The 252,754-nt window shown below is 42.5% G+C and overlaps 17 protein-coding genes across 34 annotated transcripts; 10 read left to right on the top strand and 7 right to left on the bottom strand.

Moving 5' to 3' along the window:
- The first annotated feature begins 13,065 nt into the window (after positions 1–13,065).
- On the top strand, positions 13,066–24,703 carry exoc1 (exocyst complex component 1). 8 transcript variants are annotated; one of them, XM_085773754.1, is made up of 21 exons: positions 13,066–13,124; positions 13,977–14,108; positions 14,211–14,341; positions 14,433–14,592; positions 14,891–14,908; positions 15,699–15,886; positions 16,803–17,030; positions 17,888–18,020; positions 18,102–18,211; positions 18,864–18,932; positions 19,563–19,712; positions 20,706–20,814; positions 21,481–21,525; positions 22,202–22,365; positions 22,466–22,579; positions 22,833–22,912; positions 23,101–23,329; positions 23,425–23,608; positions 23,696–23,895; positions 23,982–24,176; positions 24,271–24,703. In XM_085773754.1, exons 2-21 carry the CDS (start codon positions 13,985–13,987, stop codon positions 24,421–24,423), a joined length of 2,784 nt encoding a protein of 927 aa, XP_085629880.1. In that variant the 5' UTR covers positions 13,066–13,124; positions 13,977–13,984; the 3' UTR covers positions 24,424–24,703. The 8 variants fall into 8 exon arrangements, with proteins under 8 accessions (XP_085629880.1, XP_085629881.1, XP_085629884.1 ...); XM_085773755.1 differs by lacking the exon at positions 14,891–14,908; XM_085773758.1 differs by lacking the exon at positions 18,864–18,932.
- Positions 24,704–25,227: 524 nt separating this feature from the next.
- cep135 (centrosomal protein 135) lies at positions 25,228–35,596 on the top strand. The gene is made up of 26 exons (XM_085773753.1): positions 25,228–25,488; positions 25,839–25,976; positions 26,095–26,285; positions 26,369–26,536; positions 26,674–26,815; positions 26,898–26,982; positions 27,082–27,210; positions 27,379–27,594; positions 27,708–27,773; positions 27,944–28,094; positions 28,175–28,404; positions 28,510–28,665; positions 28,750–28,887; positions 29,217–29,294; positions 29,462–29,613; positions 30,553–30,668; positions 30,778–30,932; positions 31,082–31,137; positions 31,235–31,403; positions 31,496–31,606; positions 31,754–31,939; positions 32,077–32,286; positions 32,398–32,600; positions 32,748–32,852; positions 34,838–34,987; positions 35,162–35,596. Exons 2-26 carry the CDS (start codon positions 25,864–25,866, stop codon positions 35,181–35,183), a joined length of 3,498 nt encoding a protein of 1,165 aa, XP_085629879.1. The 5' UTR covers positions 25,228–25,488; positions 25,839–25,863; the 3' UTR covers positions 35,184–35,596.
- Positions 35,597–35,627: 31 nt separating this feature from the next.
- On the bottom strand, positions 35,628–38,462 carry chst14 (carbohydrate (N-acetylgalactosamine 4-0) sulfotransferase 14). Its single transcript, XM_085773752.1, has 2 exons — positions 37,876–38,462; positions 35,628–36,945 (listed from the first exon to the last, which is right to left on the bottom strand). Exons 1-2 carry the CDS (start codon positions 38,164–38,166, stop codon positions 36,118–36,120), a joined length of 1,119 nt encoding a protein of 372 aa, XP_085629878.1. The 5' UTR covers positions 38,167–38,462; the 3' UTR covers positions 35,628–36,117.
- A 2,655-nt stretch (positions 38,463–41,117) lies between these two features.
- On the top strand, positions 41,118–62,888 carry cracd (capping protein inhibiting regulator of actin dynamics). 5 transcript variants are annotated; one of them, XM_085773748.1, is made up of 10 exons: positions 41,118–41,251; positions 41,284–41,328; positions 53,305–53,473; positions 53,827–53,959; positions 54,045–54,200; positions 55,441–55,644; positions 55,753–58,120; positions 59,589–59,776; positions 59,891–60,053; positions 61,245–62,888. In XM_085773748.1, exons 4-10 carry the CDS (start codon positions 53,918–53,920, stop codon positions 61,403–61,405), a joined length of 3,282 nt encoding a protein of 1,093 aa, XP_085629874.1. In that variant the 5' UTR covers positions 41,118–41,251; positions 41,284–41,328; positions 53,305–53,473; positions 53,827–53,917; the 3' UTR covers positions 61,406–62,888. The 5 variants fall into 5 exon arrangements, with proteins under 5 accessions (XP_085629874.1, XP_085629873.1, XP_085629872.1 ...); XM_085773747.1 differs by having other exon boundaries at positions 55,438–55,644; XM_085773746.1 differs by lacking the exons at positions 41,118–41,251; positions 41,284–41,328 and adding an exon at positions 47,320–47,515.
- Positions 62,889–62,993: 105 nt separating this feature from the next.
- aasdh (aminoadipate-semialdehyde dehydrogenase) lies at positions 62,994–73,218 on the bottom strand. Its single transcript, XM_085773750.1, has 14 exons — positions 72,818–73,218; positions 72,595–72,715; positions 71,491–71,786; positions 71,218–71,410; positions 70,885–71,126; positions 69,565–69,680; positions 69,304–69,476; positions 67,811–68,102; positions 67,621–67,733; positions 66,039–66,705; positions 65,789–65,952; positions 64,603–64,728; positions 64,371–64,502; positions 62,994–63,436 (listed from the first exon to the last, which is right to left on the bottom strand). The coding sequence occupies exons 1-14, from the start codon at positions 73,048–73,050 to the stop codon at positions 63,032–63,034; spliced, it is 3,273 nt and encodes a 1,090-aa protein (XP_085629876.1). The 5' UTR covers positions 73,051–73,218; the 3' UTR covers positions 62,994–63,031.
- Positions 73,219–73,538: 320 nt separating this feature from the next.
- hjurp (Holliday junction recognition protein) lies at positions 73,539–77,239 on the top strand. The gene is made up of 9 exons (XM_085773744.1): positions 73,539–73,693; positions 73,861–73,924; positions 74,445–74,500; positions 74,601–74,634; positions 74,729–74,754; positions 75,241–75,316; positions 75,423–76,955; positions 77,038–77,080; positions 77,166–77,239. Exons 1-9 carry the CDS (start codon positions 73,616–73,618, stop codon positions 77,176–77,178), a joined length of 1,923 nt encoding a protein of 640 aa, XP_085629870.1. The 5' UTR covers positions 73,539–73,615; the 3' UTR covers positions 77,179–77,239.
- A 255-nt stretch (positions 77,240–77,494) lies between these two features.
- Positions 77,495–96,027, bottom strand: ppat (phosphoribosyl pyrophosphate amidotransferase). Its single transcript, XM_085773740.1, has 11 exons — positions 95,431–96,027; positions 81,260–81,326; positions 80,894–81,100; positions 80,649–80,761; positions 80,416–80,561; positions 80,124–80,196; positions 79,517–79,668; positions 79,293–79,420; positions 78,969–79,190; positions 78,572–78,692; positions 77,495–78,144 (listed from the first exon to the last, which is right to left on the bottom strand). Exons 1-11 carry the CDS (start codon positions 95,556–95,558, stop codon positions 77,969–77,971), a joined length of 1,533 nt encoding a protein of 510 aa, XP_085629866.1. The 5' UTR covers positions 95,559–96,027; the 3' UTR covers positions 77,495–77,968.
- Positions 81,556–84,290, top strand: LOC146988428 (uncharacterized). Its single transcript, XM_085773739.1, has 4 exons — positions 81,556–82,182; positions 82,819–83,319; positions 83,405–83,464; positions 83,566–84,290. Exons 1-4 carry the CDS (start codon positions 81,789–81,791, stop codon positions 84,240–84,242), a joined length of 1,632 nt encoding a protein of 543 aa, XP_085629865.1. The 5' UTR covers positions 81,556–81,788; the 3' UTR covers positions 84,243–84,290.
- Positions 96,028–96,075: 48 nt separating the features above from the next.
- On the top strand, positions 96,076–101,406 carry LOC146988426 (multifunctional protein ADE2-like). Its single transcript, XM_085773743.1, has 9 exons — positions 96,076–96,241; positions 96,327–96,524; positions 98,370–98,548; positions 98,639–98,818; positions 98,939–99,052; positions 99,156–99,239; positions 100,125–100,305; positions 100,395–100,553; positions 101,077–101,406. The coding sequence occupies exons 1-9, from the start codon at positions 96,226–96,228 to the stop codon at positions 101,241–101,243; spliced, it is 1,278 nt and encodes a 425-aa protein (XP_085629869.1). The 5' UTR covers positions 96,076–96,225; the 3' UTR covers positions 101,244–101,406.
- A 1,525-nt stretch (positions 101,407–102,931) lies between these two features.
- Positions 102,932–108,323, bottom strand: LOC146988425 (GTP-binding protein REM 2-like). Its single transcript, XM_085775388.1, has 6 exons — positions 108,135–108,323; positions 107,942–108,002; positions 106,787–107,096; positions 106,571–106,644; positions 105,008–105,185; positions 102,932–103,591 (listed from the first exon to the last, which is right to left on the bottom strand). Exons 2-6 carry the CDS (start codon positions 107,993–107,995, stop codon positions 103,299–103,301), a joined length of 909 nt encoding a protein of 302 aa, XP_085631514.1. The 5' UTR covers positions 107,996–108,002; positions 108,135–108,323; the 3' UTR covers positions 102,932–103,298.
- A 1,306-nt stretch (positions 108,324–109,629) lies between these two features.
- Positions 109,630–117,071, bottom strand: nrl (neural retina leucine zipper). The gene is made up of 5 exons (XM_085773738.1): positions 116,811–117,071; positions 113,693–114,518; positions 113,011–113,298; positions 111,662–111,877; positions 109,630–111,010 (listed from the first exon to the last, which is right to left on the bottom strand). The coding sequence occupies exons 2-5, from the start codon at positions 114,308–114,310 to the stop codon at positions 110,849–110,851; spliced, it is 1,284 nt and encodes a 427-aa protein (XP_085629864.1). The 5' UTR covers positions 114,311–114,518; positions 116,811–117,071; the 3' UTR covers positions 109,630–110,848.
- A 13,643-nt stretch (positions 117,072–130,714) lies between these two features.
- LOC146988423 (capping protein, Arp2/3 and myosin-I linker protein 3-like) lies at positions 130,715–165,214 on the bottom strand. Of its 6 annotated transcripts, none has more exons than XM_085773734.1 (40): positions 164,935–165,214; positions 162,052–162,146; positions 157,597–157,647; positions 157,429–157,488; positions 156,314–156,435; positions 156,119–156,213; positions 155,686–155,756; positions 155,467–155,540; positions 155,302–155,377; positions 155,107–155,195; positions 153,820–153,914; positions 153,589–153,675; positions 152,900–153,009; positions 152,720–152,797; positions 152,536–152,612; positions 151,897–152,001; positions 151,700–151,769; positions 150,218–150,299; positions 149,980–150,076; positions 149,750–149,804; positions 149,131–149,303; positions 148,494–148,562; positions 147,958–148,051; positions 145,840–145,938; positions 145,628–145,747; positions 145,428–145,541; positions 145,173–145,348; positions 144,949–145,036; positions 144,736–144,852; positions 139,342–139,408; positions 138,801–138,988; positions 138,320–138,399; positions 135,976–136,152; positions 135,286–135,484; positions 133,324–134,008; positions 133,057–133,163; positions 132,830–132,956; positions 131,916–131,987; positions 131,648–131,755; positions 130,715–131,359 (listed from the first exon to the last, which is right to left on the bottom strand). In XM_085773734.1, the coding sequence occupies exons 1-40, from the start codon at positions 164,990–164,992 to the stop codon at positions 131,319–131,321; spliced, it is 4,548 nt and encodes a 1,515-aa protein (XP_085629860.1). In that variant the 5' UTR covers positions 164,993–165,214; the 3' UTR covers positions 130,715–131,318. The 6 variants fall into 6 exon arrangements, with proteins under 6 accessions (XP_085629860.1, XP_085629859.1, XP_085629862.1 ...); XM_085773733.1 differs by having other exon boundaries at positions 135,277–135,484; positions 135,970–136,152; positions 164,935–165,194; XM_085773736.1 differs by lacking the exon at positions 131,648–131,755 and having other exon boundaries at positions 164,935–165,194.
- Positions 165,215–167,629: 2,415 nt separating this feature from the next.
- LOC146988422 (uncharacterized) lies at positions 167,630–172,353 on the top strand. Its single transcript, XM_085773737.1, has 7 exons — positions 167,630–167,735; positions 168,630–169,075; positions 169,933–170,235; positions 170,397–170,669; positions 170,751–170,792; positions 171,984–172,068; positions 172,187–172,353. The coding sequence occupies exons 2-7, from the start codon at positions 168,745–168,747 to the stop codon at positions 172,332–172,334; spliced, it is 1,182 nt and encodes a 393-aa protein (XP_085629863.1). The 5' UTR covers positions 167,630–167,735; positions 168,630–168,744; the 3' UTR covers positions 172,335–172,353.
- A 6,102-nt stretch (positions 172,354–178,455) lies between these two features.
- LOC146988421 (GTPase IMAP family member 8) lies at positions 178,456–183,250 on the top strand. The gene is made up of 6 exons (XM_085775321.1): positions 178,456–178,471; positions 179,480–180,196; positions 180,563–181,261; positions 181,918–182,698; positions 182,791–182,951; positions 183,032–183,250. The coding sequence occupies exons 1-6, from the start codon at positions 178,456–178,458 to the stop codon at positions 183,235–183,237; spliced, it is 2,580 nt and encodes an 859-aa protein (XP_085631447.1). The 3' UTR covers positions 183,238–183,250.
- A 4,090-nt stretch (positions 183,251–187,340) lies between these two features.
- Positions 187,341–194,520, top strand: rabggta (Rab geranylgeranyltransferase subunit alpha). Of its 2 annotated transcripts, none has more exons than XM_085773729.1 (17): positions 187,341–187,459; positions 187,819–187,855; positions 188,014–188,124; positions 188,758–188,882; positions 188,996–189,183; positions 189,322–189,579; positions 189,727–189,810; positions 189,910–189,992; positions 190,869–190,964; positions 191,701–191,806; positions 191,892–191,943; positions 192,026–192,114; positions 192,218–192,306; positions 192,397–192,513; positions 192,611–192,724; positions 192,880–192,967; positions 193,809–194,520. In XM_085773729.1, the coding sequence occupies exons 2-17, from the start codon at positions 187,853–187,855 to the stop codon at positions 193,955–193,957; spliced, it is 1,752 nt and encodes a 583-aa protein (XP_085629855.1). In that variant the 5' UTR covers positions 187,341–187,459; positions 187,819–187,852; the 3' UTR covers positions 193,958–194,520. The 2 variants fall into 2 exon arrangements, with proteins under 2 accessions (XP_085629855.1, XP_085629856.1); XM_085773730.1 differs by having other exon boundaries at positions 187,379–187,463.
- A 3,866-nt stretch (positions 194,521–198,386) lies between these two features.
- On the top strand, positions 198,387–218,775 carry LOC146988419 (protein-glutamine gamma-glutamyltransferase K-like). Its single transcript, XM_085773727.1, has 14 exons — positions 198,387–198,454; positions 204,870–205,159; positions 205,250–205,441; positions 209,353–209,604; positions 212,377–212,495; positions 212,591–212,698; positions 214,004–214,181; positions 214,273–214,411; positions 214,907–215,099; positions 215,218–215,371; positions 215,975–216,259; positions 216,499–216,659; positions 216,752–216,888; positions 216,984–218,775. Exons 2-14 carry the CDS (start codon positions 204,871–204,873, stop codon positions 217,135–217,137), a joined length of 2,361 nt encoding a protein of 786 aa, XP_085629853.1. The 5' UTR covers positions 198,387–198,454; position 204,870; the 3' UTR covers positions 217,138–218,775.
- Positions 218,776–246,994: 28,219 nt separating this feature from the next.
- LOC146988418 (histamine H3 receptor) lies at positions 246,995–252,173 on the bottom strand. The gene is made up of 3 exons (XM_085773726.1): positions 251,695–252,173; positions 251,046–251,212; positions 246,995–247,950 (listed from the first exon to the last, which is right to left on the bottom strand). The coding sequence occupies exons 1-3, from the start codon at positions 251,969–251,971 to the stop codon at positions 247,093–247,095; spliced, it is 1,302 nt and encodes a 433-aa protein (XP_085629852.1). The 5' UTR covers positions 251,972–252,173; the 3' UTR covers positions 246,995–247,092.
- Between the last annotated feature and the right edge of the window lie 581 nt (positions 252,174–252,754).

The following is a 252,754-nucleotide window of genomic DNA, read 5'->3' as shown; positions in this document are numbered from 1 at the left end:
TGTATTGTAGTTTCTCAACCTGTGACTTTGGTCCAGTTTTTCATCAACACTTTTGTATACATTAAACTTTGCTTGAAAGACCATGCTGACTCTCTGCTCTTTGAACATTCGAGCAAAAAAAACAAAAAAAACAAAAACTTTTTTAGTTTTTCAGCAGTGTAGACCCCTTGTTTTCATTGCAATGATAAGTGTTTATAAGGACAGCAAGCCTAGGTTCACATCCGGTTAACAGATTCAAGGTTAATGATTATTATTATCACATATTAACAAGGTTAAAGATGTCCTGAATATTACCTAATCTATACTACTTCTACTCCTAGAGTGGAACAAAAGTATGTAGAAATCAGATGTACATTTAAATTTATGTCTATTCTGCTGTGCAAAGCACTTTTCAATGACAGCTCAGCTAAATGTGCTTTCAGTCAACTTAAAAATAGGCTATATTACACAAAAAACAAGGCACTACAAGAAAATGCATAAAAATATAATTAAAAAAGAAATAAAATAAAACAGAAAAAAGATACATTATTTCCACATTTTGGTTATATAAAAAGACAATGGCAAACACAAAAGCATTTAAGCCTTGATGTTAAAGAATTGAGAGCTGGAGACTTCAGATTTTCAGCGAGTTGAAAAACTCAACACAGTTTTCTCATGCTTTCTTTTTCTTGTCCCTATGGACAGTGAGCAGACACTGAGACATCCAGACAATTTGTAATATATATCAACAACTGCGTTTTAGTCCTAAATCATACAGTGTCATATAGAGCAATAGAACAAATACACTGTGAAAACACACAGGGACCCAGAGCAAAGATCAGACCAGGACTGACGTGGGCCACTTTTGAGGATTACAGTTCTTTTTCCATCAAAGCTTGAAATTGGCTGTGATTTTCTCTCTATGTGCATGTCAGGAGAACATTTCCACACCTCACCTCACTTGTGTGAAGGAAAGTTTTATTTTATGCTCGAATGGCACGGAAATGATCAGCCAGCTGTAATGCAATGTGATACTTAAGAAAAAACATTCCATTTAGATTTTATTGTTGTATAATCACATTTATTCCATTTTTGAATTATGCTGTAAACATATAGTCATCCGCCATAGCGTCATGTCCTCCTCTGCATAAGGAGCATTAAAGAAAGAAGCAGTCACTGTTGATAGTGTCACTGGTGTGAGGCAAAAACTCAAATTACATATATATAGGCTACTGTATATCAATAGTCATGATTAATTTAAAGGGATAGTTCACCCAAAATTCGAATTTCACTCATTATCTACTACTCACCCTCATGTCGACTAAGAGCTGTGAGAATTTTCAGAGTCCTCCGTGCCTTCTCTGAGTTACGGGGGGGTCCGCGCAGTATTTGCCCATAATATGATTGTGAATGGATACCACTTTTCTTCGTCCAAAAACACACACCAAAAAAACATCCAAATACCTCCATACTGCTCGTCTGTAATGTCCCTCTTGTATTGAAGCCCCGACATGAGAAATTGTTCTGCCGATCAGTGCACTGACACAGGAAGAGCAGTGAACTGAGACACTGGGAGCTTCCGCTACAAACAAGCTTCAAATATAGACTTATTTATTTTTTTTCGGAACAATTTCTCATGTCGGGGCTTCAATAGAAGAGGGACATTACAGATGAGCAGTATGGAGGTATTTGGATGTCTTTTGGTGTGTATTTTTGGACGAAGAAAAGTGGTATCCATTCACAACCATTATATGGACAAATACTGCTGCGCGGACCCCCCCGTAACTCAGAGAAGGCACGGAGGACTCTGAAAATTCTCACAGCTCTTAGTTGACACGAGGGTGAGTAGATAATAGATAATAGATAAAGAGTGAAATTTGAATTTTGGGTGAACTATCCCTTTAACATGGCCACATGTGGAGAATTAATAATTACATAACTGGCCCACAATACAAAATTTGCGCTTTTACTTAGAACATAATTACTCTCTCATTGATGTATGCCTTCATATACCACTTTCCTTCATATTTCACACTGAATTCAAATCTGCTTCATTGTCCGAGACTCATTATGGATCATTACAGAATTACCTTTTCTCTACCTACTGTTGGTCTTTATGTGAAGCTGTGTGTGTGAGGGCAGAAGTACTCTTGGGCACTATAATTCATTTTGATCTGTTAGAATAAACTAGACGACGTAATAACTAAAACAGCCACTGTCCTGTTTCCCTCAGCAGAATCCAGGATGAATATGAGATGAATTAAACACACTATACAAAGAGAGGTGGGTTTACTGTAATTGGTTTTATTGTCACTGAGAGGGAGTTGAGATTTATCACAGTGTTGTGAAGAGGAGATATGGCACAAGTGAGGCATAGAAAAGAGAAGGAGAAACTGATGCTGCAAGAGAGATTTTCAAGATTTATTGCATTCATGCAGATATTCCATAGGAATTTTGTACATAGAATAATATCTTATTGCATTTGCATTGCAGTCCTGCATCAATATGACACAAATAAATCCTGTTGGGAACATAAGCTTGATTCATCGCCCTCATTACCTGGCATCACTATTCAAATGAAAGCTACTTTATGAGGGAAAACGCTGTGAGAACATGAGAGCCGCAACAATAGACCTGCCCTCATTTTGAAAACCAGATGTAACTTTGTTTGACAGCACGAATAGCAACAAATGAAGCACAGTGATAATTGAGCAGTTCCAGGGAGTCATCACACTCATCCCCACCCTTGTCATCCTCCCACACTAATATCTCTGTCCTCTTTAATCTGCCACTTTTCCTTATTATCGTGAATTAAGACTCAATAAGACTCAATATGGAAGCAGAGTGACAGGATGATGAGATATATTCTTTCTACAGCTGTGTCCTTTCTTAAGGCCCTTTAGGATGAAGTGGCACCATTTGTTGCTTCAGTAACCAGGCCTCATGTTTATTGTTTTTTTCTTTTGGTCCTCCTGAAAGCTCTGGAGGAAGCTCCAATCACTCCACCATTCTGGAGAAGGCCTGAAATGTCATGACCTTTTTACTGTTTTCTTTTGTGTGTGCTGGTCTAATTGGTTTGTTTGGGGTATAGGACCCAACGGTACTAAGGGAAGGTTACTGTCTATGATTCATAGATTGAAAACGCATCATAGAGTCTTTATTGTGTGGTTGTAACTGTAACCCCCATCCATGGACAGATGTGGAAATGAATTACTATTGAATATCCTTATTAAATACTTTTTTAATATCACTTTATTTTTGATGTTTCAAAGATATTCTCCATTTTGCGTAACATTGTGGCATTTTTAAAGCAGTTATTGCTCTCCGCTCACAAACCATGACCACGTAGACCTACCATCCAGCCTCACAGGATGGTTTCTGATAGTTTTATAGGATCACCCAGAAAACAGATGATTTCATAAATAAAAGCCAAAAGGAAGTGGCTCAGACCCTGCTCTCTTCTGATTGGCTGACTGAGCTTAATAGAATAGAATAGAATAGAGAACAGAGAATACTTTATTCATCAGCAGGGAAATTCAAATTAGTCCAGTAGCTCACACAACAATGACACAAAAAAGATGAACACAAAAAACATTTTAACAAGTGTTATATAAAACGATTGCAGCAGGAACAAATGATCTCTTAAATCTTTCAGTTCTGCAGGTCAGGGAGATGAGCCTTTTACTGCGGCTGCTCCTCTGACCTGTGAGGGTTTTGTGTAGAGGGTGTTGGGGGTCACTCAAGATGGTCAATGTAATGTTAGCAGCTTAAAAGGATAGTTCACCCAAAATTCAAATTGCACTCATTATCTACTCACCCTCATGTCAACTAAGGGCTGGGAGAAGCTTCAGAGTTATCCGTGGCTTCTCTGAGTTTCAGTGCGATTACTGAAACCGGCGCAAATCGCGCGAGATTTGGACAGACCAGGAAGAGGAGCTTCCGCTACAAACAAGCTTGAAATATAGACTTATTTAATTTTTTTCAGAACAATTTCTCATGTTGGGGCTTCAATACAAGACGGACATTACATACGAGCACTATGGAGGTATTTGGATGTTTTGTGGTGTGACTTTTTGTTACGAAGACAGTTGGTATCCATTTGCAACCGTCATATGGACATGCACTGCTACGCCGAGACCCCCTGTAACTCAGAGAAACCACGAAGGAAACTTCTCCCAGCCCTTAGTCCACATGAGGGTGAGTATAGATAATGAGTGCAATTTGAATTTTGGGTGAACTATCCCTTTAACTTCCCTGGGACAGTGAGTGGACATGAGAAAACAGCTAGCCGTTTGGTCTGAGGGTAACTGTAAGGTCAAATAATTTACATTTCTGGGGTTTTTTAATCATACAAAAAGTGTAAAAGATTACCATTAACATTGATTTCCTTGACTTTTACTTGAATGTCAATTGCATCAAACCAACTTCAACAAAAAGATACAATAACATTACATCTTCCAGTACTGTGTAGATAATCCATATAACCATCTTTCCCTCATTAACTCCTAAGTTTTGAAATTTGGTATCAAATAACAAGGCATTTTTTGATACTCGCTAGTATCCAACCAATTCGGTCTGTTCATAAAAGTATTTAAAATTGACACCTTTTCCCAGTTGTTTTGCTAAGCCAAGCTAAGTTTGTAAGCAGCAACCTGATATTTAACTGAGAGTTATGTGCACCGTATTGAAATCCTCATCAGACTCCACCAAGAAAACTCGTGAACTTTTGTTTCAAACACTGAGCCCATCCATCCATCTCTCATGTCTCATGTCTCTGCATGCTTGACTGATGTTCATGATTAGAAATGAGGGGAAAATGAGCAGGGAGAGTAACCTATTAACAAGGCACATCCTCCTACAAAGACAATTAGTTAAACATAAAATATGACAATCTTCTGACTTTATTGTGTTTCCAAATTGTAGGAATAATGAAAATCACTCTTTAGAAACAGCTGAACCAACATCCTCCAAACTGTAATGACACATTTTTATCTTCATCACTTTGGTTACATCATGTCCATGACAGACTAAAAACAGCAACTCAGTGTTTTTAGAAGACATAAAGATTTGGACCAAACCCAAATACTGTGAATGTGACTACATGAACATCAATTCTAGGAAATACTTTCTTTAAATTGAGCTCATAATATTTGTAATAATAATCTGCTCCTTTGATTGCTTATGTTGCAGACTAATTTAGTTTATGACAGTTTAATATTACATGATAATAATACAAGATTATGTTCCGAGTCATACAACTACAGTGGAATCGCAATGTAAGAGAGACCTTCAGCACAAACCTTATCAGTTCAAACTCATAATGCTACTGCTGATTGTATCAAGTAACAGAAATCCACTTAGATTCACTCTCATTTTACATTAGGTTTTGAGCAATCATCTTATACTATAGCTATAAGCATCATCTCAACAGCACACTGGGTATCACATTCTTACCAAGCATTTTCACAATTTCCTGTATTGTATTAGCTGCTAAATAAGCACGTAATAATCTCTTACCCCCACTATACACAGACACACATGGACGACTATCTATAAAAAATGAATGGAGAGACAGGAGGACCAACAGATGTCACTGATATGACCTTCACAGTCACCACATTTCTACATACAGTAGATCTATGGGAGAAAGATCTCATGGTGACCAACGCTTTACAAGATGTTATGGCACTTTGTGTTCATTTATTGATTTCCCATCATTATGTGATGGCAAATCTGGAGGGAGCTGGAATCCAGCCTCCTCTGATAATATAGTTAGCATATAGAAATGTTGTAGCTTCTATAATGATATTAGCAGTACTAATAGGATACAACACAAATAATGTGCGTCTACAACCAGGAGCAGATGCTGGTAACACTTCATACTGCATAGGATTGAGCGCCACTGTGAGTTTATATGAGTAGTGACAACTTAAAGGAGAATTCCGGTCATTTTTGACCCCTAAATCGATGTTCTGATGGTCACCCAGTGTTGAGGGGAGCAAAAAACGCGACTCAAATTGATGCAGGCAACATCAAGTTACACCTAGACGGCGCTAGAAATAGCGACAACGCTAACCTATATGGGGGCAATTTTTTCAACCACAACAAACACTCAAAAAACAATCAAATATCTATGGTACATGACTCGAATCCTTAGAGACACACCACTGAACTCATAAACTGTACAAACAGTAGCCTATAAACTATAAACTTAGCTTATGAAACGTTTTTGCATGTCATTCACCTCAGATAGCCTAACTCTGAAACGTCCTCCAATCACAGAGCGCTTGCTCCCCCCGCCACAGAAACACCTTTTCCTTGTTGTGATTCTTTACAAAAATAAACGGTCGAGCAGTGCAGTGGTAATGTCCAAAATATCTCAGACCGTTTATTAGATATTGTGAGTGTTTGTTGTGGTTGAAAAAAATTGCCCCCATAGGTTAGTGTTGTCGCTATCCCGAGCGCTGTCTCGCCATGGTGTCCGGTTTGCCTGCATCAATTCTAGTCGCGTTTTTTGCTCCCCCCCCAACACTGGGTGACCATCAGGACAACGATTTAAGGGGCAAAAATGACCGGAATTCTCCTTTAACTGAACTGACTCACCGTCTCCAGTTTCCGTTTGCATTTCCTCAAATAAAACCCACTTTATTGCAGCCCATGTGTACTTTGTTTAAGTTTGAACAAAAGATTATCAATATGGTGTTACCTGTCTGCCTGTGTCAAAGGAAGTAATCCTACAATGTTGAGTCAAAACATGAACACAACTTCTCTCAAATCAAGAATCAGAGCTGCAAACCACTTAGCTGACCTGCATGGAAAGCAGTCTCACCTCCACAGACCAGCTTTCTTCTGCCTTATACTGTATTTTGTCCTAAAGCAGGACCAAGTGATAGAGAGCATCACATTCATGAACCTTTCCAAGAGGCATGAATTAACGAATAAAGTACCCTGCACCTTTTAGACAGACCTGCTGTTCTGATTTTGAATCACAAAGTTAAGATTTGTTTTCATCATGAGAGTGTGAATGTTTATTGTATGAATAACAACAGGAACAGATGAAGGAAGTGGCCATGTCACTTCTAAAAGGTGTGACGCCTGCAGTCACACGGCATAATCTCATGGTCGAGATATTCATGTGCAGCGTAAACAATGATCTTGTACAGGAAATCAATGGCCAGCACAAATAAATTCAAACAGGCGATCAGTTTGACCACACTGACAACGTGACTTGCCACTGTGTTCCTTCTGATGTTGGCCACGTTGAGGGCAATATAAACTGCTACTGCCACGCTGCAGACGATCCAGATTCCTCCCAGTGCAAAAACAAAAAGAGGAAAAACACACTCTCCTCTCATGGTGCTGTAGCCTGCTCACACTGTGTCCTGCGTCCAAGGGAAGAAGAAACAGGTCTGTTCCAATCAGTGGTGTTTGGAGAAATGAAAGACTGCTCAGTTCTCAGTGTAGAAGTTCTGATGCTGTGACATGAACAATGAGAAGATTCTGGTTCTAACATTCTACATCTACGGTATCCACTTTTCAACTCCTCCTGGGGGATCGCATGATGTTTCCAGGCCAGAGAGGGCATGTAATCAAGCCAGCAAGTTCTGGGTTTGCCCTGGGGTCTCCTCACAGTTGGACATGAAAGACTTATAAAGAGAGGCACCTAGGAGGCCTGAGCTACCTCAACTGGCTCCTTCTGATAAGAAGGAGCAGCGGCTTCACTCCCAGCTCCCTCCAGATGTCCTGACCTTCTCCAAGGCTGAGCCCATGTCACCCTGGGGGAAACTTTTTTATTTTATACATTTTAACCATTTGTTTTTTGACCAGAGGTGAGGGTTGGAACAAAAATTGACTAGTAAATCAAAAGCTTCAGATTCTGGCTCAACTCCCGCTTCACTCAACGGTCCGGTACGACGTCCATATTACTGCTGACTGCTGTTGTCCTTAATACATCAGTGTAAGTTTTTGTTTATTGCCTATTGTACTGTTTGTTGTAATCATTGTTGCCCTTTTTCTGCTGGCTGTGAAACTCAGGGATAATAAAGATTTCCTTGATCCTTGATCCACGAACTGAAATAGAATACCAATGTCTCCATAACTGTGAGCTCAGAAGCTTTAGTTTAGGCTGATTTTCTCTCAGACTGAAGTTGTGCTCAGCTTAAAGGTCACAAAGGTCATAAAGATGTGAGTTTTTATATAAGCAAAGCTAAAAAAAAAACATTAAAAACTAATTAGGCAACAAGAGAACCACATGCTCTGTAAATAAACCACAGAGGCTCAAATGATCAACCTGCTGTCAAATTATTTTCTGTTAGTCTGAAGGACTTTAACTCCACAGCTAAATTTAAATGTGATGCTGCAGCATTGAAATAGAAATGTCAGAAGATGTACAATATTTCTTTGCTTTAATATTTTAAATACAGTTTAGCAGAGCCATTGATTTACATAATGTAGCCATTAACATCACAAAATTGGATCAATAAGAGCTATTGTGTGTTTTCATCTTCTGTGGTTATGAAGAGTAGAATGAGTATGAAGTATGAAGAACAACAAACACAATGGAAAATAAATGAACATGATAAAGACATTCTCTCAGATAAAGGTGAATTTAAAAGGAACTTCACAAATTATCAGTAAAGTTAGAGCACTTGTTTCCTAATGAAATCATTACAAATTACACTGAACATGTTTTCATTATTTTTCTTTTCATTTTCAGTCATTGTCTTTTTCTTGCCATCAGCGTTTTGAAATCATGTATGTCTTCGTAATGATCAATAATGATCAATAATCCTCTCACATGCTCTATCACCTGAACACTTGCCTGACCCTAACCCTACACAAACAAACAGTACAGCACTCTTTCCGGTGTACAGACATGCACACTCTTTAAATTACATGATTGCTTTAAAACAAAATCGCACACATGATCGATCTTCTAACAAGCAGAGAGCTCTACATAGAGCGCTGCTCATGTAATAGCAGCTCTCATGCTTACTTGACTTTGTAAAAAAAAACGGCATGTTCTCATTTATGTGTAATTTTGGCAGCGATGACTGAGGACTTCACCTTGGGATGAGGTTACTAAAGTTTTCATATAGGCGCCCATTACTGAGGCTGTTTGGATGGATGATGTCAGGTGTCACCTCTTTCAGGATTTATTTACAGTGAGTGCCACATAGGAAAAACCCCAAACAGCAGCAGGGGGACACTTGAGTCCGTATGTGTTTGAAGAGGAGTCATGTTTGTTTCAATTTGAAGTTTGAGAATCAGAAATGTCAAAGCTGTCAACTCAGCTACAAGCAAAGTAAGTCAAAGAAGTACAACGAAAACCAGTTTCTTCATGTGCAATAACAAATATGGGTCCAGGCCAACAATGATGATGCCTCCTTCAAGCGCATTAAAGGCTGCACAAAATGTCATCCAGATAGCAACTCAAACGTTTCTGATTCCAAACAGAAATAGAAAATGCTATCAGCCTTTAATCACCTGTGTGAATGTCAAATGGAGATTACACAGATGTAATCACCTTCCCCTGACGCTACAGCAGCCGGCGTGTAAAGCCCTTTTGTTTGCGAGTCACATCTGTATGTCCTCCCCCCCATGCGGGCCACCGGGGCTCCCTCAGGGGAGCGCTGCCCTCGCAACACCACAGGTTCATACGGAGCGGAGGTAAGGCCTCACACCCCTCAACCCCTGCAGCAAATCCAGAGCACCTTTGTGTTTCTCTCAAAAGACTGTGACTGGTTGGTTATCAAAGTTGTTGTTTTTGTCAGCAGGAGCATCAACGTCAGACCTTTGACATTCACAAGGTTGGAAAAATATATCTTTCAGGTGCATGGGACCCCTTTCCTAGCTACTAGACTAAAAGTATATGGACATCAGGCACCAGGAGTGGAGACAGTGGGTGAATCATGAGTAAAGGAAAGCACAACATGTGAAAGAAAGATAATTGTACTGTAGTGTGTGTCTGTGCGTGTGTGTGCGTGTGCTCGCCTGTTCGTGTCTCCTAGTTGATAGAGTATGTGTTATTTCTGATGTAAAATGGAAACAGGTTTAATTCTTATGAACATGATGGTCCAAACACAAAAATGTGACATCATTTCATCATTTAAAAATTGAATAATATGAGAAAATTGTGTGATATTGTTTGTATGAAGATGTGCAACACAAATTAAGTTTGGTATGATTGATTGATTGATTGATTGATTGTACAGGCACATAACTTCTCTCAAATTTCAATCAGACAGATGGATGTCACTTCCATTTAATTCACCACTGAATTTGAACCTGATTATTGGAATTTGGTTTGAAGTGTGTAACAGGATTTCTTAAAGTTTTCCAACTGATTTTTTGTGCCAGAGGTTTGGACAAATGTAATTTCTTCATGTTACAGTAAATATTTAAGATACAAATGTGTTGAAATGCTAAATTCTGGACTTACTGCCATCATTTTCTTCAGTGGCAGACATACAATATATTCCTCTGTCTATTTTCATATTAAAATGATAATTCACTCTTACAAATAAATATTGCAGGCCACAGCTCAGTTGATTTGGGCAACAAACAATGTCAATGAGCTGTGGTTAGAAAACATGCATCTTTCTCACCACTGAAGGGCAGAAAATCATCTCTGGGGACCAGTGATAAGCTCCAGGCCTGACTATTATGAGCGATGTTAATCCTCCATAGATATCGTGATTGTTGTTGTCAGATACCTGGATGCAGGAGACAGGAGTTCATGGTTAGGTGACAACTAAAAACAGAGATATGAACACATATGTCACAGACCTAGACATGTTGTGAAATACTTCCATTGTGGTGTACACATTTACATGACAGGTGGCAATAACCCATGACGTGATGATGGCAGTGCATGCCTCATTCACCAGCCATCTCTGCAGAGCAACTGCAACACAGACAGTACCTCTGGCGTTTTCTGCAGCTCATTTATTTCTTCTTTCTAACGCTAATGTGAGACTCAATGTGTAGACACAATGTAGACTTCCAGCTGACTCTCTATGGCAGAACAAGGTACACCACTTTTATTGTTGAAACTCGTAACAAATGCATCATTGCAACAGTGACAACAAAGAGACTATAAGGACAGATCGCATAAAAAGAACTGATATTCTCGGAAATGATGGCAGTTGTGTGGATTAACAATGCCACCTGGTGTTCTGAAAAGACCATGTGCAGTGTATGAAATTACTTTTGTAAGTGTCATCCAAAAAAAGTGCAGCAGCATCAATGGATGGCACATTTTAGAGACTCAAAATTTAAAAAAACCTATCATCTCAAAAACACAAACACATCCTGACAATAAGGTTTTTTCCTATAATGATACATAATGATTTTTTTTGATTGTTAAAACAAGGCACAGTTTTTTTTTCTAAGGTTGTAAAAATATATATCTCCATTTACTTTGGTTCTGCAGCTTCAAAGTGAAACAAAAGAGCTCAGATGTGACAAATAAATTATTTGATTCCATAATAATAAAACCCTCTATGACATTAAAGCAGAAGTAAGCAATCCGGTCGTTTTCGCTAATGCTGCATTCGAGGCAGGCTTTTGAAATCGTAAATTACAGCTTCAAGTCACAACTTACGACTTTGTAGCGTTTCAGGCAACCCACTCGTGTTTTTCCGACCTGTTTTACCTGTGAAAGTCACTATAACGGCCACTCGTAACTTCCGACCCGTGAACTCGTACCAGATCGAACTGGTACAACTTCACAGGACGGAAAAACACGAGTCTACGAGTTTCCTTGAACGCACCATAACAGTCCTCGTCCCTAAATTAATGATGAATCAGCTATTTACAATGCATAAGTCAAATGAGAATCTCTCAAAGAACATGTGACATGTTAGAGTGGCTAGACTAGGTAGCCTATAATTTGTGACATTTGTGACTGTAGAAGTGGTAGTGCTCCAAAGGGTCCCTGGCAGAGGAGAAGCAAAACTACTTTGAGTAAAGTTGACCTTTTTTGTTATTTATAACCACAGCCACACCCATTTGTGAATCAACACTTCAAGTAATCCCAATATAAACTACTAAAATATAGATTTTGACATAAGGGCCTTCTTTAAAGGTGTACAGAAAAGAAAATTGAATTTGAGCCCACTCTGGGTCATAAAATTAGTGTAATAACTCATCTATCAGACGTTGTAGGCCAAACTTTGTGCAAAATTCTATTTTTGAGTAAATCCGTGATGAAAGTGTGTATTTTAGTGTAGTTTTTTTTTTTCGTATTGGATAATGCAGGCGCACGGATTATACGTCAGCCTGTACACGATTCACTAGCCACTGATATTGGATCCGTAATCCGTCATTCAAACGTCTGAGACACGCACACACACACGGAGCTCGGGCTCGCCCCAAACTTTGAATATCCCGCCCGCTCGATAACGACCAATCAAATTCGTTTTCCTTACTCGGGTAAACTCGTGTTGCAGCTCGTGACAACTCGGCGCGACAAACGGGACAAACGGCCATTTCTGTACACCTTTAAGACAGTGAAGGTGTTCATTTGTGTATATTAGGCCTATTACAAACCTGAACAGTGGCTCTGCTCTGGGGTGCCAAAAAGGGGAGAAAAAGAAGGATTATAGGGGCCATGACTGCAAAGAGGCCCAATAAAATGATAATAATGCATAATATGACAGTAAGTTATTAACATAATCACAAACAATAAACAGATTAAAAACAAAACATAGTTTTATACAAAACAGCATCAAAAGTCCCAGTAAGATTCCTTTTCATGGGGCCCAAAATAAAATCCCTGGTGGCGCCCCTTGCTCTACTGTTATGAGGTATCAAGTCTATAATGAGTTGACGGGAAGACCAGGCAGCAGCAGCAAGCAAGGCAAGGCAATTGTATTTGTATAGTCCGTTTTTACAAACAGTTTGTCTCAAAGGGCTTTACATGGCATCATAACAACATCCTCTGCCCTTAGACCCCCACATCGACTGAAGAAAAACTCCATAGAAAGCCCTCTGCAGCGGCCCTGCTCCGCCCCTGCTCCGCCCCTGGCCCTGTGGGTGGAGCTGATGTTGACAACAGTGCGGGCGGCACATGACAGCTGCGTCACTGAACCAGGAAGCGAGAGGGCGGCGCTTTGCTGGTGGTGGTGGACAGACAAAACAAGGTAACGGTATAACCAACGATATAAACCTCTGTCTTAATACACAGGCAGAGCTTTTTGACTGAAGCACAATGCACATTGTTGTAGTTTAGGCTGTTTCCCTGGTGAGGCGTCAAACCTTTACGTGTTCTGCGAGTGTAGCTGAGCTAACAGCAGTTAGCTCTTTCAGGCTAGCGACGGCGTTAGCAGCCAGTAGGGAGGACATCGGTGTGTTTCATTGGGAAGGGCCTGTGGCTGCTTCTGCCCAGTGTTTGTGTGGCCAGCTGCGGTAGCTGACCTTAAAGTGAGCTGCTTTTACGTGACTGAAAACACTGAAGCTAGCTGCCGCGGTAAGGGGAATGTCTGACACTGACCATTCATTAGCGCTGACATCTAAAAAATATTGTTCGTTGTTTTATTTTAGTCAAACTCAAAGAGCAAAGATGTTTGAAACAGATTTGTTTGTGTAAGTATTTGCCTGCCATTAGCAGGACAGTCTCTCTGGTTATATTTATGACAACTGTATGCTTGGGGTTGCTATAAAATATGCAGACGCTATGTTGTTATTTCTCTTCTATCTCGACTCCTGTCTGCCAACTGTACATAGTAACTTAATGATATGAATTTGGACTAATGGTTGGAGTTGAACGTATATGTGTACATGTATGTATGTATGTATATATATATTTATTTCTTGCTTAATGTCTTGGTATACTGTATGTATGTGTGTATGTTTATGTGTCTATATTTGAATATGTCTGTAAGCTTGTATGCGTTGATTGATGTTCTGTCGGCAGTGACATGTTGATCTGCACCTGCTTTCCATTAAACAACAAAAAAGAAACTGTATGCTGAGTGTTGTGCTCTGTGTTCCAGTATCCACCATGACAGCCATCAAGCATGCCCTCCAGAGGGACATCTTCACGCCCAACGATGAGCGACTCCTCGGCATCGTCAATGTCTGCAAGGCAGGAAAAAAGAAGAAGAACTGCTTCTTGTGTGCTACAGGTAATGGCCACAGGGACAGCTTTAAATCACTACTTATTATGACAGGTAAATGTCTCTGGAATAATAATGACATTACTCATAATGTGTTCATTTCCCTCCCAGTTACCACAGAGAGGCCTGTCCAGGTCAAAGTGGTGAAGGTGAAGAAATCGGACAAAGGGGATTTTTACAAGCGTCAGCAAACCTGGGAGCTCCGAGATCTGACAGAAGTAGATGCCAAAGATGCCAGCAAGGTGAAACAACTCAATATTTCTTTCTATCCCTTTCCTTAATTCACATCTGATATATTCTTTCTGTTTACCGGTATGTTATGTTATCCTATAGGAAAATCCTGAATTCGACCTGCATTTTGAGAAGGTATACCGCTGGCTGGCCAGCAGCACGGCTGAAAAAAACTCCTTCATCTCCTGCATCTGGAAGCTGAACCAGCGTTATTTGAGGAAGAAGGTGGAGTTTGTGAATGTCAGTTCTCAGCTGCTGGAAGGTGTGGAAACTCTCTGTCCCTTAGCCAACCACGTGACTGCATGTCTCTTGTCTTTATTTGATTATATTTGCGTAAGGGTGTGTCTTTTTCTCTTAAACCAATGGTGCCGACCACAGTGTGTAATGGTCATGTCTGAGGTATTCTGATTTTGATGGGAAACAAGCAACTTTTGGTTGATTTAATTTATTAATAGCATGTTTTGAGGTTTCTTCTTCTTTGTATCCTGGTTTGTGGTATGGCTTTCTGTGTTAAATTCTCCTCTATTTTCACTTTTCTCTCTTGAACTTTCTCTGGCCAGAACTTCCTAAAGCGGAAGGTTGGTAGGACTTAACTTCCCCCCTCTCCTCACTCCTTCTCCATTGTATGCTCATGACCTCAAAACCACCATTCTCATTAGAGACTCTCACCTTCTTAAAGCGCCTGCTGTTTGAATCATCTGTCAATAAGGATGGGCATTATTCCCTCTATTTATTTTGTCAATAATCATAACAAACATTTAGGTCATTTTTTTTTGCTTCCATATCACCTTAATTCATAAGATTATTTACTGACACTTGCTAATTAATGTACTCTATGCATTTAACGTGAACCAAGGTCGTAGCCCATATTGTTTCTAAATATTACCCAGAGTGATAGAGTATTGAGTCATTACACGTAGTACATTAATTTGTTTTACAGAGCAGCTTTTATCAGGAAAAACAAATATTAAGAATATTGATAAAAAAAACGAATAAAAGCCATTTAAGTCTGAAGACATGCCTGTTTCCACAACATATGGTTGTTAGTGGTTTTAAGGGATTTACATACTGTAACCTGCAGTTAGCCTTATCATTGTTTAAAATTCATGTTATATTTTTACCAGTACAAGATAATTATTACAGTTTTATGGTTTACTTCAATTGACTTTTAAGAGGTAATTCTTCAGGAAAATCTTCAGTCACTTGATATAAAATGCCCATCCCTGTTACTGGATGTATTTATGTGAGTAGTTGTCCTCACAAGGGGAGTGTAAGTCCTGTTGAGTTGGAGGGTAGCAGAATATATCTTGAACTTTGTATTCATGCTCATGGCTTGTTCATGCTTTTCGTCTCTTTTCATGGGTTAAGAGTCGGTGCCAAGCGGTGAGAGCCAGAGCGTCGCCGGGGGCGATGAGGATGCTTTGGATGACTACCAGGAGCTGAGCACCCGTGAGGAGCAGGACATTGAGAGCATGATGGAGATGTGCGAGTACGCCGTCTCCAACGCCGAGGCTTTTGCAGAGCAGCTCTCTAAGGAGCTGCAGGTTTTAGACGGAGTGAGTGAAGCAACTTTTGAACTAAAACCAGAAAAGTTTTGATATTAAGTGTTGTGTTGAGTGGGGATTTTAAGTTTAAGTTAAAGCAGATATCATCGGCACGGCCGTTTCGGCTAATGCTGTGTTCAAGGCAGGCTTTTGAAACCGTAAGTTACAGCTTCAAGTCACAACTACGACTTGGTAGCGTTCCAGGTAACCCGTAGCTCGTGTTTTTACCGTCCTGTTGTCTGTGAAAGTTCTCTATAACGGCCACTCGTAACTTCCGACCCGTGAACTCGTACCAGATCGAACTGGTATGACTTCACAGGAAGGAAAAACACAAAGTACGAGTTTCCTTGAACGCACCATGAGTTAGCAGCCCCCGCCCTTGTCAGGCATCAATTGGTCCTCGTGCTACGTCACCACATTCACGCGCATCCCTTGGCTGCACACACAGCCCTTCATGCCGTTCTCTCCCCTCATTGGATAACACTTGTATCCCACAAGGAAAATTTTCTCCTCGGGTTACAGCAGAGCAGAGTGACGGAGAGACTCGTGTTTAGGCTGAAATACTTCATGTAAGTGATTGCTGACGGAAAAGAGGACTATTTAGGACTTATATTAACAAAAACATTCCACTGATATCTGCTTTAAGTCTGGACATAATGCCGCGTTCCAGGTAGGCTTTTGAACTCGCAAGTCACGACTTATGACCTTGTAGCGTTCCAGGCAACACGTAACTCGTGTTTTTCCAACCTGTTACCTGTGAAAATGCACTATAACGGCAGTCAAACTCGTAACTTCCGACTGGTGAACTCGTATCAGTTCGATCTGGTACGAGTTCACGGGTCGGAAAAACACATACTAACAGCAAACAAGTACTAACTTTTCAAAAACATTGAAACAACTGCATCTCTTCTTTGTCCCCTACTTTAAGGCCAACATCCAGTCCATCATGGCATCGGAGAAGCAGGTCAACATCCTGATGCAGTTGCTGGATGAGGCTCTATCAGAGGTGGACACCATCGAGGGAAAGCTGAGCAGCTATGAGGAGATGCTCCAGAGTGTTAAGGAGCAGATGGACCAGATCTCCCAGAGCAACCGCCTCATCCAGATCAGCAACACTAACAATGGCAAACTGCTGGATGAGATCCAATTCTTAGTGGTAAGAACCACATTCAGACACTTTCAACTGTAAGTCCCATACTTATTGGAGGTCAGTTTGCCTAAAAAAAATCTGCCCCCATTCCTCAGTTTGAAAAAGTGTTATACTGTGCATAAACCTGTTTTAAAACATAGTTTTATTTGGAAAGCTTAAAGGGATAGTTCAACATTTTGGCAAATTGGCCCATTGCCATAATCCCTGTAGTTTTAGGAGTAGGTTCGTTACCTTTAATTGTCGGTGCAAGTTATTTTTAGAATGGCGGAGCAGAGCCGTGAGCTGCTCAGAGCTACGCTACAGAGGCTAATGGGATTTCTTGGTTTCCCTCATCAAACTCATCAAATACACAATCCAAAAACTCCAAAACGCTCTCATGGACAAGTTGTGACCTGCACATTCACTACGCTATGAGATAATAACGGAACGTTACAAAACTAAGTTGTTTTCAAGGCAAATTCATGCAAAACCGCTGATGTGCGTTCCCGTCCGGGGAAGTTTTTCAGCAAGCAGTCTCTGCATTTGCCTCGAAAACAACGTTCCATTATCATCTCATAGTCACAGTCACAACTTGTCCACCAGAGCGTTTTGGAGTTGTTGCATTGTGTATTTGATGAGGGAAACCAAGAGATTCCATGAGCCTCCGTAGCGTAGCTCTGAGCAGCTCGCGGCTCTGCTCCGCCGTTCTAAAAATAGCTTGCACCGACAATTAAAGGTACAAACCTACTCCTAAGACTATAGGGATTATGGCAATGGACCAATTTGCCAAAATGTTGAACTATCCCTTTAAATAGGACTGCAGTAAAAGATAAAATGTAATGCCAGATTGTTTGATGATGTGTGGTGTGACTCTCCTCATGTAGAACTACATGGACTTGTCCAAGGGACACATCAGGGCTTTGCAGGAGGGGGACCTAGCCTCCCCTAAAGGTATCGAGGCCTGCATCAATGCCTCTGAAGCTCTTCTGCAGTGCATGAACGTGGCCCTCAGACCAGGTGGGTTTACAGATGAGGTATTGATGATTTCTTGCTGATTGGCTAAGTCATCAAATTAAAGCTATTCTTCTTTTTTCAAAGGCCATGACAAGCTGATGGCTGTCAAGCAGCAGCAGCTCCTGTTCACTGAACTGAGGGACAACTTTGCTCGGCGCCTTACCAATCATCTCAACAATGTGTTTGTCCACCAGGTAATGAGCAGTCTGATATGACACAGGGATATTAATAAAAAAAAAATACAGCAGTAGCAAAAGAAAAGTTAATTTTACAGATATAGGCTGTTGATCGTTAGGAAATATGCCGGTTGGACGGGTTTTATTGACTTTCCGACATCGCCTTTGTGTCCTTTTTAGTTCTAAAATGTGAACATGTTCAGTGTGACAGAGATTATTGGTCACTAGTGCAATAAGCACCTTCACAAAAGTATAGGCAATTTGAATGCTGTGGAATTAAACAGACCATTTATCACTTCTGTATAACATTGATAAAGAATCAAATGACAAATTGATTTACAAGCTTAAACAAATATACATTTTATTTGTGGACCTCTATGTGTCTGAAAATCAAAGGAATAAGGCAACAAAGTAGGAGTGGAATGTGTGGTTGTCACACGTTGACATTGTGAGTCTGCTGCATGGTGGAGGTCTGCAGTCTTTCCTGTTCTTCTTTCTTTCCTCTCTCTCTCTCTCTCTCTCTCTGTCTGTGGCCCCTCGTGGACTTCCTGTTTAGCTGTGATTCTTCCTGGGCTTCCTTGTGTTTCCTTCCTGTTGGTTCCCTCCTATTCTTGACTCTCTGTGTTGCTCACTTTGAAACATCCCACTCTGCTCTCTGTCTCTGTGTCAGTTCAACCACTTCAGTCACTTCAAAATGACCATCCCTCAGTTCTATAGGTCTTCCTGTCTGTCACTTCCAGTGAGTACCCTCACAGCAACCCCCAGCCTCACCCCTCTTTGCTAATGTATGACCTGGCAGAGCTCACTCTAACCTACATCTCATTACTTTAGATGCCCTCCATTATTTCTTGCATGGGATATGTTTCTCACTACTTTAACATCTCTCATCTGAGCTCAGAGCTGAAGAGGCACTATTCATCCAACTTCACCAACTGTCTGCACTCAGCTACAGGCTTCTTCTTTAATGTTTAGGTGCTAACATGGCTTTGTGGCAAAAGGCCTTGTATCATGAAATCCTGTGCCTGTCTGCTCTGCGTGCATGTCTTATAGTAAAAGCACTAGAGCCTGAACTCTGAGGGGAAGTGAGGCGACCATCTGTCTGGCAGTAAGAGTGGTGCTTTTCAATAAGCTTGTCAATAACTTCTGGAAACAGTTGTTGGATTTTTAAATTGAAAAATTGGTCGTTTACCTTTTTAAAAACATCTGTTGTTCTCGTGGTAATTTATGGAAATGATCTTCCTAAACGTGTGGTGTGTTTGTGTGAACACAGAAAGATGAAACAAGCCTAAACAGCATTTGGTTGGTCTGCATTAACTCTGTTGTTGAATATACTGCAAATTGTCTCTTTATCTCTCACCCTGTCATCCAGGGTCATGACCAGAGTTCAACGCTCTCCCAGCACACAGCAGAGCTGACCCTGCCTAAACACAGCCCCCTCCACAGGGACCTGCTGCGCTACGCCAAGCTCATGGAGTGGCTGAAGAACACCCAGAAGGAGAAGTACGAGGGCCTGTCCAGGGTCAGTGCTGTTCTCACAAAACACCCTCAACATGTTGGAAAATATGCTTAAGTAAATAATTAAGGAGTATAAGATAAGACGACCGATATTACATTTTAGTGACTGGTTACTATCATTTTCAGTGCAGTATTATCATGGCCAAAATAACTCACAGTAACAATTTAATCACAAAATCTATAGAACATTTGGGGAAAAAAAAAAGTTATGTCTTTTTTTGGGCAAATCACTCAGACTTGAGCCTGAAAAGACTTATGTTTGAGAACCTGTAACCATAACTACACACGTGCATAAAAAGAATTGGTAACACTTATAATAAGTACACACTATTAAGCATTAGTTAAGCATTAATACATACTGAATTCTTCATTTATAACGCATGAATATTAGTGTTGATAAATGATTAGTCAAACATTTTCAACTCTGTTTGTAAACTACATACTAATGAGTATTCATGTGTTATAAATGATACATTCAGTATTTAAAGCTTAATAGTGTGTACTTATTATTAAGTGTTACCAAAGAATTACACTTATTGGTTTGTAAAGGCAAAAAGATGAACTGATAAACAAGATCCACAAGGTCTACCACTTGCTGGTATTATCATACATGTATCATTCTGACAATCGGACTAAGAGAGACAGGAAAGTTTGGACAGAAAGAGAGGACATGAACTGCAGCTAAGGGCCTTAGTTGAATGTGAACCCAGGTATATTGTGTAATGAAATTTAAAGATGCATTTATTAAGATTTGTTTTGACCTAGGCCAGTCTAGTCATCTTCTCATTTCCATCCTTTTTGCCAAGCTAACTAGCAGCTGTAGATTGATATTTACGGTACATACAGGTACATGAGCACTATCTTTATATTTATATATTAGATTGATTCAGTAACAGGAACATGTTTTTTTCTCAAAACGTCTACTCAAACCTGCTCCTTTAACACACAAGATGATTGTGTCTGAGTGTCTAAAGAAATGTTCCCTCTCTTTTTACAGACCTACGTTGACTACATGAGCAGACTGTATGAACGAGAAATCAAAGACTTCTTCGAGGTTGCTAAGATAAAGATGGCGGGAACAACGAAGGAAGCGAAGGGCAAGTTTGGTAAGAGCTGTGATTCAGAGACTTGTTATCAAGCATGTTCGTCTCCTGCATGTGATGCTGTTCGGTGAGATTAGGATTCTGTTTTAGTAACTCTTTGTCTTTTTCTCCCCTTTTACAACATGTACGGCACTCAAAAGTTATGTGAATTTCACTGCATCCAGAGTATTTGGTCCAATATTTGTCTTGCACTGTCACACAGAAATGAATAGAGTATTCATGTCTAAATATGGAAACAAGCCTCATTCTTCCTTTTCTGCAACACCTCACTAATGTTGCCTCCAAGGTGTTAAAGTCCTGCTTCTTGTTTTATCTTTTAATAATCCCCTTCCCTTTGCATGGGGATCTTGTATGCTAACTACTGTACTCTTTTTTTTTTATTGTTTAGTATATAAATAGTATTCTTGGTCTAGCTTTGGTTTTGGCAGAATTATAGGACTCTGCTTTCTGCACTCTGTCTTAGCTTTTCCTTCTGAAAACAAAGTAAAGAATTTGTTTTCCAAAGGTTTGTCCAAAGCTATGAGCATATTAAACTTAAACCACTGCTGCGCACGTCAGCATATATGTGACTTTGTACATCTAACGTCTGGCCTCACTCCTCCCATGCTGCATGTTTTAAAGCCCTAACTTGTCTCTGTCTTTGATGCCTGCCTTTTTAACTGGCTGCAGCCACGCTTCCGCGGAAAGAAAGTGCACTCAAACAGGAAACGGAGAGTAAGTATGCCATCTGGTTAGAGCTGTTAATTACCCATTTCTGCTTCGTACCACTGTGCCTTACATAACTGCACTAAAAGATGCTCAGACTCTTGTGCTAGCTGACACACATTAAAGGGATAGTTTAACATTTTGGCAAAATGGCCCATTGCCATAATCCCTGTAGTTTTAGGAGTAGGTTTGTTACCTTTATTTGTCGGTGCAAGCTATTTTTAGAACGACGGGGCCAAGCTGTGAGCTGCTCAGAGCTACGCTATGGAGGCTAATGGGATTTCTTGGTTTCCCCTCATCAAACTCATCAAATACACAATCCAACAACTCCAAAACAGCTTGTGCCGACAATTAAAGGAAACAAACCTACTGCTATAACAATAGGGTGCCAATGGGCCAATTTGTCAAAATGTTTAACTATCCCTTTAAGCCACAAACCATTACCTCATGTACCTGGTTGGTTTGAGCTGAATGTCCACAGTGCTGCTTAATGCATTGTCACTTAATTCTATGATTAATGCCTATAAAAGCTAACCATTGTTAACCATGTGTTTTTTTTTTTTGTATTGATTTAAATACTGAATTTCTTTGTGATGTCATAATTGACAGACATAATCCTGCAGTTTGAATGATTTTCCCAACATTTGGGCTCATTGTCATTAAATGACTTATTGTGCTGTCTTAGGCCTTCATGGCAGCTCTGGGAAGCTGACAGGCTCGACCTCGAGTCTGAACAAGCTGACGGTGCAGGGCTCCAACAGCAGACGCTCACAGTCGTCCTCGCTGCTGGACATGGGCAACATGTCCGCCTCCGACCTGGACGTGGCAGACAGGACCAAGTTCGACAAGGTGACGCTGCCGGAGATGCGCAGATTTAATCAAAGCACCCGTGTTGTTATGTTGTTCTGTAGCGGTGGATTAAACAGGGTGTTTCTCTCTCTCTCTGCAGATATTTGAGCAGGTCCTCAGTGAGCTGGAACCTCTGTGTCTTGCAGAACAAGACTTCATTAGCAAGTTCTTTAAGTTGCAGCAGCACCCAACGGTTTCACCTCCACTTGCTCAGGTAAATCTACGGTGATGTACAGAAAAACCTTGTAACGTTAAATTGTCTAATCCAAAATAATAATGTAACCTCACTTTACATCAGTAGCTCTACTCGTGTGGTGCCGCCTGAAATTGGATTTTTTTTCTGCTGTAAGCATGAGATAATACAGCAATAACGGACGCTGACATGTTTTCAGTTACAGCATCATTCATGTGTACGTCAGCAGATGTTTGTTTGGATTAGTCATGTTTAATGTCCATTGTTCTGGCAGCCTGAGACAGAGGAATTAGATGGAAGCATGCCATCAAGAGTGCCTCCCCAGGCAGAACATAGACACTCCTTGTCATCAGAGTGAGTAGTTACACATCGTTTTCAAACGGCGCCGCTGCAAATGTCACCCATCTTCACAGCCAGAATTATCACATGAATCCAAAGAGACCAAATTATATTCATATTCTCAACCTACTGCTGTTTTCTCATCCTCTTACCTCTGTCTTCCCCTTTTTCCACAACTTTCTGTCCTGTCTTCTTGACTGAAGGAAAGACATGGTGCGGCTGATGATGAATAAAATCTTCCAGAGCATCGAGACGGAGCTCAACAGTCTCATCGCTCTGGGTGACAAGATCGACAGCTTCAACTCTCTCTACATGCTGGTGAAGATGAGTCACCACGTGTGGACAGCTGAGAATGTCGACCCGGCCTCGTATCTCAGCACCACGTTGGGAAATGTGCTGGTCACTGTCAAGAGGAACTTTGACAAATGCATTGTGAGTGGACGAAGAGGAAAATTCATGCTTTCCTGAATGGAAGTATAGTTTATTTCAGTGAAATATAAAAAGGCTAACATATTGTTTTCCTGCAGTCTGGGCAGATCAGACAGATGGAGGAAGTGAAGATTTCCAAGAAAAGCAAAGTTGGCATCCTAACTTTTGTCGGTGGGTTCGAGGACTTTGCCGAGTTGGCTGAAACAATCTTCCGTAACGCAGAACGTCGAGGGGATCTTGATAAAGCTTATGTCAAACTCATCAGGGCTGTCTTCATGAATGGTAAGACCACCGGTCATCCAGAATCAAATACTGATATTGGCATACCGGCCCGAGACACTAAACTCTGAATATTGATTGTCTTTCCAGTGGAGAAGGTAGCCAATGAGAGCCAGAAGACGCCTCGGGACGTAGTGATGATGGAAAATTTCCATCACATCTTTTCTACACTGTCGCGTCTAAAGATCTCCTGCTTGGACGCAGAGAGACGGGAGGCCAAGCACAAATACACAGACCACCTGCAGTCCTATGTTATCATGTCCCTGGGCCAGCCTCTAGAAAAACTCAATGTAAGATGCTGTAACATTAAGAGTATTTACAGAATGATATTGTATTAAGTGTATTATAGGTTAAGTGTGTTATGTGTCTCTTGCAGCATTTCTTTGAGGGAGTTGAGTCGCGTGTAGCCCAGGGTATTCGTGAGGAGGAGGTGAGCTACCAGCTGGCCTTCAACAAACAAGAGCTGCGCAAAGTTATCAAAGAATACCCAGGCAAAGAGGTGAAAAAGGGACTCGACAACCTTTACAAAAAGGTGGACAAACACCTGTGTGAGGAGGAAAGTCTGCTGCAGGTGAGGAATTCAGGGTTTTAAGGGAGGGTAGATGCTCAGCTGTGTCAGTGGTGCCACGTTTCTCACTGCTGCTCTTCCTGATTTACTCCACCAGGTGGTCTGGCACTCCATGCAGGACGAGTTTATCCGTCAGTACAAGCACTTTGAAGATTTGATCGGCAGATGCTACCCTGGATCTGGGATCACCATGGAGTTTACCATTCAGGACATGTTGGAGTACTTCTCCAGCATTGCCCAGTCTCACTAGTCCAGCTGCTATGCACTGTTAATGATTCACTACTGCCTCACTCTGGCTGAAAATACAATAGCTATTCACAAATTTCCCTGTAATGCTTTTTGAATGATGAAACATTTCCTCTTTGTGTGTCTGTGTAATGTAATGAAAGAGAAAGAGATGCAGATATCTCTGCATTGTGTGTGTGCCTGTTTCTTTTAGTCTCAACATCTCTGCTCTAAATATTTGTTGTTATATTTTTATGTCTTTATGCCATATGTACATAATAAATTTGCATCTGCCAACCCTCCAATGCATCCTGTCTCTGTATCCATTCTATTAACCACACAGCACTGAATGCCCTTTCAAGGAATCAGACTTTATTTATAGAGCACTTTTCATACAAATAAAATGTAGCACAAAGTGCTTTACACCATAAAAGCTACACAACTAAACACACACACACACACACACACACACAAATAGAACACATGCGTAAGTATTTGAAAAAAGGCAATTGAAGCACAATCTTACTCAACAATTTGCTGTGTGGAAACACCAGACTGGATAAAAAAGCGTGCGAGGACATGGTAAAAAATAACTCAAATTATACAACAAAATAGGCTAAGAAGACTACAGACTAAACGGTTAACACAGATAAATAAAGGATAGGAAAAAAATAAAAACCTATAAGTGAAATCTAATCACAAGCCAGGTAAAAAAGAAGGAGAAGAAAAAATCACCTTTACATGCTTGAGGCTCAACTTCGACCCCGCCCCTACGCCGTATGCTCGGGCGACGTCGGTTCTCAAAACAAGCCGCCGCAGACGCTCCGCACGCAGCGTGTCTAGCCTCCATGGTGACGAATCCAAACCGGAGACCAGCGGCGCTCTTTTCAAACCACTTTACCGCGGAAACATGTCAACGGAAGAGCTGCGGATGATAAAACTTTAACGCAGAACGAGATGTGGAGCGATAACAACTCCTATGAAAGTCGTGTGTCCGACCAAGACATGCACGTCGAAGATTTAAACCTAACAAGTTGATGCTGGTGAAGCTAACGTTAGCCGTGAGACGAGCACTATCCTTCAAAGCCAGGTGAGCCGAGGCAAACGTCCGGAGATTTAAGACTCGTTTTAAAGTAGTTAACGGTTGTCAGACGGTGCTGGCAGGTGGGCTAATGCTACTTCTTAGCTCTAGAAAACGGAGTAACTCAATACTTAAGTACGCAGAAAGCTCATGCTGGCTTATTGGCTAATTGACGTTAAGCTAGCTGTCTAACTGTAGCCAACAACAAACGTCTGGCTAACGGTAGCAGGCGTAATTAGCCACCATACGCTACTCATAAACTGACCCTTCTCAACAAACTACATCATTTGTGTCACGCTGTATCGTCTAATTTTGGCTATTTTTGCGAACCAGTATAAACACTGATATGTTTTGCTAAGGTAACCCCAGTGCCACATCGCAGCCATGAACAGCAATGCAGAGAGGAAGTTTGTCAACCTGAGGAAGCGTCTCGATCAGCTGGGCTACAGACAGCCACTGGGCATAGAGTCACTGCCACTGGTGGAGAAACTGTTCAGGTAAAAAAAAAAAAACATCACCCACAATGCACCTCCTCGCCTTCATCCCAGTGACATCAGCAGCAACAGTAGGGTGGATTAAAGGTAGTTAAGACTGATCTTCTCCTCTGTGTTACAGTGACTTGGTTCACACAACCGAGAGCCTGCGCAATGCCAAACTGTCAGCGGGCAAGACCGAGAAAGAGAGCCGAAATCTTGATGCTGTTCTGGAGCCGTACAGGACGGAGAACGCCCGGGTGGTCAGGGAGAACAATGAGCTGCACCTCGAGGTGCTGAAGCTGAGGGAGGACAAGGACCGTGTCGTCAGAGGTAAGCTGTGACAACCAGCCTCCTCCTCACGACATCCACAGGAAAGTGGTTTGATAACTTAACGATATGTTGTGTCATTTCAGAGCTCAAGACCCACATCAGAAAACTAGACCATGAGACGTCTGACCTGAAGTTTTTAAACAATCAGTATGTGCACAAAGTTCGCACCCTGGAGAAGGAAAGCAAGTCGAAAGCCGAGCGCATCCAGCAGCTGCAGGAGAAGAACATGCAAGCTGTGGTGCAGACGCCAGGTGACTCCAGGGTTCTGACCCAAGCTCTTTCAGTCAAAGAAGCTACACTGTCTTGATTTTGTTTAAGAAAAAAATACAGATCATACTTGACCTTTAAAGAACAACCAAAACTCAAGCTTTAACCTTGGCGTTCACAGGTGGAAAGAAACGCAGCATTCCTTTCAGACGGCAGAGGATGCAGATTGATGACCTCGTGCCCTCGTCCTCCGCATCATCTTACCCCGTGTCGCAGCCTGATGATCCGTACATAGCTGACCTGCTGCTGTTAGCTGATGGAAGGTTTGTCAGAGTTTTGGAACAGCAGAATCATATATTGGATTTGGATTTTTTCTGCTTTTACTCACTGTCATTGTCTTTGTAGAATTCACGAGCTACAGGAAGACATGATAAAGGTCAAACTAGACCTGGAAAATGCTCAAGAACATATAAAACACTTAAACACACAGGTAAGAAAGAAACAAAGTAGAATCATTGACAGGTCTGATGCATTCAGTGCTAAATTGGTGGATATTATTTGTTGATTTGTTCAAATTCACTTCTATCAGGTGGAGGAGAGGAACAAAGAGATAGAGCGTCTGAACCGCGTTCTGCATGGTGGGCGACCTCATGACGTCATTTCTCTCGAGGCTCAAAACATCAGCAACGAGAAGCTGATATCCCATCTTAACCTTCAGGTAAGTGTAGCTGTGATAGAAGATGTGTGCTGCTGTTAAACGCCACATATGCAACATTTTTGAAATATGCGCAATAGTCACGATGAGCCTCATTCCTCTGGCAGAAAATGGGTTTGCATGGTTGCTACCCACCTTCCCGTCTGATTGGCATTTCTTTGTGTCACACAGATCGAGTACCTGCAGGAGACCAACAGGACATTGGGGGAGAGGGTAGAAGGACTGCAGCAGAAGAAGAAAGACGCTTCCACTGAGGTGGCTAATCTGTCTCTGAAGAACCTGGAACTGTGCGAAGAGCTTACGCACATAGACGACCTCGCAAAGCAGCTGGAGATGGACAAAGAGCGGGTGTTGGAAACCGCTGACATGGAACTACATGAAGCTAAAGTGAGAATATGAGAACTGAGGAAGAAAGTCATTGAGTGAAAATGTACCAGCTTAAATTCAGGTAACAAAGTGAGATAATAACTCTATAATACTTCAATATATTTTCTCAACAGAAAGAAATTAAACGGCAACAGAAGATCATGGAAGACCTGGAGGGTATACTCACAAAGACGAGAAAGGTATTCACGCCATATATTCTCATTATATAGTTTTGAAATAGAAATACCCCCCTGACTTTTTGTATGTAATTCTTGAGGCAGCATACACCACCATTCTTTGTCAAAACATGTCCGATGTTGAAATATTACACAAGCCAAGAGCCTGACCTGTTGGTAATGATTGGTTTCAGGAGCAGTCTGAAGGCGACTTTGAAAGAGACCGCCTCAGAGACGAGCTGGTGGAGCTCAAGGGGCAGAATGAGAAAATGGAGGGACTGGTGAATTTCCTGGAGGACGAGAAAATCCGGCTGCAGGACAAAATGGAGAAAATGATGGCAGCTGGTAAGCAGCAGTTTAGTATACCTCAGTCGTCGACCTGTTCCTCTTTTAGCCACCTTTTGACTGTTGTATCACTTGACCAGACAAAGACCTGGTGCTGGAGCTGGAGACCATGCGGGCCAAGCACGGTGTGTGTGGAAGGGAACGCTCCCCGTCACGTCTGGATGCGTTCGTCCGGAGCCTAGAAGAGGAGAGAGATTATTATCGCCTGGAGGCCGAGAGGTACAAACGAGTCAGAGGGACTAGCAGTCTGGACCTGAGCCCCAGTCGTAGTCCAGGCAGACTCAGGAGTCCAAGGTCCAAATTAACACGGGTAAAAAAACTCTAAATGTGATTCACTACTTTTATTTATTGCCGTTTTTAAATAATTTTCTGAAAACTATGCCAAAACACTTCAGTTTAAGTTTCACATTTTCAGGGAGGTATTACAGAAGCAGAGCTGCTCTGTGTAGCGAAGGAACGAGATGAGCTCAGAGCCGCTCTGTTGAACTTTGAGAAGCACACAGAGGAAATCCAAAACAACGTGAAGGCCCTCTGCACCGAAAGAGACCAGCTAAAATGCCTGTTCAGACAGGTGAGTGGTACGACAGCAGAAGGTGCGTGCACTTGAAATGACTTATTTTCTACTACTGAAGACCAAATGTTCTCGTTGGCTCAGGCTCAAGAGGATTTACACCTGGCCCGCAGCACGGATAAGTCAGCTGACGTCTTGAGGCTGCAGGAGGAGATCAGACAGGCAGAAATCAAAATCAAGCAGATGAGCAGTGAAAGAGACACGCTGCTGGAGAGATTAATGGTAAGTCCCACAGAGCACTGTTGCACGTGAGCTAATTTACTGCTAGAACATTTTCATTTGGAATATTTGCTTGTATTTTGAAGTTGTCTTTCATAGTGAAGATATGAAAACATCACCTTGGACTTATTCTGGCCATTTTTCTGTATTTTCTGGCCTTTTTTTTTTTCATTATTTGCAGATATATTTCTTGCAACTCCATTGAAATTGATGCATTGTTAAACTCTGTTCAGAAAGTAAACTCTCATTGCTTTTATAACTTTGACTCTCATTGCTTTTATAACTTTGAATTGCCACCAATGAGCCTAACACAACATGGTCACATCTTGCAGGCTGCCCAGACGTCAGCTCTCACAGGCAGACAGGAGGAGGAGAGCAGGGTTCTTGACCTGGAAAACACCATTCAGAGGGTAGAGTCTGTTGGATATTTCAATAAAATCTGCTTCCTCACCAAAGCTTGTTGAAAAACACCAACACAGAATTATTATCTTGTGTTCACTACTGTAACTTTGGTCCCAGTTATCTTACCGTCGCTGTATTTCCACCTGGTTTCTTTCACCTGTCCATTGTGGCACAGTTGGAGCAGGAGAGACGGGACCTGCAGACTCAGGTGTGTCTGCTGAAGGAGAACAGGGAGGCTGTGGAGGACGAGCTGAGGGTTCGGTCTGCTGCTGTGGTCCAGAATGCAGAGGAGGTGGCCCAGCAGAGGGCCGAGTCTAATGCTCTGAGGTTTGTGTTGAAACATTAATGAAAGTTGAAAATGCTAATTATATGACTGCTGCCAGGAAGTAAGTCACAAATCCATTTTATCACGCCAATCCAAGGAATTACATTATTTCTAAAAATGTGTGAAACTCAACAGATTTGTCAGACCTTTGTGTTCCTGACATTTGCTATTTTTCCTGTCAACAAAGTGAAGATTATCAGAGGTTTGTTGTGTTGGTTGTGCATGTTGGGCCCTGTTCAGACCTACAACACTGTTGATCCAATCTCATGTGGTCAGCTCTGTGAACACACATAGCCACCAATTTGAGATCTGATCACTGAGACCATATTTGATGGTAGTCTGGACCACATTCTTTAAAGGGATAGTTCAACATTGTTGGCAAATTGGCCCATTGCCATAATCCCTTTAGTCTTAGGAGTAGGTTCATTACCTTTAATTGTCAGTGCAAACTATTTTTAGAATGGCGGCGCAGAGCCGTGAGCTGCTCAGAGCTACGCTACGGATTTTACGCTACGGATTTCTTGGTTTTCCTCATCAAACTCATCAAATACACAATCCAACAACTCCAAAATGCTCTTGTGGACAAGTTGTGACCTGCACATTCACCACGCTATGAGATGATAACAGAACATTACGAGGCAGAGTTGTTTTCGAGGTAAATGCAGAGACTGTTTGCCGAAAAACTGTCCCCGACGGGAACGCGCATCAGTGGTTTTGCATGAATTTACCTCGAAAACAACTCCGTCTTGTAACGTTCCGTCATTATCTCCATTATGGCAATGGACCACTTTGCCAAAATGTTGAATTATCCCTTTAAGTAGCGAGCACAAATGGACCCAGGCCACATTGATATAGAAACTACTTACCTCAAGTTCTCTGCCACAGTAATTAGTCAGGGCCTTGGTGAGGGAGTGACTGGCTGTCTCTCTGTCTCTCTCTAGGCTGCTACAGGAGCAGATGGAGCAGTCCCTGTCTGACACCCAGCACAGGCTGTCTGTGAAGATGAACGAACTGCACGCTGCCCACGGGCAGATCAAGAAACTGGAGGGGAGAATAGGTGAACATTTGTTGATGTGATGAGGTTCAGCATCAGTGCTGTGTAGTTGTGCTGCACTCTCTTCTCTGTGGTTGCTTGGCTCTTTGCATGATTTGGCTTTTTCTGCCAGAGGAGCTGAGTCAGCGGGGCTCAAAGCACAAGGAGGACGTGACTGTTCTTCAGAAGTCGGTCTCTGCCCTGGATCGAGAGAAAGACGCTCTGCAGGATGAAGTTGATCAAAAGACCGAAAAGCTGGTTGCTCTCCAGGAGGAGCTGTCCAAGAAGGTAGCCGTCGACATTAACAAGCTTCTTTAAAAACATTTTTTTGAGAAAGTTATTGGTTCCTGTTACCATTCCAAGCAACAATGGACACAACCCTCTTCCTGCTCGACATGTTCAGGACTAATAAAGCTTGTTTTGTGGCTTTTCCACAGGAAAACACCCTTGAAGATGTGAGACTCACAGCTACAAAAATGGAGGAGTCGTTAGCGTGAGTATCTTGTTCCCAATGCTCCCCAGGTTTGTTTTTTAAAACATCAGAACATCGGGGTCAAAAAGTCTCACCCATTAACATGTGATCCTTTCAGTCAGCTGCAGGGGGCATTAAACAGCCGTGAGAGGGAGATAACCAGCCTGAGGAGGCAGCTGGACGCCTCTCAGGAGGAGCTGGCCGCACTCAGGAGAGACAAAGAAATCACCATCAGAGAGAACAGAAGGCTGCAGGATGACCTGGCCACAATGACCAGAGAGAACCAGGTATGGTTTTTCTGTGACGTGTGTATATATAGAGAAATGGAAGAAATTTAAAGGAAATGACCATGACTACACTCTTGTGTCGGTCTGTCCAGGCTGTACATCTGGAGATGGAACAGGCTTTGAATGAGAAGGACGAGCTGAAACTCAGAGTCCACTCTTACATTTCCGAAGTGTCCAGGATTGAGAAACTGATGGCCACCAAGGCAAGAGAGAACCACAAATACTATACGCTATATATACGGTTAAAAATCTGTGTAGTATAGTAGTCTTTTATTCCCATACGGTTTTTGAAGACCCTGGACATCCTGCAGGTCCACTCAGCCTCACTTTGCTCGGTGTTTGACCCACAGGAACAGGAGAACAGGGACCTGCTGGAGAGGTTTAGAATGGCTCACACTGAGGTGGAGGAGCACGAGCAGAAACTGCAGCAAGCCGAAGGCCTCAATAACTCCATCCGCCTGGAGCTGCTCTCCTCAGACACTGAGCGCAGGCACCTCCGAGACACTGTCGGCCACCAGGAGAGAGAAATCCATCAGGTGAGACAGAGGCTGGAACAAGTAGCTGATACATCATATTAGGTAAAAAGATTTTAAATAGATCAGTTTACGAGATTATACTGTGCATTAAAATCAGCAGGAGATAAATGTCCCTTTCACCCTGCTGGTTTATGAAGCATGTGCAGGCCCTGCAGGCCTATGAAGCCCAGGTGTCATCGCTGGTTCGTGGGATGTCCCGATTGGAAGAGGAGCTGCACAAAGCCCAGGAGGAGAAGGCAGCTCTCCTATCAGATCTGGCTTCAGTCAGGGAGCTCTGTGTCAAACTGGACTCTGGCAAGGAGCTCACGGCACGTCAGCTCACCTCCAAGAGCATGGACCTGGAGAGGGTGAGGTTAACCATGGCTTTGACTTGGCTTTTAACCGGTCAGGTCGCGTCTGCCATCCCACCAGCAGAAGGTCATGTCCTGACACATTTGTACCTTTTTGTTATTTTTTAGCTCACAGGAGAGCTGGAGGATGTTCGGTCAGAGGGGGAGCTACTCAAGAAGCAGCTAGCCAGCGAGAGGCTGACGGTCCGTAACCTCGAGACGCTGCTCTCCACCAATCGCCAAAAGGAGTTCCAGACTCACCTGACAGCCAGCGAGAGAGAGTCGGAGCTGAAAGTTCTTCGCGACAGGCTCACGCTGGCTGACAGCAAAACGTAAACAAACCAAATTCAATAAAAGTTCTTGAGCTTCTCACACTTGTGTTGAATGTTAAAAAATTATTGAACGTTATCTGTTTGTGTGTGTTTGTGTCTCTGTCTCTGTCTGTGTTTGTCCGTGTGTGTGTGTGTACATACACTCAGTGTGGAGCATAGTCGGGAGGTGTCCCAGCTCCGTGGTAAAGTGTCTCAGCTGCAGACGGAGATGGATGTTCTGAAGAGACAACTGACCACTGAGCGCTTTGAACGGTGAGGTTGACCACTGTTGGTTTTCACATCTGCTTTTCCACTGTGTCCCCCAAGATAGGAACCAGCAACACTTAAAGCAACACCATGTAGCTTCTCGGCCTTAAAATAAGGTTTCTAAACTCATTCAAGTGGTAGAAAAACGGTTAATGGGATGAATCGTAGGAACAACCCTCCCCCATCTGCCAGTGCGACCTGCTTTACAAGCATCCCCCGGGGCACAGTACGTGAATTTGTTGACGGAGCCGGTGTCGGACGAAAGCAAAGAGTCCTGTTGGAGGAGGCGAAGAAAAAAAAAAAAGTTAGGAAGTGATCAAACATGAATATAGACAATTTTGTGTGTCACTGGGAAATCTGGTGGGGAGTTGGAAAATTCTACAAGATCGGTTCAATATTTAGGCTATCCGTGTTCAGAAACTACATAGTGTTGCTTTAATATAGTGGAACCAAAGTTTGACACAATTTAGATGATGGTATCAGCTGTGTGAGTATAGATTGAAAACTAGAGTGGTGATAAATTGAAGAGAAAGAGTGCTCAGTAAAGTGGTGTTCACCATGTGCTGTCAGAACAGCTCCAGTGCTCCCTTGTGTTTAGAGGATGGTGATGCCAGAGCGCTGTCAAACGAGTTGGTCCAACATCTCCCATAGGTGTTAAGGTTGGTTAGAGACCTGATGACTGTAACGAGAGCTGATGAGTCAGATTATTTATATACTTTAAAACCATCAGTGACTCCTCAAACACTGTGGATAGAGCCACTGTCATCCTGTTTCTTTCTTGTGACCTGTTTTCTATTAAAGGAATAGTTAAACATTTTGGTAAAATTCCCATTGCCATAATCCCTATTATAGATAGTTTTAGGAGTAGGTTCGTTACCTTTAATTGTTGGTGCAAGCTATTTTTAGAACGGCGGAGCAGAGCCGCAAGCTGCTCAGAGCTACACTATGGAGGCTCATGGAATTTCTTGGTTTCCCTCCTCAACAACTCTGTCTCATAAAGTTCCGTTATTATCTCATAGCGTGGTGAATGTGCAGGTCACAACTTGTCCACCAGAGCGTTTTGGAGTTGTCGGATTGTGTATTTGTTGAGTTTGATGTGGGAAACAAAGAAATCCCATGAGCCTCCGTAGCCTAGCTCTGAGCAGCTCGCGGCTCTGCTCCGCCGTTCTAAAAATAGCTTGCACCGACAAATAAAGGTTAACAAACCTACTCCTAAGACTATAGGGATTATGGCAGTGGGCCACTTTGCCAAAAGGTTGAACTATCCCTTTAACTCTGAGATGATGTCACAGCTAACATCAATGTAAGATTTATACTGTGGCCTTATAATTACATAAGTAGCATAGTTAATGCAACTGCAGTTTTCACATACTAGATTTTTAACCCACATGAAATCAGTTTTACTCATAGCTGGTTGCAAAATGAAATGGCCCTTATGTTCACCAGCTGTGTGCCACTGCTGTTGTTTTCACCCTGTGAGCCTGTGTGATGCCATGGCAAAATGCCATCCTGGGGACAACTACGGTCGCAGGAACTATCACAGAGGAGGTTTTCAGCGCTCCGCCTGGTGTTCATATGTCTGCCTTGCACATGGTCCAGAATGTGGCCTGCACTGCCTGACCATGGTTGCCTGAATGAAATTCAAGCCACTAATGCTCGGTTCAGAGAGACCTCTGGGTCTGCTCTATCCACATCCTCAAAATTCACAGCCTCTGTGGTTGTACAAGAATTTCCAAAAGCCAATCCCAGCTGACACAGGGCGATGGTAGGATACATCACCAGAGACAAAGAAACAACTAACAGCCCTGCTGCACACAAACTGATTGAAACATCAAAAGTTTCTATTATTTTTTTAAATCGTCTAATTGGCTCATCGTATTGACCCCCCTTAAATGTATTTATACAAAAGTGTAATTGCCTAAGAAGTTAAGTAGGGTCTGAGGATGTCTGAGAATGCAGCACATCCTGACCTGGTCTGTCTGTGTCCTCAGTGAGAGGGCGGTCCAGGAGATGCGCAGACAGGGTTTGTCTTTCTCATCGCTCCAAAGCTCATCGTCCCTCAGCATGTCCAGCGGTCACATCTCCCCAGAACGCTCCATCCTCCGAAGCCTGGAGCGCTCCACTGACAAGTCAGCAGACAAGTAAGACACTGAATGATCAAACTATGGTGTTTTTAGAGGTTGGATGCATAACATCTGGGTGATAGAAGAAATCTGGTCATTTAAGGCAAATGAAAGCCAGAAAGAATGAACCAGTACTATTTATAACAAATACTTCTCATTTCACTGAAGTCTTTGTCTCCTTCCTCTTTTCAGAAGTGTGAGCTTCAAGGATTAACGACGAGATGGACAAATGAAGGCGAGACGAGTGAGTCAGAAACAAACAGAGGTGCTTGAAGTCTGGACACGAATTGTGAAGGCCTTCATAAGCCGCTGCATTAATTAGCCAGTACATTGATACCACTTTACTCCTTCATCTGTCCTGAAGCACCCAGGATGAAATCATGCTCACTTAAGTTCACATTTGAACAGACTGTTACATAACCGGAGCATCCTCTCTGTCAGTATGTGGTACAGCCACTGATAGAATTAGGACTTAACGTCCCAGACGAGTTAGTGAATCGTTCTCACCAATTATAACCTCACACGTGTAGCAAAAGAATTGTTCGTTCAGCCCTGTGGTTCTCTGTATTATGCTTAATATTCATGTTTTAATGATGTCTAAATTATTAAGTTATTCACAAAATAAAATGATACAAAAAAAAGAGAAGATGCAGTGATGTAAATCACAAAACTTCTGGTTTAATTGGTTGGTATATAATAGAAAATGGAAATGAATGAATGGGAATGAGAGGCTGTGACATACAAAAAAAAACACAAGCTTGATATAAACCCCACAACTCTCTGAGTATATGGTGTGTGTGTGTGTGTGTTTTAGCCTGCTAAACCACTGAATGCCCACTGAAGCCATTAACCCTTCGCCTTCTCTATCTACATGAAGAAACAAGTACAATACAAAGTTTGGTCTTCCACCTTATTTACATTAGCATCAATGATTCATATACTGTAACAGTGCATGTAACGTACATCTCGGTGACTTTTTTCCTGTCTGCAGCTGATTTCAAGCTCTAGTGGTTTTGAAGTCAAGTCTCCGTCTCTTCCGATAATCAACATGAAAATGTGTAACAGTTGTCAACATTCCCTAAAGCATAAAAAATAATACAAATGATTCTCTATAAAAAATAATCTCCAAACTATAAGATATTGCACGTTTAATGCCGACAGTGTTCAGTGGTTGTGTTGGGGAGCGGATAAGTGAAGAGGGAAAAGTCCAAAATGTACTTGGGCAGGAGTTCCCTTAGTAGCTTCTGTGGCAGGCTGCACAGATAATAGTGTAAGGTCTCCGTGGTGACCGGCTTGTACCACGTTTGCCTCTCCGGAAAGTGAACAAAAGGAGGTGCTCCGATGCGCTGGAGCACAAACTCCGAATCACTTTCCAGGTGTTCGTAGGAGCCAATGAAGTCGTAAGACACGGCACAAGGTTGGCACAGGTTGTACACCGGCATCCAGTGCTCGTTCATACGCTCCACATCCTCATCCAGCAAGTAACGGACAAACTCTGCAAAGGTCACATCGTCTCCCGTCACGGACGCGTCCTTGGCGCGACCCTTCCTGTAGCGCTTTATGATCTCAACACCATACTTTTTCTGGTAAGACTCAATCTCTCCAAACTTGTTCCTGTAGGCAGACAGCAGCCGCTCCATGGGCTCCCGCACAAACATGAATTTGAAGTAGTGCTTGAGGCGGTAGCGGATCTCCTCCGGTTTTAGAGAGGACAGGAAGACCAGGTCGTTGCGGTGGTCCATCTTGATGTTGACGTCCACGCTCTCCAGCGCTCCGCTCAGGACCTTCAGAACCCTCTTCCAGTTGGAGCAGGCCACTTTGGGGACGTAGCAGTACAGGAAACGGTACTGGTCGTTCACCAGGACGTGCTGCAGCAGTGTCTTCCTCTGCAGGGGGCTCAGAGACCAGATGCTGTGGGGCATGTTCTTCTGGCTGCACACGGTCCTGATGGTCCGGTTACGGATCTCCTGAAGGATCTACATGTAAACACAAGTTAAAGAATTAAAGGGATAGTTCAACATTTTGGACGAGACGGGAGTTGTTTTCAAAGTAAATTTATGCAAAACCACTAATGCGCGTTCCATTTACCTCAAAAACAACTCTGCCTCGTAACGTTCCGTTATTATCTCATAGCGTGGTGAATGTGCAGGTCACAACTTGTCCACCAGAGTGTTTTGGAGTTGTTGGATTGTGTATTTTGATGAGTTTGATGAGGGAAACCAAGAAATATGAGCCTCCGGAGCATAGCTCTGAGCAGCTTGAGACTCTGTTCCACCATACTAAAAATAGCTTGCACTGACAATTAAAGGTAATGAACCTACTCCTAAAACTATAAGGATTATGGCAATGGGCCAATTTGCCAAAATTTTGAACTATCCCATTCCCTTTAATGAAGCATCTTACCAACTTAAATCTAGTATCCTTGTAAGAACAGCTGTAAGGGTTTTGTTTGATGCTTATGGCAAGTAATGTAACGTGTTTATAGGGGACCCCATTATGGGCAGATGGGTACTGATTACATGTGTGGTGGATGATAAAAGTTGGAACTAAACGATATACACTAATTTTATGACATTGATTATTAGAGGCCGAGGCTGTTGGGTGGTAAACACACCTGGATTCTGTTTGATCCAACTGCTAAACTTTGCAGGGAAGTTTCTGATCTCCCTAAATCAAGTTTGTGTTTAAACCAGAAAAATGACAGAAATAAGAACGTGTTTTAGTCGTGTGATGAAATGGCTTCACAGCCTTTAATCCTGTTTACGACAGATCCTCTAATATTGTGAAATTTCTTCGCAGTCAGAAGGAGACAAAGCAAAAAAAAAAATCTGTGCTGTGCAGGCTGCACCGAGCGTGGCGACCTGCGGTGCAGAGCCTCGGTGGCTCATTCCACGACTGACCCGTACCTGAGAGTCCACGTCCACAGCCGAGCTGTGTTTCCCGGGCTGTCGGATGAAGTCCAGCCGCCTGCCGCTCCCCCTGGGTGGAGGCGTATCCATGCTGTTGAGCATTCCTTTCTCTATCATGAGCAGCAGGCCTCCGGACGCTACGATCACCAGGAACGTTAGCACCGACGGCAGCACCGCGGAGCTGCGGCGGACCGAGCCCGAGCTCACCGTGGTCCGAAAGTTCATAACCGAGCCGCTGCGCGCTGCCCCGGCCCTCTTCACCCCGTAGTCCTGCCTGCGGGGAACCATGCCTTGTGTCCGGCTCGTCTGCTCACACCTACCAGGCAGCTTTCAAAGTTTACGGCTAACTACTACGTAAGAGAAGACCGCTGGTTACCTACCACGTACCCATACTTAACTTTTAAACTGCGTCAAGTCAGCCAGCGCAAATGTTGCTATTCCTGTTTGACCTGTCAAAATAAAGTCCTTGTACAAGTTACATGTCGTGAGCACTTTGTCTACTGTGGGGAAAACAGCGTTTTTTACTGGGCTATATTAAAAGTTTTTGGTGCTCAGTTATTTCCTCTCACAGGGCGTTTTCGTCTGAGGACGCTAATATCAAAACAGCTTGGCTTAAAAAAAGATGATATCCGGTTAACGTTTTCAAAATAAAATCCCCCCACTGTGTATTTTCCATCAGAGAAAGTATCAGCACTTCAGGCAAATAACCTACTGTATATGAAAGTTCATAATCGTTTCATTCTGTCACAATATCTTAATTTCTGTAGTTAGAAAGGTGTGTGAGGGTCGTACTGTGAACAATCAGATCTCCAACACCTCCTCCCAGGACCCTCGGACGTCCCCAGGACTCCTGGGAGATGTAGTTCAGCTATAGCCTTTGTAAGGCAAGGGAATTTTATTTGTATAGCCCATTTTTACAAACAGTTTGTCTAAAGGGGCTTTACGTAGCATCATTACAACATCCTCTGCCCTTAGACCCTCACATCCACTGAGGAAAATCCCCCAAGAAAACCCTTTTAACAGGGAAAAAACAGGAGAAACCTCAGGGTGAGCAACAGAGGAAGGATCCCTCACCCAGGACGAGCAGACATGCAATAGATCTTATAAGGAAAACAGTTTACAACATGAAATAGGGAATTGTTCAGTCAACAGGAGCTGATGAAGGCAGCTTCTGGGGCAGGCAGGGCCATATACAGGAGATTTGTAGATTTGCATTGTGGAGGCTTAAGACTTTCAAAGAGCCCTTGAACCTTAACTCCCAGTTTTTTTTCAAATTTGACTTTCACCCTGGTACAGCTTTATGAGCCTTCACTTCACACCGTTAATGTTTTTGAATACTCATTGACAGGTCAACAAGATCTCTACAGTCAAAAACACGCTCCAACTGCGGCTGAAAATCCTCACTTAATAAACACTTGAGTTATAATAGTCCACTTGATTCTAGTTATTAGCAGAGGTCACACTCTCCCTTTGGTTAGTGCTTAATATTGCTGATTCTCTGCTGCATTCACATTTTCCAGGTGGATTAGACATAGCCGTCTTGTTTCACAGGTCTCAGTGCTGTTAGTTTTAAGTCTGTCGTAGGCTAATGTAGGTGAAGTAACAGAATCTTAGGTCACAATCCATTTGAGATCGGTGCTTGCAATATCAATATGGAGGAACAGTGAGATGAGTCAGTCACATCCACCCATCTATCCACTTAATCGTATATTTAAGTCATTACTGTTACAGTCTGACTCAGCATCCCTGATAAGAAAAATCACTGTCAATAACATCCAGTATCAGTACAGTGTCTCTAATCAGATGCTACCTGAAATCTTTGGATTTAGACTGTTGTTTGTTCTCAGCCGTTTCCCTTGGGGAAAACCAGAGCCCCAGATATTAACAGCATCACATCCAAATGAGTCTGAAGCTGATCAGAAAGACAAACATAAAGAGTCTGAAGCTGATCAGAAAGACAAACATAAAATCTTTAATGAATAAAAGCCATATCAAACGTCTGTCCACATTTAAACTCAGTATGGCCAGGAGGTAACTTCATGATAATGATAGTGATTGTCATGATAATGAACAGAAAATACTTTTTTGAAAATATGTTTTCTTGGTTATCAACTTAATAAATCTTTAGGCAGGTATTGTATAGAATATCAAGCTTATTGCATTAACATGGATATTCTTATTAAAGCAGAAGTAAGCGGAATATTTGTGTTAATATAAGTCTTAAATAGTTATATCTTCCGACGGCAATCACTTAGTGTTTGGTCTGAAACACGGGTCTGTCAGTCACTCTGCTCTGCTGTAAGCCGAGGAGAAAACTTTCCTTGTACCCCACAACCTTTATCCAATGAGGAGAGAGAACGGCATAAAGGGGCGGTCCTCTCTGTGTGAGCAGCCAAGGGATGCGCGTGAATGTGGTGACGTAGGGACGAGGGCGGGGACTGCTAACTCCATCAGCTGACAAGAAGTTAGCCAAGACGACCGGATCTCTTACTTCTGCTTTAAACAAACTTTGAGTAAAATAATTAAAAGATGATCAAATTTTCATATTTGGCAAAGTTAAAAAGCTTGAATAAAAAGTCCTTACAACCAGAGCAAGTGAATTGATGACATCAGATTTGAAAAGATGATATAACCACAGCCATCTGTGTAGACAGATGTCTGATTGGCTCTTAAAACAATATCAAAAATTCTCATGTTGCAGTGAGACTCATCTTTATTTAGCTTTTTATTTATTTGCCTACAATAAATTCAAGGAGTCAGCCTTCAGCACCACCCCTCCCCTTCTCTGACCCCATTCCAGTCATTTTTCTACCGATTTAAAGAAGATTGACAGGACTTAATATCGCTCTAGACACATTGATGTGAATTCATATAAACTACACCTCCATTAAACATAAATACAGCTTCAACCTGTATAAGCTGCAGTGTGAGAGTGGGAGCTACAGCTACCAGTAGATGGTTATAAATAGGCCTCCAGTAGGTGATCACTCTCCTCACAGTTAAAGCACAGACATCCCAGCGGGATGAGCACCTCGACCTCCGGACCGTTACATCGTTTCCTCCACTAATTAGTCCCCGACAAGCACGAGCTTACGTTCCGGTAACGTGCTCGCATCGTGACGGGGGGGCTCGTGTGTCTGGCGGCTTCTCTCTCTCTCTCTCTCTCTCTCTCTCTCTCTCTCTCTCTCTCTCTCTCTCTCTCTCTCCACAGCCACACCCTCCCATCCCCATCCCCATCTCCATCTCCATCTCGCACGCCGCGTGCAGCTGTGCGGGGCTGACGGTCGGTGCGTGCGTCTCCCTGTCGGGCACCCGCAGCATCAGCAACACAAAAGAGGTCGGAGCAGCCGGAGCCGGTCTTACCTCAGCGCTGGTCTGGAGGAGGCGGAGGAGAAGGAGAAGGAGAAGAGGAGGAGGAGGAGGAGGAGGACTCGCGGTTCAGACAATAAGGTGCTGCATTTCCCCTTGTCTGTGTTGATGCTGATTGTTTTCCATCCTCACGACGCTCATGACCTTGTCACTGGATCTCACCTCTCATTTCTCATTGACCTGCTCGGATCTTCTGCTCCATCCTTCGCAGATGTGTGTGTGTATAGCCTGTGTATGTATGTGTGTGTGTGTGTGCGCGCGCGCGCTTGTGCTGTAAATGGGCTGGGACTTTGAATCTGATTCGACTGGAAATGCGCAAACGCCGATGTCAACAGAGCAAATTGCCATAACTGATTCAATTTTTTTTTTAAATCCATAATAAGGCTAATCAATCCAACCACATTTGACATTCATCCGTGGGGTTTATGTGAGAGTAGCAGAGGCCAGATTCTTTGTTCTCTATGCGCCTTTTTAGTCTGCAATTAATAGACTGTATAATCCCAGTGCTGCAGCATCCGCTAATCTACAGCTAACGGCTGCGTATTGATCCGTGCCTTTAGATCTGTGTTGATGTAATCTTTCACTACAGCCGTCCGCGGCTCTCTCCACGGTACAGCCCGGTGAGATGTCAGGGTATTTGAGTCAGCTGGAAAACCATGCGCAGGCCAGAGACTAGGCTATGGTGTGGGCCTAGTACCATGTGCAATATATATATATATATATTTATAAAAGGATTATATTTCCATGCAGCGTTAAAAGGCTTTTAAATCACCGCTGTGTTGCTGACATCCTATATGGAGTATGGTGCTGAGACATACAGTAAGAGGCAGGGAGAGTGGATGACAGACTGCCATAGATTAATTCACAGACAGATGGTGTTGGGTTCATGGTGCTGGTTCGAGTAAACTGGTCTGCTTTTTGGTTGGCTGCTTCACTGCATGATTGACAGTATGGGTTGTAGTAAGCCTATGTAGCGTCATCTGGGGATCTATAAATAATGAATAGATAATGGTTGAATGATGAGATCTTAGGCCACACAGAGCTTGCATGGTGTGCCTCCCTGCTCTGTGTTTTGCAGGAGACACAGGCAAAGAGCTGTCATAGTGGAGAGAGACTATATCACTATCACTGATTCAATAGAGTCTTTTATAGGCTACGGTCCTGCAGTGTTTCACTTCACTTCATCCAACCTGAGGCTCCAGATTCTCAGATGAGGAGACAGCACAGTGAAGACTCACAGTTATCCTGTCATCACCATAAATGTGACTAATGGATGTTTTCTTTTTCCAGAGACATCTGTGGAGTGCCTCTGCAACGCCAGACAGCATCCATTTTTTTTATTTGAGTCATGCATCACCCTTTGACCTCAGATAAAGATTCGACTATGAATTTAGATTTAATCGCTGTAAGACAGACAAGGGAAGTCTGACTCATTGTGAGACTTGCAAATCAATTGGCTTTTAAACGCACAGAAAACAGCCGCACGTTAAACACACTGAACTGGAAACACCCTCATGTTAAAAAATACAAAACAAAACACCTGCATTCAAAACTAACTATGAAGGTTTCAACATTTTCCAGAGGCACAAACCCTGAATTAAGTAGTTTTGATATTAGTCAGTGCAGTATATTGCATGGCAAACATTTGTATTAGTATCAGTGCTGCCCTTTATCTAAAGCACAGAATTGTAATTACAACCGCACTCGGTTTCTTATGAGCTGGTCTGTCCCAGTTATTCAGCCCTGTGTGGTGCTAGTTATCATCAGCTCTTCAGATATGTGGCTCCCTGATGAGGTTAGACATGTTCATGTAACACATCTCTGCTCAGAATGATACGCTGCCATATAGTGTGGATTCTGCTTAAACTGTTAATCTAATTTCGAGTCATTTAATCACAGGAATTTCACTGTGAATCCAAAAGCAGCAGACTGTAAATCAAGCTGGAAACAAACGGATTCTTCTCTACCAGCTCCATCCGCAAACAAACAAGGTAGACAATAGCACAGTATACATGAATGGTAGATAATAATAATAATAATAATAATCCATTAATTAAATATGAATCAACCCCATTATCCTCATTTTCCAGCCCCTAAGATTACAAAAAAGCCAAATTGATAGAGGTATGAGATTTAATGTAATTTTACAATGAAAATTTAATTTAAAATGAGGCTTTTTATTGTCTCTGCTCCCCGAGATGATGCCTGTCATCCATTATCTTATGCAACACACTTCACACTTGCATCATTATTTTGACACATTCGGGCTTTTATTTTACTTCCACGGAAAATCAGAATGACTGCTTCACCACATGTCAAGTGTGCTGGCTGCTCCCGTCTCACTGAGAGTAGCTGAGGGTGGTTGATCCTGGCCTCTTCTCACATAAAGTGGAGTCAATAAGACACTTTGCTTTTCCCGTGTGTGTGTATGTGTGAGAATACATGAGGATGTGTGCGTTGAGAGCATGTTTGCACTGCTTTACTGGGGGGTTTCTATTTCTGCACCGAGTCAGTCAGAGTCTGTCTTTGAAGTGCTGTGCTGCTGTAATATAGGCAGCATTCAGGTTGGTGAAGCCCCATCATTACCATATCTCTCTGAGACTGCAGTGTGAGGCTGCCAAACCTGGAGATTGGGGAGGGGGGCAGGGCGGTGGGGGTAGCCTTATTACACACTAATGCTGTGCTTATACACACGGCTATTATGATTCCAGATCAGATTAATACGACCATGAAATGAGGATCTTTCCAGTCGTTTTGGGACTGAGGCTTTTGGAGATTCGTAGAACTGGGCTGCTGTAAAAACCAGTTCACCTGTGCCCCCCCCCTTCACCCAGTTAAAGAGCAGCTTTGAAGACTAGGAGCTCCACAAAACCGACTTTTATAACCATAATGTTATTAAGCGGTCGTGGCGCACCACATTACAAGGCGTTTTAATCACACATGTGCATGCATGGTTACAGTTAAAACACAATGAGAGCCTTTGTGCGCATCAGCCAGTTGAAACGCTGAATGCCACTCTGTTCTCCTGCGCTGGCTATCTGGAGGGGAAACAAAGTGTCACTTTGTGCCTCCTCAGCACAGCAGCACTAACAGACACAGGAGAACGCCCATCTCTCTTCACTCAGCCGCTCAACACTACCCTGATCCCCCTCTGACACGCCCCCTCCCTCACTCTCCACATGTGCTGCGCTCCAGCACACATCTGCACTCATGGGAACTCAGCCCACACCGACTTGTGTTTTTCGTCCAAAAGGACGTGCCTGCGCTTTAGAACGGCAATCAATCTCTCATCAGAATGAGAATATCAAAAGATGTTTGCGCTGCCACTGTCCATGCACCTACACACACACACACGCACACCAAACTGAGCCCACACTGCATCTGACACCTGACTCCAGGTAATGCCCTAGATCACAGTAACAGCAGGCAGGTGGAACGGACACACACTCACACTCACCCTCGCACACAGAGCGCCTGCAGGACGGTAAGAAGACATTCTTATACAGAAAGTTGATCAAATGTTAGCTTTAGGTCGTCAACGTAGTCTGTAGAGTTTGTTTTTATTCTTGCAGTCTCTCTGCACGTAAAGACCAGTGTCGTGTCGTACAAGGCGGTTCGGTGAAGTGTGTCTGTGTCAGTGTACTTCTGAACATGTCACAAGTCGCAGTGTTTGTGCTCCAGATGCTCAGGCGGGATCAGAAGGCCTCTTTGTCGTTTGTTTACACACGAGCATTGTTGGTTAACCGGTGGCTAGAGTTGAAAATAAACCGCGGTCATGTGACAGGAGTTGCGTGTCAGTCTGAGCTCCATTGTCTCTTCACATGCAGCCTTTGGACAGCAAGTGTAGATAAATGCCAACAACATCTTACAGCATCCTGTGTGGAAAAGAGAATACACAATATTACATAATTCTCAAAAGTAGTGGGTTATTGGTTGTTGGACTGGGATATGTGTTTGTGTTTGTTTGTGTTGCATCTCCAATTGAGGCTTTAGCCACTTAGCTGCTCTCTCAGGATGGCATTGCTACCCAATCAAGCCAGATGACCAACTGAAATAGAGTGAAATATCTCAACAATTAAATGGAGGTCTATGAAACCAGTACATATGGAACATTCATGGTCCCCAAGGGATGTACACCACTGATGTTGGTCATCCTTTAGCACAGGCATGGGCAAACTACAGCCCTGGGGCCATACAGTATACTTGTTTGGCTTTTTAATCCGGCCTGTCCAAGACCGGAAAAGGCAAGAAAAGGTGACCAACAACAGTGTTTCCACTTGACCTGAATGTAACGTGTTTGTAAGTTTTCTTTTACTTTAGGTAATGGCTTTTACATGTAATCTATTTCAGTTCACACACACTCTCCATCCATCTGATACTAGCCCCTGAACCAAAAAGTTTGCCCACCCCTGCTCACTGTGAGGTTGACGTTTCACTCTGTCAGTTATATTTCCTGCTAAGTGCTGTCATGCAGTTGTCGGCTAAGATGATGAACTAATTGATCAGCTTGAGCATGTTAGCATGCTGATGTTAGTGTTTAGCTCAGAGCAGCTCTGTGCTTCGGTCCATCCTCACAGAGATGCTAATGTGACTCCATTAGTCTCTTACACTCACTGAGGGATCGCTCTTTTCATGGCAACATGAAGATTGGTGTTACTCCACATGTCCAATAGAGTGTGTGTGGAACAAAGGTGAGAGGAGATGGGATTTGCATGAGAATAAAGCGGAACATGATCTTCGATCGTCCTCTGGAATAAGGAACATGGCTGTTGATAGATGAATAACAGCAAGTGATGCATGATGGAAACGCACAGCAGTTACATAATAATGTAATTGTGTGAGTAAACACTTTAATTGGAGCAATTAGTACATTTAGTTGCACATCACATAAATGGGATGCCTGTTTTAGTGCTGGTTTGTTGTGAGCTGTGGATGTTTCTTATGGAGAAACATGGTGTTAAAGGGATAGTTCAACATTTTGGCAAATTGGTCCATTGCTATAATCCGTATAGTTTTAGGAGTAGGTTTGTTGCCTTTAATTGTCGGTGCAAACTATTTTTAAAGTGGCGGAGCAGAGCCGCGAGCTGTTCAGAGCTACGCTACGGAGGCTAATGGGATTTCTTGGGTTTCCTCATCAAACTCATCAAATACACAATCCAACAACTCCAAAACGCTCTGGTGGACAAGTTGTGACCTGCACATTCACCACGCTATGAAACGGAATGGAACGTTACGAGACGGAGTTGTTTTCGAGGTTAATACAGAGACTGCTTGCCGAGCGTAGTGAATGTGCAGGTCACAACAGGTGCAGGTTTTGGAGTTGTTGGATTGTGTATTTGATGAGTTTGATGAGGGAAACCAAGAGATCCCATTAGCCTCTGTAGCGTAGCTCTGAGCAGCTGGCGGCTCTGCTCCGCCGTTCTAAAAATAGCTTGCACCAACAATTAAAGGTAAAGAACCTATACTGGTAAGACTATAGGGATTATGGCAATGGGCCAATTTGCCAAAATGTTGAACTATCCCTTGAACTCACAGTTTGAGGTTTGTAGCTGATTGACTAGACGATGAATAATCACCACTCACCGCACTCTTGCTCTTAAGGTGCGCCCCCTCGTCATACATGTGCCTGGCACTGGCCCTTTGGGTTGCCCAGTGCAGCTGCTGTTAAAACATCAGGAGAACCCAGGGCAGCGTTTGTGCATATGCAGGTGTGTGCCAAGCAAACCATTCCAGTCTGTTTGTAGTGATAAGGATTTGTTGTGCCAGTACGTCTGTCTCCTCTGGCTCTGGCTGCTGTGCACATGTCTCCATGGAAACCAAAAGGTTGGTCAAAAGTATGGTGCATGAGACTGGGGGCAAAGGGTTGTATAGAAAGTCTGGACCTGAAGAAGATACGTATATTTTGAAACATGGATTCTTCAGGGTTGTCGTAGTTACATTACACATCATGTTCTTCTGTTTCTTCTGCTTCCTCATCCTCCCTGTCCCATGTTCACCCCCCACGCCGCCGTCACGTTTCCCTGACCATGTTCCTCCTCACTCTGAGTGCACCTGATGCTAACGGACCTAACAAACCCAAATCTGCTCTTCTGTCTCTGTTCTGTGTGTATTTCACCACTTTCTCCCCCAAAGCCACAGCGGAAGGCAAGCAAGCAGCAGCAGCGTCGCTCATCTGGGTAAAACGAGCTTTTGCAAAAGGGCAGATCGATGTTCCCTAAGGTTTTACTGCAGTGGTGCGCAGCCATCTCGAGCTGTGCAGCTGAAATAGGTAAACTGTTAACACGGCTCCGCCACGTCCGTCTGTCTGCTTTGTCAGCAAGCTACTTTGTGCTGTAAGGTTATGGCCCTTTGCCGCTACAGCGACACTAAGCCCTGCCATCAGGACTCTGGCGGTTGTCTGGCCCACTCTGGTGCAGAGCGGTGTCACCATCAAGTGATGCTGAGCCGCCGGGGTTTGTTTCGAGAGCGCTGAGATGCAGCATCGTGTTATGCCGCCGCCATACTATGATGCAGCTGTATCCCTGTCAAAGGCATTTCTCTGCTTCTGTAGAGCACATGGCTGCACCTCGTGCTTCTCTTCATCCCATCTCTATCTGCTCCCCCCAATCTGTCCTCTGCAGCAGCAGGTCTGACAAACACACACAACAGACACAGACATTTGCTCAACATTAGGACCGGCAGCCAAAATGGTCAAACAATACAAGCACAAAAAAATCCACAATATCTCCCTTCACACCAGCAGACACAATTACATACAGTCTCTTCACACGCTGTCCCGTGTTCACACACCCTCTACTACCACACATGCTTGTTCGCTCCTTGTTCTGCGCTGGCTGGAGTCAGACGGGACAAAGAGCCTTTTTTTTTTCTTCTTTTTTTTTCTTTTTCTCGGAGGGACAAGACATTTCTGAGAGAGTCGGTCCAGCTCTGTCACCGTCAGGAAGGAAGCCCACGGCATGCTGATCCCACTGGAGACAGCTGGCTTCCCTCCAGCTCTCTCAGTACTGTCTCTCACAGTCTCTCCCGTTTTATACAGCCGACCCGGATGATTTTGGTTTTCGCACACGACACACATTTCCGCAGCACATCAGAAAACCTCTGGCTCTGCTCTGCTGACTAGGGGGGGCCGTGCGGCTCAGGGTTCAGGAAGCAGTGTGGCGTGCTCTGTTTGTTCCTGTCAGTTTATGAGATGTAAATACGTGGTGGTTCTATGTGACTGCTCCTGCTGTATCTTTATGGATGATTTTCTAATCATTAGACAGGGCAGTAGTTCATCTAGTGGGAGGGAATATGTTCAGTTGAAAGTGTTTTTTTTTTTATAAAGTGTTTAGCTCTGTGCTCTCTAGTTCCAACAGAGTGGCCTCAGACTGCTCCTCTTTGTTTCCTTCAGTCAAAAGTTCATACTTTCTCTTCTCAAGCAGATAACAGCATCCCCATGATCACTTCCTTTTTTCTTTCACCCCAGCCAAGGTGTGCGGTGACCATGGCGACGGACGCTGTGGAAACTAAGCATGACATGCTTTTAGAGGTAACCGAATCCAAAGGCCCAGGTAAATAGGAAAAATTGAGTGCTTTCAGCGACATCTTAAAGAGGCAGCGTGTTTTAAAACAGGATCTGGGAGGATGGAATTACCTCAGTGTGATTCTGTTTTGGCTGTCTCTTTAAGAGCTGCATGGTGTGGTGATGGGTTTGACCTGGCTGAAACCTTTACTAAGGTTTGTGGTGTGCTGTGGCTACATTTATGATTTGTAGCTCTTTGATTACTTCCTTCATCTATTTGTCTTTGAGCAGTTTCATAATCTGATTATAGAGATTTAGATCAGTGGTTTAGGAGAGCCTGAGGAAGGTTGTAACGCTTTAAAAAAAAGATTTCTCATAACTCAGAAACCATTTGGACCAGAACAACCAAGCTTTTATGTATAAAACGGACATCTATCTGATATTTACCTGTATCACCTACAGAAGATTACATACATACTAAAGATCATTTGTACTTTGATTTTAACAGAAGTATTCAGGTAATGCAACTGACCCTAATCCTGGAGGCAGCTCCAACCCAGATCATGGGTGCACTATATTACGATTTGATTACAGCAGATTGCAATTATTGTACATTTTTGTCAAATAAGCATTGTATTCTGAAAATATGAATAAGTCTACAGTGATTTTATAGTGTATTTTATTTATACAATAGTTATTTAGTCATATTTATTCAAGGTTTATTAATGAGCTTTCTTCTGCACAGAGCATAAGCCCAATTTATCTGCTTTATTTCTTCTGATCAACAAAACAGGCAAAAGAAGCAAACAATATAATAAATACATAAATATTATATAATATATAAAATATTTTTTTATTTTTCTAATATGTATGTTTATAGTATTTAGTCATTGTGCTACGGGACAAAATTACCTGCATATTTAAAACTAAAAATAGTTGAAATAAATTGTTTCAACTGTTCACACCCCACTGGTCCTTATAAAACATCATGTGCATGATGACACACTGATTCTGACATGTTAACCAAGTCACTTAGAAAACAACAAAAGGTCAGTACACCTTGCTTTCATTCATCCCATTTTCTAAACTAAGTGCAGCAGCAAATGGGCTGTATGACTGTGATCAGCCTGGAATGCTTCTGACAAAGAGTCACATTTAGATGTCAGGATTTGCAACATACATTACACAGAAGATAAAATGGAGGAAAAAATCAGTGTTGGATAGTTCAGTAGTATTTGGTAGTTGATGAGAAGATCTGTGCCACTCTCATACATCAGCTAAATGTAGGTTATGTAGCTGTTTAACTTAACTTAACTAAGCAAGTTTGACTTTCTCCTGCAAAAGTTGAGAAAATCGATGCCAATTTCATCTACAGTAAATGTGAAGCTACAGGCAGCAGCTGGTTAGCTTAGCTTAGCATGAAGACTGGTTTAAAAGGGGAAACCGTGGGTCTGCCCAAAGGCAGGCTATCAACATCCACCGCTAAAGCTCAGTAATTAGCTCATTAATTAACATCCCATGCCTTGTTTGTTTGGTCTGTACAAAAAAACAAAGTTATCTTTTATGGTCCAATCATGTGTCAGAATATTTTGTTCTCTGTGAGTTCTTACATAACACCCCAATAAAAGATAAATTGTCTTTTTTTCCCCACTTACCATATTAATTATAATAATCATAATTGGTAAGTGTTAATTAATCAAAGTCTGTGACCTGCCGACAGAACCAGGCTGTCTGTTAACCCCTGTCTCCAGTCTTTGTGCTAAACTAAGTAGGCTGGTTGTAGCATCACACTGTTATTAATGTTATTTTACTATCACCTGAAAGCAAATAGGCTTATTATATATCTTTATGAATATCATGATTCCTTCAGTGACATTGAAAATGTCACTGAAGGAATCAGCCTGTTAGAACAGTTGGCTACATTTTATTTTATATTAATAGAATTGAAAAGCGGTTGTGCCAGTCCAGCCAGCCTCCTGCTGCCTCTCTGTGCCATCAATGAGTTCGTTTGCCTTCAACAGATGTGAAATATTCCCCGCTCACATGGCCTGAGTGAAAACCAGCAGGGGACTGAATCCAGAGGACCTGGGTCAAAACAGACTGCACAGCCAACACACAGGAGGCAGGAGTTAACCCTAGCCTTAGATTGGCTGCTCTTACCACTGCAACATCTACACTGCAGAAAAAAAACGTCCTCACTTGTTTCATGCATGAGTTGTGTGAGCATGCCCAGGGCAGTGCATCATGGGCTTTGTACCAGAGAGGGGACGCTGGACAGGCCTGATGCTGCAGGGGAGCGGCATCACTGTCGCACCTTCACGTCGCTCACTGCACTAAAAGGGAGTGTAGGAGAGTGTTTGACGTGTCGTCTATTTTACTAGAGCTCTGTTCACAAACCAAATGTCTCAAAAATGAAATGATTAATTTTTTTTTCCTGTATATTCTTACTGAAGAAATATAAATGAATGAAACACTTGCACAGCAGTAAAAAGAATTTAAAAAATAAAGTGGGAAACTGCTTATGTAGTTCACCCCTTTCAAATGACACAAACCATTAGCAACTTACATTGGACACATTAATTAAATTGAACATTTTTTTCACTTTCTTGAAGTTGATTAAAAAGACTGATGCACGACTGTGCCTCTACAGTAAATATAAAACTATGACCAGCTGCAGGTTAGCTTAGCATGGCAGAAAAACTAGAAACAAGAGGGTGGAACATGGTTATATTATAACCTTGGCTGTGTTTAATAGTAATGAAAGGTTATGTGCCTCCCAAAACCTCTCATCTGTTAAAAAATCAAAGTGTAAAAACAATACCCAACGAAAGCTAACTAGTTGCTAGCATTAACTCGACATAAATAGTGTGGAACCCATCTTTTCCTGTAACTCGCTTTAATGATTTGGGGTTGATAGTGTAGTATTAAGATGGTATAATAACAATTAGCTGGAGGGCAGGATTTGTAAACTGTTAAAAAAAAAAAAAAACAGTTTCCATTGCGAAAAACACTCGGGCACAATTTTCACAAAAAATGATATTCTCCCTTCAGTGAAAACAACAAATAATAGGCTAGTTTCAGTCCAAATAGTGGAAAAAATTGTGAATTTCTTATCTCTTTGCAACTATGTAACAGTTATGGTTAAGACTGATTCTATAGTCTCTGTAAAAACAATCAATAACAGTTTATTATGTGATTTACATGGACTTGAGTGACACATTTATAATTGAAGGATAAATGTTTTCCCTCTGTGTGTGTGTGTGCTTGGACAGTCAAAGACAGTCACATAACAAATACCTGCTGTATACTACAGGCAATATCATCAAATGGTAGTCAGTATATGTAGTATATAAATACATTCTCGACAATTAAACTTGTCTTTGCTCTCCCACGCTAAAAGACGTCAGAGTCGTGGCTCCGACTGGGGAAATGAGTTCACTGTATCATTTCCCATGATGCCTCTGGTTTTGTGAAATCCCACACCAGTTGCTACTTATAGCTCTGAAAGGGATCCTCTCTGAGCCCTGAGGACGCCTGTCTGCACAGTGGTGTAGAGTAGCTTTGTGGCTCTGTAACCTCACCCACTTAGTTTATCCAGAGGACCTCCACCAGTATCCTCTCAGACACACAAATAGACACACAGGCCAAAAAAAAAGCACACAGACAGACTTATGTAAGAGCACAGAGCTGTCCTTAAGAAACGCCGTTTGTCACATTTTGAAATAAAGAAAAAAAAGAGATCAACATTTTTTTCAAACAACATCATGTCAGCAGATCTGTTCTTTGGGATCTCGAATAGAGAGCAGAGTGACATTTTTGTTTTTACACACAGTGAGGTTGAGAAGTTTATAGCTTCCAGACATTTAAGGTTATGAGGAAATAAGTCCAAAGTTAATTTCTTAACTTTGTTTCTTGACTTCCCAACAGGCTTTATTACATCTTTTCTGTTTTATTGCATCATTTGTCGACACGTTTTATTTAATCTCCGTTCTTTATAATGCTGTTTGATGATTACAGAGGTTGCCTCACTGACTCGTGGGCCTTTGCAGTGATTAGCTGTGATAAAAATGTGTCATCAAATAGCAATGATTGTTGTCATTTACTGAGGTGTCGAAGGTCAAGTAAGATATGAGTTACTTGATGTACATTTCTGGGTAGTTAGGGAGTCTATGTGGGCTTTCACTTCATCCCTCCCTTCTCCCAGGTCAAATCATGGACTTATCATGGTTTATCTGTTCTCAGTCAAAGAGTTGGTCCCTGTCTTGCCAAAGCTGCTATTGGCTGTGGGTGCTCTGTTATCGTGTGTGTTGTTTATCTTTTCCACTTCCTGTAAATACAAGTAAGTATGACCCAAGGAGCCAAGGTTTTCTCCTCATTCCATCTGCTACTTTCATTTATTTTCCTTTAATTCAGTTGCATTTTGTCATCTGGACCCAAAACAAAAACACGCCCATAGGCCCGGTCCTGCTCGTTATCTTACACGAGGAGTGCGATATAAAGATTGATGATCTGATTGCATGTGGCTGTAGCTATCATTTATTCTCTTCCTCCGACAGAGAGAAGGCGACAGGGCAAATTCCAGCCCTTCAGACGACTGTTTGGGAAGAAGAAGAAGCGGGAGGCGAAGGGAGTTTTTGATGGAGCAGAGCTAAAGGCGAGTTTTTCTACGGGGGAAGTGTGCAATGGAGTTGTCTCTGATGACGAGGAATCCAATCAAAATCTGAGGTCAGTACATAATCAGTTACATTTTTACTCACGCTTGAGCTTTTACTACTTTATTGAGTCATTTAGTGAATACAGCTCTTTATCAGATGCTTTCACTTTCTGAGAAAGAAAAGTGTTCTCATTCTCACATACGCTGCATGTTGTGGTTTCACAGTCTGTAGATAAAAGTGCGAGGCTCAGCTCTAGTTGCGCTTGATGTGCTTAAAGTGTCGGCGTGTAGAGAGGTCACGAGTCGTTTTGATTGTGCAAAATGATTTACGTAGCGCAATGCACAGCCCGCTCATGATAAATGACTGAATGACTGACAGTGATGAGACACTGCGGCACTGAGGACGCTCTCTTTCATCGTGCAGGGAGTTGAATCCCATTGGATCTAGAGCTCTCTCACACGACAGCATCTTCATCCCAGAGGAGCCGGCGACAGAGCCCGGCCTGGATCACAGCATGTCCCAGGAAAACGTGTCGGATAAAGTTCGAAATCTGCAGGTGGGAGCGTGTGGACATGTGGGCTTGTTTAATGATCCCTTCTCTGTGCATGTGTATAATTTTTTATTCTTTGCTGATCTCACAGAGGCAGATTGCACAAGGTATAAAGTTTGGCCAGAGGCCGTCTTCCCTGAGGAGGAGTGAGGGAGATGAGGGAAGTTCAGATGAAGAAGAGGTTCCCCGAAGCCCTCTGAAGGTGTTGGCCCAGGTAGAGGCCGAGCCACCGAAAACAGAGCCAAAGGTAACAACTAATGTCTCATTCAATCCATTCATAAAGACGTACCACTGTTGAGCCTGTTGTGGCTCCAGAGGAAGCAGCATGAGCCAGAGAGAGAAATGAAACTCCTAGCTCAACATATGTCTGGGTCCTTGATCAAGTCAGGACCACATCTGGGCAGTCCCGTCCAGCTGTTATCCTCCACATTTGATTGACAGCCAGAGGATTTTATGTACAGTATGTGAACCAGAACTCGCCCAGATGTAGATGCAGCATCTTACAAACATGCTGTATATGGGCCAGAAGTCTGGTCCGGGTTTATGTAGCTGAACGGGAGGGCTGCCTCTGTATTTAACTCTGTGCGCTCTGTTGCATTGTGGGTAGCAAAATAACAGTTTTGGAGATTAAAGGGATACTTCACCCAAAATCAATAATTCACCAATTTTCTACTCACCGTAATGCCAAGGAAGGGTTTGGAAAACTTTCAGAGTGATAAAAACGCTTTTGGAGTTCCAGGGGGGGTCCGGCTGGCAACAGATTTTCATATAATGGCGGTGGATAGTGCTCACTCCAAAATCATCCAAAACGCACACTATGAAACATCCAAATACCTCCATACTGCTCGTCTGTACTGACCCAAGTGTCCTGAAGCTGAGACATGAAAAAGTTGTTTGGAAAAAATGTATTTGATCTCTGTTTTAATCTTGTAGTAGTAGCTCCCAGTGGCTCTGTTGATGTTTGTGCACATGTGTGAGATTTGCTGAGAGATGTTCGTTCGTCGTTGACCTTGACCATTGGATGTATGATGTAAACACAGAAGAACGTCTCGCAGCAAATCTCGCGCATCTTGCGCAGCTACTGGGAGCTACTACTACAAAGTTAAAACAGAGATCAAATCATTTTTTTCCGAACAACTCCTTCATGTTGCGTCATCAGGACACTTGGGTCAATATACAGACGAGCAGTATGGAGGTATTGGGATGTTTCATAGTGTGTGTTTTGGATGATTCAAAAGTGAACTCTATCCGCCACCATTATATGAAAATCCGTTGCCAGCCGGACCGCCCCTGGAACTCCTAAAGATTTTTGATGACTCCGAAAGTTCTCAGAACGCCGGTAAGTACGGTAAGTAGAAAATTGGTGAATTATTGATTTTGGGTGAAGTGTCCCTTTAATTCATCTCTTGCATCGATTTTGAGTGCAAGAGATTAAGAGATCCGTTGTTCTAGTTTTAAATATCTGCTCTGTTGTTTGATGAAAACAGGTCCTGGGGGCCCACGCACACAGCACACCAGTCAAGTCCCCAAGATCCAAACGAGTTCTTCCACCCACCGGCACAATTGAGTCCATCAACCTGGATGCCGTCCCACAGTCTGTTCCTCGCTTGGACAACACCGCCGCCAAGCATAAACTGTCCGTCAAACCAAAAAACCAGAGGATTTCCCGCAAGCACAGACGGTTCACACAGGTGAGCTGCTGTCGAGTGATGACGAGCACGTTGTCGGTTATTTCTGTGACCTTTACCCTCGTTTTTAAGATGAAGAAAGTGACTAATAATGTCCTAATTTCTCCACAGGACCTCCAAGAGGTGTCCATCCCTGATGTGATGCAGGAGGACCTGGAGGCAGCAGGAGTCTCCGGTGATGAGCAGCGCAGAGCTTCTGTTGAGTCTCTGGAAAGCTTCAAGAAACAGAGACTCCATGAGGAGGAAAGACAGGAGACGAGGAGGAGGAGAGAGCTGGAGGAGCAGAGGCTCAGACAGGAGGAAGAGGAGAGGAGGAAGAGGGCGGAGGAGATGAGGCTGCGTGAGCTAGAAGAGGAAAGGGAGAGGTGTCGTAAACAGCAGGAGGAAGAGGAAAGAAGGCTTCGAGAGGAGGCCGAGAGGAGGAGGAGGAGGGAAGAGGAGGAGAGAAGGATGAGAGAGGAGGAAGAAAGGAGGCAGCGAGAGGAGGAAGAGAGGATGCAGAGGGAGGAAGAGGAAAGAAGGATGAGGGAGGAGGAGGAGGAGAGGAGGCTACTGGAAGAGCAGAGGAGGAAAGAGGAGGAGGAGGAGGAGCGGAGGAAGAAAAAGGAGGAGGAGGAAGAGGCGAGGAGGCAGCAGGAGCTGGAAGCTGAGAGGAAGAGGAAGCTGGAAGAGGAGGAGGAGGAGGAAAGAAAGAGGGAGGAAGAAGCCGAGAAGGTGAGGCTGCAGGAGATGGAGGAAAAGAAGAAAGCGGAAGCGGAGGAGAGGATGAGGAAGGAGGGGGAGCAGAGGAGGATGTCGGCAGAGGAGGCCGATGGCGGCTCGGATCCACAGGAGAGGAAGAGGAGAGCGGAGGAGCTGCGCTGGAGGGAGATGGAGGAGAGACAGCGGCCGTTCTCCTTCAAGGTCTCCTCTGGAGAGAAGCAGATCCTGTTCCAGAAGGTCAACCTGACGCCCGTCACTCCGGCCTCCAGCCACCAGAGCGCCGCCGCCGCCGAACAACGAGACGGGGCCAAGGCCTCGTCCTCCGAGGGACCGGACTCCCCCAACCTGCCGGCGTCCCCCTACGTCCCCCACACGGCCATCCTGGTGACGGGCGCTCAGCTCTGCGGGACGGCCGTCAATTTGGACCAGATCAAAGACACGGCCTGTAAGTCTCTGCTGGGTCTGGGAGAGGACAGGAAGGCCCAGGGGACGCCGCCCCCCAAGGGCAAAACCTCACCGGACCGCAAGTCTGGGAAAACCAAATCCCTCACAGAGGCCGCGCTGTCCACGGATCAGTCCAGCGCGGCCGTCCTGGCAGAGTGGGCGAGCATCAGGTCCAAGATATTCAAGGGAGTAGAGGAGGGGAAGTACGATGAGCACGCGGACCAGAACAGGAGCCAGCAGCGCCAGCAGCAGCAGCAGCAGCAGCAGCAGCAGCCCCCCGGCGGCGAAGACCAGCTCGCGTTCTCCCACAGCAACCTCAGGAAGACCATGTCTGCCAACGCCAAGTTCTCCATCACCCCTGCGAAGAAGAAGTTCGGAGATTCCAACAGGAACTCCGAGGTGTTCGGTGCCGACGACAAGGAGGCAGGAGAGGAAGCTCCTCCGTCCGGCGGCAGCCCCACTGCAGCCTCACCGGCTCCCACCGCTAAACCTCCGAGCAGGACCGGTAAAACCGTCCGCATCGTAGACCGAGGGTCGGAGGAGTGTATGTTTGCCAAAGACCTGCCGTCTTTCCTGGTCCCCAGCCCCGGAGCCAAACCCGACGGGGCAGAGCTGAGGAGCAGGGCTCAGAGTGAGATGGAGGCGCCGGAGAGCAGAGAGGAGGGCGAGGAGCGGGGCCAGGACGGCGAGGACAAGCCCTCGCCTTTTGGCATAAAGCTGCGAAGGACCAACTACTCCCTGCGCTTCCACAGCGAGCAGTCCACCGAGAAAAGGAAGAAACGCTACAGCGCCGGGGACAGCTTCGACGGCGTCCCCTCACCTCTCACCCCCATGGAGCAGGACTCCGACGCCTCCTCCGTCTTTTCTGATAAATCAAGTCCTGCTTCGCCCCAGAGAGAGGGCCTGGTCTGCAAGTACTTACACTCGTCTGCCTCCCCCGCCGTCCCTCGGGCCAAGCCGGTTAAGTCCACCAGCCCGACCCCGCACGGCGAGGGCGAGAAAATGCACTCGAAACCTCCGCTCTACCGAAGGCCGACCACGTCGCCCAAACCTGCCGGGGCAGTTCCGACCCCTCCCCCATCGCCGCTACCTAAATCTGTCCACGGGCCTCCCGGCGATGTCTTGCTCCAGAGAACGGGGGCCACAGATTCGTCCGGCGTCCAGGAGCAGACGAGCAGGACTGAAGAACCTTCAGCGGTGGCCCAGCTGCACCGGAGCAGCCAGGGACACGTCCAAGGGGACGAGGAGCCCAAGGAGAAGAGGTCGTTCTTCCCCTCCATCAACATCCCCTGGAGAGAGAAGGCAGACAGAAAGACAGAGCTCATCAGAAGAGGTCAGTGTCTCTGCGTCTGGCAGTCCTGCTGTTAGACAGACAGTACAATTAAAGGGAGAGTAGACAGCGTATTTTCACCGTCTATGAGAAGTCTCAAAATAATACACCAGTTAGTTCCAGATAAACTAACTTTTTTCCAACCAGCATTGTAAATTTTTACTTTATATCGTACTCTTGAACTGGTGTATTATTTTGAGACGGGACTTCTCGTAGACGGTGAAAATACACTGATTAATCGCCCCCATTCACAACAGATTACTGCCTGTGTCTCGGTGCAGCATGATGTGCCGGTATTTCTCAGTGGGGGAGAAGCAGAGACCTTTCTACTGCAGAAGTTATACTTAGTGGCCATTTGTACATCATACAACCTCACTTCAAAAAAACTGAACTATCCCTTTAACATTTTGTTTCTCATGAAAAATAGAATGAAAATCATCTTAACATCCAATAACCAAAGCAGATTCTTATGAACACAGACTCATGGTTTCATACATCACAAATCAAAGGAACCAATCCTGTCAGCTTGTGGGGCAGGAGGCGGGGCTGAAGAGCAAGAGTGAGAGTTACTGTAGTGTTGCTGCTCATTTACCTATCAACCTAGTGCGAGCAGGTGGGCGTGGCACAAGGCCTGGTATAGATTTAATTAACCCCTATTTTCCAATTTATTCACTTCACAAGGAAACATTATGTAAAACAAAATATTAACAGTGGAAGATTTTTACATTGTTAAGAGCAACTATAAACGGTTCATTGTTTTGAACAAAAATGTTTCTTTATCTTTAGGAAATTTTCTTGTAAAACATGTTATGTTATGTCATTTTGTGATTCTGCTTTTTTCTTTATTTACAGTAAACTTAATTTTTGTAAGAACTGTAAATCACTATGCACAATACATGGAATTAATTGAGGCAAAATGCTGCATTAATGATTCATTTTTATAATACACTATATAATGTGCAATAATTTAGTGCACTCAGTGAAGTGCTTGGATATTTTTTAATGATAAAATACTGATTTTTAAAAAAGCATTCAAACTTGAATTGATTTTATGTAATGTTCCCTGTTGGCTTAGAGTGACAGTGTTTGCTTCCTGAGTGAGACTTGTTGCCAGTGTTGTGAGTAGATGAGTTTGTTTTGAGACATGTGAAGTGTTTTGTTGGTGAGATGGGTGAGTTTTGGGGCTGAGATGAACTGTTTAGCTGAGATGCATGTTGGTATTGCAGACTGTTAAGAGTTTGGGAAAAGTAACTTTAGTGTTGACCAGTGTTTTTTAGCAATTGAAAAGAGAACTTTATCTCATTTTGTTGTAAATGAAAAATGGTGTTTAATAAATGCTCATATTTCTCAAAGTAAGGCACAGACTGAGAGTGAGATACACTGTTCTTATAAATGTAGTTCAGAGGCAGATTCAGAACATTTGAACCATGTCTTGTCCTAGTGTAATAAATACTCATGTGTTCCTCTGCAGAAAAACCGTCCCTTCAGAGCAGGCACTCACTGGACAGCTCCAAGGTCCAGGAGAAGGAGGGGCCCTTGTGGATCACCCTGGCTCTGCAGAAGCAGAAGGGCTTCAGGGAGCAGCAGCAGAACCGGGAGGAGCGCCGCAGCCAAAGAGAAGCCAAGCTGGCCGAAAAACAGGCGAGAGAGAGAGACAGTGTATGTGTGCCAGATGGCCTCCTCACCCACTTTCTTATATTTCCTCTGATCACACATAATCTCCCTGACATAGTTTCCCTTCTCTGAAAGAATCCCAAATCTGTTTTGTTGCAGGTTACACTGGTGAGCCCCACTGAGAGCAGAAGCAGTGGGAGCAGCAGTCCTTCCTCTAAACCTCAGACCCCAGAGGAACCCAAGAGACCGGACAGCCTTCTGGGACGGCTGGACCGCAGAGAGCACCTGAAGAAAGCCAACACTTTACCCAGCTCCGTCACGGGTGAGAACCGGTGTGCACGGCTGTAAAGACAATATACTGCTGATAATTGGTCTTTGATCATCAGCCACATTCAAGTCAATCATCAATCATCATTATTGTGTGATTAAACTATTATTAGCATATAGGTCAAACAGGAGTGGCTCTGCTGGGAAGTGATAAACCTCTCCACATACCACAACAAAATTTCTACCCATCCTACAGAGAGGCTGCTCGGCCTGCAAGTTGTCTTTGTGTGGATTTATCTCAGCATAGCAAAGCACAGTTCGCCATCTGCATGCAAACAAAGATATATTGCTATCCTCAGCTGCTGTTGAGAGATTTGATGCCTGACATTTGTATCATGAAGTTTTTTTATATGTTGATCCCATGCAAAGTATTCATAATCTGTACGGTACGAATTACACATGTCAAATAAACAGCAGTAGAATAAAAGGTACAATATTTCTTAATGAAGTAAAGTATAAAGATGCGTTTAGTTGCAAAAGTCAAGTCAGTGTTTCGAAAGCAGGAGGAAACTATGTACATATATTTTGCAGGTGCAAAGGAACAGTGGCATTTTACTTACAACAAATATTTTAAAGGGATAGTTCAACATTTTGGCAAATTGGCCCATTGGCATAATCCCTATAGTTTTAGGAGTAGGTTCATTACCTTTAATTGTCGGTGCAAGCTGTTTTTAGAACAGCGGAGCAGAGCCGCGAGCTGCTCAGAGCTACGCTATGGAGGCTAATGGGATTTTTTAGTTTCCCTCATAAAACTAATCAAATACACAATCCAACAACTCCAAAACACTTTGGTGGACAAGTTGTGACCTGCACATTCACCACGCTATGAGATAATAACGGAACATTACGAGACAGAGCTGTTTTCGAGGAAAATGCAGAGACTGCTTGCCGAAAAACTGCCCCCGACAGGAACCAGAGATCAAATGAAGTAGAAACTGAACAAATTCCATATTAAAGTTGCAGCAGTTTGTTGATTGATTGATTAGCTGTTTAACAGAAAATTGTATGGTACCAGCATTTAGAATTATACATTATAGATTATACATAAAAATAATCAAAAGAACAACGATCAGAGGATTCATTGATACTGAAAATGATCGTTATCATCAGTTAGAATCAGTTTCTGTCTGCATGTGTAGTTGAACAAAGATCTTTAACAACGTTTGTCTGTGGTTTGTTGTTCCAGTCGAGATCGCCGACTCGACACCGTCGCCACCTGCTGTCAAAGAGGTGTCCAAGCGCTTCCCCTCCACCGACTCGCCGCAGGTCTCCACGGAGCCGGCCTGGCTGGCCCTGGCCAAGAGGAAGGCCAAAGCCTGGAGCGACTGTCCTCAGATCATCAAATAAGCCCCCTGCTGCTCCCCTCCCCCGTGCCCCAGCTCCGCTCTGGGCTCCGGCCTGCATTGAGACTGCACACTGCCCTCGGACTCTCAAGCACCTGGAGAGTCGGCATCACCACCTCCCCCATCTCCCCTGCCCCCCCCTCTCTCTCCCTGAACTCCAGCTCCCATCTCTCACCAGAAAAAAAAACCCTGCTGACTGTGAAACAAGTAGAGCCCTCCATCACCTCCTTACCACACACACACACACTCACACATACACATAACACTGGCTGGTACTATTATCATGTTAAAGTGCGCTTCACATTCAAATATTCCAGTACAATTGCACAGATATTATGTAAACAATTGTTGCGAGCATGCACACACTGTATACAAACACACAAACGTATGTGTCCTGAGGAGACGGTCCTTAGCAGCCAATCACAACCATGGCTGGCCATTGCAATAGCCAACCCCCCCCGACCTCCCATTATATTTTATTGTTTTGACTTTGTAGGCAACTGTGTCACCATGGTTGTAAATAAACCACTGGCTCAACACAATATAACACTATATTAGAGAGACGAAGCTCTGACATGTGACAGTGTTGAATCAACCGAGGGTAAACTGTCTGAACCGTGTTGTAAGGGCTACCAGTACTAACAATAACTCGACATGGACAGCTGGTGAGAGCGAGGCGGCTGGTACTTTACGTGAAGCAGCAGGTCGACCTGCGTGGAAACGACACTTGTATCTTTTCTCTGAGCCTTGTTTGTCATGTACAGAAGAAGCCTTTTCTCTTTTTTTTTTACTCATACTTGGAAAACCTTAGCGTATAACAACTCTCACTGTGTCCGTGATTACTGTGACGGCTGTCCACGAAGCTACTGTACAGTTCTGCCATTATAAAGTTGGTGGTGGTGGTGGAGGTGGTGGGTGCACCTGAACGCGTCACCGGAGACCACACGGCGTTACCGGGCATTTTAACAGTGAGCTGAGCTGCACACGATTCCTCACAGCTGTGTGACGGTGTGATTTTTTGGATTTTGACCCACGCGACACCTGCTTGCTGTAACATAGGACTCTCGTAGCTGTCCTCCTGTAACACACTCGTGTTTGTGGGCTGAACGCCACCACTTCCTCGTTTAATGTGATACAATCTGACATGTAAGCATTTCCTCTATGACAGAAAGAAGAAAAAAAAAAAAAAACTTCCTCCGGTATTCTCATTTTCTCAACACTCACTCAATGATCTGTATGTATGTAAGTATGTACTGTGCGTTAAGTCAGAAGGCGTAAGCAGAGCTGCGGTCAGAGGGTCACTTTGTCATTTCGTTTCTAACTTTGGTCGTGCACAATAGTGTAGTGTACGCAGTGTTATATGTAACAAAAAATGTTTGGTATTATTTGCACTTTTTTGTCCCACTTAGAGATATTCATGAAAAGATTCTTAAGGAGATACAAAATGTTATGAATAATGTAAATTAAATACTGATGTCTGAACTGCACGACTGTTAGACTCATTATTTCTGCTCTAGATCTTAAACCCTGAACTTTAATTAAAATCCTGTTTCCCAAAAGTCCCCCCTCTCTCTCTCTCTCCTGCTCTGACACAGATCCACACACATCAGTGTTTGTTATAAAAATACATTTAATCCTTCTCTGCTTCCTCTCTCGCAGTCAGCTTCAAACAATACACGTAGTCATTGCGGCACCCGATGACAAGAGACTGTTCATGCACCACCGGGGATGAGAACAGCTCCCCGGGCAGAGTGTGTGAGGCCAGCGTTTGTCCGTTGTGACCGTCCAGGATCCAGACTGTGCCGTCTGTGGAGGCCAGCGCCACCAGCGGCCCCCTCCTGCCTACGGCCGAGCCATCGAACACGCACGGGGTGGCGTACACCTTGCCCGACGTCTGGAAAGTCCAAACCAAAGAGCCGTCGGCGCAGCTTAAACAGTAGAGGCGGCCGTCGTGTGATCCGCACAGGAGCCTCTGACGGTCTGGTGTGACACACGGGGACGAGAAGACGGGGCCCTTTGTTGAGAACTGCCACACCTGCAACAGCAACACAGGAGAGAGACAGAGAGACTGTGATTTGTAGAAGCTGAAATTCTTGTTTTAAAGGGCAACTTCAACATTTTGGCAAATTCGCCTATTGCCATAATCCCTATAGTCATATAGATAGGTTCATTACCTTTAATTATCGGTGCATGTTGTTTTGAGATCAGCGGGGCAGAGATGTGAGCTGCTCAGCGAACACAATGGAGGTGAATGGTACAGGTCCCCTGTCCCTCAATCCAACAACTCTAAAATGCTCTTGTGGACTTGTTGTGACCTGCACATTCACCACGCTATGAAATAATTATGGACGTATAATTAAATAACAATATGACACGTGAAGCAAAGGCCTAATTGCGCTTTTAAAACCACTTTACCCAGCAGCCATGTCTGCAATGTCGTTCTGGCTATGCATTTGCTTCGAAAACAACTTTGTCTCGTAATGTTACATTATTATTTCATAGCGTGGCGAATGTGCAGGTCACAACTGGAAACAACTGGAGTTTTGAGGGACAGGGGACCTGTACCTACCTACATGACTATAGGGATTATGGCAATAAATGTAATTTAAATAAAATGTTGAACTATCCCTTTAAAGCAGAAGTAAGCGGAATGTTTGTGTTTAAGTCTTAAATAGTTATATCTTCCAACGGCAATCACTTATATAGAGTGTTTGGTCTGTCAGTCACTCTGCTCTGCTGTAAGCCGAGGAGAAAACTTTCCTTGTATCCTACAACCTTTATCCAATGAGGAGAGAGAACGGCATAAAGGGGCGGTCCTCTCTGTGTGTGCAGCCAAGGGATGCGCGTGAATGTGGTGACGTAGGGACGAGGGCGGGGACTGCTAACTCCATCGGCTGACAGGAAGTTAGCCAAAATGACCGGATCGCTTACTTCTGCTTTAAGGAATTTCATTTAAAAGGTCTTCTCACCAGTTTCCCGGTGTTGCTGAAGCAGCAGATGTTTCCATCCACTGAGCCGATGGTGACGCGGCCAGAGGAGACGTTCGGCGATGAGAAGAAGGGGACGTCCCTACAGACGGACCACAGCACCTCTCCACTGTCCTGCCACAGAGACAAAGACCGTCAACACCACCAACGTGTCGTCTAATTAACCCTGGCTCAGTGAAGGTCGGGGAAAGTGTCTGTGGTTCTCCTCACTCACCGGGTGCAGACAGAGCAGGTGACCTCCCAGCGACGCCGCGTACAGCCGCCTGAGGGAGGGCTGCAGGCAGGGGGAGGAGAACACAGCCCCCCCGCCACAGTGACGCCTCCACACACACTGCTGCAGCTGCAAAACATCAAAAACACATCAGAGAGGTCACAGCAGGCGTCAAGAAAAACAACCAGACTGATACACACTTCAATAACTCTTCTCTGAGGGACACTGAGAAACTGATATATCCAGCAGGTGTGTCAACTCTATTAAACCCCAAAATGTTATAAATGAACTTCTGCTGATCCAGAATCTGCTGACCAGGACCAGATCACACCTGTTCTAACACTCCTACATCCCTGTCAGCTTCTCTGCTGATTTTTGGACTAGATATGTACCGATTGTGAAATATATACCTATACTGATATCGATACAGGCGTTTAAAATAACAGTTTTGCCGATGCTGGTACCGATGTTTTTACTCTGTAGTTTATTCCTCTTTTGTGGAAAGGAAACCAAGAAATCTTCATTATTCACAAAAAATTTTGGTCACATTTTCGCTGACTTAACTTTAACAAATTGAACGTGCACGTGCCCTGTGGTGTCGAGTCATGTCCCCCCCAAAAAAGAGGAATAAAACAGGCTTCCTCTGAGTCAGTGCAATATGCAACATTCACCACTACCATCAGTATATTCCAATGGCCAATGGCAGTGAATGAGGAGACAATCGGCCGATACCGATGTTCAGCTGATGCATTGGTGGATCCCTATCTTAGACTCTTTTATTAGTTTTTTAAGCACTGCATGGTCTTGTTCTGCTCAGCTTTGCTGAAGCAGCTTTCAGTTCTGATGTTCTGAGGCTGTAGCTGATAGAAACGCCTCCTCGAGGCCCAGAGAGAAGCTCAAAAGCTGAAATGTTCAAACATAAACTCAGCTCACTTTGTTTATTCTCTTATTTTATTCTATCCAAGTTGTATGTGTATTTTATTCCGTTTTTCCAGCTTTTTATTGTTAGTTTTTTTTTTCTATTTTTATTATGTTTCTAAATTCTCTTATTTTATCATATCTCATTCTCAGTTTTCATATTGATTTGTCCTGTTCTTTCAGCTCCTCAGTCCGTGAAGCTCTTTGACCTTTTAAAAAGTTCTTACAAATAAAGTTTGACTGATCAGTGGAGACCCTCAGTATGACTCACCTCTGGGTTCAGGGCATAAACGTGCCCATCGTGCGAGCCCACCATCACCAGCCCTGTGTGAGGATCCACAGCGGGACAGCTCTTCACGGCGTCTCCCGTCTCAAACGTCCACCTCGTCTTCCCAGAGGCAGCGCACAAGAAATACACACAGCCGTCATAGCAACCTGGAGAGGTAGAAAAAGACACCTTAAGGACAAAATATTACAATAAAGCACCAAGAGAGGATGTTGATAGAGTTGCTGTTGTTGACCTATAACCACCAGCGTCCCGCAGCGAGACACGGCAGCCGACGCCTCGATCCTGTCCCCGAGGACTCGCTCCCAGCGGAGGCTCCCTGTGTCCAGGTCTAAAGCCTGGATCCTGTGAGAGTGTGAGCCGATGAACACGGTTGTTTCCCTCAAATCTGACCCCTGATCTGTCCTCACATGGACCAGTAGCACCGGCGAGGCGTCCACACATCTGCCTGTGTCTGAGGACCAGCTCAGACTCAGGCCCAGGACATCCGCTCTCCGTTTCTCATCCTGGAGGTTTTCACGTGTCTCTTCATCCCTGACGTCCATGTCCATCACCTCGCCTGCTCGTCGTATAACTCTAACAGCGCGCGTCTCCGCCTGCCACCTCTCTTTGCGCTCTCTCTTTGCTTGCACGACAGAGGGAGCGTTGCCGTGACGTTTCTTGGATTCCGGAAGCGACGGCGCGCTGTTCTCCGGCGGCAGCGTCCGTGTCGCTCTGGCAACGCAGCGCAGGACGTCAGAAAACGTCCCGTCGAGGATAACCTCCAACAGCTCCGGTGAGTGGACACCCACAGCAGAGAGGACGTCCTCGCAGAGGTGCAGCGCCTTCAGAGAGTCGCCTCCGCTCAGCAGGAAGCTGGATTCCTCATCGATGCTCACATCCTGAGCCAAACCTAAAGCATCCTGTCACAGAGTCACAGCAGAGTGTCAACATCCACGCTATCCAAGTGTGAAGCTCTGGCACACTACAGGTGTAATACTACCAGATATCATCATGAATATGATATTATCACTTACATTAAGACAAATATTTTTTGTATTGCAAGTTTTGTCAAATTTTATGTTTAAATATGTAAATTAGGCAATATCTAATGAATGAAATATGCACTAATTTGCATACATTTCCAGAACTGAAATCTGAACAATAGATAAAGCCCCTTTCAAAATTCTTGTTTTATTTTGTTGACGTATTAGAGTCAGAAGTTTTTACAGAGGGGGTTTTGGATATCTCTTTTTATCACTCTGTAAATGAGAAATTACTGTCACCAGGGCTAAAAAAAAATAAAATGTCACCAGGTTTTTAGGAATAAAGTGTTGTATAAATCAGGCTGTGAATAATATATCAACAATCCCCTCTGTGAAAACCTTCAGAATATAGACAGGAATAAAATGAGATTTCGGGCTCCGAGTCTGAGGAAAAACTCATTTTGAGAAAACGGCTTTAAAAGACTTCTGCTGATGCACTGAGATTGTTAATGTAACTCGTACTTTTACGATTGGTTGCGGATACGGAGGAAATGACTATTTTTGGAGCCTACAAAATTGTTCAGGAGAGAGAGCTTTACAGTGATACCTGACAACAGGTACAGCACAGTACTGTATGTCACAGTACAGTAGCTGCTAACTTTTGGTGAATTTAGGAGAAAACTACCGATGAAAGAGACAAAATGAAGTCAAATAAAAACCTTAATGTGGATTTTTTTACCATTTCATTCGACTCTTCTGAAAGAATACGTGTTAAGGACGAAAAATAGCCCAACATCTCAAAATTGATCAGTGCATGTTTGCCTGTAGTGTCTCGCCTTCAAAGTGAGTTACCTTCCACAAAGACTGAAGTGTTTTCTCTAGTTCGATGACGTCTCCTTGTGAAGACTCCAAACTCTGTCTCTGTCTGTGGTATATTCTCATCAGTGCCTCCATGTCCACTTTACCTGCAGAAAAACAAACATCAGAGTCTGTGTGATGCTGCAGCGTCTCCTCTGAAGCAGCAGCCTGTGTCCATGCTCACCGTGTGGAGTCAGGCTCAAGGCCGGCACCGGCACCAGAGCGTCGGGGACGCTGTGGGACGGCAGCAGCTCAGACAGCTGCTTCACCATCAGTCTGAACAGGTCTCCGTCCTCGCCCGCCTCCTCCTGGCGGTGGACAACAGGGGAGGTGAGGTCGTCCTGACGCAGAGACAGAGCCGAGGCCGAAGCTGCCGTCTGCTCTCCAGATGTGGACGCCACGACGAAGGCGAGCAGCCGAGAGCCGTTGTACAAACCCACGGCGCAGGCCTCCACCTGAGGCAGACCCACCATGAGCTGAGGGAGGGAAACAGAAATCCTTCCATCAGACAACCAGTCAGGAAGCACACAAGGTATTCTGGGTGACAATCTCTTACTGTTTTATTGATGCAGAGAAACAAAAATTAAACTATATATATATCAGGGTATTTATAACACAGCTGGTCTCCTCTGTTCCTTATCTGTGTGAACAATTCATGCTAATTGGTGTGAAAATCAACACCCCTTCATTAGAAAAAAGGATTTTTTAAAGAAGTTGAAGCTTTCATGGCTGAAAAGTAACATTATTAGGACGTCAGCTGGTTCATTTTATTTCTAATTTATTCTTGATACCTGTGAATTTTACTGCTTTTCTCCTAGTGCAGTGGAGAGCTCATGATTTCATCTCTATTTGTTAGTGTATCAGCAGGATTATGCAAAAAGTCCTGAGTCGATCTGGACCTCATTTTGTGGACGGATGAGACAGAGGACAGGGAAGAATTACAGATGATTTACTATGAATTTGAATGATTTTCTCTGAAGCCTGGTATATGCTGTTTGAAACTGGCCTTTGGGGTTTTATTTTACTCCATCTCATCAATAGACACAGATATATAAAGCTTTTTAAAAACAACTAAAATAAAGACTATTTAAAGCTGCAGAAATCAATATTTTCACAGTTTGACTAAGTGTGATGTAGCCCAGATAAATATCATCCCAGACAGTTCCTCTGTGGAGAGCGATTTATCATCTTTCACTGTCTCACTGGTCTGGTTCTATGAGCTGATTTCACTCTCTGCTCCGGTGAGTGCAACAAAACACACAGCTCAGCTCTGATCAACAGACAGCAAACAGTGGGAAGGAGCTGCTGAAGACTAAAATAAACCTGGAGAGATGTGGACACAAACACTGCTCTGAAGGACTGCTGATGTCCTCCTGCTCTGGCTTTATGAGCTGATTCAGTTTATCAGTGTGTGTGCTGCACTGCCCCCTAGTGCCTAAAGAAACCAACTGCTACTGGTTTAAATTCAGATACAGATCTCTCTCTAAACATCTACAAGCCTCAAACTTGACATAATCTCCACAGTAGGCTCTATATATAAGCAGCTTCCTCACACTGTCAATACTTGTTTATGGTCTCTGATGTCTGTATTCTGTATGTGGGTCACTATATATGAACTGCATGTGAACATAAATGACACTTTCTACAGTATTTCATTTTTGGAACAAATCGTCGTACTTGCTGCAAGCCGTCCAGGTTCACCCGTTTCCCGTGGCGTTTTATCAGCCTGTCTCTCCGTCCCAGGTAGTACAGCTGTGTGTCCTTCACCCTCACCCAGTCTCCGGTGGCTCTCATCGTCCCGGGGACAACGGCGTCCTCCTCGTCCAGGAGACACACTCTGGCCTCTCCACCTGCACCGAGAACCATGTGGATTCAGTTCCCTGAAATAAGATCTGCATGCATGTGTGTGTCTGTGTGACAGTGAGGGATATTTCTCACCAATGAACACCTGTCCTTCACCCTCTGTTACAGCGTGGCCCTGTTCATCCCTGACCTCCACCAGCGTGTCCCTCAGGGGAGTCCCGAGAGGCACTGAGGACTCAGAGCTGGAGGGACTGTGGTGTTAAAAGGATAATTCAACATTTTGGTGAATTCATCCATTGCCATAATCCCTTTATTCATTGGTTCATTACTTTTAATTAACAGTGCATGTTGTTTTTAGATCAGCGGGGCAGAGACGCAAGCTGCTCAGCGAACACAATGGAAGTGAATGGTACAGGTCCCCTGACCCTCATCAAACTCATGAAATACACAATCTGACAACTCCAAAACGCTCTGGTGGACAAGTTGTGACCTGCACATTCACCACGCTATGAGATAATAATGTAACATTACGAGACGAAATGCAAATGCACAGCTGGAACTACATTCCAGACACGGCTGGGCGGAGTGACTTCAAAAGCGCGAGTAGCTCAGAGTATTTGCTTCATGTGTTGTAATGTTACATAATTATACATGATTATTTCATAGCGTGGTGAATGTGCAGGTCACAACTTCTCCACGAGAGCATTTGGAGTTGTTGCATTGTGAATTCGATGAGTTTGATGAGGAACAGGGGACCTGTACCATTCACTTCCACTGTGTTCACTGAGCAGCTCGCGTCTCTGCCCCGCTGATCTCAAAACAACATGCACCGATAATTTAGTTTAGTTTAAGTTTAAGTTTATTTCGGACATGTTAAAAGAAATAAAACATAATACAGAAATGGACAGACATAACATATAAAAACTTTGCAAAGACAACATATGAACAAAAAATATATATATAAAAAAAAAAAAAAATGAAAATAAAGGTAATTTGATTTGTTTGTTTGTTTGTTTGTTTGTTTGTTTCATATCCGAAAAGGAGTGGGAAGAAGTAAAACTTATTTACTCCCACCCCTTATTCATAAATTATCTATCTTGAATTTATCTATCAAGTTATCTAGTCATTATAATCTATACAGTAAGTTAATTTATGAGTTATTTAACTGGATTTATTCTAATATATTATTATATTTATATTTATATACATATAGATTTATTCTAACATATGATTACTAATCTTTATCTCTCTATATAGTCATATACATATAAAAACATATACAAACACATTCATACATACATTAAAGGTAATGAACCCTACTTCTATGACTGTAGGGATTATGGCAATAGGCAAATTTGCTAAAAATGTTGAACCATCCCTTTAAACACAGCTGTGGTGAAATCGTGGCAGAAAATCACTTCGCAGATTTCATAAGAAATGACTCCTAACACTCACGGTTCACTGCACTGCAGCACAGACTGAGGTATATGGTAGCAGCAGGCCCAGCAGGACACCTCAGTGATACCGTAGATGTTATAGATGTGTGTTTTGTTGTCTTCATGCCTCCAGCTCCTCAGCAGAGCCGGCGAGGGACAGGCCTCCCCGCCCAGAGCCAGCACCCGCAGCGAGGAGCCGGAAGACAACGCCTCCTGCTTTATGACGCGGCGGCCGAAGCGGCTGAGCAGAGTGGGCGTGACCTGTCAGAAACGAGAACGCACGTCACAGAGGCCCAGAAAGGCTGTGGAGTTCCTTTCAGAGTAAAAAAAAACCACATGAAGCGACTCTTGCCTGCAGGACCGTCGTCTTGTGATCCCTGAACAGCAGCTGAGCCAGTCGACCGGGCCTTTTCTTGACGGCAGAGGGCACCATGAGGAGCTGCGCCCCGGATGACAGGGCCAGGAACATGTCCACCACAGAGGGGTCGAAGGTTAAAGGTGAAGCCAGGAAAACCACATCGTATGCACTCATCTGAAACAACGACCTGAGCAGAGGGAGGAGCGGTTTATTCAGTATTTTTCTAAATAAAGCTCCAGAGTGAGACAGACAGGTGTAATCACTGACCTCAGGTGCAGTATATTGGGGAGTATACACCTGTGTGGTACCCTCACGATCTTTGGGAGGCCAGTTGTTCCAGATGTGTGAAGCACATACGCCAAAGCCCAGTGGTCAGGATCCTTCTGCCCCACAGCTGCGTCACTGACGTCAGCACCGTTGGCCTTCGGGGCCACGGTCTGCGGTGTGTCTGCTGTGTGTTCGGTGACTGGCAGCAGCTGGACTCGTACCAGGGTGAGTCTGAACTTGGGTGACACCACACACACCTCCACAGACATGTGTTTCTCCACAGCCGTCTGGAAACGCTTGTCATAGGAAAAGGGAAGGAGATCAATGTAAACACTTGCACCAGGCTCAAAGGATACATTGACTTTAAATCCAGAGTAAAGTGATTAAATACATATGTATGTATATCTTTTTTTTATTTATTTATTTATTTTTATCAAACACACTTACTGTAATGTTCTAGTGTTTTTAAGGCGCCCATGCACTTGACAGGTTTTTATTTGTTGTCAGAGGCTGGATGTCCAACCGTGGGAAGGACCAATAACTCCCAGTGCAAGATAAATCACTTGGTTGATGAATTAATATTGTGCTCACACATGGTGTTTCTTCTACTTAATGCTGGAATTACCACAGACTGACCGGCATGCAGAAAACTGGGTTATTGTATTTCAACGCATGAGCACTTAAGCAGATCTGAGTTTCAGACTGAGTGTATAGCTGTTAGATATTAGAGGCTCAATTCACAATGAACAAACTAAGGGCGGGGGGGAGGCTGGGGGGCGGGCAGGACAGGGGGTGGGAGGGTCAATGAGGCCCCCTCAAAAAAGCTTTGTCCTTAAAAATCTAATTTTGCCACAATTTTATTAGATTTTAAACCCTAATCCTAGAAAGAGACAATATTTCATTTAGCTGAACCTGAACGAGTCTTTCCATACAATTATAAGCTTTCTTCTCTGTTTTATATTTGTATTCATTTACTCATGCAGGCTATTTAATGTGTTTGTGATTTGTGATTGATCTCATGGTTTGTATGGAATGTGGAAACAGCTTTCTTGGAATTGACAAATAAACCTAATCTAATATCGATACAATATAAAGTATTTCAACCTGCAGGAGGTCTGTCTTCACTGCACAGTACTTGAGGCCGCACTGGTTCATGACTCTGACAGAGAGAAGTCCTGGAGCTTCTGGGTCCAGAGGGACATAGGCAGCAGGTGACTGCAGGATCCTGGAAGACAGCACAGAATAAAGCATGGCTCATAATGGACAGAAATCACACTACACCACCACACACTGTGTATATCTGCACTGTTCAATAACGCAAACTCACCCCAGGATCCACACAGGTACATATAAGTCATCCCAGCAGTACAGACCGATGACACGGTTACCGGAAGAGCAGTGTTCCCGTAAAAGAGCAGACAGCTCAGCGGACAGTGCAGCGAGGTCTCTGTACAGTAGAGACCCCGACCCCGACCCCGGCAGGCTGGCGTATGTCACAGCGACTCTGTCCGGGTGTTCAGAGGCAGCGGCGAAAACAAGCTGCTGCAGCCCGACAGCCATACCGGTGAATGCTTCACTGACCAGACCGGCTCACCCTGTGTTAGCACCGAGTCCGAGTAAATACGTAATGAAACATATTCTCCGTTGTTTATATCCAGACCATGGATGTATTATTATGATCCAGACAGACCACGTTTGTCCATCGAAGATGACGCACTACGTGAAAATGACGTCTCACTAATGGTTCGTTCAAGTTAGTACTGAAACTCAGAATTTCTGAATCTTCATAGACATAGTGTGTTTATATGTGTAATGTATCAACACCGTATCCACCAAATATAATCATTGATGATATGATAAACCCCCATCCTCACTGCTATAGACGGGTCCCCCACTGTAAAATGTATTTATTATATGTTTTAGTGGCAAAGACGCCGTGTGAATGAGCACGGTTCCATTATTTCCCTTCAACAGTGAATGCACCATCTATCCGTTGTCCAATCAGCTTTCGCTATTTTGTGACCGAGGGATTTTGAACTCGCAAAGCGTCTCAGCCGTTTCTTTTTCAAGTGCTGCCGCTTTTTTATTATCCATAAACACAAAGAAAACCAATTTCACATGCAACATGGACGTTAATTTAAGGAAGAAACTGACCCAAAATAGCATCGCATACAAAAGCGCACTGGACCGAATCATAGACAAGGTGAGTTGATGTTGCTCTCGGGTGGAGGTAAGTTAACGCTGATGTTACCCTCCGTTTGCTAACGTCAGCTAACTTTTATTATATATTTAGCATTTCTTGTAGATTATAATATGTGTGGGAAAAAATCCTTAAGTGCGCTAAGTTAACTGCGGCTGTTCTTTCAACAGTATTCAAAGCTTCAATATCACGACAGCGGGATAGAGGTGGACATCGAAAAGATAAAACCTAGAGGTAAGTTAACTGCAAGCTATTAAAGCTTAACTAACAATCCATGCGAGACCGCTCTGTACGGTATAATAAATAACATGACCGTATATAAAGATACAGTCGTCATGCTTGTGAGCATATCTATTTGATATTATATCAACTAAAAGTGCCTACAAAACATTATACAAACGATTCATGAACAGATCATCCAGACAGAGAACAGAACAATTTAAGTAAATACCAACAAAATTGCAAATATTATAAATCAGGTATTCATCCAAGTGAATTTAAAAGTAGATGTTTCTGAAATGTAAATGATAAAGTGCCCTGCTACTTTTTGCAAGTGTCTGGGACATTAAATCCAAAAGGTTTAACCCTATAATAAATAATAGGGGGAAATGCACTAAGGGTTTTGTAAATAAACAGGAGTCAGTGTATTGCAGTGTGTCTGACTGGAAGCCACACATACTGTTGACATCTGTTCAGTGTCTGTCATGAGATCTCATTGTGTATCTCTTCTGTCTTGACTCCTTGTTCGATGAAGCTCTCCAACGCTACATGACGCAGTCCAGAAAAGAGCTAAGCAAGCTGGAATCAAAGGTTTGGGCTTTAACCACACTTTGCAGTCACGACACAGAGTGTATTTTTCCAGTCTTTTTTGTCAGCAGCCTTTATAATCAAACACATGTTTTCTCCTCAGAGCCTGGCAGATCTGACAGATGAGTCATTAAATGGTTAGTATTAATCACCTTAAATGAATGACATGTAATTTGCAGAGATGTGTATGAATAGTTGTCATCTAATTACTCTGATATTCTTCCACCACAGCACAGAATATTACAGGAAACTCTGAGGTAATGTGCCTTTTGTTTATTAAAGGGATAGTTCAACATTTTGGCAAATTGGCCCAGTGCCATAATCCCTATAGTTTTAGGAGTAGGTTCATTACCTTTAATTGTCAGTGCAAGCTATTTTTAGAGCGGCGGAGCAGAGCTGTGAGCTAATCAGAGCTACGCTACTGAGGCTTATGAGATTTCTTGGTTTCCCTCATCAAACTCATCAAATACACAATCCAACAACTCCAAAACGCTCTCGTGGACAAGTTGTGACCTGCACATTCACCATGCTATGAGATAATAACAGAACATTATGAGACAGAGTTGTATTTGAGGTAAATTCATGCAAAACTGCTGATGTGCGTTCCCATCGGTGGCAGTTTTCCAGAAAGACTATAGGGGATTATGGCAATGGGCCAATTTGCCAAAATGTTGAACTATCCCTTTAAGACATCCGTCTTAAAAATCTCATATATTCAGTTCATTGCGGATTGTTTTCAACAGCTGGACTTCATGCAACAAGATGGCCCGGCTGATGCGACTTGTGTATCCCTCCACCAGTTTTCTGGAGATGATTCAGGTAAGAAGAAATGATTGCAGAGTAGACACTACTGACATATGAAGCAAGTTGTATTTGTGCTGTCTCGTGTTGGGTAACATCTCTTTTCCCTGCTTGTGTACTAAAGGGATGTCCAGAAGTGACACAACCCAGCTGACTGTGAGCTCTCTGAATGAGAGTCGGACTACTGTCTCTGAAACTGAGCTCCAGCCGGAGGACCAAGACCAAGATCTGGAAATGACTCTGAGGAGTCACGGCTCTTTAGTGGAGCTCTACCCCAGCATGATCAGCCGAATAGAGAAGGCCTGGCAACGGCAGAACGTCTCGGAGGCCGCCGACTCTGTGGTGAGGAGGTACCGCAGGTGGCGACGGCATTCCAGCAGAAGCAGTCTCAACTACACTTTCGTCGTCCCCCAGACGCACACCAGCAACAGCAACGAAAGACATATGACCAGCAGGGAGAACTCGAACAACCGGGGGAAAAGGCTGTTCACGAGGGTGGAATCTGACCCTCTCCGACCAACCGGTCTGCAGACTTTGCACGTGCAGCAGCCGTCTCCGAGAAGACAGCAGCACCAGTCTGTCCTCGTGATGGACTTCTCTGGTGCTTCTGACGCCTCTCTGCTAACAGAGCCACTGAATGAGACCTATACTGTGTTTGAAGTGTCCCAGCTGGGAGAAAGGCCCTGCGCTTATGCCCCCAGTCCTTCACGATCCGGCTATCTCACTGCAAAAGCATCGCTGGACACGTCTCCTAGGTCTAAAAGGTTTTGTGCACACCCACAACAGGCTGCTGACTGCTCCATGTACGCATCAGAGATCAGTGCTCTTAAAGAGAGACCTGACATCTACGGCTCCCCAGTCAGGCAGAGTCCCTTAAAAGCAAGGATGATGACCGGCTTCAATACATCACCTCGCGTCTTTTCTAGAAGCCCAAGGAAATATTCTCTGGAAAGCTTTTCCAGAGAACCTGTGAGGCCCAGGTCAATCTCCACTTCTCTGTCCTCTCCTCCACGAAAGTACTTTGTGCCTCCGAGGACGGAGCCCCATCTCTCCCTCCAGCCACAGCTGCGTTCACCTCGGTCAGCCACAGGGACGGGACGTCTCAGACGGCACCTGTCTTTCCACTCGTCCCTGCCGTCGATCCCCGCCTCCTACTCGCCGAAGAAGCTGGACGAGGACTTTCTGAGAGCCTACCACAAGTTCGTCTGCCTGAACAAATCGTCTTTCTTCAACAGCCATCCCTGCCGTCTCTGCGCCAGGAGCTCCGAGGCCAGCAGGGGCCACTCCTCCCCGGCCCTGGCGGCTCTCGCCCTGTCACCTCACCGCTCCGTCCTGAGGAAACGCCACAGGGGGTTTGGCTGGGGTGAAGATCCACAGTCCAAACGCTCCAGGGACAGTAGCTGCACATCCTCTCCGGGCTCCAGCCGCCACAGGAATGAGATGCTGCGGCGCTGTCTCTCCCCGGCTAAGCTGTCTTATGATGACCTCCCCTACAGCTCCAGCAAACACAGAGTGTTTAATGAATTCAGCAGACAGCAGCAGCAGCAGCAGCAGCAGCAGCAGCAGCAGCAGCAGCGGTGGTGCTCTGCAGATGCACATCAGGAAGCCTGGATGAGACAGGGCCGGCCTCTACCTGCAGCTGAGTTCTCTGACCTGGGTAGGCCTCCTCCACCAGACACTGCATTATACACTATTATTTCTGCACTTTCTTGTTGATTAAATTATTTTCCTTTTAACAGCAGGTTCGCTTGAGAGCAGAATGACAAATGGCTACTCCCCAAGGTAATTAACAGAAATTAATGTCTCTGATGTTGTTCAGCCTCCCAGCATTCCCCTTACACCTCTCTCCTCTTCCCATCATGTGCAGAAAACGGTGGTAAACCTGTGAAGGAAAATCGTCACGACATGTTCTGCAAAAAGGATGGAAGACGTTTGCGATGGTTCAAGTATAATCCCTAAGATTAGATGTTACTTTGAAGTGTAAATATCAGCAGGTTCAGTCTGATTCTGTATTTTATTAAACTGCAATGTCAATGTTGAGATGTTACAGTGGTGATTGTTTTTCATCTTTGTGTTTCTGTTATTGATGTGTTCCTTCTTAAGATTTATTTCTTGTAATATCGCCTCAAATAAAATTGTATTTCAAATGTCCAAGGGCTTTTTCTGGGTTTTAAAAAACACACACACTTTACTCTTGTGCATTTTTCACTTTTATTTAATTTTTGCATTATAAAGTTCAGAGAACAACGATTCCAGTCAGACCCAAAAAACAAAAGATCAAAAGAGTACCGTAGTGATTTTTTAGATAGGTAGAAAAGTAAACTAGATTAGGAAAAGTAGAGACAACATCACTTTTTGGTCACTAGCCTTGTGCGCTTTTCTGACACAATAAATTCTATGTAATGCTCATGTTAAGGTTTGGAATGTGAAAACATGTAAACTAGTTTGAAAATACATTAACAACAATCTTCCAAAAACAAAAAGTTAGTGTTGTGTGGTCATGTGCACCTGTAATCAGTGACACTACCGCCACTAGAGGTCAGCAAAGGCAACAAGTTCAACTCCTGATATCACTACAAGTAGGAATAACTCCAGACACTTTCTCCAGTCTAAGTGACATTTCACCAACATGTGGGCTCCTGCAGTGGCACCATGATGTTGACATAGTGGTTACCACTCCAGCTCCACTGGGTATTTCCCAGTCAGGCAGGCGGTGCAGTGGCCCACTCTCCTGCTGGACTTGTTACTGCTGCTGATCATCTTGTCCTTCTCCTGGTGGGAGGCGATGCCCTCCTGCACAGCTGACACCAGGCCCTCCACTGTCAGGTACTGAACGCTGTCCGCACCTGAGCCACAGTTCAAGTGTTAAGTGGGACACATTTCAACTTTTTCATTTTATTCTGATGATGTCAGGTCTAATTCAGAAACAAATGTGAATCTGCTGTTGGGTTCACAACCAAAACAGGCAAACTGTTTTTTGTGTCCTAGAAAATATTATCATTTCGTTAGAAACCATGGATATATAACAAAAATCATGTCTATTAATCCCTTTTCAACCGAAAAGCCAGAAAACCTAATACTGTAATAAAAAAAAAAGTCAATTTTTTTTGCAAATTCTCTTTTTTTGGCAAAAGCAGTACAACAGTGGATAGACAGAGAAGAAGTCAAGTGTAAAAAAAGTCAATATAAAGCATTGATACATTAAGCACATGGAGTAATAGATGAATGAGCATGTAACTACTGACAGTGACGTACCACTGTGTCAGCACTTACCAATGTATCCAGCAATGTCCTGGAACTCCGGCTTGTTGGCAATCAGCTCCTCCTTGGTGGGAATATTGATGCCCATGTAACAAGGGAACCTGATTGGTGGTGAGGCCACTCTGATATGGACCTGTCACACAATTAATACAGATGAATACAAGTCAGTCTTTATTTTACAAAGGAGCATTGTTTCTCAATAATATTAGATTATCTCCATGACTAATGATTTCATCTGGTACTCGCTGAGCACATATCTCTCGGTTACTTTGATGAATCATTATTGAAGGCATCAAAAGTCGGAGTTATCTGGTTATTCACAAAAAAGTTCTTTATCTTATATCTGGGCCCCCTCTGGTTTATCCTGTCATCTCCTGTCTACACCCATAAAGAGCATTAGTGAACAAACCTCTGTTGCACCAGCTTCCTTCAGCAGTTTTATAATGGGGGAGATGGTGTTCCCTCTGACAATGGAGTCATCAATTAACACCACTCGTTTCCCTGTGAAATTGTCCGTCAAAGCTCCGAACTTCTTGGCGACTCCCAGTTGCCTCAAACGGGTGTTGGGTTGAATAAAAGTTCTCCCCACGTAGCGGTTCTTGCACAAAACCTCAATGTACGGCAGCCCGGCCTGTGAGGGGAGGACAGAGGTCCGTGAGGAGGAGGAGGAGGAGGAGGGTGTGTGGTGTGACAGCATTTCTTTACAGTCAGAGCATACAGCTGGAGCACAGACCTGCTGAGCGTAGCCCAGTGCAGCGGGGGTCGCCGACTCCGGCACGGTGCTGACCACGTCCGCGTTGGTGGGAGCCTCGATGGCTAACTGTCGACCGCAGCGTTGCCTCACAGTGTAGACCATCTGTCCTGTGGTGCAGAGGTTTGACGACGCTGATTACGCAGCTCACTCGTGACAAATATAATGCAATGAAGCAATTACAAAGCTAATCAATTAATAAATACCTTCAAAAATAGAGTCTGGTCTGGCAAAATAAACATATTCAAATATGCAGAAGGCAGGGAGGTCTCCCTCAGGGCGAGGCACCACACTCAGAGACTTGACTCCGTGTCTGGATATCTGGACGATCTCTCCAGGGCAGACCTCTCTGTAATACCTGAGAACCATGAGACAGGAAAACCTTTCTTAGCCCCAGTTCTACAGTTACAGGTACATCTAAATAAATATATCAGAATATCATGGAAAAGTCCATTTCCAGTAGTTCAAGTCAAACAGCTCCAACCAAGTACTGCATATACATGGACATACTTTTCAGAAGGGCAGCATTTCCATATTAGAAATGCTTTTTTAAATTGGTCTTTTTAATATTCAAATTTGTTGAGATACTGAATTTTAGCTCTTCATTAAATGCAACCCATAATCATTACAATTAAAAGAAATTAAATAAATAAAGACATGAAATATTTCATTCTGTGTGTAATGGATCTATATAATGTATTAGTTTCACTTGAGTTGAATTACTGACACAAATAAATGTTTCCATGATATTCTAATCATTTGAGATAGACCTGTACACTCAGAGGATATATTATATTAGTGGTAAATACATACTTGGCACCAATGGACTGAAAGCTGCAGGACTCTGATGACACCACCCACCCCTCAGTGTCCTCCTCTCCAGCACCTGAAGAAAGGGACAGAGAATCAAGTTAATCATCCTCCAGCTCACATGTGTGTTCTGATGAATCAGAGGCCGGTGGAGACACGAAGCGCTCCGGCTGCAGCTCTGATAACCTCCAGTGAGGCCTCCACTTTACAGATAGTGGGAGTTCAGGTCTTTTAGGGACACATGTTGTTTGCGTTAAGGACATACAGTGTCCCTGATGCAACTGGTTTATAATACCTGGGGTGTGCAGTTTAGAGACGGGGACAACCCGTCCGATGCAGAGGGGTCGATTTCCGTAAGGGTCACGCACGGCGTAGATGACATCTTTGTACATCACCAACAGTGAGTAGGACGTGGGCGTCTCCATCATGAGGTTTTTAATTCTTAAACAAAAAAGAAGCTCATATTAAAATACAGTATAGAAACAGGTTCATGTTAAACACAGTGTTATATTATGACATGACACCGACCTGGCGACCCAGTTGGGTGCATCCAGCTCCTCCATAGGTGGAGTCAGCGCCAGCAGCTGGGTGATGAGCTCGCTGTCTGAGCTGGTGGAGAGGCCCACGCCGTGACGCATCACCTGAACATACAGGTACACACACACACACACACACACACACACACACACACACACAGTAGGTTGACTTTTTCTTTCCTGGTATCCTTTTCATTGATTTCAAGGAGCGGATCTTAGTCAAGGGGTCACCCTCACCTTTTTCCTCAGGGCGTGAGCATTAACCAGCTCCCCGTTGTGTGCCACGGCAATCTTGCCATGCAGTGTGTCCACCACAAAGGGCTGGCAGTTCTGCAGCTCTGAGATCCCAGTCGTTGAATAGCGTGTGTGACAAATGCCAAGGTTGCCATAGCGCAGCTTCAGAAGAGCCTCTGGTGGGAAAGCAGTGCTCACTAGTCCCATCCCCTAAGATACAATTAAAAAGAATGCACGAGGAGGAGAAGAGTGAGACGTGTTTTCACTTGCACAATCTACACGTGTGTGTTGTGCCTCTGCATGTTTTATTTAAACCATGTGTTTCTTTGATATTAGTGAAGGTGCTTCTTGCTCATGATTTACTGTTACCTTGTGGGCTGCGTATGTGGGCGGACTGGCTCCATCACATGTGACGATCCCAGCACTTTCCTGTCCCCTGAGTAAACAGACAGTCACAGTTAGATGTAAATGACAGCAGTGTCGGAGTATCAGTGGGATGAGTGCTCTCGTCTCTTTTCTGCAAGTCTCAATATGAATCAGCTTGTTCGATTGTTAGTGTGTTGTGAGCCTCTCGGCAAACTAAACTGGTTTGACTGGAGAGAAGAAAAAAAAATGATAAAGCCGGAATGAGGAGCAACAAAGCAGGAACATCTGCCTCTGCTCTGTGGCTGCCATGCAGGGGGAGTCGTCTTGCTGCAGTTTCAGCCTATTTACCAAGCTGCTTCTCGGATTACACTTGGTCCCGCCCCCTCAGCACACAGCTTAAGCCAGTGGTGAGGCTGCTTTTCTGCATGGAGGCGTTGCTTTCAGGCTTAACCGCCTGGTTGCCTAGGGAACCGGGCAGCAGAGACAGACGGGGCTGGGGGGAAAAAGAAAGCGTTTCCAGGTCAGCTCAAACATGGAGAAGGGAGCAGAGAGACAAAGAGGAGGTGATATGGAGGTGGTGGTGGAGGAGAAGAAAGGCTCAGTGGAGAGGCAGTGGGGGGAGGCAGAGGTGCTGGCTCTCATGTCCGTGTGGGACGAGGTGGGAGCCCAGCACGTAGCTGAGAGCAGAGCCACATTTGAGTTGATCTCAGAGCGCCTGAGGAGGCTCAGTGTTGTGCGCAGCTGGTGGGAGTGTCAGGCCAAGTGCAGGAGCCTGGGACTTCAGAGCAGGAAGCCTGACGCAGCAGCAGCAAACTACAGCCCAGGAGTGGATGCAAGGCCGGTGGAGGGCTGGGAGGAAGAGGTGGAAGATGTGGGTAATCAGAGAGGAGTCTACCCTTCCTCAGTCACTATCCCAATGCAGGAAGGTAAATGTAGGTTTAACCCCAACTCTGGCCTCAATACATTTTAGTATTTAAACCTAAAGTCAGAGGATTTCTTTAGTGGAGCTACTTTAGGCCTGAGGCTGAACTAAGAAGAACTTCGTTTGATGAAAAAAAAAAATCCATCCGGTTGAATTAAACATTTTTATTCTTTAAAGGGACAACGAGGAGTTTGTATTTGGTTATAGAAAAGTCTCATATTAATGTGGATGAATCTACGTTACCCACACTTATTAATGGGTCCATTTTCGATAAATATATTGTTTTGTCTTTATTGTTATTTTGTTATTATTATTTAGTGGTCGGCTTGCCAGGCATTTCCTACTTTCGGTTTCACAGACGCTGCCCCGCGGGTCATGGGAATAGCGCTACCGAATCGCCGTTCATGGTCGGAACTATGACGGTATCTGATCGTCTTCGAACCTCCGACTTTCGTTTTTGATGAATAAAAACATTCTTGGCAAATGTTTTCGCTTTCGTCCGTCTTGCGCCATCCAAGAATTTCACCATGCGTGCGGAGGCTCATGGGAAATGTAGTGTGAAAACACTTTGCGTTCCAAAACTCCTCGTTGTCCCTTTAAATCAATCTAAAGATAATAGTGTGCGTGTCCATGTGTGCAGGAATCAAGAGTCGCATCCACCGAGCTCTTCCGTACACCCCCAGCGTGACGGAAGAAGGGGGCCGCCACTGGACCGACGACGAGGTGCGAGCGCTGCTGTGCGTGTGGGCCGACTGGCGCATCCGGGAACGCTTGAAATGCACGCTGCGCAACAAGTCCATCTTCCAAGAGATGGCCCGTCAGATGCAGAGGAACTTTGGGGTGGTGCGCAACTGGAAGCAGTGTCGGACGAAATACAAGAACTTGAAGTACGACTACAAGACCGCCAGGAGCGCTCACGCCGCCGGGGGCAGCGCGGCGGGAGGAGGACCGGGGAAGTACATGAAGTTCTTCGATGAGGTGGAGGCCATCCTGCAGGACGGCGCGCTGGAAAACGGCTCGGTGGAGATGCAGAAGAGGCTGTACGATGGAGAGGCGGCAGCAGGGAGGACCAAAACGCCAGCAGGCCACACAGCACAGACGACGGCCTCGGAGAGCGAGGTTGTCATAGAGATTGATGACGGTATGTATTCAGTCCAATAGTCTAAAAGTGGTTTGGTGTTCCAAGCTGTTCAAGTCACTTCCTCTACTGTTTATTTCATCTCCAGATGACACCAGCGATGACTACGACATGGATGGAGACATGGAGGCAAAATGGAGAGTAACAGGTGTGTAACATCAAATCATCTGATCAGCTCACGGTGTAGGTTTAGGCCATCGTGCTATGTCCTTAATCAATGTTTATTCACTTTGGATGCTCTTCCAACAGATCCATCCAGCTCTGACCAGTTCCACGTGGTCACGGTGTCGGACACGGGTCGGAACTGGAGCGACCAGGAGGTGAGAGCGTTGATACAAGTCTGGTCGGACGAACACGTGTGCAGGCAGCTGGAGAGCTCGACCAGGAAGAGAGACATCTTCGTTCAGATCTCCAACAGGTTGATGCAGCAGGGCATCGAACGCGACTGGAAACAGTGCCACACCAAGTACAAAAACCTCAAGTACCTTTACCGCTCCCTTCAAAGGGGCAAGACTGACGAAACCGACCCGAGACGCCTTATGAGGTTCTACAGCGAGGTGGACGCCATTATGAATCGCACCACCAATGGCTCGCCGCACGCCACAGGACCTGCGGACCACCAAGTACATTCAGGAGGATTTGCGATGATGGAGGGTTGTGAGGACTATTTGTCAAAAGCCAACGCAGCCACGACGATGGTGGGAGCGATGGAGGAGAGAACTTGTAGCTCTGATTCTGTCTCCTCCATAAGCCTTGACGTTCCGCCAAGTGTTGAAGAACCGAGGCCTCATGTAGTTAAGGAGCATCACTTGGACCAGCAGCACAGATTAGTGGGTGAGCCCAGCATCATTATCCATTTTATGTCTAGTGTGAAAGCCAGTTCAAAGTTTTATAGTATGGGGAGCAGAGAAGCCAAAATCTTCTGAAAGTGCTGTCATCAGCTAAATAAATTCGTACTTTACACCAACCTCAGCCTCTCAAACTACAAGCAATTATATGAAACTTTTATAAGGGTCAGTTCATCAAAAACCGCTACAAAAAAATATCTCACATAGCAAGCATTCCAGGATAGAAACAATGTTTCTTTTTTCAATGTTTAGTGCCCCACAAACAGGATCCTATTGACTTATCAGCAAGGTTGGTCCAGATTTTAACAAAATAACAGGGTCAAGTGCATCAACTTTGCCAAACAAAAGATTGTTTATTTGACAATGGTAAAGTTTGTGCCAACAATCCTTCAATGAAGCATTAACCTACAAAATCGTATTCTACATCATCCACATCAGTTTTTAAATCAGTGACAATTTCTGCAATTGACACTAAAACTTACTCATGTTGCAATGTCTGTTACAATCATTGCAATGTAATTTTTTCCTCTCACAGATTTCCAAAGCTGTTTCATATAACTTAGTTACCTGCATACCACTCGATGTGAAAACATGTCATTTTTAAGTTGGGTGAACTGGCCCTTTAAAATTTAATATATGTTTTAATTTAGAATATTAAAAATTGGTTCATTATAAATGATGACAATTTAATTTATATTTCATTTTAGTGATGTAATACTGTAAAAAGTAAACATAGTAAAATGAGATGAAGCTCAGTGTTTTATAATGCTGTGAATGCTGTGATCTATCCATGTCCCCAAATGAAACTGGGTGGTGTCTCAGCCTTTAGGTTTGAAAGTTATCCTTCAGGGTTAAAGCTGCTTTCAAAATATTTCTTTCTTTTCTTTAACTATCCATCTGTCCAACTTCCTTTAAACCACACATCAAATCAGTTTCCTGTGTCGAGACAATGGCCTGCTGTCTCCTAACCTTGTCATACTGTATACTGTTTGCAGACTCTGAGAGCAGGGTAGAAAAAGAAGATTCTTACTCATCAAGCAGAGGACTGAAGAGGAAAGCCGGGGATCAAGGTTTGAAATGTGCCTCTCTCTGTAATCACTTTGCATCTCACATGACACTGACTGAAGGCTTTGTAATTTCCGTCTCAGTCCCGTGATTTGCCATGAAGCCTCATAATGAAATTATGGATAAGGGTGCCATTGTGACTGCTAACAAAAGGCACAACCAGCGTTGTGAGGTTTCTTTTTAAAATGCATTTCCTTGCAGATTACAGAAATGGTGCTCTTAAAATGCAATTAGTTACATATTCCATTAGATTGCTCAAAGTGAAAGAGAAAGGTAGCTTGCCTCCCAAAGCTCTCAGCAGATCCCTGAACAGGCAGGTTGGTATTTATGTTGTTGGATAGAAATAAGCCAAATAGACATCATGCCTCTCTGAGAGCTTTACAGAGGAAAGTGAAACTGCGTGCGGTTCTTGAAGATGTTTAATGTCTCTTCTAGAGGCTTCTTCAGGTCTAGCTGACAGGTTAGAGAGTTCATGCATTTGACCTCTTGTTGGGGCGTTGACACCTTACAAGTCACTGAGGTCCCATGTGAGTTGTTAGGGTCCACCGAGCCATGAGGGGTGTTAAAGGGATAGTGCAACATTTTGGCAAAATGGCCCATAATTCCTATAGTTTTAGGAGTAGGTTCGTTACCTTTAATTGTCGGTGCAAGCTATTTTTAGAATGGCGGAGCAGAGCCGCGAGCTGCTCAGAGCTACACTACAGAGGCTCATGGGATTTCTTGGTTTCCCTCTTCAAACTCATCAAATACACAATCCAACAACTCCAAAACACTCTTGAGGACAAGTTGTGACCTGCACATTCACCACGCTATGAGTTGTTTTCGATTCATGTGGTGTGACCAGGACCAATGTGGTCATAAACTTCCCCCTCTGTTAAGTGATGGTCGTTCCAGTCTTAAAGCAGAAGTAAGTGGTCCGGTCGTTTTCGCTAATGCTGCGTTCCAGGCAGGCTTTTGAAATCGTAAATTACAGCTTCAAGTCACAACTTACGACTTTGTAGCGTTTCAGGCAACCCACTCGTGTTTTTCCGACCTGTTTTACCGGTGAAAGTCACTATAACGGCCACTTGTAACTTCCGACCGGTGAACTTGTACCAGATCGAACTGGTACGACTTCACGGTCGGAAAAATACGAGTTTCCTTGAACGCACCATAACAGTCCTCGTCCCTACGTCACCACATTCATGGCGTTCCTTGGCTGCACACACAGCCCTGCATGCCGTTCTCTCTCCTCATTGGATAAAAACTGTAGGATACGATAAATGTTTTCTCCTCGGCTCAGAGCAGAGCAGAGGGACTGACAGACCCGTGTTTCAGACCAAACACTCTATGTAAGTGATTTCTGTCGGAAGATATAACTATTTAAGACTTATATTAACACAAATATATCACTTACTTCTGCTTTAAGTCTTTGAGAGTCTTTTCCTCTTTCAAACCATCTGTCCTTTGTGGTCTGATTCTGTTTCAGTCCTAAAATGTCAATCTCATTCAGATCTAGGAGGACTGCTGAGTCCTGACTCGACCTATTAAATACCATGTGCTTTGTTTGTCTCCCCAGTGTACAGGTCTGTGCATTCCTCGCTGTATTGAACTGTGTACACTTCATTACTGTGATTATGTCCGGGTGATTAGTCCTGTGGGTGGACAGGCTTCTGTCTCGGAGCGTTACTGGGCTACAAATGAGCAGGGACTTTGTCTTTATTGAGGCTTCCCCTGAATTCTTCAGATACTCCAGCACCACAACATTGTTCAGTTGTCTGCTATGGATCTGTTTTAACAAAAGGACCACTCTGAATAACCATGTGATTTAAGAGCTTCACTGATATGTTTTTGTCCCCTCTATTCCCATGTGCACGTTCTGAACCCAGTGGTGTAGGGGATTGATAACCCCCAGCCTTTGCTCCAGTGGGTGGTGAGGGTCAAACAGGAAATATTGATCTGTGAGTGGATTTTCCATGTAGCTACTTCAGAGCTGAAGGTTCAGTCTTCTTTTATGTGCATGGCCCAGTTCAGACAACACCAGACTATTTCCTCTGACCACATCTGGAATGAATTTGATGTTGCCATTCACTTAGATTTGCCTTGATTTTCTCAGAGGGCTTCCGCTCCCTGTGTTTTTATGGTGTGGTCCATGTGCCTACACCAGGAGCAGCTCATGTGATGGATATCAGGGCTGTGCTCTTTTACTTAACCTTCACTAAACACAAGTGGTCATGTCTGTTCATGCCTGCTTTTACAAGCAGCTTGATTGACCACTTGTGATTGGATCTCATTTCCCTGTCATATTAAAATTAACAGGTGTTTTTTTATCCATTGGCAATGAAGAAATATTTTTGCTTCATTGGTGTGGCATGGACGGCTGCCAACCAGCGCAGCTGGGATGGCGGCCAAAGGTTTAGCAATGTCGGAGGTTTCAAAGTTACTGCTGCTGCTGACGATGGGTCTGAGTGGGGCTGCCAGCTTGTGTATCTTGGAGGGTCCATAAACAAGTGGAGCTCTGCACTAGATTTTTGGATGACAGATGAAACGTCTTGAAGAGCTGCGAATGAGCCCAGGAGTCTTTGCATAGCTACCTTGAAGAATTTTCACAGTCACGTGAAACATGTTGTAAATTGTCTGTTTTTTTCTAGTCGGTGGTTTGCTTGTTAGCTAGACAATCTTAGAAAGTGAGCGACTATGCAATAACGTTAACAAGCTGATCTGCAGGCATCAGTCAGTGAATGTAGATGTAAAAAGTGTCTTCATTTAATACAGTAGCCTATATTGAGTTAAGAATGTTACTGTTCTAGTCTACCACCTATTGAAATTGTGACAGTTTTTCCTATTTTATGCTCTAAAAATATCATAAAGATATATGTATTTTTTTTTTTTAAAACATAAATTTAAACAAATGTTCACAATTAGTTGTTTTTTTTATTAGAAATAAGAACATCTGGGTGGTGTAAGATTGATAGTGTGAAATAAAAAAAAACCTGCCTCTGTTCTTCTCTCCAGAAACCAAACTCCAGACTCCAATGAAAAAACTGAACACTGGCTCTGACTTTCCTGAACACATGGCCCAGTGTAAAGAAGAGCAGGATCACATCCCAATCATTAAGATCAATTCAGTGTGTTCAATGGCCTCCTCTAAACCATCCCACGTGAGACAGGTAATACTGATGACATAGTACAAGAAATTATGCAACAATAATAAACTAAAAACTTATTAATCATAGCTCTAAAGACTATTTAATAGAAACAACTGTACTTTTTATAGTAATTAATCATTTTATTCATTTTTACATTTTATGACCGAAATGATGAATCTAAAAAATAATTATGAAATTGATGAAATACAAAAATAGCTGTAAGGTATTGGCGTAACTCTGGGTAGCACTACATAATACGGCCCGCGACTTACAGCGTACCTACCGCTCTCTTGCCGCGTAGGTTGCCGCTTATTTCACACAAGTACTGAGTAACTGCAGCTCACTTTCCCCCGTTTCCCCCGTGCATTTACAGTGTAACTAGGCTGCGTCTTAGCGCGTAACTTACATCCTGCTTCACACCAACTTCCACAGAAGTACAGGGTAACTCTCGCTGTTTTACAGTTTAACTTGGCTGCGTCTTGGTACGTAACTCCTGTCCTACTTTACACCAAATTACACAGTAACTCTCGCTCACTCCGCCACTAATTACCCCGCATTTTACAGTATAACTAGGCTGTGTCTTAGAGCGTAACTCCCGTACAATTACGTCCTACTTTCCCCGGACTTACAGTGTAACTCCTGCCAGGTACATTAGAAATTAAATAGTCTACTGTACAATATGTTGCAATCCATGTTTTCCAAAAGTGTCAGCAGCGACATTTCACCTCTATTTCAGAGATTTATTATTCATTATTTAATTGTATGGTTTGGAATAGGTGAGAAATGGGTATAGAGTGTGGACATTTTCCAATACAGTAACAGGCTGGCTGGTAGCAAACTTACCTCTCTAAAATGCACATCTATGAAAGTCTAGTTCTGTCATCCAAGGGCAAAACACAAACTATACAGTAATACATCCACAATAATGAGTCATTCGGAGAGTTAGAAAATGTTTTTATTATTTATTAACCAGAAAACACATGACACATCCACATCCATGATCATTCATAAACTTTAAGTACAGTAAGTACCCTACTGTAAGTGAGCACTGTTACCCCTCCTTAGTCTGCACCTACACAGTAGCTGTCATGCACCTACACACTACTTGTCTTAGAGTTACCCAGTAAGTAGAGGGTAACGGGCTGTATTATAAAGTAATGGCTGTTACTCCCTCCTTAGTCTGCACCTATACAGTAGCTGTCATGCACCTACACTGTACTTGTCTTAGAGTTACCCAGTAACTAGAGGGTAACGGGCTGTATTATAAAGTAATGGCTGTTACTCCCTCCTTAGTCTGCACCTATACAGTAGCTGTCATGCACCTACACTGTACTTGTCTTAGAGTTACCCAGTAACTAGAGGGTAACGGGCTGTATTATAAAGTAATGGCTGTTACTCCCTCCTTACGCTGCACCTATACAGTAGCTGTCATGCACCTACACACTACTTGTCTTAGAGTTACCCAGTAACTAGAGGGTAACGGGCTGTATTATAAAGTAATGGCTGTTACTCCCTCCTTAGTCTGAACCTATACAGTAGCTGTCATGCACCTACACACTACTTGTCTTAGAGTTACCCAGTAACTAGAGGGTAACGGGCTGTATTATAAAGTAATGGCTGTTACTCCCTCCTTAGTCTGCACCTATACAGTAGCTGTCATGCACCTACACTGTACTTGTCTTAGAGTTACCCAGTAACTAGAGGGTAACGGGCTGTATTATAAAGTAATGGCTGTTACTCCCTCCTTAGTCTGCACCTATACAGTAGCTGTCATGCACCTACACTGTACTTGTCTTAGAGTTACCCAGTAAGTAGAGGGTAACGGGCTGTATTATAAAGTAATGGCTGTTACTCCCTCCTTAGTCTGCACCTATACAGTAGCTGTCATGCACCTACACTGTACTTGTCTTAGAGTTACCCAGTAACTAGAGGGTAACGGGCTGTATTATAAAGTATTCTTTGTTATTCCCTCCTTAGAGTGCAAATACACTGTAATTGTCCTGCAACTACAATGTAGTTGTCCCGGAGTTACCCAGTACCTACAAAGTAGCGGGCTGTATTATAAAGTATTCTTTGTTATTCCCTCCTTAGTGTGCAAATACACTGTAATTGTCCTGCAACTACACTGTAGTTGTCCTGGAGTTACCCAGTACCTTCTACTACAGCTGTAACTACTGTCTAAGTAGAACCAGTAAGTTAGAACACAGTTTGTTTCACGAGATAACATCATCTGAAAGTACAGTAATACAAAGACAAAACTAACTGAAGTGTCCCTGACATCATAAAATAACAGATTTCTACTGGCTTTTGTTATTTACATTAAAGTTCAGTTTTGTTCCTTCTGTTATAAACTGTTTCATTTAGTTTTGATCCATCTGTCTGGTCCTTCTAGGTCTAAAATAGTCAGTCAAGTCAGTTTCATTTGACAAAATGTACTTTCTAAGTTAGAAGAGTCAAGTTGAAAAGATCGTTGTGATACTACTATCACACTGGAGTGTGACACTCAGTAATGGAGACTGGATGGGCTCCTCCATAAAAGGTGATCTTGATCTTGATCCAGCTCCTTGGGTCAAGGCAGAGATCAGGGTCATGGGTGGCGTGCCATCTCCCTCGTCAGGTACCATTTTCATGGCATCTCAAAAACCTCACCTGTGTAGAAACATAATTATATATTGTATCATCAACTTCATCACATAAATGCATCACTGTAAAACAAAGTGAGAAAATTAATAACTTTGAACGGTACAGTTTTTCTCATCATGGAATAGGTACTTAATCCCGGTTTTACCTTTCACATCATAAATCATTAGCCTTTTAAACCATAACTTGTAAGCATATTAATCAATTACAAATTATACATATTTTTTTCTTTAACTATTGAGTAAATATTTTAACCATTTAAAAATCTTCAATTTTACAAAATCAATGCTATGACCATACTGTTTCACAACTGTAGGCTGCACCAGTACATTATTGTTACTCTTGACTGTATTCATCATACCATTCATGACCAACAGTAACGTTAGCTAATGGAGCTAATGTGGACAGTACTAACACAAATACAGTTCCCGGTTAGCGTGGTTCAGGGGAAAACACACACTATTATCTTTAGCACAAGCTAACATTGCTAGCTGCGTTAGCATAGCTACTTAACTCACCAAGAGGTTGATAACGCGGTCAAACTGCCGTCGCACAGGTCCTCGGTTCATCCCTCTCGTCTCCCGGGGTGTTTGCTCTGTGTTTATATCAACATATCACATCGTAGACATTGCATAATTTCCCTCATTTCTCCACTTCGTCTCCTCCTGTCGTCCCTGGCTGTGTCAACAAGCTCCGTCCTCGCTGTGAGGTGGGACTTTCTACCTTCTCAACAGGCAACCAATGGCAAGTGAGCAGCTTCTGGTCTGACCAATGACAGATGGTCAAATCTGAGAGACTGTGATTGACAACTTATTTCATCCTATTTGACAACCACAGTCTCTCAGATTTGACCATCTGTCATTGGTCAGACCAGAAGCTGCTCACTTGCCATTGGTTGCCTGTTGAGAAGGTAGAAAGTCCCACCTCACAGCGAGGACGGAGCTTGTTGACACAGCCAGGGACGACAGGAGGAGACGAAGTGGAGAAATGAGGGAAATTATGCAATGTCTACGATGTGATATGTTGATATAAACACAGAGCAAACACCCCGGGAGACGAGAGGGATGAACCGAGGACCTGTGCGACGGCAGTTTGACCGCGTTATCAACCTCTTGGTGAGTTAAGTAGCTATGCTAACGCAGCTAGCAATGTTAGCTTGTGCTAAAGATAATAGTGTGTGTTTTCCCTACTGTCCACATTAACTCCATTAGCTAACGTTACTGTTGGTCATGAGTGGTATGATGAATACAGTCAAGAGTAACATTAATGTACTGGTGCAGCCTACAGTTGTGAAACAGTATGGTCATAGCATTGATTTTGTAAAATTGAAGATTTTTAAATGGTTAAAATATTTACTCAATAGTTAAAGAAAAAAATATGTATAATTTGTAATTGATTAATATGCTTACAAGTTATGGTTTAAAAGGCTAATGATTTATGATGTGAAAGGTAAAACCGGGATTAAGTATTCCATGATGAGAAAAACTGTACCGTTCAAAGTTATTAATTTTCTCACTTTGTTTTACAGTGATGCATTTATGTGATGAAGTTGATGATACAATATATAATTATGTTTCTACACAGGTGAGGTTTTTGAGATGCCATGAAAATGGTACCTGACGAGGGAGATGGCACGCCACCCATGACCCTGATCTCTGCCTTGACCCAAGGAGCTGGATCAAGATCAAGATCACCTTTTATGGAGGAGCCCATCCAGTCTCCATTACTGAGTGTCACACTCCAGTGTGATAGTAGTATCACAACGATCTTTTCAACTTGACTCTTCTAACTTAGAAAGTACATTTTGTCAAATGAAACTGACTTGACTGACTATTTTAGACCTAGAAGGACCAGACAGATGGATCAAAACTAAATGAAACAGTTTATAACAGAAGGAACAAAACTGAACTTTAATGTAAATAACAAAAGCCAGTAGAAATCTGTTATTTTATGATGTCAGGGACACTTCAGTTAGTTTTGTCTTTGTATTACTGTACTTTCAGATGATGTTATCTCGTGAAACAAACTGTGTTCTAACTTACTGGTTCTACTTAGACAGTAGTTACAGCTGTAGTAGAAGGTACTGGGTAACTCCAGGACAACTACAGTGTAGTTGCAGGACAATTACAGTGTATTTGCACACTAAGGAGGGAATAACAAAGAATACTTTATAATACAGCCCGCTACTTTGTAGGTACTGGGTAACTCCGGGACAACTACATTGTAGTTGCAGGACAATTACAGTGTATTTGCACTCTAAGGAGGGAATAACAAAGAATACTTTATAATACAGCCCGTTACCCTCTAGTTACTGGGTAACTCTAAGACAAGTACAGTGTAGGTGCATGACAGCTACTGTATAGGTGCAGACTAAGGAGGGAGTAACAGCCATTACTTTATAATACAGCCCGTTACCCTCTAGTTACTGGGTAACTCTAAGACAAGTACAGTGTAGGTGCATGACAGCTACTGTATAGGTGCAGACTAAGGAGGGAGTAACAGCCATTACTTTATAATACAGCCCGTTACCCTCTACTTACTGGGTAACTCTAAGACAAGTAGTGTGTAGGTGCATGACAGCTACTGTGTAGGTGCAGACTAAGGAGGGAGTAACAGCCATTACTTTATAATACAGCCCGTTACCCTCTAGTTACTGGGTAACTCTAAGACAAGTAGTGTGTAGGTGCATGACAGCTACTGTATAGGTGCAGCGTAAGGAGGGAGTAACAGCCATTACTTTATAATACAGCCCGTTACCCTCTAGTTACTGGGTAACTCTAAGACAAGTACAGTGTAGGTGCATGACAGCTACTGTATAGGTGCAGACTAAGGAGGGAGTAACAGCCATTACTTTATAATACAGCCCGTTACCCTCTACTTACTGGGTAACTCTAAGACAAGTAGTGTGTAGGTGCATGACAGCTACTGTATAGGTGCAGACTAAGGAGGGAGTAACAGCCATTACTTTATATTACAGCCCGTTACCCTCTACTTACTGGGTAACTCTAAGACAAGTAGTGTGTAGGTGCATGACAGCTACTGTATAGGTGCAGACTAAGGAGGGGTAACAGTGCTCACTTACAGTAGGGTACTTACTGTACTTAAAGTTTATGAATGATCATGGATGTGGATGTGTCATGTGTTTTCTGGTTAATAAATAATAAAAACATTTTCTAACTCTCCGAATGACTCATTATTGTGGATGTATTACTGTATAGTTTGTGTTTTGCCCTTGGATGACAGAACTAGACTTTCATAGATGTGCATTTTAGAGAGGTAAGTTTGCTACCAGCCAGCCTGTTACTGTATTGGAAAATGTCCACACTCTATACCCATTTCTCACCTATTCCAAACCATACAATTAAATAATGAATAATAAATCTCTGAAATAGAGGTGAAATGTCGCTGCTGACACTTTTGGAAAACATGGATTGCAACTGTGCTCATATTGTACAGTAGATATTTAATTTCTAATGTACCTGGCAGGAGTTACACTGTAAGTCCAGGGAAAGTAGGACGTAATTGTACGGGAGTTACGCTCTAAGACACAGCCTAGTTATACTGTAAGATGCGGGGTAATTAGTGGCGGAGTGAGCGAGAGTTACTGTGTAATTTGGTGTAAAGTAGGACAGGAGTTACGTACCAAGACGCAGCCTAGTTAAACTGTAAAACAGCGAGAGTTACCCTGTACTTCTGTGGAAGTTGGTGTGAAGCAGGATGTAAGTTACGCGCTAAGACGCAGCCTAGTTACACTGTAAATGCACGGGGGAAACAGGGGGGAAAGTGAGCTGCAGTTACTCAGTACTTGTGTGAAATAAGCGGCAACCTACGCGGCAAGAGAGCGGTAGGTACGCTGTAAGTCGCGGGCCGTATTATGTAGTGCTACCTAACTCTGTCTTTTAGGTTATTTTAAAGTTTTTAAAGTCAATTAACCCTCATGTCAATAAAATAAATCAGGTAATATTCTGACAAGAGACACTTTTTAGTCTAATTTTTAACCAAACATCCCATCCTGTGTTCCTCTGGTTGGTGCTATGAACGAGCTTTACGTTAAATAAAACGGCACTTGGAATATTTTATTTTATTTTATGATTTTTTTTTTTTTTTTGTATTTTAACACTCAAAATGCTGTCACATTTTCCCAAACTGCTGAAATACCGGGGGAAAAAAAATTCGTTTGTTGTCCAACTGTCTGCAGACACAGAACTACTTGTTGTCTGCAGTGTCCATGTGTGACCTGTTGAGAAATCCATGCGCTCTTTAATTTACCTCAGGGCTCTGTCACCACATGAGCCGCTTTAGGGCAGAAACTCAGATTTGGGGGCATTATTAACTAATATGAACTTAAAAAAAGTTTCTAAATGTCTTTATCCGCGGTGTTTCTCAGAGACAGTCACGCTAGAAAACACACACACCTCTCCTCCGCTGCTTACCTGTGCTGTAACGCCACCAGTCCCAGGGTTAGGACCTGCGCCACCTCCAGCTGTGTGGGCCACTCTCCGGCGGCCACGCAGCCGAAAACCCCGCACTCCTCCCCGATACCGGACTCCTCGAACTCCATGTCCCGCCGCTGCCGCTGGTCCCGTTAACAGTCTCCCAGTGCCCGGTTGCACCGAGCGGTCTGTGCGCGTGCGTTCGTGCGTGTGCGCACCCAGATACTATATTGACCGAGCACGTGCCGCTACACAAAAACAACTGTCCCGTTAAAACAACGTGAAGTCCGCTGACATGACTGAAGCGGTGAAGTCAGAGCGGAGCGGAGCGAGGGAGAGCGAGTGTGTGCGGCTCTACCAGCTCACACACACATCACCGACTGGAATCACTGCTAATTTAATCAAACATATTGATTTGACGACGCACACGCGGTATGCACGCGATAAAAAAAGTTAACTAATCAGTTTCCAACAATCTGAGTTTGTAATGGTGAATTTTCTGATCAATGAATCTATCACCGTTACAGAGGGAAAAATGTGATAGTTTGGTTGATAAATCCTGAAAAGTTCGTCTCCTTCAATATTTGGAGTTGGAGCGTCTTCCCACCACGTGGTGACCAACGTACCCTTGGGATTGGTTGAATGGATCAGTTGGGGGATGTGATTGGTTGTCAAAGCACGTAAGATAGACTCCATCCCACGTTTTCTCCCTCTAACTTCGCCACCTCTCCAAAGTTGGGTGATCCGTGTGTGTGTTTTGTCTCCCAGGGCTCGAAGCTGTCCAGGATCTGCGCCATGGCCTCCGCACCAGGTACAGTACCGTCTGCGTACCCCCACTCCATTGAAAACTCTGTGCGTTGTGCAGCATTTAACTGTGGCTGTGTGCGTGTTTTCAGAGTTGAAGATCGGCCAGAAGCTGAATGAGGGCAAAACGAAGCAGATCTTTGAGCTGGTGGACCAGTCCGGACTGGTTCTGGTGCAGTCCAAAGACCAGATCACCGCGGGGAACGCTGTGAGGAAGGATCAGATGGAGGGAAAAGCTGCAATCGCCAACAAAACCACCAGCTGCGTGTTCAAGCTGCTGCAGGAGTCTGGTAAATCTAGTCAAAACTAGTAAAAAGTGATTTAGCAGAGAGGAGATCGTTTCCAGGTGAAGGTGTGTGTTGCAAGCAGCGGCTGCCTCACACACACACACACACACACACACACACACACACACACACACACACACACACACACACACACACACACACACACACACGCCCTCAGCCAACCTGCACACGTGCTTTGGTATTGGAAGTCAGTTTTTAAATCAGATTTATCCATAAGTAAATATATATTTTGCTGGCTCTTGAAGCATCACCAGGCTGCCCTCAGCAGAGTGGGATAAGAGGTCAGTGAGGTGAGTGTAGTCCTCTAGACAAGGACAACCTTTGTCCTATTTACCTTTTCTGTTTCCACTTTAAGATAACAGAGTTTCTTCCCACAGTTTAAACATCTTAAAACATTTAATTGTTGCAGTTGTTGTTCTTTTTATTCATTTTTATCTGTCAACTAAAATCTGCCAAGCCTTAAATGAAAATCACCACAAAAAGTCCAACAAAACTAGCAGATATTCACATTTGAGAAGCTGGAGTCACCACATTGATTTGAGACCTTTGTTCTGTTAAAATTGCTGAAACTATTTATTGATGATCAATCACCCAATAGTTTTAGCTCTGATTAGCAGTTTGTCATAGCAAACTTCAGTTTGTGTGCTGTGACAACCAGGTAGACTCCAGGTAGACCTGTACAAGCGGGTGTGTTTGCACGATGTCTGCATTTAACATGTTCTATTAAAACCATGAGAACATTCCTGAGCCGACATGTGGCCGACGTGTGGAAGAGATTTATGCACAAAAATGAAGACATCAGGTCCAGAACGACCCAGATCCCAAAATGACTCTCCACCTTGTTTTAATTTAGTAGTAATGGGGTAACTCTGACCCATACGCCACACATGACTGGTGTGCGTGTGTGAACCGAGCTTTAGTAATGACTGTCTTGTGACTTGAAACGCTGCGGCTCGTAATTAACTAGAACGTGACCAACCACACCCCCCCACTTAACTTTAGCTTCAGGTTGATGCTGGTCGGTGCTGATTTGGACAGCCGGTGTCTCTCTGTGCTCCAGGGTTCACACACGGTGATGTTTGGTTACAGATTCTTTTGCTCTGTTCCAGGGGTGCAGATCTCAGGATTGGGGGGGACACACTTTTTTTGCCCGTATGCCGCTCATAACATGCGACCATAAATAACAACTTGGTAGAGGCTCGCCATATCATTCATAAAGTACTGCACAGGGAATTATTTATTGTGCTTACCTTTCTTGTTTATTTGTCCTAAACAGCCAACAGCATGTATCACTAGTAAATTATCATTTTAAGGGTCTCAGACATATAATATCTGCTCACGTTCTTATCTTTTGCCTCCCTCCGACCTTCCCAGATCCCCAATTGTTCTCCCCATCTCCCTTTTCTCCCAGTGTATGGGACTACTTCATACATGATTAATTGATATGGATGAAAATCAAAATATTAAGCCTTAAGATTGAGGGGGTCGTTTTTTTTTTAAAGCTTGCTGATGTCATCAGCGTCTGAGTAAGAAACTACCCATTCATTTGCATCGTAGTGGAGGAGACTAGAGGTGGAATGTGGAGTCAGAAATACATTTGTCAAACATTATGTTCCACCATGTCAATCCTTTCTTTTGATATGAATCTAGAATGTGAAGAATGTGAAGTCTGAAAATACATTTGTTCAATTTTGAATAATTTAGGGTATTTTTATTGGGGGGGACAATCCATGTTTTTCAGAAATTGGGGGGGACATGTCCCCCCCGTCCCCCCGGGATCTGCACCCATGCTCTGTTCACACCCCCCTGATCTACCTTGCTCTCCAGGTGTTAAGACGGCCTTTGTGAAGCAGCACTCGGACACGGCCTTCATCGCCACCCACTGTGAGATGATCCCCATCGAGTGGGTCTGTCGTCGGGTGGCGACCGGGTCCTTCCTCAAGAGAAACCCTGGAGTCAAGGAGGGCTACCGCTTCTCTCCTCTGAAGATGGAGATGTTCTTTAAAGTGAGTCTGACATCACCTCCATCTGTGTCACAACTCAGTTAAAATGTCAAAACACAGCCCGACAATAAAATGTTTGCTCTCTCCGTGCAGGATGACGCCAACAACGACCCTCAGTGGTCGGAGGAGCAGCTGCTGGAGGCCAAGTTCTGCCTGGCCGGGCTGACCATCGGCCAGTGTGAGGTGGACATCATGAACCGCAGCACCGTGGCCATCTTTGAGATCCTGGAGAAGGCCTGGGCCACTCAGAACTGCACGCTGGTGGACATGAAGGTACCGGCAGAGCAGTGCCGCCCTCTGCTGGTTGATGTGGTGTCTTTTTTTTTTTTTTAGTGTTTTGATTGCTTCCCTGCTTGAGCCCCGTTTAATGACTATAATCCTCCTCGCCTCTAGATTGAGTTTGGCGTGAACGTGAAAACTCAAGAGATCGTCCTCGCTGATGTGATCGACAATGACTCATGGAGGCTGTGGCCGGCCGGGGACCGCAGCCAGCAGAAAGACAAGCAGGTTGGGGGGTTTCACTTTTTTGTCCCGCTGTTTGATTTTTGACATTTTGATGAACGATGAAATCTGAAATCTGAATAACAAACATGGTTTCCTGTGTTTTCAGGTGTACCGAGACCTTAAAGAAGTCACCCCTGAGGCCATGCAGATGGTGAAGAGGAACTTTGAGTGGGTCTCTGAGAGGGTCAAGGTACATTGAACCTAATCTTTGTTATCAGAGAGGGCTTTGACTTTTGTTTGCCTTTCATCAACTGTTTTACTAACGGGGTTCAATGAAAACTAGTTATCTGAGCTTTGTTGCTTTTTTTCAGTTCTTTTTTTTTTCTGTTGAGTTTTTTTTACTAGAATCCTTAAAGTGTCTTGGTGTATGTTTTTAAATAAGTATTGATTTTAATACCCATCATTATCCAGTTATATTAAAGGGATAGTTCAACATTTTGGCAAATTGGCCCATTGCCATAATCCCTATAGTCATAGCAGTAGGTTTGTTGCCTTTAATTGTCGGTGCAACCTATTTTTAGAACGGCGGAGCAGAGCCACAAGTTGCTCAGAGCTACGCTACGGAGGCTCATGGAATTTCTTCGATTCCCTCATCAAATACACAATCCAACAACTCCAAAACGCTATGAGATAATAACAGAGTGTTACGAGACAGAGTTGTTTTCGAGGCAAATGCAGAGACTGGTTGCCGAAAAACTGCCTCCGACGGGAACGCGCATCAGCAGTTTTGCATGAATTTACCTCAAAAACAACTCTGTCTGGTAATGTTCCGTTATAGCGTGGTGAACGTGCAGGTCACAACTTGTCCACCAGAGCGTTTTGTAGTTGTTGGATTGTGTATTTGATGAGTTTGATGAGGGAAACCAAGAAATCCCATTAGCCTCCGTAGCGTAGCTCTGAGCAGCTCGCGCTGTTCTAAAAATAGCTGCACTGACTAAGACTATAGGGATTATGGCAATGGGCCAATTTGCCAAAATGTTGAACTATCCCTTTAACATGTGGCCACTGCTCACTTAAAGTCAGTCTCATTTTAAGTGGAGCCAGTCTTCACAATAAAAGCGTTTTGTGTGTGTAGCTGCTGCTGGAGCCCCAGGCCAGTGGACGGGTGGTGGTCCTGATGGGCTCCACCTCAGACATGGCCCACTGTGAAAAAATCAAGAAGGCCTGCACCTCCTATGGGATCCCCTGCATCCTCCGAGTCACCTCGGCACACAAAGGTCCAGATGAGACACTCCGCATCAAAGCAGAATATGAAGGTATGATTTTAGTCTCTAGAAGCAGCAGATCCCTCTGCAGTGGATCACATCTGTCACCTCTCGTCTCACATCTGTCACCTTCTCCTCAGGCGATGGCGTACCCACTGTGTTCGTGGCTGTGGCCGGCAGAAGCAACGGCCTCGGCCCCGTCATGTCGGGAAACACGGCTTATCCTGTCATCAACTGCCCCCCCCTCACTCCAGACTGGGGTGCTCAAGACGTCTGGTCATCCCTCCGTATGCCGAGTGGTAGGCTCTTAGCTTGTGCTGAATTCTTTATGTATACTTTTTTTGCATATTTGTCACACTTAAATGTTTAAGATCATCAAACAAATTTTAATATTAGACAAAGATAACCCAAGTAAACATAAAATTCAAATTTTAAATGATTTATTTTTTAATGGAAAACAGCTATCCAAACCTACCTGGCTCAGTGTGAAAAAAAAGTAATTGCCCCCCCTTGTTACAGTAAACTTACTGTGATAACTAAATATTTTTTGAAATCTGAGTTCAATTCCACTATCCACACCCAGGCCTGCTCACTGCCAGACCTGTTGAATCAAGAACTCACTTCAATAGAACCTGTTTGAGTGAAGTAGGCTGAGAGATCTCAAACAGCAACACATCATGCTACGATCTAAAGAAAATTCAAGAAGAAACAAAATCATTGCCATTTATCAGTCTGGAAAGTGTTACAAAAACATTTGTAAAGCTTTTGAATTCCAGCGAACCTTGGCTGTATTTGAGACATCCTCTTGTTTCTCCCCTGCAGGTCTTGGCTGCTCTACAATCCTCTCCCCCGACGCTGCTGCTCAGTTTGCGGCGCAGATCTTCGGCCTGACCGATCACCTGGTGTGGTGCAAACTGAGAGCCTCCATGCTCAACACCTGGGTGTCTCTGAAGCTGGCCGACAAGAAGCTCCAGGCCTGCAGCCTCTGAAGTGGCTCCAGACCTCTTCTGAACCCTGTGTGGCTTTAGGGCTCCACTGTCTGTTTAAGCCTTGTCTTTTGTTTACTGTTAGATCTAACCTACATGTTCTTTCTCACACACGAGTCATTCCATTGAAAGAGAAAAAGTAATTAAAAGCTTCTTAGTGAAACACCTCTGCTCTCGTTGTTGTTATTTTCACCAAACATGCCAGTGTTGAATACGTTAGAAATATAATTCAATGGAATAATTAGGCTTTTTGGCCATTATTTTCACCATGCCAGTGTTGAATTATGTTATAATTCAATTGAATAATTAGGCTTTTTGGCCACTTCATGTATTTGTTTTCAGTTATAAACATTGAGTTAGAAGCTGATCAAATCACTGGGAATAGAGAAATGGCTTCTATGGCTCTGTACCAAAATGTAAAAAAAAAAAAATGTTTTATACTAATTATTCTATTCTATTATTATTCTCTTTGAATTTGATTATTTGCTTCTCAAAATGTTAGTGAGGCTGAGCTGCAGCAGAGGAATTATGGACCTTGGCATTTGCTATGGCCCAGATTTAGGTGATCCTCCCTGTGCTCAGCCTGTGTGTATGCATAATAGAAAGCTCACACAGTCGACATGATACAATGTCAAATAATGCCCCCATTTTTAAAATGTATTTTCTTGATGCACATTTCACAAATGACTACATTGCTTGACAAATTCAGATTGTCAGCTCATTTTCAGTGCTGGTAAACCCCTGTAACGCCTCAGCATGAATCTGCCTCAGAGTGATACAGGACCTAATGCACAGAGATAGAGAGCTGCTATCTCAATTCATAAATATTTCCTTTATTGCTCCCATCATAACCATTATCGTACCATCTTTATTATGAGCTATGTTGCAGGACCTCATCCGAGCCACAGGAGGGAGCCCACAGCCCGCACTGACAACCCCCCCCCCCCCCAAATCTTCATGGCTCTTCAATCCGTTCCAGCAGTTCTTGCAGCCAAAGCAATGAGTCAGAACATCATGCCACCATTTTATCTTTTTACTTCTATTATAGCACAGCTCTGCCTTTGATAGTAAGTGATGGGTATAATGACCTGTGATGTTCTAAATCTTTGTTCACGTGTGGGTGGGAGTGGGAGGATGGAAGTGCTGAGGGTAGAGAGTGATACAGATGAGTGTGGAGAAGCCGCTATCCCACAGAAATCCTCTGCATTTTAATGTTATACTTTAAAAAAAAAATGCAGTCAACTCTGCCTTTCTGTCTCTGAATCAATTTCCAGCACGAGGAATAAGGTAAAAGCCTTATGTGGACATGATGTGTATGTCTGTCCAGGTCGCCTTGACAACCGTAACATGGCAACAATCCCTCTATATGCAATAACCAGCTTGTTTTTGTCCATTCCTTCTCTTATTACTGTGCTGAGCTCTATGGGCCCACTTTTTTTTTTGTCTAAAGAATGCCCCTCTCTCTTTCATTGTTTCACGGCTCACCATCCCCATGGATACCACAGTAGTTGAGTAAATGAACACAACATGAATCATCAGCATCGTCTCACCCACTAATGAGTGATGAATACGTGTGGTCATGACTTGATCCTGTGCTTGAACTGCTGTTAAATGCGATCGCCGCCTCCTCCTCCAGCGTGACAGCTGCTGCAGATACACAGACCCACAGGCAGACGAACAGTCAGTCACTCACTCTGTCCAGACTCAAAAAAGCACTTTATTTAGCTGAGGGTGGCAGTTGACTATCACTACTACAGTTTATTTACATGTGGTTTTACAACAGTATTATAATCGCTTCTCTTCTGCTGTGGTCTTGTGTACAAAATGCTCTGTATCATCCTACATATAAACATCATCACTAACGTTGCTGTCATTCTCCCTGAATACACAAACGTCCTCCTGCCATCACTCTCACACCCTCCTCCTCTCTTATTCAGTAATTGCTATATCACTCCCTCTTCCTCTCTTCATTGGTATACTACTATCTCCATCACCAACTCAATCACTGACCCCTGCCCTCCTCCCTCCCCCCCCCCCCCGGCCGTGGCTGCCTGATGATCACAGCGCCCCCAGGTCGTGGCACGAGCGGGATTTCTGCCTCAGGAACTTGCCCACTTCTCGCTCTCGCGGGTAGCGGGGCACCAGGCTGGACAGGAAACGTTTGGCACGAGAGGTGATGCTCTCGCGTTGGCCTCCTCCGCACAGGTCGTCCGCGCTGGCCCCCGGGGGCCACGGGGGCTGGCCCCTGCCTAGCCGCACCGCGCACTCCAGGAGCTCCGGGGTGCGGTGGTCCAGGGAGGCGGAGATCTCCAGGTACAGGCAGTTGAAGAGGGCGGAGCTGGACATGGCCTCTGAGACGAGAGAGAGGGGGGGTGAGATGAACGAAGGGAACAGTCAGAGTGAATTACTGTATGTGATGCTCCTGCTTCACCCCCATGACACAGCAGTCAACACTGATACAGGTCAAACGAGCCATGAATGTGCAGGAGAAACTACCAGAGCTACATGATCAGATTATTATAGTGAATAAACAATAAAACAACCTGCAGAAAAACACATTTTGGATGTCATCTGTTGTTTTTAAAGCAGCTCACAGTACAGTATAGTACATAACAACAGATTCAGGATATGTTTTTTTTTTTTTTATCTTTATTGGATGCAGCACATGTTCCCTGCTGTAATAACCCTGCAATATTGTCCAACATGTACTTTATGGTCTATCACAGGATTATTTTGCAGGGGATATTTCTGCATCTCATCTTTTGGTAGGCACCATTCAGAATATAGTAACATTTTAATCTGAATGTCAGGACTGATGTGACTGATATTTCCCCCCATTCTGTCCTCCCACTCTTTTTTTTATGAAATATTCATATTATTGCTCAACACAGAAAACACAGGACTCTTCTGGATAATGCAACAGTCACGCAGGTTTATATTGCAGCCACCTCTTTTAGTAACTTTAACCTTGTTGCTGAGAAATCATGTTGTGTCTATTGTTTAGTTATGGCAGACGTCAAAATATGACCTTTTATGTTTGAGCGTCGGTTGCTGTTGCCATGGAGAAGAAGCCGCTTAATTCTGTGGCAAATCCAAAGCGTTTCGTCATAGAACTTACTGCGCCCTAGATACTGATTTCATCCAGAACAGATCCGAACATCAAAACTGAATTCATTTAGTCTACATATAATATTCTCCATACAATCATTTTTAGCTTTTACTTGATATTACGCATTGGCATTCGTGTGTAAAACAGTAGGACTACTTTATCCAAGATGATTGGATGATTCTTGCCAAAATGCAGCATGGGAGTTGCTTAACTTCTCCCACATGGTTTGAAAGCCCACATGCTTGTTACCTAATTTTTTATCACCTGAAATTTCAACCAACACTGTTGCTTATTAAAATCATGACTATTTCAAGTTAAAGAGAAAGACTGAAACAAACAGGTCTTTGGGGGCTTTCAGTCAGGATGATGCTTTATTAGTAGTCGCCCATCTGTGTGTTGGAAAACTACATGAAAAATAGGCCGTGCACGCTCAATGAATCCTCCCCGGTGGCCCCCTCATACTCCCACACTGTGATGAAGCTGAAACACTGACATTTAATCTTTCACATATTTTACCCCACGTCAATGTTTACTGACACAGATAAAGGGCAGAAAATGTCAGCGCCAACTGTGAGGACGTAGTATGCCTCCGCCAAAGGAAGCAATGAAAGAGGGAAGGGTTAAAAAAAAAGATGGAACACATGCAGGATGATCTTACCTTGGGAGGAAACCTCACGTGTGCGAACGAGGTCGCTCTTATTACCGACGAGGATGATGGGAGTTTGGGGCTGAGTCTCCCTCAGTAGCAGTCGGAGTTGAGCGGTGCGGTGGAAACTACGCCTGTCAGTCACCGAGAACACCAGAACACACACCTCACACTGCAGAGCTGACAGGTCCTGAGGGACACACACAGGAAGACACACAATAATGAGCATCGGTGCACAGCCAGTCAGTTGTGTTATGATGATAATTGTGCCGAAATAAAAAATAATGACTAAAATTGAGTTAGCATTTACTAAAAAAGTTCACCTCAAATTGACTCATAAACACTCCTGGCAGTTAACACACTCCTCTGTCTGACACTGAGTATAAACACTTGACTTCCCATTGGTCTCATGAACACTGTTGTCAAAGCCTTATTTGCAGAATAACAGTGTAAGTGCAGCCTGGAGAAACAGCCCATAATTGAATGCTCTATCTAAACTCCCCTGTGGTTTAGTGAGAAACTGCTATTGTGGATAGCGCTGACAATACACCTCACACTCCAAGCTACACAAACACACAAACACACATAACTCATCCTCTCCAGGCAGCGAGGAGACAAAAATCTCTAAAAATATAAAGTCCCTGAGTGAATTCTTCATGAAAACCTCATCCTGTCTTCAGCCAAAGCTGCCATGGTCCACTGACTTTTCATTTAGTTTGGATTAAGTAGAACTGAGGACGGTACAAAGACGACTTTTACATTCTAACGATAGACATGGACGCGATGATGCAATTAGAAAATTAGAAAGTTCCTTTTAAGGCGACATTGCACAGTCCTTCACCAGGAATATATCTCATTTTACTGCCCATATAAGAAAAATTAGTGAGTGCTTTCAACATTTTCCCTCACACGATCCACCTGAACTAAAATCCCTCTTTTGGCACATCTGCTTCCTCTCTCTCTCTCTCTCTGTCTCCCTCACTCGAGCTGCACTCGAGGGAGAAGAGGTAAAGTGTGCACAACAACCTGATAATGAGCTTGCATGCAGATGCAGCAGATTTATTGTCACAGCTTTCCTCTGAGCTTGGCGTCTTTTTTTATTATTATTTTTTTTTTTTTACAGTGTTGTAAAACACAATAAACAATGAAATGTGCTCCAGTTGCAGTGAGGACCTGTTTTCTGCACTGCAATTCCTTTTCCTCTGTGTGTGTTCCCTTTCTCTATGATAATTGTATTAGCAGCCTTTCCTAGGTGAATCATCAGAGCAGAGCACACAGTGATACGCTTATATTCGTATTTATGTATGAATGGATGGGTACTGTCAGGCTTTCTCAAAGATTTGTCTTCACACCCAGCTATGGTGTTGGTCGTGATACTATGTTAATACAAAGCATTACCCTGCATATATCTTATTATATATGCATATACTGTGTATGTGTGTGTGATAAATATATATATATAGTATATCGCACACATGAGCAGCACATTGTATACAGCCACAGAGAGGGCTCGGTGGTCTAATGAGGGACCAGGGAACAGGGAGTGTGGGAGCACTGAAGTGTTGTTTGGCTCACCTGTCTCCAGTTGTCATAGATAATGATGGTGCTCTCCTCCTCATCCACTGTGACTGTGCGCACGTAACCCTCCCCTAAGGACAGGGACAGCAGTAGTTAGATCTCAGATGGGGATGTGTGCTGTGTTTTATTTACCTCCTGCTCACAGTCTAAGACACAACACCGCAGGCCGCCTCGCAGAGCTGAATTAGTCTCGTCAAACAAACGGCTCTGTACCATCAGAATCGACAGACGCGGTCCTGTCCATGTCCCCAGCGAGAGCGATGGCCAGGGAAGACTTCCCCACACCGTTTTGCCCCAGCAGAGCGATCCTTAAAGGCCCGTCGGGTCTGCCCTCCACCGCCATGGCCAGAGTGTCATCCAGGGCGGGGCTGAAGCTGATAGGGGAGACAGAAGGCCCCGCTGCACCTGATATCCAGTCACAGTCATCATGGACAGCTTCCTCTCGTCTGAGCTGGTGCTTAATTGGCAGAGGAGTGCTTCCTCTGCGGAGAGTCGGGGTGCTGGACAGAGTCATACTGTCACACTGCAGGAGAGAAAACAGGACATCCTCTATTATATAACATTTAAAGCATGTCTCTATTCACTATCCTCAGACATCTGATGAAACGTAATGTAGACAAACTACATAAACCAACAGCATTGAAAGCAATATAATATAATATAATATAATATAATGCTCTTTCATTTCCAGACATTCCAATGTACCAAAACAAAATGTCATATAATCTGATGTTAGCAACACTGGTGCTCAGCCCTGTCCATGAGACAGTGCAGAGTGAGTTAGTGTAGAGATATGTTTGGACATCAACATGTAGTAACTTAATGAAGTCTTTTACCTTAAGCAGTTTTGTAAATATATGCAGTTTCTCTGAAGCACACCTGTATCTTAAAACATGCCTGAGCTGTATCGTTCCCTTTCAACCTGCAAACATCCCTCCCAAACCCCCCCCATCCTCCCTGATTGTCACTGTATGGTTTGCACTCTTGGTGAGAGTAAACCAAAACATTAACATTGTGTGTTAAAATGCCAAAACAATTGGCTGAAAGGTGCTAAAGAGCCTGGTGAGAGCACAGATGGAGAATTAATCTTTCATGTTACACCTGTAATGCTGCTCAAGACAAACAAGAATCCTCCACACACACTGAGATTCAGTGGCTCACATTAAAAACTGACTGTCTCTAAATATGCATGAGCATTTGGTAATGTAGGACACCCTCAGCCACCACCACCTACACAACACACACATACTCAGAAAAGACTGGTCCACTGACTATTATTACCCACTACCACTTTGCCCTAAAACCAGATTGGCTGATTGAACACTGGATCCGTTTACCCGGACCTCCGCGCAGCCCCGTGCATCCTACCGTGGTCGCCTTCTCCTCGCTGTTGAGTCTGTCCTCGGGCACATCTGTCGGCATCTGCAAACTGAAATTAAGCGATCGGGTGTAAAAACTCCAAAAATACACCCCATCACTCCATCACCCCTCCACCCCCACCCCCAGCCCTCCACTCACTTCATGAACCCCAACCCCAAAGCAGCTCGGTATGATCTCTCACCTGTCACGCGGCTCTCGGCAACTACAAAGTAAGCTTTCCCTTTCTCTCTCTTCCCTCCCTCGCGCCTCCTCTCTCTCTCTCTCTCTCTCTCTCTCTCTCTCTCTCTACTCCCCCTCTCTCTCTCTCCCTCTCTCTGTCTCCTCCGGTTAGGGCCCGGGTCCAGGTCTGTGGTCAGCACCGTCATTCATCACCGCTGGCACTCACTGACGCGTAAAGGCTCTCCAGATCTGGATCTTCTGCAGAGGAGAGATGACACGGGTCAACCCGCGAGGAGTGTGTGTGTATGTGTGTGTGTTGAGCAGGTGCACGCGGCTGAGGAGCGGTGCTGCAGGCTGCAGGCAGGGAGCGGTGCTGTGGAAGGATGCTCAGTGACACGAAGCTCCTGTTGACCTCTGGAAGTGAGGGAGAGCGGCCGCTAGGAGGCACTATAACACAAGCCTCCAAACCATGGACTTTGTGTGTGTTCGTGTGTCTGTGTGTGTCCTTGGGAGAAATGTTTAAAACGTGCCATTTGAACGTTCCAGTGGTAGAAACAGCTCTGACTCGAGGCCTACCGCCCTTTCCAACCGTTTCCATTAATAATTAGTGACTAAAGCCTCTCACCTCTTCTCTCTCGTGTCCTGTCAAAGACACACATGAAGGTTATGCAGACACATTTACATTTTGTCAAATTAAGTTATTTCTATAGTCCCTGGGCCAAGGAGTGTGTTTGGACATGTTTTCTGTCAGAATGTGAGTGTGGCCATGAGCAGTGGTGCGTCCCTCCCACACAAAGCCACAATAGGCTCCGGCAGTGAGCAGCCAGGGCGCTATTATAGCCCTAATCCTGCTCCTATTATACAGACCAGAGAGAGCGAGAGACACAGAGAGAGAGGTAGAGCTGAAGATGAGGTCATCCCAAACAGTGCAACACCCAGGGTCACTGCCTCACTATAGAGGGACAGAGATAAAGAGAGGGATGGTGCAGGGGACGGGGGGGCTGCAGAGCTGAGCTGCAGAGAAAAGGCTCGCAGAAGACCAAGAGCAGGAGATGCTCACTATAGGTGAATGGAGAGGAGAAGAGGTTAAAACCTCCATGACAGGTGCATAAAACACAGCACAGCGGGCCAGCTTTGGTAAAGTACTTTGTTTATTTCATATGCATATGAAACCACACTACAACAGGAGCAGGAAACCGTGATAATGGCCATCATTTTTGTAATAATGTTAATTCTAATCACAGTTGGATAAAATAATAAACTGTAGGAAAGTAAAAATACACACTAATGAAATAAAACCAGTAAAATAATTAGAATCAGTACATAAATAAACAATAAATACTGAATAAATAAGTGAATAAATAAAAGAACAATTTATTTAACCTACACCCAAACAAAATAAATAGCTCTAAATGCATGTACCCTGGCAATGATTTCATGGGACAGTTAAGAAAGTGTCTCCATGAAGAGATATTTTTTGCATTTATTTATTTACTTTTTTTTTCTCTCTTCTAAATATCCCTGCACCGTTGTTTTTCTGTTGCATCCGGAGTAGCCCACAGTACCCGAGTCCACAGCGACCAGCTCTGTGGTGCCACATGTTGCAGTAATGTGGTGATGGTCCCTGTTACAGAGGTGTTCAATCTGCCCAAAATTAGATTCTCTAGTCTGGTGAACTGGACACAACCACACAAATCATGCCACACTGTTTTTTTTCTCTCTTTTTTCCTTCTTTTTCATTTTTGCCCTGCTGCAATGGGTATTATTTGCCTCTTCCACCATATGTGCGTTGCTTTGTTAAGCACACCACCGGCTCCACTTCGTTGTGTGTGAAAACCCATTTCTGAGAGCAAGCAGCAAGTCCTCTCTGCCACTGTTAATGGCTGAGAGTTGCCTTTTCCAACTAGATTTCTTTGTTATAACACAAGAGCAACATCCCCACTAATCATTTAGCACAATCACTGGAAGATTCCCACGAAAGGTTTCCTTGTACATTCTTAAATCTATGATTATTCATCTTACAAAGAATAATAACAAGTCTTGGTGAGCTTAAACACTTTGGTAGGCAACTGTGAAAAATTAGCTGGCAAATGCTTAACTGCATGCCATGGATACTTTATCCAAGCCCATACCACTCCACATCCAGCACCACTGCACTACTCAGACCTCTGCAGCTTTAGCAGCTTATTATAGAAAACAAAACTACGATTCGAGCCTCAAACACTCATTTGGGAGAGAACATTGCAGCTATTTAATATTGCATAGATAAAAATGCTCAGCAGCGTCCGGGACCAGCTTCCATCGTCATAGTCGTGTGTGTCCACTGTTGCACTGATGTCACAGACAGAAGATCCCGAAGAGTTCTCAGCCAGTTTTTGTGCAACTATCATTCACAGTGAAGTAAAACTGAGTCCAACAAGCAGCAGCAGCAGCAGCAGCCTAGAGCCGAGTCTAACCCTAAGAATTAACAGTCAGTTCCCCTCATGGGTGGATTTCACAGTTGTGCAGCCCAGTATACTGCCAATGTCTCTCTTTGACTTTCCTTCTTGCACACACATGCACACACGCACACACACATACACACACACATGCACGCACGCACGCACACACATGCAGGTCCTTCTTTGCTTCCACAAGTCTGATTACTCATCACTGATTGCTCCATGTTGTCTGGGCTCATTTTCTTCCAACCCCCCCTTCCCCTCCCCTCCCCTCCCCTCACTTTGCAGGTAAAACTCAGAGGAAGTAGTCAGGGGGCGGGGAGGGTGGGTTGCTGGTGCGGGTTGGCTGGGCGTCGCCGCCGGTGCTGTGGTTCGTGCTGAGGAGCTTCTCATAGCGAGCCTTGTAGGCGTCTCTCTCCCTCAGCACTCGTGTCAGCTCACACTGTAGCTGCTCCAACTGAAGGGAAGGGAAGAGAGATACCATCATTTCACAGATGCTGATTAAAGGTCCCATAGTTTAAACTTTAAATGTAGTTTTTGCATCTCCTCTCTCAGGCCTTTTTCTGGAGCTCTAGTATCAACAGGTCGATGATTGCCTGACTGTTTTTTTTTTTAAAAGTAAAACACTCAGTAAAAATCAAATCCTGTAAGATTTGATTGGTGGGTCCATGTGGGCGGGGCAGTGGCTGCTCGGTTATGACATCACAAAGTTACAGGAAGTCCTGACAGCTGGTTTTATGGCGCAGTTGTGTGAATTTCTCTGTGGACTGAGGCTTCGATACCTTCACAGTATTGCATTAACACAGAACCTAGAGCTGATCTATAATTAAACATCACATGGACATGTAGCTTTATATTGTATGGGATCATTCTCAGGGACATTATATCTAAAGTGTTTGGCCTAGTTTAGGGATTTAGGACTGTCAGAGTGGAGCCAGTGGAGTTTCTAGCTGTCATCTCCTCCCCATGAAACTGTTTAGTGTCAAACTTTCCAACTTAAATGTTGAAAAATGGGGGTCAAATTTGGTGTCAGGGTGAGCATTTAGCTACTGAGAGAGTTTCTTTCAGTGTGAGTCAAACACAAACTTGTATGCACATATGTGTGTACCTGTTGTGTGAGCACGTGTTTCTCTGACTCCAGAGCGTGGCGGTGCTGTAAGCGCTTGTAGCGGCAGGACTGGGCATAGCCGCGGTTCTTTAGCGTGCGGCGCTTCTGCTTCAAACGCACCACCTCGTCCTTACTCACTCCGCGCAGGTGTCGGTTGAGCTCGCGGACCGAGAGGCTCACCAGCTGCTCGTCAGAGAAGCGCTCGTTCACCCCGCACTGTTGAGCAGATGGAGGAAACACACACACACACGTATACAGAAATATGCTGTTAGTCAACGTTAATTGGCAAACGAGACACATGCTGGAGCTTGTAGCCTGCAGTAAGAGGAGTGTGAAGAGGAATCATCCAAGAGTCAGATTTAAAATGTATCACAACATTATGACTGGTGAACATGTGATATGTCATAATGCGTGTGTGTGTTAGTGTGCATGTGTGTGTCAGGGGGCACATTTCGGCACCACATGTCCATAATCTGTCATGTAATCTGACTAAGTGTGGGTGACAGTTATCAGGATTATGCACAGCAATAATAGCAGATATTATCATAAGCTCACACTGTGCTCCATATAGTGATCCACCCAGACATCTTGATCAACCACAGTGCAGACTATGTTTATTTACCTCTTGAAAATAGTGTTCAATAGTGTGTCTTTTCCTCCAATATAGTCTACACATAAACTGTTATTTCCTCACTAATTATTAATGGAAATGGTTTACAGATTGAGAATTGCCTCATGTAAAGGTTAAAATGCTGCATTTGTAAGAAGCATAAGCACATAATAAATGGTTTATACCACGTTATCATATACTGTAAATGTCAGCAGATATAATTGTTAATCAATGAATTTGCCAGAAGTGAGATATAAATGTATAGATAATGACACAACAAACAACACAACATGTCTTCATAAGAGGTGGCAGACACCTGAAATGTCTTTTTCTTTCTTTCTTTTTTTTTATCTCCATACACTTGCACTACAGTGTGTATGTAGTGCAAATGTATGTTTTATTGTGTCTTTCATCTTTAGTATTTTGTCTTTTTATTATGTTTATTTTACTGTACAGCACTTTGGAAACCTTTGTGTTTATTTAAAATTGTGCTTTATAGATAAAATGGATTGGATTGTTATAAAGCATGCAGTGATTTCACTTTGCTTATTGTTGGCATGTAGAGAGCAGTGATACCTCAGATAGACACAGACATTAATAACCATGTTCTAATGTCCTAATCCTAATCCTTCACTGCTCGATCCCTCTCCTCATGCTCAGCCCGCTAATGCAACAAGTGCCTCCGTCTCCTGTTGCTTCTTTCACCTCCTATAACTTCCTCTGCTCCACCGGTGTGTACCTGATTAACTTGCGGGTGGTGGTGATGATGGTGGCTGCCGTGCATGGGGTGGTGCGGGTGATGCTGGTGGTGGTGATGCTGGTGGTGATGAAGGCGGCCCTGGGGGCTGAGAGGCTGTGGGTATGGGGCCGAGCCGGGGGCGGCGTTGGGGAGCGAGCCGGGGCCCGATGAGAGGAAGACCAGCGGGCGATGGCACATGTCTGTCCCCTTGGTGCAGGAGATGTCGGCACCGCTGTCGCTGCTGGAGTCTCCCAGGTTGCTGCTGGAGCTCTGGGAAAGACCTGGGAACTGGAGAGAGAGAGGGAAGGAGGGAGGGGGTGCACAGAAAGGCGATGAAGAAGCTGCAGAAGGGTGAAGAGGAAAATGAGCTCCTTTATGGCCAAATGCAGGGCCGTTGCTAGGAATTCTGAGCCCATGCCCCCTGACTTTTCCACTTTTTTTCTTAGATTATGTACATATGTATTATCATTTTTTATTTAGCCTACTTTGTTTTGATGCTAATGCAGCATTACTATGAGTATTAGTCAGGGTCTTATGCAGAATAATTCAGTCATACAAAGATTAGACTACTGGGGTTTTTTGTGGGCCCTACTGGTTGCTGGGCCCCTAGAATTATCATCACCATCCTCTCCTATACAACGGCTCTGGCCACATGGGAAGATATAGGGGAAATGACATGTACCTGTGAGCTGACAGCTGCAGCAGCTGAGTTCAACAGAGCCTCCACGGCGTCCTCACAGCCGAGAAAACCGTTCACCGGCCCCCTCTCTCTGTCCCCTCTCTCTGGCACGCCTCCCAAGGCTCCCAGCAGCGTGGCCGGCCCCGTCACCTCCCCTCCAAACTGTTGCTGCAGGGCCGCCAGCCAGATCAGGTCCTCCAGCGAGGCCGGGGTGGGACCCTGAGGCCCGCCGTGTGCCGGGCTGCCCTCCACGTTCCCCTGAGAGCCGGAACTGATGCCAGAGGTGAAGCTGTTGGAGATGGAGAGGGGGAAGGAGATGGAGGAGGATGACGACGATAGGGAGGAAGAGCCCGAAGGAGGCGGGTGGGCGTCGCTGAGCGTTGGCGAGGGTGGCAGTGAGTTATAAGGGCTGGAGCTCAAGCTGGAGTCCTGTGGAGGGTGGCTGGTGTACGGAGAGCTGGAGGGGTCGTGAGGGAGGCCAGATTTGGGATATGCACAGGGTGGAGGGAGTGGAGGAGTGTCAGATTTCACCTCAAACTTGAGGAGGTCAAAGTCATTCAGGTACTCCATGGCCAGAGGACTGGGGGGCAGAGAGGGCATGGGGAGGGAAGGAGAGGACATGGTGTCTGCTGCTGCTGCTGCTGCTGCTGCTGGTGGAGCTTCAACAGGGTTTTGTCCGTGTGTCAGGATCGCTGGAAGGTCCACACCTCTGCCTCAGCGCAGCTCATAGACAGCAGCAGCAGTGGTGGTGTCAGGAAGTCGACTGGTTGGAGAGTTTCCTCTGTGAGAAACAGTTTGTCCCCGTGTCCTTGTCTCTGTCTCTCTTGTCCTGAAAGAAAGAAAGGAGGAGAGAGGGCGTTACAACAGTCTTGCATATTTGTCATCAAAAACAATTCATGTGGTGTCACTGTGTACTTAGGCTTCTAAGCTGCAAATGGTTTCATTGATTATAAATAAAGGTTCACTCCAACAATTAATCCATCAAGTATAAAAGCAGAAGTAAGCGATCCGGTCGTTTTGGCTAACTTCTTGTCAGCGGATGGAGTTAGCCGTCCCTGTCCTCGTCCCTACGTCACCACATTCACGCGCATCCCTTGGCTGCACACACAGAGAGGACCGCCCCTTTATGCCGTTCTCTCTCCTCATTGGATAAAGGTTGTAGGATACAAGGAAAGTTTTCTCCTCGGCTTACAGCAGAGCAGAGTGACTGACAGACCCGTGTTTCAGAACAAACACTCTATATAAGTGAAGATATAACTATTTAATACTTATATTAACACAAACATTCCGCTTACTTCTGCTTTAACATCAATGCTTCAGAACTTATTCCAGGCATTCATCTTTTTTGTCAATATAAAAACTACCTACATTACCCACAATGCAACTTGGCTACCATCATTTCAGCATTTCAGTTCCTGATTTGGCAGTGGCAATCAGAGACGAAGAGTGGGCTGCAGAGGTTTGGATTCTATCTCCATACCAAACACACGCTGCTACAATGCTGATTTATCTTTTCTCACATATAGTATTATTAAGCCTCTGAGGTAACATCAGATGACTTCCTCCTTAATCACTCATCAAAATAATCATTTATAGATCAGTTATCAGCTACAAGTGAGAGGCATGTCTGGGTTGCCAGTTTGTGCAAAATCTGCCACCAACATGACATTGGTTTTGTGTGTTTAGACCTGCCAAAGCACCAAAACTCATTTATTTTATATACATCTTATTCTGAAAATAACTAGTTCTTGTTTGAAATGATCTAAAAGAATAAAACAAAAATAAAGCTGTAAATGCTTTGACTATAAGGTCAAAGTCAGAGTGTGTGAGTGGCAGGTATTGTGTTATATTAAGACGCTATAATCTGTAGCACATCCCCCCCTGCCCACCGTCTTATACACACATGTACTGTATAGGACTATAAGCACATGCACATGCACATTCACATACACGTGCATGTTTGCTTGTATTGTCAGTCTATTTGTTCAAGGACAAACTAAGACATTGGTTTCCACAAACTTTTACATTATCCATCCATCCATCCATCATTTGTAATGTATGCATTCATTTTATAATGTAAAAGTGAGAAGTTGCAATCCTCAGTTTGCTTCATTTTAGCCAATAAGTCCAGATCTCCTCTCTTAACCCACTCACAGAATCAGTTTATGACTCTGTCAGAGAAAAAACTCAACTGTGATGGTTTGTTTATCCAAATATAAAACACGGCCTCGTCTTCTGCCAAGTTTCATCCGTCTTTATGTGGAAGTTATTCCAGGTTATTGCCCTGGTGTGATCACGCAAACACACAATAGATATAACATAATATTTCTAGAAGGATCTGCCCGCTGAACACAGAAGCGACTGAAGCACAAGAACTCAAAGGGGCTTAATCATTTTTGACAGAAAGATCCACAGGTCCAAGAGAGCAAATCCAATTATCGGCAGGTTCAGACTTTAATCCAGAGATTCGTCCGAAATGGATCAAATAACACATTTATATTGATAAGGAGATGAAAAGAGTTCATCTTTGTCTGAGGCTCATGTTGATACAAATGATATTTGTTCTTTTTGATCTTGTCTGCTCAGATTCAACAGCAAAAAACATTTTCTTGGTAAAGAAACCCACTGATAGTCGTGTGGGGACGATTTACAGGTTAGTGAAACAATTCAAACATCTGATCAAACAGAAAAGACCAAGTTATCTCCTCAATAACAAGTTCAATATAACTTTTTACATGCTCCATCAATGGAAGCTTTAGAAGAGAAGCCCTATTTCCTCCAACTTCACTTATTATACTCCTTTAGAAAATAGTGATTATTAAATGAACATCTAATTAAAAAAATCCACCTTTGACTAGTGCCTCTTGGGCTCAGCTCATTAGTTTTACCCCCTATGGTTCAAAATGGATTGTAAAAGAAAGCAAACAGTGACGGGGCTCCATGGAGGCCTCAGTCTGGCTCCAGACCAGAGTCACCACAAAAAGCCAGCCCCAAAAACACACACACACACACACACTCACTCACACTCACATTCAAGAAAGAAAAAAGTAGGAGGAAAGCAGGCGGAGGTGAAGGTGTGACCTGAGAGATGTGACAGTCAAAGAGAATGAAATGATCTTACCGTCGGTCATAGAGATGAAGGGTGGTTACCAGCTCTGTTCAACATCCCGCACCAAACACACACACGCACACAAAAATAATCGACTGACTGGTGTGACTGACACGTTTGGAGAGAGACACAGAGGAAACAGAGCGTATGTGTGTGTGTGTGTGTGTGTGTATGTGTGTGTGTGTGTGCGCGCATGTGAGTGTGTATAGCACTCTGTCACTGAGTGCCACTGCCCCCTTTCTTTCTTTCCCCTCTGCTGCAAATCCCTGTTTGCAACAATCCCCTCCTCTCTCTCTCTCTCTCTCTCTCTCTCTCTCTCTGTCTCCCCCCACATCCCTCTCTCATAGTTCACAGGCATATTCACACTCTCTGGCAATGTCTGTCTGTCTTTCTCTCTCCTCTCTTTCTCTATTTTTTATGTTGGTCTGTCTCTTTGTTTCAGTTTCTGTGTTCTTGTTTTATTCCTCTATTTCTCTCTCTCTCTCTCTCTCTCTCTCTCTCTCTCTCTCTCTCTCTCTCTCTCTCTCACACACACACACACACACACACACACACACACACACACACACACACACACACACACACACACACACACTGCATCATCAAGTGTTGTTGTTTTTACTCACTCTTCTGAACAAGTCCTGGGCAGCTTGGTGTGGTGACCCCAAGGTTGTGTTACAAGATGTTTACTGTCTCATCCCTGAGGTAAACTGTGTCTTGAGAGTTGTGTTGACCACAGACGGACAGTAGACTCTGCACTGCCTCACAGTGGACACTCACAGCTACTGAACTCAGCCTGTTACTGTAATGAGGAGGGAAGAGCTTCATCTAGTCAAGTTGGAATAAATTAGAATCAGAGTGAATCAGATTATTGTCTTGGTCTGAAATTCATTTAAAAACCCATTCACTCCACAAATATTGTGGATCATAAACCCGTGACTTACAGTCCTGATATATGTTTTCTACATTAAAATAAGAATAATTTGACCTATGTTATGTAGTTTGTTGAGTTGTGTTCATACACTATACCAAATTATTTAATCATTTCTTAAACCAGAGAAATCTATTATTTCAATTCTGGTAATGCTCTGTATCATTTGGTCATATCATGAGTCATTGTTGTGGTTTCCTGTGAGGAGATCAAAATAGAGTGTTAGGCCACATGTTTGCATACACTCTTCACACCTTGGTCATTTTCATGTATCTTTAGATTTTAACCAGATGTTGGTTTATTCATCTGACATCTGGATCTCAGAGCCGATTAACGTTCAAACAGCTCAGCTTCCTCTGGTCTGATTCCTCTGTTGCCTTGTTCTTATTTCTTATGTTTGAGTCTTTGTGAGTCTTGCCAGATTCCGTGGCCTCGATAAGAGGTTGATGCATTGTAACTTCTCTCCCTCTCTTTTTAGGTGGGTTATCATTGTACAGCGCTTTTTCTGTCTTTTTGCCTTAGAGTAATTGGTGTTTTTACACTGATTGCTTTATGGTTTCAGACGGTCACTTTTGTGGCTTTTATTTCTTTATTTTTGTATTACTATCTGTGCACCTTTTTATCTAACTGTTAACTGTGACAATCTGTCTTGTTGTACTTTATTTACTTTACTGTACAATTATCTGGTTGTTTGCTTAGGTATTGATATTTATCTTTATGTACTTTACTTATTTTACTGTACATTTAGGATGTGATTTAGCAACAGTTTTAGGTGTACTTAAACTATCTCCTACTCTTTATTTACAGACTTTGTATTTAGATTATTGTTTGTTATATTTAATTCGCTAAGAAGAGTGGTTTGTTTTTTACACACCTGTAATTAGTCTGATGGTAGTTAAACGCCACTTCTGGCACCGCATGGTTACACATTGAAAAACACTTTGGTTGAAACGTCTGTGTCCCTCCTGTCCTTCTGTGCTCTGCTGATTAAACTTTCCTAAAGGATTTTGAGCGTGCAGGCTTTTCTCCCCTCATTTGAACTTGTTTGAACTACCAGTTTTAGTACTGTGGCCTGTTTGTCGTGGAGAGGAGGACACCTCTGTGGATCATTCAGCTCCAAACTGGAAGAAGTTTGTGATGGCTCTGTAGACAACAGCTCCCATCACACCTCATTAAATCATCACATCATCACAGAAGTTACTTACTGTGCATGTGAGCGCTCTGTCAAAACTCCACTGTGTCCTAATTATCATTTAATCCCTGCAGCCCCAGAAGCTGCTTGGTTTGCTGTGGACTCATTTCTGGTCATTTGATTAAAGACAAATTCATTTATGAACACCAACTCAATAATAAATCAGAACCTGCTCCTTAAGGTTGTCGTATAGGAGTTTATCTCCAAACAGTTCATTTAATAAAGCAGCAGGAGCTGTTGTGGGAATGACACAAGTTCTAGTCACCACCAGTGCTTACAGTGTGTTGGTAATTTTCTATAAGAATACATGCTCTGCTGTATTTCACTGTATTTGTGTGGTTCTGACATCTTAGCAATAGCACTCAATACTAACATGGATAAATTGATAAATTGGATAAATGGATAAATGGATAAATTGTTGCCCTGACTGCTGCCACCTTAAAGATTCCAGCCTTTGTTTTTACTCTGACAAATGGCCCCCCACCCTCTCTCCACACTGCCCTGTCGCTCACTGTTAGTCTCAAAATCTGTGAATTCAGTTTTTTTTTTAAATCCACAGAGCAGAGAAATGCACAACCAGCGTTTCTCAATGCTCCTTAAAAGCTTGAAGTTGTTAATCCGGAGCTTCTCTGTGTCTTAATAGTGTCTCGTTAAGGAATCACTGAGTTAATAGTGCCGACACAAATCTGATTTGGACGGTAAACAAAACCTTAAAGGCAGGCAGACGTGCTGACTCATGCGAATAGCAGAAGGGCTCACAAACAGGAGTTTTATTCCTTGTTACTTCACAGCTCTTTGTTGAGCAGGGATAAACCATTAGAACTATTCAATAGACAATGCTCTCTCTATTTTTTTAAATATAGAATGCTATATTAGTCTCTTCTTTCCTCTCTTTCTCTACTTTAACCTCTCTATCTGCCCATCATTTGTGTTTCCGGGGGAAAGCTTAGCAGCTAAACCAACAGGGCCTCTCCCATGAGGTCGAGGGACAAAGAGAGGCCGAGACACAGAGGAACTTACCTCATACTTCATGACACACACACACACGCACGCATGCACACACACTTCTGCAGCTATACACACATGTGTGTACTGCAGCCATCTTACAGTATATTCAGGTGGGATGTATTCAGTATATACAGCCTGAGAGTGTTCCATGTTATTCTGCAGCTTCACTTCTAGAGGTATATTTAAGTAATTAGTCTGTAATTAGGATCCAACACTGTGATTATCAAAGTGGGTTGGAGTAGCACTAGTAGATGTGAGTGCATTGAGTTTTACAGCCATTCACACTCTTTCCTGTGTCCCTGTTGTCACATGCAACCAGCAGCAGCTCCAGCACATCACCTCCCCACCTCGGCCCTTCACACATGCAAAGACAGAAAATACACAGTAGATTCAGAAAACATCTTTAGCAATATGTGCAAATAAAGAAACACTGCAAGTTTAGTTCTATAATTAAAATACAACAGGTGTGGGGGGGTTGTGGCCATGATCCTTATTGCAGCACTCAGCCCTTTGCACCATTCTGTAGTGTCCCTGGAAACAGTGTTGTGTGGTCAGATATTTTAAAGGTCCAGTGTGTAATATTTGTCAAGGTTTAGGCCTATTGGCAAAATCTGAATATATTTGTATAAGTGTATAATCCCTATAAAATAAAATCCATTTGGTTTTTATAATATTTACTACATATCCACCTTTTTCCGAACGTCAAAACACGTAAGCCGTTTGGCACTTCCGGTGGAATTTTATGTTTACGTTTCCATGGTTTCGGTAGTCGCTGTAAATGCATGGATTTAAAACAAACAAACAAACAACGACAAAAAACTGTGATCAATAAAGCTTACCTAAACTTGTGCGTATTTGTAGTGTGTTAGTCTTTAGAGTTTTTTGCTGCTCATGCTGTCAGTTTGATAAGATAAGATAAGAATTACTTTATCAATTAAAGGAAAATTTATTTATCTGGCATCTCATCCTGCAGAAGAACTAAAAAGCCTGATGGCTGTACAGTAGGTACAAAGATCTTCTCTCCATCCTGCAGCGAAGAGAGAGGAGATGTTTAATGATGTTTTGTGGCAAATTTGTGTATTTGTTTGTGTTTTCTTAAAGCAGAAGTAAGCGATCTGGTCGTTTTGGCTAACTTCGTTAGTTAGCAGCCCCCGCCCTCGTCATGGATCTATTGGTCCTCGTCCCTACGTCACCACATTCACGCGCATCCCTTGGCTGCACACACAGAGAGGACCGCCCCTTTATGCCGTTCTCTCTCCTCATTGGATAAAGCTTGTAGGATACAAGGAAGTATACAAGAGGTTTTCTCCTCTGCTTATAGCAGAGCAGAGTGACTGACAGACCCGTGTATTGGACCAAACACTAAGTGATTGCCATCGGAAGATATAACTATTTAAGACTTATATTAACACAAACATTCCGCTTACTTCTGCTTTAAATTGCAGTGCATTGAGCTGTACCACATTTCTTTTTCCTTATTATTGTACAGCTTTTACGTGACTAAAAAGACAAGATAGAGAAAGAGGCTATAGCTGTGACTGCCAGCCTTATAATAACCAACCAAACAAAAAGGAGACACTTGAAGAGAGGAGGAGGAGACACTGTCAAAACATACTGGCTCTGTTCAAACATTAAAAGAAAACATCTTTAGTTCATTTTTTCTATCTTACCCTTTTACTATGCAGAAAGAGTCTAGCTCTCCCTGGGTTTCTAGTCAGAAGCCTATAAGCTCACCAGCTGCTGGTTAAAAAATATTCCACAGCAACTTCACCCTGAGGCTGGTTCTCTGAAGAATCCACATAAACTAGGTTTTTAAATGAAAATTTTTCAATGTGAGTGCCATATATAACATTTCAATCATTTCTACAGTCAAAGCTACTGAAATTCACTGACATTGTATCATACCAAACAGCAATGTATAAGGCCAGAAAACAGACAATTACCAGAAAATATCCAAAATTTATTTAGAAACCGAAAGGGAGGTTATCAACTAAGAGGGGAACATTAATTCAAAATCTTAGAAACACGAACAACTCTGAAAGGTTTCTGTATATCCATTACTGATGTCAAGTTACGAAACAATCTAACTGAAGACCTCACGCAAAGTCCAAATATAAGCGGGTTTAAGAAAATGTACAAAAATATGATGCTTAGCAGGTATAATGGACAGTGATCATTAATGATTATTGGTTCATTTGCCCTTTAATTGGTATGGCATGGTGATGAGGCAGATAAGCCTAGTATGTATATATGTATGTGTATATACTGTATATATATATGTATATATATATATATGTGTATAAGTGTTGATATGCATGTATATTGATATGCTTCTTCTCACTCCTATGTCACTTATTTTCCTTTTTCTTTGTTTTATTTTATTTTATTTTTTTGCTTTCTCAATGCTCATTTCTATTATGTTGGACAAGAATTTGTTCAGTAGCAAATCGGGAAGCCTTTTATTTTATTATTTTCATATTCGAAATAAACAGTACAAACAAAATGAACAAACAAAATCACAAGCAATACTCTCACAGATGGATGCTGGCTTAATAAAAGTTTACCAGCCGTGTTGGATGCCACAAGAAGTCAGAGAGAAAATGTGTTTCGGTGATTTGGGTGTTTTAAGCCTAAGCGTGTCTCATCAGCGCCCCAAACCCCTTTGTTGACCTCTCCATCACCCCATTAACCCTGGATGTTTTATCCTCTGAGAGGCTCTTAAGGACACCGGGTCTCGAGAGAGGAGTCGCTCAAGTGGAACAAACTCGCTACAAGCAGAGGTGAGCAGCCTGAAAACTGGCTTAGACATTTTCAGAAAAGAAGAAGGAGAAGAAGTGAGTTGTAGCACAGACAGGCAGTAAAGACAGTGGGAGAGTGACAGAGCTGAGGACAGACCTGCAGTGTTTGGACAGATGGTGTGAGGTGGAGGCCTGCAGGGTCCCACTAACACGACCTTATCCCACATATACATGTCCTAATCCTGCCTAACTCTGATACAAGCAACAGGCTTACACGTCTCACCTCACCCATCTCCTTCACTCTCTACACACATACACACACATGCACACACACATGCACACACGCACACACACACACACACAAGATTAGCCACAAATAACATAAGAATTGAGAATTTGATGACAGGCATTACAACATGCTACAAGGCTTTAAAAGGCTGGTTTGTCCAAATCATGCAAACATCATATATATTTTTTACAGTACACACAGTGCGGCTGTGGCTCAGGAGGTAGAGCAAGTCGTTCCCTAACCAGAAGGTCGGAGGTCCGATTCCAGGCTCCTCCAGTCAACATGTTGAAGTGTCCTTGAGCAAGACACTGAACCCACATTTGCCCCCCAGTGTGTGCATTGGGTGTATGAATGTATGTGAATGGTTAGTTTCACGCACTGTGCCTAGTGCTGTATGAATGTATGTGTGAAGGGTGAATGAACTACAGTGTACAGAACTTTAAGTGATCGAAGAGACTATAAGCGCTATATAAGTGCAAGTCCATTTACCATGTACAGATAGTTTTGGTTTTACTGTAATTCATCCAGGTGTAGTGATATCTGTCTCCCAGGCATCTGCCTCCACTCAAATACAGTGAGGTTACACTCCCCGATACTCATAAACCAGAGAGAAAAAGCCCTTTAACTTTACAGCGAACAAGAACTGTGGGCAGTCAGGCTGGATTAGGTTGAACAGTTACCAGTGGTCCTGCTCAGTTGAAAGTCTAGTTTCCTACTAAACTTTGTGTTTCTTTGAAAATCCAAAGAGCTGCAACTGACTGACGGGCCAACTGCGACCCGTCAGTCAGGTCCTGCTGACCTGTCAATCATTTGTTTTATTACAAGTAAGTAAAATTGAACTCCCCAGGCTACAAAAAATGAAATAATGATGTTTTTTTGTCACAGAAAATGCTCTAAACCACAGGGAGGCTCTAATACTGCAGTCTGGTTGGTAATCAGTCTTGGCAGCAACATTTGTGTTGTGTGTTAATGTTAATGTTGACATTTTAAATTATTTTTGTTCTCTTGCGCCTGAATTAACCAAATGATATACCAGACTGGTTGTTAATTTGTGTTGCACAGAAATAAATAAATCAAATAAATGTGTTCCTTGTCTTTTTCTAAGAAACACTGAAGCTACTAAAATGTTTTCCTCTAGAGACAGTACAAAGCTCTGCTGCTGGGCTTTTAACCACAGCCACAGACATGATCACATCACCACTGTCTCATTTCATATTTAGCGTCCAGTGCGTTTCCAAGCTGTTCCCCTTGATATATCAAACATGTTCTTATGTTTCCTGTGCTCCTGCAAGTTCTTTGATCTCTGTACCTTCGCTGAAAATACAAACATCCAACCTCTGCATCTTAAATTTGAGCTCAATCAAATTCTTAAATAGCTCCTTTTCCAAAGGTCAGAAGACCCTGTGAGACCTGCTATCTGGCAGTAGACTCAGGTTTTCACTGGCTCCAGCTCTGTTCAGCATTGGTGCAGCCTACACACTAATGCCAATTCTTGTTGCTTTTCCTGCTGTAACACCTCAGAGCAGAGGTGGTACTGTAGACAGACCTGTCACCTTCACAGGTGCTGTCTAACCATTTGAAACTTTTTCTTAGCCAGTCATGGATCAGTTTTAGTTCTTCTGCTAGTTCACTCTTGCTCCCATTTTTGTTAGTTCATGTGAAGACTGGTGGTGGAAAAGCAATCAACTGGTTATTATTAGTGGGTTTTACTCACATTTATTAAACCCTACTTTTAAACAGCAATGCCTACTGAAACCTCTATAGCTAACAAAGGCCATACAGTACATTACAGTAGCATTCAATAATTACTTATGGCTTGTCTGTGTGTTTATGTTTACAGCTCTAATCAAGGTGAAATTATATTTGATGCTGGGATAAAGGCATGGTTTCTGTCTTGCTTATATTTTAATGGGAGGGTTGACATTCACACAATATTACAGCAAGACAAGTGTTATTTTAGATTGGTATACGGACTAGAGGAAGGGGACAGCTAGTCTGGCCTAGTCTTGATGAAATAACAAAACAAAACAAAACAATAAGAATTAAAAAAAGAAGATTTAAAAATGTTTGATCAAAAAAAGAAGCAGTGACCTACAGAGATGCTGGCAGGTATCTAAGGGGGCTACTTCCAGTCTTTCAATAATCTAATTCTTTTCTACACACACAAAAAAACGATAGTTTATCTTCCTAAAACAAGGAACTGTTCCTTTAAAGTCTTCTGCAGCATCTGCACTGTTTTGCGTAACTGCTATGGCTTGAAACATTATTGTAATATCAGCAGGATGCCTCTCGGCTGTGTGATTTCTCTCCCTCCTGATTCAATTCAAACAGAAAACACATGTGGCATGCTGTGAAGCGTTCATTACCACCAGTCACATACTGTTTTATTCTCTTTATCTTTTTAGCAAAAGCCATTATTCTATAGTCACTCTGCCTTGGGGAACATTGTTTATCATTTAACTTCCCTGCTCCCCGTTCGCCTGGCTACCTCTGTAATCTCAGTGTTTTTGTAACATCCATCTAATCCATCACTTGAACTGTTAATCTTTAAATTGCCCCTTTCAGACTGACTCTGAGCTGCACAGCTACAAGATTACACATTTCATACCTCTTAAGCTATTTACTGTCTTTTATTGATTTTCATTCCAGACCGTCCTACTCATAGTCCGCGTTGTTTGTGTGTTTGTGTGTAAGTGTGTTTACTGATGGTGTCCATGCATTGGGTCTTGTTGTGAGTGGACTTAACAGGCTAGTCATGGGATTAGAGCTGATTCTCCCCCTGAAACTAGTGTCAGATTAACAGATACCCCTGCCTTCATAAACCGTCTGTAATGTAGACATAAGCTGTCAGTACCCCTGCTATTACCTCACCCACCCACTCTACTGTCTATCGCCACCTCTGATGAGTGGACGCACTAACACATGATCATGTCATTTTTGCTACACTTGGACATTTACTGTAGTTGTAAAATCCTGAGTTTGTTATAATGTGAAATCTACATTAATAAAGTTTAGTAACACTTTATTTGACGCCTATCTCTATAACGCATTATAACCATACTTATAATGAGTTATAATGCAGTTATAGCACTGTTTAACTATAGTTATAAACAATCATAAATGATCATAATGCTTTATAACAATAATCATAACACACTATAAAGCATTTTATCATGACTTATAAGGTCATACGTTATAACTGTTAGTAACTCACTGACAATGCCCACATCGATAATGCATTATAAATATAGTTATAATATGTTACAATATCTTATATATGTGTATAACTGTCATTATAAACACTCATAAATTATCATAAGGCTTTATAACAATAAGCATAACACATAGAGCATTTTATAATGGCTTAGGAGATCATTATAATAGAGTTAAAATACTCTATAATGTGTTATGCTTATTGTTATAAAGTCTTATGATAATGGTATAGGATAGGATATATAGGATAATAGATAAGAGTGTTTATAATGACAGTTATACACGTTTATAAGCCAATTATAACACATTATAACTATAATTATAATGCATTATCGATGTGGGCATTGTCAGCGAGTTACTAACAATTATAACGTATTATAATACCTGACTTTATAAGTCATGATAAAATGCATATAAAGCATTATGATCATTTATGAGTGTTTATAACTATAGTTAAGTATTAAGTAGTATAAGTATAGGTCATAATGCGTTATAGAGATAGGTGTCAAATAAAGTGTTACCAGTTCTAAAGTTCTCACTGATGTCCATGCATGTGACATCTGACTTGCATGCCAGTTACTTGCCATTACCATGATTAGTTCAGAAAATACACATAATAATGATAATGATAATAATGATAAACCCTTCTTAAGTTACACATCAGACAGGGTTGTAAATAAATCACCGTCACCCACGAACATCTTCTTGTATAATTCATGCAGAGCAACAGACATGTTACAGTCTGTCGCCGGGAGGTTCAATAAATATAAACAGATGGCTCCAAGTGTGCAACCCCAACAACTGACACATACAAAACAAACATGAAGAATCAGACGACTGTAATCTTAAAAAAACACAGATGAGCAGAGATGGAAATCACAGGGTGGCAGCAGACACAGAGACGGAGGATGAGGAGGAGGAAAGAAGACAGGGATGAAGGGATTAAGGTGGTCGATACTTTGGCTCCTCTCCCAGACTGAGAGATGACACTAAATCTGTTAATTCACCCGCACCCCCACCCCCACCCCTCCCTCCTACCTCACATACGTACCTCACATTCCTCATCCTCTCCCAGGATTATGATGTTTTACTACAACAAACTCATATTCAAAACAAATGCTGCAAACAAAGTTAAATTGATTGATTTATTCAGATTTATCAATGAATTGCTTACAGAACACTTGGGAAAGGAAAGTGCAGGGAGCTTAAAATGATAAGCAAACACATTTGAATGCAGCTTTTTGAAGTAATTATGCAGTACACCTGCAGGTCTGTTCACTGCAGATGCAGCATTAAAATGCACAAAGAGGACTAACTGTGGGCCAGTTTATAATATTCATGTTTTTGCAGCCCAGTTCTTGTTTCATATGCATAACTCGTTTCACTTTATGTTGAGGGATGCATGCACACTGAACATATCAACGTGTCCATGTGTTTTTACAAATACTAGTCTAATAGTTGGGTTATTTTCATGATAATATATTATAATAATTTATTTATTATTAGTATTGTTTTGCATATCTGTTCATTTTGAATCAAATCGCATAATTAATGAGTCATCCTTAAAAAAAGATTTAAAAAGTCCCTTTATTTTGACCTAAAAGACTAAAAGGTTCAAATGTCAAATTGCACTTTTATAACCAATCCACATGAGCTCATTATGCTGACATGCAGTTCATGATTTATAAACCATTTACAGCTTATATTCCACTGCTTTCATGATTCAGCAGCTTTATCAACAATTTTCTGTAAAATATCTTTCCATCAGCCATTCTTATAAATAAACCAAAATGAACATGATCCAAACACGTTGTGTTGTGTATGATAAGAATATAAATGATATGATAAACATAAACCTATGTAATCTAAATAACTTTATTATATTTGTAGTTGCATGACTGACCGATGATAGCACCCAAGGAAACATAGAAAAGAAATTATTTCATCATTATTGACCAGCTTTTAAAAACATATGAAGGCTGCACTACCTACTCTAACAATAATTACATAATATCATCCTACATCATCCTGACTAGCTGTAGCCAGTGGCTGCAGGTCTGTGTGGCTACATGTTGATTAGTCGCCACACACCTGTGACTGCTGCTGTTGGAGCCGCTCTGCAACAAACAGACTGCCGGGCCATAAGGTGACTCCAAAGGCAGCGATCCCTGTCACCCATTAGGAAGACGGTTCCCATGGAGACCTTGCCAAACAGCTCACTTGTGACCTTTTGTGCAGTTGTAATTACATTAAATTACACTGCATCTTATCATTGTGTGCTTTCATGAGTCATTTCCCATTAAACTGCTGCGGCACGAAACATCATCCAGCAAGTCTGCTGCGAGCAGCCACATCCAAATACACCTCACCAGCTTGTTCATGCTCTGACAGCGTGGATCACTGTGTTAATCAACTTTATCCAGGATAGATTCATTGTAACAGGCAATTGAAGAAGATTCACTGTGTGTACAAGTTTGCTGTTTTCAACTTTAACGCTGCACGAAGTGAATCTGGTGTCACGAGTCTCCAAAGGCCTGCTGGATCCTCCTGCGACCCGGATGGAAGAGGATTTGGATTTGGACTTGGTTGTATTGTGTGAACAGAGTCATGCACATTTCTTTGGACAGCCTGCATCCTTTTATTTTCACGCATCTTTCTCCTCTACCCACACATGTTCTCTCTCCAGCTCCTCTCTTCCTTCGGCCTTTATGTGATCATGTTGCTTGGTAACAGCACAAGAATGATGCGAAGAGTGGGATGTGTTCGGGTGCTTCCTGTGTGATGTGATGTGTCTTCACTTCAACTGTAAAGAAATATGGTAACGACGCAGCCAGAATAACAGCAGAATTAAACTTAGTGTGATGTATGTCCTTAAAATTTGGGCAGTGATGATCTTTTTCCCCTTAAGATCATTAGTTGAGTTACAGCAGCAAACAGACAATCTTTGTGTCTTTGCTTGTATGAATGAACTTAAAACAAGCTGAAATCTTGGTTGAAAATGTAAAGAATAAATGATGCAATGGAATAAAAATAGTGATTTAGAAATAAGAAAAACAGCAGGAACAACATGACAGAGGACCTAACTCTGTGGATTGCACATTGCACAAGTAGCTAATAAAGTCCAAACTCACCCCTTGCATCATATTTCTCTGTACAGTTATGAACTCATTGTTGCATATAGAGCCAATACACTGCCTCTAATCTCACCATAAATCAAAAGCTTGAGATGTGAAATAGCTTCAGGAGAGTCTGGGCTAGGAGTGGATGTGCTGCAGGATATTGAATCATCTTTTATCTGGGAAACTGCTGTGATTAATTTGAAAGGAAATTGTGGGTGAATGATAAAATAGAACGATTTAACTTCATATAGAGAATATCTCACTCATCTGTCTCCAAGCAGCCTTAAGATTTAGGGAACGCGGAGGACTGTATGGCACTGATGCTTTTGTGAATTGTGCAAGATATAGATGTTTAACCCTCACTGAGTACATTAATTAGTCTCAGTCAACTGCAAAGCTCCTGTAAGATTTCCCATGAGGCTGTTTGTTTGTTGAAAAACTCCTTAGCTCAGTTTCAGAAAAGTGCCCAGATTTCCTGTTTGCATGGTTTTATTCTTACTTCTATCTGACTCATTTACAGCATCTTGAGAATAAAAGGTCATGGCACGGTTGCTAATGACAACCCGCAAGACTGCTGCTCTGCTCAAATCATTTGTGTGTATGCGTGTGTGTGTGTGTGTGTAAAGCCCAGTGGCTGTTTCATTTGTAGGGATCAGTCGCCCCCTGCTGTTTCTCACATTCTTCAGCTTGTGAATATATGTGGTTGCCATGCCAACTGGGGGTGGTGGGGGGGCATTTCTGGAGTCAGGAAGTAAATTTAGCATCCACCTGTGATGTTGGAAATCAAAGCAGGCTGTCAGATCCATGTAACTGTAGGATCATAACTTTGGCATACAGATTAGGATGATCGTGAACCAAGCTGAACTGATTCATTAATGATAATGACTATTGTGCATAATGTATATTACTGTAACTTACAACTTGAGATTGCAATGGCACATTTGTGCCCACTAGGGGATAGTAGAAACAAGCTCAACACAACTTAAATGGGGTTATATACAGTAGGTTGTTGGCAAGCTAACTGCCTGGATAATAGATCGGCAGAGTATTAGTTCTCCATTAGCTCTGTGGTCTCAATCTACCCCACAGGAGGATCAGTCTGACACTTTAGCATTCATTTTTTAATGCTACACTAAGCTGCTGAGTTCAGCTCTGCTAACTTTTGTTTTAGTCCCAGCTGATTTATCAGTACCACCCTTTTTCACTCAAGTAGTCATCACTGTAATACAAAAACATACTGGTTATGGCCATCTGATGATATAATTTAGCTAACTGCACAGATAATAACAAACCCTTACACTAACAACAGTATGATTCATTAATTTGTTAACTGACAGAAAATTGGAAATCACTATTTCAAATGGCATTTTTCATACAAAATGTTCATCTAAAAAATGTGTAAAAATGCAGTCACATTAAGTTTCAGTTGTTTTTCCATTAGTGTTTTATTCATACAGTGAGGGTGCTCATACATAATATTAACTTTTTTTTCTCTATAAAATATATTACCTTTCATTTCCTGAAAGCAAAACTAGATATAAATCATCAAGTTTCATTTGATAAGTAGCAACACATTTTCAAGTGTCAACCAAGGCAATCAACCGTTATCAGCATTCACAGATCCACTGCAGTTTATTATGAAATCACATTCTAATAAAGACATTCTTCTTTCTTCCGTCTAGCAAAGCTGCAATGCACAAATGCTCAGACCACTGCCCACCAACACAAAAGACAATGAACATTTGGGTTTTCTAAAGTAGCAAATACTGTTAAAATGCTGTAGCCACAAAAAATTGTTCAGCGAGTTTTCACATAAGAGGAAAGCGAGGACAGGAACACAGTCAGGTCGAAGCTCAGGTGGGAGGAAAGTGACATTACGGAGAGTGTGAGTGTTTCAACAGAAACAAATAACTGATGCTTTATGTCTGTCGTATTGCCTCAGTTGTTTTCCGTTGTCTTCTCATCGGATTAAATGCGGTTGTCATGACAACGCTTCGGCTGGACAGCAGGGCTGGTGGGTTTCTAGGGCATCACAACAGCTCGCTGTGACCAGGTGCTGAGTTGAAGCTGTCTGTAAAGTCGGACAGGACCATTACAAAACAAATAATCACAGCACAGGATCATTATTAGAATATCAGCTGTCCAAATGAGAAAGGTATGAAAGGCAATGGTAAAGCATCCACTATATCACTGCACTGGAATTAGTGGGTACCAGTTTTATAATTATACTCCACAACAATAAGAAATGATATCTGTTTACCGCATGACTCACACTATATCTTCTGCTGCAAACACACACACACACACACACACACACATACAAAAACACAAACACAAATAAGAACAGAGAGACATGTACCAGACAAGTCCAGTGACTTATTTCTGTTTTGGGGTAGTCTAGGTTTTTTCACAGGGGGTTTGCGATTTGGGGGCTTCTCAACGTTATTAGGGCTTTCCCTGTCAGTGCCTGAGGTCAGTGAGGACAGGAAACACAAATTAACAGTTAGATACAGACGCTTTACACACAGATCAACATGTATATATACAGGAATATACATATACATAGTGTAGTGTTCATGGTAACTGCACACAGTGCTGTGTAGAGAGGAAGCCAGGTGAAACAGTACCTGCGTCACAGGACATGGCCTTTCTGTTCCTCTGTGGTTTCACTGGTGCCTGAGGTCTCAGTCCTTCTTCACCTGAATTACATGGTGACAATGAGGGAAATGAGTACAGATAATATGGACTTTATAAAACAGGTTATACTGTTTCTGATGCTTAGTGTTCAGTTACATATACTGTATATATCATGTATGTAAGGAGTAGCCTATAGATTATTTATATCTATGGTATGTTGAACGGAAGTTTTCTTTATTTCTGTACTATTAACACAAAGTTCCTGTGCAGCCAATCAGCTGAGTTTAGCACAACGAATTAACCAGTTATATCTTGTTTTTTTATGTTTAAAAAAAAATCTGTACAGGAACAGTGGTGTTATGAAGAGTTATTTGCTGGACTATTTAGCCACTGGAAGGAAAGACTTCCTACAGTTTCCACTTGTTGCCTAAAAACACCACAAGATCACGGGACGTCAGTGTGCCCAGTCAAGTATTAGTACAACTCTCCAGCAAAACAACAATTTACATTTCCTCCTTCTGGTCATCATGCTAAGCTAAACTAAGCTAAGTCAAGCTACGACAAAACATCTTGGTAAAGCCGTGAATTAGTAATTTTCCCAAACTGTCGAACAATTTCTTGGTTGAGCTGTTTTATTTACACCTCAATGTCCCTGATACCACTGACGAACCAGTGTAGCTCACAGTAACAACATGAGCAGACTCCTACAGTCACAGCTCGAACTCTAACAAAGGATCAAAAGTAAAGATCCACATTACGGCAGGCTGCTGACCATTGTTTTCCATGAGGGGAATGTGAGTTACTGAAGTCATACCCACATCAACACTGTCATAAGCTACTGTACACGCTGACTGATAACCTGTTGCTTGGAGGTGTCTGTGTGGTGTCTCTTCGGTGCTGGTACCTTGACTGGCAGCTCGGTCTGGTAATCCATGCAATGGCTTGAAAACAGGAGGTGGCACAGGAGGAGGAGGTAAGTTTCTGTCATTGGCTGATTCTTTTGAAAAAGTCACATACGAGGACGTCTTTGGCTGTGGGTCAGATCAGAACAGAGGATTACAGAGGAACTAGCAACAAACCTCAATAGGCTGGAGAATCGTGTACAAAAAAGTTATTTTTCCACATACAAACCTTTTCTGGAATTGGAGGAGGCTGGCTCTCTGAATCTCTTCTTCTTTCTCTTTCTTTCTTTTCCATCTTTCCAGGATCCCTCTCTGTGTCTCCTTCCTCCTCTGTACCTGCAAGTTAAAAAAAGAAAAAGAAAAAAAAAAAGTAGTGGCTGTCACGTCTGGGTGTGTGGTGTTTACATGCTGAGGCAAAGCTGCAGTCAAAACGTCTCAGCAAGGCTTTAGTCTGCTCTCTGACTGGCAGCACAGGAGGAGGCTGACAGTGCCGTACCTGGTAGAGTGTCTGAGCTCTCCAGCCGATGTCTCTGTCTCAGCTTGGGTTTACTGCTTTGCGGCGGGGGATCGGGTTTAGATGCAGAGGGAGCAGCTCGACTTCCTCCTCCTCCTCCTCCTGAGCTGCTCCTCCATCCTTCCGTGAACCCACCACCACTGTCGGGACACATGTGTCTGTCTCCTGCTGCGTCCTGCTGAGGCCAGTCCGTAGCTGCTGCCTCGGGGCTTCTCAGAGGGTCCGGCTCCTGCTTCGGTGAAGGCGTCCCCTCCGACGGGTACGGGGGCAGAGGCCTTTGAGCCAGATGAAGCATTGGCACTTGTCTGTCCATCTTTTTACCTGGATGTCTGCTCTCAGTCCACTGACCGTCCATCTGCAGGTCCATGTGCCTGTTCTCTGACCACGACCTGTCTATCTGTCTCCCGCCCATCCACTGTCTCTCTATCTTTCTGTCGATCTGTCTCTGGGTGTGTCTGTCAACGGTCCACTGTCTGTCCACATGTCTGCTCTCTGTCCAGAAACCGTCCGTTCTTTCTTGCAGCCTGTCGTCAAACTGCTGGTCGCCCGTCCTCACCTCAACCCACGGCTTGTCTGCATGCAGCACCTCTGTTGTCCTCTGTTTATCGTCCACCCAGTACTTATCTGCCTCTACCAGCTGATCAAACACAGCGTCTCCCTCGGATTTCTGTCAAAACAAAGAGGAAGTACAATTACCGGCTCATGGCTGAACGACCAACCAGCCCAGTTGTGAGAAATAAAAATATGGCTCCGGGCTCTGCTTCCCAGAGAGTTGATTTTGCAGAACGGTATGATGTCACAGTCAAGTTGACTTTTGACCATTTGGATATAAAATCTCATCATTTTATCATTTTATCCTCAAAGACATCTTAGTTAAAATGTGTGAGTAGTTGTGAGTAACGACCAGAAAGGTCAGAGTGTGTCAGAAGAAATGACACGTCACACTCACAGTAACTTGCAATCACTGTGACCTTGAACTTTGACCTTTCAAGCCATAAAACTGAACCACTTCATCCTTGTTCAACTGAATGTTTATACCAAATTCACAGCACACACCCCTGCTGTCTCTGACATAAACCCCTTTTCTACCTAAAAGAACCTGCTGCTAGAACCGGTGCTTAACTGGTTCCAGCCTGCTGCCTCCAAAGAACCAGTTTGCTTTTCCACAAGCAAGGAGCCAAGTCAGAGCCACGTCATTATGTCAGCGCAAAACATTATACACATCAACACATGTTTAGGATCCATTTCTCTCTTTTTAGTCGATGCAACTGACTCGCTCTTGTTTTAAAGAAATGGCGTTTCATTGTTCTTGCTGTACCTGCTTGGTCAGGTAACCCCGCCCCCAGCCCCTCACGCCATCGGTGCGTCATCGGTTCTTAGCTCTGGACCAGCTCAGAGTTGCCCCTTACAGAAAAAACACATGAACTTCACATGTGATTCACATGTGATTTTTCACATGAAAAATTGTGCACATGGGAATCATGTTATCTGCACATGGGAGACATGTGGTTTTTTTGGCCCAATTTTATGTGAATCACGTGTGAATTCCCTTGTGAACCCATTTTCCACTTTTTTAACATGTGTTACCATGTAGAGCACATGTGTAAAACATGTTACCACATGTGGAAAATGGGTTCAATGGGTGAATTCACATGTGATTCACATAAAATTGGGCCAAAACCACATGTCTCCCATGTGCAGATAACATGATTCCCATGTGCAAAATTTTAATCACATGTGAAGTTGGTGTGTTTTTTCTTTAAGGACGGTGCTTGGAACCAGTTTGGAACCAGTTTTAAGAACCAATAACTGATGCTAAGTCAGACACTGGGTCCGAACCAGCACTGGAACCAGTTTGGTGGAAAAGCGGTACCAGAGGGATAACGAACAGTGAAACATTTCTGCAGGACAGTCACAGCAGTGCTGCACACCGACCTCTCGTACCTCTCTGGGAGAATAAAAGGGATGTTTGCTTCCTCCCACACCTGGGTGAGGGATGCCCGGCACTGGTGGCGGACTGAGAGCCAGAGTGTTTTTCCCCTGGTAATCGTTTGTTTTCCCATCAGCCCCGTCTCCGGGAGACCCCACTCTTGTAGAAGACCTCGGAGGCTGGAGGAATGTGTAGACATTCTCTGTGGCAGTCCTGGGAAAAAATAATGAGGTTGAGGGACACTGAAGATGTCAAAGTGATAACATTACCACAAATTCAAAATGGGACAAGATTTGAGAAGAGCGTAATTAACAAACATCACTCAGCGATCTGTCTTTCTGTCTGTCCTACTCTGTATTTGACTTGCAGCATGTTCATCTCTGCTGACTGTTGGATCCAGGGCCAGAGTGTGTACACTGACGTCAATGTACACACTCTGGTATCAACTTGCCTTTGTTTTGGAAGCGATCAGCCATTCTTTTGATCAACAAAGACATGAGGGAGATTTAGAAAGATATTTACAGAGTTCACTGCTACTGATTGTTGTCACAGAAAACATAAAGATGTAGAGTAAGATACAATAGTCGAGGAGTCTTTTCAGATGTGGGGTATTGTTATCTGCTTCATCACATGGACATTCAAGGCCATGTCTTTCTTCACTCTGATAGAATAAAACGTGTTAGTGTGCGTGCTCATACACAAACCCCGTGGGTGCTGTTGCAACGACGTGGCACCCATCTCCGTAACCCTCCGCCTCACACTCCTGAGGGCCCTGATTGGACAGGGTCTGGTTGCGGTTTTTACGGAAACCGAAGATGGCCAACATGTTTCTCCTCTTCTTCCTCCTCAGGGAGTGAGCCTTGTGCAGAGAGGACAGCTGACTGGAAGAGGTGAGACAGGCTGAATGTCAAACACACAGTCCGCTCCAAAACACTCATCTTGTTTGTCCACACATGAGTTACAGTATCTCTGCTTGGATGTCATTTTATTCATCACAGGCGTCCACGTCCGCACTCTTTCTGCTCCGGGTTCTGCATATTACGTGTTGCTAGGCTACACCTCTGGGAACATAATGATATATATGGTATAATAATGTATATAGTGTAGGTGTATGTTATATGCTATGCTATATAACTGCTATATACGTATATATATATGGGTGTAATATTGATTGGTATATAGCTTATGGTATATCATGTATAATATGAAGAAAGGATAATGCTCAAGGTTATATGATATAATGTCTCAGAATGTGTAGGCTATATCAAGATGTGAGGAAGTGTAAAGTTCACTTTGTTTTGCTTTTTTAATGTTTCTGTTTTTCTATTTTCTTATTGTACATATAATTCTGTTGGACCACAGGAAGAATAGCTGTGGTTTTGCTGCAGCTAATGGGGATCTTAATAAACTAAACTAAACAAAACATAGTGATCTATCTGATGAGCATTTATTATATTATATTATAAATGTTCTATCAATCCTACTACTGTAAAAGCAATGGTTTTTCATGACGGTCAGCAGCAACATTAGTCTGGGAAGAATCCGGCTCTGTCAAAAATAAAGGTTATGAAACTACTGGAGATTCTGCTTGTTCCAGCTCTGTCATGCTAAACTATAGACACTTGAATCCTACTGATGACCAAGCTGTTCACATCAAGGCAGACTGATTACACATCTAATCAAACCACCAGCTACGTCAGATAACATAAAAGTCAACATGAAAACACCAAAGGACCTGCTCCACCTCCGCCGATCATCAAAGAGCCACAACATTTATGTTTCAATTGATTAATCTAAAAGATGACGGATGACAGATTCATCTAGAACTGAGTCTAAATGAACAACCAGGCCGAACTTCAAAGACCGACAACATTCGTCAGAGATACACTGCCTTTCTGAATTATGGAAAAAAAGAACATGAAGATGAGAGGACTCATGCACTGGAAGAACTCAGCGGGGTTCTCACAACAACTAAGAGGGAATCATTAATTCATAGTGACTGAGATGCATTAATGATATGCTTTTTTTTCTCCTTTGACGTGCAGTCAGTATATAATATCTTTGATCTCACTAAACTTATTAGAAAATCTCATGTTACTTGACACTTCATTGAATCATGATTCAATGTGGAAATTAAAGAATTAATTGCATGAGGTAATTTAATGTAAAACATTGATGTTTAAATTAGTGTAACACGACAATACAACCAATGTAGTATAGTGCTGTAAACTAAAGTGTAGATCCAGACAGTGAGAACAAGTCAGCCTTGATTTTTTCTGTTCTTTTTACGTAACTGAAGCCTCAATTTTCACTCTCTACAGTGATAGACTGAGCTGTCCATTCATAGTGTGTCTTTTGTTGTCTTTCATTTTCCCTCCCTTTTGTTACACAGTCATTTTTTCCAGTACTCTTCGTGTTGGACTTTTACATACAGTAAAGTCATTTTGTGCAGTTTCCCTTTTGAAACCTTCAGTGTAGATCTGTTTTGACTGCACTGCTGGCTTCTAAAGCCTAGCCCACATCTTTACAATGACTTTTAAATCATTTCATCATTTAGCATTTCTCTCATTTCTGCATTCAGGGACATTCTAACACCTTAGATGTGCAGTGCGTCATCGTGCTCACTGTAGAAAAAATAAAATAAAATCCAGAAGATATCACACAAACAAACCAGTCTTCTTCTACTACTACTTCTTCTTGTGGAGAGGTCCCTGGTGAGCAGATAATTCTCTTGGACATGCTTGGAAAAGGTGAATTTTCCAAACAGTCTCTGCTCATGAGCTGCATTACAATGTGACAATAAGCTACAGTGAACATGACAAAATGCTCACACTGATGGATTATCTACCTCCGGCAAGTTTGAAGCCTGTCAATTGATTTTCAAAGCTATGGTGAAGCAGCTTTAAACTACTGACTCAATCTGAACCGTTACCATTTGCTTTGGAATGTGTGATAATTCAGAGGAGGATGTGATCTGGAGTTACTGTAAAAGATGTAAAAGTTTGTCTCACACAAGTAAAATAAAATAAATGAATAAAAAACTCTCACCTGTCAGGGAGCACTCTTTTTGTATAGAAGTCTGGGAGTCCGTCATCAAGAGGGCTTATTCCTCCATTTTCACTGCAGTTCTGTACACACACAAACACACTTAAGCTTCATGCAGAGATTTTATTTGTAAATGTTCCGTATGCACCAAACAAATGGATCACATGTCTTCAGTGAAATGACATAATCCAATTGCAACCATCCACTTCGTATAGATTACCTCTGACAGATCACTGCCAGTAGGACAACAAGGAAAGTGGAGAATTATACATTACCTGAATAGATAGACAGACAGACAGACAGACAGACAGACAGACAGACAGACAGACAGACAGACAGACAGACAGACAGACAGACAGACAGACAGACAGACAGACAGACAGACAGACAGACAGACAGACAGACAGACAGACAGACAGACAGATAGACAGACAGATAGACAGATAGACAGATAGACAGATAGATAGATAGATAGATGTCTTACAGTCTCAGAGGTCAGGTGCCCTCCTTTGTGCCTCCTTGGAGGTCTGGGCCGAACCCGCGTCACGTGATGGAGAGGCAGACCCTGTGTGGGCAGCTCTGACAGACCCTCCCACGATGCCGAGCGGGACAGCGGCGATGAGTACGACGGCACAGACGGGGGTGGAGAGGAGCTGGAGTCGTCACACAGGCCTGATGGCAGCAAAGAGCAATGAAAGGATTACAGAAGGATGTGAGTGCAAGAGAGCGGGAAGGCAGAGTCAGGGAGACGAGATGAGGGGGAATTACAGGGAGCCATCATTTCCGCCTCAAAGTTGTTCCATTTTAAACAAATGGAGAGAACGCTCTGAGATGAAATGACTCAGGCTTGACACAGGACAGATTAAAACAACCATTAACAGTCCTCTCAGATGGAGCGACGGGAAAGGGGAAGAAAGAGCGAAAAGAGAACACACTAATGGTGCCCTGACAGAGACATCATGGAGTCAGAGCCAGACGGGAAACAGGGGAAACAGGAGGATAAGACGATACACTGCAGCACTCACTCAGCCTGGTGGAGACAGGTCGAATCCGTCTTGTTCTGGAGCTGCGCTTCTTAATGGCTATTGTGTCCTGTAGAGAGAAGAGAGAAGAAGCATATTAAGATGCTGAGGCATAAGTAAGTACAAGTAAACATGACCAGTAGAACAGATGCTACAACGACCTCTTTGAGGCAGACTGTGATTTTATCTTTGGAATTTTTTTCACTTTACTTTGAAAAACAAGGTGTCAAACCACAGTCGAAGACAAATGGAACATGTAAAAATAGACGAAAGACGACAAACTGTGAATAAATTCCTCTGAATCATGACGAAAAGCTTGATTGCAGCAAATCTTCTCAGCTGCAGGAAACTGTGTCTGAGCTCCGGATGAAAGATTTGTTGCAGAAGGATTAACAGTGACTCATCAGGTCAAGATTTTAATTAAGTCCAAATACCTGCAAAACTGTAACGACTTTCCCATCAACCCCTACTGTACAGTATGTCTAGAACTAATCACCAAACACTGAGCATGAGGCACGACAGGCTTGATACACATTAGTGTACTACTACTGTCATTGTGAGCATGTTAACATCTTTATGTGAGCAAAAAAAAGTGAGAACATCGAGAGCTCTGAGCCGCTCATTGAACATAATGGATGTTAATTAAACAGAGCAATCTGGAGAGAACAAGTTTATCAAGAATCAAGAAAATGTATAGGGAAAAGTGTATGATTTTGTAAAGTAAAGGAGTAGTTATAGTGCTGAATATCCTAAATGTATTTGAAGAAGAACTCTGGTTTAAACTTCTTTACTTCAGTTTCATCTCTACAAACGGAAACGTTTTAGATCCCTCAATGGTTGTGGAGGACAAATCGAGGCTAGAAATATATGAGGGGACAATGAGGGAAGTGTTTGTGTGGAAAAGGAGCCCTGGGCTTGTGGCAGATTCCTGAGATAATGTCAGAGAAACAGTTTACTCTGACAGTTTCACCTGCTGCCTTGTAAATATTGAGCTGCTTTTTTGTTGTGTCTCCAGAGATGCTGCAATTTCTGCTAACATTCAGATAAGATTTAGCTGCAGTTCAGTTTTCATTTTCTCGTAAAGAACGACTGAGAGGGTAGAAACGTATTGGAAAATTGGGCATTTAATGTAGGACCGAGAACCAAAACCAGTCAAATCAATGTGAAAACAGACGAGACAGAGGAGTGAGGCATCAAAACCAGGCTGGTGAACATATACAAGGATACTTACTATTTTATATAAGTTTGTAAACTAAAAGAGGTTCTGAACTAAAAGTTTCCCTACAGGTTTTTCCTACATATTTGCTTCATATTATCCCCACCCTCTCTCTGAAGACAAAAAATAAACAAGCATCAATCAATAAACTTATAATTTTAAACAATAGCTACTGGATGACCAAAGTTGCCTGCACTCTTAAAAGCAGGGCCCTTGTTACTCAGTTAGTCTCTTTAAAAAATGTATCTTAGTACCTCTTAATGCATCAAATCTATGGAATTATAATAATAATATTTTGAAACAGGAACTTGGGAATTTTAAAATGTTTTATCATATTCTGTATCATGTATGACTTAGCTTTTCTTTCCATTGACCAAATAGTATTGCACTTGACTTGGTCTTTTTAGATGTGGAAACTGTTTTTTTAATTGCCTCTGTGTTGTCTGTTTATGTCATTCTATGTATCAGGCTTTCCCTTGTATAGAAGTTTGTGGTCTGTGTTTTCTGTGTATTTTTATATGTTATGTGTTGGGATTGCAGATGGAAATTAGCTGTGAGCTAAATCTGGTGCAACCATCTCTTCATTTTCTGCAAATCATCATTGCACACTGTCCCTTAATAAACTAAATAAACTAAACTAAAGTAAACTACAACATACAAAAAGAAACTCTTATTAAAACTCTTGTCTGTATTTTGAAGCACAAAGTGATCTCCAACAGTCCGTAGATACATTTCCTAAGGTCACTGTTACTTTCGGAGAGAATAAGAAGTGAGTGATGTGTTGAAAAAAGTTTGTGCTTCAGTCAAGCCCATCAGTGGAAAACTACGAAAGGCCAAAATAATATACAAAACAATATAGCTGCCAACACGTCATTGCTCAGAGTGCTGGTGAAACGTCTCCAGTGGAGGAGTCGAGGCCTTTTAAATCTTGACCTTTACCTGTAGCCATCCTGTCAAGAAAGTCTGTGTGATGTTTGAAATGCCAGAGCCCAACAGGAGAATCGTTAGCAGCTAGTGCTCAGATTTTATTCATGAGGTAAACGAGCGGAGGAGAGTGAAGCCGATTTAGTTGACTTATTTTTTAATTCCATATATGTTCATTAATACCAGAAGCTTGAGGGTGAACATCTAATATGATGATTATAAAATAGACGATGAGAACCAGGCCTGGAGATATCTGGGGAAGTCTGGAATAATACATGAGGAAGGAGCTCCAGAGACTTGGAAAGAGGTAAAACAATATTTTGTGATGGAAATGGAAATTTACACACAGAGGCTCTGAGGCATAAAGCAAATGCTAGACGCTAAAGTGGCTTTTTTTCATATTTCCTGGGCTTCTCCTTTTTCGTCTATATAGGCAAGAGGTAAGAGATAATATTCATTCTATGAAATGCTTCTAGAAAGTAAGCTATCACACAGGCAGGTGCAGACTAACATCAACCTAACATAACATCATTTCCATCACAGATTTGTGCAACACAGACACAATTTCTTTGACTTTCTTCTGTGTGATATTATGTGAATGGATAGATTTGCCTTTGGCTGCCGTGGAAGGGCCAGAAATAATCTATTTTTATATAGACTTTTCCTTCACCTCCATGGAAAACATCATGAGGATGAGGACAGACGAGAAAGAGAATTGATAAGGACGAATAATGCGACTGCACCAACACTGGGCTTCTTCATTAACCAACGTTATCTTAAGAAATATTTCTTTCCTAACCACCACAGAGACAAAGCAAACCAGATTGTAGTGAGTAAATAAGAGACATGAGCTGAATAAACAAGAAGAGAAAATGAGACATTGATAATAACTAAATAAATCAAGCTCTGTGCTATAAATCCAGTCTGCTTGTTGTGTACGATGACTCCCAACCGACTTTGAAAGAGAAGTAACGACTGTTGATGGATTTGGAGCTGATCACACATGGGTTTCCATAGGTTTTGGATTGGAACATTCATTCATGTGGCTCTGTCATGGTGAAACTACAGTTGTGTGTCACTTTATATCAGTTGGTTCCCAACCTATTTTGGCTCGTGACCCCATTTTGACATCACAAATTTCTGGTGACCCTGCGATCACATGCAGTCACATGAACTAGATTTATATTCGAGAAAGTGAAAGTATAGAATACAGTTGCTTAAAGCAGAAGTAAGCGATCCGGTCGTTTTGGCTAATGCTGCGTTCCAGGCAGGCTTTTGAAACCGTAAATTACAGCTTCAAGTCACAACTTACGACTTTGTAGTGTTCCAGGCAACCCACTCGTGTTTTTCCGACCTGTTTTACCTGTGAAAGTCACTATAACGGCCACTCGTAACTTCCGACCCGTGAACTCGTACCAGATTGAACTGGTACGACTTCACAGGTCAGAAAAACATGAGTTACGAGTTTCCTTGAACGCACCATAACAGTCCTCGTCCCTACGTCACCACATTCACGGCGTCCCTTGGCTGCACACACAGCCCTGCATGCCGTTCTCTCTCCTCATTGGATAAAAACTGTAGGATACGAGAAAAGTTTTCTCCTCGGCTCAGAGCAGAGCAGAGGGACTGACAGACCCGTGTTTCGGTCCAAACACTCTATGTAAGTGATTGCTGTCGGAAGATATAACTATTTAAGATTTATATTACCACAAAAATATCGCTTACTTCTGCTTTAAGATTGTGTGTGGTGTTTTTATTCATAATTTTAAAAAGAATAATAATTAGTTAGTTGATGTTGTTGTGCTGTGAGAGTCTGTGCCACATACTGATTACCCGACATGGATTTGTTTGTCTCCCTCTTCTTCCTTTTATCTGTCTTTTAATGAAACTGAGTCTGCTGAACTGAATTGCCCCTCGGGGATAAATAAAGTTGTCTGAATCTGAATTTAAAAAAAAATTTTTATCAGTATTTTTTTTTAATCAATGACGTGACATTTCAGGCGACCCCATTTGAATTCCAGGTGACCCCACGTGGGGTCCCTGTGGTGGTCCCACATGGTGACCACCATTAAGTTAAGTAGTTTCTTTTTCTTTTGTTTAAATTATGACACACACAGTAGTTTCTTTTCAAATATTATGTTTATTGACAGTTAGCTGATTGATTTGAGTGCACGCGTTTTGGTTAGCAGACTGTTAGTTAACATTTTCTTTGTTTTTAGTTAACTCACCATGTGTGTCTTTTTGTTAGCAGCTCCCCAGCCCAGGAAAGGAGGCGGCGCCGTCCAAGATGGCCTCTTATAGAATCAGGAGAGGAAATGGAGGAGGCCACCTTGGAGGTGCCAGCGGGGAGGCTGTCTTTTTTGTTGGAGATCTATTTTGATTTAAGTTGATTAAGAATGTTAAGTTTGCTTTATCATTTGAGTATTTATATGAGTAGAAATATGTTTCTATTTGTAGTCTTTGTTTATGTTATGTTTGTTGGTGTTAGAGAATTAATTGATTATGTCTGTCCCCTTCCTATTATGTGTTGGCTAGCCAGTGTCTATATAAACCCCACCTGTTGTCTCATTTGTTAGGTCAGTCATGTTGAGTTAAGTTGACCTCAGTTTAAGTTATTAGGGCCCTCATTTAGAGTTGTTATTTTTCCTAATTTCTGTTTGTATTATTATACCTTTTGATATTGTTACTTTGAATTGAGTTGGAAAATAAATTACCATCTTTTTCTACATTTACACCTTGTGTTCTTGAGCCTTTACTGTTTGGTCCCTGACAGTCCCGAGGATGCTGTGGGGCAGCATTTCTCTTGTTGTTCTCTGTGTTGCTGTCTGCTACAGCAAACACTGATGTTCCTTTGATCAGTAATAATCAGAGCAGCTCTTATCGCAGCTGCTGCTTAGATACCTCTCTGGATCATTTCACTCAGTAACGAACCCGTCGAAGCAAAAAAAAAACCAAAACTCTTCAGTCAGCGTCAGCCTCTCGGTTGGAGCCGGCTCCCTGGGCCACGGTGTGACAGATGCCATACTTTGAATATTAATGAAGTCTTTCCATTTCACTTTTGTAAAATACTGATGCGTCAGACAGACAGTGTGAAAAAACACCTCATGTGAGCTTTTTTGTGACTCTTGAGAGTTTTTCAGAATTCACGTTTCTAAATGTGATGTGAGGAGGTTACTGGGAACACACCCAATGATGTATGAACACAAATGTCTGGACAACACAAACAGAAAACACAAAACACACGTCGGTGCACTCACTATGCTGGTGCCCAGCTCCTCGTCTGTGATGTCCAGTGAGTCTCTGTGTCTGTTAAACCTCCAGCCCGTCCCGTCTTCACACCCATCCCACCGCTTGAGGTGAGACACCTGCCGGGTCTGAAACAGACGGTGCTCTTGAACCTTTTGGCAAACGCTCCCATAATTCACTGTGACACGTTCAGTTCCTTTTTACAGTAAGTGCTTTGTATTTACCAGGGTTTTATGGGTGGCATAGAGCTCCTGCAGGATTTGGTCCACGATGGAGTTGGTGAGATAGGAAACCACTGAGAGCTTCACTTCTCTGCAGGAGATTGGGTTGGAGAGAGACGGAGAAAGAAATGGGAAAATGAGATTAAATCAATAACCTACTTAGCAAATTCAACCTTTTATTGCTGCTCGGCTCTTTCTCCTCTTCTCCTCCTGATCCCCTTTCTTACTCTAAGGCTCGGTGAATGTCCTGCGCTGCTCTTTCCATCAGGGCCGTCCGGATGGCAGAGCGAGGGATAGACACGCGCTCAGAGACGGATGAGAGCGGAGGACTCAGTCTCTCCGCCGCGGAGGAGGACAGAGGACAGAGCTCACGACAGAGCGACACCATGGAGTCCACGATCACCTGCGATTGGATGCTGGTTATCAGTAACTCACTCGTCTGTAATGGGACTGCAGTGTGAGAAGAGGCCGTTAAGAGATACCTGAAGTTCCTTATCGGCGGCTTTGGCAAGTTCCCCGGCCAGAGAGTCGAGTCTCTGCCGCACCGGCCCGTCCACAGACAGCACATGAGCCAGCTCACACAGTGAAGGGTACAGCTTGGAGCAGCAGACAGGACGGATTAATTCAAAGTCAGCACGACAGTAAATAAAACATTACACTCGTGCATTTTCACACCACTCACAGCGCGGGAATTCCTGGCTTCTTTTAGCACTTGTTTAGCAGATTGAATCTCCTCCATCTCCCCGACTCCTCGTAACACACACACCTGCTGCTGGACACGCACACACAGCCGCTCCATCACCTTGGAAACAGACAGGCAAGTGTTACGAACGCAGATACGCATAAAAACAAACACGTTAGCGAGGCGAAGCACACACACAGGTGGGTGGCTACCTGCTCGGCGGTGCTGGTGACCAGACCCTGGTGCAGCCGCAGGGCCTGGCGCTGAGAGAAGCTCTGGGTCTGGTTGTTCCTCACCAGAGCACGCTGGATCTGCACAGGAGAGAGGAGGCAGAGAGGCATGAGGACGAGCTGAGCAGAAAGACCAGACAGGAGATGATTATGATGAAGTAGATGGAAAGTAGCAGAGGGCAATGAATGAAAGAATGAAAGAAAACGTCTTCAGATGAAAAGATGTCGCCCCAAGTGATTAACAAGGAGCTGCCCCCCCCCACCCCCCCTTAACATAAAAACTATGTTATGATGTTTTCGTTGTCTTCATTTACTTTTCACATGGCCACTAATGCTCTTTAATTGATGATTGATGAGTGATTCAACATCCACAAATTATTATTATTTTTTTGGTAACACTTTACTTGAAGGTATCGTCATAAGAGTGACATGACACAATTATGAACGTGTCATAAACATTATGTCAATGTCATAACGTTGTCATTAAGTGTCATTCAGTTAACCCTAACTAACCCTACAAAAACCGAATGACACTTAAAGGTCCAGTGTGCAAAATGAGGGGAAAACAGTGACATTTAGCATTTAGATTCTATTATTTATCTATTAAATAATTTTATTATTTATTTATGAACATGAAACTCTTGAAACGTGCTCACTGGTTGGCTGGATTTTCCATTCTGTACAAACATGGCGCCGCAAGATGGTGACACTCTCTAAGCAAGACCCTTGCTATATGTATATACTGTATAAAAGAAGAATTATAACACTATAAAAACCAAAACAGATTTTATTTTATAGCGATTATACACTTATACAAATATATTCATTGGTAGTATATTCAGATTTGCCAATAAACCTTGACAAATATTACACACTGGACCTTTAATGACAACGTTATGACGTTGACATAATATTTATAACACGTTCATGACTGTGTCATCATGTCACAGTTATGACGATACCTTCAAGTAAAGTGTAACCTTTTTTTAAAATGATGTATCTGATTTTTTTTTACTCTTTAAGAAATTTTCTGTAGATATTTTTCACTTTCTCAAAATAAGTTCAACCTCAATTCAACATCCATCACATGACCAATGGAGTGGACTTTGGTTTGGCTGGATTCAGTTTGTCTTGAGACAAAATCAGCCGCTCAACTTTTGTTGCTGGTTGTTGAATCTAACTTTTTAATTTGAATTTTGGGATCTGAGTTTGGGCCTGATGAATGCGAGCAACTTGAATATGAATGATTCTGAATTTTTCAAGCTTGAATTTTTTATTCTGAATGTATGAATCAACATTAATAAATGAATGAGTTATTTCACACTAGCACACTAGCCACAGACGTTGCACTTTGTATAATGGCATTAAGCTGATTCTGAAAATCTCAGGAGTTGAATCCAGAGTGCAGATTTGCACCTGCCAGCCTCTCATCAAGTCAGGCTGCCATCATCCAGACTGCAGTAATCACAGTAATGACTACTGTACAGCACTTAGATGTAAAAAGGTGAGTGATTCAGATGGAGCAGCATCAAAACAATCTTTACTGACAGACTTATGTATTCGTCTCTCAGCAGGGGCGAACGCCGTCAGAATTTCATTTCTCTAACTTTAATAATTGGAATCATAAAGAGCAGGAAGCTGAAAGTCCTCAGTGTTTAATGCACATTAAGATTCATTTTCATGCTCAACAGTTCTGAACATTTCTATTGTGTTAGATTTACAAGAGTGAGATTATGTTAGTTAGTTAGTTCTTTCATTTGAAGAATAAATCAAACATTTCACTGTTCTGTGTAGAAATGAAGTGAGTTCTCCACTGGCAGAACTTTTATGATTAAATGACTCTTCATGACAACCAGATACACATCTCACAGAGCTCCAGAGGTCAATTATCTCCTCAGATACAGTTTCTCTGTCAGAGCCCTCAGACGTCTGCTCATTTATGATCCAAAGCACTGGATGAATTTGTGTTTTAACGAACTCAAACCTAGCTTTAAAGCCGCGAAGCGCTGATGAAGATTTCATCTCTGAGATTTTGTTTGAAAGGAAGTTTTTTCCTCCTGACAAATGACAGTGTGACAGTGGCTGCTCTCTGATGCCGACCTTGGTTAGTGCCTGCTCTGTCCTCTCAGGGGCGCTGCGGTACGCCTGGCTGATGTCACTTAGGGGGAGAGGCATGTATTGCAAGGTGAAATTACTGAGAGAGAGGGAAGAAAAGAAGAGGAAGGAAGAGCAGAGGAAGGGTTGAGTTATCGAGGGTGACAGTAAAAGACTAGAAAGGAGAAAATAAAGTGGGTTACAGATTCAAGGGTTAGTTAAGGTTAATATCCCCACTGGACAGAGCTCATCCCAAAATATCCCTCCTCCGCCATGCAGCACGTGTGAGTAATACTTTGATCTTTGTAACCATGTCATCCGTAGCCTAAAGGTAAATCTGGACCATTTAAGATAGCAAAGTGGAAAGCAACAATTTGCTCAGCTCACGTTGCACATTTCAACTTGGTTAAATGTTCTAAAACAGACAGGAAGTTTTCTAGAAATCAATACGGCTCTTGAAGCTGATGTATATACAGTAGGCTTTCCTATATTCCCTGCACACACATGTAAACCACGTGTTGATGATGCTTTGGTGCTCTTACTGTTCAAGCGCTCGTGCCACATCCAGAAACCCTGCTGCGGAGGTGTTGTTGCGATCCCATGTCACACTCCTGCGGGGCAAAGTGGTGAGCTTAGTACAAACCTCTAGAAAAAATATAGAAAATCCATAAAAAGCTCCCTTAACAGAGATTTATTGGCAACGTGAAGTTTCGAGCACACCGCTCTTTTTCAAACTGCTGTGTCACGATGCAGACAGAGAACTGCTCTTTAAAATCATAATTGTAGGTGACCCCGCCCAGGTGAGCAATCAACCAATTTACAGGTGTGTGACTTTCACACGTAAAAAAAAAATATATCCATTTTTTTCCACAATCATTTACACCAAACATTATAAATATTCTGCAAAATGTTATCAATGCAAACAAAAATTTACAGCATTCTCCTAAGGATAAATTCCATAATGGAGACAGTGTTACATGATAGAAAAACATACAGTACAAAATAAGCAGGCAGAATCGTAGCATCATATAGTAAGGACACAGCAAACTCACTATAATAAAGAGGCGCCTCTGTCTACTCTTTTTAAAGGTCAAAAGGTCAAAAGTACAAACCTCCAAATAGAGCACACAGGGAAAAAAAAGATAGAGACAGAGACACAGATCGTCTCTAACACTTCACCTGAGTGTGGTGTTGATCTGCAGGGCTTTGCTCAACATCTTGGCTCCGATGTCGTCCATGCTGTTCCCGCTCAGGTCCACTTTTCTCAGGCAGGTGTTGCTGCCCAGGGCGTTGACCAGCACGGTTCCCCGAGAGCGCAGGCGTGAGTCCGTCAGGGACAGAGACTGCAGGGCCTGGAGGGGAGGCAGAGGAACAAGCATGTGTGTTTCTAGTGTATGTGTGTGTGTGTGTGTGTGTTTGTCTACTGGTGGGGTACTTATGAATAAATGAGGCGGGCAAGTAGATGAAGAGCAGTGGTGAAATTTACTTCAGAGTGTTGAGACTGCTCGCCTACATGACTTTACAAGCTGTACATATAAATTATTTACATTATGTGCATGTGTTGATATAGACACTATACCCACAGGGCAACAGAGAAACAGTACTACACTGATACAACAACTGGAAACATAACACAATAATGATATATGCAGAAAGAGTTAAGCATAAGAGTTTTCAGAATATATTTTTTTACATCCTCTGGGTGATTTGTTACAAAGCGGCGCATGCTTTGCAAAATTTGCATTTTACAGTATGTTTTATGGAACGCATAACAGGCTTCTCCTGCATGATCACTCACACACTCCTCCTCCTGTATGGTTTGAACCAGCTTCTGCAGGACCTCATCCAGAACCCTGCAGACACAAACCACGGAGACAAACACAGAGACGAGGATACATGAGCCGGCACGAGTCATCTCCTGCTGCCGGCGAGCTGTCCGACCGCTTATGAAAAATCACAGACGTGTGTGTAGTCGAGCTGGCACGCGCGGGGCAAAAATTGAGTGCGGCAAAAGGAAGACACCTGCACCTGTTTTTGATGTTGAAGTTCTTGCCCAGATGAAGGTGTCTGAGGGAGGGGTGTCTGGAGAGGGCTGGCAGCACTGTGAGCAAGTCTGCGTCGAGGCCTGCACACACACACACACACACACACACATAAACACACACAAAGCTCAACATGACTGCCATTAACAGCCGACTCAAACCTCGCCTGCCTGAGGACAGAAAGTCAAGGTCACATAGAGACGTGCTGTAGCGTGCCATCATACCGTTGTCTGAGATATCCAGAGTGGCAATAGACAAGACTCTGGGAAAGACTTCCTGAATTACAGCGGCTCCCGCAGACCTTAGCTGGAGAGAGAGAGAGGGAGAGAGGGAAAACAAACATGTGCACAGACATGAATCAGAGTCAATTTAGGTTCAGTCTTTGGGGATTAGTTCTATTTTTCCAGACTGAGGCAAATTTATTGATGCCTTTTTATGTCTCTGCAAGCAGTCTGCAGTCTGAGGGCTTGCTGAACAGCGAGGTTTGCTTTGCTTGTCATCTGCAGCAGCTCGGCTCAGTGGTAGGGAAACACTCTGCTGGTTCTTAACTAAGCAACTAGCATTATCCCAAAAAGCTGTTTCTGCATACAATCAACCCACTTACTGCTAAAACCAAAAACTCTTAACATCTAAATAAAACAGTCAGTTCTCCTGAGGAGTTAAAGGACTTCACTTCTTTCAACAGGTGTTGGCTACTTGACTAAACTGAGAAGCATATTGTCATCAGTGGTGAAACTTACAATAATTAACTGTAATTTTGATTAACTTCAAAAGCAATACACACATGAATACATGTAATAATAGTCCAATACAATGTACCTGACAGTGGCCATTCTACCTGCACAGGAAGTTTGTAATACTTCAATAACAGTACCCCTATTACACATTTTAGTACCCAAACCTACATACAATATTGCAATATGGGGATACTTGGAGCAGTACAACAAGTTGATACTATAGTTGTACATACAGCACTGTCAGGGCAATGAATGTTAAGTGCAGAGTTCACTGTCTTTCAGCTCATTGTTGGTCTCTACCAACCCTACACACCACGCTATGTTAGCTAGCAGCTAACTTTGTTGTAACGTCAATGTTGTAACACGGACTGTGAGAGAGTAACAGCCTACATGCTAACTGTAACCACACAACAGTCGCAACAACAAAACCATGAGAGACTGAATAGGTGGTGGGCTGCAAAACCCAGTTCAAAGAAACACATTTTACATCACATATAATCATCCATTTCATTGTTAACATCAAAGGACTGATTATAGAGGCTGGAGATCCTGTAGTATAAAGATGTGGGGCTGATATTCTAGACTGGTCTGTTAAGTCAGTTCAGCTCACAAATTAGTCCCCTAGACTAACTCCAGCCTTCTTACCCAGCAAGAAAACACAGAGAAAAAGTGAAATGCACAGCGATGTTAGCCTATCTGCTGAATCCCTCCAAAAGACAGACACACTTAGGTTCATCTGTCAGAATTATTTTTTTCTTATTTTGAAAAAAGTTTTAATCTTGCCAGGATTCAATGTCACAGTCCAACTTACAGTAGGATAGTCAATATACTATGGTGTTGGCATAGACACAGTTACAGATACTACTTGAAGTCTGACTAGTAAAACTAGTGAAACTGTCTCTTTATGTTAATGATGAGGAAAAAATAAACTCCCTAGAGGACATTAGCGATAAAGAGATGAACTCTTACTTCACAGCTACTGATGTCCAGATGAAGGTCGTTGATATGAGGATTGGAGGTTAACCCAGTAAGGAGAGCCCTATGGACACAGAAAGAAGAGGAACAGTGTGCTAGGCTACACAATTAAAGTAGCCAATGCCTTTGTTGCAGCATTTGGATACAAGGAGCAGATTTGGATAGAGTATGAGAGGTGACATGACGAGCACCTAAGAACATCAGGGGGCAGCTTCATAGAGGCCAGGCTGACGTGAGTGAGACTGAAGGCCGAGCTGAAGAACTGACGAAATAATGGCAGCGTGTCCTTCACTTTCCTGTTGAATTACAGAAAAAAAGACAAGAGATGAAAGAGAGGAAGAATAGGTGTTGAGACATAGAGGAGAGAGCTGGATGGAGAAGAGCCTGACCACACAGAGCAGAGGAGATGTAGTCATATTGTTGACGGGCTGGGTAAACATGAGTGCAGTGCTGAGCGCGGAGTACTGACACAGAATGAGAAATGAAGTGAATATTGCTTCGGTGTAAGAGGGGGAGCGAGTGGGGTCAAATGATAAATAGCTCTGCTTAAATATTCATGAGTCTTATCTATGCAGACGGTGCCGAGAGTTCTGGTTTTAAACGGCAGGAGACACACCCACAGAGAGCAAACACAACGTCGCAGTGATTCCCACAAAGCTCATTTCTGATTCCCCATTAAGCAAGAGATGAAGATAATGACTGATGAAAAAGACGGAGAGAGAAAGAGAGGATAAATGAACCCTGTAAATGTGAACAGAAGATGATATCATCCCAGATTTGGATTTGCCAAGGCCGTTATTGTTTAGGCAAATCTACAAGACATGACTAACCTGTGGGAGAAGGAATTTTTGGAGAGATTCAAAAAGGAGAGATCAGCGCAACACCCCCTCAGCAGAGCCCCAAATAGCTGCATGAGAGACAGGGTAGAAAACGGCTATTAAACCGGCCTCACGGTTGTGCAGAAAGAACACTGCACATCAACATTTCATCATTCCAAACCATTAAGTTACTCACAGAGTCCACGGAGCAATCTGTACCAGACAGATCCAAATGGACCAGGCAGTTGGGCTGAGACAAGAAGAGGTACAAGTTCTGCAAACAGAAAGAGACAAAGAGGAAGAACGTCTCATTCATTTGGAAAAGTGGGGTATATTTGTTTTTTTGTTTGTTTCCAAACGGGTTGTGCTCTCTGACCGAGGCATCTTCCCCCGAGAGCACCCCGGGGTTCTTGCTCAGGTCCAGGTGCAGGAGAGAGTTGGAGTACTCGTCACTGGAGCACAGAGCCTGAGAGAGAGACACCACTCCTGAACAGAGCGAGAGAGATGAAGGGAGAGGGGGAGAGGAGGGTGGGGGTGAAGGTGCAGTGGGGGTGCAGATGGATAAAAGGGAAAAGCGAGACAGAGAGACACGGTGAAGGAGGAAGTTGTACAATATTAAAAGAGAGCGAACACTCAAAACATTTTGTGCCATTCCATTATTCATTGCACATCTGCAGCAGCAGCAGCAGCAGGTATCAGTGGATATGATGGGAGGCAGCGCCGTATAGTATCTGCCTGCTCCAATCTAATATTTAAATTCTCCACTGGGTGCATGGGAAGATGAGACAGTAACAGGAGGCACGCTGCCTGCGGGGCAGCACAAGATGTTACAAGTCAATATGGAGTCGTAGCGGGGCCAACACATGAAACAAAGTGGAGAGTCATCTGGAGCTCTGTAGGTTTTCTATTCTCTAACCTGCAGTGTTATACAAGCTGAGCTCTGAGAGCCGCTCGCTCAGCTGCAGTTCAACTCTTTGTCATGATCTTGGTGAATTACTGGTTTTGGTCACATTTTCTTGACATCACAGAGATAAAGAAAGGAATAACAGGGGGAATGAGCCAGACCTTTAGAGGTGAGCGAGGTCTTGGAGAGGTTGAGCAGACGAAGTCCCTTGCTGAGGCGGCACACCTGCTGTATTAGGTTGGACACACCTGCAGCATGTGCACAACAGGAATAAAGAGATACATAATCAATTTGTTGTAAGGTCACACAGTCCATGGTCACACATTTAAGTTGGTTTTTGTTCGTCTCTGCAGTAAATTGGACCGCAAAGAGAAGCTGATGTTGGATCGTACCTTGGTTGTCCAGTGAGTTGTGGGCCAAGTTGAGCGAGTGGATGACGGAGGCAGGGTTTTCTGACAGAGCAGCTGACATCTTCTGTGGGAAGTCCCTGTGAAGTGGTTCAACACGTACAAACAGACTAGCACATGAGGGCTGCAACTAACGACTTTCAGTCCCAACGATTCTGATGAGTCACTTTTTTTTCTTCTCTAAGTGAAAAGTGCCCACAACAAGAGTCAACTATCCAACTTATTAAAATGTTAGACAAGGAGAGACAGCTGATGAAGGTATATTTTCTTGGAAGATTAAATTATTTATTGATTTAAATAATTAAAAAGTTGCTACAGTACTGTAGTTAATTTGCTGTAGACAGACTGAAATAAACTGACTAAAATAGCAAGGTATGTGCATCCACATTTTTCATGGGATGTAAAGCTCTGCCAGTGGATTCACACAGGTTTCAATAGGGCGGTGGGCTGCTAAACATGGATATAGATGGATAAAAGCTGGATTTAAAACATTTAAGAAATGCATCTTTGCAAATGTTTTTTGCAGGAAGAAAATAGACTTGACACTTTTGCTTTATCCCAAGGGCACAGAGAGATTTGATGAGTCACAGTGAATGTAAACAGAACTTGTGTTTATTTACTATAAGACTCCACAGAGCTCTTCAGGTCTATGATGCGAGTAAAACTCCAAATGCTCTGTGTCTTACAATTCCCATAATACAACTTAAAGGGATAGTTTAACATTTTGGCAAATTGGTCCATTGCCATAATCCCTATAGTTTTAGGAATAAGTTTGTTATCTTTAATTGTCGGTGCAAGCTATTTTTAGAACAGCGGAGCAGGGTTGCTCAGAGCTACGCTATGGAGGCTGATGGGATTTCTTGGTTTCCCTCATCAAACTCATCAAATACACAATCCAACAACATCTCATAGCGTGGTGAATGTGCAGGTCACAACTTGTCCACAAGAGCGTTTTGGAGTTGCCGTTCTAAAAAGAGTTTGCACCTGCAATTAAAGGTAACAAACCTACTCCCAAGACTATAGGGATTACGGCAATGGGCCAATTTGCCAAAATGTTGAACTATCCCTTTTGATATATCAGCCATTATGCACTCCCCGACTGGTTACTGCCCATTATCTTTGAAGAGATAACCCTGTAGGCTTTATCAGGGTCATTTTTTTACTCTTAAAGGTTCTCTTCAGTGGCCTGGGAGAAAATGATACAGCTGCTTTAACAGCTTGATATTCTCCTGCAAGTATAAAATTGGCCCTTGAAGAGGAACAAGAACTTACGATTTTAGCCCGGCGTTCTCCAGAGTGATCTCCTCCAGGCTGGAGGATTTGCTAACCGTATGTAAGACCTGCTCTGTGACCTCCGACCCCTGGAGGAAAAAAAAAAAAAAAGGGAATCATTAAAACTCCATCAGTTTTCCTGCAGCAGAGACTAAACAAACACAGGGACAGTAAAGCAGAGAAGTTTACACCTACTATGCGCAGGTCTTTGCAGTACAGCTTGGTGAACCACGTGTTGTACGCCATGGATGCGACAATCACCGCTAAATCCCTGGGGAAAGGCAAAGATGGGGTTAATGAGGTGAGGTCACAGACTTTTGGAGGTAAACAGTGTGGTTTGTCTCTTCGTCCGTCCCTCACCTGCTCTCCAGGTGGCTGAAGTCCAGCAGGTTAAACTCTCGGTTGTCCTGGGAATGATAGATGGTGTCCACATCCTAGCGACATTTAGAGCGACATTACTCATGAGCCTGTTTGCTGCAGCGCACAATGCACAACTCCCCCACCCCCCGCCCATTTATTATGTGCAGATTGCTGTATGAAACGCTCACAGTAACACAGGCGCAGCCCCACAGCACTTACCCACTGCACTTCCTCCTTGCAGCTGATGCCATTATAGTCGCACAGCGCGGCGTAGGTCTCTGAGAAGCCTCCTGAGAGAGGGAGGAAAGCAGGAGATAAAAAAAAGAGAAAAAGAATCTGAGATGATACGAACAGCTGCTTCCTTCAGCGATAACAGGAGAGAAAAGAGAGGAACATGCACACTCAAACATTGGTCCAAATTATCATTCTTTCGTTTGTGTGACAGAGAACGGCTAAAAAGAACATCTGGAAGACCATTTGTGAAGCGTGTGAGTCAGCGTCCTCTTGAGACTGCCAAGTGGTGTGCATCTGCCCCTGCCCCTCTGTGTGTGTGAGTCTGTGTATGTGTGTGTGTGTGTGTGTGTGTGTGTGTGTGTGTGTGTGTGTATGCATGTGTGCAAATTCTTATGTTTGATGATAACGTGTCTTTTACCACAAGCCCTCTGGGTTTCCACTGAAGTCTCTGAGCTGGGTGAATACTTCCTGCTTCCCTCAGAAAGGTCACTGTCTGAGTGACAGATGGAGGGGCTGCAAAGATAAAGAAACACAGGCACTGTATTCTTCTCCTCTGAAGCGTCTGCTCAGATGTGTGACAATTTATTCATACTTTCTCTTGCGAGACACTCACGCAAAAATGGAGTTGTTGAATATCCGGGACAGAGCAAAGTTAATATGGCTGACCACGTGATTGAGCTGCTCGCGGGACTCAAACCTCATGGAGTAGCTGGACTTATCGGTGTCAATGATGACCTGGGTAAAAGATGAAAGTGTAAGTGATTCTGAGGAAACATTTTTGAGATGTGTTGGTAAATCAACTTTTTTGATAAAGTATGGGGAGGAAGTTAGTTAAAGCAGAAGTAAGCGGAATATTTGTGTTAATATAAATCTTAAATAGTTATATCTTCTGACAGCAATCACTTATATAGAGTGTTTGGTCTGAAACACGGGTCTGTCAGTCACTCTGCTCTGCTGTAAGCCGAGGAGAAAACTTTCCTTGTATCCTACAACCTTTATCCAATGAGGAGAGAGAACGGCATAAAGGGGCAGTCCTCTCTGTGTGTGCAGCCAAGGGATGCGCGTGAATGTGGTGACGTAGTGACGAGGGCGGGGACTGCTAACTCCATCGGCTGACAAGAAGTTAGCCAAAATGACCGGATCGCTTACTTCTGCTTTAACTATATATATTAAATGTATTAATTAATTAATTTTTTTTTTCTTGCCATTCACCTGTTGTACAAAACAGTCATCCTCTGTGACTGTTTATTACAGGGAAACCTGTAAATTGGATCTCAGCCTACAAGAACCTCACAGGGTCATAACACCTTCAGATTTGCATGGTTAGGTTCCTCTAATGGGAAATACTTATCTTCATTCTCACAGGCTGAGGCTAACATTAAACATTTTGAGGCAAGAAATTATTAAAAGACCCCCCGGGCTCTGTCAGGAAGTTCAGACTGAGCATCTTTCAGCAAAAAAAAAAAAAAAATCATGACCTTCTCTTCTTCCGTCCAGCGCTTAAGCTTTTTATCTTGTTGCCATCATCATCAAAAAAGAGACAAGAAAAGATTTAATAAGAGCGGACTGACTGTGTCTCTGGCTGATTTGATGAAAGCTTTATCCCAAATCCCTCAAAAGCCAAAAGTGATGTAACCGCTCCATTACACACCTGTGCAGACAATCAATTAGCTGTGGCAGTGGAGCTGGGTGTTGACGGTATTAGTGGGCATTAATGTGAAACCTCACCTGGTGATCAGGGTGGGAATTCAAAGCTCGAATCTCCAAGAAGTTGAACGTGGATTCAACCTGTTGTGAAAAACATAAAGTCAATACTTTTCAGTCGACGCTGTGAAAAGAGAAACATGGTACTGTGTATTGAGAGGAGAGAGAGAGAGAGTGAAATGGGCCTGCTACCTTAGAAGGAATCTTTGTCGCCAGGAAATAGAGACGCCATGTTGTGAGGACCTAAAACAGGAGGAACAAAGCAAATTGAACCAAGGCTGTGTTAAAGTTCACTGCACAGTCACACTGCCTGTGGGGGGAGAAACGAGTCCCAGGAGTTTCCATGGCAATGATGAGAGGAAAAATAAGGAGTGCGCTCCATATTCATGTATTGATCCGACTAAAAGCCCTCGATGTCAGAGACACTTGTCTAACATTAATAGATGAACAAACTGCCATGTGGGCTGAGCAATGACAGCATGATGCGAACATTTTTAATCACGTTCTCGCAAATACAAGATGTAATTTCATTTGCATTACATTATTTCCGCTGGGGGCAAATATGAAAGTGGCTCATTCATTTAATTTGAGATATGTACAATGTGTGATTGGGCTGAACAGGAAATCATTTCTGGTATTTCAGGATCTCCAATGGTCTTTGATATGAGAGCTTTAAAGGAAAGAGCTGCACATTTATGTGTGTCGTAAAATGTATTTTTGCTCTACATTTAAAGCAGCAGCATCTCTTCCAAACGCTAGGTCTGTTGGGTCTGGATGCCAACTTGTGGATAATCCAGTGTCGACAGCAAAAGATTTGTCATTTCTTTGCGCAGTAGGGGAGACCGGGGGTGGTTGTAACAGCATCACTTTCAATAAGGGATAACATTAGAGTTATGTATGTGATCAATATCATGTGTACCCACTCACTCCCTGACATTGCATGTGAATTTTCATGGCTGTGTCAATAAGTGTGTAGGTTTTACAGCCAAAAGGTCAGAAACATAGACTGTAAAAAGAATGGACGTAGCGTCCGTGACGTCACCCATTGATTTTGGGGAGTCTGTTTTGTGCCACTACTACGGGGGTTTGAGCCGCGCCATGTTGGATTCTACTTGCCATATTTGGAGCGGTGCGGCCATTGGCCGGCCGAGAGCCCGCCCACTGGCCTCGTAGCAGCGGTCGCCGGACCTGTCACTCAACGGTTCTGCACCCTAATTGGCCAGAACTTTAAACCTAATAACAGTAAAACGGTAGAGTTTAAAAAAAATTCACCCCCCTCAGAGTGTGTGCGGGGGTAGAAACTATCGGTTGAGACCAAAAAAATGAAATGTACCAGGCTGTAAATGTGTTTTTTAAAGCTGTAAAATCGGCCATTTTAACATGGGGCTCAATTGGAGTTGCTCCCTTCTGGAGCCAGCCCCCAGAGGAAGCCGAGGGGATTGCAGCTTTTTGAACGCGGAAGTGAGCTTCACTTCTCAGACCGACAACTGCCCCCTTGGTCAGAAACTAATATACTAATATTTTGGACCAAGCCTAAATTTTGACTAGCATCGAGCGTTGAAGTTTGAATTAGGTAACTTGTATAAGATGAAAGAGCACAGCTTAGGTGATATTTGAGTAATTTCATCCATGTTTATTTCATACCACCATGCTGGTACAGCTGGTCAAACAGTGACTGACAGGGGTGGGGATGGTTACCTTTTATCTTTGATGTTTTATGTCATTAATCTTTCCTGGAATTTTACATGGACTATGAGCTGCTTCTGACTTCCTGCTGAAGGTTTACATTCATACATGTTCACCATTCATCTGTATTACCAGAAGATGTTCTATTAGACAGCTTTCTATTGTTAGGATCCACACCACTGTCACTGTTCTTCATTTAGCCGTCAGTGATGAGTTCTTTTTGTTCATACTGAACCATAGGAAGATGCTTTAGTGTTGGAACATGCAATAAGCTTACATAGATACATGTTTTTTTTTGGTTTTTACCTCAGTTTTTAGTTTTAAATCTCACTGTTTCAATTTACCCCAGGTTGTTTCATTCTTTCATTCAGCTTATTTATTAATTTATTCTTTCATTCAGCTTAGTTGAGGCCTGGGCTATGCATATGTCCCTTTAGTGGGCTGACAACCACACCCGCTCTGGGTTGTGGCAACCAGGTGGACACTTGTCATTGGATAAACACTTGTATAAAAGAACCATTGTTCCTGTCCTACTCCATTTGACTCCCTGATGAAGGCTAGACGCCGAAACGCTTCAGAGTTTTTAATTGTCATTTCGACCATGCCATAATTCAATAAAGGCATTTTATAGTTAAGAGAGTGCCTTGGAATTTTTCTTTTGTTTTCCTTACCCCAGGTTGTGTCACAACCTACCCTGGTAGTGGGGTAGGTTGCAACAGTGTGGCACTCCTTGCATTTGACATAGTGAATTCTGTGATATAGTTTGAGAAGTTTAAGGCACTGCTATTTGTAGAGAACAAATGAGGGTACTCCCCTACAGCTTGGAAATTCATGCACAGACTTAGATCTTATTTGTGCATCTCCATCTGAACGGCCACATGACGCCATTGCCCCCGCGGCCACTTATTCCCAGCATGGAAACATTTCCGCCACGCAGTCGTCTGTTAAATCTGATTGTCCCTGATTCTTTTTTGGGAGCAATAACAGATGGCAGGAAAAAAAAATGTCAGTGTCTCTCCATCAGAGCAAATAAGGAGAGGTGATTCTTTGGCATTTTGCTGCTCTCCACCAGCCCCAGAGAACTGCCCTCTGCTCTTTTTCTTCTCCTCTTCTGCTCCGTCGCTCCCAATCATTTACTCCATTCTCTCTGATTGCCCCGCTAAAACACTCCCTGTGGACAAACCCCCCCTCCACGCAAACCCCCCGTTCCTCCTCCGTGTGTCTCTCCCCAATGAAAGGCATTAATTAAATTACAGATCTCCCAATCCACTGCTGTGTTTTTTGGAGAGCGGAGCTTGACACTGGCCTTGACACGCTGACAGCCACTTACACCCACGTAGCATACGAGGTGTCTGAAATGTAGTCACTCAAAAAATGAAATGAGATGTAGAGAGATGGAGGGAGAGGAGGAGGATCTGCATTTCACATCAAAGACCGTCCACAGGACATGATTAAAAAGAACAGATTGTATCGCATTACGGTGATGAGCTGGGGTTACGGGTGGTAGTTAAGAAAGAGTGTTCGAGTAAAAAGAGTAAATCATGCTGATGCAGCAGGAGGGAGAGACACAGGGAGAGAGAGAGATGGAGTGAGAGAGACTTGTTGCAGTATCCCACATCAAAGAGAGGCCGCAGACACATCACGCTTATTGTGGCGTGTAATTATGCAGGAGTTCCAGGCCTGGGACGGGACACACATTCCCATCCTCTGTTGTCTGACAGTTTGGCTGAAGCCTCAGTGAGAAATCATCAAGATAAGTTTGCTTAACCTGTGACAGAGAAAAACTTCCCCTCAATGCCGAAATACGGGGCACAAAAAAACCCCTCAACATGTCTCTAAGCTCTTGCTTTCTCCAAAATGCCAGCCCCGGCACGTTTGATCAAACCCCAATCTATTTTTCTGTCATCTGTTCATGCCCAGCGGGAGCGAGAACTCTAACTTTCCCGGTTCAGCTCTTTTTTTTTTTTATAAAGAGGAAACGGCAAATGAGACACAGATTGGAAAGAGATTATTAGAAAGATATATCTGGCAGATAGACAAATCAAAGTGTCTGGATATCAAAGGCTGTACGCTCTCCTAACTGTCCGTCCTTGCCACACCATGAATCATTAAAGCGTCCATTGAGTGGACGGGCTGCTCTGCCAAGGCAAAAGAAGACTGCTGGGGATGAAAGCTCATTGGCTCAACGGGGGATTGCAGGAGGGGCGACTAGGGACTTTTAAACTGTGTAAAAACCACACTGACTTGACTGCAGTTGGATTGAGCTTTGTATAAGATGTACCTTATACAGATGTGGTTTAGCTGCTGCACATAAAGGAGCACTCAATCGATAAAGCCTTCTCTATAACTGAATATATACACATTTATACACGTCCACTGCGTGCAGCACACACTGGCTTTCATCCACGGTCCAGTTCAAGGTCTGGCCCAACAGTGTAAGCGCTTATTACCCCAGATTTTATCCAGATAGCCTGGCTGAGCTTCTCTCACTCAAATAGAGATTTTATATCTCTGTCTGTCCCATATTCTCTGATGAAAGCACCCCAGAATCAAAGGCTGCGCTCAGCTCCTCAGTCCCTCCACAGCGGGGCTTGCAGCGAGCGCAAGGCGCACACAGCCAGGAATCCACAGCCGCTCCCACAGATACCAGTCTATCCAATATTCATCCACCCGAGCCGCCAACAGCCGCCACAGAAGAGGGGCGGCGGCGGCGACGGCTAGTGAGCGTACGAGTAGAAAGCAAGACGTTCGCTCTCTCGCTGTTAAATCATGGAGAGCTTCTGCTTCTGCTGTCATGGATATCAGCACCGTGGTAGAGCTCCATTAACGCTGCAGCAGAAGTTAACATCAAAGACAGTGGACATACATGATGCATGCATGGGGCTGCTTATGTGGCAGGATTAAGGTGTTCCTCAACATCAGTAGCTAAGTGTTACTAAAGCACAGTCTGTGAAAACTCACCAGTATTCTGTCTTCTGTTTTGCCATTTTTGGTGTCAAGCTTGATGCCACGGATGAACTTTATAGATGATTTATCGATAATCTTTCTGATGCTGTCTGTGGAGAAACAACAAGAAACATACAGTAATGTTAGAAAAAGACACACAAACGGGGAAGTCGTTCTCCATAATGAGCTTTTTTGTTTTTGCACATTTCATAGCAGTTAATAAAAACCCTATTACCGCCAACATTTTTCAAGCCATGCTGTTGTTGTTTCAGATGTTCGAATATGTGGTCTTAGTTTCCCTGCAGCCACTGGTTTTACTCATTTATTCATACAGAGACAGGTGATCCATCACAGATAAGAGCTTGTCTGAATGTGTTATTGCTATATTATGTCACGCTGTTGTCTAGTGGTAATGCAAATGTACAGTAAGTCTACACTGATTTGAAATGTATGCTCTTCACTGCCATAACGTAATAACAGCACCTTCATGAAGACTGATTTTCACACACTACTGGAAACAGCTCCAAGGTAAACACAATAAATGAAGTTTTGTTGGTATAACAAGTGTAAAATCTGCAGAATTATGTTATTACGTAGAAGATGCAAAGAAAAACACAACAACTTCCAATCCAATCTACCAATCAGCTGAGTCCAAATGAAACTCGGCAGTAAAGCACTTTGACCTTTGTCTGGACAGGCCCGTGCTCAAGTCTTGATCTAATAGCAGAGATAGGTTTGTCATTTGAACAGATCTGTCCTGACATTTCAGATAATAAAATAATCTGGCTAACTCTGCAGCTTTACGTATTCGGATGATTATAAATAAGTTACAATTCTTTTCAATTCAAAAATGAAGCAACTCACAGAGTTAAAGGTGGGACTTTAAAACACGATGACATTTAGAAGGGCAGAAGCTGGATTTAAAGAATTAATTCACAGATTGATTAGAGAAGAATAAGATTATTTTTCCCTTCCAGTCCACCATAAGACTTTGATCAGAGTGTTTCACAATATGCTTCAGTGTCATTTCCTCCTCAGAAGTGCAAAATGACACATCTAAAGCAACAGCGTCTCTGATTCACTGGGAACTGTTCCTGTCAAGCAGCATCTCTGTCACTGCTGTGACCCCTGACTTGTATGAAGCACGTAACCTGCCTTCTGCGCCAGGGGAAACATCTTACTCACAGGATGAGAGAGCGCACGGTGCCGACACAGACACACTGTCACAGAAACACACAGGCCCTGGCAGAGATGACGTGATCCAGCCTCTCCATTTACTCCGGCCGCACTGCATCTCCACTGACGAGTTTATGAGCTAATCGATACCAAGGATGGGACGATGGGATTTGGCACTGGAGTTGATACAGTCTCACCAGATACATAGTGAGGCAAGTCTTTGTCTTTATGGAATGGCTTTTATCCATATTTTTAGAGGCATGAATGTCTTTGTGAGGCAAAGTTCAAGTGGAGTTCAATACATTTAGTCAAGTGCTGTATTTATACTACTTTATACTTTTAATCCACTTAATTTCAAAGAGAAATGTCATAGTTTTACTGCATTATCCTGATTTGCATGGCATATGAATAATCACAGATTAGACTACCAGTAGTTCAGTACCCCGGTCTGAGTACTTCTTTCACCACTATTCAAACGTACCCTGCAGTCATATGAGTGCTGGCGCGTTAAAAGGAGGCGTGGGCTAAAAATATAATTCATCATGATTCATACTGGTGCAAGTTTTTCTGTGTGATGATCAACTCTACATCAGTGGAATTGGTGAGCCAGAGACTGAGGCGCAGATGAAAGCACTCGGCTGGCAATAACCTACAGTACACTAACTCCAGTCAGAGATGCGATCTGGGTACCAGTCTCATTCAGGTGACCTTGTGCAGCCTGCAGGCCACGGGGGCCACGGTGGCCCCCCTGTCAGTCAGTGCAGGCAGGGCAGGAGGGTGGGGGGGGGGGGCGTTGTTGGCACCAGCAGGTGACTGAATGAAGAGGCAGGGATTCCACTGGATTAATCATCACAGTGTGCCTAATAGAGCCATTAGGAGTAATTAACACAGCAGCAGAGTGCCTGCTACCCTGAGCATGTGTGCACTGTTGGTGTGTGTGCACGTGCATATGCACACTCTTGCACTCCTATACTATACTCAAATGAATAAACTGTGCAGTGACTTCAACATAAGTGAGCTGTTGCTGTGTGAGAAAAAAAAGATAAATATTTGTGCATGCTGTCGCCCTGGGTTTGTCCTGCACATGCATTTTCGTTGGCAAGATATGGTTGAACATCTGCCTGTATCAGTCCCGCTGTCTTCACTTTCACGTACGCGCGCGCACACGTGCACGCGTGCAATCAGTAGAGCGCTCTGGTTGGTTAAGAAAAACAAAGATAACATTGTCCAGGGATGAGGTTTAAAGAGGAAAAATCAATAGGAGATATAAAAAAGAAGGTTGGCGAAAACGTGAAAGCAACAAAGCGCTGTTAGACCCCGGAGTAGACTACACACCATTATTTACACAACGCCCCTTTTCCTCTGGCCTAAGGCTGGGGGGTTGTGGGGGGGTTATTACCTGATCCGCCCCGGGAGGCAGATTTGAAGCAAGGTACATTTCCCCGCACTGTAAATAATTCATCTGCACATTGACTAATTCACACGCACTGAGAGAGGACACGGCTGCACATACAACATGTAGAGGTGCAGCTCATGACAATCATCCTCAGTCTCTCTGCGTCTGTTCGGTCGCAGCCTCCGCCAGACGCGCGGAGGAAAAGCATCCCGAGCCTGAACGCACACACCCCGGACCGGACCGGACCGGACCGGGCCGGCGGTGACCGCGGCTGCAGCCCGCAACAAGACAGAGAGAAAAACAAGCAGGCGGCGGTCTTTACCCACCTGTCATATCCTTGCTCACACTGACGAAACCAGTGGCAGTGATCTCTTTAGAAGCCATGTCTGTTCCTCTCTCCTATGGCCACCCCTCCTCCACCTCCTCCTGCTGCTCTCCTCCACCTCCTCCCCTCTCTCTCTCCCTCTTTCGCTCTCCCCCTTCTCTCTCTTTCTCTCTCTCTCAGAAACGGACAGAGAGGATGCTCTCTCTCCCAGTCATTCCAGCAGAGCATCCGACTCCCCGACGCGCTTCCTGGAACAAGCCCCGTGGATGTTGGCAGGCTGGGCGCGCGAGCGACGGGGGGTGGAGGGGGAGAGAGGGGACAGAGGAGTGGAGGGAGGGGTGAGGAGGAAGGGGGCGGGGATCAGGGAGGGATAATGAGGCAGCTGTGGTCACCTGTGAAGGCGCGCGCACACAAAAAAAAATCACAAAATCACAAAAAACACAATGCAGTCTGGCTGTAAAAGTTGATGAGGTGCAGTGAGAAGAACTCACCCATCCCACTCACTACACTGTTGTGAATGGGTTTACCAGGGAGAGCAACCACACTAAATCTGATACTCGTTGTTAAAGGAATAGTTCACTCAAAATTGAAATTTCACTCATTATCTACTCATGTCGACTAAGAGCTGTGAGAATTTTCAGAGTCCTCCGTGCCTTCTCTGAGTTACGGGAGGTCCGCGCAGCAGTATTTGTCGATATAATGGTTGTGAATGGATACCAACTATCTTCGTCCATATATATTTTTTGGTGTGTCTTTTTGGACGAAGAAAGTTGGTATCCATTCACAACCATTATATGGACAAATACTGCTGCACGGACCCCCTCGTAACTCAGAGAACGAACGGAGGACTCTGAAAATTCTCACAGCTCTTAGTCGACATGAGGGTGAGTAGATAATGAGTGAAATTTGAATTTTGGGTGAGCTATCCCTTTAACAAACTAAATAAAACCACACTGCAAAGTCATGTAGAGGGTCACACTGGCCCAACCCCTCAGTATATTGATGTTCTGACCTATGAGCACTCAGTGGTCATTACTACAAGATCACTTCACTACATTAGTACACTTGCACCAATCAGGAGTCAGTATAACAAAAGGACATTAGCTATAACTTCATTTTGAAGTTAAAGGGATAGTTCAACATTTTGGCAAATTGGCCCATTGCCATAATCGCTATAGTCATAGCAGTAGGTTCATTACCTTTAATTGTAGGTGTAAGCTATTTTCAGTACGGCGGAGCGCAGCAGCTGGCTGCTCAGAGCTACGCTATGGAGGCTAACGGAATTTCTTGGTTTCCCTCATTAAACTCATCAAATACAAAATCCCAAAACTCCACAGCGCTTTTGTAGACAAGTTGTGACCTGCACAACCACCACGCTAACCAGAAATTTTAAGTGTATTTCATTATACTACATTGTTTCTCAGTGGTTATGATTGATGAGTACTCACTGAGTACTACTCAGTCATCATTACAGCTTTACATAGCAGCCTTGTTACTACTAGCCTATAGTATTAGATGAGGACTCTGTTATTAACTAATTATTACAAAAGTACTCACTACTTCATTGGTTGTTATTACTACATTATTACACAAGTACTCAGTTATCATTTCAGTATTACATGAGTACATATTATTAGTATAGTTGTCATACTGTATGAGTAGCCGACTCAGCTGTTAATACTATAGTATTACACAAGGACTTGGTATTATTAATTCTCATCACTTCATTACTTTTTCAGTATTTATCACTACATTGCTACATGAGTACTTTACTCATAACTAATACTTTGTAATTATCATTTAGGCATTACATGACCATTTTTACTACACAAGCACTTGCTTCAATATTTTATGAGTACTCTGTAGTTATTACTGTATTATCACATGAGCACTCAGTAGCCATTCCAATATAAGTAGATAAGCACTGAGTATATCTGCTGCATTTGGACATCTGGTTCAAGCCGAGGTCTCTGGCTCCTCCCTGACTAATGAAATAGATCTGTGACCTGCTCACCTGGAGGTCAGTAAGACTGGACCTCTGGAGAACATGGATACATCACAGTTCCTCCATATGGAACATGAACATGAGCCGTATTGCACGGCAGTCCGTGTGATGTTTGTTGAGATATTTCTGCCTGAGCCAAAGTGGTGGACTGTGCAGCTAGAGCGTCTAAAGCAAATAGATTGGGCTTTGTCACATTCTTTATGTAATTTACCAAATCTTTATTTGATTGTAACTGATAGGATTACACAACAACAAAATGAAATGCTCCCCAAAGAGGCAACAAACATCAAGTACAAGAGCAACAAGGGATGAAAAACACTCGACTAACAATCCACGTTCAAGTAGAAATGCCTGAATAAATGCATTTCAGCATTGACAGGATGAATTTGTAGGAAAAGAGACAAGTGCTTGTTGATAGTGAATAGATTGTGTTGTGTTTGAAAATCACTGCCTCTGTCATTCTGTCTATCACTGCATTTTGTCTCCGCCTGAAACTACTTAACAGAGGAAGGAAAAGTCTCCACCAAGATGACCATCTCTGTCTGTAATTATCTGTGATTGTCAGCTGAAACCCCTCCTACGGGATATGATCACCCTCTGTCTTGTAGATTCTAAATAAAAACCTGCTCTGGAAAACAACACTGCACCTCTGGTGGGATCTCAACATAATAATCAGTGCCATTTTTGTCTCTCTCCTTTTTTTTTTTCAAAGACAAGAACAAAGCAGTTGCACATCTAATTTTGGACAATGATCCTCAACAGAATGAACGTCATCATCCTTATCTCCTCAATGCTGGGTGAGTATATCACAGATGAAACCTGACTGACTAACACTTTCAGACAGTTCTCAGTGTGGCCTCATTTTAGAAAAGATCTACCGATGGATAAAACAGTGTCCATGTACTTTTAAAAAGTGCCTGTCAGAGCGCTGCTGACTTTGACCAAGCTGTTTGATGCTATCAGTATAGTCTGTTATGCTGTGCTATATATTTTACTAGGCTGTTAGCCTGCAGCTGGGAGATTCAGACAGAGCAAATTTAAAATCTTGTGCACCAGCCAAAAATCTCAATGATAATGGAGATGATTTGAACAGGGCTGCCAGATCATCCCGTTGGCTTTTCCATACTTGACAACCACAAGTTATGTTCAAATATGACCACATTATAGCAGGCCTACCACTATGTTACTGCATGAGTCTGAGTGTCAGACCGGAAAATACAGAAAATCTGAGCACATTCCTTCTGTTTCCATGGGGATAATAACTGTCTAAACAGTCTCATTAGAGAACAGGAAGCTTTCCTCTCTGTCACACTGGGGCACACACACACACACACACACACACACTTTGATACGACTGTGTGTGTTAGGTGGAAAATGGAGCTCAGATCGTCTCTGCCTTCAAAGCAGTGTCATACAGTGACGGTCCAGTTTGCTGAGTTTGTTGGTGTTAAAAATATTGAATCTGCCTGCACAGCCGAACTTTATTGCTTTACATGCTTTGGTTTTTTGTACAATCCAAACTCAGCAGTTGACCATGATTAACTATGTGTTATTCTGAGCTTTTGGTCCTAATTGATGGGTGACAGTGGGCTGCACATACCGCACACAAAATGCCACACGTGTAGGAACCAGCTGTGTTAGAATATGAGTGTATGAGTTGTGTTTTAAGTCAAATGAATTCTGTGTTTCAGGTGCAGCAGCATCTCTTCCCCAGGTTGCTGCATTAGAAGGTACTGGCACAGATAAGCACACGAAGAGAGAGCGTGCATCTGTCTGACATGCTCTTACAGTATAATTGACCACAGCATGAGAGAGGCCATAATGGAGTTTCCCTTTCCTGCAGAGTCTCTGGGGGCCAGAGTGTCTGTGAAGCCTCCGGGGTCGACCGTCTACCTCGGTGAGAGTGTGTTGCTGCAGTGCACGGTGGAATCAAACTGCACTTCTGTGAGGAGCTACCGGTGGACCAGGTCCAAACCACTCGCTGCTCCACACCCCAGGCACCTGGTCTCCGGTGACACTTACTCCATCACTGCAGTAACAAGGGAGGACGCGGACAGGTACTGGTGCCAAGCCAAGTGTCAGATGAACAAGACGGTGTTTGTGGTGAATGCCCTGCCGGTTGTTCTCAATGTGTCAGGTGAGCAGCAGCTGCTGCAACCTCTGCAGCGTGGCATCAGGTTTCTGCTACATGCACAGAGCAACATATGCAAGTGGAAAGGCTTTTTGGTCCCAGTCTGTCTTCTAATGCAGAGACTCAATATTTATACCAGCCAATGAAATCAGCGTTAATCTATTCTATCAGTGCTATTTTAAGTTGCGTTCTTTTCAATCATGTTTACAGTATCAATCTTATGCCTTCTTGACTTAAGTGCAGTGAACAGCTAAAATTACATATTGGCATTCTATATTGCTATGCTATATTGAGTATGAATAGAATGTATTCCTTATTGCTGTTTCATTGTGTGTTTGCTTTGATTTCTGTGGTTATTATTGTCATCTCATATATTGGCTTAGTATTAAGTCTCCACCTGCTACCGTGACAACACCAACAGGCTGATGCTCACCAAATACAATATTTTTCATTTTAGTTTAGCATTCACATGCTAATATACATTAAACAAAATACTGGTGAAGTTGATGAGGATGTCACCAGTTTTGCCATCACCAAAGTCCTGAAGGTTCATCCTGAGGGGAACTTGAGTGTCTGCTCCCAATGTCATGGCAAAAAATGTGGAGGCAAATATCAGAAGAATCTGGTGAAAGGAGGATTTCATCCTTTGCAGTGAAATATAGCAAGCAGCATTGATACTGCATTGGATATCTGAGAGAACAGTGTGTAATATCAGCCTCAGCCAGCTCTGCTTTTCTAGAGTATGTCATTTAAGTTGTCAAGATATGAGGTGGTGTTTGTACAGCATTCAGATGCATGGTACTTCAGTATTAGAACCATTTGTCAACACAGGCGAAACCTGCATCTCAATCTCTCTCCTCCAGAGCTGCTGCCTCCCTCACTGACTCTGACTCCAAACACCACACAGATGCTCCGAGGGGAACACTTCAAGGTGCAGTGCCCTGCTCTTCAGACTAACTCCTCAGGTTGGAAGCTGATGCACTTCTCTCCGGACCGTGCAACAGGGATCATCAGAGCCATCAATGTCCCCTCTTCACCACCAGGGGGTGGTGTTGGCGCAAATAAGTCTGAGGGGCCTGTCTTTATGGCTACCAACAAGAGCCGTGGACTGTACTGGTGTAAAAACGCTGGGGGCCGCAGCAATGCAGTCAGCATCACAGTAAGCTGTGAGTCTTGTGTAACAGTGATGTTCAAGGACAAACTGAGGGAGAAGCCTTCAGAGAAAGCAGGGCATGGTCTAGACAAACACAGGTTTACATTTGTATTTGATGATTGCACTTTGAAAAGCAGCGAGGAGTTAATCTTGTCTCCTATCCTTGTCCCACAGATGGTAACATCGTTCTGAAGACACCTGCTTCCCCTGTATCTGCGGGCGATGAAGTTGTCTTGTCTTGTCAGTACCGGACTGGAAACCATGGTTCAACAGCCTTCTTTAAAAACGGAGTACAAATAGAGACTTCCAATTCTTCCAGTTCAGGCGGAGTGATAAAGATGACCATTGAGAACGTGACACAGTTAGATGAAGGCCTCTACAAGTGTGCATCCCTTGACAGAAAGATGGAGAGTCCAGAGAGCTGGTTATCAGTGAGACCTGACAGAGGTCAGCTGTGTGGTTTTATTTCATCATTCTGCTCTGTGTAGTAGTACAGTTGTGACTGATGTCAACTGTTTTGTCTTTTAGACAACCTCACATCAACAGAAGCGACACCAGCCTCCACTAGTGGTAAAAAATATATATATATTTCTTGGGTAAAGCAAACTGTCACGCTTTCTACTACATTTACTGTATGGATGATGCTCAATAGCTGATTACCATTAATCAGTTCTTCACAGAGCACCTCCGCTCACACTCTGACATGTCTAACTCACACTTACTTTGTACTCTCAAACACTTCCTCACACCATCTGCTTGCACTTGAACTTGTCCTAGATGTAGTACTTTATACACTAAGGTCTCCTACTGCCCTGAGGCTTCAGTGTGCTCCCTTGCCAGTAAGTCACTCTGGGGAAAAGTGAGAATGTAAATGTAAATCCTTCGTCGGCCATGATTGAGGACAACTTTTTAGTTATCAGTTCCTCCTCCTGCCTTGTCTCTCTTCATCAGGCAGATGCCTCCAGTGATGGAAGGTGCCCTCATTCCTGTTAAAAACATTTACACCCCCAGACTCAGTGACTTGTTGTTGTGTTTAAAGTATTGATGCTGTTGAATGATTTATTAAAAAAAAACAAAAAAAAAACACCCCAAAAACACACACAATTGTCATAAGGCCCCAGATCAAAATTAAAAAACAAAACACAAAAAAGCAGAACAGGTAAACAAAGCCAGTGCAAGGCAGAAAAAAGTCCAAAGTCTAAAAAACACAGGTAAAACATGAAAAGGAAACTGAATACCACAGAAACACGAGGAGGAGGAGAGATCAGAGACATGAGGACACACAGGAGACAGCAGCAAGACAGACAGACTGACAACAACAACTGAGAGTACAGAGACTATACATAAAAAAAAGGAGGAGAACGGAGGAGGGAACAGGGAAGGACAGGGTGCAGCTGACAACCACTGTGTCAGGAAGGATGTAAAACAAACAGTGGATACACAGGCAACGCTACTTCAAAATAAAACAGGAAATCAACAAAAACACAAAGTCCATTCAGGTCAAAGCATGGTGCACTTATTAGAAGGTGATTAACAATAATAGAATGGAATTCTGCCGCTCTCTCTCTCTCTCTGTTTCCGCTTTTTATTTCAACATCAGCATCTGGCCTGTTAATCCCATGAGTCAGAACTGTAAACCACCTGTTTGCACCGTAGACTATAATTAGTAATAGACAGTGACGTATAGTTTCTGGTTAAACTCAGCTGATGGTCTCGACACCCACAGACATTTGAATGAATATTATTTGTTGTGTTCATCAGGCTCCTGGAAATGGATCGTTCTTTCAAGCATGGGTGTGCTTCTGTTCCTCATTCCTCTTATTGTTTGCTTAGTGTGTCACTACAGGTCAGTTACCGCACCTTCAGCCCTCTGTACTTCCTGTTTCCTTTTATTATTAATTAAATATACTTTCAATGAGAATCTCAAAAAATGGTTCACTGCTGATATTTCTGTTTGTTTGAAGGTACCAGAAGTTTTACTGCTGCAGTAGCTGCTGGCCACTTTACAAACAGGAAATACCTGCACAGGTGTTACCTGCAACCAAGCAGGATGTGACTGAAGTGCAGTGGGACCTGTCCTGGATGGAGATGTCCAATCTGTTGGATAAGTAGCTGTATCCTGGCGCTGAGAGGACCTGAGACATACAGACAATAAACAGAGTGAAACAAATGATTCAGTCAGTGCTGCTTTGAGTGCAAGGACAGTTTGTAGTTTTTGATGGTCACATTGCCTCTTCGACTTGGGTCTGCTCTGGGCCTGTTTTTAAAATTTTGTTTCAGTTGAAAAAACTTAAATTTTAAAAATATACCTTGTTTAAAGGGACAACGAGGAGTAGGCCTGGGACGATAATCAATAAATCAATTAATCGCACGATAAATGAAAATGAACTCGATAGTTTTTCCAGCTTCGATAAATCGCCATGTGCATGCGCACGTATTTGTTTTCCTGGTCTCTGGCCTCCAACCAGGCTGGATGACAAGAGGCTTCACTCTGCATCGGTCTCAGCACCTGGGCCGTTTGTTTCATAGCAGAATGAAAGGAGTGAACCCTCTTCTCAGTCATCCAGGCTCTTTGTTTCCCAGCATGCATTTGGCAGCAACCGGCAGCGCTAGCTGTAAAGCTAAGCAGCTAAAAGCTATTTTACCGTACTTCTTGCTGCCGCGCTGTTAACACGTCACTTTTTAAAGTGTTAATATTTTTTCATGCGAGAAAGTCACAGTTTAGATCCCCAGTCTGTGGTCAGTTTATCCACATATCGCCTGTTAGGAGATTTCCTCCGACGTTTTTGGAGCTAATGTGGTAGCAGCGAGCAGGAGGAGCGGGGCTTCCCACAGTCTGCAGCATGGATGTATTATGGTCTGCAGCAGCTCACGGGCCGGTCAACCTCCGTCATTGGGGGAGAAAACGACTATTTTATCAGCAGGTTTTTAGAGGTTTACCGCCGGCTGGTTTAATACTTTTTAGGAGATAAATGCTAGTCTCACTGATGAAATCTTACATCTGTGGAAGTCATATTAGTTTGTTTGAACGAAAAGTGGAGCTTCAGGTGTATAACGTTATTGGACAGAAGAGCTGCACTGCACTGTTTATTATTTTTTGTTTATTTTATTTATTCTATATAAGTTCTTGTCATTCCAGTTACAATGGTTAAAAATAAATACACATGAGAAATAAAAGTGTATCGCATTTAAAAGGGTCTACTTGCATTATTATTAAATATTATTATATTAGTGGTTAATTTGTTCTCAAAAAAATGTGTCAATAATATCGTTTATCGTCAATAATTTGTGGGACAATATATCGTCCAGCAAAATTTATTATCGTCCCAGGCCTAACGAGGAGTTTTGGAAAGCAAAGTGTTTTCACACTACATTTCCCATGAGCCTCCCATGACGATCAGATACCTTTGTAGTTCTGACCATAAACGGCAATTCAGCGGTGTTATTCCCATGAGCCGCCGGGCAGCATCCGTGAATCCGAAAGTAGGAAATGCTCGCCCAGCTAATAATAATAACAAAATAACGATAATGACAAAACAATATATTTATCGAAAACGGACCCATTAACAAGTGTGGGAAACGTAGGTTCATCCACATTAATATGAGACTTTTTTATAACCAAATACAAACTCCTTGTTGTCCCTTTAATGTTTCTGTATTAAAAAGTACTAAAGATTCTGTCCTGATATTTTGACAATACATTCAAATCACATCCTTTTCCCCACTGTTTTAAAATCACAATGAAAATGTGTTCTGTGTAGTTCTAAAGTTTGTTCCCTGATCCGTTCTCTTATTGTTCAAATGTGTCTGATAAATATTCTTAATTGTTAGAGTCCCTGAGAACTTGAATTCAGAAGATGTTCATGAAATAATTAATTAAAGTAACAAAGACTCATTTGTCGCACACATTATTAGATTTAATTTGTTGAGGTTGTCAAATGTTGCTGCGATTTGCAACCATCACACTTCTAAAAATCAATATTTCATTACATACACAGATCCTCTAAATAATTATCCACTTCATAGACTGAAAAGAAAATGGTAAAACCATATGTCAGGATAAATCATGGCATGGTGAACTGCATGTCTCACCTAGGAATATACAGTAGGTTTACAGATGAATACCACATGCAGTATATCTTTGGTTTTGATGTAATTCCGATTTCTTTATAGTTTGCACGGGAAACAGAAGAGGAACCTGATTAGAGTGGATTTTATTACTGTCTTTTCATTATGGTGTGCAGGAAATCTGACATAAAAAACAAATGTGCTCATTTCTGATAATATTCAAAATGCTGGCTCTGTCAGTGAGCACATTTCTTTATCTGTGAGGGCTACACTTGAGGGACCCTTATAATGAGAAGTATAAGTCAGTGTGCAGGCACAAGTAAGGATACTAACACAAGATCATCCAATGCCATCTAAATTATGCATCAGTCTGCCAAAAATCCTTTAACAAATGTCTTGAGCATTTAAGGAGAATGTTCAGTACTCCAGCGCAGGGAGGTGATGGGGCAGATATTAAAATTAATACAGGCTCCACCATCAGACATGCTGAAGGAGAATCTGTGGCCTGTGCAAAAAAAAAAAAAAACAAGCAAGAGACTCATTCAGGGTTCAGCCATAAAGCATAAGAAATGCACCTATAAGGAATGGCATGTAATGTTGACAAATGAGCTTGTTCTTATGAGCTCAGAGCTCTGTTCAATAATACAGCTGTGACTTCACTTATTTTCACACATGATCCAAAATATTCTGCTCAGACTACAAAAGTTTTTAAAACATATCATGAGAAGATGTTCTTCAACTTCAACATCTTTGCATTCTGATTGATGTGCTCCTCTCTTCAGCTCACATCAGCTGAGAGTTCAAGCTCAGACAAGCTTGCTGTAAACTTTAGCCTCTGCAATTTTGATAATTCAGTGCATACTGTCATTGCTACGTGAAATGCTTTTTTGATGCAGACGGACTGAGACAGAATTCATCTAACCTCTGCATTTAAGGATGACTCATTGGTAAAAACGAACTGTGAGAAGACTACACTGGGGTAAGTTAATCAAGCAATACCGTAAAGTATTCTGTCAGCAAGGTAGGTAGCACTATCTGATTTTCAGAAAAATCTACTTGATACAGCACTAATGAGCATGGAAAATAAATGAAAAATTCTAAATTCTAAAATAATTAGCAAAAATGGAGGAGAAAAGCAAAGCACAACTTTACCAGAGTAGATGCAGAGTGAAATCTGATTCTTATATCCTAACTGATCTTTAAAGCAGAAGTAAGCGATCCGGTCGTTTTCGCTAATGCTGCGTTCCAGGCCGGCTTTTGAAATCGTAAATTACAGCTTCAAGTCACAACTTACGACTTTGTAGCGTTCCAGGCAACCCACTCGTGTTTTTCCGACCTGTTTTACCTGTGAAAGTCACTATAACGGCCACTCGTAACTTCTGACCCGTGAACTCGTACCAGATCGAACTGGTATGACTTCACAGGTCGGAGTTACGAGTTGCCTTGAACGCACCATAACAGTCCTCGTCCCTACGTCACCACATTCACGGCGTCCCTTGGCTGCACACACAGCCCTGCATGCCGTTCTCTCTCCTCATTGGATAAAAACTGTAGGATAGGATGTTTTCTCCTCGGCTCAGAGCAGAGTAGAGGGACTGACAGACCCGTGTTTCGGTCCAAACACTCTATGTAAGTGATTGCTGTCGGAAGATATAACTATTTAAGACTTATATTAACACAAATATATCACTTACTTCTGCTTTAAATATGTGTCTGACACATTAAAATTATTGCTACAAAATCAGGCACAGCTACTTTTTCAGAAATGATGATCCAAATACTACAGGCCTTGATTTAAACAATTAAGATTATGAGCTTAAATCAGTATTTAAGATTATCAATATTTGCTCTTCGGAATGGAGAAACTGGGGTATCAATGGTCAGAGGAAGAAAGATGAAGAGGAGGTGGATGTGGTCTTGTTTTCTAACTGCTATGGAATGCGTGGGGGAAAAAGAAGAAGAAGAATTTGGTGTGGCAGTATCGTCCCTGTTTGTGATTTTGTGATAGAACTATGGTGCCCATTTTGATATAATGTCTTTGGACATACCTGTTTTTGGTTGTTTGGGGCCTACTTATTTTTGTTCTGTTTTGTTCTGTCTTGTATTTTTTATTTTTTTATTTTTTTTATTCTCTGTTGTTGTCGATGTGACTGGCTGTTTTGTTCTCCTTTATTGCTTTACTGATTGTATTTTCTTTTGACTGTATTTTCTTTTGTGAAAAATAAAAAATAAAAAAAGAGAAAAAAAAGAAGAGGAGGAGGACAATAGATGCCAAAAAAGGCCAGGAGATCGAAAACATACTGAAATCAAGGAGCAGTATGGACGTGTTCATTCCTGACTGTAAGTAAAAATGATATTATTTTCAGCATTCACATGTAAGAAACTATGCTGAGCACAGTCATATCAAATTGTGATTTTAGTTTTTCCAGTGAAAAGAGAAAGTCCAGCACAGTTTATCAGACAGGAAGAACTCCACCAGTAACTTTGACAAAGTTCTGGGCTGGCTGTCTACACTCCAGATCAAGAGACCGACCTGACCCTCAACTTCTCAGACTTCAGGGTACAGATCTGTTCCACTACAGGACGACTTGGACTTCAACAGGAATAGTCTCAGCACACTTAAAAATAAGAAAATGCATTGCACCTTGGAAATTTGTAGTGGATAGAATCATACAGCTTCCAGTCGTATTCAATATTAGAATCAATATTATGAAATTATTATATGATACAGTACTCTGGGGCAGCGATGGCCTTAAGTTCAGAAACCTAAGCACCAGCTAAGCTGCTGAGTGAGAAAGTGAAGTGACTTAGGTGGGTAAAAGATTCAGACATAGATGTACCAAACACTATTAACGTACTTTTTGTAGCATATTAATGCAATTCTGAAGCTTCTATTATAAAAGTGTAACATATCCCAGTAATTAAACTCTACTAGATTTGTCTTACTTTTTTTAAGGGACTAATGTCACTGTCCTCACATTGTCATAATGGTTTTAGTGTAAAGCTGAACCCCTAAAGAGAGTCCAGGTGAAGGAATATGAACAAACAGGCTTGCAGGAAAGGATAACATGTGATGGCCTTCCATATTAGGTAATGAGGATACAATGAGGTAACTCAGTTGTATTCATACAGTAAAGAAAAGGGGATGTAGACTATCCTTTATAAAAACTGCACTGACTTAGCAAGATTGAATTTCAAAATGTAATGGGATACCGTACTACAGTACCATGCAGCAGACACATGCACAATGTGGCCACTTCACTTCAGAGTTTCACAGGGCAACTGGTGAAAAAAGTGCTTTTACCCCATAATCATGATTATTTAAAAACTCCACTGGGAACCTGACTTGAGCAATCATGTTTAAAAAGTATATTAAAAACCAATCATGTTTAAGAACCTTAATAAATATTAAATCATGTCTGATTAATAGTTAATCATGTGAGAAACTCTAGTTTTTAGTCAGGTTTTAAGTTTTAAGTTTAAAAAATAATCAGGACAATTCACTGAACATTTTCTTTTTCTATGTACTTTTGTGATATACCGTATTCATTCTTTCTTTCTCTTTGATTGTTTGTGTATTGCATGTGAATTAAATTTGGTATAAAGAGCACATTGTGACACAGAATCTAGACGAGTGCACAAATCATTCTCACCCAAGGACTGTAATAGTACACTTGTGTACATGAAATTATAAATGAGAAAACTCTATTTTTTTTATGATGTTCAAAGTCGCAAAATGCAAACATATATGGACAGTAATAGAAATCAGATACCAAAGGACTGCTGAAAACATGCTGTGTTCTGTTGTCTGTCTTTTTCCCCCAGTGCGCACACTGTTTAATACACTGCACCGTCTATTAATAACGTCTACTTCTTTGAAAAGCTGAGTGCAGAGATTTCATTTTCCGTACTCTTTCGCACTCACTTCACTTCAGGTATTTATACAATTGAGCAGAACCAGTTAAACCAGTTAAACTACTTTAGTGACCGCCTCAGACAGCCAACTGACGCTTGAGTGCAGTTGTTTTGTTGTCGTTGTGTAAGGTTGGCTGAATTGACAGCAAAAATAGCTTAAAGCAGAAATTTCTACCTTGAGACAGATGACCACAGTAGAGCCCTCGGGGAGATCCAGTTGGAGGTAACTCAGAAGAAAAGAACAGAGAAAATGGAAAACAATCAAGGTTAGTGTGACTCAAGAGCTGCTGGAGATCAATTGATACTGTAACTGCATTGTAAGAGAGCATTTTACTGGACACTGCAGGGACTCTGCATGTTGTACAAATATTTTTTCTATCTTTATATTATTCTGATTACAACATGTAATGTTCAATGTAATCTGTAGCCTGTTCTGAGATAAAGTCCACTAACAGTAAACAACATGTAAAACTTCACAACTACAACTGTACTTTGTAGTATAGTATTAATGCAAAGCTGTAAAGGTAAAATATGCCAAGACAGAAGACACAAAGAAGTCAACAGAACGTTTGCATGTTTTTCTGTCAGGGAAGAACATTATCCTGTAATTAACTTCCTTACCAGTAAACCAGTGAACCAACAGGTTCTTGATACTTTGTTCTCACTGTAACTTCACCCCAGTGTTAATGTCTGAGGTTGTTTGTGTGTCTTTTTTTAGAAGTAGAAAGAATATTCTAAACCTCTTTCATTATTGTATGGGTCAGTATCATATCCACAATATACAGCCTCTGTACATCAGGCTAAATCACAACAAGTACGATTTACGATTGCACTGACGTGATAACATTCTCAGTTTCGGTTGCATATTTTTATCATGAATCAGTCATTCTCAGCCTTTGTTTTCTTTGTAGCCTTTTCTTTATCTGCTTCACAAAAGAATTTGTTTTGGTTCATGCTAAAAAGGCTCAGGTTTTTTCTCACATCTCTATTATTGTTTAGACCACATCTCACAAATGAAAGAGACAAAGTCAAAAATAACTGCCACAAAAGCCCTGAGGGACAAGACAAGAACAAGTTCATCACAGTATTTCTGTTGTGTCAGTCATGTAAAACAGCAGATACATCTGTTGTGATAAGTCTGTCACTTTAGTTTGGATGGTGCTAGGTCTTATTTAAGTTTTCTTCACCCCACTAAGAGTCCTGTATAATTTTGTCCACACTAATAATTTTGAATGATAGATTCTCTCTCATATTACGTTTTTTTCTTTCTTCAGGGGAGAAAGAGACCTCCTTGCCGGAGGTCAGGCTTATCCTGATTGGCGGAAGATGGGCTGGCAAGAGTTCTTCTGGCAACACAATACTGAGAAAGGAAAGGCTTGAGTGTGGCCGAACCAGAACAGCTCAGTCTGAGGTTAGACATGAAATAGTGGAGGGCAGGAGGCTCACTGTGGTTGATGCTCCAGGGTGGAAGAGCTCCTTTTCCCTCACAGATATCCCAGAAGGAGACAAGCAAAGGTTTAAACTTAACCCATCCAGGTGTCCGCCCGGACCACAGGTTTTTCTCCTTGTAATCCCGATTGACTCAGCTTTCTCAGTTGAGCAGAGGAGGATTGTGGAGGAGCACATGAAGCTCCTGGGGCAGCGTGTGTGGAGATACACCATGGTGCTGTTCACCTGTGGGGATTACCTTGGGAAGAAGACGATAGAGCAGCACATAGAGAGAGAGGGAGATGCACTCAAGTGGTTAACTGAAAGGTGCAGTAACAGGTACCATGTGTTTAACAACAAGGACAAAGACAACTTATCTCAGGTGACACTGCTGCTGCAGAAGATAGATGAAATGGTCAGTGACAACAATGGCACCTTCTATCAAGTAGATGAACAGACCTTTACTATCATTGAAAAGAAGCAACAAGAGGTGGCTGAAAGGGCGAAATTGAGACAGAGAAGGGCAGAAGAACAAAAACAACAAATGAGATCACTCCTTTCAGGTGAGTGTGACAAACACTTCCTTGCATGTTCCTGAATCATTGCCCACAGGTATAAAAGTACAAAAAGTATTTGTCAAAACAACAATTTGCCACTGACCAGTGACTTAATGGATGATACAAGAGCTAGCCCGTTGTTTGCCTCTGGCTCCAGTCTTTATGAAGAGCTAAGCTAACCATCTGTTGACAGCAGCTTTAACTTGAAAGATATGAGGCTGGTATCAGTCCTCAACAACAAAGTGAATAATAGTTTGCAGAATGTCAGCCTACTTCATACAGTTATAACCTGTTATAGTAGAGTTTAACATTTAAACAAAAATGTAAACTGAAAAAAAAAGACTAATCAAGCTTTATTATGTCTGATAACAGAAGAGATGGAAGACATCCCATCACTTCAGCTGATTCTCTTGGGAAGCCGCAGGGTTGGGAAGACCTCATTGGGGAATGCCATCTTGGGAATCAAAGAGCAAGAAGCTGGGAAAAGAACAGAGCACTCAGTGGTCCACTGTGGCTCTGTAGCTAAAACTAAAATAACTCTTGTGGACACACCAGGTTGGTGGAAAGGCTTCCCTGCGTTTGACACTCCTGAAGTCATCAAAGATGAACTGGTGTGCAGCATGTTTCTGTGCCCCCCTGGCCCCCACATATTCCTGGTGGTGATAGATGCAGATGCATCTTTCAATGGCAAACACCTAGATGCCTTGACATCACATGTGGAGCTTCTTGGGGAAGGAGTATGGAGACACTCGATCATAGTTTTTACAAGAGGAGACTGGCTGGGATCACGCACCATAGAGGAGTACATAGAAGGGGAAGGAGAGGCTTTACAGTCTCTGGTTGAACAATGTGGAAACAGATATCACGTCATTGATAACAAGAATACTAATGATGGTACTCAAATCACAGAGTTGCTGGAGAAAATCACTGCAACTGTAGCAGGAAATAGTTGGAGCCACTTTGTTCCTGATGAGCAGAAATTTAAGACCATTGAAGAAAGAAGAAGAAGAGTGGAGGAAATGGCAAGAGTGAGGGAAAGTCAAGTCAAGGCCAAAAGAAAAATCCTCAGAGGTACAGTATGGGTCAGATCCTCTAGGAATAAACTGATTTGTATTACTTTTTTACAGTCATTTATTTATTTTCTACTACATATATGTTGTCAATAAATCAGTAAGAGGAAACTGTACACAACTTATAGAACAGTGTTTGGTGTATAGAATCTGACCTCATTACTCAAGAATTTCAACGGCAGACTCAAGAGATGATAGGTGGGGCTGAGAGGTGGAGCAGCTGTAGAAGTAGTAAGCATCATCATGGTGTATTTCTTAACCTTTCCTTTGGTTTGTTTGTTTGACAGCATGACTACACAAAAATACTAAAACTATTTGTACAGATCTAGATGGAAGGATGGGCTATGAGGCAGGGCACAACCCATTCAACTTTGGCACACATCCGGATCCTTTACAAGGAATTTGAATGCAATTAATAAATACATACAACTTCTTGCTAATTAATTTTCATTGTCAAAAATTGATCATCATAAAATCAACCAAATTGTTATTTACCTAAGATGTTCAATACATGTGCAAACAAATCTTCAACATAAACTGAATCAGATTTTAGCAGTGGAATATACAGTATGCCACACTCACCTGCAACCAGGACCAAAATGACAACTTCAAGTGATTCTGTCCTTCTACTTATAATGACATTTGGTTTCTTCTCAGATCACACACATCAGTTACAGGAGCTGAGGATAGTGATGCTCGGTCAGAAGACATCAGGAAAGAGTGCAACAGCAAATAACCTCCTGCGAAAAGAAGTGATTCCCACTCATCAGAATGAAATCTGTCAAGTGTATGAGGAGCATGTTGCTGGCAGAAGAATCACAGTGATCGACACTCCAGGATGGTGGAGCGAGACCTTTCGCTGCACTGAAGAGATGGACAAAGAAATTGTCAGGGGTTTTTCACTGAGCCCATTAGGTGTCCATGCTGTTCTTCTGGTCATCCCCTTGGACCTGGCATTCAGGGAGGTTCACAGGGACGCTCTGGAGGAACACATGAACCTTCTAGATGCCACTGTCTGGAAACACACAATAGTCCTGTTCACATATGGAGACAAACTAGCAGATAGATCTGTAGAGGAGCACATCGAGAGGGAGCTTGGTGATCTACCCTGGTTGGTAGACAAATGTGAGAACAAATACCATGTCATGAACAATATGAAGAAAGCTGATACCAGTCAGGTCATCGAACTGTTTGGAAAGATGGAGGAAATGGTGGCAGGGAACAATGGCCGACTCTTCTGCCCTGACATGAGGGACATCCACCTGAGAATTGACAACAAGTTCAAGAGGAGGCAGGTCAAACATGTACTAAAGCAACGACTGGAGAACGAGTACAGGAGGAGAGAGCTGGAGCTGATGTTGGGCTTCAAGAAAACACTCCTTGATCTGCAAGAGATCAGAGGAAGGGAGACCAGCACGAAACCCAAGGCACAGAGTGAGTACCATATTTTGATGAGGATGATTTGTTTTCATAACATTTTTGTCTAAATCTTCTGTTTTGATTATTGTTGTTGACAGTTGGCGAAATGAGCAAAATCAAAATCCGAGGTATTGTTCAGAAGAAGAAAGATGGAAAGGAGAAGGAGGAAAATATTGACACCAAAATCAGCCAGGAAATTGAAGACCTGGATAAAAACATTCTGAAATCCATGACTGTTCTTCAGAGCAGTATGGATGGACTGATTCCTGACAGTAAGTAAAAGTGATATTATCTTCAGCATTCACATGTAAATGCTGAGCACAGATATCAATTTGCGTTTCTGCTTTTCCAGTGGCAGGAGAAAGTCGAGGACAGTTTACTGCTGAGTCTTTATCAGGCAGGAGGAACTCCTCCGACAACTTTGACAAAGTTCTGGGCTGGTTGTCTACGCTCCAGATCAGCAGAAATGCAGAGAACCACCTGACCCTCAACTTCTCTCAGACGTCAGGGTACAGATCTGTTCTACCACAGGACGAGTTGGACTTTGACAGAAGCTGATATTCCTCAGTGATTAAAGGGATAGTTCAACATTTTGGCAAATTGGCCCATTGCCATAATCGCTATAGTCATAGCAGTAGGTGCATTACCTTTAATTGTCGGTGTAAGCTATTTTTAGAACGGCGGAGCGAAGCAGCAGGCTGCTCAGAGCTGTGCTATGCGGCTAAGGGAATTTCTTGGTTTCCCTCATCAAACTCATCAAATACACAACCCAACAACTCCAAAATGCTTTCGTGGACAAGTTGTGAGCTGCACAATCACCACGCTATGAGATAATAACGGAATGTTACGAGACAGGGCCGTTTAAGAGGTAAATTCATGCAAAACCGCTGATGCGCGTTGCGTTCAGGGACAATTTTTCAGCAAGCAGTCTCTGCATTTACCCTGTATTTACCTCGAAAACAGCTCAGTTTCGTAACGTTCCATTATTATCTCATAGCGTGGTGAATGTGCAGGTCACAACTTGTCCATGAAAGCGTTTTGGAGTTTGGGGATTTTGTATTTGATGAGTTTGATGAGGGAAACCAAGAAATTCCTTTAGCCTCCGTAGCGTAGCTCTGAGCAGCCTGCTGCTTCGCTCCGCCGTTCTAAAAATAGCTTACACCGAAGGGAAGCAAGTTTGTGACATAAGCCGTTTTCCCACTAAAATTAGCGGGTCGACGCAGGTTTTTTAAATGCGCTAACAATCGACATTTGGCCCCTTTCCCATTGACCAAAATGAGCCGAGTCTGACCCCAAAATGAGCCGCCCGCTGGGGGATCAGACAGAGCATAAATGTCCGCGGTGTGACAAACACCGTGTCTCATGCCACAGCCGCCTGCCACGGAGTGAGGTCGGTCCGACGAGGCGTCTGGCTGACCTGAGCACCAGGACCGCGGAGGACAGCCAGACGGACGTCCGCGGCACAACACGTCAGTTAAACAGACTGTTGCTTCTTTTTTTTTTCAGTTGTTTTTGGTCAGTGTTCTTTGATCTTTTGATCCCAGTCTCGAATGCGAGCAGAACTTTGTTTTGGTACGTGATATGAGACACGACCGGCACGATGACGTGGAGGTCACATAACGCTCAACGTGATCACGTAAATTAGCGGGTTGACCCGAGTCTGGTGTTCCCACTGCAAGCTGATCCGAGCCGAGCCGAATGAAGCCGATTTTAACCCGCGTTGCTTGCCGAGTCGCTTGACGCGGGTCGACGTGCCTTTCCCACTGCCACCAAAAGCCGACTGTTAGCGGGTTTTTTGGCCAGTGGGAAAGGGGTATGAGAAGTGTGGTAGCCGTGGGTTTTTGTTATAGGGACAATATTGTATTCTACACGTTACTTAGCTACAAGACTTTACAGTAATTGTATTGTAATATATTAGGCTACCTATTCCATTTTGAGTATGTTATACGTTCCTCCTCACTTTTGCAATAATATAAACAACTAGGATTCCTGATTTTTAAAAAAGCACATTGCAAGTTGACAGTCTAGACAGCTTGGTCAAAGCTTAGCAAGTATTAATACCATGCTCTTATGAATTATCTCAGGTACACAACTGTGTTACCCTTATTTATACTCAATGTGCGACTGGTGGAGAGTATGCAGCTACTGGCCACTATGCAAACTGATAATTCTGCTGATAATGATACTTTATAAAAACGTTCCTATTGGCGCCAATTAATCAGCCAAACCAATGAACTGGTATACTTACCTACAGCTTCCAATATATTGTATTTATGATGTACAGTACTGAACATGTTGTCTATTATTTGTTATGATTGTAGATTTTGATGGACAAAGATTCGAGAATATGACTTTTTTTTATTTTTTAAACTGTACACCATTTTATTTGCATTTAATGTATCAGAGGAATTCAGAGAGGAGAAAAGACAATCAGGAAACTGTCTCACTATATTTGCATTTATGTTATAAAAAATATATGATAGAAAGTTATCAATTAATGTCTCTTGTCAGAGTGCACATTTTCCACAATGTAGGCTATCTACAACACAGCAAATAAAGACCAGTTAAGTGGACAAAAAGAAAGAAAGAAAGAAATCATGCTCCTCTATGCCCTAACATGCTGAAAGCAAATTCCAGTTCAACTATGGGTAAAATAAATGTTAATGTTGTTTAAAGTGTCATTCAAACTGACTGCTTGATTAATAAAAGATATTTAACTTTTGGTGCTTTTTTTTTTATTTTTTATTATTATTATTTCAGGTGCAAATGTCTCAGTTTCGGGTGACAAACCAATTTCCCCTCATGCTGTCTGCATCTCAGTCAGAAGAGGGAATGCCCTCATGGATGCTAACAATGCCAACAAATCGTCACATTCAGCTATTTCAGCCTCTTTTTTATAAAACAATTCAAGCCAACACATCAATAGACTGTTTCTAAATGAGGGATAATGAACTTTGCTTATTTTTTATTAACATATCATTTAGTAACAAATAGAGAAAGTTAAAGCAGAAGTAAATACTTATATCTTCCGACAGCAATCACTTACATAGAGTGTTTGGACGGAAACACGGGTCTGTCAGTCACTCTGCTCTGCTCTGAGCTGAGGAGAAAACTTTTCTTGTATCCTACAATTTTTATCCAATGAGGAGAGAGAACGGCATGAAGGGCTGTGTGTGCAGCCAAGGGATGCGCGTGAATGTGGTGACGTAGGGACGAGGACCAATAGATCCATGACGAGGACGGGGGCTGCTAACTCCGTTGGCTGACAAGACGTTATGGTGCGTTCAAGGCAGCCCGTAACTCGTGTTTTTCCGACCTGTGAAGTCGTACCAGTTCGATCTGGTACGAGTTCACGGGTCGGAAGTTACGAGTGGCTGTTATAGTGACTTTCACAGGTAAAACAGGTCGGAGAAACGCGAGTTGTGGGTTGCCTGGAACGCTACAAAGTCGTAAGTTGTGACTTGAAGCTGTAACTTACGGTTTCAAAAGCCTGCCTGGAACGCAGCATTAGCCAAAACGACCGGATCACTTACTTCTGCTTTAATTCTCAAACTCAATTAATTTCTCTATTTGTTACAAACAGGTCCTCTATCCCAAGTGCAATCAATCCGCACTCCGCAATGCACTTTTCTTTTTAAAACAGCTTTTGTTGTTGTTGTTGTCTTAACCCAAGTTGGTGGTTTGGTTTTATGATTTTTGTGTTTATCTCTCTATGTAGTGTTTTTCCAACCTTTGCAAAACAAACAAAGGTATTGGCTTCATTAGCTCTGCTGTGTCAGGGTGGATAAACCGAAAGACTGTTTAGAGATCTTTGGCAAACCCCAAACCTGTTTTGCCAACATATTTAGCCAAACTGCTGTATCCCCCTTTTTATCTCATTGCTTTTATTTGTTACTCTTAACTTGTAGGAAATTTTGCTCTTGGTGTTTTTAATTCTTCTTTTTTAAAACTAATTATGTGTTTTTAGTTTCATGTTTTTTCACTTTTTATATTTATTCCATGAACTGCAGCACTTTCTGTCGAGCCCAAGCTGTCTCTTGTTTTATGTGTATGTGTTCTATGTGTCCTGTTTCTGATTTGATTGTTCGTTTTCTGTTGCTTGTTTAACTCTCGACTGCAAAACTAGTTTACCCTTGGGTATCAATAAAGTAACCTGAACCTGAACCTGAACTGAACCTGAAACTGCTGCGATTTTTTTGACATGGAATTACACGATATAACGCTGATACCATATTTGTTTATTTGTTTATTTGGATCCCCATTAGCTGTTACTACTGCAACAGCCACTCTTCCTGGGGTCCATGTTAAAAACATGCAATTCAAGTAACAATAATATTTTACATGAATATATGCCACTCTCAACAACGTAAAATCTTGTAACTTGTATCTCCACAGACTTTTAGCTAACTTTATTCAACTCTTACCGGGAGACACGAATCCTTGTCACCTCCTTTTGAGATTTCAAGTAGGTTTTAGCGGGACTCAACACCTGAACCACGAACTACTGTTAAAAATAAACATTCAGGTACCTGCATACCACGTCCCGCTGAGGTTTTGTCACTTTTATGCCTGCGTTGCTGTTTGCCGACATGTCCACTCGAGGGCCTCAGACCACCGCGGGAATCAGCCTCCACCGTGTCAGCCTATCAGCGGGCGAGTCTCCGTGACGTAGTTAACAGGGGCCGGAAGTGAACATTTGTAGTCGTTAGAAATGCTGATGGTGACATGACAAATCAAACTGCACTCTGAAAAATACACAACTGGCCAGGTAGAAAACCAGGTACGTGTTTTACATGATACATAATGCTGCGTTCAGCTTTCGTCTTTGATGAAAATATATTCTGCATCGGCCGTTCCTGTTATTCTGTGTTGCTTGGATGGAGAGTGACTGAGCCCAGCCCAGTGTTGTCTGCTGACAACGGAGCTAATTATCGAGCTAACTCCAGAGCAGGGCTGTTTGTGTTCAGTATTTTGACTCTACTGAGGACTGACTGCTCACGTACTGATGCGACGTCGGTCCTAATGTTGACATGTGTTAACGTCTGTGTGAAGCTGTCAGCTCTCTGTGTGTCTGTGGCATCATGATGATGTTATCAGGCCTAATCCTGATTATCACCCTTCATGTGCCCACATAAACAGATTTTTGCTGAAGTCTCTCCCACAAACAGAAAGGATGGTAAGAAGTTTATTTTTTACTCATTTGCTTTTGAATTGCAGGCGTATCTTCTGCATTGATGTGATACTGCACATGAAGCAATGAATGATTCATACAAAGCTTTTAGTGACAGAGCAGACAGTACCTGATGTGCCTCTTGCTCTCTTTGCTTTTAACAGCACGGACGAGTGAAGATCAAGTCTACGGCCCAGCAGGAGGAGGAGAAAAGAAAGGAGCGAGAGAAGAAACTAAAGATATATGTGGCTGCAAGAGATGCCTGTTTTTCCAAGGTCTGTTAAAGACACATGATAACTGATGATTCTATGTTTTTCTCATTGTCATCAAACCAAGTGAAAATGTCAACTTAGCGTTAATGAACCAATCCTACTGACAAGTACTGCCTGCATAGTTGAATCATGTTAGACTTGAGTTCACCTCCACAGTATTGATCTGAGTGGCATGTACTCTCATTACAATGAACATGGCCATGTTGGTTTATTTTGATCATCATCCAGCTGCTGTAAATACTCACTAGTGCATCCATCAAAAGTGTTTTTGTCTGTGTCTGGAAACTACTCCCTGATTAATTTATTATGTGCTTGTGTTTTTAATGGGATGTTTCATACAAAATTCAAACCCAAAAGCACTGAGCCTTTTAAACCTATTACCGTAATGTAGAAAAACACAGAACAAGTTATATCCTTTAGATTGCAATACTCAAGATATAAACAGTATAAGTACAGTGTTTAACCTAAGTGTCAAACTCAGCATGTAGTGAATGCTCTGATCAACTAAATGTCTGTTAATCGGTTCCAGCTTAGTGTTTTTTGTTTTTTTTTACTGCTTATTTCTTGTATGTTCCTTCCCTGTGTCTGCTTTTCTGTTTATTTTCTCAACACACCTCATTTTCACTCGTTTGACAGAGGAGGGAGGGTATTTGTGATGATGAGGCTCTCCAGCTGACCCAGCAGCTGCTATCATCGAATCCTGACTTTGCAACCCTCTGGAACTACAGGAGAGAGATCCTGATGCACCTGGAGTCTGTGAAGTAAAGTCATTAATTATTCAGAACATCAACTGATGCTTTTTGTTTGGCAAGTACTTTTAGACTTAGACTTTTAGAAAGAAAATAATGGTTTTGTGTCTGGATGGCCTCTCCAGGGAGAAGGATGAAATGCAGAAGATTTATGAGGGGGAGCTGTCGTTTTTGGAGTCTTGCCTGAAGATGAACCCAAAGTCCTACGGCAGTTGGCACCACCGAGGTTGGGTCTCAGCCCGTCTGCCACGTCCGGATTGGGCCAGGGAGCTGACCCTGTGTGACCGTTGCCTAAGCCTGGACGACCGCAACTGTGAGTAAATGAGTAGTAAAAGGAAAAAGCACAAACATGGAGGATGTGGAGCCATTATCATGCCTGTTTTTCCAGTTATGACAGTTCCTGACCTATTTCCGTGTTTTAATTAACCTCTGCTGCTCCTGCTTCGACCAGTCCACTGCTGGGATTATCGCAGGATGGTGGTGAAGATGTCTTGTGTGCCGGTGGACCAGGAGTTGGAGTTCACTGATCGCCTTATTGGCTCCAACTTTTCCAATTACTCCAGCTGGCACTACCGCAGCACCCTGCTGCCGCTGCTCCACCCAGAGTCTCCTGAGCCATCGTCACCGTGCCGCAAGCCTCCCCAGAGCTCCCCCCCACCTTCTCCGCAAACTCACTCCCATCGCGTCTGCGAAGAGCAGCTACTCAAAGGTAAACTTCACAAGGCAGGCAAATAGATATCCAGGTGTGTAGTCAGCAATACCCAGCAGCACCAGATGTGGTCAGCACAGCACTACTCACTGTAGCACGTTGATGTTTTATGTGTAACTCAACACACTCGGCATCTGTTTCTTTCAGAATATGAGCTTGTACAAAACGCTTTCTTCACCGATCCCAACGACCAGAGCGCTTGGTTCTACTATCGATGGCTGCTTGGTAGAGGTAAGTGTCCATATGTATAGATTTGTATGAAAGTACCAGTTCACCTGTGGATGCAAATATTATGTTTATTTATGAAACTGTGTGACTTATTTTTACCAGCGGAGCGTGAGGAGATGATCAGCTGTGTGTATGTCAGCAGGGAGGAGGAAAGAGTAGTCGTTGCCTTCTCCAGGCCTGTTAATGTGAGTGTATTTATTAATTATCTTACAAAATAAAGCTTTCAAGCTTTTGTTACAGTGGCTTACATGACTGTTGTATTCACTTTTCAAAACTCTACACAGTTTGGTAAAAACAATCTGCAGCTCAAACTGATGCAAAATCCAACCTCTACAATTCATGCGTGCACATTTCTGGATGAAATCTGGTAAAAGCCCAATGAGAGCATTTGTCTCCCAGCAGGAAAACATTGTCCCTCATTAAATATTGACATAAAAAACACGAGCAGTTAGCAAACATATCACATGTGCTGTTAAAGTAGATATTACTTTTGTATTTTTCACAGACCAGAAACAGCAGTGGATCACTGCATGTATTCTACTGCACATTCACCACGCTATGAGATAATAACAGGACGTCACGAGACAGAGTTGTTTTTGAGGTAAATTCATGCAAAACCGCTGATGCGTGTTCCTGCCGGGGGCAGTTTTTCAGCAAGCAGTTTTTGCATTTGCCTTGAAAACATAACCTTCCGTTATTATCTCATAGTGTGGTGAATGTGCAGGTCACAACTTGTCCACCAGAGCGTTTTGGAGTTGTTGAATTGTGTATTTGATGAGTTTGATGAGAAACCCAAGAAATCCCATTAGCCTCCGTAGCATCACTCTGAGCAGCTCACGGCTCTGCTCCACCGTTCTAAAAATAGCTTGCACTGACAATTAAAGGTAACGAACCTACTACTAAGACTATTGGAATTATGGCAATGGGCCAATTTGCCAAATGTTGAACTATCCCTTTAAAGAAAAATTAAGAAAAAAAAATCTCATGTGTGAGGTTGTATTTTGAAAGCATGATCTCAGTGTAAAGGGAAAAATGTAACATCCATGCCTTTTGCCTGTCAGGCGCAGTTGGTGGGTCTGCTGCTGGTCCTGGACGGTCAGCCCCAGAGGGTGGAGTGGAGGAGTGTCCACCCGCGCTTCAAACACAGCCCTGTCTGGGTATCCTTTTTTCCTCGGTCACGCCACATGGATGGTTACACCACAGACACTGATGTGACAGACGATGTGTGTTGCCTAAGTGTAACAGTCTGTCCTCATCACTCCACACATACCTCAAGCTGATAAACCGCTGTGGTATTTGCAGCTTGAGTTTCATCACAAAAACCTTGATCAGTGATCTGGAGAAGAATGTTATTGTGACATGTAGGGTTAGAGCAGGGCTTCCTCTAAGGCTGCCCAGGGTGCAGCGACTCAGTCAGAAAGACAAGAAGGACGGAGTAGAAGGATTTGAGGACGAGTGTCTTGCTCTGATGATCAGCAGGACACTGTCTTCACTCGGCTGCAGGAGCGCTCACAGTTGGAGCTTCCTGCGGCGAAGAGCTAGAAATTATGACTTTATTCCACTTGTACTGAAGAACATGAATCTAATAATTAGTAAAAGATTATTATTAATATATTTTTTAAGATTATTTCTACAATTAAAACATGATAGAGGGGTTTATAATCACCCAAAATCAAGCTCTATTGTCAAAGCTTTTATCCCTTTCAAGTCACCTGATTTTTCCTCACTTGGGGATGGAAATGGGTCGAGCCATAGCTCTCTCACTATTTCACATGAATATCTTTTCCAGATACTGTGACTGTAGATGGTGATACTGTGTGATTTGAATCTAGAAACAAACAAACAAACTTGAAACCAACTCCCATTTTTCACTAATCCTTAACTCTGAATCAGATTTGTGATCTTCCTCCCGGAACAATAAGCGACATCACCAACGAACACAATCTGACCGTGCACTGGACTGAGAAACACACTCACAGAGACTGTGCTCTTTACACAGGTGATGCATATATATTATATTGACACTTGCTCTGTGGCTGAATTTCAAATATTTATTATATATTATATATTTTTATCTCATGCAGGTCGCACTGAGAGTTACTGTCGGGACTCTGCTACGGATCAGGAACTCTTCAGGTACCGTCTTGCCACATGAGCTGCACAATGTGTTGTGTTTTTTTTTAAAGGAGTAAGAACTGAGTGAGTTGTTTCTCTGTAGGAGTGAACTCTCAGTAGAGAAGACCTCAGTGTTACAGTCGGAGCTACAATCATGCAATCAGCTACAAGAACTGGAGCCGCTCAATAAGTGTAAGCACCTTTAAGTTCATCACATCTGTATTCTTTACTATTACATAATACAGAATCATGATGTTTGCACATGGCCATTGAACTGCTCTCGTTACTTTGGCAGGGTGTTTACTGACCATTATCCTCCTGATGAGGGCGCTAGACCCTCTGGGATACGAGAAGGAGACGCTTGCTCATTTCCAAACACTGAAAGTGAGAACCAACCATGTACAGTCTGTGCTATTAAATTAAGCTGAAACACTTCAGATGTCACAGACTGAACGCTCTCATTCTCTCCCTCAGGAGGTGGACTCCATGCGCTCTGCGTATTACAGTGACCTGTGCAGCAAGTTTATGATTGAAAACACCATCCTGAAAATGGAGTACGCTGAAGTGCGCGTCTTCAGCATTTCTGACAGGGTTGGTTCAGTATTATGACAAGGCTATATTCGCTTATTTAAAATCCACTGTTTGCTCTACATGGACGTCCCTCATATGTTTTGTTTTTTTGTAATAGAACCTGACAACTCTATGCCACCTGGACCAGCTGTTACTGGTCACCCACATCAATCTGTCCTCCAATCAGCTGCAGCGGTTGCCCCCTCAGTTTGCTATGTTACAGTGTGTAGAGGTGAGAAAGCTGCAGCTCAAGTCCATTTGTCTCTCTCACATGAACAATGTCTCTTTTTTCTTTTTGTGTGTGTTCAGTAATCGTTAGATAACAGCAGGAAAAATACATGCTGATAACTTTTTTTCTTTGGTTAAATGATTTCTTCATACTTGCAGGTTTTGGAGGCCAGTAACAATTGCATAGAACATCTGGAGGGACTGCATCATCTTCCCAAACTGGAGGAAGTCGACTTGAAGAATAACAGTATCCTTAATTGTTGCTAGTGGATGCAAAATGGTGAGTCAAGATGCTGCTGGGTTGTCGCTGTTATTATACCGCACATTTCATCACTGTGGGATCATGGGAGTTGTTGTCTTTTTATTTGATAGTTTCTCTGAAAACTGAACCAGATGTTCAGCAGGTTTTAGTTGAATTATCCACAGAGGCGTCCTGTTCCCTTCATAACAAATGGACCAGGATATTAAAACTAGAAACATTATATACCTCTCAAATTGTAAGAACACTGCTCAAAAATTATATAACACTGGTCAATTTTTTCAAAGACGGTTTGTTAATGTGGAAAAGTTGCATATTATAGTTGTAAGATTCAGATTTATTAGTGTGAGGGTGTTATTAGCTCTGCAGCAACAGTGTCATATGGGTCCATTTAGATTTTATCTCACTTATGTCACAGTGTGAGTGATGTGTGAATAAGCTCCAATGGTGCTAGTTTCATTGCTGCAAAACATGACACACAACGGTGGTGTTTACAGAGTTAGACAATTACAGTGGTAACAAGACTCTACAGTTCAGTGCATGAATAATTAGGTTTTACCTGAAACATGAAGCAGAAATTGAGTAAACAAAACCAGTGTTGCAATTTCAGAGGACAAGTAGCATCTTTAAGAAGGGGAGACAGACTGAACACATAATTATTATTGTAAATTAAGTAAAAGAAATTAATTCATGTGTCAGTGACATATTTGTCATGCAGATCTTACTTTCACACTTGTGTTGGGGATACGTGAGTCATATCTCTATTCATCGCCACTGATATCAGCCACCACAGCACTGAGTAGGTGTTTTCATTAACCCGCATGAACAGAAATCTTCACACTGGCAGATCTTCAGCCGCTGGCCTCCTGCCCCAAGCTGAAGCGGCTCGATCTCCGCGGCAACCCCGTCACTCAGACGGCTAACTTCGAGTCGGAGTTGGCCGATCTGCTGCCGTCAGTCACAGACCTGCTGCTCTGATCGGGCAGAGGGCAGGAATCACTGCCACCGTCTTTCCAGTCGTTCAGCTGTACTTCACTTTCACCAGTGTGTTTGTCTGTGAAAGAGCCAAGTGGGTGTTTTTTCAAGTGTCTTGTGACTCTGTTTGTTCCACTTGTGCGAGAGAACGTCAGTCACAGCAGCCCCACCGGGTCTCAAAGCCTCATGCTTCATATGGCGGAAACCTCTCTAAAACCCCCTGTCTAGATTTCTGTGTGTGAGTGCTTAGTAACCAATGCTTTTCTTTTAACTGTGTGTGCGTACCATGTCCTCAATACAACCCACCCAAATGCATGCAGAAACACTGATAACGGAGTAAACTGACTGTATGGATTGGCATGCAGCAATGCTGGCTTATTGCTTCATAAGCTTTAAAACGGTCGAGTCAGAAGAAAAGCTAGTAACCGATCATCAGAGCATTGCATAGGTCTCACGCAAATTTTTTTAAAAGCTTGTCTAAAGCATTTAATATACGACAAAATACTGTTGCACAGTACGTCACAGATCCAGTAATAAAACAGCACACATTGTGTCACTGCCTTCCAGTACGTCTCCTTTGTGGTTTTTCTATCAACGAAAAGAAAGATGAATAGATGCACTGTGTCACGATATGACAGGGCCAAGAGGAGTGTCACCTCATCCAGTCTTTAGTTACCCACCTGCCTGTCTTCCTAATTAATTTGATTGTGCAATATGTCAAGTTGATATTTACCTTTCTCTGATGTCAAAGTATATTGAAATGGAAAACCCGTCACCAAAAGCAATGCTATGGGAGTGTCTTAAGAGAATAACTGAAATGGCATGTTAAGAATACCACACCTTACAACTCAGAATAGAAAAAAAAAGAAAAGATCATCGGAAATATGTAGCGTTCATCTCACAAGTCTAATTGACAGGAAAATTCAGATTCACCTCTAAAGAAGAAAGAACACTGAAAGTCTACAACCATACTAGTGCTGAGTTTCTGACTTGTTAAGAGCTCTCAAGTCAAATTGAAAGTTTTATTCATGTCTTGGAAACTTGGGTTTTTATTCTAAAAGCTTTGATTTGTCAGTGAAATGCTCTAAAAAGCAAAAAACTACTTTAGTGCGACATCACCACTAATCCTAACACTATAGTCACATGATCGCCCTGATACTGTAGCACTGATGGGCTATACTGCTCATCTCCAAGCATCCTTCCCATACAGGTATGTGAATCCAGCTTTAGGCACGGCAGTACTTAAATGCCAGCATCAGTATCGCTACACATTAGCAACCTTGCTAATGTGTAGCAAGTTTAGCACATTACCTTCTTCACTATCTTAATTATTGCTTTATTTTATAAGTAAGGTTAACTTTATTGTCCCATCAGGTGGGAAATTTGTTGTGGGCTCTGCACCCATGCTGCAGCCATTAAAAAGACATACTGTACAGCATATACACTGCAACAATGTACATTCTGCATTCTGTGCTCAATTTATGGTCAATGTTAAGGAGCCTAACAGACACAGAAGTAAATTTATTTTTAAATCTGTTCAGTCTACGCTGAGGAACTCGTTTATAAAAACAAATCACTGGACAAATTGAATGTTGATCATACGAAGAATCCCTGGACTGGATAAGTTGTTGTAAAAACATCCTCAGGAGATCACGAATGTTTGCGAAATGTAATTGCACCTCAAACAAAACCATTCTTGGAACATGTCAGTGACATGATGTCACAATACAAATGCTGTGAAGAGAAAAGTTGTTAGGATTCATCATCTGAGCGTCATTGTCAAGTCCTATCAATCAGGGAAGACTCATTTGTGTTAACAAAGCTGTATGGCTAAATCGGGGGAAAACACAAGATGATGTCATTATACTTGACGGGTGTGAGACTGTGCAAAGTAAAGCAGGAAACAATGAGCAGTAAATGCTGTTCCTGTCCATTTTTTAACATTAATGTTTTATACATACTTACTGGTGAAGGTTTTCAGTTGCTATTTCCACAATTTTGGGGAAGTTACTTTGAAAGTAGAGCTTTCCAAACACTTCAAACAGCAGAAGTTGAACCACAAATCTTGTTAGGTTCCCTAAAGGTACATTATTCATTATTTCAGCTTCTTTATGAATTATAACAACATAATAAAACACATAAGTCATATGCCAGCAAAAAATGCCACTCAGTTGAGATTTCTGCAAAAAAAAATATCCACTAGTGGGTCACAGGTCATAACACAAACAGTAAAACAGAAATGTGCCAGTGTTCATGGGAAAGTGCTGGAGTGGTATGATCATGATGACTCCTCCTCAGGCTGAGATTCAGGAGCTTTTTCCATGTTGATGTTGCTGTGTGACCGTTGAGCAACACCACTGCTCCTGGCTTTTTCACATGCACTGCACAAAGGTCAAGTGTGTGTTTGTGGCCGCCTCACAAATGCATTGCATGGGGCGTCGTGTGGCACAGTGGGTTGAGTAGGCAGGGGTTATAGTCCTCACTGCAGTAGTCCGCGGTTTGAATCCTGCATTGGCGGCCCTTTACTGCATGTCATTCCCCTCTCTCTGCCTCCCCCATTCCCTGTCTGTCTCAAATCAAATCAAATATAAAAAAATATACTTTTAAAAAACAAAATGCATTGCATCACACTCACTGCGGTCACTTTAGGCTATTTCTAATTATCATATAAAACAATCATATTCTCTGTTACTAAGTAACTATAGAAGAACAGTCCCTACAATAAACAGAGACAGATCAAACCCTAAATCAACGTGACAAACTAGTCACAACAGACAGGCAAAGACAAGAGGAAGGAACAAACAAACAAAAAGAACGAAAGTGTGACTAATACTTCTTATTGCTCAAGGGCAGGTGTAATCATTCAGAGTTCCAGTTAATTAAAATGTTGTCCTCTAGTCTCAGTCGTCAATTACAATCTACAATTCACAACAAAATATAGTGTGAGTTCAATGAGGAAAAGTCTATCCACATTCTCTCATTTCCCCCTCGCTCAGCCCACTCCAGCCGACTTCATCGGCAACCAATTGAACGTCACTACTGTTTCTGTCATACTTTAAAATCTGCTCTCCTCTCTCCTGCCGTCAGCTGTCACTTCAGTGTATTTTGCTGGCCCCCTCCTCTACCCCATTCACCTCCACCCTTCCTCATGAAGAGCAGCCTGCACTCACCATCACTCCTTATCACATCCCGAGCTCAGCTTGTCTTTTTCCCATCAACAGGACCGCAGCCAGTGTTAAGACCCCAGGGTGTTTCCCAAACCCACTTTTCACATACATGATGACATCATGATGGGTGTTACTGCCAAACACTATACTCTCACTTTTCCTGTCTTCTTTGGTACATGGCAATAAAAGTTTACCAATATAAACAATGTTATAGGGACTGATGTTGCATTTCTATTTAGATAGGGTAGTCTCTTACTGTTATGGAAATTAATGGAAAATAGAAAAAGTGCTTGGTTTGATTGTTTATATACTATTGGTATTCATTTGAAATAAATTGATAAGTCTAATCTCCTGATTGGAGTGGACCATTGCACTGAACATTGCACTCTTGCCTGTCTCTGTTTCCAATGGCAACACACACAAAAAAAGTACGTGACATTTGTTCACTATTTCCCCAAATGATGCAACAGAATTAGGCAGCTTTAAGTCACCTGTCACACAGTTGAGAAACATGGTAGAAAACCCACTCAACCAGTCAGTGTGGATAACTGAGGTGATTCATTTGCCCAGCCCCTTTCATATCAAGCCCCTTTACATACGTAACATACAGGACTTCTATGAACAAGGTGTGGACCCTCCCACACAGAGGGGTGAGCCAATCTGGACTAAAGCTCACCAGCTGATTTATGGACTTTCTTTAACAGAGGACATTGCAACATGTCAGAGACGGAGAAGCACAGGGCGTGAATACTAATAATTAATGATTTTTTGGAAATCCATTAAGCTTCCTTAATTCTGGTATTGTGGATGCTGGCTCGCTGCATGGCGTAGTTGGACACTTGAATAGGATGGATGCTGTTTAATAATGAATAAATTAATGCATTAATTCAGGATAATGATGGGACACAATGGACTTCAATATCACTTGTACAAATAATGATAATTATGGTAATGGAGGATTCACTGGCCGGGTTTTTCTATTTTCCATCAGATATTTACATATCCCAGAACTATAATCCTAAAGAAATAACTTGTAATAAAATACAATAATGAAACGCTGATTGCTCAGACATATCACTAATCTGCAGCTTATTATGGATAACACAAAGTACAGATGACAGAAAAAGAAAAAAAGAAACTGTTATGCCCTGCCCAGATGTTTCAGCTGTTGTTTTTGGACAGCTATATCGTACGCAAACTGCTGTGAGGGTGTGTCCTCTCTGTCTGAGCTCACAAGTATTCAAGTATTTAAAGGCGGTCTGAATGTGTGGCCACCAACAGAAGACTTCTTCCTCCAGTCTGCATTGTCACACCTCTCCAGCCACTGAACTGAGTGAGTTTGAATCTACAGTTTCACATGGAGCTCTTGTCTGTCTGTAGCAATGGTAGTGATTTGACTTAATGTTGTTAATATTAGCTCTGGTTCACTTGCAATCAAACATTTCTCCTTACACCGTGCTGTTAGATTTCATGTAGTACAGTTACAAATCAAGTTCTGTATGCCAGGATTATAAAAAGTCTTTACTGCCTGATAAATCTGTCAAACTTTGTTCTTAGTGCTGATTGGCTTGCTGAATTGACTCTTTATCCACTGCATGAGACATCTATGAGTTATAACACACAGGATACTGTTGTTTAAAACCCCATGACCTGAGACCACTAAGGGCAAGGGCTTGATAAATATGTGGCTGTTTATTATAGTCTGATTGGTGTGAAACACATACATTACTTGCCTCAAGATCAGGTAGAAAGTCTGCATTGTAAATTAAGCCCTGTGACTGCTTTAATTCTGTGAGGGTCCCTTTGTTTCTCTCTTAATGGCCCCTGAGGCAAACTGGTCATGAGTGTAGCTGTGGGATGCTTCCTGGATCATCACCCGCCCGGGGCAAAATATTCAACTTTGACGAATAGACATGGTATATCTGCTTTTGATGTCATGGGAGTGAACTTAGACCCACCTCATGACACTGACTGAGGTTACCAGGCCTCTGTGTGAGATTCAGTTGTGCAGGCTCAGGCAGCAGTCACTGACTGCACAGACAAGTGCAAAAGCTCGGCGGGAGCCAGAGAAAGTCTGCTCTGTAACACAGCAGGTGATGAAGTGATGACAATCTCAGGCGTCTCATCATCCACACTGTGTCACACGGTGTCACTCTCACTGCTGTGCAGCCCCGCTTGTACATCTCACTATATTAGCGCCAACATCTTATGTTTTATTTAACACATATTGAACAGGGAGGGGGGTTGTTGATCTGTGTGGGTGGCTTGCCCTTCTGGGTCTGAGAGATCCTGCAAGCAGACTGTAATCTCCAGCATGGAGCACAGTTCCCTGCAGTCTGTATGCTCCCTAACCTCTCCTTGTGCTCCTTGTGTGTGTTTTTTGGCTCTGAAGCAGGCATTGATGGATTTTATTTTCACGTTAAACAGGTTTAGAGGGCCGACCCCATGGTAAACTTTCACAGCTCGTTGAGCTGTCCAAGTTATAATAGTTCTGGTGCACTGGTGTTGAAATCACATCTGTGATAAAGCTGAAACAGAGACTCGATAGAAACATTTAATTATACGGTGCCAGCATGGCACAGCTATAAGATGGACTGACTTGAAATGTATGTCTCCCTCATGGAATCAGGTGACCTGTAAAACATCTCGCCATCTCATCTCATCAGTCAAATACCTTCACCACCAAAAACCGGACAAGTCACATTCTGTCTGGGTCACATGTCACAGGTCAAAAATAACTAAAATAAAATAAATAGAAATAGAAAGTGGCCTCAAATGATTCATCAAAGTCAAAATGTAATAGTATTACTACTAGTAGTAGTATGGTAGAGATAGTAATAATAGTATGGCATTCATTTTCTGGATCCTTCACATATACAACATACAAAAGTTAATGGACAAGCTGCTATAGAGCCAGTTATCACCATATTAACTTGTAAGCAAATGTAAATATGCCAACATGCTAAACTAAAATGGTACACACTGTAAAACATTACATCTGTAAAAAGTCAGAATTTAAGCTTTGTCGTGGAGAGCATGTTGGCACACTGGCTGACTGAAAACACTGTTGTGCCTCTGACATGGCTGATCATCAAACAAACCAACATAAAAACCAAATTTGTCATTGTCATATCATGTTGATCGTAAAATAAAATGCATGCTTTATAATTAATAATTAATAATAATAAATCAGCACAATGTTATTTGCTAAGCAGATGTTGTATTTTTTAACAGGACATGAGGCTTTCATTGCACACACAGTGGTAGTCAGCATTTCTCCGAGTCTGTGCACCTTGTTACGTTAAGGTCTATTTAGCCCCATCTCTCAGCAGTAAATATGACGCACAATACAGAATGAGGAGGCGTTCACTTCCTCCTACTACTGCACTATACGCACTCCCTCTCAGCCTAATAAAATAAGAATTCTTTCTCAGTTGTTTTTGTTGCTTCATCAAGCCTGTTTGTCATTCGCTCTGTCACTGCTACTGAGGAATGCACTGCATAGAGAGAATAGAAGGGCTTTCACAGTTCACACGTACGTACAGGCCTATTCATTCAAGGCTGCTGGAAAGAATAAAGACAAATCATAGTGTGATCAGCAGAGGAGAAGCCAACGTACAAAGGGAGAAAATGAGAAATAAGATGAATTTTGATGATCTTTTTTTTTTTTTTCAGCATTCATTGAGAGATGTAATGCTATTTTCCATTGTCAAGATCTGACAAGGCATAGCATTTTGAGCTTTTACACCAATAAAATATTTTATTCTATAGCACAGTTTGAAACAGGAGCATTATGCCTCCCAAGAAAAAAAGAGAAAAACTCCTGGATACTTTCAGTGACTCACTGCAATTCAACATCAGTGAATCAGATCCAGATGTGTTGTTGTGGTATCCCATTCAAAGTGCACACACCCATTATCTGAGCCGAAGAATACATCCTCCCTCTCTGTGTTTAGTCAAACTTTAACTTGGGTTGTTGGAGTGCTTTTCTTTTCTAGATATTTTATTGCAAACAAATTGTTGTATTGTTTCGTATATCTTTTTTTTTTTTAAAGTATATTTTTTGGCTTTTTGCCTTTATTTGATAGTGATGACAGTAGAGATAGACAGGAAATGGGGAGGCAGAGAGAGGGGGAATGACACGCAGGTAAGGTCTGCCCGACGCGGGATTCGAACCGGGGACGCCTGCGGCGAGGACTGTAGCCTCTACATGGGGCGGCCGCTCTACCCACTGCGCCACGCACCGCCCCGTTTCGTATATCTTTGAACTTGATTGAACTTGATGATTTTAAAACAAGCTACTGAATACATTGACTACTTTGCAGACCCCGTGAAATAACAAACTCTATGGTACAAGGTTACTGTAGAAATAGACATGAAAATGCAAGTAACTCAACAAACAATTTGTCATCTTCCCCCATTATATACTCAATTAAATATTCAAACAAGCAATATGCTTCAGTACAAACCTCAAGTAAAAGCACCTTGTTCTGTCCAACCCCTGGCACGAGAGATATGTGTCTGTACAGAACTATGATAACCAGTTCAAGGCCATTGTATAAATAATTCTCAAAGTAGTGCATAATAATGTCTTAATGCTTCTTTAAAGAATTGAGCCATATGATCACTCATTAGTCTGTATGTCTGTAAAAATCATTTCTGTTACTCTATGGACTGTATCTGTACCTAGTGCATAACCCTATGTGCCGATGATAGGAGGAATATTAATGGGACACTATGCAGTGTACATCATTGTAGGTCGAACCCTAACCTTAATTCATGATTCTCAACTAGAGGTTCTAAAATAGAACATTTTAAATGCTAAATAAAGGTAAAATATACGATAGCTACAAATAAATGGATAAATTAGACAACCAATTATTACGTATTTAATTTATTATCCATTCTGTTTACCTTCATTGGGTCACTAGAGCCAGTCCTGGGGTATGGTGGTCACCAGTCTATCACAGGCCTGACCAAAAGAGTCATACAGTCAATAAGTAGGAATTAACCCCCAGGCAGGGGAAAGGCTTAATACATCATTCATAAGGCTTAATAATATCCAAGTAGTTTAATTTGGCACATTTGAATGGTATTAGTGAGGGCTTGTGACAGGGCAATTGAGAAAACTGACCACTGTCATAAATTGTTATAAGATTATCAATATAATACACTCTTTTATAATTCCTCTGTTGTTGATGGCAGCAATTTTTTTTTTAAATAAAAGAATTTAATATTTTTTGTTATGAAAGGCTTGACTCACTTAATCAATGGATCAGCAAAACCCACTCATTCATAAATCAGGGGATTGATGTAAAACTTAAAACAAAACAAATGAACATAAAACAGAGCACCATACTGACATTTTGTCCAACAGTCTATTGGCGATGCTTCATTAGCTGAATACTATGTATTGATCAAGCTCATTCAATACGCTGTCAGTCCCTCTGCCAGCTGTGCCATTGTTGCTGACTGCTCTTTGTAATGGGGCAGGCATTTCTCTGTAGTATCTGTTTACTTCTTCAAATAGCTAAAATAATCCATCCCCTGGAGCTCAGTGGTTAAGCTCCAGATAAACAGCTTTTCAGAGATTTAGATTTTTTTCTTTTTCTTTTTGGGTTTAAACAGAATCCATCGGATGTTATTCCACCAATTTTTTCATAGCTCTGGCAAGGATCTACTGATATTCGGCTCCATTCATGTAGTTGTTGTGGTGTATAATACCATCTCTGTGTTATTTCCAGCTGAATTGCCTATTCACTTGAAGTAATGTTATTGAAATGTCACTTATAATGTGCAGAAGATATGTCTGCAGCCAGGTCTCTGTAAACTGCAGATCCTGGGAGTTATGTCCTGACATGAATATTATGTAATCAGCAGATCTTTAGTCTGGGCGTGGGACGGGTAAGAGAGCTTTCATCCATTTAGACCTGACACTTTCCATTTGGTCATACCTCCATATCTGATTATGCGATAGTTGGCATTTGAATAGCATCTGGGTGAAGTTCAGGAAGTCAAAGAAAATGCAGGTAATCCCAGTTTGGGCCACTGAGGTTATTTTTTCTGTTTTTCTGTCTGTCTCCAATTACAATTCACTTATTACTCCAGAGCAGTTACAAAAGGACGGCAGATAAACCACCACCAAATTCAGCCTCTATCTGGAACCTAACTTGCCCTCCTCACAAACTTAAAATGAATAGTCCAGTTGTGTCATTTAAGTGCCCTCTGAGCTTATAGTGTCTTTTGAAGACTAGTTTTAACTAGTCACACTTTTGAACACACTTTCTTCTGAATGGAAAATTGCGTCAAACACTTTTGACTGACTGCATCTCTATTCATTCCAATGGACAGATATTATTAAAAGAATAGTTCACCAAAAAATGAAATTCAGTCATTATTGACTCACCCTCATGCTGATGAATACAGATTTTTTATTCCTCAAAGTGCATCTGGAGACCCGGCAGGGAGGTTCGTAGTCCAACGAAAACTTTATATGAGAGTCAATAGCACCCGACACAAAAACATTTAATATTCCTCCTTACTGCTCATCTGCTTCAATCCAAGTGTCCTGAAGGGATATAGTCCAGAGTTTATTAGAAATGACGTCATTTAGGCAAGTTCGGTCATGTCGGCCCGCCCCAGGCAAATTCAAAAATTTAGGCTGTAAAAATGTCCTAAATGATGTTGTTTCGAGTAAATTCTGGACTTCAGGACACTTGGATTGCAGCAGACGAGCAGTAAGGAGGAATATAGCCTACAGTAACAAGGTTGTTGTGTAGTTTTATGGACTTTTTGTGTCGGGCGCTATTGACTCTCATAAGGATTTCGTTGGACTACAAACCGGCCTCCTGGGTCTCCAGATGCACTTTTTATATTTAGTATATTTTGGCTTTTTTTTTGCCTTTATTTGATAGCACATAGTGAGATAGACAGGAAAGGGGGAGGCAGAGAGAGGGATAATGATATGCTGGAAAGGTCTGCCCAACGCGGGATTCAAACCGGGGACGCCTGCATTGAGGACTGAGTCAGCAGGAGGGTGAGTCAATAATGAATTTCATTTTTTGGTGAACTATTCCTTTAACAACCACATTTGTCGGCACATAGTAATTTCATTCAATTTGTTTTGGGGCTGTCACACACATCACAAAGCAGATGCTGCACTGACAGTGATGCTGTGCTCAGCCGAGTTAATTGACCTGATAACATCACCCGTCAGACAACATCTGCATGCACAACAGCATGTTTCCATTCCAGCAACGTTGCACAGCCGCTGAGGAGCAGCAATCAACAACCTGATCAACTGTCTGTACCTTTGTAGCCCAGGTCATTTGAATCATTAAATTATGTGCTTTAATTTTTTCCCCAAATATTCAGCTGCCCTCTCTAACATTACCTTTTATTTTGACCAGTCCAAGCCACAACCTAATCAGCATCTTGATGTGTCATCTGTCAGATGGACGGATTACCTTGAGAAACATGGACAAAATCTGAGAGAAAGGAGCTTTTATGTGATTAGAAGTTTAAGATCTTTCATTTCAACTCATCAGTAATGGGAGCAAAAGCAAATGTGTTGGATTTATATTTTTGTTCAGTTTATGTCGAACACCTATTGAAGTGTGAAATCCTACTGGATGTTCACTCCTATTAAAGATAATACTTTTTGGAGCTGCACATATATAAAAAAAGGTGATTTAAGGAAACTATTATAAGTGAAAAACTTCCGATTTCACTGCCTGTGTTATTGCCAGGATGCCTGCAGAGATCAGTTCGATCAGGAACAGAGCTGCCGTGGGTCGGTTTCCCACTGTCACTTTTGGATCTACGGAGGACACAGAAGCAGAGACAGAACAACCAGCGGAGAATGATGCCCCAAAAGGAAATGCGTGTCAGCGGTGGCTGCGAAAGGTCTGTCCGTGCTGCTATCCCAGGCCCAACAATGATGACATCACAGACACTGTAATCACAGGTATCGATGATGGGGATAAAGAGGATGGGACAAATGGAGAGAAGCCTGAGACCGATGACAACGAGCTTGATGGTAACTGACACCGTGGAAAGCTGCCAGATGTGTTTTTCGGTCACACACAAGATAAAATGATCTCCCTCTCACACGTATTTGTTTTTGCAGAACTCCTCCTCAAAGTGCAATCAGTGGACCTGATGAAGAGCAGATCAGGGACGAACCGCACAGAGCACCACACAAATCTCTACCAGAGTGATAACTTCATTATCCGCAGGGGACAGACCTTCCAGATGTGGATCACCTTGTCTCGTCTTTTTAACCCAGACAGTGACAAACTTCACCTAAATCTTAAAACAGGTCAGTCAGCAACTATGCAGTGCATGTGAACCTTTACTTTGAACATTTTGTCTCTTAAATCCAAGCATTTAAAGGGATAGTTCAACATTTTTGGCAAATTGGCCCATTGCCATAATCCCTAAAGTCTTAGGAGGTGCGATATCTTTGCCGGTGCAAGCTATCTTTTGAACGGCGGAGCAGAGCCGCGAGCTGCTCAGAGCTATGCTACAGAGGCTAATGGAATCTCTTGGTTTTCCTCATCAAACTCATCAAATACACAATCCAACAACTCCAAAACGCTCTGGTGGACAAGTTGTGACCTGCACATTCACCACACTATGAGATAATAACGGAACATTACGAGACAGAGTTGTTTTCAAGGCAAAGGAAAAACTTCCCCAGACGGGAACGCGCGTCAGTGGTTTTGCATGAATTTACCTCAAAAACAATTCTGTGTTGAACTATCCCTTTACTTGTATGCTAATAGTAATGCCCATATGCAAGGATGTATTGTAGGCCTACAAGACTGATACCTATATAGAGAGGGAAAGAGACATTAGAGAGAATATAAAGTTTATGTTACAAATTGATATGACATAAAAACAGAGGGATAGAGACAGAGAGATAACTCAGTGCATCATGGTCGTTTCAACAGTAGCCTGGGGTTTTGTCTGAATCACTCACTCATTCATAATTCCACACTCACTATCCTTTGGATGACTTATAGTGAGCTCATCAAAAACAGGAAAAAACACTTCCAGATAAAACTGAATATATAAAGCAGAATATATGCAGTGCATAAGCAGTGCAGTGCCTCCTGAACCCAGGAGAGGTTTCATGTCATCTGGGTTCAGTTTGGCTTCTTCTTCTAAACCATATAAGACTCCATAGGCCGAAGCCATGCTTTTGAATACTAATTTAATTTCTGTATGAATTTCTCACATCGGTGGTCTTTAATCTAAAAAGTGTGAAACAGGATGGGCACAGTCCAGCTTGGCCACACTTACATGCCTCCATGACCCTGTGAGAGACCCAGAGCTGCACATGATAACTGAGGGTCTCTCTCTCTCTCTGTCTCTCTCTCAGAAGGAAATGGCAAGAACTTTTGCTTTATGCTCATATGCTCTGTGCCATTTCGTATGAGATTTAAAGATGGAAGAAGGGTGGGGGTCTTAGTTACAATTGCTATGGTAACCCCTCTGGTTGCTATGCTCCAGGTAGAGCATTTTACAGATGAGTCCTCATTGCTCTAACTAAAAATCCAGTGACAGTTTGCCATCAGCACTGACACCACCAACTGTCAGAGCCCCCGGCCTGTCACCTGTTTACTCATCTAATGTTCGTCTCTGCCCCCTCACCCATTGAGTGCTGCAAGGCAACCAGGACACAGACCAACACGTATCCCACAATTACAGCTGTATGTGATAGTTTGAAGAGAATAATTACATTCTGTCTCTTTGATTGCTACAATATTGGTTGGGAAAGAGAGACAAAACGCATGTTGTTCTGCCCTATGAAGCTCACTTTGATATGTATTAACAAAAATAACAGCACTGCTGATCTTGAATAATTATTCATTAACATTAAAAAGCCATCTGTCGTACACTAATAGGCAGAAGGACAGCAGCTCCAGCTAATGCAAATTTTCTACGCTTTGCGAAAATCATGCCACGGCTCTCCAAACGGTTGAGATTACATTTCATAAGAAAATTCCAAGAGCAAAGAGACAGTTTTCATGTTTTCCATTCATATCTCACTTCAAACTGTTTTTAGCTGTGCCTACACAACCCTGTACTCAGTCCAAACAGTGAGGCGCAGAGATGCGAGCAATGCGGCATGGAGGTAATCGCCGCTCAGTCCACCGACACGGAGGGTTGTTTTTGAAAAATTCAGGCGAAAGTCAATGAATGCTCTGACTTTCTGATTTGCTGTGTGTTTCAAAGCTGTACCAGCGGCGGAGAGAGGCTGCAATTTTCAGACTACCTCGCAGAGTGAAGGTCTGAGGCAGGTTGAACTGCACAGTTTTGCAAGCAGTTTTTTTCTGTCTAACTCACAACTGCTGTCGAAATGAGATTGTGAGGTTTTCTTCCCGAGGGCGACAAAATGTAATGAAAGGAATTCATGATGTTATCAACGGCTGTTTAAAGATGATTAGATGATTAGATTAGTACCGGATAACTTTTGTAGTCAGGACTCACCAACAAGCATATCAACCTCCCATATCTCAGCAGACCATCAATTCCTCTGCGATACAGATACACATACAATGCTGCAGAAGCAAAAACACTATTGGCAAAAAGACAATTGGCCAAACATCTGGGCCTATGCTTTACTAACGCTAAATGCAATGACCACAATACTCTAAACATTCCACATTATATTATTCAACTTTGCACACAGTCTCTGGTTTCAGACTTATCTAATTCTCTAATCTTTGATTTTTGGGGAGACAAAACATATCTCTACAACAACTACTGTCTCACTGATCATGACCCAGCACCAGTATATTAGGACAAGTGTAGGCTACAGTACAGTCCAGCACAGAAAAATATAATAAACCAACTGGATAGTTTGATACTGCCACTTACATGTAGTATATTTACCATCAGAATCACACAGGGCAGATAAATACAATGCAAGCCAGTGATGTAAGTAAATACATTTCAAGACTTAATATTAGGATTAGGAAGTGGTATGATCCACTTATGAATCTTCAAGGCATGGATATGGGAAATAGGTATAATTCCAGTTAAGACAAGATTTTGCAACCGCCCTGAACTGTTGCTTTTACCTCCTTTGGTTCAGGGTCCATGTCTTTATTTACAAATCTCCCAACTGATTATGAGAAGATGATAAGAAGATCAATACCAAAATATAAATATATGACTCTAGGCTACAGATGATTTGCTAATTTAGCATATAAACTTGAAACAGTTTACCTCTCTCTGTCCTCTGGGGCTGAATAATAAATCAAGCACTGAATTTGTAAAAACTGCAGTTCCTCTAAAGACCACTAGGATCTGGTTCCAACAGTGAGTCAGTGCCCACAACTGGTTTTGCTCTGGATCTATAGCTCCTTCTATTGTACGTTTTATTGTGACGTCAAATGATGTTTAATTGAGGGCAGTGGCACCTTGAGTGACAGGAAATATGTTGGATATTTAAAGTACAATGCACACACGATGTCTCACTGCGATGTCTCACTGCGTGCCAACATGTGATAAGTGCTGCCCCCATAGAAAGCTTTGCATCCTGCCGATGGCAGGAGGATGCTGCCAAACAAGCTGCTGAGGGACTTAACTCTTAGCACGCTGTCAGCTGGTGACTCATCGTGCCACTCTTTAATCTCCATGTTGATTTTTTAGTTTGCTGGTTGGTGTAAAGCAGTAGCTTGTACATCTGTTTACAATGATAATTTCTTTCATCTCTGTCGAGTCAGGTTCAAGTTCAAGTTGTTACATAATCAGAAGTCTGTCTCTCAGGATAAATGTCTCATGGGGAAATGCAGTGGTGTGATTGCAGCCTATTGTGAGCTGTCCATGAGAAAGCTCAGTATTTTTTTCTGCAAGTGCAGTTTCTTCATTATAAACCGTCTAATTTTGGTAGCACTTGCTTAGGATTAAGATCAGATCAGTGAACAATGACCTGCTGCCTATACAAAGTTTCTTCTTATAATCCTGCTGCATAGAGATTAAATATGGTTATGAAATGTTGTGTGAGCATGTTTAATGTGAGCACAGCACAAAGGTGCATAACTGGATTCTTCCTGTTGGGTTTCTGTTTATTCAAACAATGCAACACTAAATAGGAATGCAGGTGTGGCAAAATAAATACAGTGATTATAAACCATGTGGTGCTTTGTCTGGGCATGGTATGACCAAGAGTTAGTCATAACTGTCACCTGTCCCCTGTGTCTCTGTGTCTCTCCTCAGGGCCGCTGCCGACAGTGTCAAAGGGAACCCATGTAATCATCCCTTTGGTGGAGGAGCTGCAGGACGACCGTTGGGAGGCTGCTATTGTATCAAAGGACGACAAAAGGATTAAATTGTCAGTGAATTCCCCACCCACTGCGATCATTGGTCAATATCAACTCACAGTGGAAACAAATAGCACCAGCGGCCAGGCTGTTTCCACACATGACCCTGCCAATGACATTTACATGTTGTTTAACCCCTGGTGTGAAGGTAAATATAATATGATTCAAAAAGTTATATTGTCAGCTTCAGCTGGATTCACTCCTGTGGTTGAAAGTGGCAAAAAAAGAGAGAAAAACAATACAGCAACATGAAATGTGATAATTGCTTTTCGGCAGAGAGATAAATGAGGCTTTTATTCATGGCAGCCAGCTAGTTTAGCATTAAGACTGGAAACGGGAAACAGAAAACCTTCCTCTGTTTATTAACCTGCCAGCACCTGTAAAGTTAACTGATGTAACATGTCTCTCCACTTGTTGCCTGGGAAAAGCTCAGTGCAAAGACATTGTCCAATGAATTGCTCTGTTTATATAAACAAGACATGACATGTTAATGAAAGAGCTTAACAGGGGTTGGCAGGTGGATTTTGTTTAGAAGATGTAAATGTTTCCTCATGGTGTTAGGGTGTTTGTGCTCACCCAAGTAACAAACCTCATATGGGAGTATTTCATACTCCAAAAACCACATTACCATATGTCTGCTGTTTCCTCCTCCTTCTTCTTTCCTTTCACCTATTCTTCATTAGTTTATTTATGCATGCGAAACGCGCTCTCTGGCAGGCTGGATTTTCCGTTCGGGCTGCCGTACAAACATGGCAGCGCAAGATGGTGAAAGAAAAAATGTAAAGAATAATTATAAAACTATAGCCTGACAAGCCAGACTATATCACTAAAATGTCTAGTCTGGAAACGACCGGTAGACCTCGGCTCAATCCAGGGGGCGGGATGAAGGCTGTCTTTCAAACTGCCTCTGCACCAATAGGGGAGAGTGGGGTAATGTGAGACACCGGGTAATGTGAGACACCCCCTGTATCTAGGAAACGGAACACATTTATGGTCATCTGACCATTATGTTTTCAAGCCCCTTCCATTTCCCCATGGTCATGAAGAAGAGGAACTCATGATGCTGTGGAAAGCATGTTTTTTTCACAAAAATATGATTTTTGCATGTAAAAGTAAATTTTCTTGCTGTCAACTTAATCAACTGTTGTGCCAAAGCGAATTGATTCACGTAAAAAAACTGATACCTGATGATGAACTACCAACACATAAAACCATGTGATGATGCTGGCTGAAAATTAGCCTGAATTTCTAAGAGAGGTCGTTTTTTCTAAAATGGGGGTGTTGGGGTAAAGTGAGACAAATGCTGCGGGGTAAAGTGAGACCATGGATGTATTATAATAAATCCATGAGTGAGACACTGTGAGCACACCACACACAAAGATTTACACTAGAATTTCGTCCCCCAAGCCAGAAATCTCGCGTGATCAAACATGATCTGTAGCCACACTGCTTTGTTATGCTATGTGCTCTCAGTCAGCTCACTTCCTTATTGCATACATTCAATTTTAGTCACATTTCACTTTGTTGGCTCCCCCCACACACACAAGAGGACTTTTGATCAAAATGGTCACGATTGTCAGGGCCTACAATCTGACCCCCAGCCTATCTTATTGGTTCTATCTGTCATTTGAATGTTGATAAAAACATTCTGTGTTGTATTTGATTTTGTTCATGAGTTACTTTGTGTTTAGAAAAAAAAGTGCTTAATTGACCAATCCCCATGATTCTGTTACTAGTCCGACATTAGTTTTGGGAAGTGTGGTTGTCAAGCAGCTGTCAGGATTCTAACTGTTACAACATGTGTTGTTATGGTAGTTTCAGAGTGGAAAAAGTAAGTGGATCAGTTTACCCCATTGATTTATCTGGTTTGTCTCAGTTTACCCCTGAACTGGGGTAAAGTGAGACACGAGACCACTTTTTTTAAAACAATCATATTTTCACTGTCCTTCGTCCTGAATACATTCTGATAATTTCCATTGCTAGGAAACATCCTGAATTAATGGGAAATGTGTAAATTTTACTGATAAATCATTTTAGCTCGCTTAGAGGGGAGCAAATGTAAAAAGTGTCTCACTTTACCCCACTCTCCCCTAGGGTAGCGCTACGACCAATCAGAGCAAAGAGCAGGATGACGTTAGCCTGACAAGCCAATTAAAATGTATGTCGTCATAGCGTTAAGCCCGCCCAACGACTCTCTAAACAGATAGAGCGCTGTGATTGGTTAACACAAACAGAGACTCAAAAAGTTCCTATGGCTCGTTTCTAGACCTACCTACGGAGCAATATTTGCTGCCGCTAGGGTGCAGCTAGATTTCTAGGCTAATAAAACTAAGAAAACCAAACAAATTTTTATTTTATAGCGATTACACACTTATACAAATATATTCATGGGTAGCATATTTAGATTTTTCCAATAAACCTTGACAATTATTACACACTGGACCTTTAACAGACAGATAAAACAATGGCCTTAATCTTCCCATCTGAATAAAGAGATTAAAAAAGTCATGTGTCATTAACGGCTAATGGAGAGACTTCAGCATCACTCATAGGGCACTTGTCAGTCCTGCATGTTTTTAATCTTGGCTAGACACATTCATTTCCTAGAGAACATGTAGGAGGCTTGTTTAAATAATGAGCAGAATAGGCCTTAGATAAGACATTTACTCAATAGAAACTAAGATTTAATCTTCGCAAATGAACTGACAGACAGTCCCAGCCTCAAACAGTCAAACTTTACTGTAAAGTATATTGTTTTACATTTTCTGTTTTGTCACAGTGAAAACAGGACATGTAAGATCTGAAACTGACAAAAAAAACCATACATACATACAAAAAATTACATAAAAATAATGGTAACAGGTAAAAGGATTAAAAAGCTTATCTTCTTTTGTGTCATTTCTCTCCTGCTCTCTGTCAGATGACGCAGTGTTCATGGACTCTGAAAGCGAGAGGCAGGAGTACGTCATGAACGATGTCGGACGAATCTACTACGGCACAGAGAATCAAATAGGAGCGAGGACCTGGAACTACGGCCAGGTGAGTGGGCTGCCTTAATAAGGCATAATATTCTGCCACATCGGTGTGCGAGTAGCAGCAACTGAACTAATTGTTTACCTCTTTTTCTGGTTCAGTTTGATGATGGGATCCTGGCTGCCTGCCTCTTTGTGCTGGGGAGGAGTGGAACTCCTCCATCTGGCTGGGGAGACCCGGTTAATTTGGTGCGGATCGTCTCTGCCATGGTGAGACTGTGCTTCGTGTGTTTTTTTGCCTGATTTACCCTAAATTTATATTTCTCTTCCTCATGTACTAGTGCACACTGACCACAACAACAGAACCCACTCAGGATGTGATGTTCAACCACCGTTGGTCATAATGGTCTCCACTCATCACAGCAGTACAGCAGGAAGCCTTTAGCAGCATGTGGTGTAGGCTGATCAGTTCTTTGAGCAACATCACTAAATGTAACGTTCAGAGGCGTCTGTCTTATATCTTATACTGACACAGTCATGCCATCTCTGACTGTGGTAAGGATGGATGGAAACAGAAACAGAGTCACTCTGCTGATCCACCTCTTTAATTTCAACACCACAACTACTAGGTGTACTTTCATGAAATATTCTGAGAAAAGTCCGTTGATCCGGTCACCTTTTCTTAATGCCACCGTAAGGGTGACATTTCTTTTACTGCGCTGTCTTGACAGCTTGGTACAGATACTGGGTCATTAAGGATCCTCTGGCCCTCCCTCTGGCGCCACCAGCAGGTCAGACTTTTCACCAATCCTGTAAAATACCTGATGCAGTGAAGTGAAATGTCTTTTCCTTTGTTCTATTCATTTTTCTTTTTGAGAAGAAAGTGTATGTTGGGGGTGACCTGACCTCTGAGTTGTTAAGAGGCATTAAAAAGGCTTTGAGCTTCATTTGCAACAATCAGGCTGTTAACTTCAGTCATCTCTCTACTTGTATTTCATGTCTGTCTCCACGTATGCAGTCAAATAATGTATGAACGACCCAAAAACAATAACTCTTGGTAAAAAAAATGCTTCATAGTCTTGTTTGAATCTATGTGCAGACACTATAAAGCTGCCGACTGCATATGTACTGTACTGTATTTGTATAGCACAATTCATACACCAGGCAGTTCAAAAACAGAAAAACACATTTAAAAGAAAAATAAAGAAATAAGACAGTAAAAGACACTAATAGCAATTATTAAGATCATTAAAATATTAAAATCAAAAACCGAAAAATACATTTAAAAGAAACAAAATAAGACAGTAAAAGACAACAATAAAGACTAATTAAAATCATTAGAATGATATATTGAATTTAGTTAAAAGCTGTAGTAAATGATACCATTTTCAACCCTGATTTAAACAAATTGACAGTTTGCACAGACCTCAGGTGCAGGGAGATTGTTCCACAGGTGAGGAGCATAGTAGCTGAATGTCGCTGCACTTCACAAGGGAAGTGCTCGGCTCTTCTGCAGGGACAGGGCCTCTGTATTCGCTGAACTGAAAACTAAAACCACTTTCTTCATTTATCCAGATCAACTCCCCCAACGACCAAGGAGTCATTCAGGGAAACTGGTCAGGAGATTATTCTAATGGGAGTAGCCCCACACTGTGGAGTGGAAGCGTGGAAATCCTGAAGCAGTACTACAAAAGCAATGGCACCCCTGTTCGGTACGGCCAGTGCTGGGTCTTTGCTGGTGTAGTCACCACAGGTAAACATCATCATCATCATCATCATCGCTGTGTCTACTGTATGTGACTGTAAATGCGGCGGCCGCTGACCTCTGCTGTCTCATCCCTCAGTGATACGCTGTCTGGGCATTCCCTGTCGAACCGTGACCAACTACAGCTCAGCTCATGACACAGACGTCTCCTTGACCATGGACGTGTACCTGGATGAGAACTTGGACCCCATTGATCACCTCAATGCCGACTCCATCTGGTGTGTTCTGCCTCTATTGTTGCAATGCTGCGGCACACAACCTGTATGTAATGTCCGTCTTGTATTGAAGCCCCGAAATGCGAAATTGTCCCGAAAAAAATTAAATAAGTCTATATTTCAGGCTTGTTTTGTAGCGGAAGCTTCTCGAAGCTCCTCTTCCTGGTTCATCAAATTTGGACGAACTGGGAAGAGGACAGACCCTGGTTCGTCCAAATTTGACGAACCGGGAAGAGGAGCTTCCGCTACAAACAAGCTTGAAATACAGACTTATTTAATTTTCAATACAAGACGGACATTACATACGAGCAGCATGGAGGTATTTGGATGTTTTTTGGTGTGTCTTTTTGTTTGAAGACAGTTGGTATCCATTTGCAACCGTTATATGGACATGCACTGCTACGCCGAGACCCCCTGTAACTCAGAGAAGCCACGGAGGACTCTGAAATTTCAATTTTGGGTGAACTATCCCTTTAACCTTCATATCTGTCCCTGAAGGAACTTCCACGTGTGGAATGACTGCTGGATGGCTCGCCCAGACTTACCTCCAGGCTACGGAGGCTGGCAGACTGTTGACTCCACGCCCCAGGAGACCAGCCAGGGCATCTTCCGCTGTGGCCCCGCTTCCCTTGCTGCTGTCCGCAATGGGCAGGTCTACCTCAAATATGACTGTCCGTTTGTGTTTGCTGAGGTTTGTGGATGTTTGTCCATAATTTATCTAAGAGAACTACTGTAACTAAGGATAAACCAATTGTTTTTGTACTTTCTAATGTCCTCACTCTTTCTCTTTTGGCTTCTCCGTGCATCAGGTAAACAGTGATAAAATCTACTGGCAGAGGAATGCAGATGGGACCTTCAGTCAAATCTACAGTGAGAAAAAGACAGTGGGCCACAAGATCAGCACCAAGGCTGTGGGCTCTGATGAACGCCTCGACATCACACACCTTTACAAACATCCTGAAGGTATCAAACAAAACGCACACACTAAAATACATCTAGGACACACACAAGGGTATCTGCAGGAAAGATACAATACATCTATTCACACTTGTATGGATGGATGGATGGATGTATGGATGTATGGATGTACTGTGTAGATGTATGGATCCATGCATGGATGTATACAGATTTATGCATGTATGTACTGTATGTATGTATGGATGGATGGATGGATGGATGGATGGATGGATGGATGGATGGATGGATGGATGGATGGTCTAGTTTCTGTTATACTGTGACAGCATCAAAGCCTCAGTCCACAGAGAAATGCACAAAGCTTGTATACAGTAACTTTGTGATATCACAACAGTCACTGCCTACTACGGCCATACATCAAGCTCCACCCACCCAGTCACACTATCATCCAAGAGTTTGATATTTTACCACAATTCTGCTTTTTTACACTTACACTGAGCCTTTTTTTGTCCTTAAAACCACAGACTCTTATGGGTCAGCTAAAAAAAGAAAAAAAAATCCTTTACTTGCAGAGTGCTGAAATTGTCAGGGTCATCATAATTTCTATTGTCTTGCTTATTGAAATGACTTGACATTTCTGGTGATCATCAGGCACACAGGAGGAACGCATTGCCGTGGAAACGGCAAGCAGATACGGCACCAAAGCAGACGCTTACTCGTCTCCCACAAAGGAGGATGTCTCTGTAGAAGTGACCATGGATGGCGAAGGTCCTAAAATGGGAGGGAATGCTGAGCTGAACATCAAGTTGAAAAACAGCAGCTCAGAGCCACGCACGGTCCTCCTGCACAGCCAGGCATCTGTCATGTACTACACCGGTGTCCACAAGGCCACGGTCAGAAAGGACAGCACAGACGTGGACTTGCTGCCTAATGAGGGTAGGTGGATAGTTTTAGGATGGATAACCAAAGAAAACCATATGAAAAACAATAAACGTAATATACAACATAATGTGGAAATATATGACCTCCCTGTAGGCTACATGGAATTTTGTTATCTAAATGATCTAAAACGATAATATAAAACTATATTTAATCAGAAAATAAGAATCAGAAAAAGTGTTACACAAGATGACAGGTGAAGATTAACAACATGTGTTGTCATTTCCTGTTTACAGAAAAGACTCTGGAGTGGTCTCTGATGTACAAGGACTACAAGGACCATCTGATAGACCAGGCCGCCCTGATGCTGACACTGTCAGGCAGGGTCACACAAACACAGCAGGTCCTGGCCACTCAGTTCAGTTTCCGACTCAGGACCCCAGACCTGATCATAAAGGTCAGTCAGCAGTTTTGTAGGATGATAATTCGACGATTAAAAGACGTCACTCCTGTTTTGACTTTGTTTTTCCTTCTGTGTTGTTGTCACAGCCAATCGGGAAAGCTGTCGTAGGACAGAAGTCGACCATGGAGATTTTATTTACAAACCCGCTGCCGCAGGTGCTGAAAGCAGTGGTGTTCCACGTGGAAGGACTGGGCCTCGTAACTGCTCGAAAGATCCATTATGGGTGAGGAGAGAAAAATGCATTATCAAGCTCAGTTTTTTTAACTGTTTGATGTTCTCTTTTGTGACTGCTGCTGTCATTTCCTGTCCTACCTTCAGAGATATTGGCAGCCATGCCTCCGTGTCGCTCACTGAGCACTTCGTCCCCACGCTGCCTGGGCCGAGGAAATTGCTGGCTTCATTGGACTGCAAGCAGCTCACTCAGGTTCACGGTGTGGGCAACATTACTGTTGTGGAAAAAAACAGCAGCTAGTGATTTTAAAAGAGAATCAAATTTTACCATGTAATTCATAAGGAAAGCTTTGATTTATATAATGATATTATTTTGCATGACAATTTGAAAATGACAAAAGACCACAGACGGCTAATCATGATACATCTGAGAAAAATCTGGTGTCGCTGCAGAATGCACAGACCCTTTTGTGTCGTATCCCACAGCAAATAGATTTATGTTTCAATGTGGAAGATTTGTGACATTGTTCTACAATGTGCAGATATGTATGGTACTCTGATTATTATTCCAGAGTGGTTGTAGTGTTTGCAAAACATGGCAGCTCCAATGAAAGAAGTGTACTTTTGTAAAGACAGGTTTAGATTGTATTTTCTATTTATATATTCTATACAGTATTTATTTTGTTTACGTTGTTTGATGGTAAGAATTATTTATTTTCAATATTAGAAATGTACCTTGTATTATTAAAACATGATTAAAGATGTAGCCTGGAGTCTATGTGTCTTAATCATCTTCTGTGCACACATCACAACAGAGTGGTTTTAATTGGTGTTTGGTTGCTTTGGAAGTTCACAAGTGTTCAAACATAAAGTGTCCGTCCATGACACCACATCTGCTCTGATCATTTAATTAAAGCTGAGTTAACTGTTGTTAGTTTGATACATCAAAAGACACTGTATCATAAGTCAAGGTGTTTTATCAGACATCAAAATGATTGGAGATCCTGTGATCATAATATGCAAGATTTATTCCCATCATACCATATTGCCATGTGTGCATGGGTGTGTGTGTGTGAGAGAGAGAGACCCTGTTCTTGTTTACCCAGCCTCGTTGATGCCTTGCCTGGTGTAAAGCCCCTGTGCTGTGTGGCTGCATGGTGTTAGCTCTCCTGTATGTAGTTTAAACCTTGACACATGTCATAGTCTCTGCTGGATTAGCTGTTACATTGTCATGTTTTTCTGTCTCTCTCTGCTGTTGAAGTTGAATAAGATGGATTCATGCTGAAACGTTCATGTAAATGACAGATTTCATGCTGTGTTCATGAAGGGAGTTCAAGTCAAATTTTCTTGCTTCCCACTCACTCAAGTCAATGATCAGAGAAGCTTTCCATCTTTTTCACTGTGTTAGGTGATGGTGATGGTGAATGACTTCTGACCGACTATTAACTAACAAGGACTGAACAGTCAGACACAAATTACTGAGCAGGCTTCTGACATCTTGTTCTCCACAATGGGATAAAGGTCTTGTGACACCAGACAGACGTTGTCATGTTTTCTGCCACTGACAGATGACTGATAGATCATACAGCTTTCTGCCATTATTTATTTGACTTGATTTTCCTCCTACACACTACAGTGCAGCAGAGTTTCTAACAAACTGTATTTGTTTGGTACAGTAATGGTAAAAGAACTAACACTTACAGTAGTGATTTTTGTTTTCCACCACTCCAAGCCACATTCACTTTTTCACACATGCATTCATACAGCACTTCTACCATACACACACTTATGCAACGGTGGAAAAGCCATCAGAGTTGAGTTTGAGTTTGGTATGTTTGCCACAGCTGCTTTAAAGAGAAAACAAGTCCACTCAGGCAAACATTTGGATATAACATGTTTTTATTTCACCTTTTCCTTATTAGGCCCCGAGTGCAACAAAGTGTGACGAGGACCCAGTTGAAACTGTACTGTTTATTATTATTATTATTATTATTATTATTATTATTATTATTATTATTATTATTATTATTTGGAGTTTAATTGTGTCATAATCAATAGAATTTGTCAGCAGTGTGTACAGTGTGATATCACTGTGTGCTGTAAATAATCAAATTTCCCCTTGGCCTTCCTGATACTGTATATTTCATTCACAAAAACATGACATAAAAACCAAATCAGTTCACCCTTGAGTCTAAGTGAATATTGGTACCAAATTGAAGAGGTTCTGTTGAGGCGTTACTGAGATTTCATATCTGTGACTCTGGCTGACACTGGTGTGGAGGAATAAAACTAAAGCTCACTCCCTGTGATTATTCATATGATGGATCAGCACAAGCCTAATCAATATTGTTAATGAATCTAAATTGCATTTATAGGTACAAATCATAATGCCTGTCTCTGTGAAACAGTGTCAAAGAAACACAATGTCAATGCTGCACACCAGACCTGAACTGAATACATATTCTGTTTGTGTTGAGACTGTCTCCGTGTCACTGATTACTGATCATATTGATACAAAACTGTATTTTATTCTAATGAATTTCAAACATTGTTTTGAACTCCATCTGCATAAGTAATGGAGGGAAATAAACACTGTTAAAAGGAGGTATTATTTATTACAGGGCAGTTATATATTCCTTTGTGCAGGTGTTTCTAGTTCTCTGGTTGATTAATGGAGCGGATGATGAATAAATAAAAGCTTTGATTTTTTTCCCCCTGTGGAAGTAATGTGCATAAATAATGTTTACTTCAGGTCTTGTACAAAATATGGAGAAAAGTATTTGTATCAACCAACAGCCATGTTATTAGACACTTTGTAGTGTCCTAGAAAGTGTCTGAGACCTGATTCAGTTAAGACCCCAGGGGACAGAGTCTGTCTAAAGACCTTTACCACAAATATATCAGTATGTGGGAGGCAAACACCAGCTGTTTTCTTGACGTAGTAACATTTCTCTGTTGCTACTGCCACATTATATGATGTCTCAAATACTGTCTGGACACCGTCTGCTAATATCAGTCACCGGTATTTAACCTCTGTTGGTCAAGCAGGATGTGAACAGTACAACAGCAGAAGTGAGGAACTAGAGCATAAAAGTTTAATGGGTAAAAACAAACTGTTCAAGAAAAAGCCCTGAGGAAGTTAACACCTTCATTAGGGCTAAATCCTTGAAATTTGTTATTTAAATTATGAGAAGATTTGCATATGCACCTGGATTTGTGTCAAAAATACACAAAGACAGACAAGAACGTTGATTTTCTAAAATGCCTTTTTATCCACTTTGCACAAGCATAGATTTCAAGGGGCACATTAATAACCGGTGGAATTTAGAAAGCATATCCAGGAAAATGTGTGTTGACGCAAGATTATTTGTCCTTAGCTTAGATAGGCTACAGTTGGGATGAGTGATAGTTCAATACCTTAAAGGTTCCTTAATTTACGCTTTTACAGTATGGACATCTAACTTTATACAATATGGAACTTGAAATTTAGGGCTTACAAGAAAACTGTGAAGTTTAGATACACAACACACACATGAAGATGTGTTGAGTAGCTTCTGATGCAGATGCCTCCCGTGCAGAGGAATGATGTTCTCGTGTCTGATGGTTGTGCTACGTGCCAGATGCAGTTGATGGCGTGTGTGCTGATTAATGCGAGTAGCTTCCCCCCATGGAGATGTGCATTTGATTTAAAGAGGTTTTTACATAATGAAGTTCAATGAGTGTTGAACTGAAACCTAAAGCAGCCTATTTTCACACTCGCTTCAGTGATCCCTGTGTGTGCGTGTGTGTGATAACAATTGTCTGCTGTTATTGATGATCAGTGATGATTATTAAAATTATGAAAAGTCTTTGCACTGGGGTTATTGTGTGTCTTACACTACAGCATCCTCATCTTGGTGCTTTGTAACTTAAAGCAGAAGTAAGCGATCCTGTCGTTTTGGCTAGTTTTTGTCTAACTTCCTGTCAGCCGATGGAGTTAGCAGTCCCCGCCCTCGTCCCTACGTCACCACATTCATGCGCATCCCTTTCACACCTGGAGCATTCTGCAGGGTTACATGTTAAGAGGTCTAGACATTAGAATACACAAATGGGTAACAAACAAAGGAGTTCTGATACCTTGGGAGGAAAGCAGGGGGTGGGGACGTCTCAAGTGATTAAAACAAAGGAATATTCAAATTTACCAAAAGGATAGTTTTCTCCTCGGCTTACAGCAGAGCAGAGTGACTGACAGACCCGTGTTTCAGACCAAACACTATAGAAGTCATTGCCGTTGGAAGATATAACTATTTAAGACTTATATTAACACAATCATTCCGCTTACTTCTGCTTTAAGCCATCATGTTTATAATGATAGAAAACCAAGATGAATCATAAACATTCATAGCTGTTCAGAGAGCAGTTTCCTTGTTTCCCAGGCTGCTGCATTGTCACACTGAAAACAGCCTGTCTTAAGTGTTATTCTGCACAGTAATGGCACATTTCTCCCTCGAAAACAACAGTTTTCATCAGTTCACTCTCTCTCCCTCTCTCTCTTCCTAGCTTCTTGGTGACACCTACTGTCCTTCTACTCAACCTGGCCCTGATCTCTGAACTACCGGTAGTTGCAGAAGCACTGCACCCCACACAGCAGCAGCAACAGCAGCAGACAAATAACACAAATACTGTTTGTCTTCAAGTTTAGCAGCGGGTGACCAGACAACATCTCCTAATGGCCCCAGTCAAAGCAGTCTGGAACGTGGCCTGTGGTCAAAGTTTAGATAGATTAGATTGTTCTGCCAAAATATTCAGATTCATTGCCCATTCTACAGGAAGATGGTGATTCAGGCCAACACAAAGCGACCCTTTTTCTCATAGAAATCTGCAGTGACCCCACGTGAATAGTCTGAAATGGACTAATAGAATAATCCCGTTTGCACCTTGGTGTCAGCAGTCATTTGCTGTATGCATCTTTTGTTGTGTGTCAGTAGAATCTCTTGTGACAGACCGGAGGATATGAGAGCGAAGATTTACTTGCACTTTAATCAGATCTGATTTATATCATGGCCACAGAGCTGATCTTTATGCCTAATGTTTTCCCTGAGTAATAAACCAATTAAGTTCTGACACTGTTATTTGCTCTGTGTGTAACAGTGGCACTTTGTTCAGCTAGTTCACTCACACCTGTCCAGACCTGTTGGGGTTGTTTTGATTGGGTATTAGCTCAGACGGCGATAACACTACAAATCTCTGCGGTGAATACTCTACTCAAGGGGATTGCAAGGGAAGGTGGAGACAGATCAATTTGTGCCTCCAGTCCATCCCTGCTGCACATCCAACACAAATTAAGTCACTGAAAAGGTTTGTTGATCTATTTCTTTACTGAATGTTTCATACTTGCCAACATTGGGTTGTGAAAAATAGGGAGATTTTCATGGGTTCATTCGCCAGGTGTGGCTATAAATTGTCGTCATTGTATTTTAAACCTGATGAAGGAAACTTGTTCTGAAACTGTTGTTTCTTTGATATTCAATAAATGATTCTGTTTACCATTGAGGACAATGAAAAAATTAGCAGTTTCAATTGTTGAAATGAGTAGGTACCAGAAGGCTGACCAAAGGTGACCCTGTAGGCGAGTATTATTTTCCTTCGCGCGTGCATGTGAAACTTTTGCGCGTGCTGTCGTGGAAATTTTTGCTGTTTGCTGTTGGTGAATAATAAAATAGAGACTTGGTTGGCTGACATGATTTTATTTCCTTGCAAGGAAAGGTCAGTTCATACGCGGGTGATGGTAAAGAAAAGACAATGGGGAGACCTAAACATTTATACCTGAGGAAACGCCTCCTCAGGTATATTCCACACCCTTTGTCTGCTGCAGGGGTCAGCCCCCTACTCAGGATGTCCTTTAACATTCTTGTCTTTCACAGATGGCACCAACATCCTGGAGTGTGATTAAGAAACAAAAGGGTTTGTGTATATCGTGAGAAAGTGGGAGATTGGGTGTCTCCGAAACTTGAAATGCAATTACAAGGTTTAGACATAAATCAGGCCTATTTTTTAGGCCTTTTCTCGAAAATTGCATATCCATAATAAAATGAGTGTATCTCTGCAACCACAAGGTCTATTTGAATACTTTTGGTGTCATAGTAAAGGGAAAAAAATGAGGAATTGCTGAAATGTGTAAATTTCAGTATATCTGTTACTGGTGAAGAGTAAATGAAGATGACACACAGAAAAAAATTAATAAAATTAATATTCGCCTAAAAAAAAAACATATTTTTGATGAGTGCCCTTTAGAATAATGCTGATGAAGCTCAAACTCTCTATAAAATCATTGTACAACATGTTAACATTGTCTCTGCAGTGGTTGATTATGATTAATTGAAGCAGGACAAAATTGTTGAGATTTTACTACAAAATATCCAGGCGAACTTTCCAAAATGTCCATTTTTGGCACAGCTTGGAACCACCTGCTACTATAAACTATTGTTTAATCTTTATTTTCACACAATTTGGATAAACTAACTGAAAATAAATCTACTGGAACCGATTGTAAATAACTAACATAGTGGATTCAGTGTCTCTGCGTCCTGCTGCACTCTGCAGCTTAGCTATTTGGGTGGGTTTGGCTTTCAGCCTCTATCTCTGCAGCGCAGTGGTCGATTCGAGTGATCGACGGCTCATTGTGACCATTAGAGAGAGAGGAATGACGCTAGACCCAGGTCGATGTGATTGGCCGCACTGGCAGCCATGTGACAGCCATGAACCAATCAGATCAGCAGATCCACGTGCAGGCCAACGTGGGGTTGTGTGCGCTCCGTGCAGGCTTCCGTACAGGGTCCTAGAACCGTCGGGTTTCGGCCCGGCTAGTTCAGATGTACACACTAGGCAGAGTTCAACTGGAAATATTGTGGATTTACCCATAACACAACCTTTTCACGGCAAAACAGCAAAGGTAAGAGCAAATGTACGACCATGTTTTGGCCACGCAGCGTTTGTTTTTGCTCGACTTTGCTGGTTGTTGTCTTCTCCCTCTGCCGTGCTGCTGCTAGCTGCTGTGTTAGCCGCGGTTGTTGGGGAACGCCCCGATGTTCCACACAGAGGTGCTTTATGAAGTGGTTTTTTACACGTTGTAGCCCAGCTTCTGCTGTTTAATTTGACATATAATATGACCATATTCTTTCATAATCAGTGCAGTGGGGGCTCTGTTATTGTTCAAGGGGGCAGTTGTCGGTCTGAGAAGTGAGGCTCACTTCCGCGTTCAAAAAGCTGCAATCCCCTGGGCTGTCGCTGGGGGCTGGCTCCAGAAGGGAGCAACTCCAATTGAGCCCCATGTTAAAATAGCCGATTTTACAGCTTAAAAAAACATATTTACAGCCTGGTACATTTTATTTTTTTGGTCTCAACCGATAGTTTCTACCCCCGCACACACTCTGAGGGGGGTGAATTTTTTTTAAACTCTACCGTTTTACTATTATTAGGTTTAAAGTTCTGGCCAATCAGGGCGCGGAACCGTTGAGTGACAGGTCCGGAGACCGCTGCTTCGAGGCCAGTGGGCGGGCCCTCCATAGACATATAAAAGCTGTGTCCCAATTCAGGGGCTGCATCCTTCGGAGGGTGGATTTGAAGGCCGATTACGTCACAGCGCTGCGCGAAGGCTGTCCCAATTCGTCTAAATTCGAAGGGTCCTCCAAATGCAGCCTCCAAATGCGTCCTCCTTTCCCCTGCATTCGGAGGATGCATCGCTACTATCCTTCGCGGCCTCCCGTATCCCAAGATGCTTTGCTGCACTGTTGTTGTTATTAGCAACCTAGCCGTTAGCTATCGAACGGAGCAGCTCTGTGCTGTAGCCATGGTAACCCGGCTCTGCGGCCGGTGTTGTGCCAGAAAAGGACTGCCTGCCAGAAAACGACTGACCCCACTTTTCAGCAAGGCTTTGCCAGAAAGTGACTGCCCCTGTTACAAAGGGATGCAAAGGGTGATATTTACCAAATTCACTGTACATGCACCTAGGACCCTCTAGCATTACTCCAGAGATTTTTGTGAACATTGCTCTTTGCATTCCTGAAATACAGGGGGCAGTCACTTTCTGGCAAGGCTTTGCCAGAAAGTGACTGCCCCTGTTACAAAGGGATGCAAAGGGTGACATTTACCAAATTCACTGTACATGCCCCTAGGAACCTCTAGCATTACTCCAGAGATTTTTGTGAACATTGCTCTTTGCATTCCTTTGTAACAGGGGGCAGTCACTTTCTTGCCAGAAAGTGCCTTGCCAGAAAGTGACCGCTCCGTCGGAGGCGGTCTTTCGCTGTGGAGAGACAAGTACCACCCATGGATGTGTTGGTACCACCCCGATAGGCGTTTCCGCTGGGGGTCAGTCGTTTTCTGGCAGGCAGTCCTTTTCTGGCACAACACCTGTGGCTCGGAGGTGTGGCTGCCCGCTGCTGAGCTGAGCTCTGCTCTGGCTGCACAGGTGAGGAGCGGAGGCAAAGCATCTTGTGTGTGACAACTTTTAATAAGAAAGCTATGAAAACACATTACTTGTGCTCTCTTTATTCTCTATTCAATAGCCTACCCCCCTGGCTGCTGTTCAATGGTTTGTTTATTAGTATATTAATGATAACTGCCCTTGTATTGATTCTACTTCTTTAAAAAAAAAAAAAAGTGAGGGGCGGAGGAGCGGTAGAGCTGTTGCAAGCGGCACTTTTAAATGTTTAACGTCCGGCCGTTGTTTACGTTACGCCGTTGTTTACGTTCGGATCAGGAAATGCTTTGAAGGCTAGACCGTCCCATTTACCGACCGTTGATGCAGCCGACGGAGGAGCCTCCGAAGCCGTTGCCTCCGGAGACCGCGTAGGCTGGGTCCTCCGAAGGCTGCAGCCCCTGAATTGGGACACAGCTATTATCTACCTGTCAAACAGCCCACACAAAGGGACAGGTTGCGCTGCATTCAAATTTAACAGTCAGATCAACTGGTTTATATGTTAATTCCAGAACATCATATATAAGAGCTTACAGAGCCCATGTCACTACTCAGCATTTCTGACCCTCACACATCGCGGAGGCTCGCTATTCTTTCACACTCTGAACTGAAGATCTGCTCTTAACGGTGAGTTTAAGAAATTTTACCCCTTTTTGTATTATTGTTTGGCCCTTTTTTTTGAGAGACAGAAATTTAGCCACATTTTTCTATAATTTTTTTTTAGATTTTTTTTTGCTAAATCTTACCACTTTTTCTACTTTTTTTTTCTAGAATTCTTTTGAGAAATTTTACAATTTTTTTTTCTCAATTAAAAAAAAAAAACTTCTATATTAAAACCGATATTCTGACTGTTTTTTTTTTTTTTTTGATAAATTACCTATTTACACATTATAAATATATTCTTTTTTTTATTAGCCTATGGTTGTGTGGTCTTCAACCAGGTGTGTACACGGTTTTTTTTGGGTTTTTTTTTAAAGCAATCGTATTGATGGTGCTTGTACTGTACGTCGCTAATGCAATTTACTTTTTTCTATATAGGCTATACAGTCAAGCCAATCCGTAGCAAAACAGACTATCCTTGAAGAGGACCCGCAGGAAAGAGAATAAAATCACCGCAGAATTTGTGTAAGTAGGCTACCCTAATAAAATAGCTTCGCAATAAAATCATTAAAATGTTGGAGCTTGGTGTTAATTTTTTCTTCCTCTATCTAGCTCGACCTATAAGAAAAAAAACCATAGGCCGCAGGGAGGCAAGGTCCTTGGAGAAATCGCTAACGGTGCGTGTTTTGTTTTTGTTTATTTTTTCACTCATATCCACATCTTGTGGCAATTGTGTAACAACTCTTTTCTAACAACTCCTTTCTATGTTTAAAATAGGTCAGAGGAACGGGAAACACCAGGAATCCAACTATTTTGCGAATATGGATAGAGCTGTATACCAGCTGGCCAACGAAAACAGACTCACCTATTCATTTCCGAGGTACAGAATCAATGTACAGTCCATCCAAATTAAAAATGTGTGTGTGTTTTTTTAGGCTACTTGCTTATTATTATTATTATTTTTGTTTTTAATGCATGGTCTCTACAGTCCTGTGACAGAATCAGCAGCGGGACGCAGCAGCCCCCCAGCAGCAGCACCACCACCACCACCACCACCACCACCGCCGGCTACAGCAGCGACATCTGTGGAGCGTGAGGACGAGGAGGGAGAGGTGGCCAGAGAAGCGGTCGTTAATACACAAGCTTCCATCGTTTTGGAGAGACACTTCCAGGCCTTCAGATGTGCACAGCTGTTTGTACCTGCAGTGCCCACCCTGTTAGTGGAGGACAGCGTGCCCCCCACACAACCCACCTGTTTCAACACACTAGACTTGGGCAGTGAAACAGAGTTCAAATCAATCAACAATGATCTGGGTGCTGAAAAAGATCTTATTTTAAACACCTCACACTCGTCCCTACCCTCGCATCAACCGGTGAGCGTTTTACATACTAGCTCCAATGAACAAAGCATCTCCCGGGCCCAGCTACAAAAACAGATAGACGCGCAAAACAGTATGATTACCGACCTGCAAAAGGAGGTACGTGCTCTAAAGAAAACCCTAAATAGGACAAATAAAATAGACCGCTTAACCACTGCGATCCGCCACGGGTTTAACAAACAGCACAGAGCAAACCAAAACAGGATCAAATTAAATCAACGTGCACTAAAACAAGCACTAAAACTATCAGCTGAGGTCAGGGCTGCAACTCAGCACCTACACTCACTTGTTCAGAACATGCCACCACCAAATAAAATCCCAAAACTAGACGCAGGTGATTTTTGGAATCTTAATCACAGTGATGAAGATCACTACAAAATCTACGAGCAGTATTTACGTAATCTTCATACAGATATGCGAGAGTTAGATGAGCGTGACAAGATACTGGGCATAAACACATCTGGAGATGGTGATAATGAACCGATGTGCCCTCAATCAGGGCTAGTGCGGCCACACACAATGCAGTGTCAAACACCACAAATAGTAGCACAGCCAGCTGCAGCAGCAGCAGCAAGGGAGGTGATGTCGGGCTAGAGCAGTTTAAATAGCGCGCTCTGAATGCAGTTCCCCAATAGGAAGCAGCCACAGGGAGTCAGCTGAGCCATCAGCTGATCTGCACCGGTGATGACAGCTACAGTAGGCTACACTGTGCTGATTGAGAGCTTGACGTCATGGCCTGCCAGAACTAACGCTACGCTTGATTTCTGCTATTATTATATGTTTGTATTGTATTGCATTGTATTATATGATTTACTTTTATTTTGGTAGTGTTCAGAGACAGTAACTTTTAAACATGTCTGCTATTATTATATGTTTTGATTAAAGCAAATATTAAAATGGTTTTGTAATTAATACATTCAGGGGAAAAATCCCTTTGATGTATTCTTATGATTATGATATTGTGCATGCTGTTACTTTTAAGATCGAGACCAGATATGCTGCTCTGAATTGATTAAGAAAAAAAAATTCATAATATGTCACATACTCATATGCTGACCAGAGACCAATAAACCACCTGAAAACAAAAAAGCTTAAGGGTTTAAATGTTCACTTCCTGCAGGCATGCTATGATTTACAGGGTGCACGGTGTGTGTGTGTGTTTTGAAATGATAAGAAAGTAATGCTGTCATAATGTGTTTTTCAGCAGTAGCCTACACATTAATCCTTCCCAGGGGAACATCATTTGTGTTTAGTTGTTGCATGTTTTGTGCTACGACGACTGCATGTGTGGGGAAGGTGAGTGGAGGATGCTGTGTGATCCTCAGCAGCATTTCATCTTTTCGTGCAGCTCGTGTGCTCAAGCCATTTGTCACTGTTTATAATTATGTAATTAATTCATTAATTAAAAGTCAGTACCAGGTGATGAGTGGGAGTGGCCAAATTAGTGGCAGACTAATAAATAAAATAAAACATTTATTTTTCCACTTATCGACCCATTATTCTCCATTATTCTCCATTGCAATAATATATTAGTAAATCCTCACCAAGAAATTTCTTCACCATCGTGTTTAGGATGTTGTGAAATATCACGTATTAAAATGTTGAATTTCAACTCCCATGGGAAGCCCCCTAAAAAACTACTCAAAGTCGGGGTACCTGTAACCAGATTTTCAAAAATTCCGTTGCTCAATTTGGCCTTAAGTAACTTGAGGGGTCAAACTAGGGTTTTGTTTTTTTTGTTTTGTTTTTTTGAATGTCTGTGTATTCATCACTAATCAAAATCAAAAGAACTTTCAATATTGGTTGAGTTTGGCGGCGTCAGTGGCCCAAAGCGGTAGTGTTTTGCCTGAAGGGAGACTCCATCTCCCATGAGCACCAGCGCATAGCGCCGTAAACATCCTGATCTCCCAGTGCATGGAAATTAACAGAAGACGTCCAATTCAGTTTTTGAGGAAAAATTCTGATATGTATTTATCAAACATCATCTACTATGACTCTAAGATTTTGTACATTTGTTTAACAAAGACCATTTGGTATTTTGATTTGTTATCATTTGGTCCTGAACCCACATTGTCTGACACCAAGAACCAGCTCCTAACTCACTGAGCTAATCGTCTGGTAGTTAGACCTGGTGTGTGGTTTCTCAAATAGACTCAGGGAGTCACAGGCCAGGCAGTTATGGATTTTTTTCATTTATGTTATTTTAGGTAACCTAAACATATGGGCTATATGAATGTTTTACTGTGTTAAATCTCATCATACATGTATCGGGTCTTTTAAATATAGACTATGTACAAAATCTACTATAGGTGGGTGTTATAAACCACCAGTGTGTATAGATGTGACAATTATAATTGTGACAAATGTCAACAGCACTGTTGGTAGACACACATACAGTATAGCTACTGTCTGGGTAAATTTTGTTTAAACATAAAAACTCAGTTAATATTATTATTATAACAATGTGATTATATTTCCTCTCTTTGTACTTGAGCCTAGTTAATTTTGTTCTATAGGTTTTACGACTCATACAGAGGGACATGCTCAGTGGTAAGAATAACAATATGAACACCCCAGCCATGGAAATGTGGTTGTAGGACTAAGATTCAAAGGCTCAAACCCTGAATGCAAAGCATAGCTCCTCTGTGATGTGGAGACTCTATCACAACAGAATATTCTGAAAGTAGAAGTCAAACTGACGTTGTAATAGTTTTCTGGCTTGGACAAGAAAAATTGATTTAATACAGTTTCAAGGCAGAAACAGAATTTTTTTGGCAAATGGCAGACATATATTATTTCTGCCCTTGGCCTCAACTCGTTTGTGTGAGAATGTGGGGGATGAACACCCATCGATACTGTTATATGCTCTTTACTGATAACATGTTTCCACACAGCCAGAGAGCGACATTTATGCCTCGACCGCCTGTGGAATCAATATGGCTCCTTCAGGGACCGTGATTTCTCTTAAGTCATGCTAAATGGTTGTTGTTTTTTTTGTTTCAGTTACAACACGAGCCAGAGCAGAGGTTCCCCCAATCCCTACAGATCATCCACGCTGTGTGTTAGCCTCTCTGTGCTCTCTGTGCCACCTTGTACTAACAAGTTAATGATGAAGCTCAAGTCACAGTACGTTGTGTGTATGGCAGCAGAAGAACCAAGACTCACCATGTATTTAAGACATTTTGTGGTGTTGTTGCACAAGATGTTTTCACTGTTTTTTTTTTAAGGGTCAAGGCCTTCAACACAGCATCACAGAGCAGACACAAGCCACAGTTGGCTACAGTATGTGATGCATTATTAAATTCTATACCTGATATAGAGTCCCTGCACATACTTGTGTGTGTGTGAAATGTCTGTATTTTGGGAGCACACGTATGAGCGCACAGGTAGCTGTGTGTGTCAGGGTGATGTGATTGTTGCAGGGTGATGCAAATTCTGCTGCAATGTTGATGTAATAGACGTGAGCACAAAGGTCTGTCAGTGTCACGGGAGACAGGTTGAATCTACATGCACACCATCACTCACCTGGTCTAAAATAAATCCCTGGTACCCGAACATGTCTGTAGAACTTGCAGGGAATATTGTCGGCTGCTGGCTGATGCAGCCCAAAGACAGAATCCCCCCCATCATGCAACAAGTCGTGAAGAGGTTTGGTTTGTCTTTGTGTTTGTGTTTTGTGTACACACACACACACACACACACACACACACACATACACATACACCGTCAACAAAGGCTTATCTCTGAGTTCGTAATGATTCTGAATGAGCTGTAAAGCAGCACTGAGGCTTATATAGGTAGTCTCTCAACTGTGTGGAAGACATGAATGATTTCTTTTCTGTGATTCAGGCCACTCTACAATGTTAAAGGGATAGTAGCATTTTTTTTAAAGTGGGGTTGTATGATCTACAAATAGTAGAAGACAGTAGCAGACTCTCTGCACTCCTCCCGTTAGCAACGCCAGCCCATAGCCCTGCCCAGAGATTTACAACATACATTGTTGTGAATGGACCCAAAGAAACGGCCTATTTTCGCGGCCTAAAAGAGGTTTTACCTGAAAAAAAAACACACAGTTCCATTGTTTGCTATAATATAATTTTTTCCAGCCCTTCAAAGTGCAGGAAAAACGCATCATACAACCCCACTTTAAAAAAATGCTACTATCCCTTTACAGCAGTTATAATAAGTGTACTGCTTCTCAGTGATGAACCTATTGGTCATTATCATAAGAGCTTCTACAGCCCGCCTCATCTTTACAGTGAGTTTCAGCTCAGTTTTGCTCAAAAACTTTAATATTTTTGCTTCCCTCTCACTGCTGTCAACAGATTTTCAGCTGCTGCAGGCATCTCTGAAAACCCGCTGTACTCTACCTGTCCAGCTGTAGCCTATACTTCCCTCAGGAGCTGCAGAGAACAAAACCAAGCTAAAAGGGGATTTACCCTCACCAGATGGCAAGGAACACGACTGTGAATGAACATTAATGTTGCTGAAAAAACACTCACGAACGCAATACTATGCTTCTGATCAGAAAGCGTTATTTTTTCAGTGCATGTTGTCACCACATGTGTTCCGTGTATCTGAATGCATTCAGTCTACCCAACCCCTTTGAGGATTTGAAGAAAAAAAAAAAAACATATATATATATTTTTTTAACATTTTTCTGTCAAAAAATAGAGGGTGCATACAGTGAAATGGCAACAATTTCTTTTGCGATATTTCCAGCAGAGCAGACCCTTCAAGTATCAGTCTTCTTTTGTCAAAGTTAACAGAAAAAAAAACACAAATAAAAAGTATGGTAGACCATGTCAGGTTCAACCCATTTTCTTGAGCTTTTGAACCTGCCGCTCCCCAACTATACACACAGCCACATCTAGTCGTCGCTATTGTCGTGGAAATTCTTAACCGTTTGCTGTTGGTGAATAATGAAATAGAGACTTTGAAGGTATCATCACCGGTCTCCCGAGGTATGGAGTTAAGAGATACAATTTAAAATACAAAGAGGTTTGAGTGTGAATTAGGAAGTGAGAAGTTGGGCATCACAGATGGTTAAGTGTAAAGGAACTTGAATTTACAATTGCAGAAGGAAGTCTGGGAAAGTAGGGTGTAGGAACGTCTCAAGTGATTAAAACAAAGGAATATTAAGATTTACCATTACACTATCGTAACCCAACTTTTCAACACTAGCAAAGTGACGAGATTTACATTTGAGGGAACAAAGGTGCAGGAAATGGTGCAATCTCTCATCAGGTCCAGAGACAGTAAAACACACCATGAATCATTCAATGACAAGTAAATGCTGATTAAAAAATGTGTATAAATAAATGAGGGAAGATTTTTCTTTAACAGTCTGTGCAGCAAAATGTCAAACACTTGTTAAGTTTGTCACAGCCCATTAGGAGGTGAAAGTGCTAATTTGTTTGCAATTGCATTAGTTGCTCAACTGATTAAAGTAGGGGAGATTGAGGACAGCTGTAACATGTTAGACATTTCAGAATTTTGAACTTCTTTTGAGTCTAGTTATGTATGTCTGCTGTTAAAAGGGGCAGCTGTCTGTTATCTCTGCAGCAGAAAGAAGAAATGTATGGTTTGGACTGAATAGACACTGTATGATTAATATTCTACATGGAAAAGTAGGACGAGACAATATAAAGATGTCACGATGTGATATAATTACATGTTAGGTCAGCTCTTATCTTTCTCTTTATATTCAGAAATGAAAATTGAAAATGAACGTTTTTATTGTCAAATTGAATGATGAAGAAGGATTTTTGAAGAAAAAGAAGGAATTTTGAATTTTAAAAGAAGAAGGATTTTAGAAGAAGGATATTGGTCTTGTTGGTATAGCGGCTGGTGTCATGTGGCCTTTTAACTTCAATTTTTTAGCAACAGTGTTACCATCTTCACCAGCACAGACTACTTTAGCTATAGCTCTGAAGATGAAGGACCAGAAAGGGTCGAGTTCAAGGGCACTCAGGATGCTGAGGAGGCGATCTTCCCATCTACGTCTGTTGTTCTGCTTTGCGGACCAAGCAGAATAGTTCTTGATGTAGAACTGCAAATACTGAATGGTGGCTTTATTCACACATTGCTGCTTTGACAGGATGGCGGACTCCAGTTTGCTCCTGCTGCCAAACCTCTTTAACAGGGTTTTGACTCGTTTCTGACGGACTGGAGGGAGCTGACATCCACTTTTATTGGTGAGTAAATGTTAGTTTTCTGAATGTCTTTGTATCCGTTTAAATGTTTAAAATGCTCCAGAAGAACTTTAAAATTGATTATTGCACAAGAAACAAAATAAAAGCACCAGCTCTCATAACTATCTCTGGATTTATTTTTATTTTGGTAGTGTTCAGAGACAGCAACTTTTAAACATGTCTGCTATTATTATATGTTTTGATTAAAGCAAATATTAAAATGGTTTTGTAATTAATACATTCAGGGAAAAAAATCCCTTTGACGTATTCTTGTATGAAATGATATTGTGCATGCTGTTACTTTTAAGATCGAGACCAGATATGCTGCTCTGAATTGATTAAGAAAAAAATATTCTGAATATGTCACATACTCATATGCTGACCAGAGACCAATAAACCACCTGAAAACAAAAAAGCTCAAGGGTTTAAATTTTCACTTCCTGCAGGCATGCTATGATTTAATTTTAGCAGAACATAGAGACCTTGCAGGGTGTGTGTGTGTGTTTTGAAATGATAAGAAAGTAATGCTGTCATAATGTGTTTTTCAGCAGTACACATTAATCCTTCCCAGGGGAACATCATTTGTGTTTAGTTGTTGCATGTTTTGTGCTACGACTGCATGTGTGGGGAAGGTGAGTGGAGGATGCTGTGTGATCCTCAGCAGCATTTCATCTTTTCGTGCAGCTCGTGTGCTCAAGCCATTTGTCACTGTTTATAATTATGTAATTAATTCATTAATTAAAAGTCAGTACCAGGTGATGAGTGGGAGTGGCCAAATTAGTGGCAGACTAATAAATAAAATAAAACATTTATTTTTCCACTTATCGACCCATTATTCTCCATTATTCTCCATTGCAATAATATATTAGTAAATCCTCACCAAGAAATTTCTTCACCATCGTGTTTAGGATGTTGTGAAATATCACGTATAAAATGTTGAATTTCAACTCCCATGGGAATCCCCCTAAAAAACTACTCAAAGTCGGGGTACCTGTAACCAGATTTTCAAATATTCAGCTGTTTTCATCCCTAATCATTGCATACATTAAGTTATTATGGATCGGGAGTGTGAGAGAGAGAAAACAACAAAAAAAGTGAGGAAGTTTGAAGTTAGCTAGTGCCAGACATGCTGAAGCCATTTGCGACCTTCCATCATTGACAGACACAATATTCAGTAGGCTACTACTTTTTACATCTGATGCATTAATTATTATTATCTACATCTTTTTTGAAGAACTTGAAGTTTTTCCTGTCACTTCATTGATAACATGCAAACCTACAAATTGTCAACTTAGCTTAATTGTTAGTTGGATAACAGTAATCATGGCTCATTAGCCAAATCTATGTGAGTGTTACAGTACACACCCCAAACTGCATCTGATGATCATTTTATTTTCAATGCTAGCTGACTGTCCTATCAGCTGTCTGTCTAGGTTTACATGGTGTAGGCCTATGGTTTTAGAGAGGATGTTTGCAGTTAACATTAGGCTATTATAATAAATGTGATCTCTTATTCCTCAATAGAATACATTAAGATATTCCTGCTGAAAGAGGTTTTCTTTAATGTCACAAACATACTTATATTACTACTAAATACTTAATATAATATAACTTATATTCTACCCTTTTTGCTTTGTAGGGCATTATAGTCTACACAGTAACCAGAGGTTGCCAGGTAGTGAGGGAAATAGGTTGAGTCATCACCCTAATTGCAGTTGATAACTTAAGGGTGATTCTTAAAACATCATTAAATCATTTTTATGAGTGACAGTCGACTCGCAGCTGTAGTTTAATTATTACACAGCTTTCCCATTATTAAGATTAACAACTCATCTATTGTATCATAAGCTGGGATGTTTACCAAAGCTTCAGATTGATAATAATAAAAGTTGTGAATTGAAATTGGAGGACAAAGGCCTGTAGTACACAACTGTGGAGGACACACACATTAATTACGTGAAGCTTACTGTATAAACATTTAAGATAATGAAATAATTGTTTGGTCTTTTCAGAGCATCTGCAAAGAGCGGCTCAGACTAACCGAGTGCTGCAGAAGGCACTTGAAAAATAACAAGTTATCAAATCAAGCTGTCAGACATCTGTGTTTTTTTTTGTTTGATTGTTTTTTTTGTTTGGTTGAATAAAACACACGAAAAGCAAATCAATAGCACAGAGAAACTGTGCATTACAGTTGGAGTATTATCTTTGGTCTTGCAGACAACAAACAATATCATAGTCAGACCCTGTCAAACTCACTGCCTCGCAACCCAATCACACTCATTATTTCATCTGTCTTGTCTTGTATATGCGGCTTTGGATGGTTTGGTCTAAGTTGGGGAACAGGATCTCTCTGAAGCAGAGCAGGGAGCATTAGGAGAGGATCAGCTTGCTTTAGCTCTCAAATCAAAATTACCTATTCACCCTTATCTTCTGCAAATTGTCTCCTGGTTGCAAAAATGAAGAACAGGATCCCAAGTGCTGCAAACTCTGTAAAAATCCATATCTTAGGTAATGATGTAACTGGAGTTGTTAATGTCTTGGTGAAATGAGAGACCTCAACCACCAATTCTGCTGGTGAGAAATAATTCAACTGTGTAATACAGAGTGTGTCCTGTGATAGACTGGTGACCTGATAGATGGATGGATATAGAATATATTTTGAGAGTAATTTTGAAAAGATTTTGACACTGTTAGCTGGCTGTTTGCCCGTTCCGTGTATCTCAGTACCTCAATCTGCAACACTGATTTATTAAAAAAGAAGTTGTGCCAAGAACATCTAGTACTCCTCTGTATGACTGTCAAAAGGTGAAATCATTTTTTAAAAGCTGAAATCAGATTTTCCCTCAGATAAATGGCTATTCATCTTTCCATGGACACAACTTCTCCACTGCAAGAAAAAAATATTAAATCACAAGTAAAGGTCATTTTCCTGGAAATGTTGGGATATGATCTGAATAAAAGGGGATCTATGTGAACTGCCACATGAAGCTTTGGCTCGTACCTCTACAGGTCTTCATCTTTGTTTCTCATTTTCTGGAACTGACAGTGTTGGTCTGCTTTGAAACTTGTGTGTGTTTGACGTTAGTGGACCCCAGAAGATGAATCCCTCTGACTTTGGTGATCCCATGTTTTCAACATCTGGCAGAGGTTGACATTTGTTCACTTGGTAAACAGCAGAAGCCTGGGGGCAGCCGACAGCAAACTGATTTGGGGCTAGCTCGGTCCCGGGGGGTGGGGGGGTAGAGAAGGCTGTTTAAGTGTCAAAACTCTTCTCCATCAAGGATGACATCTCCCAAACCTCAGGAGCACATTTATAGCCACTGCTCACTGAACTCACAAGAGCTCCTCTCTTCCTGTGGCCTTCCTCTGCTGGTTTAAGCTTCTGTCCACACACGTTACACCTTTCATTAAGTCATAGCTTCTCATATTACAGTCAGTGTGCAATTGATCACATTTCACATTTATACTGTACTCTGTGCGAAATACAGGGGATTTAAGATCACTTCATGGACAGGTCAGACCCCCTGAAAACTTCAACTGCAAAATTCTGGGCAATCTCAACAAGAGTTGCAACTGGCAATAATAATGTTTTGAAGATGTTGTCTGGATTTCATTACTTAAAGATTCCAAAGATGAGTACAAGGTCTCAGCAAACCTGGAGGCACAGGTGCGTGGGAGGAGGGCATAACCCAAAAAGTGCAAAAATCAAAAAAGGCTCTCAGTTATCATATGATTTTATCATAATGATTTTTGCATTATTTAAAGATTAAAACTTTAAAGCAGAAGTAAGCGGAATATTTGTGTTAATATAAGTCTTAAATAGTTCTATCTTCTGACAGCAATCACTTACAGTGTTTGGTCTGAAACACGGGTCTGTCAGTCACTCTGCTCTGCTCTGAGCCCAGGAGAAAACTTTCCTTGTATCCTACAACCTTTATCCAATGAGGAGAGAGAGCGGCATAAAGGGGCGGTCCTCTCTGTGTGTGCAGCCAAGGGATGCGCGTGAATGTGGTGACGTAGGGGCGAGGGCGGGGACTGCTAACTCCATCTGCTGACAAGAAGTTAGCCAAAACGACCGGATCGCTTACTTCTGCTTTAAGGAGAAACTATAGCTTAATTTTTTATTATAGTGTTTCTGGTCCCCTCCCCCATAAACTAAATCTCAGTCTCACAACTAAACTCCTCCACATGTTTCTGATCTGGAGGTGTTTCAGGATCTGCACAGCTTCCTGTTCTCCTAGATCCCTGATCTTCCTCTTCTCTATTAAACGCATCATAGGCCTACCTCCTGCCTGTCTGACCACATGACATCCATTATATTGACTCTCTTGTGAGTTTCAAACCCTACAGTACTTCAACACAACTCTGCAAACTTGCCTGTTCAAGTCCACTCATGTCCAGTCATTAATTCTAAATTTTACACCATGTACTAGCTATTTATTCTTTTACTGTGTGTTGCAAGGTGTCCTTGAGTGCCTTGAGAGTCACTTAATAATTAAAACAAATCATAATGATTTTTTTTTTTGTTCTGTTTTCCCCCCACTGAGCACATTTGCATTTTCTATTGCTCTACTATTGATACTATCTGAGTGTTGAGTAACAATTAATTTCTCAACAGGAATCAATCAAGTTTTTTTTTTTTTCTGGTTGTGAGAAGTGATCAATTGAAATTGGAGCGATATCTGAATGGAAACCGGCATGTGTGTGACTGCTGTTTGCTGCTGAGCAGGATTTTCTTTTTTTCACTGACAACAGCTGTGAGAGGAAGCAGAGCAGTAATGTTGCACGCACAGCAGCCAAATGATGGGCTGAGACACGCTATAAATCTTCTGAGAGCTGCTGAGAGCTGCAGATTCAAACACAGAAACCAGTTCTCCATCATCCACCTGCCTGTTACTCTGGATATTCATCTGAGTTAGCTGTTACAGTTAAAACCACCGTAGAGGGTGATTTAATCTGTTATGTTGACAATGACAGCCTCAGCTCAGCCTCTTAATTCACTATTAGCCTCAATGGCTTCTGTCAGAATGTAAATAGACCCACTCACTGTTTTAATCACACCCTTGACCTTGCTCTGGTTTATGGGATAGGAACTGCAGTCTGATGGTTTAATGGATTACACAGTGTTTCAGCAGGTGCCTACCCGACAAGGTTGTAATCAAATAAAAAAGAAAAAGAAGACCTTCAATATTTTTTAGTCCACTACTGTGAGTCAACACAGCTCAACCTTATATTCTACTTGATGGAGTGGCAGCTTCACTGAGTACAACAGATCCCTGGTACAATTGGCAAAGACAGTGCGCTCTAAGGCAGGCCTTGCGGGAAAAAAGGAGTTGTGTTAATCTCATAGAATCTCAGAGCTCTGAAAAGTAGTTCATGAACAAACAAAAAGCCCTCCATGAAGCCAGAACCTCCTGCAATCTGTGGTTAATGGAAGAACAACCACAGTTTTCTGTTCAGCACCGTAGCCGCAGAGACACACAGTCACAGCTCTACTGAGCAGCTCTTCCCCTAATGCTCAGAAATAATGACTCAACCGTAAATAAAATTGTGCCTGTTTTTTTAGAGAGAAAAAAAAATCACCATCTCTTCCCCACAGCTGACACACATGTTAAGTACTGGAAGGCCTGGTTTATATTTAGACTGCATCTCTTTGTGCAGTTTCTTTCAACTGTTTCTGCATCTCAACCATCAACTCTTTCCTCTCCAGACCCTATTCCAATCATGTTTTTCCTTGAACCAACACTTGTATGTTAGATGCGATCAATTTATCTTAATTAACACAGGCTATACTGTTGCAGTAATTCATCTTCGACTTCAAAAGCCTATAGTCTTTATCTAGATGTTTTATCCAGACAGGTGCAACTTCTACCTTTATTTCTAAAATTTTAAAATTAGGGGGAGCCATTAATGAAGCAAAGCCTGTGAGCTAGTTCAGGCTGCGCCGCCTCACTCGATCATACACACTGTCACAATTTGGAGCTGGGAAATTTACCCATCGCTGTCTTTGCCTGGCAATGACAGTGCTGCCTTGCAAACAGCCTACAGCATTACATCTGCCCCACGGTCCCCACCACCACCCCAGCATCCACCTGCATGGCTCTAGGGGGTTAAGATATTCCCTCATCACTCCCATATACTTTAATGAAAGCCTATTCTCAGGGAGTGATGTGGTTGGAGTCTTGACGCCAAAGCAAAATGCAAAATGCATACAAAAGCATGCGATTGACATTTTAATCATGAGTTGTCTGACTGAATTTTCATTGGGAGTCAACTATTATGTCTGTGTATTGGCCGTTGTTCATATGTATAGTCTACATGAAGCCAGTAGTGCAGAGTAATGAGTCTACATGTGGCACAGGTGCACCAGACCAGCTAATGATGCATATGTGATGAGGACATCTCAGATTTTGCCACTGTCATGCAGGGCACACAAAAAGGAAAAACCAGCCATCTTACCACCATAGTTCTTATTTGCAATCTAAAAGTAATTTGCACTGAACTGAATTTTGATTAAATGGGAACTTCATCTAGCCTGCACATCTATTCATTCTATTCATAAGGAGGTCTTCTTCCCGCTGGGTGGCTACTGTCTGGTCAGGAGAGTCGCTACAGTTATTATAAGTTCTGTGATGAAATCGCTCATGCATCTGCACCCTCAAATGGTGCATGAATACAAACACAGACAGAACCAAACAAAAAAACAAAAAAAGAACAACAACAACAACAACAAAAAACACTGATCATTTCTAATAAAAATGAACAATATAGAAATGATGTACAAAATATAAAAAACAGTTGATATTATATTGTACATAATAAATCATACTGATAATAGCCTATTGAATGATACTGATACATAGTGCACATGGATATAAATAGCAGGGATGAATAACAGTTGATTTGTTGATCATTACAGAACAACAGTGTAGGACAGTGGGTCAGTGCTTATTTGCGTCTAGTGTGCTAACAGTGTTGGGGAAGAACCTGTCTGTGAGTCCACTTATTATTCTCTGTAGAGTTGTCCTGTCTTCTACTGAGCAGTGCGTCAGTGTGCTCTGAATGGTTTCACAGTTAAAGGCTACCAGCAGCTCTCGATCCAGGTTGCTGTTCCCTGAGCATACTCAGGAAGGGTAATCATTGCTGTGCCTGTGTGTCAGAATATGTTTTGAGCACTTTGCTCTGTGCTCCATCAGGGCCAGCAGCTTTTTCTTTTTGGGTTCACTGACCTCAGCATATGTCTCACTTTGTGCTCCTGCAGAGTAAATGCGTGGGTGTAAGAAGCTCATAGAGGTGGATCATCCAGTGCAGGCCTTTTGACCTCAAACCAGCCAAAAAAAAAACCCACTTTATGTATGGCAAGGTGTCAGTGGTAAAAGTTGCTGCTGTAGTCTGTATGGTCATGTCATTATGTGACGTATCCAGTGATATACCTTAGTAGGTATGGCCCCAGACGTGTACTCCATACCTGTCCTATTAGATAGCAGTGCTGCATTTGATAGCAGCAATCAGAAGATCTTTTTACAGAAACTAGAGCCTGTCATTATCATTGAAGGAGCTGCTCTGCGCTGGTTTAAGGCTCACTCACATATACCACTTCACCATTACTTTTCTCATTATTAGGTAATACTAATGGGAAAGCTCCACTTAAATGTCCAGTGATATAAGCAGACATTACAAAGCTGTACTTATCCATGGGGCCAGATGGAACTAATCAGGTGGTCAAACTTACTGTAAACCTCAGAGGCATAAAGACCTGGGAGAGCATCGCCTCAGGAACATCAAGTCTCAAAGGGACACTGAAACGGAAACTAGTCCATACAGTAGGCTACCTCTACTGGACAGTTGAAATTCTTTCTTATCAGATGTTCCCATGCGTAAAGGAAAACTTCCAGCTGATTTAAAGTGCTGCAGTGTGAGTACTACTGACAGGAACTAGGAGAGATCAGAGGAGAACCCTATTATCTGAGCAGACTGCTGCAGACTGTTGGCTACTCCCATGATGCACTGTCTCTCCCTCTTCTTCCCTGGCCTCATTCTGCAGATACTGTATCTCTGGAGCTGTTATCAATTATTACTATTATGAACTGGTGCTGCATATTCCCACAATGCTGCTCATGATAGGAACTGGTATTTGGGTCACGATTTGAATTAATTTGAATTGAACTGAACTTAGTATCAACTCAAAATCAGACTTTGTTCATTGCTGTTCTAAAAATAAGAATGATAGCATATCAGTGTCGAGCATGTCAACATGCTGATCTTTAGGTCTGCCCACTCATGGAGCTGTTAGCACGGCTCTTTACTTGTTTTGACATGAAAACAGGATAAGGAACATAAATCAGTATTAGTTGTCAGTTGTCCTAAAATGATAAATGAGGTTGATGTCATGTAACAAGTTCCTGTTGGTCCTGTCCACCACTATCACAGCGATGATGAGTGAGATGTTTCCTGTCGTCATCTCTTCACTGGCTGTCACTCAGCGTGGCACCACTTCACCAATAACATAAACCCAGCAGGGAACGTCTGCCCTGCTCTCACATTAGGAGAGCAGCACTCTAAAGACTAAAGCATGTAGTTGAAAGGTTTTCCTATTTTCCCTCAGCTATAATTTTATTTCAATAAATTCAAGTTGCTCCGAATGTGGAAAGTGGTTTTCAGTGTGATGAGTCCTAAAAACCAGAAATCAGTTAGCATCTTAAGACTTCAGGTGAAGTTTCTGAATTTTTTTTTTTTTGAGGTTTTATCTGGATGAATTAAGTCTGTGGTCAAGAAGGGGGCTTCAGGAGAAGAGGTCTGAGCTCAATCAAACTTCATGTTGAAATTTAGTGGTGGTGACACCATGATTATTGCAGTAGCTAACATTAACAGCTTTTCATTTCTGATGAATGTGTTTCCCTATTTGCAGCTATCTAAAGAACAAGCTGACAATCCCATTGACTTTTTACAGTGGGAACCAGGCTGATCTGGGATGGGCTAAAACAATAAACGTCCCTGCAAACTCAATGAACGTGTTCAAGAGAGGGAACATGAAGCGGGAAAATCAGTAAATATGTGTGAGGGATGACTTCATCAATCAGTTATTCTATAATCTCTTCTAACATCCCCGAAACATCCTGAGAATGTTACACCTAAATACTTCTATCTTTGTTAACAACACAGGAACAGTATTTGAAATACTAAACATCATAATGTTCTTAGATAAAAATGTTTTCTTTAAAACAATAACAGAACCTGGAGGGATGTTAGCCAATGCTGCAGCGGGAACTTCCCCTGCTTGCTGGGAAATGTGTTGTTGCTGCTGCTGCTGCTGCTGTGTGTCCCAGGGTTAAACCTAAACAACCTCCAGGGGTCTGAATCCAGTAAAATGTTGCCCTTTATTCCCACAGCACAGAGAAATAGTGTTGTTTCCTGGCAGTCTTATAAATCCCAGAGGATGCTGTTCTGGACATATTTTGATTCTGTTCATCTGTGCTGGAAATATGTAACCGAGGTCAAAGCCCTGCAGTTCTGTCACGCCTTTCACTTATCTTGTAGATCAGATAATAAAAGCTGGACAGCAATGTTCAAAACAAGAACTCCTTGGTTTCACTTACTTTTGTGTGGACTTTGCTTTTTGATGAGCTCATCTTAAGCAGAATCAGTATGCCGTCTATCTTAGTTATTTTTCTGTATAAACACTATAGCCAGGTAACTACCATACTCAGACAACAGATGAGGGCCAAACAGCATGAGATTCTTCTCACCTCACTTGAACCAGCTAATGTCAGTCTTATCTTATCACAGAAACCAGAGGCAAAACACACAGGCGTCGTTACAACATTTTAGCAAATGAGCTTATTTGCTTTTCTTGCCAAGAGCGAGATGAGAAGATTGGTATCACTTAGGTGAGCTGCATTTGCTAGATGGATATCCTACAGCTTTTCTTCTATTATCGAGTTTCTTTACAAAGAAGCCACACACACACACACACACACACACACACACACACACACACACACACACACACATACCATATTCATTCAGCATTTCCTACACTGCATGCATATAAACACACGCACACACTCCTTCACTCCTTAAATCTGTTTTATCATGTTTGTTGTTGTTGATATGGACCGCTTGTTGTGTCTGCAATAAAGATTAATAATAATAATATTAATAAATAATAATAACAGAAGGTTACGAGACAGAGTTGTTTTCGAGGTAAATTCATGCAAAACAGCTGGTAAGCGTTGCTGTCAGGGACAGTTTTTCAGCAACCAGTCTCTGCATTTGCCTCTAAAACAACTCTGTCTCATAACGTTCTGTTATTATCTCATAGCGTGGTGAATGTGCAGGTCACAACTTGTCCACCAGAGCGTTTTGGAGTTGTTGAATTGTGTATTTGATGAGTTTGATGAGGGAAACCAAGAAATCCCATTAGCCTCCGTAGCGTAGCTCTGAGCAGCTCACGGCTCTGCTCCGCCGTTCTAAAAAATAGCTTGCACCGACAATTAAAGGTAACAAACCTACTGCTATGACTATAGGGATTATGGCAATGGGCCAATTTGCTACCTAGCTATGGACACACTGAGTGTGTGGGTCATAGTGTTTCTGTGAGTTTGTGTGGATTCAGCCTCTGACTGAACTCACAACTCACCACACACTCTTTTTTTGTCGCTGTAAGTGTTGTTTAAAATCCTCATTGGCACAGTTTTTTTTTCTGAAGTCCTGTGTCACCTAATTCACAATTCACATCTAATCTCTCCGTTCCATTTATTACTTACAGAGTCAAATCACTTCTAACATCTGTCTGTGTGAAGACGTTTGGAGCCAGAGAAGCTGATTTTGCTGCAGATGAGGCCAGGAGACTTTCCAGTTTCCAGTCTTTATGCTAAGCTTCGCTAACTCTCCTTGTTCTAGCTTCATATTTAGCATGCAGGCATCTTCCCATCTCTGTGTCTGCAAGGAAATTGAATTGGATGCATTCCCACACTATTCCCACTATGCATCCTGCTCTCTCAATTTGACCAATAACATGGACAGTTACAAACCTGCAGTCACTCTTCTTTTTATTCTTTACTTGGCTGATTACACCGACACACATTCACAGCCAAGACACAAATTAAAGTCAAGCAGTGGCTGGACCGGTAGAATAAATACTGCACTTAACCATCTAGTTTGGCATAGATACAATTGTACAAAAAGTTTGAAGACTCTCAGTTTATAGTCTGTACATTTTGAACAACATCAACAAAAATGAAGTAGAGACTCAGTGTTGACTGATAACAGCTCATTCACTCTGCACCTTGCCTACTTTTCAGATACAATAACAAACATCACTGTAAATAAAGAACACTCAGTAGTCAGTGAACAACTCTAGGTTGTTTTCCTCTTTTCAGATGCTCTGATATTTTGGGACTCCACATTTGTCATTGTGTGAAGTGCTGCTGCTGCTGCTGCTGCTGCTGCTGCTGCTGCTGCTGCTGCACAATGAAAAACTTGAATCATCCTGAACATAAAAGTAAAGGACCTTTTTTTTTTGTCAGCGATGAATTCAAAAATCTGAAGTAGAATGGTTTCTTGTGTGGAGAGGTTAAAAAACTTTTATAGAATAAAATCCTTCCTTCACATCATTTTGATCTAAGTAGTGGTTGAAACGTTCATCTTGTTACAGTGGCTCCTGTTGTCTCCCTCCACTGTGCCTTCATTCAGACGGACCAGCTTTATGTGCTGTAGGTCTCTGTAAGAATCTAGATTAAATCATGCTGATCATCATCAGTCAGGCAGAGTAAATCATCATGTCGAAGCCTTCGAGAACTAAACCACATCACTCTTCCTGTCCAGCGTACAGAGGCTGTCTGTGAAGGTTAGCTTATACTCTGGCAACTGTTCAAATCAGGCTCAGGCTCTTAGACACTACAGTTGTTAAAGTGATGGTTGGAGTCATTTGACATGGGTTTGTATGTACTGATCGACCTGATTGACCTTAAGTAGATCCAGATCAGCAGGAGCACAGAGACAAACTGATGAGCTGCTGTGGACTAGGACACCCAAAAGAATGTGTTTAATGCCCACAGAAATACACTGCCCGTCCAAAAAAATGTCACACACTCTAATATTTTGTTGCACCGCCTTTAGCTTTGATTATGGCACGCATTTACTGTGGCATTGTTTCAATAAACAACATTTCTGTCCAGAGTTGAATACATTTTTGGAAATATTCTCAGTGGGGTCTTAAGGTCTGGACTCTGTGGTCACACTGGACCACATTTCTTCCCTGAAGATGATGTCTCCCCACTATCCTTTCAGTCTTTAATAATGTGTTGGACAGTTCTTAACCCAATTTTAGTAGTTTTGGCATTCTCCCTAGATGTTGTATTTGCTTGATGCCAATAATTTGACCCTTCTGAACCGAGTAACATCTTCTCCACGACCACAGGACACAGTAATTATCCAATGGGAGACTCTTACCTCTTAGGTTAGTTAAATCCAAGTGGTGACCTTTTTTTTGGACGGGCAGTGTATATACAGGATATATAGTGAAATGTATGATGTCACTGCTTTATTTCTGGCTAAACAGACCTTTACTTTGGAACTATAGTTTCTCACTTTGTTCCTACCTACAGTACACTTACACTGGTCACACACTGCCTGTGTTGTGTGTGTGTATGATAGGCAGTAGCTGCAATGAGCTGCTGCTGCTGCTCACATGCTGGTGTGGCGAGCTTTTGGCGCTGCTGTGCTGCTGTTCCTGACAGTTCTGTGTCTCTAGATAGAGTATGTAGGTCACTTGATTGTTGGATTTCCCTTGATTATAAATCATTATAAACGTTTTAGTGTCACTGTCTCCAGATGCAGCTGCTATGATGGTTAGAAATATATGTTTCTTTCATGCCCATGACATCTGAATCAGAATCAGCCTAGAAATTGACCATTATATTTTCTGTGATGTTGCTGTCACGGTGTCGATATGACATCCCCGGGTTTGCTCTCTTGTCGTTAGCCCTTGCAGGGAAATGAACACAGCCGCCAAAATCAAAACGGAGACATTCTGCGGCAGTGACGCACATGCCATGCACCCACCATCTCTCTCGCATCAGCTCTGTCTGACTCAGTGCATGCTGTAGGTTAGTTGTGTTTGTGCGTAGTAAAACAGTGGTTCACACACTGTAGTTCAAAAGGAAAGTGCTGTTTTGATACTAAATAAAAGTGTGAAAATTTGCAAAATAAAATGCTCACTTAAACTAATTTGTTGTTGTTTTTCTGTTGGAATATCTTTAAAAGGCTCAAACAAGTTTTAATGCTGATGCCTTCCAGCTCATTCAGCCTCTGTGCCAAAGCTCCTGCTGAGAACTCATTGATCTGAATCTACTGCAGCTCATACACTGACTAATAATCAGTCCCTCACATGAAATGACCTCAACTATCACTTTATGATTATTGTAACAACATTTCCCTTTTCTCACACACTTTTCATGAGCATGCTGTGTTGTCCTGTTGCTATCAGGCCTGCAGCGCCAGCACCTTCTTTAATACAAACATCTGTTTTTGATGGAAGAACAGTACATGGATTTTTTTTTTTACAGTGGTTGACCAACAACTGTTACTGCATCGATTTATCAGTGTAGCACAACAGAGTTCATCTAACAGGACTGAGCCTCAACCTGAGGCTGCACCGACTGTCTCTTAGGACACAGTATCTTAGAGAAAGCTCTTCGAAAGCTGCTGTGGCACAGAGGATACAAGAAGGGGTTGATGGCAGAGTTCAGCCACAGGAGCCAGAACGTGATCTCGTACCAGTGGTCCGCCACACATTTACCGCCGCAAGCAGCACGGATGATCATTAGCAGAGTGTACGGAGCCCAGCAAATCCCAAAGGTGCAGACGATGATGGCCAAAGACTTGGCGATCTTTTTATCTCGGGAAAGGCGCGATCCATGCGTCCTGTGGCCAGGCGCCATGCAGGAGGCTGTGTGCTGAAACAGCCTGGAGTGTTTTCGGTTAGGAGAGAACCTCTCCCTCTGCATGAATATCTGACTGGTGTTTGGGTCCCCGCTGGAGGACGGTGACAGGACATCATCGTCCTCGATGACCGCAGTGATGGCGGTCGGCTCGCTGGACGACACCTTCCGCGTTTTGACAAAAAACACGGACCAGGCTCCTCCGTCTCTGTGCCTCTTACCGGTCCTTTGGGTCTTAACGTTGTCCTCTGCGCAGGCGTTGCTCTGCTTGTTCCTGCGGTGGATGTTCAGGTAGATGCTGAGGTTGAAGAAGGCCACCGTCACGAACGGAGTGAAGAACTCGAAGGTGGAAGCGCTGAGCAGGAAGTACCAGGTGAAGTAAAACTCAGCGTAGCATTCGTGGGATGGGACGATGCTCTGGCCCACGAGTTCCTCCCAGAAGATGATGGCAGGGCCGTAGAGGAGGAAGGCCAGCGCCCACACTGCCAACATCTTGAACACAGCCTGACGGGTCATGTTCCTCTGTGCTCTGTATTTGACCTGAGCAGAGAGAGAGAGAGGCACAAGAATGAGTCACAGTGAGAAAGCTGGAACATCAACTCCACATCCACACGTTTCAACCAGCCACAGCTGCTCACACAGTAATAACAGGCTGACACATACACTTCTGCTCCGAGTGTCTTGTTCAATTGAACCCCTGTTTGTATTGTGCTGCCTCGGAGCGGCAGAGAGATGCTGCGAGTGAAACCCACTGGTGAGTGTCTTATAGACTGTAAATATATATATATATATTTGTGGGGTGAGAGCCACATTCACTGATGCAACACAAGAGTGTGAAAGAGACATCTGGTTCCTCCCGGCCCACTCCTTCCTCCTCATCAGCCGTCGTTCATTCTCTTCTCTTCTCCTCTGCTCCATTTTCACTTCACCTCCTCTCAGGCTAACCTCTGTTATTCAGCAGAGCTCCTCTATTTACCACTCGCCCCTGTTTCTTTCTGTTGTGTCTTCATCTATTCTGCACCTAAAACCATTACCTGGTTCTGGGTTGTTGTAACAGCTGGGTCGGTTAGTGTGAGCCATGGTCCTGTTAATGTGACTGTGCAAATCCACTTTTAGACTAATTCTGTCCCCAGACTCTTGCGTTTATTACAAAGGCAAGGCAATACCCATTTACACTCCCACTGAAAGCCAGCTCACTGCTGTAAATACAATCGATAAATGAACAAGATTTCAGACTAAACTACTGAGATTAATTCATTGATCAAAACGAAATAAATGTAGCTTCAAGCAAAGAGGTGTTATTACCAAACACTGCTTAGTAATCAGCTAAATAAAGCTCTCCTCGTGTAAATGTTAAATGTTTTTAATGTCGACATCAACCATGAACAACTTAACATATTATCTGAAAAACCTTGAGATTTTATCTTGGGAAAGCAAAATCAATTTATTAAAAAAATAAAAATAAAAATGACTGGATATTAAATCTTAAAGCATGTGGTCAAAATCAAAGTCCCAAGGCAAAGACATCCCAAATTCTAGTCTAGTCTAGTAAAGCACATTGAGTTGCCTTGTGCATGAAATGTGCTATATAAATAAAGCTCCTTGCCTATACATACTTCAAGCGATATCCCCTAAACCTCAGAGTAGAGAGAGAGAAACGAGATGATTCATTTCCATTGTGTGACGTGGGTCTCCTCCTCTCTGCCCCTTTAGGAGACCAGCAGCAGATCTGAGTCTGTTAAGTCCAATGGGAGAAGTGAACGCGATCACAGGTTACGACAGATTCTTTCGCACCATAGTCACCAAAATAAATATGAATCCACTTTTCACAAGCCACAGATCCTCCAAAGAGTCTGACATCAACGCTTTACTTGTGACCTGCTTCTGTCTCGGCTACAAAGTCTTGTGCGCTCTCACAACTTCTCTCCTCTTTCTGTTGGTTTTCAGTTCACTGCTTCACATGCTTAACAAGCAGAATCCAAGTTTGCAGGGACTTATATTTAAAACCGAATAAATTTGTTATCATTGAACTGTTTTGGGAGAGAAGACAAAGCTGCAAAATCAGGTGCAAATTCACACAGTAGGCTATATAGCATTAAGGCCCAATCCCATTTCTCTTTTTTACCCTCCTCCTGGAGCTTCACTTCTCCGAAAAATCGTCGGAGCAAACTTCTAACCCGCCGTCATTTGGGTAAACTAACCGCACATTTGGGACCTAAACAGTTACTTTCTCGCAAGAAAAAATATTAAAACTTAAGAAAGTGACGAAATAACAGCGCTACAGCAAGAAATAAAACAGCTTTTCGTTTTACAGCCACTGCTGCCGGCTGCCGCAAGATGCATTATGGGAAACTTTTCATACCCCTCCGTTTGGAGTGTGCCTCTGAAAAATCTCCGTTTGGAGGGGTATGTAGCCCTACCACTTCCCCCTACCCCTCTGTCCTAACGGGGATTGGGACACCCCTACCCCTACACGTGAACGCGCAAAACGGAGGGGTAGGGGTAAGTGGTAGGGCCAAGGGGTGAAATGGGATTGGGCCTAAGTATTGATCATCATCCCTCCCACTTACCACCTGGTGTAAACCAGTAATGTGGTATCTTCTGTATAAAGGATTGTTAAAAGGATGCCGAAGAGGAAGTAAAGCCCAAATCCCAAACTGATACCACACAGATGTCATCACAGTGTGAGCATTAGAGTAATCTTTTCAACCTAAACTCACTTATTACTGCCCATTTGTGTATTATACTGTAGATCCCCTTATACAGTTTATTCAGTAGAGGGAAATAAATAGAGATCTTATACCCTTACCATCACTTACACTCTCAGTTGTTCCCCTGAGGACACAGTGGATGAACACTGAATTTGGACACTTGAATGAAATGTCATTGTGTGATGCTACAGTATAAGCTGTGCTTTATGATCTTTGGGTTTAACAGTTGGCAGTTGGCAGTTGAACTGAGCTGTAACCCAACATTTAATAATGTCATTCCCAGGCTCTCTGACTGTGCTAATTGCTGCAATGTTATTTTCATTAGTGGGCCCATGAAGGATCCACCTACTGGAGCCAAGACAAAAAGGACGCATCGCTCAGCTGCATTGGAAGAAGCCTTGACAATGGGACGGCCTAGTTGTGCCACTGTGGTGAAATCTGTCAAATGCAGCCTGTGACGGTTGCGGCGCCTGAACAAAGACACAGCTGGAGTGATTTCTGAAACAATCTGAATAGCTCTCATCGAGAGAAATGACAGTGTCAGAAATTAGAGCCCCTCTAATGGAATTACAGTTATCTGTCAGAAGGTTTGATTTTACTGCTAATGTGCAAATTGACTATTATTTACTGTCCGGATTAGGCTACCCCAGACTGTTGGAGGTCTGTCTCCAAATTGCCTGGACAAGATTATAGATTAAAGCCAGACACTCTTGTGTTGGGACACAGTAGTGAATGACAATGACTCCTCTCTGCAGAGCAAACTGCCCCAGGAAGTGGCACCTTTTAGAGTATGCGTGTGTGTCCGTAGGTGTGTGTGTGTGTGTGTGTGTGTGTGTGTGTGTGTGTGTGTGTGTGTGTGTGTGTGTGTGTGTGTGTGTGTGTGTGTGTGTGTGTGTAATGAGCACCTCCACAGCCTATACTTACAGCTCTCGTGACTGACAGGAAGCGGTCATAACTAATGAGGACGATGTTGAAGACTGAAGCTGTGCAGAGCAGGTAGTCCACCACCAGCCACACCTTGCAGAGCCCTTTACCCAGCATCCACCGGCCTGTCAGGTTGTACGGGATGTACATCGGGATGCAGAAGGCACCTGGCCGAGGACACACACACACACACACACACACACACACACACACACACACACACACACACAAACACATAAATCACCACTGTCTCCTCTCTACAACGCCTGGATGTGATCTGTTACCTGTACCAAAAAAAAAACACCTGTTCAATCACTGCGCACAAAAAACCTCTGCGCTGAGTGAGAGAAAGACGTGTTAGAAATAAAAGCAGCACTAGGTGTTGAGAAAGACAATGGTGCTGCACAGTGACAGGGCTGTGAGAGCCATATGGAAATAAAATAAAGGGATATTTCAGATAATCTGCCCCAATACTGTAACAGAGAGGACGGTAAGAAACATAACTGACTCACTATGATTATATTGTGGGAATAAAACAGTACAGTGTGTTTGGCGCGCGTACAAGAAGTGCTTCTTCATTCATAGGCAGGAACAAAAGGTGAATTTAAACGACACGACACACAAAGAAGGAGAAGATGCACCAACTCACCAACGAGAAAATCAGATATAGCAAGGTTCAGAAAGAAGTAGTTGCTCTGATTCCTCAGGGTCTTATCCACAATAAAAGCCGTGATGACCAGCGCGTTCCCCGCCACCACCACGACAACCAGGGTCACCATCAGAACCGACAAGACCACCACCAGGTAGCCCGGGAGGACGGTCCCAGCCTCGGACACCGCGGGAGTCAAGTTACCGCTGGAGTTGGACTCCAGAATACGTGCGTCCATAGTTAATGTACAGTCGCAGTCATTGTAGACCGCTTTCATTTTACGCACACGGACAAGACGCAAGTCCAACCGCGCGCCGCGACCCTCCGCTCCACTTTACCAGGGAGTCACACAGGACTGACGACCTGTGGCTGAATGAAGACACTTTCTCCACATCTCCCATTTTTCCTCCCTAGAGTGGCTCAGTGAGGTAGAGACAGGCTGATGAGACTGAAGCTTGTGTTTTAATGAGTAATAATAATGAGTGTATTTCTGCAGATGCTCTGCTCCCGGTCAGCTGGTTTAGTCCACAGTGCTGCCTGCTGGATGTGCGGGCTCCGAGGAGCTCACAGCTGCTTTTGTCACACACATCTAGTCTGCTAGAGTAGATCATAACCACTACATCCGCTCATATTTTCAAAATAAACTTCCTTCTTTGTAATTTAACATGAACGTATACGTAATCTTGGGTGAATGTGTTAAAATACAGTGACTGTTTACTCTACACCATGCATAGTATCCTACGTGGCACCCGTTCTCCTTGAGTAAAAAGTGCGCTGTGCAAAAACCGGAGGATTTCAATCTTCTTCCGGTGAATTATGCCAACTTGACTGTTTGCCTCCTGGTCCACTCAGCCTCTGATCAGAGGTCAGATCAGAGCCTTTGATGAGGTGAAGCAGAGTGACATGAGATGACCTAGCAGTCTGCCTGCAAGAGGCAAACACATATTTACCTATAGCATCAGGATCACTGATCAGTCCTGATGACAAATCAGAGGACAGGAGGGACTACCTTGTTTTATTTAGACTATAATTTAGCCTATAGAACCCAAAGGTGTTCCCA

Source organism: Trachurus japonicus, chromosome 4, assembly GCF_045865225.1.
Source record: "Trachurus japonicus isolate A0001 chromosome 4, Traja_1.0".
NCBI classification, from domain to species: domain Eukaryota; kingdom Metazoa; phylum Chordata; class Actinopteri; order Carangiformes; family Carangidae; genus Trachurus; species Trachurus japonicus.
Note: the sequence above shows the minus strand (reverse complement) of the source record. Positions and strands in the feature narration are given on the sequence as shown.

Excerpts from the sequence above, each read along its gene's own strand:
- exoc1 (XM_085773754.1), top strand. The coding sequence starts at position 13,985 with ATGACAGCCATCAAGCATGCCCTCCAGAGGGACATCTTCACGCCCAAC. Across the intron at positions 21,526-22,201 it reads ACTCAAACAGGAAACGGAGA|GCCTTCATGGCAGCTCTGGG; the intron begins GTAAGTATGCCA and ends GTGCTGTCTTAG. Across the intron at positions 23,330-23,424 it reads GGAACTTTGACAAATGCATT|TCTGGGCAGATCAGACAGAT; the intron begins GTGAGTGGACGA and ends GTTTTCCTGCAG.
- cep135 (XM_085773753.1), top strand. The coding sequence starts at position 25,864 with ATGAACAGCAATGCAGAGAGGAAGTTTGTCAACCTGAGGAAGCGTCTC. Across the intron at positions 31,607-31,753 it reads AGAAACTGATGGCCACCAAG|GAACAGGAGAACAGGGACCT; the intron begins GCAAGAGAGAAC and ends TTTGACCCACAG. Across the intron at positions 32,287-32,397 it reads AGAGCATGGACCTGGAGAGG|CTCACAGGAGAGCTGGAGGA; the intron begins GTGAGGTTAACC and ends GTTATTTTTTAG.
- chst14 (XM_085773752.1), bottom strand. The coding sequence starts at position 38,166 with ATGGTTCCCCGCAGGCAGGACTACGGGGTGAAGAGGGCCGGGGCAGCG. Across the intron at positions 36,946-37,875 it reads CTGTGGACGTGGACTCTCAG|ATCCTTCAGGAGATCCGTAA; the intron begins GTACGGGTCAGT and ends GTTTACATGTAG.
- cracd (XM_085773749.1), top strand. The coding sequence starts at position 48,683 with ATGATCACTTCCTTTTTTCTTTCACCCCAGCCAAGGTGTGCGGTGACC. Across the intron at positions 54,201-55,440 it reads CACCGAAAACAGAGCCAAAG|GTCCTGGGGGCCCACGCACA; the intron begins GTAACAACTAAT and ends TGATGAAAACAG. Across the intron at positions 59,777-59,890 it reads AGGCGAGAGAGAGAGACAGT|GTTACACTGGTGAGCCCCAC; the intron begins GTATGTGTGCCA and ends GTTTTGTTGCAG.
- aasdh (XM_085773750.1), bottom strand. The coding sequence starts at position 73,050 with ATGGCTGTCGGGCTGCAGCAGCTTGTTTTCGCCGCTGCCTCTGAACAC. Across the intron at positions 72,716-72,817 it reads GTACCTGTGTGGATCCTGGG|GATCCTGCAGTCACCTGCTG; the intron begins GTGAGTTTGCGT and ends GCTGTCTTCCAG. Across the intron at positions 71,787-72,594 it reads TGAAGACAGACCTCCTGCAG|CGTTTCCAGACGGCTGTGGA; the intron begins GTTGAAATACTT and ends TCCTATGACAAG.
- hjurp (XM_085773744.1), top strand. The coding sequence starts at position 73,616 with ATGGACGTTAATTTAAGGAAGAAACTGACCCAAAATAGCATCGCATAC. Across the intron at positions 74,635-74,728 it reads GACAGATGAGTCATTAAATG|CACAGAATATTACAGGAAAC; the intron begins GTTAGTATTAAT and ends CTTCCACCACAG. Across the intron at positions 75,317-75,422 it reads GTTTTCTGGAGATGATTCAG|GGATGTCCAGAAGTGACACA; the intron begins GTAAGAAGAAAT and ends TGTGTACTAAAG.
- LOC146988428 (XM_085773739.1), top strand. The coding sequence starts at position 81,789 with ATGGAGAAGGGAGCAGAGAGACAAAGAGGAGGTGATATGGAGGTGGTG. Across the intron at positions 82,183-82,818 it reads CACTATCCCAATGCAGGAAG|GAATCAAGAGTCGCATCCAC; the intron begins GTAAATGTAGGT and ends CCATGTGTGCAG. Across the intron at positions 83,320-83,404 it reads TGTCATAGAGATTGATGACG|ATGACACCAGCGATGACTAC; the intron begins GTATGTATTCAG and ends TTTCATCTCCAG.
- ppat (XM_085773740.1), bottom strand. The coding sequence starts at position 95,558 with ATGGAGTTCGAGGAGTCCGGTATCGGGGAGGAGTGCGGGGTTTTCGGC. Across the intron at positions 80,762-80,893 it reads CTCACGCCCTGAGGAAAAAG|GTGATGCGTCACGGCGTGGG; the intron begins GTGAGGGTGACC and ends CTGTATGTTCAG. Across the intron at positions 78,145-78,571 it reads GGACATTGCTGGATACATTG|GTGCGGACAGCGTTCAGTAC; the intron begins GTAAGTGCTGAC and ends ACTGTGGCTCAG.
- LOC146988426 (XM_085773743.1), top strand. Across the intron at positions 96,525-98,369 it reads CAAGCTGCTGCAGGAGTCTG|GTGTTAAGACGGCCTTTGTG; the intron begins GTAAATCTAGTC and ends CTTGCTCTCCAG. Across the intron at positions 98,819-98,938 it reads GCACGCTGGTGGACATGAAG|ATTGAGTTTGGCGTGAACGT; the intron begins GTACCGGCAGAG and ends CCTCGCCTCTAG.
- LOC146988425 (XM_085775388.1), bottom strand. The coding sequence starts at position 107,995 with ATGCCGACAGATGTGCCCGAGGACAGACTCAACAGCGAGGAGAAGGCG. Across the intron at positions 107,097-107,941 it reads GCGAGGAGAAGGCGACCACG|TGTGACAGTATGACTCTGTC; the intron begins GTAGGATGCACG and ends TCTCTCCTGCAG. Across the intron at positions 106,645-106,786 it reads CGCGTCTGTCGATTCTGATG|GGGAGGGTTACGTGCGCACA; the intron begins GTACAGAGCCGT and ends CCCTGTCCTTAG.
- nrl (XM_085773738.1), bottom strand. The coding sequence starts at position 114,310 with ATGTCCTCTCCTTCCCTCCCCATGCCCTCTCTGCCCCCCAGTCCTCTG. Across the intron at positions 111,878-113,010 it reads ACCACCCGCAAGTTAATCAG|TGCGGGGTGAACGAGCGCTT; the intron begins GTACACACCGGT and ends TCTGCTCAACAG. Across the intron at positions 111,011-111,661 it reads AACACGTGCTCACACAACAG|TTGGAGCAGCTACAGTGTGA; the intron begins GTACACACATAT and ends CCTTCCCTTCAG.
- LOC146988423 (XM_085773731.1), bottom strand. The coding sequence starts at position 164,992 with ATGGCTTCTAAAGAGATCACTGCCACTGGTTTCGTCAGTGTGAGCAAG. Across the intron at positions 162,147-164,934 it reads TGTGAGCAAGGATATGACAG|ACAGCATCAGAAAGATTATC; the intron begins GTGGGTAAAGAC and ends GTTTCTCCACAG. Across the intron at positions 133,164-133,323 it reads GAGCTCAGACACTCTACCAG|GTACAGAGGAGGAAGGAGAC; the intron begins GTACGGCACTGT and ends TTTAACTTGCAG.
- LOC146988422 (XM_085773737.1), top strand. The coding sequence starts at position 168,745 with ATGAGAGAGGCCATAATGGAGTTTCCCTTTCCTGCAGAGTCTCTGGGG. Across the intron at positions 169,076-169,932 it reads GGTTGTTCTCAATGTGTCAG|AGCTGCTGCCTCCCTCACTG; the intron begins GTGAGCAGCAGC and ends TCTCTCCTCCAG. Across the intron at positions 170,793-171,983 it reads GACACCAGCCTCCACTAGTG|GCTCCTGGAAATGGATCGTT; the intron begins GTAAAAAATATA and ends TGTGTTCATCAG.
- LOC146988421 (XM_085775321.1), top strand. Across the intron at positions 180,197-180,562 it reads AATGAGATCACTCCTTTCAG|AAGAGATGGAAGACATCCCA; the intron begins GTGAGTGTGACA and ends GTCTGATAACAG. Across the intron at positions 182,952-183,031 it reads GGATGGACTGATTCCTGACA|TGGCAGGAGAAAGTCGAGGA; the intron begins GTAAGTAAAAGT and ends CTGCTTTTCCAG.
- rabggta (XM_085773729.1), top strand. Across the intron at positions 188,883-188,995 it reads ATGCACCTGGAGTCTGTGAA|GGAGAAGGATGAAATGCAGA; the intron begins GTAAAGTCATTA and ends TGGCCTCTCCAG. Across the intron at positions 189,993-190,868 it reads CCTTCTCCAGGCCTGTTAAT|GCGCAGTTGGTGGGTCTGCT; the intron begins GTGAGTGTATTT and ends TTTGCCTGTCAG.
- LOC146988419 (XM_085773727.1), top strand. The coding sequence starts at position 204,871 with ATGCCTGCAGAGATCAGTTCGATCAGGAACAGAGCTGCCGTGGGTCGG. Across the intron at positions 212,699-214,003 it reads TGCGGATCGTCTCTGCCATG|ATCAACTCCCCCAACGACCA; the intron begins GTGAGACTGTGC and ends TCATTTATCCAG. Across the intron at positions 215,372-215,974 it reads CCTTTACAAACATCCTGAAG|GCACACAGGAGGAACGCATT; the intron begins GTATCAAACAAA and ends GGTGATCATCAG.
- LOC146988418 (XM_085773726.1), bottom strand. The coding sequence starts at position 251,971 with ATGAAAGCGGTCTACAATGACTGCGACTGTACATTAACTATGGACGCA. Across the intron at positions 251,213-251,694 it reads TATATCTGATTTTCTCGTTG|GTGCCTTCTGCATCCCGATG; the intron begins GTGAGTTGGTGC and ends GTCCTCGGCCAG. Across the intron at positions 247,951-251,045 it reads TCCTGTCAGTCACGAGAGCT|GTCAAATACAGAGCACAGAG; the intron begins GTAAGTATAGGC and ends CTCTCTGCTCAG.